The 288358-nt window shown below is 44.0% G+C and overlaps 2 protein-coding genes and 1 long non-coding RNA gene across 9 annotated transcripts; 2 read left to right on the forward strand and 1 right to left on the reverse strand.

The window, feature by feature from the left end:
• The first annotated feature begins 39720 nt into the window (after window positions 1-39720).
• Window positions 39721-145039, forward strand: cdin1 (CDAN1 interacting nuclease 1). Of its 3 annotated transcripts, none has more exons than XM_041847964.2 (12): window positions 39721-39938; window positions 59295-59413; window positions 75243-75288; window positions 76306-76370; window positions 77126-77186; window positions 80721-80793; window positions 88677-88756; window positions 89036-89085; window positions 91167-91234; window positions 93067-93132; window positions 93588-93693; window positions 143772-145039. In XM_041847964.2, the coding sequence occupies exons 2-12, from the start codon at window positions 59313-59315 to the stop codon at window positions 143914-143916; spliced, it is 861 nt and encodes a 286-aa protein (XP_041703898.1). In that variant the 5' UTR covers window positions 39721-39938; window positions 59295-59312; the 3' UTR covers window positions 143917-145039. The 3 variants fall into 3 exon arrangements, with proteins under 3 accessions (XP_041703898.1, XP_041703897.1, XP_041703899.1); XM_041847963.2 differs by lacking the exon at window positions 39721-39938 and adding an exon at window positions 59021-59051; XM_041847965.2 differs by lacking the exons at window positions 39721-39938; window positions 59295-59413; window positions 75243-75288; ... (1 more) ...; window positions 77126-77186; window positions 80721-80793 and adding an exon at window positions 87843-88053.
• Window positions 145040-170273: 25234 nt separating this feature from the next.
• On the reverse strand, window positions 170274-261270 carry LOC121539459 (homeobox protein Meis2). 5 transcript variants are annotated; one of them, XM_041847967.2, is made up of 13 exons: window positions 261126-261270; window positions 259886-260339; window positions 259103-259332; window positions 258175-258316; window positions 257743-257793; window positions 257027-257077; window positions 256272-256421; window positions 246778-246892; window positions 224098-224243; window positions 192531-192607; window positions 172994-173052; window positions 170904-171014; window positions 170274-170347 (listed from the first exon to the last, which is right to left on the reverse strand). In XM_041847967.2, exons 2-13 carry the CDS (start codon window positions 259895-259897, stop codon window positions 170289-170291), a joined length of 1203 nt encoding a protein of 400 aa, XP_041703901.1. In that variant the 5' UTR covers window positions 259898-260339; window positions 261126-261270; the 3' UTR covers window positions 170274-170288. The 5 variants fall into 5 exon arrangements, with proteins under 5 accessions (XP_041703901.1, XP_041703902.1, XP_041703900.1 ...); XM_041847968.2 differs by lacking the exon at window positions 261126-261270 and having other exon boundaries at window positions 224098-224240; window positions 259886-261084; XM_041847966.2 differs by lacking the exon at window positions 261126-261270 and having other exon boundaries at window positions 259886-261084.
• Window positions 261271-261487: 217 nt separating this feature from the next.
• On the forward strand, window positions 261488-267307 carry LOC121539460. Its single transcript, XR_005995368.2, has 2 exons — window positions 261488-262105; window positions 265259-267307. It is a non-coding gene; the product is annotated as an uncharacterized LOC121539460 (long non-coding RNA).
• Window positions 267308-288358: the final 21051 nt, after the last annotated feature.

Here is a 288358-nt window from a genome sequence, read left to right on the forward strand (position 1 = left end):
AATTTATTTATCTAGAAGTTATGGCAGTAATCAATTCATTTACACAGGAAAGTTAAAACCGATGGTTGATTTTAATATTTGGCGGAGAAATGTATGTCCTCATCGACTGTTAAAATGCAGACGGACAGTATTGACCATAAAAGCAAGGAATGGCCAGAGACCGAGCCAAACGATGCTCCTCGCTCCTCCTCTCTCCTCTGTGTCATCTTTCGTCCTTCCTTCTAAAACATTAACGGCAAATATCACATCGATAAATCAAAGCAACGCTTTCCAAATAATCACATCAACTTTTAACAGTATAATTCATGCTCCTCATCAGCATTCTTTGTTTAACATGTATGTTTATTGATAAATGAAGATGTGTTTAAATAATTCAAAGCAAACATTAGCTGTGAGCTGCATGGGAGATTAATAATTGATGGGGTGTTGCGAGGGGCCGAGCCACTCTGGGAATATATAATATTAGCTTAATGCAGGACTGGGGCTGCGGAGAGCAGAGCAGGGGAAGTGTAATGGAGCTGCCGCCACTAACTGATGATGGTTATTGTGGCCTGAAAGTTGCTACAAAATAAGAAAAAAGGCCATGAATTGAAGGAGGGGGGAGGTGGGGAGGTTGTGGGGCAGCCATAGATTTGGCTTATAGGAGCTGACAGTGCAAATTGTGGTTTTAATAGCAGGAGGTTTACACATTCTACACAGAGGCCCTAATGGCTGGGCCAGTGCTTAGTGCAAAGGGAGGAAAATCACCCTACGCTATTAAAATGAAACCCGAGAAGGCTCTTGGTTTTGTGTTTTCTGAAGAGTTTTTTTTCTCTTGACCTCCCCCTCCTCATCACTCATTTTGATCCCCTCCTGTCCATTTCCTGCCTGGAGTCTCCCTGAAGTTCTCCTACGCACCCCGAAAACCTGGACCACAAAGCCACCCTTTACCCTGACCCTGTGAAGTCACACACTCTCATCTACTCAGGGGCCCTGAGGGGCCCGACCAGCCCACCTAGAAGAATGAGGAGAAAAGGAACGGCTGGCAGGACCGTAGACTATTCACACCTACTGGTTTTCATAAGGAACACAAAGGAGTGGCACCAATGAGAAGTTTGTTTGGTAAATCTATATGGCCACAAGTAGGGTAAAATGTTACATAAATTATATAATAAGACTTTAATAGTTAAATGAGAATTACCCCTCAGTAGACATAAAATGGTGCATTCATATGAAGTGGCACCATATTTCTTTATTTTCTGCATACAGGCATATCTAAAGGGCATAATATGTATCAAAGGCTCTGGAGGACCGCTACATTCGCTGTTGCTATCACAGCAGCATATTAGCATATAAACAAAGGAGGCAGTATACCCTGCAGCCCAGGAGGAGCGTTTCAAGTGGTCACTCACCAGCCTTATTTATTTCTTCTTTATCTGTCACTTTTTATGTTGAGTAGCAGAATTCTGCACTACACTAGCCCGACCCCCCCCAACACAAAAGTATTCAAGTTGCTGCGTCTTCTTTTTTCTCCTTACGTCCTTTTTCACTTTCACTTCTTTATGGCAACGAGAGGTATGACAGCTGTCATCAGTCCTCAGCACCTTTCAGATCTGCATTTCAAGGTCTGCAGGTTCACCCGTTGGATCACCAGGTTCTGCTTGGACAGCAGAAGGAGTAGAGAAGAACCATCCCCACCTCTGATGATCATCCCATCTAGATAGATAATGGGCCATATACAAATACAAAATATTCTATAAAACACAGCATTATCATTGTCACGTTTATTTATTTATTTCACCATTGTTTGGGTTTTATTGTTGTTCTTTAAAGAGATTTGGTAGCATTTTATTGGCTACTTATATTTTGTATAACAGCATATTTATTAGGATAATAATTGCTTGTAAATCTTGACTAGATTTACCAAAATACAAATCAGTTTTTTTTGTAAAATAACAATGTTGTGATACTGGATCCTCTTTGATGAAACAGCTGGCTGGAACGTGATGGACAATATATAGAGAAAGGTTGTATGGGTAGGTTGGGGGGGGGGTCATTAGAACAGAGTATCTTTTTGGAGGGCTCTGATGTGTGGGTTTGAACTGAAATGGAGGGAAAGGGTGGAGGAATGGAATGGAATTGTATTTTATCCCAGCCTGCGTCTGATCCCCAGAGGATTTGATGGGCATTTGTTTGTCACCGGTCCTATCAGCATGATGGCACAATTGGCCCTGATGGCCTGCTGGTCTCGGTATGCCATGACGCAAAGCATATTGCAGCTACAAGAGGCCGTAAATACGGGTATCTGTCATCTTGGATAATTGCCATCCACTCTGCTTGAAATACCCCAACAATAACAAGGTAGTGTGTCTCAAACTGTGTGTAAAACATTCCATCCATCAATGCAGGATGCTTACATTCAAAACTGTACATCCAGTAGACACAAAATATTTTTTTTTACAGACAATTGTTCAAACCCTTGTGTTTCAGGGGTATAATATCAGAGCTAAGGTTATTGAAAGGCCAATCAGTTGTAGACAGGAGCAGGCAGGCTCACTCCCCAGATGGCTAGTAGTCCTGTTTTTTACCCTGACTGTGCCTTCCCCTTTTCAAATGCTGTCAGAGTTGAAACCCTGTATGGGATTAACGTGTGAGTGGTCAGCTAGTAAACTGCCTCCCACTATCCCTAAAATAGTGGTTGCACCACACGCCATGGCCTACCCAGAATGCTGTGGGGCAAACTACAACAGCATGTTAAAAGGGATCAATAATCACCTGTCGAGGGACACCAACAGCAATCCCTCTCACAGTGTAAAAAGTGAGGCCAGAACTGGTGAGTGAAGGTGATGCTAGACTTAAAGTGAATTGGGAAATGGTTTACCGGATGCTATTTTGACCCCATTGCTGATTGTGTTGAGGGTTTTCTCACAAAAGTGCAGAGGGTTGAAAAATAAAGAAGAAATCCTAGTCTTATGGATGTGAGGAGTCTGTTGTCCAGACGTAAACATTGTTGTCCAGACATAAACATGTTCACTCATAGAGAATGTCTGATTGATGTCACCATTGCTTTTGCTTTTGGTACAGACCCTGCTCCAGGCTGAAGGAGTTGGAGAGCCTGTGCATATGTAACTGGGGTAATTTACACAACCCTCCAAGCAAGCTTTGCTCAATAATTTACATGCTCCAATCGTTTGAACCCTCTCCCCCATCAGAGTGCCTCGGTCTGGGGCTGCACACAACTACAACACCCATGCTCGTCTGGATAGCTTGAGGCCTAGTCGGGGATGGATAATAGGCAAAAGGTACAAAGGGACATGGATCTCAATACATGCATGAGAGAAAAGGGCAGGGTCATTAAGGGTAGCCCGGGTAAGCCTGTCCCAAAATCTCCTCTGATGTGGGGGTAAAGGAGCAACGTGTCATTGTCCTCATGTTTGACCTAAAACAAGGAATGAGCTCCCTGTCATCATCTCTGAATACATAAACAGCACTCATTCATCTGTCTGGACCACACAACCAAGGATGAAGCCATTATAGTCAATAACCTCACAACAATTATCAAGCCATTTTTACAATCCTTTATCTTAAGACTTTCTGTATCAACCATGTACTATAGAAGCAACCCAGTTTATTATTATATATATTTTTGTCGCTTGATGAAGAATTGATAAATCACTGTCATCATGATTTCAATTATTGTAATGAAGTCTCTTTAAAATTCCTATGAGTATTTACATGTAATTGAACCCTCTTTATGCTCAAAGTTTAAAAGCATTGACATCCTCCCTCCCTATTGAAATGAATGCCTTTCTCTGGGTTTTTGTCTCCAGCCAGACTCATGGAATTCCTAGCCAATCATAAGACAGGACATAGGCTGGCCACCACCTAATGGATTCCTGCAGCAAAACAACCAACATGAAAAGTGTTTATTTTACCCCTTCAACTACAAATGGGAGCTTATGCCGAAGCTCTAGACATGATCTAGTCAAAACCGAGCTTCAGATTTCAGATAATCTACAGCAGAGTACTTTGGCGATTCTTCAAAACGAACTTCGCTCCTTCGAAATCTCAGAAACGTTAGCGCTTCCTATGTTCCTCTAAGAGTGTGACGACTCTGATGAGGCGGAGCGGTTGGTTCCCCAGTAGTTCTGAGCACTAATGGTGTCTCAGAGAAGGCAGAGCCAAGGCGTACCCGCTGGCAGGGACTCGCTCAGAGCAGCACACTTGTCACAGCCCATCACATGAGCACTCCTCTGAACTGGAGCCGTGAATAATTTCTTCAATATCCAAAAAGCTTTTCTTTTGTTTCTGTTGCTTTGCAAGAACCAACCAACCCAAAGTCCTTGCAACTATTTCAACACACGCAGTGGAAAAAGTAAAGAGAGAGACGAAAATGGTTGTCTCTTCTTTGTTTAACTGAATCGTGTCAGTTGAGAAAGTTTTGCAAAACTGCGTCTTGGAACTTGATATGAAACGGAGCAGAGCTACGCAGATAAAGAGAGGCGGGGACAGGGATCATGGGTAGAAGTTAACTCAGTTAATTGTAGACAAGAACACGAGTGCATGGACACTCATCATGCACATGCCAAAACACTGTTGCACCTGACTGTTTGATTGCCACTATTCCACTTTACACTTGAGGTTGTGTTTATATTCTAACGGGTTTTGTTATCCCAGTTTGAAATGGTTATTGTGACAATTACTCACAGATGGATGCTGTTGGTAAAATGGCAACAAAATAATGGATTTATTGCCAAGTCTCTCTGCCCTTTCTCTGCCCTTCTCTTAGCTAGGTCTAAAAGCATCTGCCTGTGTCCCAGTATCCCTGTTCTCTGCATTATCACTGATGGGTAAAAAGCATGGCTAGGTTGCCACCTGATTGCCATGACCTTTCAACTGCTTTAAAACCAGTGGTCATGAAGGTAAGGAGACAATGACAGTAGGATAAGGAAGAGAGTTAAAGGACCTGCTGTTGGCCTCTGTCGTGGAGAGGAGAGCAGGAATGTGTCCATTGAGGGGAGCAGGTGAGCAGGCAGATGGGCTACTGCAGAGGGGTCCCGTCCAGGGCTCATATTGCACTTGATTTCAGGGGCAGAAGACAGGGCCAGCCCCCCTCACACAGATGTTCACAAGCTGCTGCTGCTCTAGGAGAATGTCATGGGTTCATGGAATGCTCTTCAGAAAGGACAAACACAGGTAGTCTCACGTCGAGGGGTTGACCAGAGGTTTAGATTAGGATGAACCAGAACCTACAGTAAGACACAGGGCACTGCCTTTCAGTATGCAGCCATCCAAACACATAATGGAACTCTGGCCTTTTGTCTTAATAAATATGTGATAACAGCAAGGTAAGCGTTGCTATGTAAAATTCTAACATCTTACTGTATATACAATAATATTTACACTGACTACATGCCATTCATGGACTGAGGTCAAAGTTGAACTGAGGGAAGAAATGGCCATACCAGTATTCAGCAAAAGAAGAAATTGCAGAAATGCATCCTTGAGTCCTAACTTCACAACATGCTGGAACAAATGCTGTGTGGTCGTATGCTAATCCCATGGCTGTTGGCAATACATAATCTGCTGAACAGAGCAGAAGATTAAAAAGAAACTCCTTTAACTTAATAATAAATAAATAATAAAAATATTTGTTTGACAATGTTGTGCACAACTCTCTCAGTGCCATAAGGCATTAGGATCAAGTAATGAGTTGGACTAATCCTTCATTGGTGTCTGTGGCTTGGAGCATTAAAACTCGATGCTCTTCTCCATTCCCTGTAAATGACTGTGGACTCCTTAATGTGTTAACCAAATGCCCTGCTGGGCTGGATTGACCGTAATGGATTGGGTCCAACAACAGATACCCAACACTCATAAATTGATTTCATCTCTGAAAAGACAGAAAGAGACGATATTTACAATTGAGACATCAATGGGGCACGGACCACAACAGTGAGACATTGAGAAAGTCAATACCCTTTGAAACAACAGACAAATTGACATATGAAAGGAAATCTCAATAATAGTTTGTCTCATTTGTGGAAATGATTATTTATTAGTGTCCTCTGTAGGATTTATTAATGTCTTCGCTAGTAGAGATACTCTTCCTTATTCCATCCATATATAGTTTTACAAGATTGCAATTAATTAACACATGTGTATTTAGTCTTTAACGCCTAACCCTTATACTTCATCAAAAGGTAATACTTAATTAATGAATTATATTTTATTATTTCATAAATGTTGTATTATTAATAGCATTGATATGATATTATGATTATTCTTATTATGATTATTAGTAATAGTAATATAGGTTTATAGGTCTCAGAAGATAATCTAAACATCCTTAGGTCACATGCTCTATTTTTAAAACCAGTCATTCAGCCAGCTAGAGTCGGATTGCTCATGAATTCGGCATCGAACCAAGTGATCAGATTACATTAAATGCATTTTTTGTATCCGCAGCCTTCTACCATAAATTAAAACCATCTGAAAGCGTCTGGAGTGCATTTCATTTTGCCTTGATTCATGTGCTGTAATATAACCCCTCTCCGATTCCCCTGCCGTGGCACAGGCCGGCGAGGCGAGCAGGCTGCTGAGTGCGTCAGGAGATTAAAACCCAGTTGCGAGATTGAAAACGGGATGGAGGCATCAGATAATGTAGTAGAGATATAATGAAAGTGTAAACAAAAACCTGGCGCAAGAGAAACGGCAGCTCATAAAGTCTCTCCACTGTCTTCCTCACAAAAGAGATTTCAGAAGCCTGGCGCCCTGCAAGTTATTAACAGTTGACTGAATTACACAGTTCAAAACTTCAATTGATTAGATTTTTTTTCTTTCTTCCCTCCAAATGTCTTAGAGTGTGAGTAAATGTGGCATGTCAGAGTAGGGTGAACTATGGATTTTGTCTACTTTTCATGTATAAAATCCTTTCATTGCAAGTTTTCTCATAAATGTAAGGGTTGAAGGACAGTGTCCTCATCGGAAAGCCACTATTTTAGATTAAATCTTTAGATCACAGTTTAACAATGAAATGGGTCTATAAGACTTCATCAAAGTGTACATTCCTGACTCAGTCAAGGCATTGACAGAGAAATGCCAGAGCAATTAAAATAAAGGGTAATTTTACACATCTCATCCTCTCACTGACAGTGATGTGTAAAGCCCTCACACTTCTCCAGCACACCGCTGAGCCAGAGCCCGTCTTTCCATGGTTCGTTTACACCTTTGTGTCCTGGTGTGCCCGGCTGCCGTGGTGATAGATTGGCCGGCGCCGTGACGTGGGCGAGCTGGGAGCGTCATTCGCTGAGTGACTGGCCAGCCGGACAGCTGTGTTGGCAGGGCCTGCCATCCTGTCTGCCAAGTCTCAGAGCAGACGGTCTTTCCTTTCCTGCTCCCTGAATACTGCTCAGTACTTACCACCAGCGCTCCACTGCTGCCACACTACAGCGATGAAACACGTAGCAACACGTCACATCTTATTCTACACTTACTGAGCTGTCACTGGGGTGTATACTGCTGGGTCATCCAATGGAGAGGGTCAAGTTTGGTTTCTTGCAGTCCACCTATCACAGCCCAGGCAATGTCTGTTGGTAACAAACACCATAAAAGCAGTTATTTAGTTAGATTCACAAAATGATGGTACATTTTAAAAGACTGTTCCGAGATAAATGTTAAATACTGCATCCTCAGTTAACAAACTCTGGAATTGAGACATGCTCTCACCTCGTTAGAGTAATTGAAGAAGTTAACATGAAAAATATAGTGGGATGGATGTAATGTGTAATTAGCATTTTGCTCTGGCACCAGACTGCATTAATAAGAGATGATAAATCAATAGCAGTCATTATATGCAAGATGAAATATTAACTAGTCTGGAAACTGACCTGAAAAGGTTTCTTCTCTCCTACTCTGTCTGTGGCCTAATATGGTTATTGGTAATAAACACCGTCAGTGCTGCAACAAACAGGGGGAAAATCATATTTACAAAAGAACACCAGGGTGGATTAGCAGTTAACCTTGAAATATAATACGGCTGACCTGTAATGTCTCAAATGTTTTGTCAAACCAATGCTTGCAGGTGGAGCTTTTTCAAAGTACGCTCTTTTATATAATGGAAATCTATGGGAAGTACAAAGTATGTATTTGCATGGGAATTTATGTTTATATTGAATCCAGGCCTGTAGACCTCAAAAACATCTCTGCTGTATCCCAGACTTGTGCAAACATCTGTCAGTGTCATATCGTACAGTATCATATGTATGTAGTTGCTTTGATCACGCCGAGCTAATATCAAGTGTAAATGCACAATAGGATCCTATTGGTCTTCATGATTCATCCTTTGATGTATAAAAAGCATAACGTCTCTATAACAGGATGCAGATGACGTAGCTAACCTAATTCTCCATACATTGCTCCCCCCCAACCAAACTCTTACACTGTACTCATCCGCCCGCAACTCCCCCCATCCTGCCCACCCTCCATGCCGTCTCAGTTTTGTGAATGGATTCCCAGTGGCAGGATCGACAAGGATTTCACAAACAATTTTTGTAAATTGCAGTAAAATTGGCTGCAGATCTTAGAGAAGAGAGAAGGGGATTTTTTTTTTGAATGAGGTTACAATGATCCTGGGGTATTTATTCACCGTCCGTTCCGCAGCGTTCAGCAGGATTCTCCTCTTTCAAAATACCCCGCCCCCCTCCTTCCCCCCTCCCACCCTCCTTTCATTTGCCGTTTCAAATGTATTAATGGGCCGGAACCTTCCTGGATGATCTTGGCCCTCTCCCTAATGAAAACGCTCTGCGGCTGGGTCCCAGCGCGGTAATCAGGCCCTGGCCTCTGGAACTCAGAGGGCTGCCGCTGCAGAGCAGGAAGAGCCCCAGCATAACCCCACACTACATCCCTCTGTCACCCCAAAGCTGCCCCCTGTCCTCTTCATCTCCTCCCCAGGCTGCTCCCCTTTCCTCCACCAGAGACCCAGAACCCGCAGGGCCACGGCCCAGGCCTGTGAAGCCACATCGCCCCAGGATGAGGTGAATCCACTGGGCTTGATGGACTGGAAACATCACCTTTCACCACGTTCATTGTTTATGTAAACTCAATGATTTGTGAAACCCAGTAGTACAGTAGGACTTTCTTTTTCAACAGGCAGTGAGTGCTCTGGCTGGAAGTGAGCTGATCGAGTTTAAAGATTATTTTAAATGTGTTTAAGATGTTGCTACGCTGTCAAGTACAGTACAGCCTAGAGTTAAGATAAAGTAGGACTTGGGTCCCCTTGCACACGTACAGAAAGATGAGACATCGCTGACAAAGTTTGAGTCACTAACATAATCATTATTCTATGTAGTCAGTTTCTCTTAAATACTTAAGAATATGACATATTTAAAAATAGTACATTTCTTTCCCATGGTGTCTTGGATGCATTGCAACTGCACCATATACAGAAGCCGGTCACATTGACATCTATACATTATTACTATACAATATTGTTAGCTGTCATTTTGAAAGGCCCTGCTCTTGGCCATGATGATGGATTAAGTATCACCAGAAAGGTTTTCTCTCTCCATGTGTGTTTACCTGCCAGTGGCTAGGTAAGGCCTTTGTCTGATCAGGTCTGACAGGTCTCCTTTTGTCTCACCTGTCCCTCAGGCTCTGCCGTCATCCTCCAGGTGAGAATGGCCAGATGTGGCGACCCAGGATCCTTAGCTTGCAGCTGCACGCAATGCGAGGCCGGGTGCTGGGAGCTAGCGATGGGGTGACCGCCATGCTGCAGCTCGCGTCATCTGTTTTAACTTGTCCATCTTCCCTGACAGACCTGCAGAGTGCTGTTTTCATTCCCCTCGGATAATATATTTTACAGTTTCACAAAACTGTCAGCGGACCTTGGAGGAACTAGAGGAGGCGGAGCCCCACCTGCCTTCTCTGCAGCCAATCGCCCCTAATCACAACCAGACACCCCCCAAAACAGGGCACAGAGGTGCTAACTACCCCACAGAGCTGTGGCTGGCTCAGATTTTCTGACTGTAGCATGATTCACCAGGATGACTTTTCTCTGATAATGTAGCTAGTTATTCTTGCATTTGAAGAAAATATATTTTTTCTATATGCATGCATTGTAAAGTGTAGCCCTTAACTTAGATTTTCTTCATCCCAAAGCGCAAATGAACCATAATACTTTTTCCCAATCTCATCCTTTGGTAAACTCAAATACCTTTATATTGTCTCTGAGGTCGCGGTCCAAATTCCGTACATTACTGTGATTCTGAGAAGACGTGTAATAATTTAAAGAAGTGGGAACGTCACTCAAACCCAATACCATTAAAATAAAGAAAACTCTGGAGTCCGTTTTCCCAAATGATGAAAAATGTACCTCTTACTTCAGTTTATATGGTCCACATCTATATGTGAGTATTTCTTCAGAGCAATTTATTTCTGTATGAAAGAGGAGCCAGCCTTCAGATATGTTTGTAGAAAGCTCAGTTAAAAGCCTAGTGTGTGACAACTACGCTATGGTCTGCATTTGTTTTTCTTGGGCACCTCCATTTTCTCTCTGACCTTGAGGAACAAGGACCACTGGGCAATTGGCTAGTGTCTCGACTAGTTAAGTCATACATTTTACTGTTCCAAAAGAACCACCACAACCCCTTTAACTACTGAAGAAATTACAGGAAAAAAGAATGAACAAAAAATCTGTCAAATCTGAAGAAGTCTAGCCTCTTTAGTGTCAGTGCTCAACAGAGCATAAAATGCACCATTTAGACTCTTCTTCCAGAAACAAAGGCTTCCATCCCATCTTCCCAGGTAATGACTGTCTGAGGGAACGGGAAAGCTTTCCATTTTCATCTCCATCCCACACAACCCCCTCCCTCCCTTACCTCCCCCGCATGCCAACCATTTCCAAACGCCACCTATCCAACTCCTTCCCATCCTCAGACAGGACTAGCTATAGTGTTTAGCCTGGGTCCTGCCTGGAGTTAAGAATCAACTTTGGCAAAAAGCAGCACGGGATGAATCTCTTTATGTCCCCCTGAACCATATAAAACAGAGTGGGCTTCCATTATTCACAGGGATGGCTGCAGTGTGAGGGGATAGCTGCTTGTTTACAGTGGAGCAGAGTGGACCCAAGCTGCACCTGCACTCCACACACCCTGACAGCTTGATGGGGCCTTTAATGGTGATTCACTGGCCAGATCTATGGGGATAAAAACATGGAATTCTGGGAGAGCGATTTAATAAGAAAAATAAAGTGTTGAATGGTTGCCATGGTCGTTGGACGGGCTTGTAGAGGGTCATGTTTGGAGCACATTGTCTGGAATCAAATCCAAACTTTGATCTTGAGCTTTTATTACATGCTATCACGTGGAGCTGAGGGAGCTGGAATAGAGTGTTATAGGGTCAAGTGAGGGGTGATTCTGCTGTTACCTTTAAATCTTAAAACTCTTCTGTAATCACTGATTTCGAGGCATGTGGGACATCTGTAGTGTCATTGGCACAACCACCAATGTCAATGTTGCACTCTTTGATTGTATAGACATCCTATGTGTTAGAAATGGCAATAGACACCTTAACAGTAACCAACCAACTCTACCAAGTTATCCCAAGCCACTCTCCATTGAGGTGTAAAGTAACCAGAGGCAGAAAGAGCTCTGCAATGTTCAGCAGCATGTAGCCATTAAAGGCACACAGGGCCCTAACACCCAAGTCCTCATTGATCTCCCCTTTCATATATCATTAATGAGGAGGTTATATCCTTGTTTAGGAAGCACAAGACTGGGCTTAAGTGGGTTTTGCCAGAGTAACTCATAACTCCAAAGACCCCCGCTAAAACCTCCCCAAGGTTAGGGCACTCCTTCTGGCCCAGACAGGACGGTAATGGAGTGATGTCATGGAGGCTCATATGATATCACTCTGGGACAGAACCCCCAGGCTGATCTCAAATCAGTTCATATCATATCAGTTTGAAATTCATGAATCAGCGCTAAAAGAACAACTGTGCCGAAGGCTAACCTGTTCTGTAATGATGACAGTGTACAAAGATGCTACAAACTTATGGCGGCTCAGAAAGAACTTGAGAGTACCCCACCTTCAACACGGCATCACGTTATACAGAGCAAGTGGATTGAGTGAAGTAAAGATCCTGTTAGGATCCAACCCATAATGCACACCAGTGATATTGATCAGTCTAAAAATCATCTCCCCTATGTGTCTCACCCGTGGGTTATCATAGCATCATTACCATCCGGAGTTTGGGATGAAGCCATGATACTCTACGGCAAATGGACCTGTTATTGATTTTACATGGTGGAGGGAATGGAGGGAATGGCAGATGGAAGAGGAGGACAGACATGTGGATGGGACAAGGAGGAAGGGTAGACCACACACACACGCACACGCACACACGCACATGCACACGCACACACACACACACACAAACACACACACAAACACACAAACACACACACTGTGTGTGATGGGCCTCCAGTGTCAGATGATACAGGAGCAATGTCCTCAGGGCATAGGCCACATAATGTACGGATCACATGCCTCTCACAGGCTTCCACCATAGGAAATCGCCTGACATGGTAAAGAGGGGTTCTGTCTTAATGTGAAACCACAGGATTCTTAAGGGGAAATACTGGAACCTGGGATGCCCAAAAACCTGGAAATATTTATTTGTGGTAGAATATTTTAGGTTTCTGTACATTATCATTCTGCATGCACTGTTGGCGATACATGGTGTGAATATGATTCCATAATGGGATGTCCACAATTTTTTTTGGAGATTTTTATTCTACAGAAGAAAATTGCTCTGAACCATCCCACTAAATGAGTAAAGGCTTGCTGCTTAAGGTGTTAATGTGATGAGACGTATGAGAGATCGAAAACATTATGGACAATACTTCCTATCAGGAAAGGGATATCCTGAGGCAGAAAGATATAGACCTTAAGTGCTGACAAAGAAGATATTGTATTTTTCCAGTAATCCTTATAAACACTGCAGGGCAAAGGCTTGGAGTTTGTTTTGGTCATAACTGTAATGCAACTGTTATGTTGCATTAAAAACATTAATGTTTTGATGATATCACCGCTATACTGTACTTGCAGAGAGCGTGATGAAATGTTTTGAAAACAATGGTACAATGACACAATGGTCAACTAGGGTGTTCCAGCACTAAACCCTGGGAATGTAAAATAAGGACAACCTTTTTTTCCAGAATCAGGTCGACCACATGCCAAAAATGCAACGTATTTTTTTCCTTCATTTGTTTTGTTCCGCTTGATTAGCCGAGAATGCTGGAAAATGTATGTATTGTTTTACGCTCCATGGACAGTGTCTTAAATATTTGCTGTGCATTAAACACTTTAGCCAGACAATCTAAATCCTTTCAGCACTCCCTGTTCCTGTGAATAGGCTTCAAGGAAAATAAATGTGTCGGGCATGCCGGTTTCGGAAAACATGTCAACAATCCATCCCCTCCAGAGTTCCTAACTGTCAGGTAGGGCTTACTAGCGGCTACGATTAGGTCTGATTTGTGTGATGCTCCACAATCTTGACACTGAACTGTGAAACGGTTTCACGGAACATTCCAAAGGAGCTGTCAATCAGGTCACATCATTCTAGATAACTATCAGTGTTACTAAGGTGTGGTGTTGGAAAGAACCAATGCTGTGTTTTTTTATTGATTTTATTTTATTTTTTACTTATACCAAGTTATGCTTTGGGGAGCGTGTCATATGTTCCATTTTAGGTTCAGCATCATTACTGACATGGTGTACATAAAACAACCCAACATGGCTGTCAAGTTTGTCAGAATGAGGTAACGTAACAGTCTTTAGGGACTGGTTTAGGGTAAGGTACTGTAGTGAGTAATAACAGGTACAGTGTTGTGGAAAAGTATGAAGTGCTCTGTGTGTCTCCCAGTTCTGCTCCCTCACCTCCTCAGAGAAGACCTTGAGTGAGAGCCGTGTCCAAACTCCATCTCCAGCTGCAGAGGATGTTGTTTGGCAGGCCCTGTCCTCACCACGAGACCGTCTGTTTTTACTCTCTTCTCATTAAGACCAGCGCAGTGCAGGTGGATCCTCAGGCTCTTCAGGGGCTGTTTTCATGGTCTGTCTGCCTGTCTCTGTCTGTGCAAAGAGCAACAAATGGGCAAAAAATGGATCTCTGTGTTTTTCTACTCTTTCTCTTGCTAAGAGTGCCATTAACAAGTGGACCAGAGAGGTTATGTGAAATACGAGGAAGCCAGGAAACACATTTTTCAATACATACAATTTCGGGAAGCATCTTTCACAAATGTCTCCGTTATTAGTTAACCTCAGGGAAGGGGTCATTTGAATTTCACCAAACGTTCAAGGTAGGGTTAGGGTACTTAGGAAGGGCGTGGGTCAGGGTGCACTGCCTTTTCATAAAACTTTGACTTTCATTATTCTCTCGTGCCATGCCACTTATGCTGTGTGTTTGTGAGAAAGAGAATTTGAGCGAGAACTACTGCACTGCAGTAAAAGGGCTTTAAATATTTGATTTAGCAGTCTAATGTGGCAAGGCTTAAACAGATAGATGGAGAGATTGAGAGATGGAGAGATAGATTACAGGAAAAAAGGGGAAGAGACAAATATCTGGTAGCCATGTACACCGACGCAGTAGTTGCACAAAATTGCTCAATTTGATATGTGACTGTGAACAACATAAGCTTCAGTATTGAATAGCAAGACTATTCAAGGACATGCACCATGTAATCTAATGCTTCTCTTTAGTGTGTCTGATTTTTCTGCTGACCTTGGGGAAATCAGGCGAGACCATTCAGCTAGTATGTGCAGTGTAATTTTCCCAGGCTTTCTAGAGGACATAAGGTGTCAGTAGGTGTGAGTTCTCATGGCCTAGAGGGCAGGAAGCCTGAATACCATGCCAGGGGAAACCAGGGGCCTTATGAGGGCTGAACTGCAATATTGGAAACAAACTGTGTCTTCCGGGCAGGCCTGCCCTCAGAACACTAAGAGGGCACTAAGAGGAAAAGGTGGGTTAAGGTGTGGCGTAGCGGTTAGTACATCCCACCAGGGAGCAAAGAGGATATCACATAGGTTGTGAGGGTCAATAGAATATGAGTTTGATTCGTACTCAGATGCGCTTCAGCCCAGCTTGAGTAAAAAGGGAAAAGGTGCTCAACTGAGGGACTTAGGTTGTGTGGGTCATTTAGCATTAACCTAGCATTGAACACTAGTTTACCTCAGCGAAACTCCACATTAGGAGTGTAAGAGCAGAAGAACATCCCTACAACAACAAAGGGTCTGTTATTGTTGGGCTAACAGGATTATTCAAGCCTCTCTCCACACCATTCCTGTTGGATTAGGGTTTGGCAGGGCTTCCAGACTGTCAGTCAAAGGCATGCCCAGACACATCATCCAGTAATCATCAGAGTTTATAGAAGTCAACCCCCTGACAGTTTAGAATGACTGATACCTCACAGCTCACCATCACGGTGTGTCTGTCTGAACATGCAGTCAGATTCCCATCAAGAGATTATCTTATTCAAACAGGACAAAATTACTACCCTGGTATACTGACGAGATTAGGGAAATAATTCCCCCTCTTGAGGTGAATGAAGTTCTGCTGGTCCAGAAATAACAACTTATCCAAGGACACTTCACAAGATGACTATCCCAGAAAAGAAAGAAGAGCATTCAGATGTCTGCATTGATCTTTAGGTTTATTCAGGGAAAACAAATAGGCTTACGTTTCAGCCTATCAGACACATCCTCAGACGTTCTGCTGGCTCCCGTCATAAAGTGCAATCACTATGCCAGAAATGACAAGGCCTGGCATTCTGTGTGACACCCTTTCATTCTCTTCAGTGCCATGGGGGTCTCGGAGGGCATGAGATGAGTGGCGTTATTAGGAATACAGACGCCCAGCGGCCTGACGTACGGCCAATGCTTCTGTGATATCATAAATATGCATGCTGCTCTATACTATTCAGGGCATTTATTTACATCAGAGAAGTGACAGGGTTTTTCACTTTTTAGGGCTACTTACCTGGCATGCAGTGTGACAGTAGCGGACTGTAGGGGACACGGCCAGACGGTGAAAGGACAAGCAGACAGCATGTCTAGTGGATGGATGCCTTCAGGGCCTCGTAATAGCGTTAGGGCTGATATGTTTATGCAGTTTAATTTCATTGACATCAACCAATGTATTTAACAGAATGAATTACACATAATCCACATGTAGGCTATCCACTTATGGCTGAGGACATGTATTAACCTGTTGAATGTTTAATTAAACCCTATCTTACATTTTTACATGGAACAATAACATACTCTGAAGTGGTGCAAAAACTGCCTTACCTTGCCTTTCCCACTCAGTCATAATACACACACACGCACACACACACACACGCACACACACACACACACACACACACACACACACACACACACACACACACACACACACACACACACACACACACACACACACACACACACACACACACACACACACAGACACAGACACAGACACAGACACACACACACACACACACACACACACACAGACACAGACACACACACACACACACACACACAATACTCTGAATATGAAATGCATGTGTCATTAAAGCATGGGGCCATTAACAACCTCTAACTTCTCCCGCAAATAGAGCCTGCTCTCTCTCTGGGGACTCTCCTGGTACAGTGTGGTTCAGGAGCATGTTAGAGGCAGTGTTTCAGATGTGGTGACCACAGAGAGGTCACGAGGCAGACAGGAAACCAGAAAGAAGAACACGTCTGGAGGAGGGATAGAGGGAAGAAATGACTCCTTCAAGCATTTATAATTCTGGGCCCAGGAGTATCAGAGTACACATCGTAAAAAGCGACCAATCAGAAGTAAATCATCCGAGAGTGGCAAGAATTCAGAGTATGTGGAGGACTGTTTTCCCCATGCTACTCGGTCCTCTCCTCCCTCACTCTCTCTCTTTCTCTCCTTAACCCCCTCGCTCCGTCTCTCTTTTTCTTTTTCTCTTTAATTCACCTTTACTTTTACTCTCTTTCTCTCTTTTTCCTCCTCCTCATCTCTCTCTCTTCCTCCCTGTCTCTCTCTCTGTCTCTCTCTCCCCATGTCTCTCTATCTCCCCCCTTTCTCTCCAAGATGCCGTCCCTACACACATTTAAAAAATACTACAGTTTACTATAGAATACTACAGTACTTACTATATAATTCTGTAGTAAACTGTAGTATACTGTAGAATACTATACTATACACTGTAGTACCCCTCGATCTTGTATAGTACTTAATATAAAATGTTGTAGTATACTGTAAAATACTATAATAAATACTACAGTATTATCCATAAAAATAAAACACTGCAATAAATACTATAGAAATGTCAGCAAAAGCACTACAGTCCGCAAAAACACAACATTTTTGTAACTATAGTAAATACTACAGTATTTAATTTGCATATACCCTGCACATTCTCCTCCCCCATATCCAAATTTGTGCCACCCATAAGTGAGAAACCTACATGCCAAGTATAGACCATATATTGTGTTCCATATGGTTATAGAATAGAGCAGAAGCCCTGAACTCTCCGTTCAGATCCCAGGCCTGTCTGCCTGCCTACAGGTTGTGGAAAGTTTGCTCTTTTAGTATTTCTCCAGTAGATTTCCTCAAGGAGAAAGGCCTCCACTTCTATGTCAAAGATTATAAAACAAAAACACTTTAGAAAATACTACAGTAAATACTACAGTATACGACAGTCTGCAAAAACACTACAGTAAATACTACAGTACACTACAGTCCACAAGAACACTACAGTAATTACTATAGTATATACTATTATATTTTTACTACAGTATTTATACTATAGTAAAGTCAGCAAAAAACACTACAGAGAATACTATACACTATAGTATCTTTTCATGTGGGTAACCTGAGAATTCAGGGCATGTGGAGGAGTGTTATCCCCTGCTACTCGGTCTTCTCCTCCCTCATTCTCTCTCTTTCTCTCTTTAACCGCCTCTCTCAGTCTCCCTACCACTCTTTCTCTTCTCTTGTTCTTTTTCTCTTTACTTTACCTTTACTTTCACTCAGTGGTGGAAAAAGTACCCACTTGTCATACTTGAGTAAAAGTAAAGATACCTTCATAGAAAATGACTCAATTAAAAGTGAAAGTCACCCTATAAATTCTACTTGAGTAAAAGTCTAAAAGTATTTGATTTTAAATATACCTAAGTATTGAAAGTAAATGTAATTGCTAAAATATACTTAAGTATAAAAAGTACAAGTATAAATCATTTCAAATTCCTTACATTAAGCAAACCAGAAGGCACAATTTGTTGTGTGGTGGAAAAAGTACCCACTTGTCATACTTGAGTAAAAGTAAAGATACCTTCATAGAAAATGACTCAATTAAAAGTGAAAGTCACCCTATAAATTCTACTTGAGTAAAAGTCTAAAAGTATTTGATTTTAAATATACCTAAGTATTGAAAGTAAATGTAATTGCTAAAATATACTTAAGTATAAAAAGTACAAGTATAAATCATTTCAAATTCCTTACATTAAGCAAACCTGTAACGATCCCGGCAGTCTGAGTCGGGTCCTGTCTGGTGACTAGTTTTTCTGTTCGTGATCTCCAGTTTCCCGAGGGTTCGGGAACGCTCCGGGGAGCTCTCTTGATTTCCGCACCTGCATCCCATCAGCAATCTGCACACCTGGTCATGATCATCACCCTTCTTAGGCTCTGGCCTAACATCCAGTCCCTGCCGGATCGTTAGCCATGAACAGTAGGTTTACCAGAGTATCAGTCTTTGAGCCTAGCGTTAGTTTTGTTGTTTTTGCACCGTTTGGTTTGTTGCTTACTTACCCCCGTTTTGTTCCATCTGCAGTCACCCGTCCGGAACCTTCATCCAACCTCTGCCTGGTGGTCGGCGGCTGCCGACCCAGGATGGGATCAACCACTGCACCCCCAACAACTAATCAACGCCGCCCGCTCTGTTCCCCGGATTATTCAGCATCACTCTTGAATTTGTAATAAACACTCACCTTCGTTTCAACTTACCTTGTCCTGGTCTGCTTCTGGGTTCTGGCTTAGCAACTCGTGACAGAACGATCCGGCCAGGAATGAACCCAGCGGACCTGGACTCTGTTCGCCATGCCATTACCCATCAGGAGAAGATGTTGGGCCATCATAGCACGGTACTACAGGAGATCGCGTTGTCAGTTCGGAACCTTTCTACCGGTCTGACGGAGGTCCAGAACCAACGCAAGTTTCCGGTGGAGGATCCACTACCGGTTTCACCCATCTCGCCTGCCGCTTCTGGAGCTGTGTCCTTCCGTGAGCCCAAGGTTCCGACGCCGGATAGATATGAGGGGGAGCTGGGAAGATGCCGTTCCTTCCTTATGCAGTGTGGATTAGTGTTCGATCTACAGCCCCACTCTTATGCCACAGACAAGGCTAGGATAGCCTTTGTGATTGCGTTGCTGCGTGGTCGAGCGCTGAGTGGGCTTCAGCCGTTTGGGGAACGACAAGACCCCTGCATGGCTTCATACCAGGGGTTCACGGCCGAGATGAGGAAGCTCTTCGACCATTCCGTCCGAGGGAGGGACGCAGCTAGGCGCCTGTTTTCGCTTCACCAAGGAACTCGCAGCGTGGCCGACTTCGTGATCGAGTTCAAGACGTTGGCTGTGGAGAGTGGGTGGAACGAGGAGTCTCTGCAAGCGGCCTTTTACCAGGGTCTGTCGGAGCAGCTCAAGGATGAGTTGATCTCCTATCCGGAGCCTAGTGACCTGGACAGCTTGGTAGCCTTGTCTATTCGGGTGGATAATCGAGTCCGAGAGCGAAGGAGGGAGAAGCAATGGGGTCCGTCCAATCGATCAGCTTCTCAGTTCCCAGTCGGGTCGGGTGGTGGACCAGAACACGTCGATCATTCTCCACCACAAAGGATTAGTGGAGAGGTCCTCTCTCCCGATTCTGAACCCATGCAAGTGGGGCGGCACGGGTTAACCAAGGAGGAGCGTCAACATAGACGTAAGACCAACTGCTGCCTCTACTGTGGTAGCTCGGGACATTACATCTCCACTTGTTCCCGGCGGTCGTCAAACTGCCCGGCTCGCTAAAGTTGGGAGGACTTTTAGCGAGCCAGTTTCAACCTCTCAGTACCTCTGTCAGACCCCGTTTCCCGGCTACCCTTGTGAACAGGAATCAGAGCTTAGCGATTAACGCTTTTATCGATTCAGGTGCCGATGGAAGCTTTCTTGATGCCGAGTTGGTGGAACAGCTGGGGCTTTCCAAGGAGCAATTGCCGGAAGCCATTGAAGCGACCACTCTGAACGGCAGTAGTCTGGCACGTATCACGATGAGGACTGAACCGGTTAAGATGCGGTTGTCGGGGAATCATTCTGAGATGATTTCATTCTTCATTCTGCCGTCTTCCCATGTTCCTCTGGTCCTTGGATACCCCTGGCTGAAGGAACACAATCCCACGTTCGATTGGGTGACGGGCAAGGTAACGAGTTGGAGCCTTGATTGTCATGCTAACTGTCTCAAGACTGCCTGCCCCCATTCGGTTCCCAGTCAGGTGATTGAGGCTAAACCCCCAGATTTGTCCCTGGTTCCCGAGACATATCACGATTTGGGGAAGTTTTCAGTAAGCAGAAGGCTCTGTCACTCCCTCCCCACCGACCATATGATTGTGCCATCAACCTGTTCCCTGGAGCTGTCTACCCCAAGGGAAGGTTATACAGTATCTCCCGACCTGAACGTGAGGCTTTGGAGACCTACATCAAGGAGTCCCTAGCTGCTGGTCTCGTTCGTCCCTCGTCATCACCCCTGGGGGCAGGATTCTTCTTTGTGGGTAAGAAGGATGGCTCTCTTCGACCGTGTATTGATTATCGGGGGTTGAATGACATCACGGTCAAGAACAAGTATCCCCTGCCCTTGATGAGTTCTGCCTTCGACTCCTTACAGGGTGCTACGGTGTTCACCAAGCTAGACCTACGCAATGCGTATCACATGGTCCGGATCAGAGAGAGGGGGACGAGTGGTTGACGGGTTTCAATACACCGATGGGTCACTTCGAGTATCAGGTGATGCCGTTTGGACTGACCAATGCCCCAGCGGTATTCCAGAGTATGGTGAACGACGTCCTGAGAGATATGATCGGTCTCTTTGTGTTTGTTTACCTGGATGACATTCTGATCTTCTCGAAGGAACCTTCCGACCACGTCCAGCATGTCCGGCAGGTTCTGCAGCGATTGTTGGAGAATCGCCTGTTCGTGAAGGCCGAGAAGTGCGAGTTTCACGCCCACACGACATCCTTTCTCGGGTACATCATCTCCAGGGGAGAGATTAGGATGGACCAGGAGAAGGTTAGAGCGGTTCTGGAATGGGCCCAGCCCGGTACGAGATTGCAGCTCCAGAGATTTTTGGGGTTTGCGAATTTCTACCGCAGATTCATCCGGGATTACAGCCGTGTGGCCGCTCCGTTAACTGCCTTGACTTCCAGTATCAGGACCTTCAAGTGGAATCCGGAGGCGGATCGAGCGTTTCTGGATTTGAAGAGGCGATTCACCAACGCACCGATTCTCTCTCAACCGGACACGGCCCGTCAGTTCGTCGTTGAAGTGGGACGCGTCTGATGTGGGAGTTGGCGCCATCCTGTCGCAGCGATGCTCCACGGACAGTAAACTCCATCCCTGCGCCTACTACTCGTCGCCGTTTCGCCTGCGGAGAGGAATTACGATGTGGGTAACCGGGAGCTTCTCGCGGTGAAACTTGCCTTGGAGGAGTGGCGCCACTGGTTGGAGGGGGCGGAGCAACCGTTTATTGTCTGGACTGACCACAAGAATCTTGCTTACGTGCAATCGGCTAAACGTCTCAACTCCCGTCAGGCCAGGTGGGCGTTGTTTTTCGGACGATTCAAGTTTTCCCTGACGTTCCGACCTGGATCTAAGAACGGCAAGGCGGACGCCTTGTCCCGGATGTTCTCCAAGACGGAGGAGAGTGGGTCCAAGACCGAGACAATTCTCCCCCGGAACTGCGTCGTGGGAGCAGTTATGTGGAAGATTGAGGAGGAGGTGCTGGCGGCCCTTCGGACTCAGCCCGGGCCGGTAACGGCCCACCCGGTCGGTTGTTTGTGCCTGAGTCGGTTCGTCCTGCTGTCCTCAAATGGTCCCACGCCCGCAAGATGGCTTGTCACCCTGGCGTGGCTCGGACAATGGCGTTTCTTCGCAGACGCTTTTTGGTGGCCTGCCATGGCCGAGGATACTCGGGGTTTTGTTGCTGCCTGTCCAGTGTGTGCGCAGAATAAGAGTACCAATCGGCCCAGCTCTGGACTACTTCACCCCCTTCCTATTCCCCGCGACCATGGTCGCATCTGGCCCTGGACTTCGTCACTGGGTTGCCCGCTTCTGAGGGGAACACGGTCGTTCTGACTATCGTGGACAGATTCAGCAAGTTCGCCCACTTTGTGCCAATTGCCAAGCTTCCCTCTGCCTCGGAGACGTCCGAGATCCTGGTTAGGGAGGTTTTCAGGGTCCACGGTTTGCCCAGTGATATCGTTTCCGACCGTGGCCCTCAGTTTACCTCTGCTGTCTGGAAGTCCTTCTGTTTGGCCATTGGAGCTACAGTCAGTCTCACATCTGGTTTTCACCCCCAATCCAATGGTCAGGCGGAGAGAGCCAACCAGAAGATGGAATCCACGCTACGCTGTCTGGTCTCTTCCAACCCCACCTCCTGGGTCTCTCAGTTGCCTTGGGTTGAGTATGCCCACAATACTCTCCCTACATCTGCCACTGGGATGTCTCCCTTCCAGTGCCTGTATGGCTACCAACCTCCCCTGTTCCCTTCTCAGGAGAAGGAGCTCTCAGTGCCTTCTGTTCAGGCCCATATTCGCCGTTGCCACCGGACCTGGCATCGGGCCAGAAAGGCACTCCTTAGAGTTTCGACCGGTATCAGCTCCAGGCGAATCGTCGCCGGATCCCCGCTCCCACCTATACCATCGGAGATAGGGTTTGGTTGGCCACACGGGATCTTCCGTTACGGACTGAGTCTAGGAAGTTGTTACCGAAGTTCATTGGTCCGTTTGTGGTGGAGAAGGTGATCAATCCAGTGGCAGTTCGACTCAAACTACCGAGGACGCTCAGAGTCCATCCCACCTTTCATGTCTCCTGCCTCAAGCCTGTCTTCCTCAGTCCTCTGTTGCCTCCTCCGCCTCCTCCTCCTCCTCCTCGGATGATCGGAGGTGGTCCTGCCTACACGGTGCGTCGCATCATGGATTCCAGACGGCGGGGCCGGGGTTTCCAGTATCTCGTGGACTGGGAGGGGTATGGTCCTGAAGAGAGGAGTTGGATTCCGCGGCGACAGGTCCTAGATGCTGACCTCATCAGTGACTTCTACCGCCTCCATCCTGGCGCTCCGGGAGTCCGCCCGGTGGCGTTCGCCGGAGGGGGGGTACTGTAACGATCCCGGCAGTCTGAGTCGGGTCCTGTCTGGTGACTAGTTTTTCTGTTCGTGATCTCCAGTTTCCCGAGGGTTCGGGAACGCTCCGGGGAGCTCTCTTGATTTCCGCACCTGCATCCCATCAGCAATCTGCACACCTGGTCATGATCATCACCCTTCTTAGGCTCTGGCCTAACATCCAGTCCCTGCCGGATCGTTAGCCATGAACAGTAGGTTTACCAGAGTATCAGTCTTTGAGCCTAGCGTTAGTTTTGTTGTTTTTGCACCGTTTGGTTTGTTGCTTACTTACCCCCCGTTTTGTTCCATCTGCAGTCACCCGTCCGGAACCTTCATCCAACCTCTGCCTGGTGGTCGGCGGCTGCCGACTCCAGGATGGGATCAACCACTGCACCCCCCAACAACTAATCAACGCCGCCCGCTCTGTTCCCCCGGATTATTCAGCATCACTCTTGAATTTGTAATAAACACTCACCTTCGTTTCAACTTACCTTGTCCTGGTCTGCTTCTGGGTTCTGGCTTAGCAACTCGTGACAAAACCAGAAGGCACAATTTGTTTGTTTTAGTTTAATTTACGGATAGCCAAGGGCACACTCCAACACTCAGACATCATTTATAAAATGAAGCGTGTGTGTTTAGTGAGTCCGCCAGATCAGAGGCAGTAGGGATGACTTCTCTTGATAAGTGTGTGAATTAGACCGTTTTTCTATCCTGCAAAGCATTCATAATGTAACGAGTACTTTTGGGTGTCAGGGAAAATGTTTGGAGTAAAAAGTACATTATTTTCTTAAGGAATGTAGTGAAGTAAAAGTAGTCAAAAATATAAACAGTAAAGTAAAGTACAGATACCCCAAAAAATGACTTAATAGTACTTTAAAGTATTTTTACTTAAGTACTTTACACCACTGCTTTCACTCTCTTTCTCCTCTTCATCTCTCTCTCTCTTTCTCCCTCTCACTCTCTCCCTATCTCTCTCCCCCCCATGTCTCTCTCTCTCTCCCCCTCTTTCTCTCCAGGATGCCGTCCCTAAGCTGATTGGGGTTAATGCACCGGACAATGAGCGAAACGCTGCCCTTCTGTTCCACATTATGCTCCTCTTTGGGGCGGTATGGTCCTGCTTTGGAGGGTACATGAGCTCTCGCCTCAAAATAATATTTCCCAGACCCCAGCAAGTGGTATCGTTCTCAGATGGGCTGAGCAGCTTGGCTGATATCATCAACCCTCAGCGATCAGGCCATACTAGCTTGTATGACAGTATGAAATAATTACAGAGCATTCCGGGCCATGCTCTGTGACGTGTTCTGCTTGCCTTATGTGAACGTTTTGATCCGTGACCCTTTAAAAAAATCTCCCAACCTGTGATGTCACTGGAGAGCAGTGGGTTTTGGGCAGACAGAGATGGATGGTTCTCTTCCTGGGTCACCGTGGGGTCAAAGGGGAGGTGTTGATTGGTTGCCATTCGGAGGACTGTGCCGCACGGCCGCGCCCCTGGGCCCCGCGTCAGATCATGTGATGTGATGAGCAGAGCTATGTCAAAAAGAACACAGGTGCATTTGATTAGTCCTGCATGTTCCGGCACCAATTCAGGCATCCAGGGAATCACCCTCTATCCTCCACTCCCATCCCCGAAGATGGCAAGACCATCTGCTCCTGGGAGACAATGAGACTGTGGATCTTATGTCAACACGAACAGGCTGTTTCTGAGTGCTAGCGGAATCCAAGGTATTGAGTCAGTGGAAAGGGGTGGAGAAAGGGGCAGAGAAGGGTTGTTTCAATGGGAGGAGGGGTTGTGTTTTCTTTGATTTCTCCCAAAAAGAATTTCACCCATTTTTGTTGTCAACAAACGACTGCCAAACGCTACATTTCAGAAATGTCTGAGGTATGCTCTGAGATATGGGAAATTGTTTCCATTAACAAACATACCCCTGGGTATTCGCCTGATTTTTCCTCCAAAGATGGATGTATTTTAGTTGTTTGGGAGAAGGTCTGATAAAGTCGACACAGGGATATACTCAACTCATAAAACCTCTTATACAAACAGGAGGATGCAATGGAAAAACGACAGTATGATTTAGGATGAATAATCCTCTCATAACACAACCAAACCATATACATCTTTTAGCTGAGGAAATGATCAAGAACAACCCTATCCTACCCTGCTGTGCCGAGACTCACAACAGTCCACTGTTTCACTTCTTAAATACATATTTTAATGCGCTCCTCTCACTGTGTCAAGGCATTATGGTACAAGCCCAAACACGGCCCAGTGTAAAGGCAGAGAGAGGGGTGCCTAAGCCCTGGGCCCCTGCTTTGGAGGGAGTGAGAGTGTTTGGTTAGGCCCTCTGCTCATCGGAATTGGAGGAAATGTTGAATTGATGACCTCATGCACGGCGTGATAGATTTATCTCAATGCGCTGCGTGGCCCGTCTTCCCCTGCACTCTGCCGTGGCCCTGAGCCCCCCCGCCCGCCGCATTGCAGCACTGTGAGAAGCTAACTTTGAAGTTAATTTGGAAAAGCAAACGACTGCGTAGCCACTTGAACCTGACTCCATCACAGTTGGAAACATTTAAACAATGTTGTTTTTTGTGTTTCTTCTTGGTTTCTAAGCTTGGAGTGTGTGAGGGATGGCCACTAGCTCTGTGCTGGATTTAGTCCACCATCATCATGTTTCTCCCTAACAGGGTTAGATAAATGCGTAGAGATGCGTTGTTTTATTTCGGTGAAAGTTTCAGCGACTATTTCACAATAAAGAAACAACCAGTGGATAGACTCCAGGCTAACATTGAAGACGGACATAGTGATGTATGGAAGGAGTCCAGGCCTGACCTAATGAGCAGTTTCACACCCCATAGTGTGTTGTGTGTGTGTGTGTGTGTGTGTGTTTGCGTGCGTGCGTGCGTGTCTGTGTGTGTGTGTGCATGTGTGTGTGTGTGTGTGTGTGCATGTCTCTGTGTGTATTTAAACACATGCATGTGTGTATATGTGTAGGTTGTGTAGGTTTACCACCCTCCACTGACTGTCTGGGGCTGACTTGTCACTGGCATGTGCCTGGCCCCATGGACTTATGGTCTGTAATGTGTATATGCTACACTGTGGAGTAACACACCCAAAGCTTATCGGCCTAGATAATAAATACACATCTATCATCGTTCAGCTGAAAGAGTCATTAGGGCCAAAGGAAAGATGGAGGGGTAGTGCGGTGAGAGGGGCTGGTGAACGGAGGGAGGTGGATGGGGGGATCAAGGGGCAAAGGAAATGGTGCAAGGCTGGAAAAAGACAAATTGAAGGCGATGCTTATTTTCGCTGCCCTCTCCACTATAAATGGACTAGGGCCTGTGGCCCCTGAAATACTGCCTGTGCTTTAGAAGTGGCCCGGCACTAAAAATACTCCCCCATCCACACAAAACGTCATTGTTTGAGTTCTGTCTGATATATAAATGGTTCCTACGGGGTCAGGATCCCACGAGAGGGACATTTCCCTCATGCCTAAATTTAGGGAGTGGAAAAAAAAGCCCCACGACACATCAAGATTTCGAGCTGATTTTTGGAACGCTTTCCTTTCCAAACCCTGCTAGTCCCAGAGCAGCGTGCAGAAGGAAAGCGAACCACAGTCCTCATGAGTTCATCTTCAAACAACACACAGTGAGAGAGAGAGAACGAGAGATAGAAAGAGACAGAGAAAGAGAGAGAAAGAGAGAGAGAAAGAGAGAGAGAAAGAGAGAGGGAAAGAGAGAGAGTCCAGGCTAAAGAGAGAGAGAAAATAAAAACAGTTGTCTGCAGACATCAAGCGGGAGCGTAAGTCCATCGGCTGTGTCTCCATAAACTGCTGGATGCAGACAGGCCCAGCGTGAGGCCTGGACACCAGGTCTGTAGACCATACCATTATAGAGAGCCCAGGGGAGGCCAGGCCCAGGTCTGTAGATCATACCATTATAGAGAGCCCAGGGGAGGCCAGGCCCAGGTCTGTAGATCATACCATTATAGAGAGCCCAGGGGATGGCAGGCCCAGGTCTGTAGATCATACCATTATAGAGAGCCCAGGGGATGGCAGGCCCAGGTAGAGTACTATCCCAGCCAGAGCTGTGGAACGGCCACTTCTGGACTCACTGGAGCACTTCCACCATTGTCTCTGTATGTCATTAACAACCTTCACTCAGTATGATTTATGACTTTATGATAAATATGTGTGTCTAAATACAATAAAGACATGTCCTAGGATAGCAGGGTTTTCACTAAAACACTTCATCATTCCATCATTTTCATTTCAGGAGAAATAATGACAGTGATTTAATGTGCAATTGCATGAGCCATCTCCAGCATGGTGCTTGTATGCAGGGTACATTACCAACCTTACCACTAGTCCTACACAAACCCCATGATGAGCATTACAATCATAGAATCTTATCCAACTTAAGTCTCGATTGTGGATTTCAGAGAGTGCATTGAAAATGAATATATCATTTTTTACTCAACTCTTTTCCCACACACACAGAACCCCTGTCTCTCCTACCCTTGGCTGGAAAGCGGCAGGTAATCTGGAGGTGAGCCAGGTCTTTACTCTGCTTAAACAGCACTGTGCCTCGAGGTCCTGCTAAACACCATCCCCCCTGTATCAAGCCCAGGAGACCAGAATGAAGGAGAAACTACCTGGAGAAACTCTAGGCCCGCAGCGCAGGTTAATACCAGACCTGACCCTAGCCTGCCCACCGAGATCCACAGCTCCCTGTGTGTGTGCATGTGTGTGTGTTTGTGTGCGTGTGATCAATATGGCCTTTTCAGGAGCTGGATTTTTGTCTTCACGCGTTGTTCCTTCCATCAGATTTATCTACCCAGAAAATGACATAAATCCCCCTTTTTTCCTGTGGCATCCTGATCTCCTTCTCTCTGTCTCTCTCTCTCTCTCTCTCTCTCTCTCTCTCTTTCACCCTTTCCCATCTCTCTCTCTCCCTCTATCAGATGCTGGTGGGGGAATCTATGCTCTTGCTCTCTCTCTCTATCTTATAATTCCTTCCACTCCTGGTGTCTGTCTCTTCCCTCCAGTCTCAAACTGTGCCGGGGACACAACCTGGAGCCTCAGCCTTCCGGTCGGAATGCCATTAATCCCAGCATCATCAGATCACTGGCTGGCTGGCTTGTTGGCCTGCAGAGTATAAGGATACTTATTCTGATGAGATTCCCCCCTCCCTCTCTCCACCTCCTCATCCACTTCTACCCTCCATCTTTTCCCTCCATCTTCCACCTCCCTCTGTATGAATGCTAGAGGGGTTGGGGAGAGTGATGGAGGGGGAGGTGGTGGGGAGGTGGCTTTGCCAAACTCAACTTGTCTTTTTTCCATAATCCTGTGGAAGGTGAGAGTAAAGTAAAGAGTGTTGAAAAACTGAAATAACTAGCTACACTTTGAGGTTGAGCTTTTACTAATGTTATGTTTTTTGGCACGACTCTTAGCCTCATTGCATCATGCAGCAACATGATAGCGACTGGACAGTGATTTGTTCTTAAACAAAAGGGCTCTCCCTGAGAATTCTGGACAGAAATGCTGTAAATCTGAGTTGCGTTCGTAGTACAAACTCTCACTGGGGATATTAGTTGCAGTATTTGGCGCATCACAACTACAGTGAACATAATGTTTAGTCTGAATACCTCCCCGAAGCAAAGCTCAAGTCTACTGCTTGGGGAATTGCGTCAACATAGGGAAAAAGCAGTCTAGGCCTCAGATCAACTTACTGTGAGTGGGCTGCTAGTGTCAGAGTCAAAGACAATATTACAGTTTCCTCATCATCTGAGGCTTGAATACAAAAAGGCTGGGGAGTAGGGACTAGAGAGACTAGAGAGAGAAAGAGGGAATGGGAGGGGTGTACTGTCTGCCTGGGCCAAATAGTGGAACGACTGACAGCGAGATTACTTGGATTCACACTGCCAGAGAGAGGGCATAATGTAGCACATGTGAATGTCAGGTCAGACTCACTGGTTATTGATGAGATGGGGGGGGTTGTTGCAGTTCGATAGCTGGAGATTTACTCTTAAGCTCATTCTTGCCGTTAAAATAAAATTCCAAATTTGCTCCGCTGTCGTCATTCCTGGTCTGGGGGACAGATGAGAATAATTTTCTGGGGAAGGTTGATTGTACACAGATTCTTTGGAGGGAGATGTATAGCAGAGCAGGAGATATGGGCAGTCTAGGCTGTGGAGGTGTGCTTGGGGACTAAACATGTCCTCAGCCTGATGTCTTCATCAGTGTAGCTCTGCACTGCTCTCTCATACTGAGGAGCTCTGTATACCCAAGGGGATTATCAATGTATCAATCCTATCATTTCAGTTAGATATTGGGTTAACCTTGGTACACCAATACACACTTAGATACAGTATAGTTTAATTTCTAATTGAAATGCTACACACTTCAACCATTGAGACATAACAGAGGGCATCTAAGGATGAGTCTTTTGGATCACTCTCCTATGATTTACTGTATGACATGGGTAACAAGAGGCCTATCACTTGGTTAAACAATGGACAGGTTCACATCCGTCAGCACCATAACTGGCTGTGTACAGTATGGTGAATATACTGGTGAATATTATATTCATGTAACTTGACTCAGACAAAACTGACCAATAAGAGCCCTTTGGCTGTATCATAGTGGGACTCAATTAGACCCCTAAGCGGAGCGGCTGTGAATAAATCACTTTGCAGATCAATGTCTTCAATAATTAAATGCTGCCCGATAGCTTTTCTGTTTGGCTGCTGTCAATACGAATGAAATGTATTTCCCCCACCGCTACAGGAAGTCGATTTTTACAGCCCTTCGATTTTCGACTGGGAAAGCAAATAATTTGAATGTTGTCGTGGGGGGGAATTAGAAAGTCGTCAGTGTGACTGCACACGCTGGTGTCTTTACATTATCTCTCTTTTTGCTGCAGGGGTTAATCAATAAAGAAATAGAGATATGCCCTGCAGTTCTACACACCATACTGTACTCTGGAAGAGAGGGGGATGAAAATTGTACTTAGAAAAGCAGCAATAGGTTATAAACATATAGTGCTTTCTGTTACAGTCCACTATCTGTTACAGTCCACTATTTGTTACAGTCCACTATCTGTTACAGTCCACTATATGTTATAGTCCACTATCTGTTACAGTCCACTATCTGTTACAGTCCACTATCTGTTATAGTCCACTATCTGTTACAGTCCACTATCTGTTACAGTCCACTATCTGTTATAGTCCACTATCTGTTACAGTCCACTATCTGTTACAGTCCACTATCTGTTACAGTCCACTATCTGTTACAGTCCACTATCTGTTATTGTCAACTATCTGTTACAGTCCACAATCTGTTATAGTCAACTATCTGTTACAGTCCACTATCTGTTACAGTCCACTATCTGTTATAGTCAACTATATGTTACAGTCCACTATCCGTTATAGTCAACTATCTGTTACAGTCCACTATCTGTTATAGTCAACTATCTGTTACAGTCCACTATCTGTTACAGTCCACTATCTGTTACAGTCCACTATCTGTTACAGTCCACTATCTGTTATAGTCAACTATCTGTTACAGTCCACTATCTGTTATAGTCAACTATCTGTTACAGTCCACTATCTGTTATAGTCAACTTATGTGATGAAATACATCCAGTCTAAGTATTTATGACGGTTCTTTATGCAGTTGCTTCTTGTGTCTTCAACATGAGCATCTCTCTATACAGCCCTGCATATCATAATTATTCTCTAACCTTGGGCTATTTACAACACTTAATACTGACAAAATAACTTACTTCCAACTGGCAAACCCTGCCTGCCCCCTTTGTAAGATTATTTCCCATGCTGAGAACCCAGCTACAAACAGTTGAACCAAAGGGACTAATTATTCTCTGAGCCAAAGACAAGTAAGGACAGCAAATAGTTCCCTGCCTTACCCTCCACAGAGCAAGCATCGGATTAATAACAACCAGGTACAGCTAAGTCTCTGGCAGCAGCTAAGGTTTGCGCAAAGTCTAGCGTACCTAGCCACGCTAAAGCAAATAATCACCACAGAAATAAAGAGTGAAGCTCTTTAGTCAGGCTGTGGATGGGGAGAGGAGTGTATGACGGTAACACATAAATCAGAGCCAGTATCACAAAGCAGCGCCTCCTCCAACATGGCTCCCTAGAGAGGAGTCTGAAATCCTCAGTGAAATCCTCAGCCTTTCTCAGAGCTATGTAAATCATACCTGCGTGCCCCGACTGCCCCGCCACACCAGACCTCCTCAAGACCCCCAGCTCCCCTGCTCCTCAACCCTTAATTCAACCCAGCAGGCCCTCAGCCCCAGCCCCATTCAGTCCCAGTCCTCAGCCCCAGTCAGGAAATGGAGCAGAGAGGGGCGACAGAGACCATTTGAACATCCACTGTCGCCATGTGAAAGTAAAAAATAAACACACTCCAAATCAAACCTCGTCTCGTCTCAGAGAAAAAACTTTTGAGAAGCTGGCAGGTCGAAAAATAGTTAAAATACGCCCCATGAAGGTTTGCTTTGGAGGACCCATATTTGATCCTTCCAGATACCTCATTGGGAGCTCTTGCGGAGGGAAAAAAGAGATGTTGATGGAATGCAGCCATTTGTTTGACCCCCTGGCCCTCCATGGGAGGAAGGCCGGAGACAGGTAGATATATGGCCAGTTTGTTATTGTGAATTCCAGATCCTGTGATTATCTCCGACTCCAACTTCTGGAGTTTTTTAATCTGCAAGGGATTCCTGAGTACGGTTCAGCCAGGGCGGCTGCCGTTGCTGCTTTCTGCTCACCTTTCCCTGACCCCCCTGTATTCACCCCCCCCCCCCCCCCCACCCCCACACACACACACATACTACCCCAGGTCCAAGGTCAGGTTTCGTTTTAATGTCCGTTTACATGTGGGTGGGGGGTGCAGGGGGGAAGAGCGGGGGGTGTGGGGTTAGGGGGAGTTCCCCCATGGCAGCCGTCCATAACAGAAATGCAACTCACTGATGTCACACACCCAAACCTCTCCCTCTCGTCTGTCATTGGGTGATGGGAAGCAGCATTCTAAGCGACTGCCACAGAAGTCCCTCTCTCTCTCCACTGTTGACCAGCGCTTCAAAAACCTTGGTGCTTTTCAGAGCGGGTGACGGACAAGACAAAAAACAGCGAACCCTTGATAGCTGCTGCTGCAGAGACGCCAGAGACATCTAGACAAAAGGAATCAAGTTTCCCTCCTCGCTCCCTGCTCCAAATGAGAGGCGGTCTGATTGAAACCAGATAAGGCTAAAATGGAACTGTTAGGTCCAATAATGAGATTCCCCCAGTGTATGTTTGAATTAGATGATTACAGACCCCTCTACAACCCCCCACCACACACACACATACACCGCCAATCCCCCACACCCTCCACCCATCCCTGCCAGCCCCATAGCCAACCATCAGGTCATAGACGAAGGGGGAAGAGCGAGTTCACGAGATGATGGAATATAACTCTTTCTTCCTCTCTCTGTACTTTTATAGGGAGGTGTAGTGGAACAAAAGGAAAATGGGTTATGAAAATAGACACAGCTGGCAGAGCCCAAACAATGGCCCAGCTGGTTCTTAGTGGAAGCAATGATCCTCAGACCCTCAGAGCAGAGCTAGTGTTGTAATAAAAGTACAGACAAGATTAAAAGAGAGATGGGGAGAAGTCAGTCCCATAACGGTCAAACCAACACCTGCTTTCACAGAGGTTAAGTTGGGGTTTCAGGGCGCAAACTCTGCTGCTCAGGGTCATGTGTGAGGGTAGGCTATATTCAGAATATGGCTTTGGACAGCATAGCTATTTAGGGCAATGCATTGACAATAAATTATTTTTTTACCACTAACTTTGTATACCTGTTTTATAAGTTTGATTTAATCATGTACTGTAAATATTGAATGTGGATATTTTTTTAATAACATATGAAGCATCATCAAATTTACAATGAATTATATGTTTTGAACCTTTGCTGTTTATATTTGAAAGAACAACTTTCAGAGCTTCATCAATAAAAATGTTCAAAGTCATTTCCTTGTTTTATCAGTAGAAATCCAAGGATACATTTGTTATTGTAATATCAAATTAATATATGATACAAATTAACATCTAGGTGTAAAAAGGTAGCCTTGTAATTCTGTCAAAGCAAAACATTTCACTTCTTCCCTACTCGCTGTACATTCAAACAGTATTATATTGACATATGTTGAAAGTTTGTAGGGATAAGTATGGAAAGGATGTGTGGTATGCATAATTAAGTTCTGCTTCCATCTCTTAACTGCAGGGACAACGTTGTCGGCGGTGCAGTGAGGCTTGCAGCTCACTTCAATAACTGTATGTCTGTGCATTGTTCTTTTGAAAAGTTTGTCACTGTGACAGCGTCACTGGGGTTTGTGACACGGCCTGTCATGCTGGAGATCACTCCTGCCTCTGTTGCTGTCAAGTCTTATCACCACTCAATCCTTAAGTTTCTGCTTGCAAATATTCCAAATCTATATTAGCATACCGCTACAGTAGCTGCATGCCAGGGGGGGGGGGGAAATGAAAGAAGGCAATAATCTCTCTCTTTTTTTAACTTTATCTGCGAGCTATCCTTCAGCGAAGTGCTCGACATTAGGAATTCTTCAGCAGTCACTTGATATGAGAGAGAAGGATATTAATGTTTTTTGATTCGCAGCTTTTTGGAATATGAAACCGGCTTGTGTTCTCGATGACAAACACAAGTTATTCTTTTAAAATTCCTCAAAATTATTCTGTTTTACCCCAGGTTGAATGGCAATGTCACAAAAGAGCGTAAATAAAATTATTAAAAGCTGCACACAATAGTTTGGGGGCTCGCGGGGGTGGCTTACATGAACGTTTAATTGCATTACAAGACAAACATTTAGTAGCATAATGTAGAATCACAGCAGTACAATTTCATAGCGCTTCCACACCAAAACACAGCGCCTGGCATCCATTCTGATATATCCATCACAATGCCCCTATCTGCAAGGTGCAGGGTAACTCGATTTAAGGGCAACTTATTGGATTTGTGGGAGGGACAGAGAGGGGTGGAGGGGGAGAAAGGAAAAACAAAAGGGAGGGATTCATCTATGACAGAGCCTACAAAGGCAGCCATGAAACAGTTGCTTGACGAGAGAATGATTGCATGATCTGCAAGTAACTGCCTGCCACTGGCGTTGTTCTCCCTCCAACTCAACTTGTCAGGTGTAATCATTTTGTTCGGCTTAATGTTTTATGCAAATGCACTCCGGGAGAGCCTTGTCAGGGGGGTCGTTTTTTGTTTTTGTGTGTGTGTGTGTGTGTGTGTGAGAGGATTTGTGTGATTGTTGGGGGTATATGTGTGTGTGTTTGCATGTTCGTGCATGTGTGCGTGTACGCACTTGTGTGTGTGTGTGCTTGTGTGTGTGTGTTCGTGTGTGCAAGCGTGCATGTGTGTGTGCTTGTATGTGTGTGTGGTGTATTGTTTTTTAAGCACTCTGAAAATATTTGCATTCCTCTGAACGTTGCTGGTGTTGCCCTGATTAGTTCCTGTATGCATCAGGGTTTTCTCTGGTGGAGATCACACGGCTCATGTCACATCACACGCGCTGCCTGGAGTGCTGGGGCTGGCATGTACTGGGGCCTGCTCCTCCTGCTCCTCTGAGCCCATCAACATGACAGCATGGAGAGGAGAGGAGAGTTTTGTGTACTATTGAGATTCAACTCAATGTATTGGCAATTCCCTACTATGATGGATGAAGGTGGAATCAATTTGTATGTTTTGGAGTTTGATTGAATTGACCTCAAAGACAGATCATCAAGGTGACCAGAACTCAAGCAATCATCTCATTTGTCTCAGTGATCAATGTGGTCAATACTGATTGGTTTTCCTACCCTGTAACTTATAATGTGTCACTGCATATTTCCCCACTGTTATCTGCTGTGTCAGCCACACATGGTCCATGACAACTGTATTGGATTCTCAGAGTTACCAGCTTCCATAAATAGTACATGCAACAACAGATGGATCTAGCTTGGGATCTATCTCACTCAATGTGGCAAAGCACTACCACTGAACTAGGCCCAGGCAAAGCTTCAACCCACCCATTCAGACGTCCATCCACCACACTTATGCCCCCAAATCAAATAGTTTCCTCCATAAATAACAATGTTAATGTTAATCATCATTGCAAGAAAGGCATTTCACTGTACTTGCGCACGTGACATTAAAACTTGAAATTGAAAAATGTAACTTGAAATTGAAATCTCTAAAAGCCAACCACCATGGACCAAACTTAATATGCCCCTCCCAGGTCCTTTATGAACATATGCCTTTTTCTACTTTTACGGAACTATATATTTTTTTAACGGTTTATCGTCAACATCAGAGCTCATCTGAGACAAACTAATGTCAGCATTGAGGAAGAAGCTAGTCAGTCAGGCTGAATGTATTATTATATTATTATTAGGCCACGGTTTCATTCTCACCAAGGATTCTTCTTTTCATATGTGCCTTAATTCGATGCCAGATGCAATAAAAGGTATGTAGCCTGTGGAAAATTGGCCCACTGTATTATCTCCAGAATGATATTCTCTGCCTAGCCCTTTTTATCACCTTTAAAACCCTCTCTTACTTTAATGCAGCCGGCTGACTCTTATGGAGCTGGTTCTCTCTCTTCCTCAGTTTCCTATTTCAGTCAGTCAAAGCTGGAGATGGACTGTGTTTTGTGCATTGTGTGAGTTGTCAGTGTGAAATTCACCCAATTTCTGAAGACTTTGTGTATTTGATAGATTTTGACAAATTGAGGTGTTCTTTACCTCATTCTTCTAAATTCCCAATACTCTGAGTCGGTAGTCACAATTTCCCCATGTTGGGGGAAGATATGGGGGAGTTCTTATAGACCGCCTGCAAAAAAAGCCACCATTTATACTGTATGTTGCTTATGAGTGCATTTCACACTACTTTTGGATTCTAATTGGATTGTAAGGCTCGTATGAATCCTGCTTAATATTATGTTTGTGTCATCGTCGCAAATCAACTGCATTATACTTATAAAACACTTCAACTTCAACCAGTAAAATAGCTCTTTGGCTAGCTTTGCTACAGTCTATGTCAGTGGTCACCAACCTTTTCTGAATCAAGATCACTTTCACAGTCAAGCCGAGATCTACCGCTCTGATTTTTTTTTTTAAACATGACTTAAATATAACACTAACCTAACAAAAACAGGTCTGTAGGAATGAGGTTTGTGCAGTAGGCCTAATACATTATCACAGCATATTGACTCCTGTATATGCCTGGCCTAGCAATATTGTTCTTCAAAACTCGAGCTTTGATAACAAAATAGATCAGTTGGTGTAGCACTTGCGAGGCACAGCTGAGCATATATTGAAAACATTTGCAAATCATTCGCTTTTTTATTTTACTGGACTTATGGTACCTGCATCTGATGGTCATGGTGCATCTGATGGTAAACACCGTATTAGTCTCAGCGGAGGGAGAGAGCAGCAGAGGGTCCACCTTTCACGGTCCCTGCTCTCTCCTTACTTTTCTCCGGTGAGACTGACCAGAGAGAGGGGACACCACCTTCCACCTGATGGCGAAACGAGAGTCGCACCTCATCTGCCTCATGCACAAATTAAAGTTGTTCCTATGACCAGAGAAAGTTAAATATTCCTCGATATTAAAATAAACACGACGACCTGCTATAATAATAAAAACGCAGCTCTATTGATACACTTGGCTACTCATTCATTGGAGCTGCAGCGCAAGTGGAAGTAGAGAGAAGCGCATTTCATGTTTTGTAATATTGTTGAATAAAAACAGTGTTGACAATGCTGAATAAAAAATCTAACATGAACTCACTTATAAAAACAGCAGCTCTTTGCTGTATTCTTTGACAGTCTCTCTGTGGTCATGGCTTTAAAAGTGATTAAATCTTACGTAGGCTAGTATCAAACTTTGCTGTTGCCGGGGTCGTGGAAGCGCTGTAGGCACGGTGATTTGAGCTATCTGATTGGTCAGCGCAATAGGCTCACTCATTTAGCCACAGATCTCTCGGTCCATCGGGTAGGCGGAGTTTGTCTTTTCAAACAAATTAAATGGTTCAAAATGGGAACACTTTGCTTACCCGGTGCGCAGGGCTTCTGAATCAAGTGCACCTACCACCAACAGCCCAAAAAAAAAAAAAAAAAGAGTGCAAGCCTTTTATCACAACCTATCATTGGCTTTCCTACAGAAATGTTTGGTAATCGACTGGTTGGTGACTACTGGTCTATGTCAATGAGTGTTCACATTCTAGCTAACAACTTCTGCATTCAAAATAGGTATTTTGCCACAATTGCAACCAAATATAATCTTAGCGACCGTTCAAGCAATAATCAAAACATTACTTTAAGGGTATGAAAACCCCCAAAAGTGTTTAGGCTAAATTGGATGGGCGCAGATGGCGAACAGCATTTGTTTTCCCCACGGTGGCCGTTGTACTTGTTTATCACATGAATAGCGACTCGAACCATAGGATGCTACTTCACTCCCATAGTTCTTCTGTTTCACTTCTACTTGTCATTATCTTACATGTAGTTCTCATGCTTTTCTTTCATTTCTCACAATCACAAACTTTAATGTTGTTGTTGTTAAAGACCCGCAGGGAGCTGAATGTTGATGAATCGTGACTTTATTTTTAATTTTTTTTGTGATGCAACCTTTGACCTATGTTCTGCGGTGCAGCTCCCATGTGACGCAGAGTCATGGCGAAAATATTTAGGAGGATCTTGTGAAAGCTGACATGACCTCCAGTTGAGGAAATATGGCACTACTGCGCTGGCGAGAGAGCGTGAGGGAGCAAGGGAGCGAGGGAGAGAGAGAGAAAGAGAGAGAGTCAGGGAGGAGGGAGGCCTTTCCATTGATCTCTGAGCCTGCCCTGCACTGAGCTTAACTCCCCTCACATTCCTCATTTCCATAGAATCCATTCTGTCATTCCACAGCTAGATATATGACCATTTGATCCCAACACACTAAGACAGGCTTCACTGAGGAACATTCAGAGAAAAACAGGCGGAAAAGTAAAAACAGTTTGTTTTTCGCCAACGTTTTCGTTGCCCCATCAAAATGTCAGTCAGTTAGCTTGGCTGACCACATTGTTCTACACAGACCCAGATGAAGCAGTATGATTTGTAGGCTTTGGGGTTGTCTAACATAAATTACAGTCTCATTTACCCTCCTTCAGAATATCCCAAACAGCAACAAAATGTATAATAACTTCCACTATGTTGTATCTCACAACATTAACATGCTAAGATATGTCAGGTTTGATGCAAAAACATTACATTCATATGGTGATTCATATATCTACCTATCAGAAAACACTTAACTCTTCTATGAGCACTACTAAAGTGATTAGCCATTGGTCCTGTAACCAGTGGTGTGGTGGTGTATGGATACAGATGGGTGGTGATGGAAGTTAGTAGGCAGCTCTGTTTCTCATCACAGTCAAAACTAACGTGTAATGTGAGTGTTGCTGCTCGGTGCTCAGGCCACCTACCCACCACACACAGATGGCTGCCACGTGCCGTCCGTCCGTCAATCCATCTTGTCAACATGGCCCAATGGGAGGGTCACAGCGGGACTGGACTCCATGGTCAGACTGGAAAAGAAAAGGTTGGTCATATATGTTGTTTTTCTACACTGGACCATGGTACGTATTGTAATTGTGTTATTATTGTTAAGGGTTATTTTCATAGAAAATAGTCAACTCCAGGGCAAAGTTAGATACTGAACACTGTCCATCAATATGGACATAGCTCAGTCCAAATGGCAAACCATAGAGTGGTTATATATGGTCAGGGTTGTGTAAGGACCTACATGCTGGGGCTACAGCCCAAGGCAGATGGAGATTGTGGACACACACACTTACACTGTCCTTGCTATGCTGCTATGCTGGTGTGTGTGATACTTAACATTCATTCTTTGTGCTTGCTGGTTCTGATGTCCCTCCACCCATAAGTAAGCAATTAATAAACTGTAGCTTTCAATAAATACTCTCTAGCCTGAGAAGTAGAGCTGAAATATGGTAAATATGCATCTCCACCCCCTACATGCATGTGTGAGAGTGTTGGTCAGTCAGCATCAGGCTACTAGAGAGCGAGAGAGAGAGAGAGAGAGAGAGAGAGAGAGAGAGAGAGAGAGAGAGAGAGAGAGAGAGAGAGAGAGAGAGAGAGAGAGAGTGTTGGTCAGGCAGCATCAGGCTACTTTCTCATTAGAATGTTACCTCTGGCTCTGCTCTGCCACAGACTTGAATCCTATTAAGATGACCTTCACTCCAATGCTGCTCATTAAACTACACTGAAATGCTACTTTTTCATCTGCCAGCGTAATGAGGGGACCAGTGTACAAACCAATATGTCATCTTATCAGAGGAGGCTCAGCCATGCTGCAATTATGAAGACCTTTGTAAAGTTCACTTCCATTATGGCCCTGGACCGCTAGTAATGACATTGTGGCTACGATCGTTTCTACAGTAAGTTAATATCAAATATGAAACCATAGATGAATGTCTCCAGTGGCTGGTGTGTGTTTCTCCTGTGTGTGTGTGTGTGTGTGTGTGTGTGTGTGTGTGTGTGTGTGTGTGTGTGTGTGTGTGTGTGTGTGTGTGTGTGTGTATGTATGTGTGTGTGTGTGCGCGTGTGTCCTCTACTGTCTTCCACCACATCTATAATCCTCTGATATTACAAGCCATTCATCATCTCAGCCTGACATGTTCATAAACTAAAACATACAGTAATTAATTTTGTTAGACACAGAGAGAGACAACATGGGAGAGAAGAGAAGGGGATGAGGAGGAGAGAGAGAGAAAGGGAGACAGGTAGAAAGATGGTTGGATTGCATTGGAAGAAAAGAAGAGAAAACATTATTATTACTCGGTCAAAAAAGTTTTGGCATGTTATCTGCAGAACCGACATCTGATCCCAAAATTATTTCAAAATTACGTATGAGTCCAAGAAGAGAGGTATTGTAAAGCAATGGCAGTTCTACACAGACTTGATTCACAGATAGGGGGATGATATTTAATATGTAGCCTCCAACAGCTGTATTCCTCAATAGCACATTGATAGCACAAACACACACACTCGTGCACGCACACGCATACACACACCAAAAAGATAGGCCTTTCTGGAGATGTTACTGTTTCACGATGAGGAAAAAACCATAACAACCACAGAGTTTAATTTATGCTCCTGACTATGGTTCCACATGGATTAGGTTAGTTGCCATTCAGTGGCACTTAATATATCGCATATGTAGATTCCCCAGTACTCTGCATATCTATCTAAAGAAAATACTGTATATTATGTCATCTTATCAGAAAAATATAGCATTAGCGTGCGTTTGTGTGAATTGCTCAATTTAGTGTGTACTAGAGGACTTCACGGGAGGCCCAGTACCCGAGCGGATCCGGGTACAAAATTCGAACTTTTCCCTCGGGTCTGCATAGCCTATAGCATATTTATTTGATGCTAATAATGTGAATTTATTGACTTATAGAAGGCCTATCCAATTTATAAAGACCTATTTGTTAACCAGAAGAGCAACGTGGCTGATAAATATTATTTCTTTGTCACTTGGGTCCAATCGGGTCTGGTCTAGACCCGGCCCTGTTAGGGTACGGGTCGGGTCTAGGTCTGGTTGTTGTCGGGTCCATTCGGGTTTGGGTGTGATTGTTCTCGGGTCCGTTCGGGTCTGGGTCTGATTGTCCTTGGGTCTGTTTGGGTCCAGACTATAGAAGACCTCTAGCGTGCACTACGCTATGGAAATAAAGCACATTTCAATGACTGATTTTGATGTGGATTCAAACAGTTGGAATTGTACTAAATATAATGAAGAAATCAGATTAATGTCAAGCATTATTTTGTCTACACTACATTACTGAAAATAAACAGCATCTGGTTCAGTAGTGCATTCTCTTCTCATATTACAACAACCTGTCTGCTGGACAGTTGTGGGCCAACACCGTACTGTCTAACTGTGCTGGAGACAGTGGAGATGGATGCTTACACTGTAGAAAATGGTGGAATTAAAAGCCAGTGTCAGGGTAATTGACAGGAGGTACCTGAGGATATAGGAACAGCAGACAGGATAGTACTGACACATGAATGAAGAGGTGGGAGGCTGGGGCTGGGTGGAGGTGGAGATGGATGAATATGTGCTGGTAGTCATTCTGAGGTACTCTTCGTGACAAATAATTAGAGGACATGCGTGATATGTCAATGTAGTGACAGTATGTCATTAGTTCAATATAGAAGAAGGATTGTTAGGTTATTTATTTCTGTTTTCAAAACAACTGTATTGCAACTGTTTTCCAAGCAGACACATTAACAGAGGACATATCTATATGCTTAGTGTGCAGTAATACATGGATGATTTTCAGCAGATTTTAAGTGCAAGGGTAAAGCCTCAATCCATTCCATCTCACCATTTGAAATGAAAGATACGTTTTCCAAGAAAGATATATATATATATATTTTTTTTACTTTTTTCATTTCACTTTCATATCAAACGCTGCAGCTTTTGAAGCTGGGGGGCTCGCTATCAAGTCAAATGTTTCTAATCAAAATATCTTTGAGCCACACAGCCCTTCTTCCAAATCTCAGAATACAAATCAACCTGAGATAACAATGGCCCTTTTCTTCAGAGCAGTACTTAAAATAGTACTGAAATATAGCTACAGTGTCATAATATGAAAACCAGAGCATTGTAACTTGTCTACTTGGCTGAGCTGACTTGAATAAAGTGATCCCCACATGCAGATATAGACTCAATCTGGTCCATTATTGACATTTCAGAGCCAAGCTCTCACTCAGATCATCATGGCACAGTATAAAAATGTATGTATCTGGATTTCGCCAATCGGATAGGATTAAATACATAGAAATAGAATGAATAGAACAGACAAATCATTGTCTTGAATGTGGACTTCCATTCTATTCATTCTATTTCTATGCATTCAATCCCATCAGATAGGCAAAATCCAGATAGATTACTTTTCAAAATGATGATCATCATATTGGATGAGGTACAGTACTGAACAACTCAGCCTAACTGCCTTAAAAGTTTTACAACACGGGAAAGAGGGAGGTAGTCTAGTCTGGCAGTGAACTACATTTCTTTCCATGACGTTCCCATGCCTCACCCCCATCATATTCCTGACTGTGCACATCCTTTCAGGCCAGGGAAATGACTAAGACTTTGGCTCGTGGCTCCAACCCCAGTGTGTTTACAGGGCAACAAATGAGACAGAACTGTGACCAAATTCCTCAAACTTCTACCTTTCAACACCTAATGGCCCCTCCGGCTACTCCTACCTCCCTTCGCCCGCCAGCCAGCCCCTTTCTCTGGAACACTGGGAATTCTCCCCGGCCGTGCCGTTCCCGCCTCCTCACCCCAACACAGGTGTTTCCCATTGCCAGTCCCAGTGCCCTCTTGCCCAAGATCAACATTGTTTTAAGGCAAATGACTCTGGGCTCCTTCCAGAAGCTCCTGACAGCCTGGCCAACGAGCCGAGCAGAGCACCATGTTTATCTGGATGCATAAAACCGCGTAGCATCGCACCGTCTACTCCCCTAGTCCCTAGGGACAGCACATGGTTTTCACATCATTCCAATCTCCTCAGACCTCAGACCAGAAAGACAGAAACTCCACGGACCAGGCTCTGTTAAATCAGTAGAATTTTAGAGATCTGGGGCTTCATTATGATGTAATACTATTGTTTTTACCCATGGGCCCTTCATATTGTCATCTTTTGAGAGCTAGGCAGAGGAAACGTGTGCAGTGTGATTAGGCCAACCATTACCATACCTGAGCTAATGGAAGCAGCATGCATGCAGTCATCTTGATCATTTAATTTGAGTGTGCCCCGGGGTGGAGCAATCTTTATTTCATCAGCTCAGAGCAGTTTATTTCATTAAAACGTCTACTTGTCCGTCAGTAAGAACCTGTTCCTTTAGAGATAAGCACTATAGAGTTCATCATAATTGCAAATGTTTGCACGTACTGTAATCTAAAGGCCTTGTGGGGTCTTGCAATCTTTGAGATGAAAAAGGCTTGTCATGCATACAAATCAGAAGTGCTAATAATTCCCCCCTACATTTTCCATTAGCAGTTATTCACAAAGAAGTGTCAAAAGTCCTTTGATTCGCACTACATCCTAATTTGGCCTCACAACTTGTTTTGTAAGTCATCGTTCTGTTCTGTCTTCCTTTTTTGGGGCCTTAATACAGTATGGGTGTGTAGGTGTCCCGTGTAGCTCAGTTGGTAGAGCATGGCGCTTGCAACGCCAGGGTTGTGGGTTCGTTTCCCACAGGGGACCAGTATGAAAATGTATGCACTCACTAACTGTACGTCGCTCTGGATAAGAGCGTCTGCTAAATGACTAAAATGTAAAAATGTAGGTGGGCATACACACAGAACCTCTGGCATGGATGTGCAATAAGGAGCGACTGAGGAAGACTGCCCTGTAATTCCTGGCACATGATTGACTTTATGATCGTTTTAGGGCCGCAACTAGTCGTTATGCTTTCAAACCGTGCCAAAAGTTTCCTGTGAAAAGTATGTGTGTGTGTGTGTGTGTGTGGGGGGGGCAACAAGAGGTAGAAACGTCAACTGCCTCAGAGCCCACAGACACCTCCTGCTCCCAGTATTTTTAATGGCATGGAATTATGGATCTGAGAGAGAGGCAAAAACTGTCTGTGTTTAAAACATAACAAACTGACAGGAGTGAGACGGACATTTTCACCTTTCCTGTTAGAGTTGAGACATGGTCACCACCCCTTCTGCTCTATAAAGCACCAGGCTACCGATGTCACAGAGTCACTTCCTGTGTCATTATCCACCAATGGTTGTCTCTCTCATTTTTGACACATCGGAAAACACAGATATGAGTTCTAAAACTGCCACCCGGGCTCTTTACAAAGTCAATAAGTGTAAATCTCAAATAGGATAACAAATGAATAAATGAAGACTGTGTCCCGGGAGGTCCAGTATCTGTGCTATCACCACAACATAATACCCACACAGAGGGAAAACAGATGGTTATCTGCAATATTCTGAGATCATTCATCTTGTCTGTCAAATGAATGATGACTTCATAACCCAGATATTATTAGAGTTGGGTCATCTCTGTTCTCTTTGTGTGAAAACAATACTTTTCCTAACTCAGTACAGTCTACGCGAGCCATACACAGTTCATTCACACACGGTAAACATAGACCTACACGTAAATCACATAAATGGTATTGTCAGTGACGGAAAGATTATTCAAAAAATATCACACAGAACATTCAGATATACAATTTCTGCACAGAAGAGACAGAATAATCTTCTGTGCTTTGCATTTCTATCTGCAAAGCTCAAAATATTGCACCCCACTGAATAAACCCATGGCTGGTCCATCCACTACCCACATCATAGACACCCAACCAAGGCCTACACAGAGCCCAGGCCCAGACACCCGGCCCAGCAACCAGGCCCAGCCACAAGGCCCAGCCACCAGGCCCAGCCACCAGGCCCTGCCACCAGGCTCAGCCACCAGGCCCAGCCACCAGGCCCCAGGCCCAACCACCAGGCCCAGCCACCAGGCCCCAGGCCCAGCCACCAGGCCCAGCCACCAGGCCCCAGGCCCAGCCACCAGGCCCAACCACCAGCCACCAGGCCCAGCCACCAGGCCCAGCCACCAGCCCCCAGGCCCAGCCACCAGCCCCCAGGCCTAGCCACCAGGCCCAGCCACCAGCCACCAGGCCCAGACACCAGGCCCAGCCACCCGGCCCAGCCACCCGGCCCAGTCAGAGAGATATACAGTCACAGAGCAGCTCTCTCTTGTCTCCCTGTCACCAGGAAGGCTGGCCTATGCCTTAATCCCTCAAACATGTCAGCGGAAATCCCAATGACATCATTAATGCTGTGTTGAAAAATCCCCTCAGGCACCCCGGGATTCCCGGGCCCAATCCAAACTCTGGCTCATCCCTGGCGGGAATAGCGGGACGTCGGTCCGGAGCATGAAATCTGTCCCACAGCGCCGAGGCCCCGGCTTCTGAAACTGTAGATCTATCTGTCAGCTAAACACATCCACTGTTTCTCTTTCTACTCTCTCTCTCTCTCTCTATCTCTCTCTCTCTCTCTCTCTCTCTCTCTCTCTCTCTCTCTCTCTCTCTCTCTCTCTCTCTCTCTCTCTCTCTCTATCTATCTATCTATCTATCTATCTCTCTCTCTCTCTCTCTCTCTCTCTCTCTCTCTCTCTCTCTCTCTCTCTCTCTCTCTCTCTCTCTCTCTCTCTCTCTCTCTCTCTCTCTCTCTCTCTCTCTCTCTCTCTCTCTCTCTCTCTCTCTCTCTCTCTCTCTCTCTCTCTCTCTCTCTCTCTCTCTCTCTCTCTCTCTCTCTCTCTCTCTCTCTCTCTCTCTCTCTAGTAGCCTGATGCTGACTGACGAACACTCTCTCTTTCTGGTGATTCAGTAATTTAGCCCTGGTGGGGGGGGATAATCTATAATTCAAATAAACGGGAGGAGGATTAAGTTATTTTCAAGACCCAGAGCATTTCAGCTGGGATTGTTACTTGGTTCAGAGAGTAAATAAACACGTGCTTCAAGGGCTACGGAGAGGGATCCTAAATAGCAGGACCTCCCTGTTACTGTTACTGTTACTGTCAGTGGCTGGTGTTTAGTTCATGTAAGGATTGTTGTTGCCGTTGTTGTTGTCTGACACATGCTGAAGCAGTGGTGCTCTAGTGTAGTGGCTGTGCTGTCATTGTTTGGTTAATGTCCTGTGGTGGAGTCTGATTGGTCTAAATGACCTGTGACACCTCATTAGTTTGTCAACTTTCCCTGGTCTGTTCGTCACATTATTAATGAGGACATTGAAAACAGCACACAGATTAACCAACTCTCCACTTAATGGTGTTGGTTTTGATTAACGTCTCCAACACTAAAATGACAGTAATGCTATGCATGTTCCGTTAGGCTAATGGGGACATTGAACGGGACCCCTCACACACACACACACGCACGAGCACACACACACTAATGTCCCTCCCACTTTAGCTTACCACTGCTCTTGGTTAGCATAGTGAGCATGAAAAATAAGACAATGCCACCCAGGATGCCTCAGCTGACTTGTCAGTGCTAACTCTCATTAGGAACATTGATGGATGAGGTGGTGCCACGACTAGGCTCACCCAGAAAAACTCTGCTCTGGGTATTATTAGTGTTTGTCTGTTTAACAACTGACATTTAGTAACAGGTGCAGATTCATAGGAGATTCAAAATGATAGGACATACGACCCATTGACTAGAGAGCACATCAGCTCTGTTAGTAATATGAGAGATTGTGGAGTGGAAATAGTGCATGGGGCGAAGGATCAGTCAGCATTTGATTTAAATCTCAAACATCATAACAAATAATAAACAATGTCACAGGAGATTTATCTAACTTTTTTTGCAATGTTTTACAGCCGGAAATATAAATTACGAGTCCCCCCAAATTTAGATGTGCTTCCCGTTGTGCAGATAAATTAAATTCTAGCCTTTGAAAGTTGAAATACAGGAACTGGCTGAAGTTAGTAGTAGCTGCTCCTTTCTTGCCATATGCACCAGCTCTCAGTGGTGGACTTGTTCTTAACTTGTTGCCCAACTACCTTAAGAACAAAATGAAATATTTGTAGTTTGCCTTGTATCTATAGTCAGCATAAAAAAACAACACCTACACTAAACTACACAAACTATGCAGAAGATACATTTTTTTTAATGGTTTTGTTAAGTTCACATATTTTTTGTACGATGCTTAGGTTGTCCTCTCTAATATATTTTTCAGTCCAGGGCCAGGTGCAAGCACAGGTGCCTTCCTGTTCTCAAGGTCAGCCATGTTGGAAACTATCTCATTATGTCAGCATCTGAAAATAGGATCAGCTGCTGATATTAATATAGAGAGTATATCATAACACATATCAGATACACTCTATGTTGCACTACAAACATTTTTGATTTCATGTACAGTAATTTGCCTTAATTTTCAAAAGAAAATGTAGGATGCATGTGCATGTCCCAACTAATTACAAGAACTGTTGCATTATGGCCTACATTACATTTATATTTTCTAAAAGCAGTGCCAGACAGTAACGACTACAGTGTGAGAATCAGTGTTTCTGGATTTTACTGGTCCTACTGCTCGAATCCTGCCTGATGGTGTCTTCTATCTCCCAGAAGCACCCGAAGATGTGGCTGTGCATTGGATTTATAACCCATAGTTTACTTTTATATCAGTAGAGGTCATACGATATTATATTTTCTGTTTCCTAAAATGGCTTCAGCTCAGGGCCCAGACATAAAACATTCCAGTGACAGCGATACATTTCATGTGATGACACTACTCCGAAACAATCTCGATATTGCCTTTCCTGATCATAAACAAAACCTGACCACAGTTCTGTTCTCCAGTGCACCGTATGCTCGTCTATCCCGCCTGCAGAAAAACCATGGCGCTCAGTGGTAGATAGAATAAGTAGATAGATACACTCGGGGGAGAGGAGTTGGAATGGTTGTTAAATGCTGACCATCACAGTGACTGGAGATGTGACACTGGTGAGAGGGAGCAGAGAGAGGGAGGAGCGAGAGAGAGAGGGGAGAGAGAGAGAGAGAGAGAGAGAGAGAGAGAGAGAGAGAGAGAGAGAGAGAGAGAGAGAGAGAGAGAGAGAGAGAGAGATGGGGAGAGAGAGAGAGAGAGAAAGGGAGAATGAAGGGAGGAGAGCAGACAGACAGACAGAACAGAATGGAACAGACAGGGAGAAACATTGGGGCAGGTGCTTCATCATCTGCTCAGGCATTCTCAGGCCGACCATAAACAGTAATTTTGGCCTCCCAATGGACCCGACTTCTCCATAACTAGAACAGATATGAATCTCCTCCTTACTCTAATAAATTAGGCACATTCTTGGTAGAGTTTGCTCTACAAATGCAGCATACACCTGAGAAAAAAAGGGATTCACAAAAAAAATGTAATCTGTTAGAATTAACAAGGTGTATGCAGAATTGTGAAATGAAGAGTACAGACTGTTTCCATTAGTTACTATTGGAGGATTTGACTAGATGTGGGTTACTTTGATCCAAAACAAATATGTGAGGATTTTCCAATACAAACTTGTTACCGAATGAATAGACCCTTCACATGTCGAATTTATACATTTCCCCTCAGCATCTCTGAGAGCTGTCATTGCATCATGTGTGACTACCTGCATTGACTCAAAGGTGAAGTGCTTGACTAAGGCCTGGTTTCTGTCAACCCGTCATAATATTTATCCTTCAATATGACTTTGGAAAATAAAGTTATGGGCGTGTCAATATTTTCAATGAAACTCTATAACCTGTGAATGGGTGACGTTGTGTGACAACACTTGGCGACACTTGCATATTGCGCTTACACCTGCAGGTGTTGGTTTACGTAAAGAGGGACATGGTAAGGTTTGGGCCAATCAGATCTCTGTTTGAGACTTGCGACTGTGTGCCAGAGTGCTTTTTTCTGATCACTGTGTTATGTGCGTCCTTTAGTGATGTGTGATACTTCCTTGTCAAGGGCAGCGTTTTAAACACAGCAGAGCTACAGTATATACAACATCTCGCAGAAGCTTGTATGATGGAAATAAAAATAAATGTAAATAGAAGTATAAAAAAAGGGGTCCTGTGATAAACGCACGAGCACACACACACGCACACACACTTACACTGAATTTTATGCAATGCATTTAAAGTACTTCAAAAGTTATTGTTTGCTGGATGTATTTACGCAGCCTATCTTCATGGCTGAATGATATATGTGGCTTTGAACAGCACTTTGAGGTTGGAGGTGAGCTCTCTCTCTCTGTGTGTGTGTGTGTTGAAATAGAGTGCTAATCTCCTTAACAACAATCAATCTGTGTTTGCTAATGCATAGTCTTAGTCCTCTCAGACTGCCCTAGCCCTTCAGACAGTAACAGGTGACTGACACAGGGGTCAAATCTGATGCATTATGTAGTAATCATTATTTATATAATTGCTGGATATCCTCTTTCTGTGAAGAGCATATCAACAATCTGTCACAATGATAGTCTGTCTCTTTTTATATTAAATAGGTCAGCACCATCACCTCCAGCTATTCATGACAATAGGGCTTATATCTACACTACTGAGCTTCATACAAATTCAATTATATACTTTTTTGTTTCTTTACTAGGTAGCTGTCGTCAAATATTAGGATGTCTGCCAGATGACAAGTCCTGGACACTTCACACTTCATCTTTTTTATTTAATCAGAATAATGACAAGAGTTTAGCTAGGTAAACACCAAGCACATATGACCCTGAAGGCTCCACAAATTCAGAAAATAGGAAATACAATTACCATTACATCAAGTTTATCAATCAAAGGTCACAAAGGTGTAGCAGTTTTTAATTGCCTATAATTCTAAAAACAGTGTGTGTAGAGATCCACTAGGTGAGAAAAATAACAGGTTGATATGGGTTTGTGAAGCAACCACCAGGTTGATATGGGTTTGTGTAGCTTCCAACAGGTTGGTATGGGTATGTGTTCACTACCTCGGCCAAGGCTAGCCAGCCAGTCCCTCAGTTTAGCCGTGATACAAAAGGTTTCTCAAAAAATCCCCTGAGGGATTTTTAACATTCCAATAAAAGGATTTTACAGAGTGGTGTGTGTGGATTTTGTAGGTGTTGTTGGCCAGGCGAGAAAAAAGAGGTGAGTACAACATTGTTCCAAACACAGGGCTGTGTGTGAATGACTGGCAGAGAAAATACATTAAAGGTGATGAGCATATTTTACCCATAAATCACTGAGATACAGTATACCGCAACAGCCTCTGTGCTCTACTCTACCGTACTTCAGATGTGGTTTAAAAATAGAGGGTGAGCAAAGACAACACTTTTCCATAAGTATACTCTTGAAATTGTTTCTATTCAATTAAATCAAATCTAGCTAATATACTTTGAGTAATAACACTACTAATATCTTCCCTACTAACTGAATTAAATCCAAGTCAAGTACTGTAAATACAAATAAAATCCCCTAATATTTTCAGCTATAAATCGTTTTTGTTCACCTGCGCTACAATTTACACTTTATCAATAAAACACACCAAATCACAGAGAACATAATTACACTTTGATACATAAATCCAAAATACTAAGATAAATAATCCAGCGGACACCGTAATTAATAATTGAACGGCGTCTTAGCTGGCTAATGAATGAATGTGGTTGGGGTTTGAGTGATAGGCCTCTGGTTGGAGGGCCGTCCCTGGAGGCACGGGGCACTGGAGACAAGGATGCCATCCACTATAACCTGTATAATTGGTCATTTGACATGAGTCACTTCCCTCTGTGGGACCGTGGCCATGCCGTCCTGCCAGTGGAGATTGACCCTTTAACCCCATCATTTACTACACCAATCCCAGGTAATCACTCCAATTAAGGGTAAAATAGCAGTGATCAGAGAAACAAAAACAAAGAGTATAAAAATGCATACTATTAGTGTAGATAGTGGGGGTATGTTAGCCGACATTTCTGATAGGAAGAATAGAGTACAACCACACATACAGTATACTTGCTAATAAAGAAATGGCTGTCTTGGATTTTCCAAATAATCCCAATAATCAGAGAAGCGTTAGTAAAGCAAACAACTGCACAATTGATTCATAATTTTTTAAACTCTTGTATGTTTCCACCTATGGAGGTGAGTGAGGTGGTTTCTTGGGCCGTTCCCCATGTATACATTTGCACTGGGCTTGTACAAACAATCATACTTACATTTTAGCACAATTATCAGCACACCCTATTCTACAGGTCTGATAACATTCTCACCGCAGTTTCGGTGTGGCACTCAGGGGAAACAATGCCTTATTGACACGAGTTCCAGCCTCACAATGGCCACAAAACATCAGGTTCCTGTTTTTGTTGACACTGTTTAAGCCCGCCATTGAAAGCCAAGCCATTGTGGACACAGCCATGCATAATTGGAGCCCTCTGTCATACAATACAACAAATAAGCGCTTTAAATGTTTGAGTATGATAAGCCATGGAGAATACACACAGAGGGCGAGAGAGAAGCAGGTGAATAGAGAGTGGAGGGCTGATAGAACTGAAGGAGGGAGAGAGAGAGGGAGAGGGAGAAGGAGAGAGAGAGTCCACCACCACTAGGGGACACTAGTAAGTCACGAACGGGAGGAGTGGCGTGTGCAGCAGGAACCCTGTGAACAAAAGACTTTCTTTGTTGCACTCTCAGATAATAAAATAATTCTGAAACAGCTACTTGACTGCTTTACAAAAGATCTTGACAATGCGTTGGCCCGTAATGCACAGGAACAGCTCTACATTTACATAATCACATGAAATGTAAACCACAGCACTATGGCCAACAAACAAACAGACGAGAGAGAGGGAAAATTATCCACTTTCCCGCATGGAATTAATATACCCACTAAAAGTACATTTTTACATTATGTACCTGCTCACAACAATGGGGAAAACATTAGCAAATGTGGAGTTTTGCTCTGTCTGTTATTCCCCAGAAAACAGCTTTTAGCTTGCTGTAATGAATACTCTATACAAGCCTTATGTTACACTGTAGTGTAGATGAGAAACTTGCTACAGGAATGATTTATAACTTTACTTAATTCAATTTCCTCTAGAAACAGACCCATCTTGATGTAATATACATATCCCACAAAGATTTCCATGTTATTCTATAATATAAAAAATTATCCTTCTAAATTATGGTGCAAACTCGTCACTGGCATAGGTAGAGAAAGTTTAAGTGACACTGAAATACATACTCCTGAACTATATAAATGGACCAAGATAAATGCATCCCATACAATCCCCCACATTTATACTGTACACAATCTCACAGACAGACAAGCTACTGTCTCCATTTTGTGTGTGTCTTAAAAAGGGAAAGTTGTCCTGTTTGTAACTGGGTTAACTATGAGAGTTAACACCTCCGTTTACCTCCATCACCAGATAAAATGGTTGCTATAGCAACCAAGCACATACACTAAACAAGCCTCCTCCTCCAGTAATTAAACACAGAGCAATATTCACCAGTGACGTCCATAGTTATAGCCTTCGTTACTTTCACAATGCTCCTCATGAATTAGTAACGTCTGTTAATTGCACATTTATTGCACTCAAGACCACGGAGAGATACACTAAATGGCTGAGGAAAATAAAACTTCAACTCTAATAAGAGAGTTATGAATAAATTAAGAAATTTGAACTTAACCTTTGGTAAAGCAAAAATGAAACAAATAAATATGTTTATACAGTGTGTACTTTCCCTTCTTAGTACCAACAAATTATCATCTCACCCCACCTGACCATTTAATGCATTTGTTATTAGACTCATAAATAGTAAACTTAGGCTACAGTAAATATAGCATTCAACTACTGTGTAAGCATAAAAATACAGAGAAAACAGTCCATGAAAAAAGTGCATAGATTTAGTCCACAATTTATACCTCAATGAGAGTTTAAAAACCCAGGAACATTTACATTTCCTCTCAGAGGAACACATTAACAACCATATTTATTCAAGGATGGAAATACAAATATGAGATTCATCCAGCAGCATAATACTTCTGCTGTTTGCACTTCATTGTCACCTTTTCAAATATCCTCCTATGGTGTTTCATTTTCATGTGACAAGTTTGACTGACATTGTGGCTGGTGTTTGAACCATGTGCTAGGGTTCCCTCTCATTCCCTCTCATTTTCAGCAGGAATAATGACTATTCTGGTGCTAGACTGAGTATTTGTGTTATTGTTGTGGAGTGTCAGCAGCGGCCCCAGACGTTTGCCTAGCGTGCTATCAGCGGGAGTGTACAAATACAAACATATTTGTCAGAGTTATTGACCTTTATCTCTGCACTTTCTTGACAGCCTTCTTCAGTTATTGACAATACAAACACACGGGGCAAAGCATAACCTTTCATTTACAGAGCCCTCTCTTTCTCTCTCTCTCTGCTCTCTCCTCCTTCTCTCTGTCTCTCTCTCTCTTTTCTCTCTTCTCTCTCATTGCTCTTGCGATTTGTTTAAATAAGATGGCAGACAATGGTACTGTTCATATCTGCCATTTCTCTTTCATTCCAAATTTCAGAGGCTAATGTCATTAGACAGATACAATAGCCGCTATTCAGCCCCGGATACAGAGATATTTCAACTATTCAATATAGTTTTGACATGCTGACATTAGAGCAGAGTGTTGTTTCCCTATTTGTTTGCTTACAATGTCAATAATATCATAAATCATATATTCCTTTAAGCAAGCTATCTGTCCCCCTTGCATTTTCAAATTACCACTATATGTGTATGTATTCATACAAATTATACTGTGGACATGTTCAAGGTCTAATAGCATATTTTGACACAAAACAGGGGACATAACTCACCTTAATCAAACTACAAGGAATAATTGTATATTTTTATAGTCCATCTGTAGTATGAATAACATCTGCATGGCATTGTATGCAGTAGAAAACCTTTTATGAGAATAAATAATAAATAATTACTTCCTGCATCTATCTTTAATGGTAAACAACACAGTGATATACTAATTTACCACACCACCACCATGCAACTGTACATAGTAATGCCTTTAGTAAAATCATATCAGCACCACAGGAGAATTCACAGTGTTTTAAATGTGTCCTTTTGCATTTTAGCAATTAAAAGTAGCATCCATAAAATATGGGTGTCCCCACCAGTCAGCCACTCTGCAGGCACTTCAGAGCCGAAAATTACATTTTAAACAATCCAGACCAGTGTTTGGTGACCACGGTTAATCATCAAGAAACAAAGACATCAAACAATACTTGATAATGAGAAAAATGCCTCCAGGATATTAGGAATGGGAGAGAGAGAACACAGCATGAGCCTCGCTCAGCTGCAGAGGTAGAGAGGCACACCAGACACAAGCCGCATTCGCAAGCCCACCCCCCCCACCCCCCCACCCCCTCATCCCACACACACTTTCTCTAAGCGGGGGACAAAAAGCACACACTCATACACACACACCAACGATTCTCATGGAGTTAAAAAGCCATTAAAACATTGTCTCTTTTTTTTTAGTTCATGACGAGATAATTAGAATTCAGCGAATGGAGCCAGTGGTGAGATTAGAGCTTTGTGGAAATGTGCTTCATTTTGAACCTCACACTGCATCACAATTGAACCCAATTATCTGCAGTTAAAATGGCTTTGTGAGGGCCAGAACAGTAAAGCTCACACTGACAAAAATCCAAGGGAGATAAAATAATACGTTTTTATAGACAAAAGAGTAGAAAATAAGGTTGGATGGGATTTATTATCCCAGAGTTAAAAAGTTGGGTTCATATTTTACTGAGCTGACTATACATATGGTATTTATTGAACACAATATACCCACAAATCGCTGTAGATATTTGTACAAATAAACTCCCATTTCAATATACTTAAAATCTCACTGTGCTGTTAGTTGACATCTAGTACAGAGAGCATTATTCCTAATATAAAAAGACTCAGTAGGCATTATATATTTTGGTTTCTCAGTTGATAATAAATCCATACCTGCTTTCATTTCTAAACTTATCGGTGTCAGTTTAATTAGCTGAAATCAGTAGTTGAGGGGCCAGGGTGTGTTTGTTCGTGTGTTTGTGTGTTTGTGTGTGTTTGTCTCAGGGCCCACTCTCCCTTTCCTCAGACAGGGAATTACTGGGTTATCCATGATTGACGTGACTTTAACGGTTTGGCCAAATCGAGGCAGATCCAGCAACCGGGGCCCAACTGCAGCATGTGCTGCCACCTCCGTCATGCAAATTGAACCCGGGCAGCCCGTTGACTATGATTAATGAGCCTAGGCTACTAGAGCCTTTGTTTCCTTGTGCAGCCGTTTAGTGTGAAATACAATCCCCAAATATTATCTATCCCCTATTAATGCACTAAATGTGATCAAACCACACGTTGTTTAGAGCAATTTACAAGGAGACTGAGAGGGAGAGTGTTGTGAGCACAATTGCATTTAATTACTTGCCCCCTAATTAAATTCATTAAAGGATAATAAAATAAATGAAAGAAACAGCTTTGAAAGCACCAGCAAAACACATGTCTTGTCTTCCTTGATGTAAAATATGGATGTGGGATTTTCAGGGGCAGTCATGCTGTTAGGGGGGACGTTTTTTCCAAACGCACGAATATGATACCTTTCTAATACTACAGGCATTTCCTGGTTATGGCTTGCCTCACGTTTAAACTGTGATTTTTTAGAGCTAAGAAACCTAGACTCCCTGATGATTGGAGAGAAATTCTGTGGTGGAGAGAAGTGAAGTCACTGACTGTGCAAACAGTGGAAAAAAATGAAAGATTATAACAATATGGCTGCTAGTATTCTATTACAAAATTGTACCTCGTATGGCGAGTGATATGATATCATTGAAGATGGTAAGGTCCAATGTGTGAGGAGACAGGGGGAGAGTGCAATTTCCTTAAACAGAGCATGATGTGTAAGGGAAATTAAACAAGCTCACAAATCCTCCTCAGGATTAAACAGTTATGCATTGATAGAATCAATAAAGAAGCATGATTACTTTCTCTCTCTCTCTCTATCTCTCTCTGTCTTTCTCACGCACGCACGCACGCGCACACACACACACACACACACACACACACACACACACTGAGACAAGCTCTCTGTCCGCTACTAGCAGAATGTAAATGTTTCCCAGGCATTACGGTGTATAGCTAAGTGCCATTACTAGGACGGTGCTTAGCACTACAATGGTGTGCTGAGAGCAGTGGAGCAGAGATCAGTGCAGCGTCTCTTGAATATCAGAGGGAAACATCCTTTGTAAATTCATCTCCCACTGTGAGCAGGCTTCACAGCTGGTTAACGGCACTGTGTGTACCGCTGCCCTGTTTACACACTGCCTCCAAAGCCCTCCTCTCCTCTCTTCCCTGCATCCCCTCTCTCTTCTCTCTATCCCTCGCTCCTCTATCTCCCTCCCCTTCCAGCTCCCTTCGCAGGCTGCTGTGGCTCTCACTGTGTGAGACATACACACAAACATGAGCACACAGACTAACACACGCACACACACACTGTACATACATCCAAGCACACAGAACTGCTCTGTGCTCCCCCCTCCCCTTCCCCTGCCTCCCCTTCCCCTGCAACCTCTGATCCCAGCCTTTGGAGCCATTACAGTACACTGCCTTCCCAACCTCTTCCTGATTTTGATATTTTTATACCATCACATTACATTGATCCTTTATACTACCTATTACACATGCTGTTCCCCACCAAAAAACCCTGATCCTTTGATACCTAGATGGGTAAATTTCTCCAGCCGCCCCTGACCTCAGCCTTTTATGCCAATCAGACGAGACTGCCTCAGAGGCCCTGATTTTATCTCCTCATACTAATCCCAGTACACTGCTCCCTTTTGTAGCACATCACGGTGCACTGAGCCCTTTTAGTCTCCGAGACCAGGCTGGTGCACACATCCCCTGGACCGGGGCTCATCATAGCCATCATACTACACTGCCCCACAACAATGCAGCTTTATTTTTGATACACCGCAGGTCAGGTCACACCTTTGTGTTTGCCGTAAAGGGAAAATCATGTTCATTCATACAATGTGCTACTGCCATGTGCTGGAGGTGTAGTGATGTTATGATAAAATATGACACATTATGACAAAAGTATCGATATAATCATATGATTCTACAATACAATATGAAAGAAAAATAGGTGGATCAATTTGTTTTCTTTTATCATTTATTGTGATTTAGAGATTTAAATCAAGCTATTAAATGTTTTATTATCTTTTAAGCTCCAGACCATTCTAGGGTAACAAAAAATAAAACATTTGCCTATTGTACAAAAATTAATAAAAAGTCAAACTCACCATAGAAATGACTCGGTTATACTGCTGTAGCTGGCTTTCCTTCTACAAGGTACCTGTAAATGAAGGGTGTGTGTGTGTGAGAGAGATTATATTAGTCCAGACTGTGATTTAGCACCGCTCAGAGAGTAATTACACAATAAGACCATTGTAAAGAAAAAAAATATATATATATATATTGATCTGATAAAGTAGACCTTTATACAACATAGTCAAATACAATTAGGCCTAGCCACAACTTCACTAAAACCAGAGTACCGCTGGTTTTAAATACTTATATTATATTTTTGCCATAAATTATGTCTGTACTCATATGATATTACATTTTGAGAATGATGAGTATATTTGCAGTAAAATAATAGGCTGAATACTTTATTCTTTATGTAGGCTTGTGTCCCCAAATAAAGAGGGCAATTCACTTCAGGCACACACTTATGCACTAAGCTCAATACCCTGCTTTTACAAATCTAGTCTAGTATATCATTATTCACAATCCCAGCTAAGTGTTCCTGCCACGGACATTTGGAGTATAAACTATGAAGAGTTCAAATGAAAGGAGATATAACACATCAATAAATGATGCCTGCCTGCCCCACAGTACCTACTCTAACTTGTTACACTTTCCCTCCAGAATTCATGAGAGCCAAAGCGTGCCCCAACCAAAGACTACTTTTAAAGACTAAAGTTTTCTAAACTACTCCATATGGAACCTGATCTGGAGTCAGTGGGGAGGGACAGCTTGGGATGTCGCTGGGGTTTTGCAGTTAAAAGGAATCCACTTTGTATTAATGTCTAAAAATACATCCAGATCGTCTGTCTTTAATTCCAAATCCCTTTAAATCATCATTTGGCAGAAAAAATAGGATTACAGGTTTTTTTTTTTTGTCATTTAGCAGACGCTCTTATCCAGAGCGACTTACAGTTAGTGAGTGCATACATTTTTCATACTGGCCCCCCGTGGGAATCAAACCCACAACCCTGGCGTTGCAAGCACCATGCTCTACCAACTGAGCTACAGGAGGTTTTGGAAGGTGTTGATACCTGGCTATGCTTGGGGGGGTAACACAATGTGTACAACTCTACTACTTACAGACATCAGTTTATAATAGGCATAACAGTTGTAATCTATAGTTTAATTTCCAGGTAATCATAAAAATGATTCAGGTTGTCATTCTTGTGAAAAACATTCAAAGTGAATGTATTTTTCTATAGTTTAAAAAAAAGTATGCTCTCCCTTTCAATTCAGCTATTGTAGGCTATCAGGGAAAAAAAAGATACAAAATAGTTTTTTCTTTATCAGAAATTCATTTTTTATTTTGCTGTAGGGTTTCATTTATTTTTTAGGCTACTAGTCTATATAATGCATTATAATGAAAGAGTACCATGCACTGGTCTTGAATGCAGCATAATTTGTCCGACTGTATGCATTCCCTACCTATGATAATGTATTGCTATGATATTACAGGTGATCTTTTCCAAATGTGTCAAAGAAAGTTATCCAAATCTTTTAGGTTTGATTGTTGATATTGTAGCAAAGACTGTAGCGAGCCTATCCCTTGCCGATATACTCAGCTCCTGCGATATAGACCAATCGGAGTGCTTTTCATACTGACGTAGGTGTTTTAACTTTCTCGCGGTAAGAAACCAGGAAGTGTCTTGTGCTCCTTACGTTTATGGTAATTAACATTGTTTTTCTGTATTATTAACTTAGCATTGCATGCAGTAGCTATTATTAAACTAGCGGACTATTTACTATCGTTTATGTGACCGAATTGAAAGAGTTTGATACGCTGAACAACATGGGTAGCTAAACAGCTAACACTAACGTTAGTTAGCAATTTCACATCTGACTTAGCCATTGCTAGCTGATATCACAACGTGCATGTTTTTGATTGTTGTCTTGTCTTCTATTTGTTTAGCCACGCAGATGATAAAAAATGAGGCTGTCTCGAGCTGAGTACAAGGAGATAGTGAAATGCACCGAACATTTGAGACCCACGCGTCAGTGTATGAAGATACTGAGGGAAAGATTTCCAAAGTAAGTGATGCTAAATAATGCATGTTTCAATGTTCGAATAGTTTACCCTGTTTATATTGTCATCAACTTTTGCTATGTCCTTGATGCTAGTTGTCCTACTGTATGAGGCTATCCCTGCATAATTTTGTAGCTCGAAGCTGTTACGAGCTTTTGGGCACATTCCACAGCTAACGGGATTTCCACGTGACACGATCATTCGGATAGCCACGCAAGCTTCGCCCTCATGTAAGTACTAGCAAACAGGCTAGGTAGTGCTACAAACTGGTCTCATAGACTACATTTACGTCATTTAGCAGACGCTCTTATCCAGAGCGACTTAGAGATTGGTGCATTCACCTTATAGCCAGTGGGATAACCACTTTACAATGTTTTTTTTTGTGGGGGGGTAGAAGGATTACTTTATCCTATCCCAGGTATTTCTTAAAGAGGTGGGGTTTCAAATGTCTCCGGAAGGTGGTGAGTGACTCTGCTGTCCTGGCGTCGTGAGGGAGTTTGTTCTAGACTAGATGTAACATAGTAAACGAAAATCCGGGACCTCAAATTAATGATACGTTACCTTTGGTATGGTTACATAAGATTAGTTACTTAAGACAAAAGCGAAAGGAGGGTGGTTTGGTGGGCGTATAACGCGAACGTCTAGCAACTCCAAAGGTTGTGTGTTCAAGTCCCATCATGGATAACTTTACCATTTTAGCTAATTAGCAACCACTTATACTTTTTAGCTACTTTGCAACTACTTACTGTAACATGTTAACTAACCCTTCCCATAACCTTAACCTTTTTAGCAAACCCTTCCCCAAACCCTTTTAGCTAACCCTTCCCCTAACCCTAACCTTAACCCTAACCCCTAGTGGTAGCTAACGTTAGCCACCTAGCTAACATTAGCACAATAAAATGTGAATACGTTTTGGAAATTCGTAACATATTGTACGAATTGCAATCCATAACATATCAAACGAATTGTAATATTTTACATATCATATGAAATGGATGCTGGACATCCATAAATGAATACATACCATACCAAAACTAATATCTCATACTACACTGAACAAAAATATAAATGCAACAATTTCAAATATTTTACTGAGTGACAGTTAATATAAGGAAATAAATTCATTAGGCCCTAATCTATGGATTTCACAGGACTGGAAATACAGATATGCATCTGTTGGTCACAGATACCTTAAAAAAAAGGTAGGGGTGTGAATCAGAAACAAGTCAGTATCTGGTGTGACCACCATTTTCCTCATGTAGCGTCACACATCTCCTTCGCGTAGAATTGATCAGGTTGTTGATTGTGGCATTTGGAATGTTGTCCCACTCCTCTTCAATGGCTGTGCGAAGTTGCTGGATATTGGCGGGAACAGGAACACGCTGTCGTACACGTTTATCCAGAGCATCCCAAACATGCTCATTGGGTGACATGTCTGGTGAGTATGCAGGCCATGGAAGAACTGGGACATTTTCAGCTTCCAGGAATTGTGTACAGATCCTTGTGACATGGGGCCGTGCATTATCGTGCTGAAACATGAGGTGATGGCGGTGGATGAATGACACGACAATGGGCCTCAGGATCTCGTCACGGTATCTCTGTGCATCCAAATTGCCATCGATAAAATGCAATTCTGTTCGTAGCTTATGCCTGCCCATACCATAACCCCACCACGACGGGGCACTCTGTTAACAATGTTGACATCAGCAAACCGCTCACCCACACGACGCCATACATTTTTTACATTTACATTTTTGTCATTTAGCAGACGCTCTTATCCAGAGCGACTTACAGTTAGTGAGTGCATACATTTTTATTTTTCATACTGGCCCCCCGTGGGAATCGAACCCACAACCCTGGCGTTGCAAACGCCATGCTCTACCAACTGAGCTACATCCCATTCCCTCCCCTTGAGACATCTGTGGCATTGTGTTGTGAAAAAACTGCACATTTTAGAGTGGCCTTTTAATGTCCCCAGCACAAGGTGCACCTGTGTAATGATCATGCTGTTGAATTAGCTTCTTGTTATAACACACCTGTCAGGTGGATGGATTATCTTGGCAAAGGAGAAATGCTCAGTAACAGGGATGTAAACAAATTTGTGCACCACATTTTTGAGAAATAAGCTTTTTCTGGGTATGGAAAATTTCTGTGATCTTTTATTTCAGCTCAAGAAACATGGGACCAACACTTTACATGTTGCGTTTTATATTTTTGTTCAGTGTAGTAATATATTTATCGTTTTAGAAACATTTGAAAGCATGCTCATCCGGGTTTTGTTGTAATTATGGTGCAAAAATATTTTCTGGTAAAAAAATCAGAGTAGCTGGTTGAATATCTATCTATATATATATATATATATATCAGTGCATTCAAAAAGTATTCAGACCATTGACTTTTTCCACATTTTGTTACGTTACAGCGGTATTCTAAAATGGATGAAATATTTTTTTTTACCCTCATCAATCTACACGCAAAACCCATAATGACAAAGCGAAAACAGATTTTTTGACATTTTAGCAAATGTATAAAAAAATAAAAAACAGAAATACCTTATTTACATAAGTATTCAGACCCTATGCTATGAGACTCAAAATTGAGCTCAGGTGCATCCTGTTTCCATTGATCATCCTTGAGATGTTTCTACAACTTGATTGGAGTCTACCTGTGGTAAATTCAATTGATTGGACATGATTTGGAAAGGCACACACCTGTCTATATAAGGTCCCACAGTTGACATTGCATGTCAGAGCAAAAACCAAGCCGTGAGGTCGAAGGAATTGTCCGTAGAGCTCTGAGACAGGATTGTGTCGAGGCACAGATCTTGGGAAGGGTACCAAAACAATTCTGCAGCATTGACAGTCCCCAAGAACACAGTGGCCTCCATCATTCTTAAATGGAATACGTTTGGAACCACCAAGACTCATCCTAGCAATTGGGGGAGAAGTGCCTTGGTCAGGGAGGTGACGAAGAACCCGATGGTCACTCTGACAGAGCTCCTCTGTGGAGATGGGAGAACCTTCCAGAAGGACAACCATCTCTGCAGCACTCCACCAATCAGGCCTTTATGGTAGAGTGGCCAGACCTCCGTTAAAGGCACATAGCAGCCCGCTTGGAGTTTGCCAAAAGGCACCTAAAGGACTCTCAGACCATGAGAAACAAGATTCTCTGGTCTGATGAAACCAAGATTTAACTCTTTGGCCTGAATGCCAAGCGTCACGTCTGGATTAAACCTGGCACCATCCCTATGGTAAAGCATGGTGGTGGCAGCATCATGCTGTGAGGATGTTTTTCAGCGGCAGGGTCTGGGAGACTAGTCAGGATCGAGGCAAAGATGAACGGAGCAAAGTACAGAGAGATTCTTGATGAAAACCTGCTCCAGAGTGCTCAGGACCTCAGACTGGGGCAAAGGTTCACCTTTCAAGAGGACAACGACCCTAAGCACACAGCCAAGACAACACAGGAGTGGCTTCGGGACAAGTCTCTGAATGTCCTTGAGTGGCCCAGCCAGAGCCCGGACTTGAACCCGATCGAACATCTCTGGAGAGACCTGAAAATAGCAGTGCAGCAACGCTCCCCATCCAACCTGACAGAGCTTGAGAGGATCTGCAGAGAAGAATGGGAGAAACTCCCCAAATACAGGTGTGCCAAGCTTGTAGCATCATACCCAAGAAGATTCGATGCTGTAATCGCTGCCAAAGGTGCTTCAACAAAGTACTGAGTAAAGGGTCTGAATACTTATGTAAATGTGATATTTCAGTGTGTTTTTTATCATTTTTCCCCCCACAAATTTCTACAAACCAGTTTTTTGTTGTGTATAGATTGATGAGGTGAAAAAAACAATTGAATCAATTTTAGAATAAGGCTGTAATGTAACAAAATGTGGAAAAAGTTAAGGGGTCTGAATTCTTTCCAAAGGCACTGTATATAGTAGGCTGTTATATTAAGGGCAAAAATGTGTGCATTTATTTCAATATACTTTGTCCATAATGTCCTATTAAATTCACCCTCATTAAGAAAGAGACAGTACTTGTCAATGTTTCTGCATTGAATTTCATTACATCAGCCAGCCAGCCAGCCTCTCCTCTGGTCCACTATGTAGCTGGCTGCATGTTCAGGAATAGAAGCAGGGGTTAATGGTTGTGTTGCGTTTCTCCTTGACACTGAGGGGCCGCTCTTTATTGAATGTAACACATGTAATCCCCCAAGGCCACCAGGACACCGCTAGATCCTGCCGAGGTCACTTACAAAGTCGCATGGATTTGGAGCTTCCTACTAGCATTGTGCCCTAATCACCGCTAGAAGAAGGCACCGGGGTCCCCAAGGGGGACACAGCCTACTTTGAGCGTTCCTTTGTTCTCAGTGTCAGCATTTTAGAGAATATGTTATGTGCAAAGTGCGTTTCGGCTACATACAGTGCCTTCGGAAAGTATTCAGACCCCTTGACTTTATCCACATTTAGTTACGTTACAGCCTTATTCTAAAATAGATTAAATAAATAATCAGCAATCTACACACAATACACCATAATGACTAAGCGAAAACAGTATTTTTTTGTGTGTGCAAATTTATATAAAAAAAAAAAAACATACCTTATTTACATATGTATTCAGACCCTTTGCTATGAGACTCGAAATTGAGCTCAGGTGCATCCTGTTTCCATTGATCATCCTTGAGATGTTTCTACAACTTGTCAGTCCACATGTGGTAAATTCAATTGATTGGACATGATTTGGAAAGGCACACACCTGTCAATATAAGTTCCCACAGTTGACAGCGCATGTCAGAGTAAAAACCAAGCCATGAAGTCGAAATAATTGTCAGTGGAGCTCCGAGACAGTATTGTGTTGAGGCACAGATCTGGGGAGGGGTACCAAAATATTTCTGCTGCATTGAAGGTCCCCAAGAACTCAGTGGCCTCCATCAGCCCACTTGGAGTTTGCCGAAAGTGACCTAAATGACTCTCAGACCATGAGAAACAAACAAGATTCTCTGGTCTGATGAAACCAAAATTGAACTTTTTGGCCTGAATGCCAAGCGTCACGTCTGGAGGAAACTTGGCACCATCCCTACGGTGAAGCATGGTGGTGGCAGCATCGTGCTGTGGGGATGTTTTTCAGCGGCAGGGAATGGGAGACTAGTCAGTATCGAGGCAAAGATGAACGGAGCAAAGAACAGAGAGATCCTTGATGAGAACCTGCTCCAGAGCGCTCAGGACCTCAGACTGGGGCGAAGGTTCACCTTTCAACAGGACACCGACCCTAAGCACACAGCCAAGACAACACAGGAGTGGCTTCGGGACAAGTCTCTGAATGTTTTTGAGTGGCCCAGCTAGAGCCCGGACTTGAATCCGATCGAACATCTCTGTAGAGACCTGAAAATAGCAGTGCAGCAACGTTCCCCATCCAACCTGACAGAGCTAGAGAGGATCTGCAGAGGAGAATGGGAGAAACTCCCCAAATACAGGTGTGTGAAGTTTGTAGCGTCATACCCAATAAGATTTGAGGCTGTAATCGTTTCCAAAGGTGCTTCAACAAAGTACTGAGTAAAGGGTCTGAATACTTATGTACATTTGATATTTCAGTTTTTTATTTTAATAAATTAGCAAACATTTCTAAAAACCTGTTTTTGCTTTGTCATTATGGGGTATTGTGTGTAGATGAAGGACAATAACAATTTAATCAATTTTAGAATAAGGCTGTAACGTAACAAAATGTGGAAAAAGTCAAGGGGTCTGAATACTTTCCAAATGCACTGTATATACTAACTTTTTGTCCATATTAGTATACATCATTGTACTGTTTATTTGGGTTCTGAATGTGATCTTTTACCCCACAGTGTTTCTTTTTCTCAACCAAACCTCTAACTACCAGTATTCTTCCAGAACTATTTTTCGGGGGTGATATTTAAAAGAAAATAGAAAAGTTTTCATTCCAATAACTGTGTATAGCGGTCCTCCCAGCAGTGCTGGTTCTTTTGTTTAGTCTTAGCCGTTATTGTTATTATTTCCTTCTGCGTAACCGATCTCGGGGAGGCCCCTGCTCTTTAAAAACCCTGAGTCTTGTCACCGGGCCTGACAGACGGGCACGGCAGCAGTGTTTTCACAGCCTGCAAAATTATTCTGCTTGTCCAATCAGCTGAGCTGGGCTCTGGAGGGTTAGTGATTGGACTGGCAGGAAATCAGGCTCTTAAGACATAACATATCGACTAGGCCATCCATCATCTCTTAGCATGCGCTCAGGCACGGCAGGCAGGCAATCCCCTCCCCTCTGACTGTGTGGGAGCCCTGCCACTGTGTAAATACTGGCCAGCCTGGCTGTGGGCAGGGGGGTAAAGGGGGAGTGGACTGACCCACACCGGGGTGTGGGGGGGTGCCAGGGAGAGGGGGCAGGCAGGGAGAGGTATCACTGTCAAACCCGTATCACAATACTGCACAGTTCTGGTCACTATGGAGATAGAAGTAGTATAATGACCAGGCTACTTTCTAATCAGTGGGTTCATGACTGTCATGTTAATAACAGAACTGTCTCACTGCAGATGGATTGACTGAATTCTTATAGGCCTATTCTTAATACTCTTAATATGGAACTGGTGATGTAGGCCTATGTCACAAAAATAAATGCAGAAAATGCACATTGTTTAACCTGAATTTGAGTTGTGATAAATCACAACTAATTGGAAATTATATTTCACGGTTCTAAAGTGTTTGAGCACAATAGCATTTAGCATTCATTGCTTTTGAGACTCAATGGGAAGAGGATCAAAATCCCAAACGATAATGATTGTGATAGGCCATTTCAAGGTAATTTCCACGGGGCGTCTGTCAGTCTTTCTGCTGGGATATGAGTAGGGATAGAGGGAGAAAAGAGGGAGGGAGTGAAAAAATGGAGAAAGGGAGGGATGCGCCGGCCGTGGTCCCTCGGCTGTGTCGCCTGCATAACACAGATGTTGGGATTCATCTGTCAGCCTGGCCTCTCCTACCGAGCCCGGGCTGTTCTGAGGGGAAAAGAATTGGACACGGTGCTGTCACTTCTTACCCCCACTCACAATGGAGGGACATGCAAATGGATCTCCCCCGTCCTCCAGCCCGGCTGGGGCTGTCCTGTCCCTGTTCCTGGCTAGTGTCTGGCTGACTGGGCCCCAGCTACAATGAGAACCAGGGAGGCAGTGTAGCAGCAGCGTGGGGGCGGGAGAGTGCTCAACACAGCCAATGTGACAACGGTCCCATCAGGCCTTTCTTTCGACCACGTATTAGAATTGGAAATGATGGGCTGCTGCTCTGAGGCCTCGCCTGGCTTCCCCCGGTCCAGAGGGGACCACAGTCCCTCCGCTCTCTTTGTCGAGAGAGAGAGCAAGAGAGAGACTTCTCTGGCCCTTTGCGCTACTTTATGAATGAATTTGGATTTAATGATTACTCCCCTCTTTAAAACGCCTTTCAGCTCATTCTGCATATGGCTCTTCTGATTTAGAGAGAAGGGTGTGGAAGTGGGGGAAAAGAATGGGGCAGATGTTTTTGTTATGTTTAAAATGAAGAAGTGTGAAGTCCCCACACACACACACACACACACACACACACAGCAGTTCCCTAGTGTGGAGTCCCTGAACGTTTTGGAATCGGGCCCTAATGTGCCGTTTTCATCAGCAGTGAGGCGGGCTGCAATATGGTGCCGGTGGCTCGCTGGGGGAATATGAATGTTGATTAAGCATGCGTTCAGCCTTTTCAAATTCTGAAGACGTGTCAGAATAATGGATGTTAAGCAAATGTCAAGCATTTGTTAATTTCTCTGTTATTTGGGGTTTATCTAGTGTGATCTGGGGAGGAATCAGAGGCCAGTGCTGTTGTGGCATGTGTCATTGATATGGTGATTTCTTGGCTAGAGACACTTTGTTTTTGATGGTAATATTCAGGCTGGGGAGGACTTTGCTCATTGATTATTTATTGGGTCTATGGTTTATCACTCTATTACATGCCAGTTAATCCCAAGGATGTGGTATTGTTGTTAACTAACTTCTGCACTAGCACTGATTTAACATGTTCAGCTTTGTACAAAGAGGATAGAAATCATGTTGTTTTTGGTCAAATTGTTGACAAATGTTGTCCTCTTTATTAAAATTGTCCTTATTTTGCCCTATTTTCAGTTGGCACATCTTTTGCAAAATAAATACTCTGTCTTTATTCTGTTTATTGAAGACATTGTTGAGAGCTCTGTGGGAGATTTTGACTTCAAACTTTGAAACTCTTGAGACTAGGCTAGCTAATTAAACTACTGCATATCTTGGAAGAGGATTGTTCACACATGGCAACACAAAATGAAAACATTCCTTGCTAAATAGCTCTGAAAACTCAAACACTTGGGTGAACTTATACTGAACAAAAATATAAATGCAACATGCAACGATTTTACTGAGTTACAGTTCATATAAGGAAATCAGTCAATTGAAATAAATAAATTAGGCCCTGATCTATGGATTTCACATGACTGAGCAGGGGCGCAGCTATGGGTGGCCCTGGGAGGGCATAGGCCCACCCACTGGGGAGCCAGGCCCAGCCAATCAGAATTAGTTTTTCCCCAGAAAAGGGCTTTATTACAGACAGAAATACTCCTCATTTTCATCAGTTGTCCGGGAGGCTGGTCTCCGACGATCCCGCAGCTGAAGATGCCGGATGTGGAGGTCCTGGGCTGGCGTGGTTACATGTGGTTTGTGGTTGTGAGGCCGGTTGGACGTACTGCCAAATTCTAAAAAACGACGTTGGAGGCGGCTTAAATGGTAGAGAAATTAACGTAAAATTATCTGGCAACAGCTCTGGTAGAGATTCCAGCAGTCAGCATGCCAATTGCACACTTCCTGAAAACTTGAGACATCTGTGGTATTGTGTTGTGTGACAAAACTTGTATTGTCCCCAGCACAAGGTGCACCTGTGTAATGATCATGCCATTTAATCAGCTTGTTGATATGCCACACCTGTCAGGTGGATGGATTATCTTGGCAAAGGAGAAATGCTCACTAACAGGGAGGTAAACAAATTTGTGCACAACATTTGAGAGCTTTTTGTGTGTAAGGAACATTTCTGGGATCTTTTATTTCAGCTCATGAAACATGGGACCAACACTTTGTTGCGTTTATGTTTTTGTTCAGTATAGAATCACATATTTCCTTCCATTTTTTTACTGTAAAATATAGTATATTTAGGCTAGATTTCATTGTACTATTATTTGGTTTCCCCTTAGTCTTTTCATTCTACCCCAATAATGTCATTTTAACTGGGAGTGTCTCAGCCTGGATGTGGTGATGACATTAGCCAGGGCTTGGTCTCGGTCTGTCTCTGAGGCTGCCAGACAGGCCAGTAGTGAGGTGTAGCCTAGCAGCCCACCTAGCGCTTGGTCTGGATGACCACACCACATGCCTCTGGCTCTCGGCTCAGACCAAAACACAAGCTGGCAGCTGGGGCTTGTGGGTGAACCCCCCCAGCCAATAGGAGTGCTGTCTGGAGCAGGCTGGGATGCGGCCGCAGGCCGGGAAGACTAATCACAAAACTGTGTGTGTGTGTGTGTGAGAGAGAGAGAGACTTGCTGAGTTTACAGTTTGATGTCAGGTTGAGGAACTCATGAATAATGGATATGATCAATTAGTTGATTAGGAAGTGGAGGAATAATATGCTTCCTCACAGGGATGTCTTGCTCTGGCCTCAGGAAGCTCCCCAAATTGTAAAACATTGGCTCATTGGGCTACAAAGTACTCCAATAAGCTGCTGCCAATCGTCAGACAGTGTTGTCAATGATTGCAGGAGGCTACTTAATTTTCAGTAATTTAGTGCATGTGGAAGTTAACATCAGAAGAGGGAAACTAAATGAAAGTGGACAACATTCACAGTTTTCCATAGCAAACTGACAAACTTCTCCAATAAAAATGTGCCTTTCAAAAATGATAAACAACGCACACACACACACACGCAGCTATACTGGAGACTGTAGCCCCAGGATCTGTTTGCATACTGGGATCAATTGCAAAAAGAAGAATGGAACAAATTGCCCAGAATGGTACAAGTGGTGTAGTTGTGCTTGAGGGAGTAGGCAGGCAGTTGGTCAGCGTAATGTGTTTTCTTGCCAGACCAGAGGACCCTCGCTGCATGATGGATAACCAAGGCCTCATTTTCTATTTTCCACGAGAGTTTGCAGAGACAGCCATGTTGATAATAATTGCACTATAACAATAGTAACATGCCTTAATAGCTAGAACTTAGTTTGTCACGAATCGCATATGGAGAGGCCGCTACTTTTCATGATTAATCATAATTAGGACGGCGCACAATTGGCCCAGAGTCGTCAGGGTTTGGCCCGGGGTAGGCCGTCATTGTAAATAAGAATTAATAAAATAAATAAATGGTGTTATGGGCCACACTATTTTAACCACACTTACATGAAAGCCCTGAGATCTTGGACACCCCTGAAGACACTTGATTTAAAATATAATAATAATAAAGTGAGGGGTTAATATGTTCCTCTTTCAGGACAGCTCTAGCGAGATACCATGTTGTCTGCTTCTGTTAAAGCAGTCTCTGGCTCTGTCCACACAGTAACACTCCCCCACAGGGAGCTACAGTGGGCTATGGCTTCCTCTGAGTGAGAAAGAGAGTTCCCATCCTGTCTGTAGTTTGATGCTCCCTGGTGCTGATGGGAGTTGTGGTTCATTCCTGGGGGTTCCAATCACTCTGAAGCCAGAGTAGAATTGGACTGTTCTCCTGTCAATGAAATATTCGACATGTCTCTAGGTTGGTTTTCAATATGGATTTGGTCGGTGTTCATCATTGCTCTTCATTTCTTTTAAGGAGCATTTGTCATACTGTAACCACGATGGTGATTTATGTTTGTATGTGGTAACCTTGAAGATATCTTCACAAGAAAATGAAAACATTTCTGTTAACATCAAGATTACATTTTGGTCAATTTGGTGTCATGATTTTTTACATTCACATTTCCATTCTAGATAGGCAATTTGTAATGAAGAAAAACAACTTTAATGGTAAACATTTTTGTTCATGAACAAGTATTTGTTTGGAACGCCATGACTCTGAGACGCCTGTTTGTTTATGTGGTTTGTGGAAATGTATCACAGTTGTACATTAGGGATTTTTCCTCTTGATTCCGTCTTGCTGATGATGGTAGACTTTGGTGAGAAACAGATGTTGGCCCCCTCTTATCAGCATGTGCAATTAGAGGGATTTGCATATGCAGAGTATTTAACAAAAAGCACATCCAGCTATCTTTCTTTCAGTACACAATCTATCATTTAAGCGAAAGAATATGTGTTTGAAATATGTGATATCTTTTCACAGAGATCATAACTAAATATTTATAATATCCATATATCAGATAATGCATCTTTAATTGTTTCTAGCCATTCTGCTGTCGGCCATGTCACTGAGAAAAGGTCATCATATCAAGACCTAGGCCAACTACTGCAGATGAAGGTACAGAAGCTTAATCGGACCTGGATAAACTGTCAACCATTGAAACGCTGACAGCAACACTCATACTGACTTTCCTTTTCGTTATCACCCCCCAACATCCTCGGAGTCATTAGTAAAAAATGTGCTCTGCCTCGGTGAGCTTCATGCCCTGAAGAGTCACGACATGCACCGCTCTCTACATATAGGCTAGATGCTCCAAATGCTAAGTACTGTCACAGCATATGATACCCACGCCATTAGCCAGGTGGCTTTCATTAGGGAAATGACTGCTATCGTTTATAATTAATTATTTGTAAATAGGAAGATTCTGAAAATAATTGAGAGCTTGTAGTATATTCCCTCAATTAATTAGCTAGTGAGGCAATCTGGTGGTAATCTCATCACCGTTGGTCTTTTGTTAAACGTTTTTGATTGTTTTTGATTAAAAAGCAGTTTGCCTCTTCAATGGTAACATTATGATTGTGCATTTTTTGAAAACTATATGTGATGTCATACTAGAGAGATAATGGAGTAGAAAAGGAATCCCACTAAAATAATTTCATAACAGAAAAACAGAGCTAGACTAGTTTCATCCAGGGGGTTGGGGGACCCTGAAGCATTGACAACATATGCCAACCAGAATACACAGACCCAATTTGTTATTTACAATCCAATATACTCTACAATGTCTTACAACGTATAGGTCTTAAGTGTTCAACACATGGCGATGAGTAACATATCCCATGGTGAATTATAGAAGTGAACAGACAGTCCTAGCAGCGTAGTAACAAAGTGAACGTCCTAATTGTTTTAATCAAATCTGGAGCCCTACTATTTTGGGCTCTGTGCATATTAATGTGGCTGTCTAGGGTTGTGGGGTGGGGAAGGGTAATTACACAGAGCAACAATGATTCCCTAACCACTCTTCTGTTTCCTAACCTTCTGTCTTTCTATGTTCACAATTCAAGGCCGCTGGGATGGATTCTGTTTTCCTATTTTTCCAGAGGTCATTGTGTCAGTGTCAATTATGTTTTTTGACCCTTGCAACTTCTTAATTAAATGTTTTTTTTCTTAGACACTCAAGTTGCTGATGATGATTTAAGATGGTTATGAATAGGCCAACAATACCATATAAATCATGCAATTACAGCCATGCCTTAATAGATACACTATGCATCTATTTAATTAGTGTTATCATATTGGCTAAACAACACTATAGTCATAATATAGCTGCAGCTAGTCTGACCAAATGTTGACTTCCAGTAGGTCAGTGTCTGGGTCACTGCCTCCCTCACCTCACACGATGCAAGGGTTAACACTTCAGATTGACATATCATCAGCATCAGGGTGATATCCCAGTCCATAGTATCTGTTAGTCAGACTGTGTATTGGTGATGTAAAAACTGTCGCTGTATTCACTCCAGAGGTTCATCATGACATGATCAACTGAGAAGAGGCAATGGCGAGTCCGGTTGAATCTCTATTTACTTTGCAAGGGAAGAAACATGGCTTTATCAGCCTGAGTATGTACAGATGTAATCAGGGGTCAGGTGGCTAGGTCATCCTAGGCACTGGACATTGTTATTGACCCCACCTTTCCATGGGAAAGAAACTCCAAAAGAAAGATTGTGACATAATGAAGCTGCTCGCCCTCTCCTCATCTTATTTACCTTATCCTGTTTGTTTGCTTTTGTTGATTTGTTTACTAGATGCTCACTGATGCATGAAATGAGGTAATAATAAACAAATGTGCCTTGTTACTGTTATCTCCATACACCCCTTATCTCTACTATAGGATTCTTCATGTTAGCCTACATTAGGATACATTGAATGGGTGCACACACATTTTGGAGGCATAATAGCTAACAACAAGGTAATTGAATCTGGTTGAGTTGGGCTCCTCCTTTGTTGTGAAATGACTCTGTTTTTACATCAATGTGTGTGTTATCGCTGCCACCGAAGAGTCACAAATCCTCTTATGAAACAGAGAGAGCGGTGAGTGAATATGTGGGTATGGGAATGTAATGCTACTATTGAGCAGGCTGGAGATCAGACCACTCTTGTAAGGCTCTGCGCGTGGCTTCATTTCTTTAACATGAATTGAGCGTAGTGCACCAGGAGAGCACAGGTTGAATAGGCCTATACATGAATGTAAAGCCTGCGATTAACTTATTATTAATGTCTATTCAATGGAAAGGCGACATAAAATATTGCCTCAGTGTAAAACCTTGACAGACTCTATAAACCCAGGACAAGCCTTGGTTTGTGTCCAGTTATCGAGCGCCCTGCCCTTCCACCTCCCTTGTCTCGTAATTTGGCTCTCCATGTCTATCTTTTGTAAACTTGGAAGTTGGAACAAGATGTTTTCATTCTTTCGATTCAGTGTTTTCACTGGATTCCCAGGTGGGAGAAAAGCATCGCAGACAGAAGCGAAAAAGAAAAACAAAACCATGTTTCCAAAAAAATCGTAACCGTGCTGTTTGAAACCGATATGTTTTCACAGATATTAAAAGCAGTTTGTGTCCCTTTATACTTAACAGGGTAAAGATTTAGCAATTAGGGAGTAATCACGCTCATTATAGAGAGTAATCCATTTAAAACCTAACAGATGTCTGTTTCAGCAGAGAGAAGGTGGTGGTCCCACTCAGAGAATAGTGCTGTAATGTTGTTGAAATGCTCAGGTGCAAGGTTGAAGTGGGGAAGATTATTATTTATTTTTTCTCTCTCCCCTAAGTGTCCACATGTTGACCGTTTTAATGGCTCACTTAATTGCAGTGGTCCCTACGTATCATTGTAAATTAAGGCTGGGGCAGCCGCCATGTTTTCGCTCTCTGAGACCCTTTTTAAAATGTTTTATATGTAACTTTTTTTCTTGTCTTAACTTTTTGAAAAGTAGTAGTTGGTGGTTTTGATGGTTGTCCACATGACAGGGACAAGCACTAGAGACTTGCATTGTTAAGCATTACTCCTAGCCCTTCCACAGTCACAGTAGTAAAAATGTTTACAACTGACATCTGGAGAAGTTAACGTTGAGGCTTTTGCAGGGTTTAGGCCTATAGTCGTTGTAAACTACTAAACTATTCCAGTGCTGTAGTCCTTTTTATTAAGATAAAGACAGAAATCAATGCGTCAGATTCCTCAGGCTTTGTTTACATGTCACACGGTCATTTCATGGTTTGCAGGGATGGATGGCAGAGGCCTGTATGGACTCAATATGTCAATGCAGATAGGAAGCTAGTGCTTCTAGTCAGTATTTACATAACATTCTCAGGTGACTTGTAAAGAAAAGTGTATTAAATTTAACAATCAAATGTACTGAGAGTAGTATATGGAGACACAAAACCACAGGAGACCATCGTTCTCTGTAGTTGCTGAATGTGTGGTGTGTGTGTGTGTGTTTGTTTGTACTATACGTGCATGATGTGTTGATGTGTGGGGGAATGTTTGTACCATCCAATTAGAGAAAAGAAATCTGTCACTGCTTTAAATATTTTGGATTGAAAGGGTGGCGGTTTAGGTGGGCAGGGGGGAGAAGAGGGGTATCGGAGGGGCTGTGAATCCCCGTTGGAGCCGCCTGTTTTCCAGGTTTCCCTCCACTGCCAGGTGTTTGACATTGACTAGAGCTGGAGATGAATGTAGCTTATGGCAACCTATGGAATTGACCGACTCCTGGGAGTCCCAGCTTCCTGCAGTGAAAGTTTATATTTCCAAAGCCCATCAGTTGCACTGGGAATGTTCTAGAACGTCCCATAGGCCAGCACTGATAGTGAGGCAAACCCCCCCCACACACTCCCTTTCACACACACACACACACACACTCCTAGAAAGAAGGCTCACTCATCGCTAACAAAATGTGTTTCAATATGTTGCCACTGAGCACTGTGTTCCCTGTACTGCTAATGGAAATGAACCCCATCAATTATTTACATGGATTTGCTTTGTTTCTCCCTCATGTTTGTGCCTTTTTAGCCCGGTTACAAGGTAACGATACCATCTCTGTGGTTCTCTACACCAGGATGCACTCAAAATAACAACGACGAGTCGCCGATGTACTGCTCTACTGTGTTTGTGGGGGGGGCTATTTGTGGGAAGATGGTGTGAGCAAGAGAAGAAAGAAATCCTGAGCTAGACTATATTTTCTCTCATCTCATACCACACACACCAACCTCCCCCCTCCTCCCCTCCCTCCCTGCTGCCGGACCATCGCGGCAGGATTCCTTTGTCCGAGGTGTTCATCTGGAACAACTTTGCCACACTTGTTTTCATGTTCTTTTAGATTACAGGGCAGCCGAGCCGGCCCTGGCTTTGAAGCGGTTCTCTCTCTCCCTTTGTCTCTGTGCAATGCACTCTGGTAATTAACTTTGTCCTTCTTTTATTTGTTCCAGTCACTCGCAGTCCACTCTTCTGAGCATCTTCTCCCTGGAGTACCAGGTTAGAATTTTTCTTCCTTTGTGATCCCTGACAGGTGCCTAATTGAATGATGAATGTCCTTTTATTTCTTTGTAATTGAACTGCCAGCTCTCTGATTGGTTTGGAGGATGCCCACTCCCTCCCTCTCCTCTCTTTCACGTGGAGGGCCCTGCTTGCCTGAGTCTCGGTGGATGTCTGCCAAGCCTTCCCATCCATCTGTCTAATAACATCTAGCTGCTGCTTATTTGGTGGACCTGTAATAAATTATGCTAAACCATTATTATTCTGACAATAATCATTTCCCCGTGTAGTGCGGCTGCGTGTGCTAAATGTTTGCTGACTCACACTGTCACTGCCGCTTTCCACGACTGACAGCGGATGATGATAAATGACCATTGCTGCGAGTGGCAGAAGGCAGCACAGGCAGAAAATGGAGTCATTTATCATCCCCTTGACAGGTGTCAGTCATGCCGCCCGTCTCCACGGAATTACATTTTTTTTTGTGTAGTAGTTTTTAAATAAGTCGTTTTTTAAGCAATGTTCTTTCTCTCCTATCCCCCTGGTTAAGATGGGTTAAAATTGAATTGCATGATGGAAATGCGTTACGTTGGGGTGGCAGGCGGCGGAATAGGTCGCTGTTTGATCGAGGCGGAAAATGAATACAAGGTTTTGAGTAGGGGGTTGAACAAGGTTGCCGTGACTCGCTGTGAGACCCTGGGCAAACTTATTGAGATTCAATTACTATGACCCCTCTCACAGCCTGTTCATACACAATACATTAGTACCCCCAAGGCGGAGTGATTCTGTGCTTTTCATTCAGGGGAAAGAAAAGCTTTATGTTTTTTGTCTTTGTACTGCATTGCATGGATAGCAAGTTTACCATATGGATATCAGCTGTAGCATGTGTATAATGTCTTTCTTGCAAGCGTATTTATTTATATTTTACTATTAATAATTGCACCATTACAATATGTTGTATTTTGTGTGAAAATTAAATGCGTTTAATTTGAGTAACACTATATGTACTCTTTGTTCCAGAAAAGGACAAAAAGAACCATATCAAGGCATCATGCCCCGGATAGCATTGAAAGCTACTACCAAAGGTACGGTCCTGCCTCTCTTTCTCCCCCCCCCCCCCCACCCCACCGCACCCCTCAGGAAGGGAATCATTCACGTTGTGCGATAGGAAGTGGACAGGGCTGAGAGTAGGTGGGCCTCCATGACAGATATAATCTCCTCAAAACAAATCACCACCTTTAGGATTCATTCCAGACCTCCACATGCACCTGCTGAAAAGAGAAAACAGCAGTTGGACATTTGGCTTACACAGGCTTATGATGGGCTGATTATCCCTAATTCTGTTAAATGTTAAACTAATAAATACGTTTTTTTTGGGGGGGGGTGGGTTTACAGGCTAAAGGGGGATTCTGAGAAAGAGTCTTTGCGTATCACAATCAGCCTTTTTTCTAGCTTATTAAGCCATTGTTCTGTTGGAAACGAGGCCGGGATAATGCACTTCTAATCCACTTATATAACAACAAACCTCAGAGATGATCTGGTAAAGATCTGAGGGAGCTTTGGTGGTTTCAGTTGGCGATGGGAAAAAGCATTTTTGGGCGGGCAAAGAGAGGGGAGTTAACTAACTAACTATCATGCTTGTCTGGCTTAAAGGAAGTCTGAGTCTTCTAAGCACTGCCGTTTTAACCACAGCAAGCCTGCCATATGCCACTGAGGCCGGAGTCATCAGAGACTTTAACATGTCTTGGCTGGCCTGGTCTCCTCCCCTCTCCCCTTCTGTCTGCCTTTGTGGGCTGTTCTTTTTTTCACCACTGTCTGTTTTTTCTTTGTTATAATGAAGGTACCTGAGCGAAGCCAAGGCACGTCCCTCTGTCCCTGTACTGTTGGAGCTGGCCAATGAGGTAATGTCATATAACCTCTATTTCTCTACCCTTTATGCTCTACTCTTTTATTTTCCATTTGAAGTGCGCACAAGCAAATCTTGGTACAAACATAATTATCCCCTGAATACCCCTGAATGCGTTTCAAATAATCGTTTTTCCTGTCTGTTAGCGATTATGAAAATTGGACAAATGGTCCGGTCTATTAACCAATTATTTAATGTAATTAGTATTTATCCCCTTTAACGCAGATGTGAAAATAGTTTGTGCTTTATTATGTCATTTTTATAATTGACATTCAAAACTGCCACAGTTGCTTCAAACTGCAGACAGGTGAGGTGCAGGTAGGTCACTGACTGGTTCACTCTTCAATTCATCACAATATTGTTTTAATCAGGCAGCACACTTTCCAATCACACCAAAGAAAGAAAGATGCAACTCTACATAAGCCTACATGTTTGGGGTTTGGAATAATAAGAATTTTCATACAACTCAAAATATTTAATGCTAATTGAACATGTACATGTTAGGTCGAAAGTCCGAGTATGTATTGTGTTTAGGGCTATCATAGGTTACTATGAGGGATTTATTCACTTCAGAAGTGGTGTGTGAAAGCGCTGGGTGTTTGTATTAAAAACGGTCTTGGTGCTGTGAGTATTGTTACACACAGCCAAGCTCCAACATATCACATAAGAATGAATGTGCTCTGCGCTAGCTGGTGTCTCCTGTGCATTGCAGCCAGTCAGCAAATTAACAATTAACATTGGGTTAGTCTCAAGGTTTAATGGGTAGTGAAAAGGTGTTTGGGACAGTAGCCGTAAGATGCCATGCTATTAGGGTAGCTCCTCTCACACCCGCCACATCCTCAGCACCATGGGGGAAATGGAGCCACGGGCTCAATGAAACAAAAAGCCTGGAATGTTTACCCAGATAATAGCAGAGATGAGGTTTTAATATCCCCTTCCAATAATTATCATCTTTGTTCACATGGGTTGGTTCAGCCATAGGTATCTAGGTAGCTCAAAAAGCATCAACATTGTTCCTCAGTTCATGACTGTTGCAATTTCAAAGCATATTTGTCTCTCCTCTTAAACCTTCTTTTAAATGGCAATCACATTTTTTTTGTTGCAGATGCTTCAAACCAAGCAATGAGATTCCATGCTTCCTTTTCTAAATCTGAATAGTTCACATGCATCAGTGGCACCTCAAAGCTAACTGTCATTATTCATTCTCCATTTAATAGACATAATTTTTTTCAAAGGATTAAACTCAGCTCGGAGATAACTGTCTATGAACCATTTAACTGTCATTTTAATACGCTACTTAACATTTAAACCAAGCACTCATGCTCTCGCAGACAGCTAATTGATCTAGTCTCAGCCCTTTATGTGACAATATACAGTATCTCCAACAGGGGGAAATAGTTTTCATCAATGTTAATAATCTTTTTTCCCCTGAAATATTCTGCTATGCTTATAGGTTTTTATATAAAAGTTGTTGTTTTTCTAACCTTTTTTATGGTGCTTCGTGAAGGTCAATTAAGCACATATGCTTAATTGTAAAGCTACAGGCATTAGACTGCATTAGACTGTCTGTGAGCCTGACACCTTTTAGCATCAGGGGCTCAAACTGAAGCTGGAGAGTTTCTATTTTTTACGGTAATTATTTTCAGCAGGCATTCAAGGGCCTGTGAATCTTAGTCACATGTTAAACTCATGAAGTGCTGCGATGTGATTTGAGAAGCTAGGAGATGGACTGATGATTAATATGAAAATTAGGGAGATGCAAGTACCTGAACTAATCAGGTGGTCCTTATGCAGACTGGGCCAGCGTGAGTAATGTCGCCATTTCTCATGTGTCAGAGCTGATGTGGGTTACTCGGGATGGGATGCTCTCTCGTTATCTCAGGGTTTATGTGAATAGAAGAGGGGGATAAGTATTGGATGAGGGGGAGAGATGGAGGAGAGAGAGAGCCCTGTAGGCTACACAGACGAAGATGCTGTCTGAGCTCCCTCCCTAATGAAGATGAAGATTGTCTCCTAACCTCTGTAATAATTATAGACATGTTTGGTCTTTAGCTAGCTGCCTTTTGTATGCAGAATTATGGAGATAGTTAACAAATTCTACCGTTGTCTTAAAGTCTTTGTGCAGAGTGGAGAGCTCTGTCTCTGCTTCCAGCACCAGCAGGAAGGATCACAGAGGAGATGAAACACTACAATCTCTATACAAGCTAAGGGCAAATTCACTTTGGGGCCCAATTATGCTAACAAGAGAAAAATGTTCCCCGGCTGTTAGAACAGTCGGTTTCTTAAAGTCGCTGGAAATGGCACACATTTTACTAGCCACGCTTGTGTATTACTGAGGCAATGGCGTTATTAGGTAGTTTGTCATTTCGTCTTTTCCATTTTTATATTGTGCTATATTAACTGTCCAAATTGCATGTTTTTGTGTTATTTTCCAAACGGTTTGTTACATTTAGGGAGCTAGCAATTTTGTTTCCAACGGAAGAAATAAGAAAATACAACTTTTGTTGCTCAAATCGTTGCTCTTCAGGGTTCTTGTTTATAGATGTCTTGTTTTTAGCCTCCACCAGAGATAAGCAATTGGGGTACCTATCATTATTTCTAACCTGTCTTGGTACTCAGAGCCATACAGAATATGGTGCTACAGTGCAGAATGAGTAGAGAAATGAAATGGAGTGGGCTGGTGGCTGGGAGGTTGGATACCAGATACCTTGTTGTCAGGGCCAGATTCACACTGGTAATCAGGCCCCCAAATCAGTCATTAGAGTTCCTCTACCTGTCAGGCTTCCCCTTGATCTCCATCCTACTGCAGCCCTCTCACTTCTCAAGGTGTCTTCCCTTCCTTCCCTTCAAAGACTGGCTCTGCCATAGGTCCTCCACTCTTCCTCTTCCAGCGCCTGTGATATTAGGCATTGTACTGTAGTTACCAGCTCCAGTCCCTCTGGTGTGTCCTGTCCTGTGTTTCTGCCTTAGTAATCTTCATATGATTAAAGCTCTGACTGGGTCTCAAGGTTGGATGGGCTAATTGTTGCACTTTTCATTTCAGATGATGTGACTTGCACCTTCCTTCCACGTCTCTCTTGATAGAAGTGAAGGCATTTAAAGCTGGTAGCTTGGCTATATTAAGAGCCCATTTGTTCCAGAAGGAAACATTAGTGCGAAGGAAGGCTCCCAAAAACCAAATGATGTTAGGCCTGCTGTCGAAAGTTGGGTCAAGGTTGTAAAACAGCACAATGTAGGCTTACTGTAATTTGGCTCCATTAGAAATGTCATTATGTCTGTGACGTCAACCCAACACGGACAGCCAATGTTTTTCCAATGGAGTCATTCTTAGTTCTTAAAAAAACTCTCACACATCCAAATGATCCAAAATTGTGGGAATGTCCTTGAATGTCTCACAATTGTGCCATTCTCTATGGAGGGAGAAAAGCAAAGTCCCCTCCCCTGCTCTGTTTTTATTTGAACTATCTAGATCCCTTAACCACATAATACTCACCCACTCTCCCCCCTTGTTGTTTCAACCCCTTCACAGGTGGACCTCTCCCCAGCGCTCATGGCTCGCGTCATTGTGGACAGGTTCCTTCAGGATCAGGAGGGTGGTGTGTGTGAGTAGAGTCTTTCTCTCTCTCTGGTTCACTCTCTCTGGTTCACTCTCTCTGGTTCACTCTCTCTGGTTCTCTCTCTCTGGTTCTCTCTCTCTGGTTCACTCTCTCTGGTTCTTTCATTGGTTCTCTCCGTCTTAATTCCCTTCCTAAGGGAAGCTGTAGCAACAGTGCTGCTGCTGATGTTGTTCAGCCCACGCAGTCTTAATGAGAGACAGGCCACTACTACTACCTGGGGCAGATGACTGACAATTAAGCACTCGGAAGACCACCCACCACTTAACTGCTGTTTAGATCAATGCTAGTTCATTTCATCAGTGTTATTTATAACCCCCTCTGATCTCCCCCTCCTACTCCCCCCACCCACCCTCCCCTCTTTCTTCCTCCCTCCATCCCAATTGGGCTCCACTAAGGAAATGGAATTGAGGGGAAAGTGTGGCAGAAAAAGCAAACGGTTGCTGCATTGCGCTGATGGACACATGAGGGGAGAATGAAAATCCAGACACATTTTTTCTTGAAGGTGTCCCAAAAATAGACAGTTTGAAAAACAGTCCTAGTTCATCGTGGTTAGTCAGTTTTCTTTCATGGCTTGACATTACTAGAGTCATGGAATGTGTATAGATATTGTAGATTAAAAAATATATATATAATGGCATTCCTATTTAAAACCTTAATATTCAACCCCTTTAAACCTTTGATAATCTTGAATACTTCAAGAAAATATACTATTTCTGAAGTGTGTATATATATACCAAATAAACAAATATTCTATGAAAAGTTGCTCAAATCATCACCCCGATATACACTAACGGTCAAAAGTGTGCAAAGCTGTCATCAAGGCAAAGGGTGGCTATTTGAAGAATCTCAAATATAAAATATATTTTGATTTGTGTAACACTTTTTTGCTTACAACATGATTCCATATGTATTATTTCATAGTTTTGATGTCTTCACTATTATTCTACAATGTAGAAAATAGTTTAAAAAATAAAGAAAAACCCTTGAATGAGTAGGTGTTCTAAAACTTTTGACTGGCAGTGTACATAATAGCAAACTGTGTGATTTTATTTTTATTAGAACAGTCAATAATACTACTCCTTTGCCCATCCATACAGTCACAGTTGCCACATACCTTGTAAACCCACAATAACATGCTAATATTACAAAGAGCAACAGGATGGGGAACCAGGAGTTAATTTGCCACTGGGTGAAGAAAAAACATTTAGTTATTTTCCAAGTGTCAACTGGATGATTAAAACGGGCTGTTAAGTGAGCTCGGGGGACTTGCCTGTAAAAAGGTTTATGAGTAATATTCACTGCCATATTCAAAGTGAGCCGTGAACACCAGGGTAATTGCTCTCTGTCCATCTCTGCTCCACGAAGCGCAGCACATCAACCCAACCGGTCAGGCCTCTGTATATTTGTCTTGTTGCTTATTCTGAAGAGAGGATAGGGTAGAATATGGCTTTTGGTATTTCATAGTCCTTCACCACTTCACCCCCTGTGTAATGTTTACCTTTGCTGGCTGACAGTCTAGGTCTCTGGACTGCTCTCGGTTGCAGCATAAATTCTCCCCTTCATTGATGCAGTGGAAAACACGACCTGCTATGCAAAACATTCTGGAGGACATACTGTAGCCTGCTTGTTTGGCAGGTTTTTTCTTCTTCAGTATCTCTACTTTCTTGTATGGTTTGTTGGTATTTTTCAACCTTGAGACTTCACGTCGCCATTTGATTCTGTGATCCTTTACCTCACCTAATTCATTCAGATGAGTGTTCTGTGTTAATTTCCTTCTAATTCCTCTCATTAACTGTCTCTCTCTCTCTCTCTCTCTCTCTCTCTCTCTCTCTCTCTCTCTCTCTCTCTCTCTCTCTCTCTCTCTCTCTCTCTCTCTCTCTCTCTCTCTCTCTCTCTGTCACTCATACACACACACACAAAGATCCCACATCATTTCAATAGACACATCCTGGGAAGCGTGTGCCAGTGGGTGCTTTATGAGTGAATCACATGGTGTCAAAACACAGCGTCTTCGGTTTAATCAAGAAAGAGATTAAAGTGGATGTGTGTTATTTCAACTTCTCCACAGCACAGCCATTTGTCAAAGTCAAGTCTGTGATTGCTTTGGACCCACCGTTATCCACTGCCTGTCAAAATAGTAGTCGGAGTAGTGTGTAGAACAAGGCAGATGGAGGCATTCTCTCTCTGAGACGCTGCCTGGGAGACTCAACCTGCAGCCCACACAGAACCCAAACACTGGAACTAGGTGAGATTAGCTTCTTGAAGGCTGTACGGTAGGGATGGCCATTTGAAATGATTTCTCTATTCAAAAAGTATCATGACATTTTTTATAGATATCCGTATAGTCCAAATTCTATACTCACACAAGTAATGGGATATTGGAATATTCAAATAAGAGTGCCCATCCCTACTGTACAGAATTGATGTTGTAATCACACATGAAGTTGAAGGGCACCTTTGCTAGGATGGATATGCATTTATGATGTAGAAACAGACTTTCAATATACACGTATGTGCTTGCATACCTAGTAAGGTTTCTGTAATGCAATATGTAGTAGTAATGACAGCCAAATAATTACAAATATTTGAAAATGAAAAATGTGGATATTCTCAATCTCTTGACAATACAATGCTAAATTATGTACAGGCTGCACAAAATACATACATTCATGAATGCAACTATAGCCTGTCTTCAAGCACAACATAGCCAGGCTGTGTCATCCATACAGTTTTCCCATGCAGAGAGCTGGTTTCCCATGCAGCCAGCTAGCCAGCCTGTGTGAGGGTGACTTATAATTTGACACAGCCTCTCTCTCTCTCCATCGCCTCCTCTCAGTGGTGACCTGCCTGGCCTTTGGAATGAAGCGCTGCACACACAGTCTGGAACCTCCCTGTGTGTATATTAGACTTCTGTAATGTGTTTCCATTATGAAACAATGCTAGGATAATTGTATTTGCTGGCAATTAGCTTACAGGTTTGTTCAGGGCTATTGGCAGGCGTATCAATCATTTGCCCCCCGCCGGACACACTGTGGTATGTGTGTCGCAGGAGAGCGAGCAGTCTGCAAAGATCAATCGACTTCTATATAAGGGATATACCCCCAACTGGGTGAGCGACTCCTTTTCCTAGCACCATCCTTTTTTTATTCCCCTCTTTCCTTTGCATTTAAGAGACGCAGAAATGGGGCCTTTGGGACTGTGGAATATATGTACAATCACTATAGCCAGATCGATACAGACTTTTAAATTGTTTTCTGTTTTTCCTTGTTTTGTTTTGCTGGTGGTTTGTCTCCCCTCCCTCCCTCCCTCCCTCCTCCCTCCTCCTCCTCCTCCTCCTCCTCCTCCTCCTCCACCTCCTCTTCCTGCTAAAGGATTAAAGGGAGCATCACTCAGGCGAGACGATAGCAAAGCTATTTGGTGGCGCATGTAAATAAATCAATAGATTCAAAGCAGTTTCGTCACGTATTGAATATGATATCAACATCCATAATGCTCCTCGTCTCATGAAGACAGACTGGCTAGAGGGGAGGGGCAGGTAGTACTGAAGCAACCTCTCCTTTATTCCTAGAGAGCCAACAGCACTATACAGAGAGGACAGTATTGCCATTCTAGGTCCACATAATCTACAATTGTTCTCAATAATATTCTTCATAATATCGGGATGATTTGTGTATTTATGTGGAATATATAAACCTACATCCATGCACACTAATCCATAATGTGATGAAGACTAGACATAGTGTTTGAAGTAAAACGTTTTGATTGGTCACCTCTTAGTTGACCTCATGACTTGAATGTATTGAGGCTTGCCAATGGATAATGATGATGATACTCTAAGCAGTCACTAACTAGGAGATTAGAGAGGGATACTGAGGGATCTCATCCCCATCTCATCATCCCTTCTCCCCCTTCATCCCTCTCCCCACTGACGTGAGTTGAAGTGCCTCTAGATTTAGATACACTTTTTTGAGGAGGCAATTTTGCTAGCTATTTGACCTTTTCCATTTTCCCAAGGCCTTCCACCAGATTAAATTCCTGCTCTGTGTTTTCGAACTACGCAATTGGACCGCTGCACAATTTATTGTCATGTTCGCTCACCAGAGAACCATGTAGGCAAGGTTATATGTCGCCTACGTTAGATGTTAACATTTCTGAAAATGTTACCAATGTCCATGGTTTTCAACATATTTCATGTTTCTTAGATTTAATTTGTTGATCACAAAATGGATGCTGCTTTAGACCCACTGTTATGACTTTCATGGTTTCTCCCCCATTTGTCACTAAGGGCTTCTCTCTCCCTCCTGTTTGCACAAGATATGACCAAGATTGGTGCTGGAGCAAGAATCGCACAACATCCATACAGTCATTTTGTTTTGAATAATGAGAGCCAGGGCACTTCATTAGCAAGGAAGAAGTAAGAAAAAGAGTAGGAGGTATAGGAGGAGGGGGGTGGTGGTTGTGGGCAAGGTAAGCAGGCGCGTGGCACCTCACTTGACAAGTATACTAATGACTTATTTTCATCAGAGGAACTGAAGTCAACCCCTGCTGCAGTCTGCAGTCTTATGGCCTGACCCAGGAAGAGCTCTGTATGGTAGAGCCGCCCCAGCCCAACCAACCACACGCACGCACGCACGCTCTCATTTCACTGCTATCAGTGAAAATCAGGTGGAAGTAGATCAGTTCTGCACCAGCAACACCTTCTGGGACTCTGCTCCTCCCGCACTGACGATACCACCCAGCACCATAATACACATGGCAGGAGGAAAGGAAAAATAGAAGGGAAAAAAATGATCTCGCTCACTCTCTCTCTCTCGTCTTCTTTTTTTTTTTTTTGCGGGAGGATACATTTAAAAGAGTAAATTGGAAAATCAAATGAGGGCTTTAGGCAGCCGTGGAGATTTGCAGAGCTGTCCGCCAGTGTCTGAGGCTCATCCATCATGTCCCACAAGTAGTCAATTCCTCCAGTATCTGTAAATGTTTTCAGATATTAGCCAATTTATATGCTCCGAGATTCATCATGGAAAATCAGCTTTAACGGCGCGCATTATCAGGAGCCGTCTCTTTCCTGCTCCATGACGTTTGATGAACGAGCGTCCTTCCGCAGCTCAATGGCTTGTGCATGGGAACGATGGGTTTGGGTGGGGGGATATGCAGGGCTTGGTCCCCTATGAAAAAAGTGGGTTTTTTAATTAATAAACAAACTTGCCGAGGAGCTCATCAGTGTCGTGGGCAATAACGACCGCCATCCATTATTGTTTATAACGGTCCTCCCTCAACAAATGTTGCATTCTAATGAGCTTTCTCAACATTCTTTTCATTCGCATAATGACTTTTTCACCCTACTGGAAACAAGGGGGAGAGATGATACAAATTAAATGAGTAAGGAAAGAGAAATCAAGCAAGCTTACTAGTTACGTTCTTGTGGTTACAGTACCGAGCTACCTTCCTTGTAGCATTGAGCGTTTTGTTTTGTGCGTTGGAAGCTGTACTAAAAGGGATGTTGTGGTGTTTGTTTTTACGCTAGCTGTTTTCTTTAGCAAATCCCAATGGGAGGTGAAGCGTTTCCTTCTAATGTTCTCCTCCCCTCTCCTGCTCCTTAGATGTTGATGATATGATACCTCAGTCAGAATTTATGCCAACATGGGACAATTACAATAAAGTTGGTGTATATTTACAAGGTGTAAAGTCATGCTGCAGGCTTTGTTCTCTGCATGTGAGGCTGTAACGTGTGTGTGTGTGTTTGTAGTTTATTTGTTTGTGATGATGTAGTGTATATATTTATGTGTGTATGTCTGTGCATGTGTTTGTGTGTGTGGCCGTGCAGCTCATGGCGGCGTGGCTTGCAGTGCTGTGCGAGGCGGGGGTGTCTTTAATAAATGTATGCTGATATTCGAGGGAGGCTGCAGCAATGCGAGGGAGACAGGGATGCTGGGCCGGGCCATGTTGTTATTTACTGCCGTGTTTGCGCACGGCGCATGGCGGGCGAATCCCGGCCTGCAAATGGCATTAAGGCCGGCCTGTGATGAATGAGCATTAGGGTAAAGTCATTTTAAAGACAGCCTGATTTATTAACGGCCTGGTCTTCCATTTTCATCAGGTCAATGCTTGGCTTGAAACTCCACAATGTCAGCTCCAAGGTCACCCTCTTTATGGCTATTTTTAACCCCATATCTAAAGAAAAAAAAACGGATCACTTATCATGGCTACTCTAAAAAATATAGAATGAATAACAAGATGGAGGGAAAGGGAGCATGTTAGTGTATAGCTAAAGTGTATACGTGTTAGTGTCGTGTTATGTCAGAGACCAGAATGTGGTGATGGTCAACCTCCAATTATGAATGCTAGTAAGACAAGAGCTTTAATGGTGGCTGTTTGCCTTCGGGAAGGTTTATTACACACTACTGTTTTGCAGAAGCAGCGTCAAATCTATAAAACTACCATTAGGAGGGAGGAAAATCAATCAAAATGCCATTAAAGTGGAATAAGTTGCCAATATTGCTGATGTGGTTGCGGGTCCTTTGATTTTCCTTCAGATTATTAGGCACAGTCGAGTAGTGACTTTGTTAAGAGAAACGAGTGTTGTTGGGGAGTAATATGTCTCTCGGCTTCATAAAGTTTGCTGCCTCATATTTCCCGCTTTATTGATTATCCATTATCATTTGTCATGAGGTGTCCTAACTCAAGGGGAAAATATAACCCTCTTTCTTCATTGCCGGCGCTGCCTGCGCGGGAGCATGGTATGGATCTGCGTGTGAAGGTACCAATCTCTGAGAAAAATGAGCAGAGAAATAAAGCACAGCCCTGAGAGAGCGAGAGAGGGAGGGAAAGAGAGAGGGGAGTGCTGACTGGGCTTTGTCCTCCCTCCTCTTGTTTCTCTTTCTCTTTCAGCACTGGGAAGAGCAGACGAGGGATCATATTTGTTCTTCCTCTGCCGGCGGTTTGATAGTACACACGAAGACTAGCACCTATGAAGAAAGAAAAAGAAAGAAGGAAAGAGAGAGTGGGGGAGGGAGGGTGGAGGGAGGTTCTAAGCGATTTATGTGTTCTAGCAAAGATCTCGTCATAATGAGGGTTTAGGTTTAATAGAGGCTTATATAGCAAGTCAGGTCTTATAAAATCACAGTCCTTTTAAGTCGGTTTTATTTCATTGGACGCTGTTCACTCCTCTTCCTCCCCTTTCTATAAACCCTTCAAATTAGCCTTCTTGTCTTCAGCACTATCAATCTATCGATCTACACATCTCAGGTAGATTCCCTAGCTAGCTGTGTTTTTGGACAGGATCCATTAACGTCTGAAATATGAATAGAAACATTCCTGATGTTGTCAGTAATGCAGTGAGTCTGTCACGACCGTATGTATATATCATTAGAATGGCGCGCCTCAACCATTTCGTCACACAATGATACAATCCATTTAATCCAAATCTTTAAAAAAATGATTTAAGGAATTTTTGCTGTTGCAGTAATAGGGAATCAATCCAACGGCTTGCAGCTCACTGATTTATAATGTTAGTGGAGCTTGAATGGGGATGAGAGAGGCAAAATAGTAATCGTTCATAACGTAGATAAACTACATGGGGCTCCTGTGCTCTGGAGTGAAACTATGGAAAATCTCAATAGGCTCCAAGCAGCCAGGCAGGTCGATGGACTAGGCTAGAAATACTGCAGTAACACTGGTAGCAGCAGGGTAAATGATGGTAAACCTGACCTTGGTGTTTATCTACTCTGTTGATCATCCACCTTTTGTATCTCCTCAGTCACTGTTACATTTCTAAAAGGTTTGTGATACTTGGATTGGGGCATTGCTGGGACTGGGATGACTTACCATAGTTTGTGTGTTGTGTGCGGTCCTCTCTGTCCTACTCACAGCCTCCAAGCAAGTCCTCAACAGCATGCTACGGGAGCCATCTTTGATTCCAGACCAGGCTTTAGCCAATCACGTCTACCAGGTATTTGAAGTATACATTTATACTGTAGCAGATAACATAAAAGTCCACACTGTAATGTAATGTAATTGTTACTGAAATAGTGAATGTGTATTATTTGTTCTTGTAAATTAATCCATACTGTATCTTTCTCATGATTAATTTCCTGTAGCAAGTCTTGCATGTGTGAGTAAAAATTCAGAAATATTAAACATGATTCCCGACCCTTTTTAACGGGTGTGTTGGCTTCCTTCTTCCTTCCCCCTGCCTGTGCGCTGTAATATTTATTCCCCCTCTTTTCAGTGCACAATAAATGACTGCTGTTATGGACCACTGGTAGACTGCATCAAACAGTATCCTTTCCCATAAAATGTTAAGCCTGAAATTGACGAGGAGCTATTGAAGGGGATGAGATGTGTCCGGCTTCACCTGACATAAAAGTTCTGCTTCAGAGGGGAAGTGTTTCATCCTGCCTGCATCCCGTTGTCCCCATTGCAGGGGGTGCAGGAGCAGGAGGAGAGGAGGCTGCTGATGTAAATGCACCTCCCTTGTTCACAGAGTGAATCAGGCCCAATGTTCTATGCCACAGGAAGGGGGTAGGCATGTGTTATTCACAGCCATTTGTATTTACTTCCTGTGGGTTAAGTGGCTCTTGAAATGTGACAACTCCAATAGAACAAATAGGCCAGTAAGGGGGATACTGTATGTTTCTTTAAGTCAAGAAATTAAGCAAAGTTGGAGTTGTTTTGGGTCCCTGAAAATAATTGTAAGAGTTAGCAGCAACAGAGTACATTGAATGTGGTTTAGGAAAATATGACTTTGTGCCATTAGAAAGGTGTCTTCTACTGCCATTATGCTACATTGACCATTTCCCTGTTTGCCTGTTCACCTGCCTGCTCAGTAAAGAGAGCAGTCCGAGTTATCAGCACCATGGAGAGTTCTTGGCATGTCACTGCCACATGAAATATAGCCCTCCTAGCTACTTCTTTCTCTCTCTCTCGGTTTGTCTAATTCTATCACACTCTCTTGTTCGTTCTCTCTATTTTTCTCACTTACTCATTGTCTCTCCTTCTCCCTCTCTCCCTCCTTCTCTCCCTCCCTCCCTATCAGTGCAGCAGTGCAGGTCCAATGATCAGAGAGTGGGAGATAGGCAGTCATGGGCTGTCAATGCCAGGTCAACACCACCACTACCTCCTCTCTCTTTCCCTCTCTCCCAGATAGGAAGGTGTGGGTTGGGGCAGCAAGAGGGCGCAATGGGGGGTCTATTTGAATATTTAGGGGCAAGCAGCTGGGGACTGCTATGTTTGCGGGGGGCAAGAATCGTGGTGCGGTGTGGAGGGGGCTGGCTCTCTGTTCATGGGCAGTCAACCCTGTCCCATCCTGCCCTCCTTCCTCATCCCCCCCTCTTTACCTTCCTTTCACCCTCCTCCCTCCAGCGTCAACTCACATTCACTCACTCCGCCAAGGCCAGTTCATGATAACCGCCCCACTCCTATGTCCTTTTGGAACGGCTCAATGTGGACATCAGAAGATTGGCTCTGATGCGTGTGCCACTCAGGGTATGCATGTATTAATCGCCAGTGTCTGAGTGATGTTTGTCTGAGTGATGTGTGTGTGTGAGGGGCAGTGTAATGCCTGAAGGAGTTTTAGCATTTTGCCAAAAAGCGAATTATGCATGTATCAGCCCTTCATGAATGCAGAATGCTTTCCACAGTTTATTCTAAAGGCACGTTATTATTTGTTTTTGATCATTTCTTTTTTATGAGCAGTACGGTCCAGAGGCTGTATGCATTTTGCCAAATTGCCATTTGCAAAAAATTTTGTTTTCTCTGAAAAGTTCTGTCTCTTTTTTGTTTTTGTAATCTACAGATTTGTTGTCAAAGTTGAATTCTGATGAATGGCCTTAAAACCCCTGCTCAGATTATGCTCTGGCTAGTATTGTGATGGGCAGGAGCATATGATATGCATATCCAGCACATAGCTTAGCATGAGAGCTTAGTAGCTGTCTCATCTGATGTCATGTTGATGGGTAACTTCAGTCCCTGTACTAAAACATGCACACACGCACACATACACCCTTACATACTCTTAACTCACGCACACTCTCACGTTGTTGCCACAGCAACCCGTTAAGGGAGGCTTGCCGTTTCCATAGCAACCCATCTCCCAGGTAAAAAAAAACAACAACCTTTTGCAGTGGAATTTAATTTGATGGATTTGGAGGGAAACTGTTATTCACTCTCGAATGCAGTTGGACTTATCATTAATGAGTGGTAAATGCTGTGCCATTACAATGTATTTCAGGCTGTGAGGCACAACCAGTATGTGCTTGATTTGATCTAGACTCTAGAGAGACATCAGTGTTTATCCTTTGAAAAGTGAATAAAAGTGACTGAGTGCTGGTGGGTGTATGTCCTTAACCCTTCACCCCTAGTTCTATTGGCCAGGAGGCCGAGGTGCTCCTACGTGACAAACTGAAAGAGAGAAACCTGTCCTTCTTAGGTAAGACTACACCTCTCACACCACAACAGTTAGCTTGCATTCTGTTCTTCTGTTTTTTCACAGGAGGAGAGTTAAAAAAGGAAACGTGGACATGATTGATGTAGTGGGTGTTATCTCCCATTGATTTACTAACAACCTAGAGCTGTGTTATCTAATACCCTGTATGTTTAATTTATGCACTAGCCCAGTATGAATATTTGATTAAAAAAGAGCTTCAAAGATACAGACCTAATGTTTGATCCTCTCAGGTTTCCCCACTCAACATGTTTCATTTAGAACATTTTGCAAAATGGTCAGTTTCTGCCCAGATAGATTTTACACCTCCTCCTGAGTGGGGGGGGGGACATGAGGTAGTATCTGTTCCTTTAATATTAATGCTGTTTAAGTGTTCATCTTCAGTATTGTAGTCTCATTAATAGATTATTCTATTCTTGCTTATACAACACAACCCACATTGCTGAATTAATGTTGAGTAACATGTTTCTGAGTCCGGACGAAAGACTCATATTACATGTATCCAAACAAATGCCCTGGTTTTAATGTTGTATTAGCTTAGTCCGTTTTTAGCCATAATCACACGGTTGACCATAACAATTGGTAATTTCCCCTCAAGCAACGCTAGAGGCTTTTCCATTGTGTTTTCTAGTTTATTGCTGCCTTTCCCTCTCATCCACTATTGTCTTGTCCAGAGAGACTAGGTTAAGGTAGTGAGTGTCCAGGTGTGAAATTGTTAGTTGTTTCCCACATCCACTCCCCTCAATCAGATGAGTGATGAAGAAAAAAAAGTAATTCCCTCTGTCATTAAGACGATATCATTTATTTGGGCCTGTTGTGTTGACCTTCCTCCAGGCCTGCGTGGAGTTCTAAAACTGTCAGAGTTTGGGGGCCTCAGCATGGCGTTAGGGGCCACAGAGACAGCCCTGCCTCACGACACCCAGCCTGATAAATGGATTGGAAATAAGCTCCCCTACAGTGGGGACAGGCCATTCATTTTAACCAAAGGTGATGTTAAAAGGCGATCGGCGCCGCATGACAATATCAACAGCCCTGTAGGTGTTAGGAGAGAGACCACACCACACAGCCCCTCCACCACCACTATGGGCCTTTGGCTCGAGGCTGCCTGCCGCAGACCTTCGCCTCTCCTCTCTCAACCCTCCACGCCGACACCACCCCTCCACTCTCCGCTCGGTCCCCCTTTCAGGCCCATTAGTCGAGCTTGGCTGGAGACGAAGAGGCAGGCCCCCGGAATTGAATGACCTGGTCGGCCTGAGTTTTAAATCAGGTGTTGGGCGGATAATGGTCAAAGCGCGCCAGGAGTCAAGGACAATGGCTGCGGCCCGTGCAGGAAGGGGTCAGGCTCACAGCGGCTATAATGCCAAGTCTCTGTCCCCTTCTTTATGAAGCTCCACCATCCCATCTACTGCTGCTGCTAGTGGATCTGTGGAGAGTGGAGGAACTACCAGGCTTTATACATTTTGTGCAGTGGCAGTACAAGTGTCAGATGTAGCTAATGGTTTCACAGTTTTCTGCTGTCCTCGGCTGTGTCTTGGTGCTTTTGCAACACTGAGCTTTTGTTATCACTGTGCTGTGGTGGTAAAGAAAGGCATCTTGGGTAAAATGTGCTGCTTGGTGTGAAAGACCTACTGGATTTCTGAAGGGTCAATCTAGGGAAGATAGAAACTGAGCCAATGCTTTTGAGTGGATACAACATTATGAATGTTGCACTGTATCACTGCATGTTGTCACCAAATAAGTGTCAGCTTTTCTTTAGGTCTTTCAGGACTATAATATGGGGAAATGTCAAAATGCTAAAATTACTGTGATTTCTGTAGATGAAAACCAACTGCGAAGCAAAGGTTATGACAAGACGCCTGACATTATCCTGGAGGTGCCAATCGGTACGTATTTATTTACACGATAAATGTCAGCGGTTTTATTTCAGTTTCACTTGTAACTGCTATGGTCAGTTAGCTAAAATAGCTAGCCTTTTACAGTTATTTTGGATATGAGTGTCAAGCCTTTGTCTTAACAATACACATTTCCCTTCCATTCTAGTTGATATCACTGAAAAGCTTCAAAGTCTATTTAGAAAGAAAATGTCACATGTCCCCATCCAAATGCTAGTTCTATGGCTTGCTTGATTATATTGTCTGATTTGTAGCTGCCTATATATGATTATACACAAGTTTATACAATCCACTTGTGTTTTTTATTATAGTGGGCGGATAGATACTCTAAAGGACTGTTCTCATTTGGAAACATCTTAGGCCTGAATGTAAATGCTGAGTTAGACCAGGGTAAATGCACAGATCTGACCATCCTAAGTACCTATGAACTTTGTGTTTTCTTTCAGCTGTGGAAGGCCATATTGTCCACTGGATTGAGAGCAAGGCCTCGTTTGGGGACGACCACAGCCATCGCACCTACCTGAACGAGCAGTTCTGGAGCTACTGGAACCGGTATGTCTTCTCATTACATTTACATTTACGTCATTTAGCAGACGCTCTTATCCAGCGACTTACAAATTGGTGCATTCAACTGATGATAGCCAGTGGGACAACCACTTAATTTTTTGTGGGGGGGGTAGAAGGATTACTTTTATACTATTCCAGGTATTCCTTAAAGAGGTAGGGTTTCAAGTGTCTCCGGAAGGTGGTCAGTGACTCCGCTTCCATACTGCATCGCAAAACCACCCAAACCTACAGTATACTATGCTTTCAGTACACTTTCTAACATCTCCCAATCAAACCCCTTTTCACATCATTAGACGCTCCCAGTTTTTTTTGTCTTTTGAAGGTAGGTCACGCATAGGTCAAATAGTTGTGTGTAAACAACTTCCTTCAAATGCAGGTCATATCCACTCCAAACATCCCCACAGTGTAACATTACACACTTCCTCCCAAAGGGGGCCACTGTATCAACATACGTGTAGTAGGACTATATTGCAATACTAGTCACTTCCATCCTGGTCCTGGGGGACCTTGAGAACCTCTCTGGGGCTGGATTGTTTTCCAGAGTACACAACACATTGCTTTGGAAGGGAAACGCGGAAACGGAAGGGTGATTAATCCCTTAGATTCTGTTGTCATGAGAACCCCTGGACAGGAACGAGGAAGGGGGGGCTGGATGGTCCCACGCTGGGGAGGAACAGAGGCGTGCTGCCGGCCTCGTGTAGAGGCCCCTCAGTCAGGACTCAACCACAACACGACATGCATACAGCACAGGGCCTCTTGTCATTGTCTCTGAGTAGTATTCACACTCCAGGCATCTGCCAGGGAGTCTCAGAGAGGGAAGCCAGGCCCACGACGTCTCCCTTGAGGAGTTAACAAAGTTTGTCGTGTTTGAAAACAAACTGTAGCGGGAGGGGAAGTGAGGTATGCTGGCTCACAGCCGTTTGTGAATTCCACTTTCTCAGAAGATAGGTCTTTTTTTTTCTTCTGTACAGCAAATGTACAAATGGTGATCAAGTAGAAATCCTTAGTCCTAGGGTTGTACTGGTGAAATGATCTATGATGTGACCAGAGCATCATTCACACTGTCGTGGCTCATATAAACCCATATCATCCCTCTGAGCGCCCAGACCGCCCGCCTGCCTGGCCAGTAGGGGCTTCTCTTACTCACTCACCGTGGTGATGGTTTCCATAGTGCCAGGCGCCATGGAGACCTCACCTTACAGGATTAGTAACCAAGCTACCGACACAGCAACCCAAGTGTGTTTTGTGTCGGGCATGGCGGAAGCGAATTGAGGGGCGAAAGTGCTCGCGCATGGCCTATCTCTCCTGCCTCAACCATGGCTTCCAAATGCACTGAGCCTGAAAGGTCACCCCCAGCGCTCCTACCGCCCCCATCCTCACGTCTTGGCCACTACAGCCCCAACCCTTGCCCCCCTCAGCTGTGACGGCCCGCTGACACATAGTGATATGACGACCAGTGCCGGAAGGTTCCAGCCTCCACATGCTGTGTCCAGAGACCAGGCAGAGCCAGGCTGTGTGGAGAGGCTGCAGCAGAGAGAACAGCCTTAGTTTGTTTGGTTAACTGATAGTTGTCACTTTGTCAAAAGGTCATAATGGCAAAGTAATATGATGAATCCGTTTGCCAGCCGAGTGATAATGACAGTTATAATTGACAGCAATTTGTCAGTCTCATATGTCACAAATATAATTACTTTGATTATTTTTATGATATTACCGATATTTATATTAAAACGTAAATTTGGAAATTGAGGTGAATGGCATGGAATAGTTTTACAGCGGGAGAGCGTTAAGCATGTTTATAGACAATTACTTCCTGATTGACTTAACAGATGCCATCTAACCAAACATCTGCCTTCCAGGGAGGATGATTCAACGATATACTGAGCAGTGAAATGAAAGAGACTAGCAGGATGCCAAGGTCATAATCAACAATGTGTTTTATTTTCTCAGTCTAATATAGTTTTATTTGGAAATGGCATTCTTCCCAAAGGCAGGGGGGAAAGAAATGCTCTGAGCTCTGTGGCATTTGATAATGTTGGCGACCCCAGGAACCCAATGTCACTGGAGTGTGACACTCGAAGGACCATCTTTGATGGCTGCCATTTTTAGTGTGCCTCATTAAAGCCCCTTTAAGAAAGTTGTTGACCAGAAAAAAGTTTGGCCTGGGATCCAGAACATTCCTAGACCATGAGGGGATGAATGGCGTTTAATGAGAAAACACTTGAATGAAAACTGTCTCAGTCAATCAAATCTGACATGATATACGAGTCAAAGTTTGAGAGACGGGTCTTTTATTCCCATTAGGTCCTATGATTAGTACCACAGGCAGCACGAGATGGCAGCAATAACATCAGACGATTGAGACTTTGCCTCTGTGCCCAGCCCAAGTCCATGTACTCTAGTCTGTTGTTGTTGTATTGAGAGGACAATAGCACATATCCATCTACCTGCTTCAACAGAAGCTCTTGGTATTAAACTAGAGTTATGGAATACAAACGGATAAACTGATCGGAAGATGGCTTCTGTAAGCCTAAGAACCTAAGATATCTGTCCATTCATGTCTTCATTGGTATTCAGTGCAGTGGCCTTGTCGGGGTACGTTAAGGAACTGACAGTGTAGATCCCATCATGTCAGCCAACGGCCTGGTCAGATAAACGTTGCCGTGTCAAAAAAATGTCAGTTCCTTCAGACCCCACCTTTCCCAGCACCCTTGTAATTTTTAATTGACATTTACTGCTGACATTTTGAATGCGCTCCCTCGTATTGTTAGGCCTGCATCGTAGAGTCTGAGAGGCATGAGCTGCCCCTGCACTTAGTGTGTGTGTGTGTGTGTCGAGGGAGGAAGGCAATGAATTTGGGGTCACTGCATTGTTTGCAGTCACAACCATGTGAAGCCAGAGAGCGAGAGAGCGAACAAGAGAAGGGGAGCGAGGGAGGGAGAGAGAATGATGGGGTGACATCATCCTCCCTTCTCTTCTCATTAGCAGTATCATTTCATGTGACGGGTCCTGGAGGGCTGAGGGCCTTTGTGTTTGTCCATTCCTTCATTCACCCATTCCTCAAAGACAGGTTCCAGTGGAGCCAGTCCCAGCCCTTTGGTTTCCCTTCTACATGACCTTGGAATACCACCGCCACATTGTGGAATGACTTCACTACTCCTGACTGACGTTTCCAGTGATTTGCTTATTTTTTCATGTATTTCCATTCCTGCCTTTTAACCAAACTCCAGCACACAGGGCTTGCGTTAATTGTTCTTTGTTTGCCCTCCAGCCTTAAAAAGTGAGCAACGGCTGTGTATTTCCTCGAAACAAAAACACGACATAACTAATTTTCCCTCCAAAGCCCTCACCAACAGCATTCATCATCCAAACAATAGTCTTGCCAACACTCTAACCTCATAATAAACCCCTCTTCAGCGGAGTGAGGGGTAATGACGCTGAGCCTCGCTATGAGGCTCCGCGAGACGGACGAAGGAAGAAACTGCCTGGGAATAAAAAAGCACTGGCGTGTTCAGGCCCAGTGCCTGGATGAGATGGCACGGCATCGCCACGGCAGCCATTGGTCTCCTCTACCCATCAATCTTTTGCTGCTGGCGTTCCAGACTCCGAGCCAGGCAGAGAGAGAGACAGAGGCAGCCTACTGAATGGACAAATAATTGAGTTATCCATCTCCCCAAACTATCAGAGTTGCATAAAAATTATTCACCTGCCATTGAATATTTCACAAATAATGAGCCTCTTGTGTGTTTTAGGAGAAGTGGGTAAGGTTGCCCAAGGAACTGCCCCCGTCGTCCCTCGATGAAACTTTAAATCAATTGTTGGCAAAGGTACCCTAATAAATACTGGGTGGTGGTGATAACAGGAGTGGAGATGTCAATGTGTTTGTTCTAGACGTATAGTCATTTATTATGCAGACGTTGGTTGGCAATTAGCCTTTGTTTGTGTATCTGAATGTGCTCTGGCGGTTTGTCATGATTTACATTGCTGTATGATACGGGTTGTCATGATTTTGTTTGACTCATTGATTTAGGCCTGTGCCCTCTTGTTGGGTGTCTTCTGAATGAATGTTGTGTGTATCATGTCTTTGAGAGGGGACTGGGATGAGTGGTGAATGTCAGTCTGGGTTGCCAGAGTCCCTCTTCTCTGATCTGGCCATTGGTGTTACTTAAAAGCAGCATTTCTGACAGGGGGATACACTGTACTGATACACGTTCTCCCTCCATCTATCTGACGCTTGATGTCCAGCTATTCTTTAGGCCTATCTGTTTAATGACCACAATGAAATCATGGTCGCCAAGTTCACATTTTTTAAAATCATTTCCCAAATACTTGAGTAAATAATAATGTAGCCTAGGTTGTACCAACATATCTCACTTTATCTCTAAATGATAATGCATCAGCTAAACAAAACCAAAAATGCCATTTTCCAAAACATAAGCCTTTTTCAGTCATTTTGATATGATATTGGTACAGATTAAAAGGGCAAGTGTAGAGCTAAATAATTAGATTCCGGCTCTCCCCCCTCCCCCCCCACCACTCCATCCTTCGCGCCACACCATACAGGACGATGAACGGCCTTTGTGGAAATGTGCGTGATCGGCGGCCCACTCTCTCGCCTCTACCCAAAGTTAATCAGCTGTGCAATTCGTAAACTGCAAATGTGTCAAGAGTTGAAAATGTTAGAGCTCCTAATGGAGGCTTGAAAAGGTTAGATCTGATAAAAAGCTGTCAGACGTCCACAAAAATGATTTATGGCATTATAATGGGACAATATGGCTCATTTCTCCCTCATATGAAATGGGGGTTAAGACTTTTGGGTTTGCCATATACATCATCGCGTTGACCACTTGGATGTTGTTGACGTAGATGAACACACTCTCTCACAGTAATGTTTTCTTCCTCCCTCTTTGTTCTAATGATTTGCTACTGTATCATATTATGATATTGTTATTGCTGTAACATGTCTACACATTACGCATAGTTTCAACATTTTCAAAGTACATGTCAATGCTCATTATTAAAGATGCACTATGCAGAAATGTCTCCACCATTTCATGGTTGCTAAAATTCTAATAGTTCACCTAATTTCAGTTTGTGACAAAACTAGCAAGTATAGTGTAGAGAATCATTGGACCATCTAAACCACTGTGAAATATATTTTCAATAACCACAAATATTGTATTTTCAGCTGTTTGAAGCTGGTGTACAAAACCGAAAGTAAAAGATCAAAAACAAAACTTAAAAATGGGAAGCATAGAAATAGCGCATATTGAACAGATCTATCTCTTCTTAGATTTGCTTTCACTGTGAATGACAGATCTTTCCCCCATAAATGAACAGAATGTGGTAAATCTGCTTTGTGACACCTTGACTAACGAACAGATAGAGAGCTGTTTTATGTTATATTTTATATTAGTTGACACAGCTGCAATCGGACATCTTGATTAATTTCAGATCTTTTTCCAATTATTTCAGACACTACTGTGTGCTGTGGTTTTTACAGCAGAAATTGCATGATAATTCTGTTATAGTCTTAGCCTGGTCAATCTGATAGCCCTGACGTCAAATGTAAGATTTTGATGTAAGATACTGCTATAATGTATTCATTTTTAATGGATATGTCCATCATTTTGTGGTACATCCTAAAGCAGCAAGGCCAGGAATGTCTAATTAATAAATTGTAATGACTTGCTCTCTTGTGGACAAGCCTTGTTGCGTTCAGCTGATTATGTATGTCTCTATAGGAAGGTGTTATGGTTGGACACTGTATGAGATACAGGATAAGGTGTGTTTGGTTTGGCGAGTATCCTTTGTACATTTGTGTGTACAATACACAGTGTACCGTGTGAGTGTGTACGTGTGTGTAATGCTGTTGTGTATGGTGCACAATTGTGTGTGTGTGTGTGTAGGCAGGTTATGGGTAAATGGGAGTGTGCTTTTGGCCCAGTGGCAGAAGCAAAACTGGGCCATCATAGACCCAGAGCAGATAGAGGATGTCACCTGTGAGTGGGGGCCGCAGCCACAGCAGCCAGCGCTGATCCGATGAGGCCAGACATTACAGGGCTGTCCTCAGGGACAGGCCCCCCGCGCCTCTGGGGTGACAGTGTGACAGGGACAAGACCTGTGTCGTGCCACACCGCACCTCGCCACCTCACCTCGCCACGAGAGACGTACATAGAGGACAATAGGCACCGTTGGGCCATTCTAAGACTGTGGCGATAGTGCTGGTGATTCACAGAGGTCCAGGGGATGAAATGCATCGTTACCTCAGAACTGAGAGAGTGTACAATCGTGGTCAAAAGTTTTGAGAATGACACAAGTATTGGTCTTCACAAAGTTTGCTGCTTCAGTGTTATGAGATATTTTTGTCAGATGTTACTATGGTATACTGAAGTATAATTACAAGCATTCCATAAGTGTCAAAGGCTTTTATTGCCAATTACATTTAAGTTTATGCAAAAAGTCAATATTTGCAGTGTTGACCCTTCTTTTTCAAGACCTCTGCAATCCGCCCTGGCATGCTGTCAATTAACTTCTGGGCCACATTCTGACTGATGGCAGCCCATTCTTGCATAATCAATGCTTGGAGTTTGTCAGAATTTGTGGGGTTTTGTTTGTCCACCCGCCTCTTGAGGATCGACCACAAGTTCTCAATGGGATTAAGGTCTGGGGAGTTTCCTGGCCATGGACCCAAAATGTCAATGTTTTGTTCCCCGAGCCACTTAGTTATCACTTTTGCCTTATGGCAAGGTGCCCCATCATGCTGGAAAAGGCATTGGTCGTCACCAAACTGTTCTTGGATGGTTGGGAGAAGTTGCTCTCGGAGGATGTGTTGGTACCATTCTTTATTCATGACTGTGTTCTTAGGCAAAATTGTGAGTGAGCCCACTCCCTTGGCTGAGAAGCAACCCCACACATGAATGGTCTCAGGATGCTTTTCTGTTGGCATGACACAGATCTGATGGTAGCGCTCACCTTGTCTTCTCCGGACAAGGTGTTTTCCGGATGCCCCAAACAATCGGAAAGGGGATTCATCAGAGAAAATGACTTTACCCCAGTCCTCAGCAGTCCAATCCCTGTACCTTTTGCAGAATATCAGTCTGTCCATGATGTTTTTCCTGGAGAGAAGTGGCTTCTTTGCTGCCCTTCTTGACACCAGGCCATCCTCCAAAAGTCTTCGCCTCACTGTGCGTGCAGATGCACTCACACCTGCCTGCTGCCATTCCTGAGCAAGCTCTGCACTGGTGGTGCCCCGATCTCGCAGCTGAATCAACTTTAGGAGACATCCTGGCGCTTGCTGGACTTTCTTGGGCGCCCTGACGCCTTCTTCACAACAATTGAACCTCTCTCCTTGAAGTTCTTGATGATCCGATAAATGGTTGAATTAGGTGCAATCTTACTAGCAGCAAATATCCTTGCTTGTGAAGCCCTTTTTGTGCAAAGCAATGATGACGGCACGTGTTTCCTTGCAGGTAACCATGGTTAACAGAGGAAGAACAATGATTTCAAGCACCACCCTCCTTTTAAAGCTTCCAGTCTGTTATTCTAACTCAATCAGCATGACAGAGTGATCTCCAGCCTTGTCCTCGTCAACACTCTCACCTGGTCCTTTTGTGGCAGGGCTGAAATGCAGTGGAAAGTTTTTTTGGGATTAAGTTCATTTTCATGGCAAAGAGGGACTTTGCAATTAATTGCAACTCATCTGATCACTCTTCATGACATTCTCTGTATATGCAAATTGCCATCATCAAAACTGAGGCAGCAGACTTTGTGAAAATGATTATTTGTGTCATTCTCAAAACTTTTGACCACGACTGTAGAGTGGTTCGTTTCTGACAAGGCCTCCTGTAGTTTTCAGCGATGACAGGCCTACGTTAGGAGGACACACTGAAGTGATTGTGTTACTTCTTTAAGGACAATGTTTATACAAAGACCAGGTGTGGATGAGGTAATTTGACCCATTCACTGTGAAAGTGTTGACACAAGCTTTTCTGGGTAGAAGTGTCCGTACTCCTCCTGACATTGTCTTATCCTCCCATTCATAATGTTGTGGATACCCCATGTGGAGTTGGAACGTGCTCCATTTTATTGTTTCCTTTGTTATAACATCCTCCTGGAGAATATACCGCAGCTAGACAAATAGATCCACAATGGAGGTCCCCCAGGGCTCAGAGAGAGTGTCTTTCGGGCCACAGCTGTAACACATCACACCGAGGTGGAAAGCTACAGCTACTCCTGTATAACACAAGCAACTCCGAAATACTAATGGCAAATGACAAGTAGGCTTGATGCTTTAAGGATTTCATGCTTTTAAGGACGCACATTTGGGTGCGTTGTTTAAGGCGTCTGGGGTGTAATCCTCAACACTTCAGGTCCCCAGCAGCCTCGGGATTTAACCGCTCGCCGTTAAGCCTCCATGTCACCTATTTATTTGACTGGGTTTGTGTCTGCCTGTCTGCCTGCCTGCGCATTATCCAAATTTGTCGTTTAACGTTGAGGGCGGCTGCGAGCGGCTTTGACACGTCGGGCGGTGTATATAAACGAGGAGCGGGACACAAAGAGGCACCCCAGCGTTAGGAGGATATCCCCAGCCTCACCGTGTGACAGTTAGTTTAAGACAGAAAAGAAAGCCTTCAGTAAATGGAGGAGGCAACATGAGCAACGAGCTTCATGCCTCACCAACAGATTTCTGTTTTGTTGCGTAACTTTTCTCTCTCTCTCTGAAAATGAACGTACATTTTTTTGTCAGCCTTCAAGATTTGTGTCATCAAGACTTGTAGAGCCACGCGTGTTTTTCTGTGTTTTTTCCCCCCCCTTCTTTTATCCTTTGGTTGACCTTCCGGGTTTCATTCCAGGCAGAAGTCAGCAGCATTTGTCATCCCTGTGAGATCCTGTCTAGGGGGCGCAGCACAGAGAGGAGTGGGCCTGGATTAGAATGGCTTTTTGTAAAACCCAATTGTACAGGAGAATTCTGATGGCTAGAATGGTTTTGAGCAGACGCGGGCCCCTGACCCCCCAAAGACATTGGGGCCCGGCCGTGTTATAACCGACGTGACTGGAGACGTGCACTGTTATTTTCCTGACACAAAGATAGCCTTGTGAAAAATGGTGTGTGCACACCGAGCAGAACGACCACTCAATCCACTGTATATCACGCCACACACAGGTCTGTGCGCACACATTGCTGTCGGAAATGTCCACATGTATAGAAAGCTACAAAGAGATGGCTGAAGATAGTAGGATAATTATGGGTGTGTGGGTTGGGTGTTGTCATATGAAGGCTGTGCTATTCTAGCATGCTGACTCAAGCCATTGTAGAGAACGGCAAGGGTGGTTTGAATACATTTTATATACACACACACTGTAGGAGAGGGTTGTTATAATGTAATGTATTTCTAAGGGCCCTCAGATAAAACCCTGTAAGTGTCTCATTTTATGTAAGTGTCTCATTTTATGTAGCTCCACAGTGGGCTTTAATAGCAGCCCAAAGTCAGAAACTTTTAAACGGCTTAATTGTGGGGCTAAGGGTGCAGAGGAGGGCGGAAACGGCCCATAAGTCATCAGATGATCCCTCTATTGTACACAGAGGGCTAAGGAGAGCGCTGGACCATGAGCCTCATGCCTGTCAAGAGGAAATGAAGGAGGCTGAAAAAAGGGGATCCATACCCTGCCTCCGCCACGGCATGGCTTTACAGCTAAAATATGCCCAATTGAACAGAAACAATCTGGGCTTTTGTTTTTCTATCAAGCAACATGCCCGTGACATTTGAGGAATTGCATTAGGTGTAGAGGGAGAGGTCCCCCCCCCCTCTTCTCTTCTCTCTTCTCTCTCTCTCTCTCGCTCTCTCTCTCTCCGGTTGAAATGGAGAGAAAAGGAATGCATATTTTAGTTGTGGTTGTGCTAGCTTCAAGGCATGGCAAGTGTTTAACAGCATTTTGGGGAGGATTACTTTTCCCCCTGGTATTTTTCAGATGTATTGATCTTTTCATTGAGGCATTAAATACATGGGCCCGCTGTTTAACCTTTTCCTCAAAATAGTATATGACGACTATAGGCCAAGTCAGTGTGCCTGCCTTCCTGAAAGGTACATTAGCATCAGATTTCAATATTTGCATAAGATTTCAGCAATTTAGTAGAGTTTGATATTCATAGCCACTTGCATGTCAGTCTATGATTTTACAGTATAAAGTATGGTAATAAAGTGGTTGTGGTTAAGTTAATCTTTGGTCATATATTCGTCTTTGGTGTTATATTTATATATTCATCTGATAAGGACAGACTACTAAATGCAAGTATTTACGTTAGTTTGAATCCCCAAAAAATCCATGTATTGAATAAATTTGATAATCTGAAGAACATAATGTCTTCCCTTTTTTTGTATTAAAATAGCAACTCTGTCTAACACAGTTGGCACTCATGGTCTTCATAGACCCATCACTCATAGTGTGGTGTGGTGTGCTGTGGCTGGTGATTAGTTCTTTATAGATAACCCACTGCTTCCTCTTTCTAGACCCAATGTCCATTGCTCAACCCTGTCCTTTTTCTACTCTATATTTTCCTTCACCCCTCTCTGGGTTTTCTGGGCACCCGTACATTTTCCGAGTTCCACATCTTGACGTTGTAATCAAGGACCAGATAAATTAAGCTATAGACAGTTTTTTCCTAATCTGGAACAAATTTGGTACAATGTGGAACAATGTCGTATGTACCACTCTGCCGTGTCCGCCCACACACTACAGTGTGTAATAATTCAGTTTGTGATGTTTTCCTAGCTCTCTTTTCTGTTACAGTGTGACCTCTGTGTGTACTGACCTCGGAGAGTCACACATGAAGGTCCTTGGCTGATTTGTACCTGAAAAGAGCCTTTGAGACTCAAAGGGCGACTCAGGGTCAACCAAAATGTTTTTGTTTTTTTACGGAACCCATGGTCACCGAGAGGTCTTCTTGAATAAATCACAATTAGCGAGCAGCCTTCGCTACGAAGCCGTTCTGAGTAATAGGATGGTTATAAACAAAACTCAGAGAAAATAAATATGTCACCAAACACAAGTCGCTCCTCATTTCCAACCTAATCAACAATGTCAGGAGAATAAATGTATTTCAGATATTTGCAATCATTTTTTTAAAGGTAATGTTATATTGTCTCCATTGTTCAGTATCCTTTAATCAGAATAATGTTCAAATATAAAGATCTAATGTATGAGATTTATAACTGGTCTCACTTAACGGGAGCGCTGACATTGTTTGATGGATGTACCATAACACAATATATTCAGAAACTGATAAAAAGCGGTCTCAGTTGTGTTACATTACTGTATTATTTCTCAAAAATGATATTAACAGGGCTGTCAGATAAATAAAGAGATACGCCCATGTAATACACTTTAGTACTTGTCTTTATTTCCATGCTGGCTTGGCATTTGCTGAAGAGATTCAGCTAAACTACGTTTTCCCCCGTCCCTGCTCCCAGCTCTCTCCTCTCCCGTCTCTGGTTTGAGTTTCACGTCTCTCACCGGCCTGATTGCCTGATAGCTTTAACATCCCTGCCTTCATAGCCATCGGTGGGAGTGGTGTGTAATCAAAGACACATGAGGAGCTAGTGTCCAAGCTTTGACCTTCTGATTTCACTCATCAATTCTGGAGGGCTAATGTACAATATCTATCAGGTCAACAGATTAGTCTCTCCGAAGCCTCGCACATATATAAATGATTAGGTGAAAGGCATTCGGGCACTAATCTAAATCTCATATGATAAATGGTACCCTCCAACCAGAAGTCCTTGACTGCAAATATGTTCTGGTAATGTTCTTTATTTTTTGTGTACCATAAATGTGGCCCGCAGTGCAGACCTTTGTGGCCGGGGCTTGAAAGGGTTAATGGTGTGGTATGATCCACATTCCAGACTCTGTCCACCGTCGATGTAATGTTTCATCGGAGGTGGGAGGTTGAAACGGACGAGGCAGATATCCCATCCTCTCCTTTGGACTGCTGCGAGAACAGGGGCAGACATTTCTTAACAAGTGAAACACAAACTATCCGAGTTTGAGGCTTTGAGCCGCTCCCTTTGAATGGCGGCCGCGGAGACATCAAATAAATACATTTCTAATTTTGAGGGATATCTCTATCAGCTGGCGTGTAGGCTGTGAGTCTTCTTCCATGTTAAACCCAGGGTCTGTCTCTTCAATGACGGCTGTATGTTTTAAGTGACCGGTCTTATTTTTATTATGGGTGTCTGTGTGTCAGGAAGGTTAGAAATGAGGAGGCAGAATAGAGTTGTCTGGTGAAAGGGCTCTGATAGAAAGTGCCACTTCAATTTGAGCGCAGCTGCAGCTAAGCCAAGGCTGGCTCGCTGTCCAGCCCGACGGTTCACATTCTCTTCTCCTCAGACTGGAATGAATGTGAAAAGTATTAGCTTCAGACAGAGTTGGGCCCGTCAGTTTCTGATCCCAGCAGCAACTCCCACTCACTCAGTCAATGTGAGTTTTATCATACTGTTGTTTTGTCATGAACTCAATTTGCAGATACTGTTTCAGAAACAAAAAGTTTAGCTTTTAGTTCACTGGCTCAATACTTTCTTCCTTCTGGGTGGGTTGACAAAAATTCCATAATCTCGTTATGAGGAACAAACCACAGGTCAACCATGACAACATTGACTTCACAGAGAGTATTATAAAATTCTTACTGTCTTGTACTGTTAATTTGAATCACATTTGAAAAGTAGGTTTCTTGATTGCATTGGCATAGAAAAGGGCAGTCCACTACACCTCTCCTAATTTGGCGATGAGGGGGTTTAGCAGCTTGGGGAACTCTATCCTCTGAGCTGCTGACAGTCCACAGCCCCCTGAGTCTCCACTAAGCAGGGTGTCGCGGTCAGAGAAAAGACTACCGGCTCTGTTTTTGAGTAATCGTTGTGGTTTGAATTAGAAAGGGGATAAATTCTCTGAATAATGATCGCAAAACATTTTGCTTCAGCTGCCTGGGTGAAACTAAACACACTCGCGTAAAACTTTGATGCTGCTCTTTTTTCTCTGCCGTTTTTGTATTGTAGCTCTGAGTTCATGGGAAACTCGCTCCGAGGTTACCTGCGCCTTTGCAAAGGGCTGAGAAAAAAAAATCATGACCACAATAATGTTTTTGTAGTTAGCTGAAATATTACTAACCTTGTCAAATGTCATTTTGTATGAGAAAGCAAACATATTTTAATCAACGTTTTAGAAGCGGGGCTTTTTAAACTGTTGACTCCAGCAGAAAGGGGTCAGCTAATTGCAACGTTTTGATGTCATGTTTGGTCTCCCTCCCCATTTTGATGCCACTGCATGGAAAGTTATACTCTCACCCCTCCTCCTCGCTCGCGCACACACACACACACTATTTCTTATACACTCACACACACACAAGCGAATGGAAAACTACTGAAAGGTCTTAACATGCTTAATGCTGTAATCTTCTCAAAGTGTGTGCTGCTCTTTCCTGTCAGCCCTCCTCTCAACTTCAACCTCCAACCCTTCCCTGCATGTATCACCCTTCCCACACTGCTCTGACAGGACTGGAGCGGGAGGGGGACCAACGATGTCCCTCAGGGCTCGGTCCTTAGTCCATGTCAGTCTCCTGGCTGGCTCGCCACCACATCACCCCTGGTCTCTCTCCACATCATAGCTAAACTCGGAGGGAGCGCTCCCTGCTAAACCCTCCAACAGGATCGGCTCAGCCTTTAACTACACAGTGGCCCGTATCACTTTGGCCCTCATAATTACTGTTTTAACAGCACAAGAGGAGGGGGAATATACATTGTAAATTGTGTTTGACAACGTGGGTTTAGTGGTTTTGTCGTGGCTTGTCTTTAGTTATTAGTCAGACTTCCTCCCGCCACAGATAAGGCCTGTTGCCGAACATACCAAGGTGAGCATTGTAGGAGCAGGGCCCTTATCGCTCCCATTGATTTAGGGTAAGCACCCTGTGACAGAGGTCAGTGTGCACTAAAGCTATCCATCATCCAGGTTTGATTTCTGTTCAGGCCTGTCTCCAGGTTGTCTACACGTAGACAGTCTGCTTGACACGAGGGCGGAGGGTGGGGTTGGGAGGGTGGCGCAATGCAGAGTTTATGGAAACCCCTATGGCGTTACGCAAACAGCCTGTTTTAAGACATACAAGTAGTGATCACTTAAAGGAACATGTGGTTATCGGTTGACTTGTGTATTTTAAATTGGTGATTAAGAGTGATTTGAACATGAAGGCCCTGTTTGTTTAGTTGGATTTAAAACACTGGACTGATCCATAGGCTCTTTATCTCACCCTACAATGGCTTGTCAGATTTGGACCAATATTACCATAATCCTTGATACCTCACAACAAGTTACATGTAATGCATTTCTTTATCAGATATGTGACATAATTGTAAATGATTATTTTTCCACACTGTATTTCCCCAAGGCTCCAAAGCTGTAGGCTATCCCATATATATATATATATATATATATATATATATATATATATATATATATATATATATATATATATATATATATATATATATACACACAGTGGGGGAAAAAAGTATTTAGTCAGCCACCAATTGTGCAAGTTCTCCCACTTAAAAAGATGAGAGGCCTGTAATTTTCATCATAGGTACACGTCAACTATGACAGACAAATTGAGAGAGAAAAATCCAGAAAATCACATTGTAGGATTTTTTATGAATTTATTTGCAAATTATGGTGGAAAATAAGTATTTGGTCACCTACAAACAAGCAAGATTTCTGGCTCTCACAGACCTGTAACTTCTTCTTTAAGAGGCTCCTCTGTTCTCCACTCGTTACCTGTATTAATGGCACCTGTTTGAACTTGTTATCAGTATAAAAGACACCTGTCCACAAACCTCAAACAGTCACACTCCAAACTCCACTATGGCCAAGACCAAAGAGCTGTCAAAATTGTAGACCTGCAGACTGAATCTGCAATAGGTAAGCAGCTTGGTTTGAAGAAATCAATTATTAGGAAATGGAGGACATACAAGACCACTGATAATCTCCCTCGATCTGGAGCTCCATGCAAGATCTCACCCCGTGGGGTCAAAATGATCACAAGAACGGTGAGCAAAAATCCCAGAACCACATGGGGGGACCTAGTGAATGACCTACAGAGAGCTGGGACCAAAGTAACAAAGCCTACCATCAGTAACACACTACGCCGCCAGGGACTCAAATCCTGCAGTGCCAGACGTGTCTCCCTGCTTAAGCCAGTACATGTCCAGGCCCGTCTGAAGTTTGCTAGAGTGCATTTGGATGATCCAGAAGAGGATTGGGAGAATGTCATATGGTCAGATGAAACCAAAATATAACTTTTTGGTTAAAAACTCAACTCGTCATGTTTGGAGGACAAAGAATGCTGAGTTGCATCCAAAGAACACCATACCTACTGTGAAGCATGGGGGTGGAAACATCATGCTTTGGGGCTGTTTTTCTGCAAAGGGACCAGGACGACTGATCCGTGTAAAGGAAAAAATGAATGGGGCCATGTATCGTGAGATATTGAGTGAAAACCTCCTTCCATCAGCAAGGGCATTGAAGATGAAACGTGGCTGGGTCTTTCAGCATGACAATGATCCCAAACACACCGCCCGGGCAACGAAGGAGTGGCTTCGTAAGAAGCATTTCAAGGTCCTGGAGTGGCCTAACCAGTCTCCAGATCTCAACCCCATAGAAAATCTTTGGAGGGAGTTGAAAGTCCGTGTTGCCCAGCGACAGCCCCAAAACATCACTGCTCTAGAGGAGATCTGCATGGAGGAATGGGCCAAAATACCAGCAACAGTGTGTGAAAACCTTGTGAAGACTTACAGAAAACATTTGACCTGTGTCATTGCCAACAAAGGGTATATATATTTTCCACCATAATTTGCAAATAAATTCATTAAAAATCCTACAATGTGATTTTCTGGATTTTTTTTCTCATTTTGTCTGTCATAGTTGACGTGTACCTATGATGAAAATTACAGGCCTCTCTCATCTTTTTAAGTGGGAGAACTTGCACAATTGGTGGCTGACTAAATACTTTTTTTCCCCACTGTATATATATATATATATATATATATATATATGTATACTTTGAGATATTTGAGCTGTTCAGATTTTCCACTATTTAAATGCAAATGATAATTTTGTACCCAATGGTAAATAATCGTATTCATAAACACTGTAGAACGGTATTTTCTCTTAGCAGGGGTATTTTTCCCAACTAGTCTCAAGATGGGTATTTATTGCTGTTAGTGTCGTTCATGGCCAGACTTTTGGCTTAAATGTTTTATTTACTCTGGCGTCGATTTAGGAAATCGTACTTTCAAATATGCTATGATTCATAATATTGATTTGTCATGAAAGTTATTTATTGCACTTTTATTTTCCACAACTGCTGCAGAAGTTGTAAAGCTGTCAAAGTTTCTCCTGGGGTGTGATTGTATTTCTTTTGTACTTTTGGTGATTTTAAAAGGTTTGAAATAGCTGCATTGAGTGCTTTGGAGAATGGTACTCCAGGCAGAAGGTAATGGCTTTGTTGGTTTTGTGGAAAATGTCTTTGTAGCCAACATGTTATGGCTACTCTACTCACTCTCTCCCTTCAGAAGATGCCTTAAGTAATTACACTTCAGTCTATAATCAAAACCGTGTCCGGTAGTTTGAGAACCCCTGGATTTATACGGTGGATTTCTGTTCAATACAAGGGCAGCTTAAAAATGTTTTATGGTTCTCTCCTCACATTATATTTTTTCCTCAAGCCCCTCTAAAATGTGTCACATCCCATTACACAAATTTGGATATGCTAAATTAGCGAGGAGGGTACTTATGCTGAATATCTTATGGATATTTTTTTTCTTTTTTTTTTTCTCTTCAGTTTGCTGAGGTTTCGCTTGTTGGCTGGGGGAAAATGTAGGTCTTTAACTCTGGGAAGTTGTCTTGAATTTTCTCCCTTTCGGAAGATGATGTGTTTTTGCAATTCAAATATTTGCCCATTCTCCTCTCCAGCGCTGAGCCCCTTTGATGCAGGGAAGTTCTATCAGGCCCAATGACAGTGTGAGTGTGCAGCCTGACAGTGTGAGTGTGCAGCCTGACAGCACGAGAGTCAGAGCCGTACTATTTCTAACCGCATATTTAAATAGCAAGGAAATACAAAATCAAAAATGCATGCAAATGACTGCATGTTTTGCATGCTGATATTTTGGTGATTTGGAGGCTTGCATATTCAGGAGGTGTACAATACGTGCAAAGCTTCAACACCATTCATTTAGTTAATGTGGTTTGTGTGTGCAAGGATCTCTTTCTAAACATACATTTCTCGAGAGGGGGCCCGCAATTTGGAAGATTTACTTTTGATGAAAGGGTTGGTTCATGTTTTTATGGCCTGCTTTAAGTGGAAAGACGCACTTTAGGCTTTACATTAGGCCTATATTGAGGAGAAGATGAAACTGATGCTTTTGGGATATACGCTCATCACCTTGGTTAACTCAGAATGCCATTGATATATCTGGTCACACCTGATCTATTTATTCAGACAAAATTTAAGAAAGATGCCAAGCGCATGGTCTCCTTTTCCTGTTTTTCCATGTTTTTTATGGTTTTAAAGAGATCATTTCTATATAGGTGCTGGGAGTGTGCACCATCTTTGCTATAGTGTCTGGATGCCCATGTTTGTGTCTTTATTGCCTGTTCTTGCCTTTCACCACAGACCAAACCCAAGACACACAAACCACAAAATGAGCCTGCTGCGTCCTGCTCCTCCTTAACGTACAGAAAATATAAAATAATGAGTGGAATTGTCATCTCAACGACCAGCCATTGCACTCCGCACCCTATAATTCAAACCTTTTTCTTCCCCTCTCCTCTTTTTTTCTTCTAAACAGCAATTAATCTCATTTTTTGTCCAATTTCCACCCTGCTCCTGAAGTCAGAGCGAGTCCCCTGTTTTGTTCCTCTTTGGCTTGGTTCCTGTGCATGGTCATTAAAGGCCCAATTAATGTCACCCTTTAGCTGAAGAGTGCTCATTTTTATTGGGGAGCTGACAGTCGCATCCATGAGTGCTGCAGTGTAATATGCATTAATTGCCCCGTAACACTGGTAATTACCAGTTCTTCAAGCCTCTCAGTAAACTGTCATGCCCAGACACGACTGCTTTGAAATAGATTACTCATTAGGGGGACCTGCCCTGTTTTCCAATGGGGGCTCGCTGTGTTGCCATAAAAAAATAATTCTGGTGCTCTTGAACAAATAGTTGCCAAGAGCAATTTCCTATTACAACTTCCCAGTGACGGGTCCTCTATCTTTCTCTCTCTTTTTGTGCTGCCGTTTCAGCCGTCACTGGAGGTGAGGGGTCAGTAAGGTTGAGACAGATGTCCATCACAGATCTTAAAGAAAGGAAAGCAGTTTATTCATCATGGATTCACCTGCTTTGGTGCTTTCACTTTCATGTTTTAGGTTTAGCTTAGTTCTCATTCTCCAGTACTAATACTGTATTTTCTGCCCCATTTTAATTATACAGCGATTAAAGTAATAATTTAATGAGCATAAGGAATATATAGGAATATTCAATTTCTTGTTTGATTTGGTGTATTTCTTCACCACATGTCTGTCTTCGCAGATTTCTTGTTCAGATAGTGAGGTTGACCTTACCTAACGTTGTTGCTCACTTCACTAAATGTGCCCCACACATCACGTGATAGATAGGAAAGACTTGATACGGAGTGCAAATAAATGATTGAATAACAGTTAGAAGGGAAAAACGTGGTGGGATGGGGCGGGTGTTGACGTTGTGTCGTGATAAGATACTGTACTGGAGGAAGGACAGACCAAATCAAACAGGGCCAGCTATTGCACGTCATCCACGGCTAAAGGTGTTGGCCTGTTTAGTCATGCTAGAAACAATATTTAGATTTCGCCAGAGCCTCATAAATGCTCCAAGTGTGCACTGGGCGGGTTTCTCTCTCCTCCCCACTATTTTCACAAAGCACCTTTTTGTCATTTACTCATTTAGCTCAGCAAAGGAAATCCCAGAATGTGAAGACCATGAGAAAAGCCTCCCATGTGCATACACAAACACACGACACACACACACCGCTTCTGTTTTATCTCCCTCATAGCACCTGCTTCAGGCAATCTGCTCCCACTCTTCTTAAATGAATGTTGTCACGACCCTTCAGATTCTCACCCGGCTATGTGCTAATGAAAGGAGATGGTACAATTTGAAGTGACCAGGTAGGAGCCAGCAGAGCCAGCAGTGCACAGCTGAACCAGGAAAAGGGATAGGGCACACAGACACACTGGCAGTGAGACAAAAGACAAGCTAACTGTTAGTCCTCTCTCTCGCTGATATACGCATTAAGCTTCTCATTAATACCACCCAGATCTGTGTGTGTGTGGCGCGCACACACACACACTTGCACATGCTGCTCTGCCTTTATCTGTGTTGGTCGAGCACTTATCGAATTGTTTATGACAGCCTTAATTGGGCTAATTGAAGACATTAAGATGACCTGTCAGCTATGTGTATCCAAACTCCCCATCCGTCTGACAACTAGTGACAAGTGAGGGACCCCGTAGCATCCGTCATGATGGCGCCTTTCCAAGCGGTAATAGGGACAATAGGGGCCACTCTAATTTGATGTGGACATCCTCTACCACGCGTAGCGGCCGGTGGGTGGGTGGGTGGGTGGGTGGGTGGGTGGGTGGGTGGGTGGGGCTTTGGGCTAGTCCGGCCTAATGGAGTCCCCTTTGGCATCCTGACAGACCGATGAGGCAATTTGAAGGGAAAAGTGAAAGGGGCTCCAGCGTTTTCAAGTGTTTAGGGACATGAGAGAGAAGACGTTCGGGGGCAGTGGCCTTAACAGAGTGAGAGACAGACGAAAGAGGGAGATAGCATACAGTGACCACAGAGCAGTACGTAGGATGCAATATCTTTGTCTCAGGACTGACAATTATAATTTCCTGCAGCTAGTAAGTTATCGTCAACATATGTCAATGTCTAAACACTGCACCAACGCAAGGCCTGTATTTAGCTTGATATCTGTAGATAATTCCTCAAGATGACAACTTTGGCCCATAACACTGCTTGTTGGTCTGCATTGGTACGTTAATCTTTTGGACATAGAAATGGGGGACTTTCCACACATGCACCAATGTCAGCGGGCTTGGGTTGCAGGTCTTGGCCAGAGAGCTTTCTATCCTTCCTGTCAGGGAATGTGCTGCTGTATATCTCTACTAGCCCCCCTCCTCTCCTCTGTGAGCATTGTGTGTGTAGGGGATTTGCTTTGCGGTGTCATCGCTACGACAGATCAGCGCTCTCATCCCCGGAGATCCCCCTGTTTGTTTTTCCTTCTTTCCAAAAGGGGTTAAACTGTCAGGTTGACAACTCGCTAGACTCTCCACTGCCCTCCTCCGTCCCGCCCTCCACCTGTCCCCCTTCATCACCAAACCAGTGAAAATCAATACCAGATTGCCCGAGGACCACTGTTTTGGCGTCTGCCTGACCCCTGGATGTCCCCCCTCTTTCTCTCTCTCATTCTTTCATTACATATAGTGGAGTATTTAACTTCCAGCCTGATCCCTTGCCTAATTAGTTTCGCTGGGTCCAGGACGAGGAGCCTTCTCTCTCTCTCTCTCTGTGGCGCTTTGAAGGGACACAGGCCTGGGAATAATAAAAGGGCAAATCCCCCCCACACACACACACTAACACACTGACTGACGCACACAGACACACACACACACACACACACTGACTGATGCACAGACAGAAACCCCTGGAGTGGCTTGAGCAGGGATCTTTGTTTTGTTTTCTTAGAAAATTGTTTAAAACTACAATGAAATTTGATTTGCACCCCAGATCATCAGAGAAAACACTGGTGGTATCCCATGTAGCCCATCGCTAATGGAGAGCTGTGCTTGGACTACTCCCAGGCCTGCTCTCTCTTCTGGGATAGTGTTGCATTTTGGGAGGCCAACTGATGACAAATTATGGGGGGAAAAGTCGATCTTATCGGGATATTATTTTTGCGCTAGTTTGTTGTACCTGCACCAAAACTCCAGTATTTTTCCTTCTTGTTCTCCATCTTCTTTTTAAATAGGGAGCCAATTTGTTTTCAGCACTTATTTCCATGACCGATCAAACCTCATTTTCTCATGGCTCTCTCTTGTCTCTCTGCAGAAGACATACAGTGGGGAAAAAAAGTATTTAGTCAGCCACCAATTGTGCAAGTTCTCCCACTTAAAAAGATGAGAAAGGCCTGTAATTTTCATCATAGGTACACGTCAACTATGACAGACAAATTGAGAGAAAAAAAATCCAGAAAATCACATTGTAGGATTTTTTATGAATTTATTTGCAAATTATGGTGGGAAATAAGTATTTGGTCACCTACAAACAAGCAAGATTTCTGGCTCTCACAGACCTGTAACTTCTTCTTTAAGAGGCTCCTCTGTCCTCCACTCGTTACCTGTATTAATGGCACCTGTTTGAACTTGTTATCAGTATAAAAGACACCTGTCCACAACCTCAAACAGTCACACTCCAAACTCCACTATGGCCAAGACCAAAGAGCTGTCAAAGGACACCAGAAACAAAATTGTAGACCTGCACCAGGCTGGGAAGACTGAATCTGCAATAGGTAAGCAGCTTGGTTTGAAGAAATCAACTGTGGGAGCAATTATTAGGAAATGGAAGACATACAAGACCACTGATAATCTCCCTCGATCTGGGGCTCCACGCAAGATCTCACCCCGTGGGGTCAAAATGATCACAAGAACGGTGAGCAAAAATCCCAGAACCACACGGGGGACCTAGTGAATGACCTGCAGAGAGCTGGGACCAAAGTAACAAAGCCTACCATCAGTAACACACTACGCCGCCAGGGACTCAAATCCTGCAGTGCCAGACGTGTCCCCCTGCTTAAGCCAGTACATGTCCAGGCCCGTCTGAAGTTTGCTAGAGTGCATTTGGATGATCCAGAAGAGGATTGGGAGAATGTCATATGGTCAGATGAAACCAAAATAGAACTTTTTGGTAAAAACTCAACTCGTCGTGTTTGGAGGACAAAGAATGCTGAGTTGCATCCAAAGAACACCATACCTACTGTGAAGCATGGGGGTGGAAACATCATGCTTTGGGGATGTTTTTCTGCAAAGGGACCAGGACGACTGATCCGTGTAAAGGAAAGAATGAATGGGGCCATGTATCGTGAGATATTGAGTGAAAACCTCCTTCCATCAGCAAGGGCATTGACGATGAAACGTGGCTGGGTCTTTCAGCATGACAATGATCCCAAACACACCGCCCGGGCAACGAAGGAGTGGCTTCGTAAGAAGCATTTCAAGGTCCTGGAGTGGCCTAGCCAGTCTCCAGATCTCAACCCCATAGAAAATCTTTGGAGGGAGTTGAATGTCCGTGTTGCCCAGCGACAGCCCCAAAACATCACTGCTCTAGAGGAGATCTGCATGGAGGAATGGGCCAAAATACCAGCAACAGTGTGTGAAAACCTTGTGAAGACTTACAGAAAACGTTTGACCTGTGTCATTGCCAACAAAGGGTATATAACAAAGTATTGAGAAACTTTTGTTATTGACCAAATACTTATTTTCCACCATAATTTGCAAATAAATTCATAAAAAATCCTACAATGTGATTTTCTGGAGAAAAAAAATCTCATTTTGTCTGTCATAGTTGACATGTACCTATGATGAAAATTACAGGCCTCTCATCTTTTTAAGTGGGAGAACTTGCACAATTGGTGGCTGACTAAATACTTTTTTTCCCCACTGTATGGTGAGCAATATGTTTAGAACATCGAATCGTAGTAAAATCACAGTATCAAATGTTAATATATATAGAATCGTAAGAATTGCAATACATATCGTATTGGCACCTAAGTATCGTGATAATATCGTATCGTGAGGTCCCTGGCAATTCCCAGCTCCACTGATGACCTCAAATCCAACTGGCTCAAAGTTAACCCACATGGAGTGACCACCATCCTGTTACAAAGTGGACATGAACATATCTATTTATACTGAACAAAAATATAAACGCAACATTTTCAAAGATTTTACTGAGTTACAGTTCATACATATAAGGAAATCAGTCAATTGAAATACATTCATTAGTCCCTAATCTATGGATTTCACATGACTGGGAATATAGATATGCATCTGTCACAGATACCTTTTAAAAAATGGACCTCACAATGGGCCTCAGGACGTTGTCACGGAATCTCTGTGCAGTCAAATTGCCATCGATAAAATGCAATTGTGTTCGTTGTCCGTAGCTTATTTATACCTGCCCATACCATAACCCCACCACCACCATCACCATGGGGCAACGTTGATATCAGCAAACCGCTCGCCCACACGATGCCATACACTTGGTCTGCAGTTGTGAGGCCAGTTGGACATACTGCTAAATTCTCTAAAACGCGCCCTCAAAACTTGAGACATCTGTAGCATTGTGTTGTGTGACAAAACTGCACAGTTTAGAGTTTAGCCTTTTATTGGCCCCAGCACAAGGGGCACCTGTGTAATGATCATGATGTTTAATCAGTTTCTTGATATGCCACACCTGTCAGGTGGATTATCTTGGCAAAGTAGAAAATGCTCACTAACAGGAATGTAAACAAATTTGTGCACAACATTTTAGAGAAATAAGCTTTTTGTCTGTTTAGAAAATTTCTGCTATCTTTTATTTCAGCTCATGAAACTTCAGACCAACACTTTACATGTTGCGTTTACTGTCGATAATATGTATCATGTTATCATTCAAGGTAAATAATTGATTTAGCTAAGCCACTGATATCAGAGTACTTTCTGTGGTGTGTGTGTGTGTGCCACCCACATGTCCAGGTGCTGCCGCTGGAGAGACCCAGCGACGTGTAGCCTTCTTGGCCTCCTCTCCCTGGGGCTAGAATTACCTTACAGGAATGTAAACAAAGTGCTGAGTAAGCAGACCACTTTCTGTGGACATTTCGCCCTGCATCGTCCACTCTAAATACCCAGGCTCCCCAACACAAGCCTGTCCCAGATTCTGCACAGAGCCTACATGCTAACTGTGGCTTTGTTCTACCTAATTTTTACCAGCATGTTAAATGTGCAACCAGAGGAAAAAAAACTCTAGACCACCTTTACTCCACACACAGAGACGCATACAAAGCTCTCCCTCGCCCTCCATTTGGCAAATCTGACCATAACTCTATCCTCCTGATTCCTGCTTATAAGCAAAAACTAAAGCAGGAAGCACCAGTGACTCGGTTAATAAAAAAGTGGTCAGATGACGCAGATGCTAAGCTACAGGACTGTTTTGCTAGCACAGACTGGAACATGTTCCGGGATTCTTCAGATAGCATTGAGGAGTACACCACATCAGTCACTGGCTTCATCAATAAGTGCATCGATGACGTCGTCCCCACAGTGACTGTACGTACCTACCCCAACCAGAAGCCATGGATTACAGGCAACATCCGCACTGAGCTAAAGGGTAGAGCTGCCGCTTTCAAGGAGCGGGACTCTAACCCGGACGCTTATAAGAAATCCTGCTATGCCCTCCGACGAACCATCAAACAGGCAAAGAGTCAGTATAGGACTAAGATTGAATCGTACTACACCGGCTCTGACGCTCGTCGGATGTGGCAGGCCTTGAAAACTATTACAGACTACAAAGGGAAGCACAGCCGCGAGCTGCCCAGTGACACAAGACTTCCAGACGAGCTAAACCACTTCTATGCCCGCTTCGAGGCAAGCAACACTGAAGCATGCATGAGAGCACCAGCTGTTCCGGATGACTGTGATCACGCTCTCCGTAGCCAATGTGAGTAAGACCTTTAAGGCCGCAGGGCCAGACGGATTACCAGGACGTGTACTCCGAGCATGTGCTGACCAACTGGCAAGTGTCTTCACTGACATTTTCAACATGTCCCTGACTGAGTCTGTAATACCAACATGTTTCAAGCAGACCACCATAGTCCCCGTGCCCAAGGACACTAAGATAACCTGCCTAAATGACTACTGACCCGTGGCTGGTCATGGCTCACATCAACACCATTATCCCAGAAACCCTAGACCCACTCCAATTTGCATACCGCCCCAACAGATCCACAGATGATGCAATCTCTATTGCACTCCACACTGCCCTTTCCCACCTGGACAAGACGAACACCAACGTGAGAATGCTATTCATTGACTACAGCTCAGCATTCAACACCATAGTGCCCTCAAAGCTCATCACTAAGCTAAGGATCCTGGGACTAAACACCTCCCTCTGCAACTGGATCCTGGACTTCCTGAAGGGCCGCCCCCAGGTGGTAAGGGTAGGTAACAACACATCTGCCACTCTGATCCTCAACACGGGGGCCCCTCAGGGGTGCATGCTCAGTCCCCTCCTGTACTCCCTGTTCACCAATGACTGCATGGCCAGGCACGATTCCAACACCATCATTAAGTTTGCCGACGACACAACAGTGGTAGGCCTGATCACCGACAACGATGAGACAGCCTATAGGGAGGAGGTCAGAGACCTGGCCGTGTGGTGCCAGGATAACAACCTCTCCCTCAACGTGACCAAGACAAAGGAGATGATTGTGGACTACAGGGAAAAAAAGAGGACTGAGCACGCCCCCATTCTCATCGACGGGGCTGTAGTTGAACAGGTTGAAAGCTTCAAGTTCCTTGGTGTCCACATCACCAATGAACTATCATGGTCCAAACACACCAAGACAGTCATGAAGAGGGCACGACAAAGCCTATTCCTCCTCAGGAGACTGAAAAGATTTGGCATGGGTTCTCAGATCCTCAAAAAATTCTACAGCTGCACCATCGAGAGCATCCTGACTGGTTGCATCACCGCCTGGTATGGCAACTGCTTGCCCTCCGACCGCAAGGCACTACAGAGGGTGGTGCGTACGGCCCAGTACATCACTGGGGCCAAGCTTCCTGCCATCCAGGACCTCTATACCAGGCGGTGTCAGAGGAAGGCCCTCAAAATTGTCAAAGACTCCAGCCACCCTAGTCATAGACTGTTCTCTCTGCTACCGCACGGCAAGCGGTACCGGAGTGCCAAGTCTACGGTACCCCCCTGTATCTATAGCCTCCCTACTGTTATTTTATTTTACTTCTGCTCTTTTTTTCTCAACACTTTTTTGTTGTTGTTTTATTTTACTTTTTTTTATTAAAAAATAAATGCATTGTTGGTTAAGGGCTGTAAGTAAGCATTTCACTGTAATGTCTACACTTGTTGTATTCGGCGCATGTGGCCAATAAAATTGGATTTGATTTGATTTGAACTGCGAACTCCAGACTAGACCACGTTCCAAAGCTTACTGTCAAGCAGTGGATGGATGATACCACTCTAGCCTACATCTGTCGAAGAAACAGACGAAGAGAAAGTCACCTTTTTATTTTCCCTCTATCTTCTCTTTTTCATCTTAGAAAGGGGCTTGCTCGCAGCTCCAATTCATTAGGTGTGTGTGTAGCTGTAAGCAATAGGGGCTGGAAGGAGAAGTTCAGATGGCTGAGTGCTGACATGTTGATTTAGTAGTGGTAACGCGATTGTGCACTTCCAAAGGTGCTGACTTGGACAAAAGCCAGGCCTGGTTTCTCCCAGGGAGAATCTAGGAGGGCTGCACTCTAAATTTGGGTTGGCCTTCTCGGAGATGGAAAGGCCTCGGGACGTCCAGACAACAAACATTCACACCTCCCTGTATGCCCTGCTATTGATTCAGCCTTCATTAAAGCAACAGAGGGGGATTGAATATGTGTCACGCTTACCTTGATCCTGCTCTGACAGAGGGCTTAAGCTCTGTGTATTGTGCATATTGTTTCAGAGGCAGGAAATGCAAACGTCCAAAGCGAACTGAGTAAGCTGAGTGAGTGGCGTGGTGAGGCTGAGTCGGATAGATCCATTCTATGTGTGTGATTTGTCTTTGAGTTCCTAAAGTGTGCTACAAGCCTATCAGCAGCATAAGGTCAGGTCCTCTGAGACCAGACCAGGGCTAGACCATGGAGGCTACGTATGTGTGCTGGATGTTTATCTCTGCAGATTAGTAGGAGGTAGAGGATACACACACACACACACACACACACACACACTGCAAGTACGCACACAGTCATATGACCTCAGACACACACGACCTATACACCCTCTGAAACACACTTGTATACACTCATTGCACCCCACACACAGCATGGCCTGGCAGCCCCAGCAGGGCCAGATTGGGTTACAGTCCAAACTGTTGTTGATTAGGGCCGTGGCTGTAGAGGGGGCTCATCCCAAATTGAAAACACATTAGCAGGCAGGGTTAAGGGCAGGATTAGGGACTGGGCCTAGTGCCATGCCAGAGCAGAGCGGACACAAAATGGACGCCCTTTGCCTGGCTTTGACTGGGTTTCCCCAGAGACTGGTGGTAATTATCGGCCGGGGCTTCTGGGAGTTCACAATAACTGGTTAAAGGAACGTGTATCCCCCTGACACTGTCGTCCTCCTCTGTCTGCCCCCCCCAGCACCACGGGACACTTCCTGTCTCTGAGCAGGGTTTAGAGACATGGGGGGACTGTATACATCTCACAATTAGCACAAGGGCAAGTGTTTGGTTTTGGAGCTTAATAGGCCTTGTCTGAACACAATGAAAACATATCAGACTGCTTCTTTTTTTTCTCCCACTTCAGCATTTTTAAAGACTTTATTCGTGTTCTGTTTTCGTACTTCATGTTATTGAATATGTCAAATGTATTAGATAATCTAAGTAGCCCACTCTAATATACAGTATCTCCTGCTGTACATATAATTAGTATATATATATGTATATATATGTAAATTAATCCAGTGTATGTATGTATATATATATATATATATACACTGCTCAAAAAAATTAAGGGAACACTTAAACAACACAATGTAACTCCAAGTCAATCACACTTCTGTGAAATCAAACTGTCCACTTAGGAAGCAACACTGATTGACAATAAATTTCACATGCTGTTGTGCAAATGGAATAGACAACAGGTGGAAATTATAGGCAATTAGCAAGACACCCCCAATAAAGGACTGGTTTTGCAGGTGGTGACCACAGACCACTTCTCAGTTCCTATGCTTCCTGGCTGATGTTTTGGTCACTTTTGAATGCTGGCGGTGCTTTCACTCTAGTGGTAGCATGAGACGGAGTCTACAACCCACACAAGTGGCTCAGGTAGTGCAGCTCATCCAGGATGGCACATCAATGCGAGCTGTGGCAAGAAGGTTTGCTGTGTCTGTCCGCGTAGTGTCCAGAGCATGGAGGCGCTACCAGTAGACAGGCCAGTACATCAGGAGACGTGGAGGAGGCCGTAGGAGGGCAACAACCCAGCAGCAGGACCGCTACCTCCGCCTTTGTGCAAGGAGGAGCAGGAGGAGCACTGCCAGAGCCCTGCAAAATGACCTCCAGCAGGCCACAAATGTGCATGTGTCTGCTCAAACGGTCAGAAACAGACTCCATGAGGGTGGTATGAGGGCCCGACGTCCACAGGTGGGGGTTGTGCTTACAGCCCAACACCGTGCAGGACATTTGGCATTTTCCAGAGAACACCAAGATTGGCAAATTCACCACTGGCGCCCTGTGCTCTTCACAGATGAAAGCAGGTTCACACTGAGCACGTGACAGAGTCTGGAGTCGCCGTGGAGAACGTTCTGCTGCCTGCAACATCCTCCAGCATGACCGGTTTGGCGGTGGGTCAGTCATGGTGTGGGGTGGCATTTCTTTGGGGGGCAGCACAGCCCTCCATGTGCTCGCCAAAGGTAGCCTGACTGCCATTAGGTACCTAGATGAGATCCTCAGACCTCTTGTGAGACCATATGCTGGTGCGGTTGGCCCTGGGTTCCTCCTAATGCAAGACAATGCTAGACCTCATGTGGCTGGAGTGTGTCAGCAGTTCCTGCAAGAGGAAGGCATTGATGCTATGGACTGGACCGCCCGTTCCCCAGACCTGAATCCAATTGAGCACATATGGGACATCATGTCTCGCTCCATCCACCAATGCCACGTTGCACCACAGACTGTCCAGGAGTTGGCGGATGCTTTAGTCCAGGTCTGGGAGGAGATCCCTCAGGAGGTCATACAGGCACGTGGAGGCCACACACACTACTGAGCCTCATTTTGACTTGTTTTAAGGACATTACATCAAAGTTGGATCAGCTTGTAGTGTGGTTTTCCACTTTTAATATTGAGGGTGACTCCAAATCCAGACCTCCATGGGTTGATACATTTGATTTCCATTGATAATTTTTGTGTGATTTTGTTGTCAGCGCATTCAACTATGTAAAGAAAAAAGTATTTAATAAGATTATTTCATTTATTCAGATCTAGGATGTGTTATTTTAGTGTTCCCTTTATTTTTTTGAGCAGTGGGGAGAACAAGTATTTGATACACTGCCGATTTTGCAGGTTTTCCTACTTACAAAGCATGTAGAGGTCTGTAATTGTTATCATAGGTACACTTCAACTGTGAGAGACGGAATCTAAAACAAATATCCAGAAAATCACATTGTATGATTTTTAAGTAATTAATTTGCATTTTATTGCATGACATAAGTATTTGATCACCTACCAACCAGTAAGAATTCCGTCTCTCACAGACCTGTTAGTTTTTCTTTATGAAGCCCTCCTGTTCTCCACTCATTAACTGTATTAACTGCACCTGTTTGAACTCGTTACCTGTATAAAAGACACCTGTCCACACACTCAATCAAACAGACTCCAACCTCTCCTCAATGGCCAAGACCAGAGAGCTGTGTAAGGACATCAGGGATAAAATTGTAGACCTGCACAAGGCTGGGATGGGCTACAGGACAATAGGCAAGCAGCTTGGTGAGAAGGCAACAACTGTTGCCGCAATTATTAGAAAATGGAAGAAGTTCAAGATGACGGTCAATCACCCTCGGTCTGGGGCTCCATGCAAGATCTCACCTCGTGGGGCATCAATGATCATGAGGAAGGTGAGGGATCAGCCCAGAACTACACGGCAGGACCTGGTCAATGACCTGAAGAGAGCTGGGACCACAGTCTCAAAGAAAACCATTAGTAACACACTACGCCGTCATGGATTAAAATCCTGCAGCGCACGCAAGGTCACCCTGCTCAAGCCAGCGCATTTCCAGGCCCGTCTGAAGTTTGCCAATGACCATCTGGATGATCCAGAGGAGGAATGGGAGAAGGTCATGTGGTCTGATGAGACAAAAATATAGCTTTTTGGTCTAAACTCCACTCGCCGTGTTTGGAGGAAGAAGAAGGATGAGTACAACCCCAAGAACACCATCCCAACCGTGAAGCATGGAGGTGGAAACATCATTCTTTGGGGATGCTTTTCTGCAAAGGGGACAGGACGACTGCACCGTATTGAGGGGAGGATGGATGGGGCCATGTATCGCGAGATCTTGGCAAACAACCTCCTTCCCTCAGTAAGAGCATTGAAGATGGGTCGTGGCTGGGTCTTCCAGCATGACAACGACCCGAAACACACAGCCAGGGCAACTAAGGAGTGGCTCCGTAAGAAGCATCTCAAGGTCCTGGCCTAGCCAATCTCCAGACCTGAACCCAATAGAACATCTTTGGAGGGAGCTGAAAGTCCGTATTGCCCAGCGACAACCCCGAAACCTGAAGGATCTGGAGAAGGTCTGTATGGAGGAGTGGGCCAAAATCCCTGCTGCAGTATGTGCAAACCTGGTCAAGACCTACAGGAAACGTATGATCTCTGTAATTGCAAACAAATGTTTCTGTACCAAATATTAAGTTCTGCTTTTCTGATGTATCAAATACTTATGTCATGCAATAAAATGCTAATTAAGTACTTAAAAATCATGTATATATATATTTTATGTATATATATATATATAATGTGATTTTCTGGATTTTTTTTTTAGATTCCGTCTCTCACAGTTGAAGTGTACATATGATAAAAATTACAGACCTCTACATGCTTTGTAAGTAGGAAAACTTGCAAAATCGGCAGTGTATCAAATACTTGTTCTCCCCACTGTGTGTGTATGTATGTATGTATGTATATATATATATATATATATATATATATATATATATATATATATATATATATATATATATATACTACCGTTCAAAAGTTTGGGGTCACTTAGAAATGTCCTTGTTTTCGAAAGAAAAGCAATTTTTTTGTCCATTAAAAGAACATCAAATTGATCAGAAATACAGTATAGACATTGTTAATGTTGTAAATGGCTATTGTAGCTGGGAACTGCTGATTTTTTATGCAATATCTACATACAGTGGCTTGCGAAAGTATATACCCCTCTTGGAATTTTTCCTATTTTGTTGCTTTACAACCTGGAATTAAAATGGATTTTTATCATTTGATTTTATACAACATGCCTACCACTTTGAAGATGCAAAATATTTTTTATTGTGAAACAAACAAGAAATTAGACAAAAAAACAGAAATCTTGAGCGTGCATAACTATTCACCCCCCCCCCAAAGTCAATACTTTGTAGAGCCACCTTTTTCAGCAATTACAGCTGCAAGTCTCTTGGGGTATGTCTCTATACGCTTGGCACATCTAGCCACTGGGATTTTTGCCCATTCTTCAAGGCAAAACTGCTCCAGCTCCTTCAAGTTGGATGGGTGGTCTAAGGCACTGCATCTCAGTGCTTGAGGCGTCACTACAGAACCCCCTGGTTCGATTCCAGGCTGTATCACAACCGGCTGTGATTGGTAGTCCCATAGGGCGGCGCACAATTGGCCCAGCTTCGTCCGGGTTTGGCCGGTGTAGGCCGTCATTGTAAATAAGAATTTGTTCTTAACTGACTTGCCTAGTTAAATAAAGGTAAAATAAAATAAGATAAAATTGAAAAAAGTTGGATGGGTTCCGCTGGTGTACAGCAATCTTTAAGTCATACCACAGATTCTCAATTGGATTGAGGTCTGGGCTTTGGCTGGGCCATTCCAAGACTTTTAAATATTTCCCCTTAAACCACTCAAGTGTTGCTTTAGCAGTATGCTTAGGGTCATTGTCCTGCTGGAAGGTGAACCTCGGTCCCAGTCTCAAATCTCTGGAAGACTGAAACAGGTTTCCCTCAAGAATTTCCCTGTATTTAGCGCCATCCATAATTCCTTCAATTCTGACTAGTTTCCCAGTCCCTGCCGATGAAAAACATCCCCACAGCATGATGCTGCCACCACCATGCTTCACTGTGGGGATGGTGTTCTCGGGGTGATGAGAGGTGTTGGGTTTGCGCCAGACATAGTGTTTTCCTTGATGGCCAAAAAGCTCAATTTTTGTCTCATCTGACCTTGGGGAGTCTCCCAAATGCCTTTTGGCCAACACCAAACATGTTTGCTTATTTTTTTCTTTACGCAATGGCTTTTTTTCGGACCACTCTTCCGTAAAGCCCAGCTCTGTGGAGTGTACGGCTTAAAGTGGTCCTATGGACAGATACTCCAATCTCCGCTGTGGAGCTTTGCAGCTCCTTCAGGGTTATCTTTGGTCTCTTTGTTGCCTCTCTGATTAATGCCCTCCTTGCCTGGTCCGTGAGTTTTGGTGGGCGGCCCTCTCTTGGCAGGTTTGTTGTGGTGCCATATTCTTTCAATTTTTTAATAATGGATTTAATGGGATGTTCAAAGTTTCAGATATTTTTTTATAACCCAACCCTGATCTGTACTTCTCCACAACTTTGTTCCTGACCTGTTTGGAGAGCTCCTTGGTCTTCATGGTGACGCTTGCTTGGTGGTGCCCCTTGCTTAGTGGTGTTGCAGACTCTGGGACCTTTCAGAACAGGTGTGTATACATACAGAGATCATGTGACAGATCATGTGACACTTAGATTGCACACAGGTGGAGTTTATTTAACTAATTATGTGACTTCTGAAGGTAATTGGTGTCACGATCGTCAAAAGGATTGGACCAATGCGCAGCGTGGAATGCGAACATACTTTATTATATATTCACCACACGAACAAAAACAACAAAACGATACGTGAAGTCCTTGGTAACAAACACAAACCAACACGGAACAAGATCCCACAATACACTGTGCCAAATAGACTGCCTAAGTATGGTTCCCAATCAGAGACAACAAGCAACAGCTGATTCTCGTTGCCTCTGATTGAGAACCACCCCGGCCAACATAGATACACATTAACTAGATCCTAACATAGAAACACAAACACATAGAATCTACACACCCTGGCTCAACATATAAGAGTCCCAGAGCCAGGGCGTGACAGTACCCCCCCCCCCCACAAAGGCGCGGACTGCGACCGCGCCAAACATAAACCGAACAGGGGAGGGCCGGGTGGGCATTCCTCCTCGGAGGTGGATCCGGCTCCGGGCGTGACCACCACCCTCTAATAACCCCCCCATAGTGCCCCTGGTCTGGTCTGGCCCCGCTGGCTGGAGCTGGACTGGACATCGGTGGAGTGGATTGTGCCTGACCAGGCACCGGTGAACCGGGAACAGGCTGAGCCGGACTGACGACACGCACCCCAGGCTTGGTGCGGGAAGCAGGAATGGGCCGGACCGGGCTGACGACGCGCATCCCTGGCTTGGTGCGGGGAGCAGGAACGGGCCGGACCGGGCTGACGATGCGCACCACAGGCTTGGTGCGGGGAGCAGGAATGGGCCGGACCGGGCTGATGACGCGCACCCCTGGCTTGGTGCGGGGAGCAGGAACGGGCCGGACCGGGCTGACGATGCGCACCACAGGCTTGGTGCGGGGAGCAGGAATGGGCCGGACCGGCTGACGACGCACCCCTGGCTTGGTGCGGGGAGCAGGAACAGCCCGGGCCGGGCTGGCGACGCGCACCATAGGCTTGGTGCGGGGAGCAGGAACAGGCCGGGCCGGGCTGGCAACGTGCACCATAGGCTTGGTGCGGGGAGCAGGAACAGGCCGGGCCGGGCTGGCAACGTGCACCATAGGCTTGGTGCGGGGAGCAGGAACAGGCCGGGCCGGGCTGGCGACGCGCACCATAGGCTTGGTGCGGGGAGCAGGAATGGGCAGGACCGGGCTGACGACGCGCACCCCTGGCTTGGTGCGGGGAGCAGGAACGGGCCGGACCGGGCTGACGATGCGCACCACAGGCTTGGTGCGGGGAGAAGGAATGGGCCGGACCGGGCTGACGACGCGCACCATAGGCTTGGTGCGGGGAGCAGGAACAGGCCGGGCCGGGCTGGCGACGCGCACCATAGGCTTGGTGCGGGGAGCAGGAATGGGCAGGACCGGGCTGACGACGCGCACCCCTGGCTTGGTGCGGGGAGCAGGAACGGGCCGGACCGGGCTGACGATGCGTACCACAGGCTTGGTGCGGGGAGAAGGAATGGGCCGGACCAGGCTGACGACGCGCACCCCTGGGTTGGTGCGGGGAGCAGGAACGGGCCGGGCCGGGCTGACGATGCGCACCACAGGCTTGGTGCGGGGAGCAGGAATGGGCCGGACCGGGCTGACGACGCGCACCCCTGGCTTGGTGCGGGGAGCAGGAACGGGCCGGGCCGGGCTGACGATGCGCACCACAGGCTTGGTGCGGGGAGCAGGAATTGGCCGGACCGGGCTGACGACGCGCACCCCTGGCTTGGTGCGGGGAGCAGGAACGGGCCGGGCCGGGCTGACGATGCGCACCACAGGCTTGGTGCGGGGAGAAGGAATGGGCCGGACCGGGCTGACGACGCGCACCCCTGGCTTGGTGCGGGGAGCAGGAACGGTCCGGGCCGGGCTGACGATGCGCACCACAGGCTTGGTTCGGGGAGCAGGAATGGGCCGGACCGGGCTGACGACGCGCACCCCTGGCTTGGTGCGGGGAGCAGGAACGGGCCGGGCCGGGCTGGCGACGCGCACCATAGGCTTGGTGCGGGGAGCAGGAACAGGCCGGGCCGGGCTGGCGACGCGCACCATTGGCTTGGTGCGAGGAGCAGGAACAGGCCAGGCCGGGCTGGCGACGCGCACCATTGGCTTGGTGCGAGGGGCAGGAACAGGCCGGGTCGGGCTGGCGACGCGCACCATAGGCTTGGTGCGAGGGACAGGGACAGGCCGGACCGGGCTGGCGACGCGCATCACAGGCTTGGTGCGAGGGACAGGAACAGGCCGGGTCGGGCTGGCGACGCGCATCATAGGCTTGGTGCGAGGGGCAGGAACAGGCCGGACCGGGCTGGCGACGCGCATCACAGGCTTGGTGCGAGGGACAGGAACAGGCCGGACCGCACTGGGAACACACACCTCTGGCCTTATACGGGGATCAGGAACGGGCCGGACCGGACTGGCAACACACTTCAGTACCTCTCGCCGTGCCTCTACACTTTCCCCCCCTCTAATCACCAATGGCTCCCGTAACCCGGTGGCCTTCTCTCCTCGTCCACAAACTCGCCCCTTATCTGCCTCCAGCAGCCCCGTCGTCCATGCCATGTGCCCCCCCTAAACATTTATTGGGGTTGCCTCTCGCCTGTCCGACGCCGACACTGTTGGTGCCGTATCTCCTCTCTCGCCAAGGCTTTAACCTTTGCCCATGGTCCTCTGCCCTCGAACATGTCCTCCCAGGACCACCATTGGCCCACCGCCAACTTCTCCATCTCCTTACCCGCCGTTAGCTCCGAAACACGCTGCTTGGTCCAGTATTGGTGGGATCTTCTGTCACGATCGTCAAAAGGATTGGACCAATGCGCAGCGTGAAATGCGAACATACTTTATTATATATTCACCACACAAACAAAAACAACAAAACGATACGTGAAGTCCTTGGTAACAAACACAAACCAACACGGAACAAGATCCCACAATACACTGTGCCAAACAGGCTGCCTAAGTATGGTTCCCAATCAGAGACAACAAGCAACAGCTGATTCTCGTTGCCTCTGATTGAGAACCACCCCGGCCAACATAGATACACATGAACTAGATCCTAACATAGAAACACAAACACATAGAATCTACACACCCTGGCTCAACATATGAGTCCCAGAGCCAGGGTGTGACAATTGGTTGCACCAGATCTTTTTAGGGGCTTCATAGCAAAGGGGGTGCACCACTTTTCCGTTATTTATATTTTAGAATTTTTTGAAAAAAGTTATTTTTTTCATTTCACTTCACCAATTTGGACAATTTTGTGTATGTTCATTACATGAAATGCAAAAAAAATCCATTTAAATTACAGATTGCAATGCAACAAAATAGGAAAAACGCCAAGGGGGATGAATACTTTTGCAAGCCACTGTAGGCGTACATAGGCCCATTATCAGCAACCATCAGTCCTGTGTTCCAATGACACGTTGTGTTTGCTAATCCAAGTTTATCATTTTTAAAGGCTAATTGATCATTAGAAAACCCTTTTGTAATTTTTTTTGCATAGCTGAAAACTGGCCTTCTTGAGACTAGTTAAGTATCTGGAGCATCAGCAATTGTGGGTTCGATTACAGGCTCAAAATGGCTATAAACTAATAACTTTCTTCTGAAACTCGTCAGTCTATTCTTGTTTTGAGAAATGAAGGCTATTCCATGCGAGAAATTGCCAAGAAACTGAAGATCTCGTACCACGCTGTGTACTACTCCCTTCACAGAACAGCGCAAACTGGCTCTAACCAGAATACATTTCTAAGTGACCCCAAACTTTTGAACGGTAGTGTGTGTGTATACATACAGTGGGGAGAACAAGTATTTGATACACTGCCGATTTTGCAGGTTTTCCTACTTACAAAGCATGTAGAGGTCTGTCATTTTTATCATAGGTACACTTCAACTGTGAGAGACGGAATCTAAAACAAAAATCCAGAAAATCACATTGTATGATTTTTAAGTAATTAATTTGCATTTTATTGCATGACATAAGTATTCGATACATCAGAAAAGCAGAACTTAATATTTGGTACAGAAACCTTTGTTTGCAATTACAGAGATCATACGTTTCCTGTAGGTCTTGACCAGGTTTGCACACACTGCAGCAGGGATTTTGGCCCACTCCTCCATACAGACCTTCTCCAGATCCTTCAGGTTTCGGGGCTTTGACTGGGCAATAAGGACTTTCAGCTCCCTCCAAAGATTTTCTATTGGGTTCAGGTCTGGAGACTGGCTAGGTCACTCCAGGACTTGAGATGCTTCTTACGGAGCCACTCCTTAGTTGCCCTGGCTGTGTGTTTCGGGTCGTTGTCATGCTGGAAGACCCAGCCACGACCCATCTTCAATGCTCTTACTCAGGGAAGGAGGTTGTTGGCCAAGATCTCACGATACATGGCCCCATCCATCCTCCCCTCAATACGGTGCAGTCGTCCTGTCATCTTTGCAGAAAAGAATCCCCAAAGAATGATGTTTCTACCTCCATGCTTCACGGTTGGGATGGTGTTCTTGGGGTTGTACTCATCCTTCTTCTTCCTCCAAACACGGCGAGTGGAGTTTAGACCAAAAAGCTCTATTTTTGTCTCATCAGACCACATTACCTTCTCCCATTCCTCCTCTGGATCATCCAGATGGTCATTGGCAAACTTCAGACAGGCCTGGACATGCGCTGGCTTGAGCAGGGGGACCTTGCGTGTGCTGCAGGATTTTAATCCATGACGGCGTAGTGTGTTACTAATGGTTTTCTTTGAGACTGTGGTCCCAGCTCTCTTCAGGTCATTGACCAGGTCCTGCCGTGTAGTTCTGGGCTGATCCCTCACCTTCCTCATGATCATTGATGCCCCACGAGGTGAGATCTTGCATGGAGCCCCAGACCGAGGGTGATTGACCGTCATCTTGAACTTCTTCCATTTTCTAATAATTGCGCCAACAGTTGTTGCCTTCTCACCAAGCTGCTTGCCTATTGTCCTGTAGCCCATCCCAGCCTTGTGCAGGTCTACAATTGTATCCCTGATGTCCTTACACAGCTCTCTGGTCTTGGCCATTGTGGAGAGGTTGGAGTCTGTTTGATTGAGTGTGTGGACAGGTGTCTTTTATACAGGTAACGAGTTCAAACAGGTGCAGTTAATACAGGTAATGAGTGGAGAACAGGAGGGCTTCTTAAAGAAAAACTAACAGGTCTGTTAGAGCCGGAATTCTTACTGGTTGGTAGGTGATCAAATACTTATGTCATGCAATAAAATGCAAATTAATTACTTAAAAATCATACAATGTGATTTTCTGGATGTTTGTTTTAGATTCTGTCTTTCACAGTTGAAGTGTACCTATGATAAAAATTACAGACCTCTACATGCTTTGTAAGTAGGAAAACCTGCAAAATCGGCAGTGTATCAAATACTTGTTAATACTTGTTTAAGTGGGAGAACTTGCACAATTGGTGGCTGACTAAATACTTTTTTCCCCCACTGTAGGTATGTGTTTGGGTAAAAATAACATTTTTATTTCATTCTATAAACTACTGACAACATTTCTCCCAAATTCCAAATAAAAATATTGTAATTTAGAGCATTTATTTGCAGAAAATGACAACTAGTCAAAATAACAAAAAATATGCAGTGTTGTCAGACCTCGAATAATGCAAAGAAAATAAGTTAATGTTCATTTTTAAACAACACAATACTAAAGTTTAAACTGAGGAATATTTGGTGGAATAACCCTGATTTTCAATCACAGCTTTCATGCGTCTTGGCATGCTCTCCACCAGTCTTTCACATTGATGTTGGGTGACTTTATGCCACTCCTGGCGCAAAGATTCAAGCAGCTCGGCTTTGTTTGATGGCTTGTGACCATCCATCTTCCTCTTGATCACATTCCAGAAGATTTCAATGGTGTTCAGGTCTGGAGATTGGGATAGCCATGACAGGGTCTTGATCTGGTGGTCCTCCATCCACACCTTGATTGACCTGGCTGTGTGGCATGGCATATTGTCCTGCTGGAAAAACCAATCCTCAGAGTTGGGGAACAATGTCAGAGCAAAAGGAAGCAAGTTTTCTTCCAGGACAACCTTGTACGTGGCTTGATTCATGCGTCCTTCACAAAGACACATCTGCCCGATTCCAGCCTTGCTGAAGCACCCCCAGATCATCACGATCCTCCACCACATTTCACAGTGGGTGCGAGACACTGTGGCTTGTAGGCCTCTCCAGATCTCCGTCTAACCATTAGACGAACAGGTGTTGGGCAAAGCTGAAAATTGGACTCATCAGAGAAGATGACCTTACTCCAGTCCTCTACGGTCCAATCCTTATGGTCTTTTGCAAACCTCAGCCTGGCTCTTCTTTGCTTCTCATTGATGAAGGGCTTTTTTCTAGCTTTGCACGACTTCAGCCCCTAGGAGCCTGTTTCGAACCGTCCTCGCCGTGCACTTCACCCCAGCTGCCGTTTGCCATTCTTTTTGTAGGTCACTTGATGTCATCCTACGGTTGTTGAGTGACATTCGAATGAGTTGGCGGTCATCCCGGTCAGTAGAGAGTCGTTTTCGCCCTCTGCCGGTCTGTAGCTTTGTTGTCCCCAATGTCTGCTGCTTGACCTTGTTCTTATGAACCGCCGTCTTTTAAATTTTAAGGATGGAAGCAACCTGACGCTCACTGTATCCCTCTGCCAGTAAAGCCAGAATTGAACCCTTCTTTTCCTCTCTCAAAACGTTATTTTTCAACTCTTTTGGCATGGTCAATAGTTATTTTTTGATTAATATTACTTTTGAGGTACTATTAGCACTGTTTTTGCCATCCAGCTGGTCCTATTGCAAGAGGGTAGTGATGACCACAGCAGTGGTTTTTATACTTTTCCTCGTTAAATAAGATTTGGTTCAGGTGATCACCTAATCAGTACCTAATTCAGTAGAATGAGGTGTGCCTGCGTTGGAATTCAACAGACACTGGAATGGAATGGCTGTCATACACGTATAGATGCTGATTTAAGAAAAATTAGCAGTGGTCTCTTGCAATAAAATGCAAATTAATTACTTAAAAATCATACAATGTGATTTTCTGGATTTTTGTTTTAGATTCCGTCTCTCACAGTTGAAGTGTACCTATGATAAAAAATTACAGACCTCTACATGCTTTGTAAGTAGGAAAACCTGCAAATTCAGCAGTGTATTAAATACTTATTCTCCCCACTGTGTATATATACAGTTGAAGTTGGAAGTTTACATACACCTTAGCCAAATACATTTAAACTCAAATTCCGGACATTTAATCCTAGTAAAAATGCCCTGTCTTAGGTCAGTTAGGATCACCACTTTATTTTAAGAATGTGAAATGTCAGAATAATATAATTATTTATTTCAGCTTTTATTTCTTTCATCACATTCCCAGTGGGTCAGAAGTTTACATACACTCAATTAGTATTTGGTAGCATTGCCTTTAAATTGTTTAACTTGGGTCAAACGTTTCGGGTAGCCTTCCACAAGCTTCCCACAATAAGTTGGGTGAATTTTGGCTCATTCCTCCTGACAGAGCTGGTGTAACTGAGTCAGCTTTGTAGGCCTCCTTGCTCGCACACGCTTTTTCAGTTCTGCCCACACATTTTCTATAGGATTGAAGTCAGGGCTTTGTGATGGCCACTCCAATACCTTGACTTTGTTGTCCTTAAGCCATTTTGCCAAAACTTTGGAAGTATGCTTGGAGTCATTGTCCATTTGGAAGACCCATTTGCGACCAAGCTTTAACTTCCTGACGTATGTCTTGATATGTTGCTTCAATATATCCACATACATTTCCTTCTTCATGATGCCATTTATTTTGTGAAGTACACCAGTCCCTCCTGCAGCAAAGCACCCCCACAGCATGATGCTGCCACCCCCGTGCTTAACGGTTGGGATGGTGTTCTTCTGCTTGCAAGCCGCCCCCCTTTTTCCTCCAAACATAACGATGGTCATTATGGCCAAACAGTTATATTTTTGTTTCATCAGACCAGAGGACATTTCTCCAAAAAGTACGATCTTTGTCCCCATGTGCAGTTGCAAACCGTAGTCTGGCTTTTTATGGCGGTTTTGGAGCAGTGGCTTCTTCCTTGCTGAGTGGCCTTTCAGGTTATGTCGAAATAGGACTTGTTTTACTGTGGATATAGATACTTTTGTACCTGTTTCCTTCAGCATCTTCACAAGGTCCTTTGCTGTTGTGCTGGGATTGATTTCCACTTTTTGCACCAAAGTACGTTCATCTCTAGGAGACAACGCATCTCCTTCCTGAGTGGTATGATAGCTGCGTGGTCCCATGGTGTTTATACTTGCGTACTATTGTTTGTACAGATGAACGTGGTACCTTCAGGCGTTTGGAAATTGCTCCCAAGGATGAACCAGACTTGTGGAGGTCTACAATTTCTTTTCTGAGGTCTTGGCTGATTTCTTTAGATTTTCCCATGATGTCAAGCAAAGATGCACTGAGTTTGAAGGTAAGCCTTTTTTTTTTTTTTTTTATTATTATTATTTTTTTTATACATTTACAGGTACACCTCCAATTCACTCAAATGATGTCAATTAGCCTATCAGAAGCTTCTAAAACCTTGACATAATTTTCTGGAATTTTCCAAGCTGTTTAAAGGCACAGTCAACTTAGTGTATGTAAACTTCTGACCCACTGGAAAAATCACTTGTGTCATGCACAAAGTAGATGTCCTAACCGACTTGCCAAAACTATAGTTTGTTAACAAGAAATTTGTGGAGTGGTTGAAAAACAAGTTTTAATGACTCCAACCTAAGTGTATGTAAACCTCCAACTTCAACTGTATATACTATGTATTTAAAAAAGGTATTATTATTATTGTGTACTTTTTGACATTTTACTGCGTTGTTAGGAGCTAGTAACGTAAGCATTTCGCTGCACCCCCTGCATCTGCTAAACTGTGTACGCGACCAATAAACTTTGATTTGATCATCTTCAAGCATTAATTAATAAAATACTGACCTTTCACTCAACACAAGATTTAAGTGTGTGTTCAGTAAAGTGACTCTGACACACTTATCTCAGAGTTACAACAGTCAACTGTTCCTAGTTGTTGGACGTGCTACTCCTTATTCCTTTGTTACATGAGACAAAATGGGCTCCTGTAATAAAATGCAATCTAATGGCATCATCTCCTAATTAATTCCTACTCAGCATATCATAATGGAAGGGGTTGGTCCGTTCTGGTGATGTAGAGTGCCATTCAGGGGTGATGTGGAACACATCTCTGGGAAAGATCAGGTGAACTCTCCATCACCTGACACTTGATCCAGTGAGGAAGAGGGGGAGAGAGCGAGATGAAACGTGAGAGAGTTGGAAAGAGCGAGAGAGGGACAGAGAGAAAGAGGAGGGCGAGAGAGATAAATAGAGAGAGATGGAAAGAGAAAGAAGAGAGTCCTATGCAACCGCAGTGGATGGATGAAGATCTATAACCCACCAGCTTGTGTACTGTGCGCTCTCTGGTATGTTCTGATGAGGACATCATGGTAGGTTAGGTTGTTGTATGACAGTGTTTTTAGGGCTGGCCCTGCTGCCCCGAACACAAAGCAGACAGGACCAAGGCCAGACCGCCGGTTGTTTGGTTTTGCTCCGCAGCCAAAACAGGGGAGTGTGTCAGAGCGCGTCGGACCGTAACGCAGCAGATCTGAAAGGAACCCGACACACGCACACACACACACAGGTCACCCTGATATGCGACTCTACTTGAGGTTGGGTAAAAGATGAGTTCGTGGTCTCACTAAGCATTAAACATGCATTGAGACTTCTTCTTCACAGGGTTGACTATGTTTGGTGCCTAACAAAGACCAAATGGCAGGAAAGTGCAGCTACAGTGTAGCATGGTTTTCCACTGCACTAGCCAGGTTAAATCCATTCCTTACTGCGGAATACTTGTCTGTAGGTATATGCGTTCGTTTTGCACATATTTCATACAGTGGTCATTTGGGCTCTTATCCATAGGCAGACATACATCCTGTTGTATCCATTAATGAACCTGATAGAATCATCATTATGATCATCCACTGAAGGAGCTCCTCCTCCATCCACTTCTCCCCAGCTAGCACCGTGTCAGCCTTATTAGATGAGGAGTCTAAATCTGGCCCTCCATCTCAGTTATCACAGACAGGCCAGGCCTGCTGGTTATTACATGTCTCAGTCCCACTCTCACCCATAGAGGCCAAGTGATTAGTAGACCAGAGCAGGGTAATGAGCTTTAGCAGTTTGATACAATTATAACATCCAGAGTCGACTGGAGACGAGCCTCGTTACCCTCTCTATTAACCAGGTTATCAGAACAGCTTCTTGATAGGCTTTATAGGGTTGTGGAGGGTGATAAGATTAGAAGATGCTAGTTGGTGTCAGAAGTGGGATCCTTTTAGGAAGGCGTTAGGGTTGTGAGGAGTAATATGGGGGTTGTAAGTGGTATAGGGTGGTGGAAAGATGATCGTTTTAGGAAGGTGTTAGGCTTGTCAAGGGTGATATTGGGGTTGTAAGTGGTATAGGGTGGTGGGAAGATGATCATTTTAGGAAGGCGTTAGTGTTGTGAAGGGTGATAGTGTGGTAGAAGTGTGAGAGGATAAGGAAGGGTTCTAAAGTTGAAGCAGATAGTGGGTCTAGATTTGTGGAAGGGCAGTAGAAGGTCATGACTGTTTTTGGTGTCAGAAGTGGGATCCTTGCTGTCGGAGCATGGGGTTATGGGAAGGGATTTGGGGTTCTAAGGTGATATGATTTTTCGCTAACAGTACGTGGTTGTTTATGGGGTTTCTTGGCAAGTTTCGTGTGTTTCATGCTATACGGCATGAGCAGAGCCTTGACCAATAACAGGCGAGGTCAGAGGGCCCAGGGCAAGTCCCGTTCTCAGGGTCATAGAGGTTCCCTTGGTTTCCTGATAAAACTCAAAAATCGCCTCTAATTTCCCTCGCTCCTATTGGCATCCTACGCAGTGGGCATAAATTCCCCTTCCCTCCATCCCCCTCTCCAACACCAACAGTCATAGAGGAAGAAGAACCAAAAAGAGGCTTAGGGGGTGAGCATGGCAGTGGGTGTGACAATGGGCCCGGTCAGCACGGCTGAATTTTAGAGAACATTTTAGACGCCCCAGTCTTGGTGTGTATTTAAAAAATAATTGTAGCTTTTTATTTATTTTTGTATTTGACCCCCTTTTTCGATCTTGTCTCATCGCTGCAACTCCCCAACTGTCTCGGAAGGCGAAAGTCGAGTCATGCGTCCTCCGAAACATGACTGCCAAACTGCACTTCTTAACATCCGCCCGCTTAACCCGGAAGCCAGCCGCGCCAATGTCGTCACCTGACGACTGAGGTCAGCCTGCAGGCGCCTGGCCCGCCACATGTAGTCGCTAGAGCGCGATGAGCCACGTAAAGCCCACCTGCGAAAACCCTCCCCTAACCCGGACGATGCTGGGCCAATTGTGCACCGCCCTATGGGGATCCCGATCACGGCCGGTTGTGATACAGCCCGGGTTCAAACCCGGGTCTGTAATGACGCCTCTACCACTGTGATGCAGTGCCTTATACCGCTGCGCCACTCGTGTGGCCCAATTTTAGAATTTTTAAGCCAATTTTCTGCAATTCTCAGAATTGCTCCATGGAGCCGAGATAATACATTTTTGCAGTTTTAAAGTAAATGTCCTGCAATTCTATGCATTTTGCCATGGCTAATGCTGTGTTCTTTTGCTCAAACTTAATAACAAAATAAATACTGTTAAATTGATTGTTTTTGGAGTTTTCAATTCCCCTGACTGTCTAGCTTTTATTTTGGTGATTGTTAGTTTTCAAAGATTATCTGCCCTGAATTCCAGATGAAAGCAAAGTTTGAAGGACACAATTATTATTTCAATAAAAAATCATTAATTCTAACCTTGTCAATGACTACATTTCCTATGCATTTTGCTTATATTTCCTATTCAAACTCATTTCATGTATGTTTTCATGGAAAACAAGGACATTTCTAATTGACCCCAAACTTTGGAACGGTAGTGTGGGTCCATTATCTTTTTACATATATCAGTTCTTTTTTAATATATTTTTTACAGTTTGTACTTAAGCATCGTCACGTCCCATTTCCAAACCCCATCGACAGGAGGGGAGAGCGAAAGGCATAAAAACTTCGGGGCGAGTTGTTTTATTCTGTATTGCCCTCTATTTCACCTTAATGACGGACCTCATTTGGAGGCTGATCGTTGGCTCTGGCAGCCTGATATTTGTATTTTACATACCTGAGCAGAATTGAATGTTTCCAGCACCATAAAGGAGGGAGGAGGAGGAGAGAAGAGGTGGTGATGTGTGTTCTATTTTTTGTTGCAGTGATCTTAATAACCAGCCTGGTTGTTGGCTGACTGTTCTGTTCACCTTTGTGTTATTTATGAAAAGTCGGGGGGGGTTGCTTATTTACTGCCTGTTTCGTTGGAGGCCACCTCTTTGGGCCGAATCAGCCATTTAAATATCCTGTTTGTGGATAGGCCAGCGAAAGAGCCTTTATTATCAGTGCTGTGCTGTTATCATTGGGCTGACTGAAACAGGCAAGCCTCCAGACTGGGCTATTGAAATGTGCAGGCAGTATGTACAGACAGATGCAGGGTTCTCAATAAGGCCATATCGGCTGGCTTACAGGGCTAGTGTCCCCCCTCCACCACCACCCAATTCAAGCCCTATAAATATACTGCTATTAATCAGCCACCCACAGCAACAACTGACCATGGCTGTGAAAGCAAGGACCTGGCTGGTCATCTCTCACACACACACCCTTTCTGTCTCTCTCTCGCTCTCTCTCTCTCTGTCTGTTTCTCTGGGTCTGTCTCACATTCTTTCTCTCATCCATTCTCTCTTCTCCCCTCTTTCTCTCATCCATTCTCTCTTCCCCCTCTTTCTCTCATCCATTCTCTCTTCCCCCCTCTTTCTCTCATCCATTCTCTCTTCCCCCCTCTTTCTCTCATCCATTCTCTCTTCCCCCTCTTTCTCTCATCCATTCTCTCTTCCCCCTCTTTCTCTCATCCATTCTCTCTTCCCCCCCTCTTTCTCTCATCCATTCTCTCTTCCCCCCTCTTTCTCTCATCCATTCTCTCTTCCCCCTCTTTCTCTCATCCATTCTCTCTTCCCCCCTCTTTCTCTCATCCATTCTCTCTTCCCCCCTCTTTCTCTCATCCATTCTCTCTTCCCCCCTCTTTCTCTCATCCATTCTCTCTTCCCCCCTCTTTCTCTCATCCATTCTCTCTTCCCCCTCTTTCTCTCATCCATTCTCTCTTCCCCCCTCTTTCTCTCATCCATTCTCTCTTCCCCCTCTTTCTCTCATCCATTCTCTCTTCCCCCTCTTTCTCTCATCCATTCTCTCTTCCCCCCTCTTTCTCTCATCCATTCTCTCTTCCCCCTCTTTCTCTCATCCATTCTCTCTTCCCCCTCTTTCTCTACCTCTATTCCTTCTCTTCTCTCTGTCTTTTACTTAGTCACTCTCCCACTTCTTCCCTAAAGGGGTTGAGCAGGTTCCAGACCTGTATTTCAAGGGAGAGAGAAAAATAAAAGAATCCCCCTGACTTAGCTCATGTTTGGCAGTGCCTTTACCAGTTTACTTTGCGACCTGATGTATGGACCGGCGAACAAAGATGTCTTTGTGTAGAGACCTCAAACCTGTAAAGTTCACCGTCATGTAGGGACTTATGCTATCTGAATCATTTCAGGGCCATTTGTTGGAACTGTTTGGATGGTAATGTAGAATGAGGGGAAAGTGTGGTAAAGTCGGGGGTAATTTTGTCTTCATTTCAGTTACATTGCGGCGGTAATTTATAAACCAAATAGTGTCGAATAAATGTGTTTTCTTGCGCAGATTTATCAGAGAACCGCCTCACTATTCTTGACACGTCAAATGAACCTTGATCTTTGTTTTCTTTTTAAATGTTACAGGCTGAAATATAGGCCTTGCTCTCTGACGTCAAGGGACATTCACAGTGTGCTGTGGTGCTACTAAGAAATAAAATACAGGTTTTTAAAAATATCTTTCCATTAGAACTACTGTGGAGAGGCTGAAACTGACATGTGGGGGGCTGCAATTAGTCAATTAATTATGCTACAATTGTATATGCGCAAGTGCTAGCATAAGCCTGTGTGTGTGTGTGTGTGTGCAGGTTTGTGTGTGTGTGTGTGGCGGCAGCACTAATAGTACTCTCTGTACACCTCCATTTGCATCTTTTTTGTTCCTAAGTGCTGTGCTCTCATTAAGCTGCCGTTCTAAGCAGCATGGCACCTGCTTTCAGAGAGAACCAACACCACCCGCTTGTTAGCGCTAACGACAGACAGCGCGCCTGGCAGCCCCAATCTCCGCCTATCCTGACTTGTCAAGCCAAGAGTCCCCACTCGCTGAAATTAGCTACATTTCACAAACAATTTCACAAACTCGTTACGCAGTTAGGTGTTTATTGGAAGATCGCCGACTTTCCCCTGAGCGGTGTATAATACCCACCCGCTAGGGTAAGGAGAGAGGCAGCCCCCATAATAAACCACAATTACAGAAACTGGAGCCTCGAATCGGTTTATAATTCATTACCATACTCCTCTAGAGGAGGTTTATACATTGAGGTTTATACGTTTATAAGAGTTTCTGTTTCTTTTTACTTTGTCCATTGAACATACTTGGGCCCCTTCATTTGTGGTCTCCAAGCTTACTTGCTTAACCTCGACCCCATGTTACGACCTTTGACCCTTTTGCTTACCTCACCACCTATCCTCCGTCAGCACCAGTGTTATTGTTCTTGGGCTAGGCCTTGCTCTGTGATTTTACTTTAACGTCATCCACTAGTATTGACTCTTATTAATTCCGAGTAGGAGTCAAAGCCCATTTTGTTCCCCTGTGCTTATAATTTAGCTTGTTTCAATTTGTGCCTGGCCTCCCCTGACAAGCCAGGGCCGTGATGTATCGTACACCACTGTACGCCTTATCTGTTGATGTACAGTTTTAACCTTTTCAGAAGGTTGCCTCTCCCCTCTCTATGAACCGTTCCCCCCTCTCCTCTCCTCCCTCCCCAAGCGATGAATACATACAGTACAGGCAAGAGGAGCATAACCCCTTTTCCAAAGTCATCTAATATAAATGTTTAGGTTTTGTTTCCATAACATTTCCATAAAAAGAGTTGGTGCGGCCTGTGCCGTGGCTGGTTGGGATATGAGGGGGAAAGGAGGCCTGAGCCTGCCCTGTGCAGACAGTGTAGAGTGAATAGGCTGAGCTATGTGTGTGACTTTGCGGTGAACTTGCAGTTTGCATCTGTGGGCTTTCTCTGGGGCTTTTAGCTTTGGCCCGTTGGTTCGCTCACAGATACAGGGCCGTAAATCACACACTGTAAAACAGGGAATGCAGGACGGGGGTGCAGGAGCGTGTACTGCTTTTAGGGGCTGGTACAGGAAGAGGGAGTGTGTAGGCCTACATGTCTGTACGTGTATATGTCTATGTACATGTGTGTACGTGTATATGTCTATGTACATGTGTGTACGTGTATATGTCTATGTACATGTGTGTACGTGTCAGATGGTGGACCAGGAATACATCTTACATGCATTCCTTGAAAGTGTAAATTTAACTATAGAGTGATGACACCTGACTACCGCTGCAGGTTGTGCAGGGCTCTACGCTGACCTTTTTTTACAAGGAGCACGTGTGCGCCTAAGTTGAAAAATGTAGGCGCACATAAAGAAATGTAGGACCACAATGAAAATGTGAATTCCAGGTCGCACAGCAAAATATTTAGGCGCGTGTGCGAGTAAAATGGTAACACTGTAGAGCCGTTGTGGTTATTTACGTCGCTAAGATGTCTTGTTGTCACACAGGTCAGAGGTCAACGAGACGATTATTTATAATCACACCTATACAGTATCACCAAGCACATAACTTATAGTCGCTACTATTCTTAGCATTAGTGTTCCTATCCTTCTATGGTGTTGGTTGGGGTCGTTACTTTTAATAGGCTGTGATTGATGATTGATCCCGGAACCTTCCAAGGTAATGAAGGTTTTATGAACTCTTGCCTTTGGGCTGAACTTCCTGGTTCTCTCTCTGCAGCCCCTTTGGGCAGCTTCCTGTCTGGCTCTTCAGAGACGTCTTCAGAGACCCCAAAACACCCTTTACTGTGAGGATAGAGTGTCAGGAACCAGACAGCCTTACTTCACTGTTCGCTCCCAATCTGTTTTTGTGCGCAAAGGGGGCTGCTCTCCCGAACCCGAAAGTTAAACTGTGACATGACTTTATGCATGGCAGCTAGAGTTCAAAGAATAGGTATGATCTGCACTACACAGAGGGGGCCACTGGCGGATCTTTGGGGTGTAATAAATAGCTTGGAAGAGGATTTATCACATGTCAGGGAGAAACAGTGAAATAACGCAATGCTTCTCCAGCAAAACTCCCATTTTAATTGCTTCTGAGCCTTTTCAATGGGGCTCAGGGTATATGATGTGGCCAATAAAACACAAAAGCTGTGAAGAGAGCTAGAGAGAAAGAGGTGAAAAGAGAAAAAAAATATATACTACATTTGAATATTGTCTGAACTTGACTATTCCTCGGCTGCTTGGCAAGTCGTCATTATTCATAGTGCTTTGGAACAGCGCTGTGTGCCTAGGCAAAGTATCTGCCTGTCTGTCGGCTTGGAGAGTGAAGCATGTGAAAAACAGCTGGGCGCTGCTGGACTAGCTTCGCTAGTTAGCCTAGCTATCACAGACGGATGCACTGTTTTAGTGGGGCAGTTCAATTAGCCTCTTAGATGAACTCTCTCTGGGCACTGTGCACTGTACAGAAGCCTTCTGATGACAGAGAGGTTTCTGGGGCTGGCTGGGCCTTTGTTGCTACTATGATTATTGCTATTTTTGTGCCATTGTAAGGTGATCCGGTTGTATATCACTGTGTCAGTGGGATCTTATCGCACCCGCAGCTTTTTGTTTGATTCAGCACAAGTTTCCTGGACAGGGATCAAAGGAGTGCACCTCAAAGAGATTATCTCCTCCGTATATCTCAATCAATCTCTCTCTCTCTCCTTCCCTCTCGTTCACTCTCTAATTCACTGTCACTGTCATCCTCCTCAAATCCAAAGTAAACAGCCATAAGCATATGGGATTTGGATGGGAAACTATCTGAAAGCTACTTCAGTATCTCACTATGATGTCTCTGTTCTGTTGATGAATGCCTTGCTTGGCAGTTTGATGACATTAACGTTAATGTCTTTCTGTCTTCTCCCACTCCATAGGTTTGGTCCAGGACTGGTCATCTACTGGCATGGTTTCATTGGCGAGCTGGACAGCCAGAGAGACAGAGGCATACTGCTCAAAGACTGCTTTCCGTCTGACATTGTGACCCTCTGCCACGGGACCAGCCCAGCCACGACTGACTGACTGACTGGCTGACACTGGCCTGAGCAAGGGGAGGGAGGGAGGGGAGAGGGCAGGGGGAGAGGTGGGGTTAAGGAAGGGTATCGCAGAGGTGGATACGTGGATCCGGAAGCAATTTAGCTTTCCTGCGGCGCAAGACTACTGGCAAATATCTGCCCTGAACTCCAGATGAACCTCCCTCCATCCCCTCCTCCCCCTTTCTCTCTCTTCGTCAGCCAGCCAGCCCAGGGTCAGGCTCATACCTCGGTGCGAAAACAAGGCTGGGAGTCTGTCCTGGTGCTGGTCAGCCTGTGGCCCCCACTGTGGCCCCGGAGGCTCCTGGAAGAGGACAGGAACAGAGTAAGAACAGGACATGCCCTTATCACACAGTGGCCCCTGGCCCTCGTCACTCGCTCCTCTGCTCTCCATAGGCAGATAAGGGAGGTGGGGTTTGGTGGAAATGGGGGTGGAGAAGGTGCCTATCTACCTTCTACGTCACTCACTGCCCTCTGTCACTCTGCAGGGGGCAAACAGATCCCTTCTGATTGGCTTGGGACTTTTCTCTGACCTCTTGTCCTCTGGTTTTGAGGATGTTGTCTTTGTTATGATGTGTCACGTTGATAGGAGGAACATTGTCCTGGTCAAACAGGTTTATAAATCTGAACATTTGTATTTGTATCTCTTTTCTTATGTCTGTCTTAAATATTTAGCTATTGACTTATGGACTTTAGGTTCAGTCCTGTTTGTAATTGAAAACCATATGGAATGCACTCATCACTGTGTAATTATTAAAAATGAATTATGGCACTCACACAAAGCACAGTACGATATGTCCTGTACGAGATAGAAGTACAAGTTCACAGATGGTCTTAGAGCCACAGAAGCATAGTGTAGACTTCTTCTATGTACATGTAGACACCTGATGTCCATGGAGTCTCCCCAGGAGTCGTTGTCTGTTGCTCATCTTTCCATCCTGCGATAGATCCTTTTATGAGCAGCTCTTAATGGAAGAAACACAGCTGAGCCTGGAGCAGTGGAGTGAGCAGCGTAAAGTTGAATGATGTTTTTAAAGGGATATACAGTGCATTCAGAGAGCATTCACACCCCTTGACTTATTCCACATTTTGTTGTGTTACAGCCTGTATGAAAAATGGATTAAATATGTTTTTACACAAAATACCCCTTAATGGCAAAGTGAAAACGTTTTTAATTTTTTTTTGCAAATGTATTGAAAATTAAATAAAGAAATCTAATTTACATAAGTATTCACACCCCTGAGTCAATACTTTTTAGAAGCACCTTGGGCGGTAATTCTTTCTGGGTCTTTCTGGGTAAGTCTTAAGAGCTTTGCACTCCTGGATTGTACAATATTTGCCCATTATTCTTATTTAAATTCTTCAAGCTCTGTCAAGTTGATTGTTGATCATTGCTAGACAGCCATTTTCAAGTCTTGCCATAGATGTTCAACCTGATTTAAGTCAAAATTGTAACTAGGCCACTCAGGAACATTCAATGTCGTCTTGGTAAGCAACTCCAGTGTAGATTTGTGCTTGTGTTTTAGGTTATTGTCCTGCTGAAAGGTGAATTCGTCTCCCAGTGTCTGTTGGAAAGCAGACTGAACCAGGTTTTCCTCTAGGATTTTACCTGTGCTTATAGCTGTATTTTCATCCTAAAAAACTCCTTAGCCCTTGCCGATGACAAGCATACCCATAACATGATGCAGCCACCACCATGCTTGAAAATATGAAGAGTGGTACTCAGAGATGTGTTGTGTTGGATTTGCCACAAACATACAGTGAGGGAAAAAAGTATTTGATCCCCTGCTGATTTTGTACGTTTGCCCACTGACAAAGACATGATCAGTTTATAATTTTAATGGTAGGTTTATTTGAACAGTGAGAGACAGAATAGCAACAAAAAAATGCAGAAAAACGCATGTCAAAAATGTTATAAATTGATTTGCATTTTAATGAGGGAAATAAGTATTTGACCCCTCTGCAAAACATGACTTAGTACTTGGTGGCAAAACCCTTGTTGGCAATCACAGAGGTCAGACGTTTCTTGTAGTTGGCCACCAGGTTTGCACACATCTCAGGAGGGATTTTGTCCCACTCCTCTTTGCAGATCTTCTCCAAGTCATTAAGGTTTCGAGGCTGACGTTTGGCAACTCGAACCTTCAGCTCCCTCCACAGATTTTCTATGGGATTAAGGTCTGGAGACTGGCTAGGCCACTCCAGGACCTTAATGTGCTACTTCTTGAGCCACTCCTTTGTTGCCTTGGCCGTGTGTTTTGGGTCATTGTCATGCTGGAATACCCATCCACGACCCATTTTCAATGCCCTAGTTCAGGGAAGGAGGTTCTCACCCAAGATTTGACGGTACATGGCCCCGTCCATCGTCCGTTTGATGCGGTGAAGTTGTCCTGTCCCCTTAGCAGAAAAACACCCCCAAAGCATACTGTTTCCACCTCCATGTTTGATGGTGGGGATGGTGTTCTTGGGGCCATAGGCAGCATTCCTCCTCCTCCAAACACGGCGAGTTGAGTTGATGCCAAAGAGCTCGATTTTGGTCTCATCTGACCACAACACTTTCACCCAGTTCTCCTCTGAATCATTCAGATGTTCATTGGCAAACTTCAGATGGGCCTGTATATGTGCTTTCTTGAGCAGGGGGAACTTGCGGGCGCTGCAGGATTTCAGTCCTTCACGGCGTAGTGTGTTACGAATTGTTTTCTTGGTGACTATGGTCCCAGCTGCCTTGAGATCATTGACAATATCCTCCCGTGTAGTTCTGGGCTGATTCCTCACCGTTCTCAGGATCAGTGCAACTCCACGAGGTGAGATCTTGCATGGAGCCCCAGGCCGAGGGATATTGACAGTTATTTTGTGTTTCTTCCATTTGCGAATAATCGCGCCAACTGTTGTCACCTTCTCACCAAGCTGCTTGGCGATGGTCTTGTAGCCCATTCCAGCCTTGTGTATGTCTACAGTCTTGTCCCTGACATCCTTGGAGAGCTCTTTGGTCTTGGCCATGGTGGAGAGTTTGGAATCTGATTGATTGATTGCTTCTGTGGACAGGTGTCTTTTATACAGGTAACAAGCTGAGATTAGGAGCACTCCCTTTAAGAGTGTGCTCCTATTCTCAGCTCGTTACCTGTATAAAAGACACCTGGGAGCAAGAAATCTTTCTGATTGAGAGGGGGTCAAATACTTATTTCCCTCATTAAAATGCAAATTAATTTATAACATTTTTTACATGCATTTTTCTGGATTTTTTTGTTGTTATTCTGTCTCTCACTGTTCAAATAAACCTACCATTAAAATTATAGACTGATCATTTCTTTGTCAGTGGGCAAACGTACAAAATCAGCAGGGGATCAAATACTTTTTTCCCTCACTGTATAGCTTTGTATTCAGGACAAAAAGTTTGTTTCTTAACCACAATTTTTTGCAGTATTACTTAAGTGCCTTGTTGCAAACAGGATGAATGTTTTGGAATATTTTTTATTCTGTACAGACTTCATTTTCACTGTCATTTAGGTTAGTATTGTGGAGTAACTACAATGTTGTTGATCCATCCTCAATTTTCTCCTATCACAACCATTAAACTCTAACTGTTTTCAAATCACCATTGGCCTCCTGGTGAAATCCCTGTGTGGTTTCCTTTCTCTACGGCAACTGAGTTAGGAAGGACGCCTGTATCTTTGTAGTGACTGGGTGTATTGATACACCATCCAAAGACTAATAACTTCACCATGCTCAAAGGGATATTCAGCATCTGCTTATTTTTTTACACATCTACCAATCAGTTCCCTTCTTTGCAAGCCATTGAAAAACCTCCCTGGTCTTTCTGGTTGAATCTGTGCTTGAATGTCACTGCTTGATTGAGGGACCTTACAGATAATTGTATGTGTGGGTTACAGAGATTGTGTAATCATTCAAAAAATCATGTTAACCACTATTTCCATAACTTATTATGCGATTTGTTAAGCAAATTTTTACTCCTGAACTTATTTAGGCTTGCCATAACAAAGTGGTTGAATACTTATTGACTCAAGACATTTCAGCTTTACATTTTTTATTAATTTCTAAAATGTTTTACAAACAAAATTCTACTGACATTATGGGGTATTGTGTGTAGATCAGTGACACGAAATCTCAATTTAATCTATTTTAAATTCAACCTGTAACACAAAATGTGGAAAAAGTCAAGAGATGGGAATACTTTCTGAAGGCACTGTATATAATGCCAATACGGGGGCCCTTCTCTTCTCTGTAAAAATAATAATAATATGAAGACAGAAAAGAAAGTGGAGAGTGGGGGTGCATTTACCCCAAGTAGGAATGCATACAGTATGTGAAGAGTATCTTGGAGTATATCGTGGAAAGTTTTTTAAAAAGTATTTCACCCAAAATACATGAATAGAACAACCTTTAAATGTATTCTTTATTTAAGGTCCATAGTATTTCCCCATTAAAATATCATTTCATAGAGCAAAGAATGCTGATCAAACCAAGGCATGTGATGCGTATAGCCACCAATTCAGCAGCCATTACAGGGTTTGAGTATTCAGCACCACCTGACCCTCTGCTTAGTCCAGTCCTGCTGAAAGACCAGGGGCCTCATGTATAAATGTGGCGTAAGCACAAAATATGCCCCAAAACTTGTGTTCACGCAAAACTTGGCATTTATAAAAACTGAACTTGACGTGAGAAGGTGCTTATCCTCCCGCAAACTTTAGACCATGTGTAGGTACTGTTTCTAGTGGTTGAAGTATTGCATTGCAAGAAGGCAAAAAGCCTGGTAGTAGCCTTGTGCAAATGAGGAATATATGATAACACTCTTATTCATAACAAAAAAACAGGTTGCTAAATATAATAACAAGATGCAATCATTTGTATTCTAAAATAATTAGAAATAGGCATCTATTTTCTATTTAATTTCCATGATCATTGCAGAATAAATTCCTCACCTTTTCTGACTGTGACGGTTTCATACTCGTAATATAGCCTATAGGCCTACAACAAGTTAGGATAGGCTACCATTTGTCCCATCGCTCATTTAACTGGACCCACTTCACAGAAGCCTAATAAATAGATAAGCTATTTCAAGTATTTTGATCTATCCGATCCGAAGCGTAGTTTAAAGGTAGAACAGACGGTTCACGTTTGTAGGCTACATCTGTATATTGTAATGTCAAATTCCTCAAGAAGACAATATTTCATTTATAAACATAATACATTTAACCATTGCAGAATAAATTCCTCACCTTTTATGGCCATGATGAGTAGCCAGACAAAAAATTACCATGTGCATCTCTCATTTAATTGGGCCTATTAGATAGGCTATTATAATTTCAAGCTTTTGCTCTCCGAAAGGAAGCGTGGTTTATAACATACAGTAGAATTTAACAGGTGAACAAACAGTTGATATTTTGCATTGGAGTGTGTTAGCTACCACTGTAAGTAGCCCTACTGTAGTAAAATATGTTTTTATCAGAGTAGACAATGTTTCAGAATTTGCAGGCAGTACAGCACATTTAGGTTTTGAAAAAAGTCAATGCAAAACATTGAATTCAAACAATCTGTTTACAGGTCCACAACAATTTGCTATTGTTTTTGTTTTCCAGAAACGGTCAGATGGGCTACAGCAAATGTCACTGCAAAAGAAAACATTCTGCCAACACCTCCAAAGACATTTGATCAAGTTCGCCAATGCTATTTCCTTTAGATACTGTTTTGGCCTAATTCCAATACTTCCAAAGTATACAGCAAATAAGGGCGTTATTGTCACCATAAAAGGTGAATGTTGGGCATTTTTCAGGCGGATGCTCGTTCACGCGCTCACAGTTTTACGACAGGTCTGATTTATAACTGGAAACATGCGTATGTATGGTGTGCGCCAAGTTTATCAATCTCTATTTTTGTGTGTGCACAGTCTTTTCAGAAATGGCACAAGCAGATATTTTGTGTAAAATGTACACAACAGTTATAAGTGAGGCCCCAGAGGAGCAGACCTCTGAGTGAAGGGTAAGCTTGAGATCCAGAACTTCCTCTCTCTTTCTCTCCTCCCTCTCTCCTCTCCTCCTAATCATCCCCAGACCAGTACTGACCTGATACCCACTATATACTGTCCACCCTCAACAACACCCTCTGAAAAACTGGTCACAGCTCTCACAGACAATGACCATACCATCATCATGGGAGATTTTAATGCCAAACACACTGATTTTAACTGTAACACCACAAACCAATCGGGAAGAGTACTAAGGGACATCCTCGACACAGATGAGCCCACACACACACACAGACATACACTATACTACCCTGCTGTAGCCCCTGCAAGGCTGTGCATGAGCATGCACACATACACACCCAGTACAGGAGTGGGGCAGTCATTCACTCCTGTTCTCTTCTAATACTGGTGTGTGTATGTGCTCATACACACGGGTGTGAGTGTCAGCCTTGCAGTAGGGAAGTATAGTGTATGTCTGTGTATCCATCTGTGTGTGTGGAGGCAAAAGGGGGGGGGGTTAAATACCAGTAAAGTGTTGCATGATTTGTTACCTTTAAACCTCTAACCTTTAGCTGGCTCCCATTTAGGCCTAGGTCCCGCCATGAGAAGGCCGGGAGGTCATGGCTGGGTCGCAGGGCGGCCATGGCTTCCTCAGTCAGGCCCCCAGCCCCTTGCAGCAAGCCCCCTGCTTCAGCCCTGGTACAAAACAACTGTCCCCAAGTGTCCAGTTAAACACAGCCTTATTGCCGGGGCCGTGGAATGCTTAGACATCACTTTACGGCTCCTCTCGGACACAAAAACAAGGTTTTTCTGAACAGAGGAGGGAACATTTCAGCAAGCAAAAAAAAAGTAAATACACATATATATATATATTTAAATAATGGTAAACGGCAGATTCAGTTCCTCTCAGGTTTCAAGCCTTCCTGCCATTGTTTTCCAAGATGGCTGTCACACAAAGAGGAGCCGGGGTTAACCCCTATAAATTAGTTTTTGCAAACAATGCTAAACCAAATAGCGCTTTTTTTAGACCCACTTCTAAGGCTCTGGGTCGACCCATGCGTCAGCTGGAGAGATATCCATGATGTGAGTGCACATTTAGAAAAAGGTTCCATCGGGTGATTTTGTGAAAGTTCACGTCTTTATTTTGTGTTTTCCTTGCCCTTGTCTATGTCTGCTGTCTCTTTTTAGATTCATTGTTCTTGTCACAACAATGGGGCAGTGAAACCTCCCCAAATATGGATGGTCTGGAGTGGAGGGCTTGCTTCCTGGGGCCAAGGGGGACCAGGACTCCCTGTGTTCTGCTCTGTTGGTAATGTGATCCTGGTCTGAGATAGCCTGGAGAAACAGAGAATCACACCACATGGCTCCATTCTATAAGCCTGAATGGAGGAGCAAGAACTGTCAAATCAAATGTCATTTGTCATATGCTTCGTAAACAACAGGTGTAGACTAACAGTGAAATGCTTACTTACGGGCCCTTCCCAACAATGCAGAGAGAAAGAAAATTGAGAAATAATAGAAAAGTAATAACACGTAATAATGAATACACGAGTAACGATAACTTGGCTATATACACGGGGTACCAGTACCGAGTCGATGTGCAGGGGTACGAGGTAATTGAGGACAGTGCCTTCAGAAAGTATTCACACCCCTTGACTTTTTCCACATTTTGTTGTTACAAGGTGGGATTAAAATGGATTGAATTGTCATTTTTTGTCAATGATCTACAAAAAGTACTCTGTAATGGCAAAGTGGAAGAAGAATTCTAACATTTGTAAATCATCATGAAAAATAAAGCACTAATACATCTTCATTTCATAAGTATTCAACCCCCTGAGTCAATACATGTTAAAATCCCCTGGGTAAGTCTCTAAGACCTTTGCACACCTGTATTGTACAATATTTGCACATTATTATTTTTTTAATTCTTCAAGCTCTGTCAAGTTGTTTGTTGGTCATCGCATTGATGTTCAAGCCGATTTAAGTCAAAACTGTAACTAGGCCGCTCAGGAATGTTCATTGTTGTCTTGGTAAGCAACTCCAGTGTATATTTGGCCTTGTGTTTTAGGTTATTGTCCTGCTGAAAGGTGAATTTGTCTCCCGGTATTTGTTGGAAAGCAGACTGAACCAGGTTTTCCTCTACAATTTTGCCTGGAGGATAGAGTTATGGTCAGATTTGTCAAATTGAGGGCGAGCTTTGTATTTATTTCCGTATGTGGAGTAAAGGTGATCAATAGTTTTTTTAGCCTCTAGTTGCACAGGTGACATGCTGGTAGAAATGAGGTAATACGGATTTCAGTTTCCCTGCATTAACATCCCCGGCCACTAGGAGCGCCCCTCTGGATGAGCATTTTATTTTTTGTTTATGGCTTTACACAGCTCGTTGAGTGTGGTCTTAGTGCCAGCATTGGTTTGTGGTGGTAACTAGACAGCTACGAAAAAATATAGATAAAGTCTCTTGGTAAATAGTATTGTTGGTGGATGAGATGAGTTCCCCACCTCTTACAATGTAAAGAACTTTGAAAGAAGTAATTACAAGCCTCTATGTCAATACAATCCAGTTTATAAATAATCCATTGATACTGGTGATCTATAAGTCGAGGTTCAGGGACTTTTTTGTAAAAGGTTTCAACTTGGTGGCTGCAGTGATCCTTAAATTATATACAATTCTGCATTAGCTCTGCATTACAGTGCATTCGGAAAGTATCCAGACCCCTTGACTTTTTCCACATTTTGTTACGTTACAGCCTTATTCTAAAATTGATTAAATTGTTTTTTCCCTCATCAACCTACACAGGTTTTTTTGCAAATGTATTAAAAATACAAAACTGAAATATCACATTTACATAAGTATTCAGACCCTTTAGTCAGTACTTTGTTGAAGCACCTTTGGCAGTGATTACAGCCTTGAGTCTTCTTGGGTATGAAGCTTGGCACACCTGTATTTGGGGAGTTTCTCCAATTCTTCTCTGCAGATCCTCTAAAGCTATGTCAGGTTGGATGGGGAGTGTCGCTGCACAGCTATTTTCAGGTCTCTCTAGAGATGTCCGATCGGGTTCAAGTCCGGGCTCTGGCTGGGCCACTCAAGGAAATTCAGAGACTTGTCCTGAAGCCACTCCTGCGTTGTCTTGGCTGCGTGCTTAAGGTCGTTGTCCTGTTGGAAGTTGAACCTTTGCCCCAGTCTGAGGTCCTGAGCGCTCTGGAGCAGGTTTTCATCAAGGATCTCTCTGTACTTGCTCCATTCATCTTTCCCTTGATCCTGACTAGCCTCCCAGTCTGGCCACTCTACCATACAGGCCTGATTGGTGAAGTGCTGCAGAGATGGTTGTCCTTCTGGAAGGTTCTCCCATCTCCACAGAGGTACTCTAGAGCTCTGTCAGAGTGACCATCGGTTTCTTGGTCACCTCCCTGACCAAGGCCCTTCTCCCCCGATTGCTCAGTTTGGCCAGGCGGCCAGCTCTAGGAAGAGCCTTGGTGGTTCCAAACTTATTCCATTTAAGAATGATGGAGGCCACTGTGTTCTTGGGGACCTTCAATGCTGCAGAAGTGTTTTGGTACCCTTCCCCAGATCTGTGCCTCGACAAACTCCTGTCTCGGAGCTCTATGGACAATTCCTTCAACCTCATGGCTTGGTTTTTGCTCTGACATGCACAGGTGTGCGCCTTTCCAAATCATGTCCAATCAATTGAATTTACCACAGGTGGACTCCAATCAAGCTGTAGAAACATCTCAAGGATGATCAATGGAAACAGGATGCACCTGAGCTCAATTTCGAGTCTCATAGCAAAGGGTCTGAACACTTATGTAAATATGGTATTTCTGTTATTTATTTATTTTTGCTAAAATTTCTACAAACCTGTTTTTGCTTTGTCATTATGGGGTATTGTGTGTAGATTGATGTATTTTATCTAATCCATTTTAGAATAAGGCTGTAACGTAACAAAATGTGGAAAAGGGAAGGGGTCTGAATACTTTCCGAATGCACTGTATATAGTGAAAAGCTTACTTTTTATTGGATATTAAAACACAAATTCCAAGCCTTATTAACCTGTACAGTGAATCCCATGTGTCAGATCAGTGTGGTTTCCCTAACTGCTGCCCAGTCTGTTTAGTTTGGGCCTGCAGCCCAATGGAAGTCTACAATCCGCTCTGAGCTGCATCTCGTCTTGGCCCAATCTCTCCGCCGTTCCCGCTGTTTTATCTCTCTCCAGCCAAGCAGCCAGATAGACTGCTGAGACAGAAAGAGGGAGCAGGCGAAAGAGAGATAAAGGCCTATGTTCCATCCTTCCAGCAGAGCAGACTTTCGGACCACCAAACAGACTTCCTCAGCGGTCCTTGGTTATTTATGGTGAAGGAGCCCTGGCCTGTATCTGCCTCAGGCTTCGAGCTGCTCTTCCAGGGGAGTTTCCCTGCCTGCTCAGCCTCTCCCCACCAGGAAGAGATCCACTGTTTGGTGGAAATAAATAAAGTTTCAAATTGGCCAAGCCAGGCCCAGATTTAAAGCATGTTTTGGGGATGGGTCGAGTAACATCAAGGGGAATCCGTACTCTCTATATACAGGCCTCCAGTGGAAGCCGATATGTTAAACAGATTTTTTTCGTTTCCTATTTTTGTTCATTAACAGTGCCACTAATCAATGCTTATTATTCAGAGAACAACAATGACTAATGGGAAAAGCGAGATTTCAAGATCGACAGTTTGATTGCCAGTTTGGTGGAGGCCTAATTGACAGGGTAGGGGGTTTGATTTGTGTTCGAAGGGAAGCTGGACAACTGTTACACATCCAGGCCAAGTGGATGAAAGGGGGTAGAATGACTCACTGACAGTGTGGGACAAGTAGGGACACAGTCCTCAGCTTTGGGTGAGACCAGAGACGTGACAGGAGACGTGATAGGAGATCACATGCACCTCAACACTAGCCTACCCAACGCTTGGCCACTCAAATATCCCCATTTCTGTGATGGCCTTAAATGAGCAGCATGGAGTATCAGTTTAAGCCCTTCTGGTAACACAAGTCACTTCCCTTTAAAAGTGACTGCCAGTTAGTGGAAACCCAGATATCTGGGATGGGGATACTATGTTAGAACGTTGAAAGGTGTTGACTGGGGCTTCTTGCTAAGTTAAGTATTGAGTTTTAACTCGAGTGACCATTTGTAAAAACAGTGAGCTTGAGGTGTAGCCATGACATCAAATAAATCCAAGGCACATATTTGGAGTTCCTCCGTGTGCGATGTGATACACTGTGTGTCTGTAAGCATCGTTAACTGCCATGACGTTTCTTTCAGGCTGAAGCTGATAAGCTGGCCTGAGATCCATATTTACAGTGGCTGTATTTGCTTGTCGGCTTTGATTTGTCCCTTTTGCTATAAATTGTATTGACGTGGATGAAAAAAGAGGAGGAGAAGGAGAGAAAGAGACCTTTGAGTGGAGTGGTGGAAGGAGTGAGGGTTAGTTTACGGTGGTGGTGGAGAAAAGAGGGTAAGGGAGGTAGAGAGAGAAAGCCTGCATGGAGGCTGCAGCAGTAGCACTGCCCATCTGAAAGGTCAGACCCCCTGAGTGGCATTTGGACTCTGACAGAGGTGACCCAGATACTGTGTCATCTCCCCTTCCCAGTGTGGGTCCAGCCCAGACCCAGTGACATCCACCGGCCCACACCAATGCACAGGGGAAGGGAAGACGAGTAGGGGGTGGTGGGGTATAGGTCTTTCTGACATTTTAAAAGTAAAACAAAATTGAGGTAGGAAAATGTGATTCTGGGAGGTGGAGGGAGAGGGGTTTGAGGGAGGGGAGTTGTGAAGAGGTGGCGGTGGAATCTGATACAGGAAAAACAAACGATGGCACACCCTCCCACTAGCCCTCCGATTGTCAGCGCCACCGCCTGATGAGAGCTGTCACTGGCTTGTTATTATGAAGTAAATATACTTAGGAGCTGGCGGGGGGGTGGGGGAGTGATGCTGACGCCGATGGTGGCCATGAAGACGGGAGGGGGGGGGGGGTGGTATTATGGGCTGTCTCAACCATATGCTGTGATTAGTGACGATAGCAGAGCGCAGAGCCTCGGACCCGAGACAGAGCCCAATCAGAACCCGCTAATGCTGTTGATAGCAATGGGCCTGCCTCTCTGCATACTGCACCACCACATTCACACTCATTCATAAATACATAGCCTAGCTTTTGTCAAAACAAGCCCAGTGATCATTTATCTGTGTGTAATAAATCCTGGCCTGAGATCCTAACACTGAGATTAGACATTATGTACGGTCCCTGCTTCGTTTTGGAACTGTTTGAAAAGGCAGATGTGATTGGTTATTTTATTAAATTGTTGCCAGTGGCAACATAATATTTTTGTGCTGGAAAATTGTGGAAGGGCAAGGGTGGAGGGATGGAGGAGCAATGGAGCTAGGCAGGAGGCTAGTCAGAGGAGTGGAGAAATGGAGGGAGAGATGGGGGGTTGGATTTGTATTTTTCGTGATGTTTTATGAGCATTTTGTTGGGCCTGGCTGTAGGGAGCAATTAACTGTTTGGCTGCAAGTGTCGTGTCGGCTCCTGTGCTCTCCGTCTGAGAAATGGGGGCAGTTTGTCACTTTTACAACTCATTTTCACCCAAAACACTCTACCACCACTCTAGGGTTGGATCCAACCTCGCCACCTTGTCCTTGAGTTCCCTGTGACAGATAAATAAACTCCACACCAACACATCCTGCATCTACTATAGTTGACTTATGGGAGGTCACCTTGCACAGGGATCAATGGTGCCATTTATTTTTAGAGATGCAATGATGTCACATTGGGTTGGAGGGTTATGGGCATAAAAAGACTTGTTGCTGCGATAAAAATAATCACCATTACTGTTGTCTACATCTTGTTTTGTTTACATATTCCGATAATGTAAACAATGGACGAATAATGAGATGTGATGTATCTTATTCAGATGTCACAGCTCACTTAAACCCCATAGCCCTGTTGTAAAGGAGTTATAATGGTCTGTTCCCAGTGGGTTAGAGAGAAACCCTAGCCAGGGCCATTCAGGTGTGCTGCAATAAAGTGCTTTTCACTTTCTGAAGACTTCCTGTCTCCAGTGGCATCCTCCATTTCCTCCCCCACAGTCAGACAACAGGCTTTCTATTGGCCCAGCCACTCTTTATCACAATGGCCCAGTCCCCCAGGTATTGCTATACCTAGACACAGATAAGATAGCTCTTATTATTGGCAAAGAGAGGCTATCTGGATATTGACAGCAGTTGATACACTCTCTTTGAGGAACAAGCCTGACTTGTTTGCCATTCATCTAGCTTTTTATCATTGTGGAAGACTGTCTGTGTGTTCAAACCACTGCTGCTGTGGAGTGGCTGGAGACCCAACTAGCCTTAAGTCATCGTTTGAACATCCCCCTGTTGCTATTTTTTGCCACCAGCTGTGGTGATAGGCTAAAAAAGTTATTGACACCAGCCATTGCTTTTCAGCGCTGGAGCTTCCGACTGCTAACAGGCTCCTGCTATCTGTACCCTCGGCCTCCCTGCCTCCCTCGGACCCCACTCTACACTGGTCCACGCACGCAAAACAGACACACAAGTTTCTGTCTATGACATTAATTATCCATGCAGGATAACACCCCTCTACAACAGTGTTTCAGTGACTAGATGCATACAGGATGTAATTAAACCTAACAGTACTAGTCATAACGTGAAAAATACACTGTCTGATTTTTTGTTATTCAGGTGCTCTCTAGGCTACTGAGTTGAGAGAACCTGCTGCTGAATGGATTAGGACTAAATAAATTACTCATCATTAATGACTGAAGTATAATGGCACATTTATAGAAGTCGATTCAATTAATGAAAATGGGCAGGCCAGGGAAGTTTAAAAAAATACGCTGAGGTTTTACTGGTTACTGCTGGAATCTTCTTCTGCCTCCCAAAATAACTGTATTTCCGTTGAGATTATGAAAGCCTGGCAGGCTAGGGTGATGTTTGCCCTGGCATAATGCATTTTCGATTCAATCACGGATTGTTTCGAATGGATTTGTCACACACGCACAAACGTGGATGTCCTAAATTAGCGACCAGGTCACCCAAGTCGACTGACAGCGTTGACATTTTGATTTAGGGTGGGAAATGTCTAGAAATAAATTGATTGACATAGCATTTATTTTATCGAAATGATCAAACATATTAAATCAAATCCCATTAAGATTGCTTAGTTGCAAGAAGTTCTAAGACATTGAGGCTCATTTATATCCTGTGAAATATGCATCAATTTTTATGTTATCTTAATTTCTTTCGAATTTTGAAATCAGACGCATCTTAAATGTCATTCTGTAGGCCTATCTTACATTTTATGCTCAGTATTTTTCGGGACATTTTATTATTTAAGCATTATCTTCTTAACTCTCTTCCGGGGTTGTGTGGGGTCGTTAACTAAGTGGCCATTCCTAATCTAACCAGATTTGTCTCGAAATGTGTGCTTAATCACGTTATGGAGTTTGCCGCTGATTTTACATTTTCTGGCTCTTTAACCATTTTTTTCCTCCGAGTGAACAGGCAGAAACCTTGGACATCAAAGTACCCAAAAATAATCTTGTAAAATGCGTTTACACTGTTTATGTTTAAATTATTATTTTTTCAAACAAATATCAGTGGCCTTAATAAATTCATGCCTAGTGCACAATATCCGTATTCATTAATCTTTACCCTAAAGTTTTGCAATATTTAAAAATAATAATAACGAATAATAATATGGCTAATAATAATAATTATAATAATTATAATAAACGTGTTATTATTTCCCTTGGAATATTGTGTATTTAACAAAGTAATTAAATGAATATATTCCCTCTCTCTCTCCTTGAACATTCCCTTCTTCAACATGTTCCTCAAGGGGTGAGGAAATGTATAAATCAGATTGGGCATATCCACTTTCAAGTGACACCGACTCTCCCTCTTCCTATCTGGTTTCTCTCTCCCTCCTCTCTCTATCTATCGCCTTGTTCGGATACACCATTACTATGTTTTGAAAAATAAGGAGCGGTTTGTACTGCCATCCGAGAAGATAATGGTTACTGATTCCATTCTTTCAGTCATAATCTGGAAGTGGGCTAAGATTAATGTTCGTCGCGTTAGCTACTCGGCGCAGTGTGCTTCTGGTTCACTGCTGTGTGACTTTATCCATGCTGTTTACTCTTGAGCCTGACAGTCCTGAGTAGAGATGGCTCCTTGCCTGGTTTGGTTATGGTGTTTGAAACCTCACTAAAATACACGAAGGAATGAGAAGCCTCGCTTGCAACATGTCCCCAGAGCTCACATATTGATCCTAAAATCTAGTTTTATAGATTATACCATCAATGGCCCACCTAATACATGCATAAGGAGGTCTATACCTTTGAGTAAATAGATGTTAAGAGTCTTTAGGGGTCACCTATATACAGGGTCATCGTGGCTGTGGACGCTGAGACTTCAGATAAACCTGTAGGCCTATTGACCATTGTTTTGGACATTTTTGTTTACGTTTTCATAAAACGTAATGGCCTTCAAGGAGCAATATGTGGGAAGGACTGTGTAACAAAAATAAATCGAAATGCTATGCAAATTAATGATAAATCATCAATCACGGGGAGGTATGTGATTGATATGTAGGCTACGGTATTTGATTTTCCTGGTAATTGCAAAATATGAAAGCAAGCACCTGATTTCAAAATCTACTAGGCTATAGCAAAGTATTCATTCTCAATAGGCCTATAGGCTATATACAAACATTACAATAAATAACTTTCTAGGAATTTCCTAAATGTTTTAATATTTTCGATACACCATCTTTAAATGAATCAAGAGAACCTAATTCGAAATATTTTAATAAAATGCGTGTATGCGGAGGAACGAGAAGGAGAAACGCAGCTCAGTGCTGTATGAACACATTATTCTCTCTTCCAGAAGGGGTCGCCATGATGTTGCACAGTGCCCAGGGGTCCGCTTGTACTCGGTAAAGATGGGGGAGAGAATCTCTCTCTTTCTCTCTCTTGCTGCTTGTCTCTGCTCTACTTCCCTCTCTCCCCGTATCTCCTTCTCTCCTTTCTCTAGAAGCGCCCTTCCATTGCCAGAGCCCTTCTGTTGTTTACAGTTGTCGTGAAATGTCTCACTTTGCTGCCCTAAACTCCCCGCAAGATATTTCAAACATTTTTTTTGTTCAAATAGGTGTAATAATTATACATAAATGCATGTTAGGTACACAACCACGAATTATCAACATGTTTTGCGCCTGTTAGTTCCGCCGAATGAGGCAAGATTTATTTGCAGAATATTGAAGTCCTCGAGCTATGAACCATGATTATTTCAGTGGAAAACTGGGCAAATGTTGAAAACCTTTAAGCCCATGTAACACTCAGCATTGGGGAAGGCAACCTAATGAGGAAATATCAGATCCTCCTGCCAGAGGGTAGCTTAATTAAATCTTAACTGATTCAAAATAAAGGCTCAAGCTGCACCAAGCGACTTGAAACTCCCAGCTATTTCATTTTATTGCGCTTTATTTATTCTCCACTCACGCGTTCACGTCCATTCTATTTTCCCAACGCACCGACTGACCATTGCACTGCAGTTTTCGATTGCCAATTCTTCCCCCTTTAGCTATGTGATTTAACTAATTATACATTTTACATCACTGAGTTTTAGGGGAGAGGAGGAGGAGGGGGGAGAGCAAAATCTGTCATTCATTTTTAAATAGACAAGCACCTCTGGAGTGTAAAAAAAATCGTCTCTAATTCAAAAAAGCGACCAAGCGCAAAAAGTCCTCAACATTAGCTTGCTAGTTATTAATGTGATTTCCCCCTGAAACAGAATCCCCATCGTTAGTTTTCTCTCCTTTTCCACAACATAATTTTTATGCATGTTTCCACTCGCCCATAGAGTATTAATGACCTTATATATAAGTCTTTACTATTTAGGCTGCGTGCAGTGTGATGCAGGTTGCGGTATTGTGGCCGTGGTGAAGACTTGACTGTCTGATGCATCTCACTAGTCCATCTTGTCAATTATAATCATGCTTCTGAATTTCAATGCACGATTGGTGATTTTTATTTATTTATTGTAGAGTAATTTTATGATTTTAAGCACATTTCTAAAGAAATGGCTATTATTAACAAAGCTATTAGGCCTATTATTAGGCATATCATTATCATGAAGTATTATGATGAACATTTTAATTTCATTATTATTTAAATTGTATTATAGCTTAGTAGTTTTATTGTGTGGCCTACTTTGCTGTATTTGAGCTTTAGGCTATAGGTCTATTTCTTTCAAATAAAAATGGTCTGTACATGTGTGGGGTGTTTTCTTTTGGTTGCTGCAGGCACTGTTTGAATAAAAAAAAACGCTTCTATTCGGAAACAGTAGTTGTGTGAAAATATAATTTATGATAAATAGGTTGTAGCCTATGGAGCTGTCTTCAACAGACGCGTTCATCAAGGGTAAATGGGAGTTGGCGGAGCACTACGGAGAATTAGGAGAAAGAGTTAGCAGCATTTCTGCAGGGATAAGTTGTTGACAATTAAAACACACACACATACACACACACACACACACACACACACACACACACACAGAGAGGGAGAGAGATACACTGTATGTATGCTGATAAACACACGAGTATTTAAACACATCCCTTTCTTCCTTCATATCCAAACACTGTGTGCAATATGGGTTGGCCTATATTGAAGTCAAAGTAAACATACACTAACCTACACTACGCTGTAAAACAGCATTTCTAAGGCTACTGAAGGCTTCTGTTTTTCAACCAAATAAAAATGATAGGCCTATGCTATGTTATATTCAGTTGGAAAATGTTTAGTATTAGAAATAGACCCACTGAAAAAAATGTATGAATCTAATTTTTAGAGACCGTATTGATAAATCGAAATGTGTCCATCCTCATGGAACAAATCAACAGCAGAGCCGATTAAAATATCTCCACCTAGTCTAGTCAAGGAACAGCAAAGCAATCAAACAATATCGTCTCTACGTCTCTGTCAAAGTGAAATTTGTTTCCAATCCTCCTCCAACTCGATATCCTTCCCTATTCCCCTCTAAACCAGTTTTATCAAACAAAACAACAAACCTCCCCTGGCCTCCACAATCCTTTTTGGTGTGCTATAATAAACCATTTTCCCCGTGCTTTATTGATCAGTCAGTCCGAGCTAATGTAATTATCCTCATCAATAGGGGACTGCAGGGAGAATCATTATGCGGTTGACATTGATAAATGATCACCGAAATGCAGCCTTTTCTCCCGGGGACACCCGCCTCTAGCCCGCTCACATACACAACGTAGTCATAGAAACACCTTATGGCAAAAATAGAGAAAACTGCTCAAATGTTAAAAAAAGGGCTACAAAAAAACGAAAACACAGTGATAGAAACCCGCCCTAAATAAAAACTGTTCCCAAAGCAAGGCATTTTTGGGAGGTCAGCTGCAAAGTGAAGGACGCGCGAAGCCCCACTTCCAATGCAGCATTTCGAAAGAAGAAAACGACACACTTCGAGCAATGTGGGTTTAACTTGACACACAACTGTGAATCTAAAATAACTTATTATTTGCAGAAAAACATCTTAGTAGCAATGGCATTTTTGTAGCCTTTTTCTTGACTCACTCCAAAGCGCCTCAAACTCTGCATCCCCACAAAGCCTGAGTCAGTGTTGCAGATCGAATAACCTACTTTACTTTGCCAGGTGAAGAAGAGCCCATATTATCATAAGGTTGGGGCTTTATTAACATGTTGCCTGTGTACACATTGGCTACACCCAGCCACGGCCTCGTGTTCTGCAGGGTATTGTGGACATTTAATATCGTTGTCTGAGAATGGGAAGAGGAGATGGAAGGTGCCATGGACGCCCAGTGGTGGTGTGTTGTGCAGAGAAAACAGTGCAGGGGGAATATTCCTTATTTTATTCCTGCAGCAGTACCGAACTAGTTTTGACAGGGAGGAGATGAAGGGGCGGAGTTGTTTAGCTCGGCTGGATCATCCATCATTCCTGTCACACCGAATCGGCAAAGGGAAGCAGCGGAGGCAATCTACCTTCTGTCTCCTCGAAAAGGGAGAAAGGGAAAAAAGGAGAAAAACGATTAATATTAAAATCCCCCCTCACCCCCACACCACAGCCAATACCACCATCCACAATAATCCAGGCGTTTGCTGTTTTTTAGATCAGATCATCTCCACACAAAACGGATGGCTTCTTCCGTTTTATCCACATATAGGATGATAAAACATCTTATAAGCTTTTAAACAATTCAAATGATACATCATCAAATGCGTTGTGAACGCGGATGAAAAATAAACAGTTTGTCCAACCTGTTGAAGGAAGGCCCAGAAAAGTGTTTTTGTATCTTATTTTATGCAGTTTTAAAACATTGATGTGTAGAATATTTAGCATATTTAATTGATTATTTTATTTGGTTTATGTTTCAATATATAGGCCTGCATATTTTTATTCCTGTAATATTGAAATAGTCATGAAACTATTTGTAATCCATTACCAATGCAATCTTCCATTTTTAAATAGTTTTTTATTTTCACGTTACCAATGCAATCTTCCATTTGTAAATACTTTTTTATTTTCACGTTTTCAACTGAAAGTCTTGGAGGCTGCACACTTAATGAATAAAATAGATAGACCAAACCATTTGAAAACAATTTAATACTATCCCTTATCAAAATAATTTTGGATTTGTAAACTTTTTTTCTCCGAGGATGTTGAATTATTAGAAATTAAATAAATTATTATTAAGCACGATTATTCAGCGGATTGGAAAACTGATAAAAAATATCGAAAATCACATGATGTAATTTCTGTTTTTGCTTCATGATCACCACTATAAGGCATTTCGAAGTTTGTAAGTTGCAATGGAAGTGAACATAATTAACAGCAAAATGTCCCTTTTCCACCATCCCTGTGCTTGTTCTGGCACAACAACCCAATGTCCTATATGGTCTAGAAGGCTCCAATAAGGGGTGAGCGGTAATAAAACGGGAAAGCCCTGTAGCCCTAACAGTTCTCTCTTACAGTAGACTATTTGAAGGACAAAATACCACGTGTATAATAATACAGAAAGTAGGATATATATTTCTTATAATAATAAAAAATATGTATTATTATTATTTGCCTATTATCAACTGCTTTCGCTGTGTGAAAAAAAACAAAACATAATCCACTATGTTTTACAATAGCATTATGGACAGGACTGTAAAAATAAGCCCAGTCATTACAACACTGTTGGAGTTAAAGACCCCATTCTGAAGGGCAGAAAGATTTCTTCCTGCGAGACGGTGAGATTGTAATTTCTAGTTTAAGGCTTTGACTTCTATGGCCGCGGGCAAACACTGGCAAAGAGATATCAAAAGAATGTCAGTGAACCCGTGGGCAAGTCGGATTATGCCGGCAGGGGTCGCTGTAAAGCGGCGGAAATATCCACTTGCAGCACATGTAGGTTACTGAGGCTCTGTTCTCAGTTGGTAACGGCTGCAGCACAAGGGAAGGGACAAATTAATGTTCTATTGTTTGGAGCAAATGCAATTAATGGTCTGTGATAAAACTCAGGTGATTGTAAATAGGCCTACGTTAAACTTTATCGAAATCGATTATCTGTTTAAAACTCTTCCATAATGTGAAGGCATGCAAATCATCTCCACAAGTCTTTGCACCTCCTAATTTCTACTGAAAAGATGAAAAAGAAAAAGCAAACAAACCATTGCAAATATCATTAAAACATACATTTAAAATTAATATTAAATCATTAATTTGTTCGGTTACAACAGGTCGCCAGGTTGCATTGTAAAAAAACCTGAAATCTAATTTAGCTTAATTCGACTAAAGTGGCGCCACTCCCTTGTGGTTTTTGCAACTATAAGCCTTGACAGGTTAGGTAACCAAAGGGTGCGGAAATGCTCTGTCTTTGAATGAACAATCGAGCTTAGTAGGATTACCCTAATATTGATATTGCCTAGCTATTTAGCCAAACATTGTTAACCATTTTATGTCAGGACCATGATAACTTTGTAATAATAGTAATGATAATAATAATAATAATACTATACAACCTATAATAAAAAAGTAAACCATTACTATATAATTACTATTAGCCTACTCTTAAAGTTATGTTCCTAACACACAGCACACAAAAATCTAGCAAAAATCAAAAATGAAATATTTATTACAGCATTTGTGACTGAACACCTTTTAAACATTACGTCACAGTCCTCATACAAGTATTTAATGTATTTTTGACAAAGCTTAAGGGAGACTGCATTTTATCATCTAGTGAGGAACACGTGCTGAAAAAAGGAAGGAATTCATGGACATACAATATCAATGCCACAGCAGATCTGAAACTAGCAAAAACATTCTTTTCAATTGAGGTAAACACATAGAATATCTAACATGAAACAATTAATAGACTGAACTCTGTACGAAGTTTGTTACAATATTCTCTTAGCTTTTTCCTAAAGCTTTGAGTTCATAATTTAAGTTCTTTTTTTTTCTTTTTTTAAAAGTTTTAGGTTTTTGGGTGCATCTACCATCAATTGCTTCTCCCAGTGCCAAAGAATCCACCATTGTGTCAGTATTGTCCATATGGCAAGTATGTTGATCCAGAGGCAAAGAAGCAGAGTAGGATTCTGCTTTTCCACTATTAAGCTTCCTTCAATAGGCTCTGTCAATGAGAGTCCAGGATACAAAAAAATAAAATAATAATAAAATAAAAATGTATAAAACCAACACAATCCAGTGCTTGGGCAATTCAAACTAAGAACTTTTTTGTATATACCTACAGGGTAACATTCATTCATGAACCAAAAAAAGAGGGGCATTAAACATGTTCAAACTGAATCTTCTGGAGAGATCAGGTGTCATTTAGCAGCCTTTTCCCATCATGCCCTGTTCTTTATGGGGGACAGGGCCTATTCTGCCTGTCGCTGTGGTTGGGAGCAAGTGGGCGTCCGTTTTTGAGATGTTCCATCTTTTCTTTTTTATAGTGCTGCTGCGCTGCCGAGACAGTTTCTCCTCCAGAAAGGAGCACACACAGTGTGAGAGAAAGGGTTAACCTTTTATTCTAGAACTAGCTCAGGAAATCGAGTGATCAACAAAAAATGCACACGTTTTAACTTAGTTGCTATACTTTTTATACTACAGTAGTTATAACTCTTGGAGTCTTTTTGTGTTTTTCTTTTTTCTCTCAATCTTCCAGAGTGATTTTGTTTGAAAACTTTGTTGAACGTGTCACTGGACAGAGTGTGTACTGTGTGTGTGAATGCGTGTTTCTTAAGTGTGTGTCCGTGTTTGCGCACGTACGTGTCTGTCCTCAAAACATCTTCTGTTGATCTTTAACAAAAGCCCAAGACTTTACAAAGTGTTCTTGTCAGCTTGGTCCTCCGTTTGGATGAAAGTAACAAAATTGACAAGTAAAAAAAAAAGAAGAAGAAGAAGAAATCATCACAGCTCATCTGGAATTCTGTTTTTAGTGTCTAATTCTGGTCAAAAGGGTTCTGCTTTTATTCAGAAAAATAGTCTGAAAATAGCTTTGTTTTAGGGTTGTTGATGTTTTTTTTGCTCTTAGAAGCTGCTGCTGTTATTGTTGATGTGGTGGTAGTAAAGTTCCCTTATACTATTGGGCGTGGATGTCCAAGCCTTGTCCTCCAGCGCTGGGGTCAATGGGGGTCAGCAGGGGGGGCTCTCTGCAGACATGGTGATTCCTGGGTGAGAGGGGGGTCCTCCGTGCATCAGCATGGCTGGGTGGTGGTGGTGATGAGGGTGGTGGGGGCTGGGCAGGTAGGGGTGGAGGGGGGGTCCGTGTCGAAGCTGGGAGGGGTGAGGGGTCATTTGATGAGTACGGTTGTAACTTGGTGGGGCCATGCTCATGCCCATAGGACCATTCTGAGGTACATACTCCCCTGGCATGCCTTGCAGACCTGAGAGAGAGAGAGAGAGAGAGAGAGAGAGAGGTTTAGAAACAAGCACTCACTTGAATGGAAAAAGTAAAACCATTTCTTACTACTGAATTCCATTAATGTGACTTTGACATAAAACAATACTTTAATTTATACTTTGTGTAAAGTGAGCTCATCTTGAGGTGTAAAAATAAAGTCAAAAACATACTAGCTACATTTAGGATTACACATGCCCCAAAAGCTACTTCAGAGATTTTGATTCAAGGATCTAAAAAAGCTATTGTATTGCACTATTGTAGGTGATGGAGAGTCCGTTACAATGTCAATAGAATCATGGTCACTTCGCAGGTTGGAAAGTGATCTCCAACCATCCAGACACTGTCGTTTTGGATTACGTATTGAGAAGCTAGCAGCTGTATTGATGTTAGCAGCACTAATACTTTTACAGGCAGAACAGTCAATTCCCCCGCTGAATGTAGTGACAAATCGAATAAGAGGCATTTTCTCAGGGGGACGCGCTACTGGGAACATATTTGATTTAAAACCCCTTAAAGAAGTTATTAAATAATTTAGAGCTCAGTTAACTATCACAACATGCCAGTCTAAGAATAGCGTTCAAGGCTTTGCATTTCCCCCTCCAATAAGAGGCACTTTTAAACAAAACAAAGTGCTGCTCTTGGAATAGAGGGAGCGTGGGTTTAGGAGTATAATGACAACAACAGCTAAAGCACAGAGACAGCAAGAGATGGAGGCACAGAGAGATAAAAGGAGGGAGAGAGAGAGATGTAGAGCAAAAGACAGAGGGAGGGAGGAGGAGGAGGAGGAGGAAGGAGGGAGGGAGGAAGGAATATGCTGATGCGATACCCCTTGGTATGGAGAGTAGGACCCTGTGTTGATGTGTGTGGAGACCCCAGCCTGTTAGCATTCCCTCACACTGTGCCTGGGTGGTGGAGACAGAGCCTGCTCAGTGGTGCCTCTGTTTGGGTATTCAGGGGGGTGTTTGTTGTCAACAAACCAGAGGGGAAGTAGTGGTGGTGGAGGAGGCGGTGGAGGAGGAGGGGGGGCCCTGGGGCCTGGGACTGGAGTATGGAAATAGGCCTGGTCCAGAGGTCTGGACGCTGGGGAGAGAACAGGCAGGGGAGAGCAGGCCTGGGGTTGGGTACTTCTGGAGCTAGAGCCAGTGGGTCCTGGACTGACCCGGCCTGCTTTGTAACGTGAACCCCTGGGGAATTAACCTTGCTGAGGAGGGAGGGTGGGGGAGGGGTAGCAGCAAGGTCACCAGGCATGCTCACTCTCCACATTCCTCCACCTTAGTTCACCGCAATTAAGAAATGACACAATAGGGCCGGTGACGGGAGGAGGAGAAGGAGGAGAAGGAGGGGAGGGAAGGGAGAGAAAAAAGGACAGCAGAGGCAGAGATTAATGACCAATCTCATTGGCTGAAAGCCGGGTGCCATTTTCGAATACTCGCTACCCCCTACTATCCACGTCAGTTCATTGGAAATGCACATGTTTGTTAGAACGCTCTCTTAAAACCTCACTATCGGGGTCATAAAATACGTAAATCAATCTGGGCGTGCTGGGTTGGGCTGGGCCGGGCTGGGGTATGAGGCGAGGGGTGTGTGAGGGGTGCCCTCACCTCTATATAACCTGGAGCGGCTCCTGTTAAAAGGCCCAGCAGATGTTTTTGACACTGTAAGCTGGTAATCTCCAGTCTTGTAAGCTGCAGTCATTCTGTTAAGTAGATCTGTGGGCCCCCCTTTATTAACAGGAGTGGTAAAACCATCTGAAGACAATAATGGTGACCAGTCTCTCTCTCTCTCTCTCTCTCTCTCTCTGTCTCGCTCTCTCTCTCTCTCTCTCTCTCTCTCTCTCTCTCTCTCTCTCTCTCTCTCTCTCTCTCTCTCTCTCTCTTTGCCTGTTCTGTTCTGTTCTAGCAGAGCAGGCCTGCTCAATGGCTTGCGATAATTAAGTACCAAATATACCATATTGTGTGGCAGCGTAATCATATCAAGAGAGGATAATATTCCTCTGTATTAAGCTATTAATGTTATTGGTCATGAAGCATAAAATATGTTATGTAATTAAATAGTCAAAAAATTATATAGCCTATATTAAGAATTAGCCAAGCTGAGCAAATGTTGTCTCTATGTGCCTGTTTTAGGGAACATTGCTTCCTGAAGGTTTTTTATCCCTGATGCCATTAACAAAGACAGGAGGGGATGAGATGAGAGAGATGAGAGAGGGAGGAAAAAAAGAGGGGTGAAATGGGCTCTGTCGATAGAACGGCTGTGGTGACCCTATGGAAAATCCAGGCCCAATTTACATATAAAGGGTTCTTTTAATCAAGGTAAGTGTTATTATATTGTGCCTCATTGGGCAAAGGAGTTTGGGTGTTAAATAAAATCTCTTCTGCACCGCTGCCTTTGGGATGCGATATGTCTTGATTTCTCAAATGTCAGCGATGTGGTGCTAGCGGGAGGCGGAATTGCCAGGCTTAATCAGACGGCAGCCATTTAGAGAGTGTGTGTGTGTGCGTGAGAGAGAGCGAGAGATTTCTTCCTTTATAACACAGCCATTCTTTAAAGTCTCTGGTCCTTTAAATTAATCTAAGTGTTTCTCATGTCGGGGCTAGTCAATGCCCCCTCCAGTAAAAAAAATCCAAACACACGGTCTTCCGTCATAACCCCCCTACTCGTCACCCCCACCCCCCAGTGAAGGATAGGCCATGTCATCCACGGCCCGTATATCTCACCCGGGGACCGTAATGTACTGCTGCGCTCCCGTCTTTGCATATAAGATAATTTGGGCATCAATCGTTCCCCAGACAGATTTATGTCACTCGGAGGACAGTTTCACTTCTCCTTCTTTATTGCTTCACTGGAGCCTGCTTAATTTCTCCCCGTCAGACCCTGCCTCTGGAGATGTTATTTTTTCCCTAAATGTCCAACATTTGCATTGGATGTCGGAGATGGGGAGAGCGATGGCCCTGTTGTGATAAATAAATGTGTGGCATCGGTCCATGCCATGCTAGCTAGGCCAGGGCTGTTGGTTGGGGTGATTGTTTTTCTGTTGTCTGGGCTGGCGCCACAAGTCCCCCCTCTCTTTCCCAGGGACCGACAGGAGAAAGCCTCACGACATGGCAGAGGCTCCCACTATTCCCAGTCCTTCCATTCATCCTTCGGTAGCTAGCTAACCCCCCTTGCTTACCCCTCTTTCTCCCCTTAGAGCACCATGCTACACCAATCACACAAACTGGTTGTCGTGGGGGTTGCTGTGGGGGAGGTTGTTGTAAAATTAGGGTGGGGATGGGAGGGGGATTGTGGTGGAGTAAGGGGGATTGTGGGTAAAAACCACAAGCCCAGAGGTTTGAAAAATAAATCCAAGGAAAAAAGAGCCCAGTTGTACTTACTTCCCCTTTTTCTTTGCGTTTTACTTTACAAGATGGAGGTTACATGTAGTGCCATTGCCCATCCATGCCCATATTCATCCCCATTCCACTCATAGGCCCTAGAAGAGGAGAAACACGCCAGAGAAAAGGTCAGCAGAAGGTCAAAGGTCGAATCATAGACGGTTCAGAGCAGACAGACACCCTGGTAGAAGGAATGATTGGTTAAGTCTGAAGAGAAAACAACAGAGAGGATGGAGGAAGAGAAGGTGCCGTAGTGAAGAGTCTAAAACTGTTAGATAGTTTAAGTCCCCACAAACCATTTGTTACAAAGTGAGATGGGTGAAAAGAGAGACAAGCAAGGCAGGCAGCAGGCAAAGGGTGATACCCAGGGGAGTTGGAGGGTGGAGTTGAGTGAGCGGAATTTACTAGGGTGCAGTGATACCATCAGTAGTGTTGTGACATTGGTTAGTATTTGGTTGATGATGCTGTCATATACAGTACAATAGTCAGTGCTGGGGTAACATTTCCAGGGCTAGAGTCATTGGTGGGTGTTCCTGTCAGTCTACAGTAGTCATACAGTAAAATGGGGTGCATTGGTGACTGTACACATAAACAGTCCAGTGACTGGTATACAGTATGTAGGATAGGAGGAGGAGGAGGAGGAGGAGGGCTTACCAGCTGGCCGGATCCCCATGTGTTGCTGGCCATCCAGCACGAAGCTGCCCATGGGCTGGCCCTCCGGACTGTACGCTGCTCCTTGACTCACTGAAGGATCAAGAAGAAAACCTGATTGTAGTCAAAACGTGGACACAAAGGAGGGGAAAGAAAGAGAAGACACACCACACAATCAGCTTATTGTCCCAGCTCCGGCCCAGACATACTGCAACACATTGTGTCCCCGATGACTGATGCATGGCATGCAAGCACAGACAGTATGAGTACACACACACCAGACACACACACACACACTTTAACATTAGAGAACAGAAGAGATAATGCGTTGTTCTCTAACAGAGAAAAGAAAGCATGCAGTTTGACGAGATCAGGGCGTTCTCTGTCAAGACCATCACCAGCCATTCCCCAAGCAACATGGGATGTTATGGACAGAGACACAATATGGGACATCATTAGCACAAATATCACTATTTATCCCCCTGCAACTGTCATTATTTATCCCTGCAAATTTAAATGACTTAAAATCTCCAGATTACAGAAGGTGAAATGACTGATTATGATGATTATTTACAAATTAGATTCATATCATAATATTATTATAACATCGTAATACTGTCTACAGTAGTAATCAAATTACGCCATTGTGTCCTATTATTAGCCGTATTGAGTAAGAGCATTGTGGAGTCTTTAGTGAACAGCATATTCCCAGACTAAACAGCCTAATCCGGAGTAATCTGTAAACCCTGAAGATTAGGGGAAGCTGTAAATCATGCTGTCTTTAGAGAGATTGCTGATTGCCACACCCTAAACACATGCTCTCCTTTCTCTCTCTATCTCTCTCTCTTCTCTCTTTCAAATATTCTCAACAAACCACAGTAATTGTACTGGGAGTCAGTGCGATTTGGAAAGGCGCGTCTCATTTCAATAATTGCTTAACTTCATTTGCACAAATTTCCTCCCCAATTTGTGGGGCTCTCTCTAGACTTGGAGCGAGCTAATCAACAAAAAGCTTTTCTCCCTCAGAGACAAATTACTTGACGTTTTTTTCATAGTAATGTCACAGTCGATGCAGCATAGGGTGGCTACATAAATTCCTGTACAGATTCTTTGCTCAATTTAAGTGGCATGTTTATGACTCAATCTTTCAGTGCTTTTTGTCGTCTGACCATGCTAGATATGGAAAATCAATGCCTGATCAATTTACAATATGAACCCTTCCTTAATCCTTTTCAGAGGCATGGAAATCTCTCCCTACGTAGGGCGTCCAGCCAGAAATCAGAGATCAATGGATCATATAAAACTCATTCTCATCCGTTAGGTTGTTTTTCATGACCGGAATGAATTAATCGCCCATAATTACTAAATTGAAATGATGAAGTTCAATACAATCGCATATATAGGCCCCTTGATATTTCAAATCTTGGCTAAGTGAATACATAGCAGCAACAGCCAGAGGATTGACGCTGGAGGAAATTGAGTGAACTAAAAAACACAAAGTAGATACAAATTGAAACCCTCCTCTCTTCTTTTCCCTACCTATCCCCCAAAAGCTGTGAAGGAATGACGAAAAAAAAAATACTGAAAAAAATACAAAACAGCCTTAAAAATATATTAATGAAAATGCTCCAAGCATTCCTGGAGATTCTCTTGTGCCCAATTAGTAATTCAGAGAAAGGGAACGTGTTGCTAAAGCACCTCTCAGGGTTAGATTGGGATATCGCCAATTACAGTTAATCACCTAACGACTCTTGTGTGTGTGTGTGTGTGTGTGTGTGTGTGGTTGTAAGACCCATGGGGCGGCACACAATTGGCCCAGTGTCGTCCAGGGTAGGGGAGGGAATGGCCGGCAGGGATGTAGCTCAGTTGGTAGAGCATGGCGTTTGCAACGCCAGGGTTGTGGGTTCGATTCCCATGGTGGGCCAGTATGAAAAAATAAAAATAAAAAAATGTATGCACTAACTGTAAGTCGCTCTGGATAAGAGCGTCTGCTAAATGACTAAAATGTAAAATGTTGTAGGTAAGTGGATTTGTAAGGGGGGTGTTTCTGGGAAGAGGGGAAGAGATATGTAGATATATAGTCGTTTCTTTACCTGCTCGATTTGACTGGTCAATCATGGGCTGTACTATTCTTCTCCTGGCGTTAATGAACCTGGGAGAGAGGAGAGAAGAGAAGAGAAAAACACACTTTAAATCACATAGCATTCACAGGATACAAGTAGAAGTATTCATCAGAAACCGCAACAAAAACAACACCGTTTTGTATGACTTAGTAGCAACATTAGCCACTGGCTAATCACAACAGAGACACAGCAGTAACAAAAGGGCGATTGTGAGCAGACTTGGGAACCCGACAAGGTTTTCTTTTAATGTCCTTATGATCTATTCCCCTTGTTTAATAAAGCTTTTGATTATATTTGGTTGCTATGGAGACCGAGGAGGCATTCCACAGGCATTAAGTGTGTGTGCTGTGGTGAGGCGGACGTGCAACTGAGGAGCTAGACCGCACAGTATGTCACATCTCTCTCCCAAACACACACACATGCACTCACATAGACCCTATAAACATGTTATTCCTAGCGTGTTATCGCTCATTAGAAATTCAAAATAATGTACAAGTTCGCAAAGGGCAACATACAAATGGTTCCTTTCATTTGTCCCCCCCTCCCCCTGAGACCTCCACTCTGGCCCTTCATTGTAGGGGGTTCTGCTCCCTGTCCAGCTGTCTATAAATGAGGACCAGGCATGGCCACTCGGTGCTTTCACAAGGTATTGTTATGTCAGCAAGCCCATCAATTAGGCTGTGTGAAGTTTTATCACCGCCACAGCGGCAAATAAGTGCAGTTCCACAAAGCCTGCCCTCCCCGACTCTCCTCTCTGCTCCCACCGCTTTCCACTGTAAAGACTGAGGGGTCATCTGGAGGTGACTGCCAGCCAGGGGCAACCTCTTAAAGTCCCAAATGGGATGCAGGGACCCAGGGCCGTGTCAAAGACAAGCTGGCTACACCGCCCCGGACTGGGACGGATTTACCTTTACTGACCGAGCATGTCTTTCCATCTCCATCTAGTACCTCTCTCTCTCCCTAAGAAGTCAGAGAGGAGTGAGCTCGCTAGCGCTACAGGTACCCACATGTGGTTGATATTAGAGAGAGGTTTCAAATCATCGTGGGGTATTCCAGCATGGAGCCCCCTTGAAAAAAAAGATGAAAAAATAGAGAAAGGTAACGTTCTGGGAATGTGGAAAGGGCAATGCTACAGGACTGGTCATTAGATGGAAAAAGGGAAGGTTCTGGAACCAATTTGAGTTCCTAATCCCCCGTGAACCCCTGATACCTGCCCTTACCGTCTCCTGTTAACTTAAATGCCTGTAATCTGCCCGCTCAAAGTGACATGGTTAAATGGACAAAACGCACGGTTGGGAAAAGAGATGGAGCCGTGCTCATTTGCAAGGGTGCACCCAGAGTGTAGGTAGGGTATAGGGTGCACCGCTGGCCCCAGAGAGAGGACAGACAGACACACTAACACGTACATGGGAAAGGAGAGGGTAAAGGGTAGGTACACCGTATCAATGTTGATATGGGGCTGTGATTTGTGATCTAGTGAAAGGAGAGGTTTTGTTTGGCCTATATCGTAAATACCGGTTTAAATTGTTTTAAACTGTTTGTAGCTCACACGTTATGAGTAAGAGGAATATAAAAGAACATCTTTGGCTGTCTATCGTTTATTGCCTACCTTCACTATGTCACCACGCCTACAGTGCTTAGGAGAGAGACAGGCTTCCAGCATCAAAACCAGCTGAGCAAGTAAACACAGCAGAATGTCCCGCTATCGCACACCCTCTCTGGGCCTGCCGAAAATATATGGCCTGCTTGTTCTTACCTATTCTGGGACATAACCATAAACACGTAATATCAGGAATGTTCCTTGCAGTTGATTAATATTCCAATACCCGATCAGTGATGGGAAGAGAGAGCCCCAGGAATAACAAAGTGCACATGAAACAGTGTGTTTGCGCTATTGATCTATTTAGTTAGAATCTGTTTTGATATTATCCAACTAAACTGCTGCTCATACAGTATCTACTACTTAGGACATGAAAATATACATGAAAATATTTTCATATCAGGGTTGGGTTGCTGTCCACACTCAAATGTTATGCTGTTCCGACAGGGTCATTTGAGTAGGAAAAACAGCTCTTTACAGCAGCATACACAAACATATATGGATATTCAAATATTTTCCCTCAGGGTCGCTACCGAGATTGACTCCCTTCTTGTCAACATTGTCCCCATCGGCGGCCCACACACACACACACACACACACACACACACACACACACACACACACACACACACACACACACACACACACACACCCTACCGAACCACCCTAGACATGACAACAGGCTCTGTTTTTATTCTCTGAACAAGTTGCCACAGTAACGCGGTTGGCGGGGTTGCGGCGGGAGGGGAGTTGCTGACCAACCGAGGCCCCCTCTATGCCCCCAGAGCGCCTTTTATCAGTCTTGGTAAAGCCAATTGAGATTATCAGAGCCAGGCCTGATAACACTGTTTTTTCTCCTCCCATGAGCTGCTAATGTTGTGTGCTTAGAACAACACCAGCAGGAATCCTCCAGAGATGAAGGGAAGAATGGAGGGATGGAAGGATGGATGGCAGGCAGGCAGGCAGGCAGGGATGGAGGGATGTCAGGCAGGCAGGGATGGATGGATGTCAGGCAGGGATGGCGGGATGTCAGGAAGGCAGGGATGGATGGATGGCAGGCAGGCAGGGATGGATGGATGGCAGGAGGGCAGGGATGGAGGGATGTCAGGCAGACAGGGATGGAGGGATGTCAGGCAGGCAGGGATGGAGGGATGTGTGCATGTGTGGAGGTGGGGGGTGGGGACTACACTCCCAAACCTCATGCTAACACACATACATCCACACATCCACACCATAGACACATCCACCGCCTCTACATGTCCGAGGGCTAACCCGACCAGTAGAAAGAGAGGCAGGCACACTATGTACAGCCAGGGGTTTCTCCAAAACCTCCAACCATGTTTTAGTATTCACCTCTGGTTGTATCCCTTATTATGGCCTTACTCTGCTCAGTGGTACGTTACCACACACACCCCTTACAGAAAAACCACATGAATTTCACGTGATCACAAGTGTTCACACGTGATATTATGTGAAGTTAATGTGATAACATGTAATGCAACATTTGATAACATGAAACTACACATGTGAAAACGTGATCACATGTGAAGTATTCCAAAAACATGTTTCACATGATTTCACATGTGAAATTGTGTGTTTTTTCTGTAAGGGACACACACACAAACACACACACACACACACACACACACACACACACACACACACACACACACACCGGCTCTCAGCTTGGGAACTCCATGTCTTCAAATAAATAATTAAAGCAAGGTTATGGGGTCATGGGAAGGTCATTTCTGTGGATACCCCTCAGAATGTGTACATTACCCTGAGAGAGAGAGAGCGAGAGAAAGAGAGAGACTGTTTAATGTGCACCCTGCTTTACTAATCCACTCAGAGTAGAAAAAAAGGTTCCAATCACTTCTGATTCGCAAGGAAAAAGCTTCTGTGTGTGTATGTGTACTTGTTCATGCCAATATCCAGCATGTGTGTATGTATGTGTGAATGTAGCCTACTGTACATGTGTGTACGTGCACATCTGTGAATGTAGCCTACTGTGTGTGTTTGCACATTCTGTACAGTGTATGGATAATGGGCCTCCACTCACAGATACACTCTTTCACCCAGCATGTTTCTATCCTCCAGGAACATGGTGTGTCTATGTACAAATACTCTGTCTGCAACAGGGCCAAGAGTGTATCACTTTCAGTAGGAGTCCTATAGAGACATGGATTTACTGCAGCTCTGGGTGTTGTTCTGTATGGGGCCTTTGCAGCATAACACAATAACAGCAACAATCTGAGTGATGGAGTTAGGACAGCAGGAGGTCACTTGACCCTGGCTCTCCACTGAGCTGGATCAACACACAATCCCCAGCCACTAATTTCAGCTCAGTCAAACAGAGGGGAGCCACTGCAAAGCAACCGCTTAGGTGTTAAACACCCCGGCTAGTGCGTTAGCACGCTATGCTACGCTAACGCCAGACCAGAGACAAAGCGTGTGTGTGAGAGGAGGGGGATTCCAGTTCCATAACAATGACTGCTGTCCTGTGTGTGTGAGAGAGAGAGAGAGAGAGAGAGAGAGAGAGAGAGAGAGAGAGAGAGAGAGAGAGAGAGAGAGAGATTCACCTTCAGAAGACCTTAGCCTTGGTATTCCCTTTCATCCTGTGTTAATGTCACATGCTGTTTCTTCACAGAGAAATAAAGGGCTCTCAGAGAGAGAGAGGAACGGAGTAATGGTAACTTTGCATTTAAATCACAGCAAACCAGCCCTGCTGCTGAATTTCAGGGTCTTGCCTCTCCTTTTCTCTCCTGTTTTTTTTCTTCCCCTCCCTTCCTCCTCCTTTCAATCTGTCAGAAAGGCCTTGTTTCTGGTTAACTGACTCGCAGCCACACCTGGTAACTCGCTCCTGTTGTCAGCATTCCTTCCCTGAGAAAACCTCATGCCACACCACACAGCCATGGAGCGCAGCCAAGAGAGAGAGAGAGAGACTTAGAGTCAACGGGCCAATCACAGGGAGATCTGAGGGAGCCCAGCCAATGAGGAGCGGAGTCACTTGTTTGACGAGTTGAAAGAGAGACACGGAGAGAGAGAGAGAGAGAGAGAGAGAGAGAGAAAGAGAGAGAGAGACATACCAAACATGTCCCTCCAAGAAACCAGGGCCATGGCTCCAAATCGAGCCCCTCCGGAGCATGCTAAGAGAGGAGGGGTCCTTGAAATGATCGCAATACAGAAATAGTTCACAGTTTACTGCCTCCATAGCTGACCTGAACATGTCCGTTTGGAGTACCCATGCCAGAGTTAGGGGAGGCAGGGCTGGAGCGAGTTTCCGTTTGCCAGTCAAATTCTGGGCCTCTGCTTTTGCAGAAAGATTAGACGCGACGCAATCTGAACTGGAACGAGATTAGACTCAATCCCTGGATCATTGTTTGCCAACATCACTGTCCTCTGATTTCTATTATACCTCATTGCTTCCATACTTCCGCTTTCACAGGCAGATAAAGATTCCAAACCCTGAGTGAGTGGTTGAGTCACTCTTTGCTGGAATGAAAAAAAGGAAGAAGAGTCTTAGAAAATCCAAAGTCTGGAAAAACAGCTGATGTACTTTGACCTGAAAGTGTATGCAGATTAACTTGGGAGGGTGTGTTTAATACAAAGCAAACAAGTCCCAATTATCAGGCAGTCTGCGGGGCAGCCCGGGGTCCACTGAGCTGATACAAGGCTGATAATCTGCTGTGATGTAAATACAGATGGAATCTGTCCACCTGGGCATCCTAACCTGTAACTGTTTAAGACAGCCATCGGATTGTAGCACCTATCTACGGATTTATCATAAACTATCAAAAATAATATTTTCAAAAGCTACTCCATGAGTCGAGAAGGTAGGGAGGAGGAGCGATGAAACTTCCTCCAGCTATTCCTATTGGAGAGTCCCTTTCCTCTCTTCTTCTCTTCTTTAAGTTAAAACAGGAGTCAAGAGACATAAGCCGTGCAGCATTACCTCACCCCCGTGTTTGATTTAGTGCAGATGTGAAACGGAGCGAAGCTGGGAATTTCTTTTTTTGGGACGTCGGAGAGGTTGCAAGTGCCCACGTTTAGGGCCCCCACTGTGTTTACATAGTTTCTGCTCTCTCTCTCTCTCTCTCTCTCTCTCTCTCTCTCTCTCTCTCTCTCTCTCTCTCTCTCTGCTCTCTCTCTCTCTCTCTCTCTCTCTCCCGCCTGTCTCTCAAAATGCAATAGCTTTTCTCTCATTTACTTTTGTAACATTCCTCTCTCTACAAAATATGAGCAGCATTAGCATTTCTATGTCATTCTGTCTCTCTCAGCCATTTGTCTCTCTCTCCATCCCGTGGTGTGCAGCTAGGAGGCATTAAGAGTGGAGTGGTAAATCAGACAAATAATTATATATTTGTTTTGCAAACTGACACGATTTAACGAGCAGCTAATTAAAATAAATCAATAGCACTGCGGCAGGCTCGCTCTCTCTCTCTCCTTCGTTCTCTCTCTCTCTCTCTCTCTCTGGGGTGCAGAAGTGGGGTAACTGACTGCAGTATGAGGGAAGTGGTGCTTCACTGTTGGCTTTACCTTTGATATAACTTCCTATCAGCTATTTCCATCTGTATTATCATATACCAATCATAACCGATCAGATTATCTATATCAGGATTATGGGTGAGGGACCTCTCTATCAAATATATCTGTAATGGGGTGAAGTCATAAAAAATTGGGCAGTGAGACAAATATTTCCTGTGCTATCCACCAAGATCTCCTCACAACTCAACATTCCCCCCAAACAAGCAAGTTTAGGGATGTCACCCCTGGGCCATCCCCCCTGTGGGGTAAGGCTGGTGTTCCTAGGGGGTAACGGGGCTGACCCCTGTGTGGCGGGGCTGGCCAGACCCCAGCTGCTGACTGTCTGTCAAAAGCACCTCCAGTGGCCAGTGGGCGGGGCCACAGGGCCAGGAAGCCCACGGTTGTCGCTATTTGGATCCGGCTAGCAGCTGCTGCTCCTCACACAGCCACGACTTTGTTCCTCCATTACTCCTCTCTTCTCCCTACTCTGTCTGTTTCGGCGCGCGGAACAAAACCCATCCTAAACCACTGGAAAACCAGAGAAATATGAAAAAAAATGAGGGGGGAAAAAGGGAAAAAAATGAAAAAACCTCTCCCGTTTTTCCTCCCCGCAACATCAACAAGCTCTGACAACTGCACCGGGGGTTTTTCTTGGCCCCAGCAGGGCTCTCAGGCATCTCCTTTTGACGCTTCGCCCTCCTTTCTTTTTTAAGAGATATGATAGTTATTGTTCAAATGCGGCCAAGCCTGCCCCGGGCGTCAACACACCTGTATGAAAGAGGCCTTATTGTAGCAACCTGGCAACGCTGCTAACCTGCACCTTGCTCTACCAGTTTTTAGGCTGTTAAGGAGGGGGAAGAGTGCATGCCACTGTCTCTCTTTCTCTCTCTTTTGCTCTTCTCTCAGAAGGCACACTAATCTTTTCCCTCATTAATTCCCCTTTCTTCTCCAGGCAGTCTCCTTTGCTCTGGAATGTTTTTACTAGTGCTATTATTTTTGATTATCACCGGCAGAGGAGGGATTAGGGAGAGGAGTTGATCTACATCCTCTTGTTAGCCCTCAGTCTCTTTCTCTCTCTGTATTTCTCTCTCTTTCCCCCCAAAGACAACATCTTATTAAGGTGTATAGGTGCACTAAAGGTATTCCTAACCCTGTCTGGGCAAACCGAGGCTCAGTGGGAACAACAGCTGTGTTTTCCCTTGTTTGAAGTGGAGTTGAAAACATCCAGCGCATGTCAATATTAGCCTCAGTCAAGGCTTTCAGGCGTGGGCCGCATGACAGAGGTCTTCAGTGCTGGAAGGTAATACTTCATTCCTCAAAAGCCAGCCTCTTACCTTTAGGGTTGGCCAGGGCTCTCCACTTTCATGCAGGGCCAGCATGAAACAGCACAGGCGCACGCTGGCAATATAAATACACACACACAGACACACACTGCCTCAAACACACAGAGATAAGTATACATATACTGCAGAAGGAGATGGTTAGGCTTCTTTTCCTAAAGAGCCCCAGTGCAGGTCAGAGCCCTCAAAGCACCTGGGGCCAGTCAACTGGTCTCTGTCATTCAATTCCAGCCCAGCAACCAGGGGAAGACTCCACAAAACGTCTCAATTATCTGCCTTTTATTGACTCCACAGAGAGATAGAGAGAGAGGGGAGAGAGAGAGTCCTGCACTATCATTACTATGGCACACACAAACACACACACACACACACACACACATTAGACCCAGCCACCAAAAATGATTATTTGTGCTCTAAAGAGAGCCGCCCCTGCCACCCCTGCTTTCCCTTTCCCCCACAATTCCCGGTGTGCTGGGGCCCTTTGTGTGTCTACGTGGGGAGTTCAGGTATAATCGCTGTTTTCCACGCTAACTGCCCTCACCTCTAATCACAGGGCGCTATCGCACAAATATGGGCCTTTTCCCCTCTCTCTCTCTCTCATTCTGCCACTCCTCTCCTCCCTTTCATTCTGTCCCTTTCTCTTTTTTTCTCTCTCAACTCAGTAATCGAGAGAAAGACATTCCGCGACTCCCCCCATTGTCAGATATCAAATGGGGTGACTTTGTGAATTACCAGGGGAAACTGATAATGACATGACGGAGGTGTGAGATTTCAAACAAAATTGAGTGTCAATTGACCGCATCGTCTAGGCAACACAAGTGTCTGCGGCGCGCCAGCCAGACAGGAAATAAGGCCAATCTATTTCCTTTGCTTCATTCAGATGTAGGATCTTAATTTGAGCCAGTTTGCTACAGCAGGAATATTATATTTTTTGTAGGGGTTGATACATTTTACGTTAAGGAAAATCAAGTCTGACATTTTAAAGTGGAAATTACTAACTTTAGAAGCCTTTTTAAACCACGGATACACTACAAGTTGCAAATTCTCAGCAACAAAATAGTGATCAAATTAAGATCCTACATCTGTATCAATCATCTATTCTCCCTCCCTTGGTTATGACACTATAATGGGCTCTCAGGTCAGGCTGCTTCTAGAAGGGGGGCCCTGCAGAGAGGGGCTTCAAACCTGTGTGTTGCTCCTTACGCAACACACACACACATGCAAACACACATGCACAAACACGAAAGCGCGCACACATACACTGATTCTCAAATGCATGTGGAAGAGACAGAAAACACAGCCAGTGGTAGGGTAGAAGGGTGCCCCCATTTCATTTGGTTCTTCCTCCCTCTTTTCTTCTTGCTAGTAACCATGAATTTAGGGCAGTGAAAATGCACAGCAGTTTGAGCAATTAAGGAGTGACACCTGAACCTGTCTGGGAGACTGCCTGGGTTCCCTAATGCCAGGACTTTGAGCTTCTGCTCCTCCTGCTCTCACGCTCTTAAAGAAGTATTGGCAAGGATGAGAAACGTGTGTGTGTGTGTCTGTGTGTCTGTGTGTGTGTGTGTGTTGGGAAGCACTCTCCCACGGGCGGCCCACTGGGATGTCATCATCTCCTCATCATTGTGTCTGTGGTGTGTGATAGAGACTGTGAGTGAGACCAATATAGAGAGAATGAGTCTGTGTGTAGTATTTTGTGTTAGTGGCCTTGAGAGCCATCAGTCGAAAACTGCTCGCTCTCCTCTGACTTCTCTCTTAAATAATTAATTGGACCCTCAATCACTAGAAACACACAGATGGACACACTGAGAAACCACAGTTTAGGGGTAAAAAGCCAGACATCAGTCCAGTAATATAAATAGATTTGTTTGCAGGGGAAGGCTGCAGCAGCATTGACACTGTAGAGCGGTCAGATGTGTCCAGCGACTGCCAAATATCTCCTCTTTATTGCCTAAGGCTCAGCGATAAGCTACTGTCTGTGCATACATCTTATTGTGTCTCCATATGTGACTAGGCCTGAGTTTACAACCTTACAGCCACTAAAGCCCCATTTCCACTGGCACTTAAAATTAGGGCCAAATCCGAGCTGGCTCGAAAGGAATTCTCAAATTCGAGCTGGGTCGAGGGAAACCCGGGCCAGCGCAGCCCAGTTTCACAACTGGTGCCAGCTCGATTAGAATTGGGGCTGGTGACGCCGTTACTATGCAACCAGCAGCTGATCACTGCTGGATGCTGACACCACGTTTAGCTCGTCTGGGCTTGTTGCTGTTAGCTAGCACATGGACAAGCAGTACTGCAGTAGTCAGACATGACACCAATTACCAACACTACACAATCAACTTTTATGAGAACAGTCAGCCCTTGAATGCAAGCTACCCAACATTAGCTAGCAAATCAGAGTTGAAACAAGCTAGCTAGCTAACGTGAGCTAGTAGGAATCTTAGCTGGCCAGGTCGTATTGAAAGATAGCTAGCTAGCTACATCATATCAAACCTGTTGTCTGGTTTGCTTGGTTAGCTAGCTAGCTAATAGCCAATGCCATGGCAAGCAAGGTAGGAATTAAGCTAGTTACCTTATTTTTTTATTTTTATTTTTTTTGGTCATTTAGCAGACGCTCTTATCCAGAGCGACTTACAGGAGGAATTAGGGTTAAGTGCCTTGCTCAAGGGCACATCGACAGATTTTTCACCTAGTCGGCTCGGGGATTAGAACCAGCGACCTTTCGGTTACTGGCACAACGCTCTTACCCACTAAGCTACCTGCCGTGTAATGCTAGCGACAACACTAACTGTATAGCTAGCTAGCTAATGTTAGCACGCTAAATACATGACTCTGAGTCTGGTTGGCACTGGCAGGAGTATTGGGTAACGTTAGTTACAGCATGGTGAGGGTGAATTAATCACATATTGGCTACCTAGCAACATGACATAATTTCTCATTTCTGGAGTCAGTGGAAACGCAATTCGAGCTAGCCCACCAAGGCCAGCCCAACCCGAGTTGACTTCAAAGTGCCAATGGAAATGGGGCTTTAGAGCTCTGTAGCATAATCACATATAAACATATTTCGGTTTCTGTCAGTGACCGATCAATGGCCTCTCTATTCCTGATATTATTTATAGCACCTCACTGACTGAGTATGGGGTAAATACAGCCCAAATGAATGAAATAATGAATACAGAGAGATTAAGAGATAGAGGGAGCAGGCTTTCTGCTGACACTGCAGATGAGCATGTAGAACAGAGAAGAAATGATAGACAGAGAAAGAGAGAGGGAAGAGAGAGAGAGAGATTCAGGCGGAGAGAATGAGCGCTGGCCCCAGAGGACCAGACAACCTGACAGAAAATATTTGATATAATTAGTTTATCTGCTGGTTGGGGGAGATGGCTGCAGTTGTGGCTGCAGTATGTGTAAGGGAGTGTTATCCACAGGCTAACAGTGGTGTGTTGGAGGGAGTCAGGGGACTGGGCGGGGCAGTGTGTGTGTGTGTGTGTGTGTGTGTGTGTGTGTGTGTGTGTGTGTGTGTGTGTGTGTGTGTGTGTGTGTGTGTGTGTGTGTGTGTGTGTGTGTGTGTGTGTGTGTGTGTGTGTGTGTGTGTGGAGGGTAAAGGTGACCAGGTGTGACAGAGTGGCCCTGGGGCCGTTGTGTTAGGGAGCCAGAGCGGACAGGAGACATTCAGGAGCTCCTTCTTTACCTGATCCATCTAAACCCAGTTAACCTAAGACAGGTATTCTCTATCTGTCCAGGCCTGCTCTCTCTCTCTCTCTCTCTCTCTCTCTCTCTCTCTCTCTCTCTCTCTCTCTCTCTCTCTCTCTCTCTCTCTACCCCTCTCTATCTATCTGTCTCTACCCCTCTCTATCTATCTATCTCTACCCCTCTCTATCTATCTATCTCTACCCCCCTCTCTCCGCTCTCTCTCTCTCTCTCTCTCTCTCTCTCTCTCTCTCTCTCTCTCTCTCTCTCTCTCTCTACCCCGCTCTCTCTCGCTCTCTCTCTCTCTCTACCTCTCTCTCTCTCTCTCTCTCTTTTTCTCTCTCTCGCTCTCTTAAGCTGTCTCTCTCTCTGTTAGTCTTTCTCTTTCTCCTGGAATGGTGTCTCTTCCATAATGCTGTATGTACCTACCCCACCTATCATTATTTCATTCTTCTTACCTCCCTCCCCCTTCCCCTATCTCTTTCCTAACACCATTGTAATCACATCCACAACAACCTTAATATATTATTTTTACCTGTTTTGTGTGTGTTCTTTTTGAAGTAGTTATATATGGCTGGGTGCCCTATGGCTGCGAGGCGAGGCCCATGCCAATAACCCCATCATGGAGGACCCTATAAATCAATACAGGTCTTTGTTTGTTTCAGCAAGCTTTGCCAGGGTTCAGCTTGTTATGGATGAGTTATCAATAGAATAAGTGCGAACCGCCGCACAGCGTGGGAGGAGAGTCCCCTAGGCTCCCAGTGCAAGGCAAGGCTAGAACAATCCACTCTTAATTGGAACGTGGCCCAAAAAGCTGGTAATTTGCAATTTGGGAGAGAGGTGAGAAATAAACGATGCAGCCCCCCCTTTCACCTCATTTACCCCCCCCCCCACCCGTACCCCCATAACCCCACTCTCCTCGATTAAGTTATCAGAGGAAGCTTGAGGTATTAAGTCAGAACTATTATGCACAGCCAAGCTTAGTGAGAGAGAGAAAGGCTCACAATGAAGCCCCTATCAGTATAATCTTGGATTTCCCCCCAGCCTTATGAATATTTATCTCCCCCATTATCACCAATGATGTTTCAATTGCACCTTGCACTGAGCATGTGCCGGATGGGATGCCAGCTCTCCCGTTTACAGTGAGAGAGAGAGAGACAGAGAGAGAGAGAGAGAGAGAGAGAGAGAGAGAGAGAGAGAGAGAGAGAGAGAGAGAGAGAGAGAGAGAGAGAGAGCAGGCATTGTTGTCCCTAGCCCCCAGACGTCAGTAGCCACTAGATTTTAGCCATTATTTGGAAGGGGGGACATCCACATAAGTGTAATCTGTGTTCATTAGTAAGGTCTGGTGAGTCTGATGAGGAGGAACAAAGCTACTTCTAATACCTTCAGTCCCTCTGCAATACTGCATGCATGACATCAATGATTCTGGTCCCAGTGTATCAATTCTGATGCCTGTTCTATTGGTGCTTGACATTGGCAGCAAATGGTGGACTTTAGTGCTACATAACAGGCCAATATCCTTGGCCCTTCCAGCTGCAGTCTCTGAAAGCCCATGTAGAAACCATTCGTCCCAACGAGCTCTAAAGGCAAATGGAAGCTCATAAATAGAGACTTGACTGTATAGACTTTGCATTTTATCTTTAAGCAGTTTCCCCTTTTATGGGCCAGGGACCTCTCCAACCCAGGGAGGGAGAGAGGGGGATGGAGAGAGAGTGAGAAAGAGAGGGAGAGAGGTGAAGAGGATGAAAAGATATAAAGAAAGGGGAGAGGGAAGAAGAAATAGGAGAATAAGAATGAGGAAGAGCGAGAGAAAGAAAGAGAGAAAGAGAGAGAGAGAGAGCAGGGTCACAAATCTTGCTGCTATTCTAGTATGTGACATCTTCGCTCGTTTGCGGCTGCTCATTAACAAACAATACTGCTGTGAAATTGGTTTAATGACAAAGTAATAAAATTGCTATTCTGCTCACAGATGGCCCCAGGCACTGAGAGATTCTGCCAGGCTTACACTGGTTGCCCGGGCGCATTCAGCTGCTTATTCATGAAAATGGCATCCTTCACTTTTTCTCTTTCTTTCTCTCTCCCCTCTCTTTAAAAAAAAAACTCTACCTGCAAGTGAAATAAATTAACCTACTTTCCCCCTTGTATTTTCCTTGAATTATCTCTCTTCCACTCTCTCTCACCCCTTTACTCTCTATGTGTGTGAGCCTCTCTCTCTTGCATATTCCCTCCAGCTCTGGCGCTTGCTCTTTCCAGTTCTACCCCTGAACAGAAATTACCATCTTAAAATAAAAAGGCGCTTGCCCACGCAAATGCAGCTCGACTTCATTTCAAACGCAGAGCCCTTAAACGATCCACCAATAAAACCAAGCCATTGAAGAATAAAAGAGCCAAAAGGAGAAGTACAAAGACATCCCTCTCTCTCTCTCTCTCTCTCTCTCTCTCTCTCTCTCTCTCTCTCTCTCTGTCTCTCTCTGTCTCTCTCTCTGTCTCTCTCTCTCTGTCTCTCTCTCTCTGTCTCGCTCTCTGTCTCGCTCTCTCTCTCTCTCTCTCTCTCTCTCTGTCTCGCTCTCTCTCTCTCTCTCTCTCTCTCTCCGTCTCTCTCTCTCTCTCCGTCTCTCTGTCTCGCTCTCTCTCTCGCTCTCTCTCTCTCTCTCTCTCTCTCTCTCTGTCTCTCTCTCTCTCTCTGTCTCTCTCTCTCTCTCTCTGTCTCTCTCTGTCTCTCTCTGTCTCTCTCTCTCTCTGTCTGTCTGTCTGTCTCTCTCTCTCTCTCTCTCTCTCTCTCTCTCTCTCTCTCTCTCTCTCTCTCTCTCTCTCTCTCTCTCTCTCTCTCTCTCGCTCTCTCTCCCTCCTGCCTTGTCTGGCTTCTTGTAGCATGTTGACCCCAACTCTGGAAAGGCTTGACTTGGTTACGGGAAAACAACAAAAAAGGGCTTTATTTTCTATGATCAGCTGAGTGTGCCAGCTTTTGTTAAGGAGCCACCTGTTTTTCATAACCCCTCTCACACGGAGGTGGGCACCTCTCTCGCCCCATGACCATGGCGTGGTGGACGCACCGTGCCAGCCTATGACCCAATGTGGCCCTTCATGCCCAGACAGGTGGACAGGGTCTTGTTAATCTCACCCAACCATCACGGTTGGCACTGCCACCCATTACACACACGGGAAGACACACTGCCACACACATTCATCAGCTGTGACAGCGCTTACTGTATGCATGTTACACTAATATCTGAGTGTGAGAACTGTGTATGTGTTTGGCACTGTAAATGGATGTATGGGTGTGTGTGTGTGACTGTGTGTGACTGAGCTAGATTTCGCACTTAGCGAAACGATTAACCAAATAAAACTGCAACCCAACACAAGAGGAATTCTGTTCTGGCAATAATCAAAAATATGTTTTTCTCCTCCAAACACGGAAAATGGTTTAACTAAAGTGGGATTAATATTACAGCATCATGAGAACAGCCAGATCAAATTATCCTGGAGGGAGGGGGCTGTTGGTGGGGGTTGTTGGTAGGAGTGAGGCACTTGGGATCCGACAACAGAGTAAATTCAGCTAATTAACTGCCAATTAGTGGTCCCTAAATGAGAGGGATCATGGTGCCCGTGTTGGCAGCGCCCGGCAAGCACACACATGCACAAACACACACACATACACACACACGCGCGCACAAACGCACACGCACGCAAGGAAACACACATACACACACACACACACAGATAGATAGATAGAGATATACATCCACCCGGCTGCTACACACTCCTGCTGTATATTTAGAAGTCCAAGGAGGAAACAGAGAGAAAGAGAGAGAGGGTGAGAGGGTGTAAAGGAACTCAAATGCCTCTGTGTAAAACCCGAAAATGCTTAGATGAGTGAGAAGATATTAAAAAAAGGGGAGGTTGGGCCAATTTCATATTTTTACATTACATTTGGAAAATATTAGTTATTATTTTGCATTTCATGACAGCTCCTCACGCCAAGTCGGAGGGTCATAAAACATCATAAAAATCATAACAAGCCCTGTTTCTAAGTGTTTCACTGGGCTTTCTCAAGGGGGAGGAAAAAGCTGCAGTAAGTGAAGTAACAAAAGCTAGCCTTTGTCTTTTTTTCACCCACCCAGACACCACTATAGACACATGTTGTGTATCCAGTTATCCACACCACTAATAAGATGTTGCATGTGAATCTACAACGGCATATGCCTCTCTACTGTGAGTCCAAGTCTGAGGGTGGGAGGGAGAGGAGGGAGGGGGGTATGCATGCTGAGAAGGGAGATCCACTGCAGTCAGGCTATATGCTAGCTAACACACTAACTACGGCAGGCTGATCTACAGCGAGCAGTATGGGAGAAGAAATAGAGAAACTATACTTATTCTGGCTGGATGGACAAAATAAGCGGTGGGGTGCAGTCCAAGACTGTGACATCACTAGGAGTAGATGAGGTGATTATACGTAAAAATGGAATTTGGACTTTCGAGGGGTGCAGACAGACCCCTGAGTCCCCCTCTATCACCTCGGCTTTGCCTCTCCCTCTACTGTCTATAGATCCCGTCTAGCCTGACTATCCCCGCGTTGGCATCAATGGGTACTTGGCGCCGTGGTCTGGCGGATATCCATCCCCTTATCATGTGACCTGTGTTCTGACAGAGGCCAAAGGTCGCCCCCGTGTCTTAATAACTCACTCATTGTATTCCTTTCTGCCGCTAATTAGAGCCTCTCCCTCTGTGTGTGTGTTTTCCCTAGCGCCGAGCCCCAGTGAGGAGGTGTATAGGTAACAATAGAGTGTGGCTCAGTGCCCTCTTTATTGTTATTAGTGCTCCAGTGCTATGACACTCAGTCATTATGGCCTCAGAGCCCTTCTCTCTCTCTCTCTCTCTCTCTCTCTCTCTCTCTCTCTCTCTCTCTCTCTCTGTCTCTGTCTCTCTCTCTCTCTCTCTCTCTCTCTCTCTCTCTCTCTCTCTCTCTCTCTCTCTCTCTCTCTCTGTGCCATGGAAATGGCCAACTGCCTGCCTGCCTGCCTATGAGATGAGGGAATAATGAGGGGACGATTTCCTTCCTTTTTTTAGGCGCTGTTGCTCTCCTCGGTCATCTGTCATCGGACTCATCTCTCAGGGCTGCGTAATAACCCTGTGTGTGTGTGATGGTAGTGAGCGGGGGCATGTCGTGCTGGGCCTGATGCTGAGACATGAAAGGATCCGGTCAGGCCCCATTTAGCCCAGACTGATAGAATAACACAGAGCTGCTGCATTCTGCTCACAATGACAACTGCAGCTGGATTCTACATTCTGGATCCTTGCCTCCAGTCCCCACGCTGTTCCAAGGCATCTCTACCTGAGCCAAGGAAGGCCTGCTGATTCACCTCCTCTACTAGGTGGAATCTCTAGTCACAACCCTCACCCTCCTTTTCAATTTCAAACAAATCTTTCAATGTTTTCCGACCACTCCCCAATACTGTTAGCATGACGCTAATCTCCACACTGTAAGCAGAGCAAACAAGACGCTAACTAATGGTGAACTTATGTCCCCCACCACACTGTACACACAGTGTCTACTCTACACACACAGAGGGTGCAGTGTCACTCTAGCTATTAACACACACAAGGCCAGTGTTTGAGGAGCAATTTACCCTGCCTCCTCCTCCTCTGTTGCAAATCAGTGCAGTGATAAAGTGTACTTTAACCTGCACCGTTTGTTCCATATTAGCAACACTTGGCTAATGGGGTGTGGGTGGTATAAGCTAACAGGTGAGGTTGCAAGCTAACAGCTTACAGTGACACTTATTAGCTACCCGCTAGCACTCAGCATATAGCTTTTAGCCTGTTAGCTTTCAGGGCTAATACGTTGTAAGGCGTTGTCTTTGTAGGTAAGGGACTTGGAAAATAACCAAAGGAATACTCCACAGCTGGAATAGTCCTTCGGGGGGTAATACAGGTGAGGTGAGGGGCTGGTAAGTGTGCTGGGGGGAGGTTGGTGGAGGGCTTGGCACGGTGAAAGGGAGAGAGAGAGGGAGATGCGCCGTCCATTGACACTACACAGAGCACCCTTGTGCCCTCCTCGGGCCGCGATTGTGCCAGCGGACAAAGCCGTGATTCAGCACATCCTCCCCCAAGGGGGAGAGCTGGAAACTGAAGACGGTGGCCGTCCCTCTCTCTCTCTCTCTCTCTTGCCCTCTCTCTCTTTTCCCTCCCTCCCTCCGTCTATCTCTCTGTCGCGGGCCAATAACCCGCCAGCGCCCCGAATCAAAGGGAAGCAGCACACAATGCACTCACTCGGCCAGCCAGGAATCTCAGAGGCCTTTTTTTTCTGGCCCCATCAACAGGAATTTCATAAGGCCGAAATATCCTCTGTCATATCCTGGGTGGAGGGATGGCCCATCTCTCAGGGCCCTGGACCCGGGAGGAGACAACAGCAGACCAAAGAGAGAGGGGCCGGGGTCCAAACAAAGGGCCAATTAACTCTAACTCACCACACCGCCATGCCTGGTTATAAAATCAATCTAATTTCATCCTGTCTGTGGCTCATCTTTCGTGCACCGTTAAACACTAAATAACACGGTGCTGGCTCCCAACGGCTCTCCCTGCCCCCTTCTACCCCACAACGCCACCAGAGACACCAGAGGCATGCCACCAGAAGCCACGATAAGCCTATCTAATGACTTTATTTGTGAAAACAGATTCCTGGTGTGTTTTTGTTAGCTAGCGCTAATGTATAAGTGAAACTAAGGCTCGGGCCATGGGTTCTGGCTCACAGTATGTCTGGGCTGGCTCTGGCTGGGAGACTGGGCTCGTGACGATGCATCCCACCGAGACGCACGTTCAGCCTGTTTTTAAACAGATTGGCTGCATTTCTGGTGGCTGGGGTTTGCATTTCATGGCCTCAGAGAACGGAGACACTCTCTATCTATCTCTCTCTGACTCTGTCGCTATTCCTCTCTCGCTCTCTCTCATTCCTCTCAGGTTAGCAGACTATTTCTGCATTAATCACCATGACACAGGCAAGGCAACTCAATTTTCTGCTCCTGTAGGTAAGGTGCGTGGCGTCCCGAAACGGCGGCATGGCGAGGCATGAAACAGGCAAGCGGGGGCTAATCTTTGGTTACTGGTGTAATTGAAATGCTATCAACACTGTAGGGTGCATTAAAGTCTGATAACAGCGGTTCCTGTGGCCAATTTAAGTAGCTTGACTTCCCTCTGCTAAAAAAAAGGAGAGAGAGGGAAGGAAGGAAAAAAATGGTCTGACAGATAAGGCAGACAAACCGAGCTAATTCTCCAGGCATGTTTCTCATTGTGATCCAGGATAAATTAGAAAAAAAAATGAATCACAGAACCAAAAAATCAATTGACCCTCGGGTGTCTTGTCAGGCTGCGAGTGTGATAAACCTAAAAGCTTGCTTAATGTCGGCCTGCCTGTACCCAACAGATAGAGCACTTTGTAAATGAACCCGCTTTGATAAATATATTAAGGAAAGCTGCGAATAAAAGGCAGAGACTTCTCATTTGTAAATAGAACCCTCGCTACATGGAATTAGAATGATAAAATGAGGTTCCATGTAATTAAGTTTGTGTAAGACCTGAAATCCGTGCAAATACCTTCCCGGAATTCTGAAAGGAAGCTGTCAGTTCAATTAATCTGAACATCACCCCGAGAATGTGCTGAACAAAATTAAGCCGTAGATAAAACCTGGGCTAGTATTTTGATACGTAATTCCTGTATCATTTCTTTGCTTCTGTGATCATTTTATTTAATCCACCACCCCCAGTTATGTGCTAAGCCATCTACAAAGAGACTGCTGGCCAGGCCACCAAAAACCTTAATCCACCATATAGCATGTGTAAAAAGGGGAGGGGGCGGCTGGCGGGTTTTGCTTGTGTGGCGGTGGTGATGGTGGTGGTATTGGTAATGGATGAAGGGAAGGTAAGGTGGGGGGTGCCATATGATCTCAACTTTTTTCTTTAACCATATCCAAGTGAATACATGTATATCAAACAGCAGAGACCGGTGACTTAGTACTAAACACTTTGCTGATAAAGCCGTAACATCCTGATAGCTTGCATCCAGGGATGCCACAAAGATAGAGTGTGTGTTCGGTGTGTGTGTGTGTGTGTGTGTGTGTGTGTGTGTGTGTGTGTGTGTGTGTGTGTGTGTGTGTGTGTGTGTTTGTGTGTGTGTGTGTGTGTATGTGTGTGATGAGGTGTGGTAGGAGGGGGGACTGTACATAAACGGTTTTCACCCTTTAGGAGTCTTAACCGTCTTGGCTGCCGGGTGGGAAGAGGGAGACGAAGGCTTTTGAAAATGAAAGACAGAGCGATGCTGGTGGTGGAGATAGGAGGACGTGAAGACTTGACTCACCAGTTGTTTACTTGTAAGATGGTCAGGCCTGTGTCTTGGGCTAGCTGCTTTTTCTGTTCTTCAGAAGGGTACGGGTGCTACAAGAGAAAGACAGAGAGATAGACAAGATAAGTTTCTTTGTTCAAAGAGATGAACATAAATATTCCCATATTGTATCACACTCAGAGAGAGTGAGAGTCGTGGTTGAGGCATGGACGTTGTAGCTCCCAGTCATGACTATGTACAGGTGTATTACACTGTGTGTATTCTGCTATAACATGTATTGTGTAGGTGAAGATATATCTTCCCATGGCCTACACCTAACCCCGCCCCTTCCTAATGTATAGACATGACATACAAAGCATACACATGACTGCCAACACGTGAACACACACACACACACACACACACTGCGCAAATCAGTGCAAACCTGTCAAGAGGTGGTCAAACAAGTTTGTCAAAACTTGATAACCCTCCTTTCTCATTCCATCCAACACACCCACCAACAAGCCTTTCAAACACACCATCCCCCACACACAGCCTCTCTCCCCCTCAATCTCCAGTGTCTTAGACTCCCGATTGTAATACAATATATAAAATGAGTGGGTGAAGATTTGCATTGAATCCATTTATTTTCCTTAGATGTCTGAAGGGAAAACATGGTACTCTGGTTTCTGTTTCATTGAGAGGCCAGTGCAGCATTGAGAGGAGCAGAACAGAATGATAGGAACTGTCTCCTCTCTCTCTCTCTCTCTCTCTCTCTCTCCCCCTCTCTCTTCTCTCTCTCTCTCTCTCTCTCTCTCTCTCTCTCTCTCTCTCTCTCTCTCTCTCTCTCTCTCTCTCTCTCTCTCTCTCTCTCTCTCTCTCTCTCTCTCTCTCTCTCTCTCTCCTAACACCTCTACCTGCAAATGTAATTCTCAGAGTGGAGATGCAATGATACCATTTGTGTCAGCTTCAATATAACCCCCCCAACGCTGTTGCTGCTATGAAGCATGACAAAACAACAGTGATCGCTGGTGACAGATGTCTTTAAGGGCCAAATTAGGAGACAGCCGCTCCGCACACACGACACACACACACATACTGGGGTTTAAAAGGTGACATCTTAATCCTACTCATCCATCCACACACACTTTACCCTTTCCCCCTCCTCCTCTCTCCTTTACCCTCTCCCACCCCTCCTCTCTCCTTTACCCTCTGCCACCCCTCCTCCCTCCTTTACCCTCTCCCAACCCTCCTCTCTCCTTTACCCTCTGCCACCCCTCCTCTCTCCTTTACCCTCTCCCACCCCCCCTCTCTCCTCTACCCTCTGCCACCCCTCCTCCCTCCTTTACCCTCTCCCACCCCTCCTTCCTCCTTTACCCTCTCCCACCCCTCCTCCCTCCTCTCTCCTTTACCCTCTGCCACCCCTCCTCCCTCCTTTACCCTCTCCCACCCCTCCTCTCTCCTTTACCCTCTCCCACCCCTCCTCCCTCCTCTACCCTCTCCCACCCCTCCTCTCTCCTTTACCCTCTCCCACCCCTCCTCTACCCTCTGCCACCCCTCCTCTCTCCTTTACCCTCTCCCACCCCCCCTCTCTCCTTTACCCTCTCCCACCCCTCCTCTCTCCTTTACCCTCTGCCACCCCTCCTCCCTCCTTTACCCTCTCCCACTCCTCCTCCCTCCTCTACCCTCTGCCACCCCTCCTTCCTCCTTTACCCTCTCCCACCCCTCCTCCCTCCTCTCTCCCTTTACCCTCTCCCACCCCTCCTCTCTCCTTTACCCTCTGCCACCCCTCCTCCCTCCTTTACCCTCTCCCACCCCTCCTCTCTCCTCTACCCTCTGCCACCCCTCCTCTCTCCTTTACCCTCTGCCACCCCTCCTCTACCCTCTGCCACCCCTCCTCCTTCCTTTACCCTCTCCCACCCCTCCTCCCTCCTTTACCCTTTCCCCCCTCCTCCCTCCTTTATCCTCTCCCACCCCTCCTCTCTCCTTTACCCTCTCCCACCCCTCCTCCCTCCTCTCTCCTTTACCCTCTCCCCCTCCTCCTCTCTCCTTTACCCTCTCCCACCCCTCCTCTCTCCTTTACCCTTTTCCTATCTTATCAGTAGAACAAACAGTAGAACATTTCTTCAGGTAACAATGTCTGTCTCAATGTGCCCTTTTTAATTAAATTAATGAAGAAAAAAACATTTTAGGAATGTGCTCAATTAATAACAAACATGGCTGGAATTGGACAAATAATGAATCAAGGCTGCAAGGGGGATTAATCTGATTTCTACTTCTGTATGCAGTCCCTTTTAATATGCTAAAATCATTAACAAAGAAAGATGATAATGCTTACATAGAAATACATTTTCTGATTGCCAGGTGCTGACATTTTCTTGGCTGAGGCAGACAGGTTTTCTCTGTGTGTGTGTGTCTCCACTCGTATGAGCGTGGCTTTTCTCCTTTCATCCCTGCACAACAACATGTAATAAGAGTAAGGACCTTTCCTCCCTCTCCCCCCACTCTCAGCTTCCCTGGCTTTTTCACATGAACATAACCCACACAAACACTGACATGAACACACACACACACACACACACTAATGGGGAGCGGAGGTGAGGGGAGAGGAGCAGGCAGGGCCAGATTGGAAATGGGAGTGGGTCATTTACATTGCATTAAGGCTTCCTCGGCCTCTCGGGCTCAGACCCGGTCATCAATCGCCCCACTGTCAGCCGGGCCGGGTGATAAATACAGCGGGCCGTGGCACGCCGTGGCCAGCAGCACCACATAATGAATGGTTTGAACAAACAAGAAAGATGTCTCATCAAGGAGAGTGGGGATGTTAAAGCCCCTCGCCGCAAAAAGCCCTGAGTAAGGAGATTTACTCCCAACCACATAGACACGACACTAAAAAAATCCTATTTCACTCAGCCTCCCTCCCTCCCTCCACCAAACCCCCCACCTCACACACACATACAGTATATATACACACACGCACACACACAGTAAACGTGTGCCTGTGTCTTACAGCTTACAGCCACCCCCCTCTCCACTCCTCCACCTCCCCTCCTCATCTCTCTCTCTCTTTCTCTCTTTCTCTCGTTCCCCTTGTTACTATGACTGAGAGAGTGCAGGCCACCCACACCTTTACGTTGTGGCAGCATTCTAAAGCATGGGGGCTCTGAAAATCACAGCCACACAAAATGGAGAGTGCTGCGGTCTCTAAGCTAATACAGGCTGGGGTGTAGAGCAGTGCTGTGTACACACAACCCAGAGAACTAGGCCATCATGGTAGGCTAGCGGGTACAGGTCTACAGCAGCTGGGAAATTGGAGAAAGGGTTTAGACCTTTGAGCAACCTCTTCACGTTAATTTCCTCCGTAAAAAATAGAAGACAGTAAATCACCAATGTCAAATAAATAATATGAAAACCCGAGATAGATATACTCTGAGTAAGAGACAAATGTGTTAAGTCAAAATAATAAATAATTCAGTGTTTTTGATTGGTGATTGTTTTTTTCTTTCCTTAAGATGTCTGTCCACCCTCAGAAGCATGTGTGTGACATGATTTCTTAATGGATGCAACACAAACCAAACCCACAGAGATCAAAGAGGTTATTGAAAATCTCCCTCAGCTAGCTTTGAATGGAATCAATAGAGCGAGTTACAAACACCACGACCAATATCCTGAAAAGGGGTATTGGCCACAAAATGTAAAGCGCTCCATCCAGTCTATAAATAATTAGGCCTAGAAATGAGCGGCGTGTTTTATTGCCCAGTCCACTGCGGGACCGGCCTCTTCCGATCGAAACAGCTCTGTTAATTACATGGAAGTCAGTTAATGGCACAAGCATGCACTACCCCACCACCACGCTCCTCCAATTTCTACTATCTGACCCACAGATACAACCCCCAATACACACATACACTCACACACTCACGCTCACACACATTCACACACACACACTCGTGATGGAGACGTGCTGAGGTGGATGGTGTTCTGCCAGACTGCAAGGTTTGTGTGTGTGTGTGTGTTTGTGTGTTTGTGTGATGGCTCTGTTGGCCAAATTACAGGGTGTGATGCTCTCTGTGCTCTCTGATAGCGCTGAATGTAATGGCCCCTGCGGTTGCTGCACATTACCAGCTGAGCTAGGCTTCCATCATTCCTCCTTTAGCCCCAGAGACTACCCTGCCAGACCAGTTATTCTACCTTACCCTACATCCACTAGACCACTCTTCTACTTATCCCATATCCATCAACTCCTACTGCATGCCCATCCATTCAAATCTACTGGATGTATTTGCTATGGATCAAATTCATATATTGTACAGTGGCAATTCCTACAACACCCCTCCTTAATGCAACTGTGCAGCCATTACCCCCCCTCGCCCCCCCCATCCCATCCCAACTCCATCTCACCCCCACCCCTTTATCCCCCTCCACCCCCACCCCTTCACCCTAAGCCTACTGCAGACCCTAGCTGATGGATGACATCATCAGCAGCAGGGCCAGTGTGGCATGAATGATAGTCCCAGGCCACAGGGTTGCAGTGTCCTGCAAACCCATTCCATGCTAATGACTCCCTCTCTCCCTCCCTCCCTCCCTCCCAGGAAATCACAGGCCATTGGCTGTTTACCCCCAATGCCATGGCAACACCACCAACCAACCTCCCATTTGTTTTGTTTTCCTGCCTTGTGTTGATTGGTGTGATTTGGTCCCATCGATGTCGCTATAGGCTTATTAAAACCATATATCCTTTCAATCTTTATTTCAACAATATTTAATAAAGACGCCACTTAGCAAACTGACATGATAATTGTTTAAGTGTCAAATATTTTTGACAGTATTGCTTATTGTGTTGATAGGGTTTGGTTGGACCGTATTGTAATAATGTGTACGTGGATCTTCTATTCTGCTTTATGCAGCAATGTATTATTCAAATGTAGGATTTCATATATTTTCCAAATTGATTGCAATCTTATTTGTTTTTTAATCAAAGTGACTAGCAGGGATAATAATAATATTCACAGTCTAAATAAAAATAATCAAATAAAAGCATGACATTTTAATATGTACTCTGCATAGAGTTGGAGTAAGATTGGCACTTTTTAAATATAAATATGCCATTGTTAATATTATTACAGTTATGATTTATATGACAAATGACAATGAGATTGAGGCATTGCTTATAGATCAAAAAGATATGCCATAAATATATCCAATTTGACTATTTGAAGTTATCACTCATGATTTGATTACTATGCACGGCACGGTAGCACGTTTTTAAAATTTCATCATGAAAGCCCTTTTCCTTGAATTGTTGGATGTAGTTTATCAGCCCGGAGTCTGACAACGTCAAATGGTCTGACAATTGACAATCTTACAGTCTAGCTATTTCATTATAGTCCATTTTTAAGAAAATGAACATTTGACTGCTGAAACATAGGCCTATATTTTTTGAAACCTTGCTTGTTGTTGAAGCTCAAAGACAAGGTTTTTGGTGGCTGTGTACTCCTCTCCTCCTCTCCCCCCCTGTGTGTGTGTGTGTGTGTGTGTGTGTGTGTGTGTGTGTGTGTGTGTGTGTGTGTGTGTGTGTGTTTGTGTGTGTGTTTTTGGGTGGGTGGAGGGGGTTGAAGGGGGTTAGGTTAGTGTTTGTTTTATTTTCCTGGGGACTAAGCTGCTTCCTGACAACAGGGAGAAAACAGGCAAGAATGCCACATGACTCAATGACTCAACCTCTGTTGCTTTTCAACTGCCTGAGACTGTGCCAGACACACACACACACACACACACACACACACACACATAAAACACACTCCCACACAACCATCCACCAGCAATCCAGACCCCATCCATACCTATACACAAACACACACACACACACACACACACACACACACACACACACACACACACACACACACACACACACACACACACACACACACACACACACACACACACACACACACACACACACACACACACACACACACACACACACCACACTGACACACACCATAGCCTCTGCTCTATACTAGTACCATACACACCACCATATTCCCCTCTATAAGACTACAATCTGCCAAATAGTCTGGTGGCTCCTAGACTGCTCTCTGAAGTAAAACAGTTATCATGTCATAGACATCAAAGGGGTGGCCAGGCAGCCCTATTGTGGAGTGTTAGCTTGGCTCCCAGTGCTCAGTATTGTAGTACTGCCTTCTGCAGCGGTACCATGGCTGTGGCCCCAGCCCTCCCTCAACTCAACTCAGCTCAACAATCGCTGGCTGGCCTCCTGCATGGGGCTCCTGGCCCCCGGCCAGTCAGACTGTTTGCTCTACACCATTCATTTATGTTCACTGGAGATGGTGCAAGAGCCTGCCAAGCAAATTGTTGCCCTGTGAAGGAGGGAGGGGAATGAGGAGGTGTGGGAGTGGGAGGGAGGGGAGGAGGCATCTCTAGAGGATACGCGAGATCTGGGCTTAAACGTCCATGAGGCTAAAAACCAATCACTCCCACACTCTCCCAGAGCAAGCACAGGGGCTGAGGCTCATGGGTAACGGCCTACACCCAGCAGCCAACCAGAGGAGAGAGATGTTTACAGTGAACTGTACTGTATGTCTCCTGGTGGACTATTTTTGAGAACATCCTTATTATCAACTATCTAAGAAACTATCCACAGTGGGGAAGGTAGAGCTTGGTGTTACCACAGCCTTTTACTGTATATGGCGAGCAGGTGGATGGAGTGGTTTGGGAGATCCTCATGTGAGTGTGTGTGCGTGTGTTGTTTTCCAGACTCTGGTCTCAGATGTGGCCCGCAGCCATAGAGATGGGACTGTTTAATCATCAGATCAAGTTCATGGCTTCTCTTTCCACCACACAGCCACCCCACAAATTCAAGGGGAGGAATATGATCCCCTTATCCTTACAGAGGGGGCCTGGTCTCACTCTCTCTCTCTCCCCTTCTCTCCCGCTCTCTCTCTCTCTCTCTGTCTCTCTCTGTCTATCTGTCTCTCTGTGTCTCTCTGTCTCTCTCTCTCTCTCTCTCTCTCTCTCTCTCTCTCTCTCTCTCTCTCTCTCTCTCTCTCTCTCTTTGTCTCTCTCTGTCTCTCTCTCTGTCTCTCTCTCTCTCTCTGTCTCTGTCTCTCTGTCTCTGTCTCTGTCTCTGTCTCTGTCTCTGTCTCTCTCTCTCTCTCTCTCTCTCTCTCTCTCTCTCTCTCTCTCTCTCTGTCTTCCTCCGTATTCTACGGCCCTGGCAGCTATACTCCCCACACTCAACACCAGCCAGTCTGACCTCCTCTTCTCCTCTCTTCTCTACTGTTCTCTTTCTTCTCCTCTCCTCCTCTCCAGGTTTCCGCTCACACTTTAAGCCAGGTCCTACAGGCCAGGAATTTGGCCTGTTTTTTCAGACCAGGCTCTTTCTACTGCTTTGTTGTGGTAACTGGCTGCTGTGGGGCACTGGAGCTCAGAGCTAGCCTGATGTCAACACTCAGGCACACTTTGTACTGCCCTGTGAAAACTTCATCAATGGCTTAACATGGCAAAATTAACTTTACAGTCCTTTTTTATAAAGACTGTACCAGTATACCAGTACAGCAAGGGTGGTCATCTTTGGTTTTGCACAGCTTGCAGCAGTGGGTGTGAAGTAATTCATGTATACTCTTTGTAAGTGACTTTTAGGGTCTATAAGGTAGTCATTAGGGGGCTGGTACAGTCACCTAGGGCCAGTGAAAAGGGAAAGGGCCCATCCCCCTGGCCCATCATTCAGGACCCCCCATATCCACTATTGCCTGTCATAAAGTCATTGGGAGCCTCTGCTTACACGCTAAATGGCCCAGTCCACTGCTAGCTGGATAAACATCGACACCACTTTAATGACCTGAGCACACATTGTTAAGCAGGGAATCGGTGAGCAGGCTAACAGGCTAGCAGGCTAACAGGCTAACAACCTGGGTCAGGCGGCAGCTTCCAAGGTCTAAAGACACAGGAGGAAGAATTTGGCCCTAAAAGTTCTCATGTTAACTTAATGGTGTCCAGATCCACCTGGCTATTGTACCCAAACGGTGAGGTGAGAGAGAATCTGTTCTAGCCTCAAGCAAGGATAAAGGAAAGGAAAAAATGGCCCTATAGAAAGACTTAATCCTTCACGTTGTAAGAGACAGGCTTAACTCTTCATGTGCTGCTACAATGGCACACAATTTATCTAACTTGGATTTTTCTCTGGGAGACTGAAAAGTATCACAGTATCAGTAAAGCCAGGACTTGTAAGTCACAAACCCTAGACCGCACATGTCCCATGTATTACACCATTAGGCATCTGACTACCTCTGAACAACCCTGCTACATTATCTAACTCCCCCACCGTCCCTTTCCCCAGGGCCTGAACTTCCCTGCTCCATACTTTAATATATTTAGTCTGCGTGAAACAGGACAAGGTTATTACACGCTGAGTGTCCCAGGAATCTCTGTGCCCCTCCAAGGGGATTCTGGGTAAGCCAAGAGCAACAGGGTCAGACGACAGGGATACAGCGCCGGCCGTACTTCACCTCCTAGACTCTCATGGTCTGTTGTGAATGAGTCTTAGTATTAACATGAAGAGTTCCTCTAAGTTTCCCCCTTCTCTATTGTGTCCTCTAAACATTGTTTCACTTTCACAAGAATAAATAGAGTGGGATTTTATCTTGGAGCAGTGGCACAGGTTAATTTGTGGGGGGTAAGAGAAAGCGGTTTGTTCCCCTATGCTAGATGAGGTCCTGAAAGTGGCACTTGACGGAATCTCCTTCCACTTGAGTATTAAGTTAATGAGCGTAAGTATTTAAGTAGTCATACCCAACCAGGACGTCTCCATTCTTTCTCTCAGAAAGACACTCCATGTTGGCCTCAGAAATGGCAACGACAACAGCAGAGTAACCACTTAGTATAGGCTAACAAAACCCCACAGGGCAGGTATGTAATGTCAAGCCTATTTGGAGATGTTATAGCACATTTGTAATGTCAATTTATTTGTTTTTTTGGGGTCAGATATCAAAGCAGGATAACATTTGTCCATTACAGGGGGTGAAGGGGGTGAGGAGCTGTGTTCAGAAACAGCTGCAGGGGACATTTCCTGTTTGTTAATGACTCTAAATGTGTTCAAGGCAACCATGTCAAGTCCTTGTTTCTCTGAATGGACTGAACACTGCTGGGGTAAGGAGTAGCAGTTCTCTTAACACTGTGACAGACAGACAGACAGACAGACAGACAGACAGACAGACAGACAGACAGACAGACAGACAGACAGACGGACGGACAGCCAGACATTCAGACACTCAGGCTCAGGCCCCAGTCGAGGAAGAAAGCTGGGGTGAAGTGCTGAGAGTAAACCACAAGTTTATTCATCTCAAATCACAGGCACTTTGAGCAACTCAGGTGAAACAAAGACAGCCAAGCCCTGATCAGTCACCATACCTGTTGTGTCTGTTTCGGTTGCAGGATGCCATTTCTGCCTTTCACAAACACACATCTTTGAGAAGAGCCCTTTCATCTGGGACGGTTGCATGACTCAAGGAAGATATCTCCTTGTCAATCATCAGTGTGTGTGTGTGTGTGTGTGTGTGTGTGTGTGTGTGTGTGTGTGTGTGTGTGTGTGTGTGTGTGTGTGTGTGTGTGTGTGTGTGTGTGTGTGTGTGTGTTGTGTGTGTGTGTGTGTGTGTGTGTGTGTGTGTACATGTGTATAACTACGTTTCTGTTCACTGACACATGCCGTGAGGATCTTTCACTTTCTTAATGTTCCACGAGAGAGGAGTGGAGAAGAGAGGAGTGGAGAAGAGAGGAGTGGAGAAGAGAGGAGTGGTAGCTTTTAGAGGTCTAGGCTGGCTAATCGTGGCTATACTCTTAAGTGCATTCTACCTCCCTCCGTCCCTCCCTCCCCCTCCCTCCCTCCCTCCGGCTGTCCGTCCATCCATCCCTCCCTACCTCCCTCCCTCCATCCCTCCGTCTGTCCGTCCGTCCGTCCGTCCGTCCATCCAGCCATCCATCCATCCATCCATCCCTCTCTCTCTCTCTCTCTCTCTCTCTCTCTCTCTCTCTCTCTCGCTCTCTCTCTCGCTCTCTCTCTCTCGCTCTCTCTCTCTTTCCCTGTAGTGCTTTCTGGCCTGATCCTGCCCTGGGGCCGTACTGACCTTTGACCTGGCTGGCCCAGCCTGGCTACAGGCCCCTCGTTTGTTACAGGCTTTATCCACTGACAAAGCAGGCAGGAAGCTGGCAGCCACCCAGCAGCCCCATGGGAGGATGACCATCAGCTAGCTCAGCTTACCGCTTATTAGACCAGGGTGGGGAGTGTGTGTGTGTGTGTGTGTGTGTCTGTGTGTGTGTGTGTGTGTGTGTGTGTGTGTGTGTGTGAGGGTAGGAAGTGTGTGTGAGGGTATAGAGTGTGTGTGTATGGAGTGTGTGTGTGTGTGCGTGTGTGCATATGCCCGTGTATGGAGTGTGCATGTGTGTGTGAGGGGCAGCGGGAGCCTAATCAGAAACGATCGTAGCTGACCTTTTTTTTCATGCATGCCGCCGGTTTTCCTAACTAATGAAACGCAAAGAAGAAAAAGCCTGGAAGCCACAAACGTCCCCGTCTCTGGGCTAACCCGATCAGCTACGCATGTTAGTGACAATCAGGCAGGCGTCCAGGCGAAGGACTCAGGGGACCTTGCAGTGTATTTCTGTTCTGACCGCTGCTCTCCTCTCCTTCCCTCTCCTTCCCCCTCTTCCTCTTCTCCTCTCCTGAGTGGCCAGCAGAGCTCACTAAAACATTAGATCATAAGACACTCCAGTTTCCTCTCAGCACTCCATAAAAGCTGGGTAATTCATACTTCATTTAAATACATTGCCATTAACAAAGCTGATGAACTTTTACTCCTTAAATCTAATGGGCCATTTTGCCTGGCTGCTGGCACTCTCTCCTCTCCTCTCCTCTCCTCTCCTCTCCTCTCCTCTCCTCTCCTCTCCTCTCCTCTCCTCTCCTCTCCTCTCCTCTCCTCTCCTCTCTCTCTCTCTCTCTCTCTCTCTCTCTCTCTCTCTCTCTCTCTCTCTCTCTCTCTCTCTCTCTCTCTCTCTCTCTCTCTCTCTCTCTCTCTCTCTCTCTCTAACTTTCTGCCACTGAGAGGCCTATGCTAATCCACACACAGTCAGTCAGTGACAGTGACTCAGTGTATGACTATCCACTACAGTGATTGAGGGAGGGGGGAAATAAGGGGATTTGGAGGCTTTTGTCTGACCTCTGCCACAGACAAGCAATGACACGCACCCTATTCTGTGGGACTGGGGGATTTGGCACTCTCTCTCTCTCTCTCTCTCTCTCTCTCTCTCTCTCTTTCTCTCACTATCTCCTCTCTCTCTCTCTCTCTCTCTCTCTCTCTCTCTCTCTCTCTCTCTCTCTCTCTCTCTCTCTCTCTCTCTCTCTCTCTCAATTCAATTTCAACTTAAGGGCTTTATTGGCATGGGAAACGTATGTTAACATTGCTAAAGCAAGTGAAGTAGATAGTAAACAAAAGTGAAATAAACAATAAATATTAACAGTAAACATTACACTCAGAAGTTCCAAAAGAATAAAGACATTTCAAATGTCATATTATGTCTATATACAGTGTTGTAACAATGTGCAAATAGTTAAAGTACAAATGGGAAAATAAATGAACATAAATATGGGTTGTATTTACAATGGTGTTTGTTCTTCACTGGTTGCCCTTTTCTTGTGGCAACAGGTCACACATCTTGCTGCTGTGATGGCACACTGTGGTTTTTCACCCAGTAGATAAGGGAGTTTATCAAAATTGGGTTTGTTTTTGAATTCTTTGTGGATCTCTGAAATCTGAGGGAAATATGTGTCTCTAATATGGTCATACATTTGGCAGGAAGTTAGGAAGTGCAGCTCAGTTTCCACCTCATTTTGTGGGCAGTGTGCACATAGCCTGTCTTCTCTTGAGAGCCAGGTCTGCCTACGGCGGCCTTTCTCAATAGCAAGGCTATGCTCACTGAGTCTGTACATAGTCAAAGCTTTCCTTAAGTTTGGGTCAGTCACAGTGGTCAGGTATTCTGCCACTGTGTACTCTCTGTTTAGGGCCAAATAGCATTCTAGTTTGCTCAGTTTTTTTGTTAATTCTTTCCAATGTGTCAAGTAATTCTCTTTTTGTTTTCTCCAGATTTGGTTGGGTCTAATTGTGTTGTTGTTGTTGTCCTGGGGCTCTGTGGGGTCTGTTTGTGTTTGTGAAGAGAGCCCCAGGACCAGCTTACTTAGGGGACTCTTCTCCAAGTTCATCTCTCTGTAGGTGATGGCTTTGTTATGGAAGGTTTGGGAATCGCTGCCTTTTATGTGGTTATAGAATTTAACGGCTCTTTTCTGGATTTTGATAATTAGCGGGTATCGGCCTAATTCTGCTCTGCATGCATTATTTGGTGTTTTTCGTTGTACAAGGAGGATATTTTTGCAGAATTCTGCATGCAGTCTCAATCTCTCTCTCTCTCTCTCTCTCTCTCTCTCTCTCTCTCTCTCTCTCTCTCTCTCTCTCTCTCTCTCTCTCACGCACCATATTCTGTGGAACTGCTGGGGGATTTGGTGGTCTCTCTCTCTCACTCACACACACACACACACTAAAGTGCAGCGGAGGGTCATTAACCTCTGGGGCTAGAGCAAGGCACGATGGCTCCCCGGCACGGAGGCTGTTGACAAGCGACTGTGTTCTTTTCAACAACTCGTTGAGCCACACCCCTCCCTCTCCCCTCACCCCCCACTTCCCCCTCTCCTCTTCCCCCTCCCTCACCCCTTCCCTTCTCAGGAATGTAACACAACCGCTCGCTGAGGTAACCCAAGCCCCTCCCTCTCTCTCTATTTCGTTGAAAGAGAGAGAGAGAGATAGAGAGGCCGACTGGAGGTGTAAGACAGCTGTTCTTGTTTTTTCTCTTGCCCTCCCCCTCTCTCTCTCTCTCTCTCTTTCTCTCTCTCTCTCTCTTTCACTCTTGCCCTCTTTATATTTGCCACCACCCCTCTGCCTGTACTGTGGAATAATTAATGAGTCAATTGAGCTGTGGAGAGAGTGGAGACTGACCAGCAGGGGTAGGGTATTTTATGGAGCTATAGTAATGACTCCAGTACAGTACTGACTGTAGCTCCACTACCTATTCTTCCAATGGAGAGGGGGGATCCAAAGCACGACCACCACCCCAAACTTGGACTTCCAATATGGGAACTCCGCTCTTCTACGCTCTCGACCTAACTGGTGTTTTCTACCGTTCCAGTCCTACTCCACCCATCCCCCTCTCCTCTCCTCTCCTCTACTCTGTTCTTCTCCTCCCAGCCCCTCCTGATGGCAGGATCAGGGGCCTAACTAGCTGACCTGTCTGGTGATTGATGATAATGTCTCAGGAAGTCATTTTCCCCCACAGCGCCCTGCCTGCCGCCCTACTGCCTTTCACCAGGCAGGCTGAACCACTACAGAGGTGACCCAGCCAGCCCAGCCCAGCTCATCACAAACACAGACACACAGGCCCACTTTCAACTTTCTGCCTGGGCCCCCACAAAAAAGGCCCCCCTAAGCCCCCCCCCCCCAAGGCCCCCAGTTCAAACACTGGTGGAGGACAATGGGTGTAGTCAATACCAGGACCAACAGTGGAATGACTGGGGTCGGATATTAGCGTCCATAGGAAAGCTCATCCATAAGGGATGACAGAGGTGGATGAAGGATAGTAGATTGTGGAAGGTGGATGGGCTTTGGGATGAGGGTCGGTGGGAGAAGGCCTCATCTTGTTGTTAAAATCAACAATGGACATCTTGAAGCGGACCAGGCCGGTGATGGTGATGGCCCCGGCCCCTAATTCCAGGTGCTAAGGATGGTTCCCCCACAACTCCATTACTGTCAGTGGTTACCAGGTCCATTATGGCAATTAGGAGCCCTTCTAACACTAGGAATCCCTCGGCCTGTGCTGCAATTGCTAACATCTGCTAACATCAGCCTCCTTCCATGTTCGGTACGGTTTTCTTTGCTTAAACACACATCTTTTTACAGTCGCCGCTGTTTTTTCTTCTTTCTCCACAGCGCACTCCACTTTTATTTACTTAATTCCACTCAAATTGTGCCTTAAAGAGATCCCTCTCGGTTTGAATCCAAATAACTTAAAATGATCTGTGAAGAGAGAGCTCACCTTCCACTGCTTTTCCATAGGCTTCATTACTTTTTCATATTGGAGCAGGAAGAGAGAGAAAGGAGGGAGGGAAAATGGCGTGGAGGACCGCTAGCCTATTCATCTCCCCCAAAGGATTGTGGGTTAATACACGCTCTTGCATAGGCCAACAGGGCTGTGTGGCGAGCACATCTGTCTGCCTGGATGGGCTCCTTAATGAAACAAGGCAGCCTCTGGGTGCAAAGATGAATGGCTTCCCTCAACGAAAAAGGACTCTTCTAACAGTGGCTGAATCACAGGCTGAGGCACAGGCCCAGATGACAGGGCTCTATACATTCAATACAGTGGAGACTCAAGCCTGTGTCCCTGAGAGAGAGGCTTTAACAAAGAGGGTGCCAGGTAGGAGAGAGGACATGGTCACCAGAGCAGCTCCCCACGGTGATCATATCAGAGATCCCCTAATGCGAACAAGAGTTTGACTGATCTGGGAGAGAAAGAAGAGAGTGAGAGAGAGAAAAAGGAGACGTACAGTAGAGAGATAAAGAGAGAGAGAGGGATGGAGGGGCTGAGCCACCTGGGGCTGATGAGTGGGGCTTGATGTGTGTGTGCGTTTCTGTGTGTGTGTTGTGGCTACCACTGTGTGTGTGTGTGTCTGTGGTGACCCCTGGTCAGGGAGTCTTGTAACAGGAGCTCACCTCCGGTTCTCCTCTCTCCTCTCAGTGTGCTGAACAGGCACCTGAAGACAGGATTAGCCATTGTGACCCAGCCCCAAAGGTAACAGAGATGCACCTCCGGGGACGGGTCTGAAACACACACTCCCACGTGCTGCAGGCAGGATCCAGCCGGCCGACAAGAGGTTGGGAGAGATAGAGAGGAAGGATAGACAGGAAGACAGGATGACGGAGGGGAAGGAGGAGAGGGGAGGATAGAGATAGAAATACAAACAGAACAGGACACTAACAAGGGGAAGATAGAAGGTATAGTATAGTGTAGTATCAGTCTGGGTTTGGTTAAGATGTTGTCATTAAGGTTTTTGTCACAGGGGAAAACACAAAAGCAGTACATAAGAAGATTGTGGATCCTGTGCTGAGGTAGCGCCCTGGGGTGGCCGAGATGCTGCCTGTGTGGAAATTGACGCCTGTCACTGTGTCTATGATTCACCCCTGCCAGTGTGTGTGTGTGTGTGTGTGTGTGTGTGTGCTCTGCTGTGACGAATGAGCAACGCTTAATTTTCTCCTGATTATGCGGGTTGCTGGTCCTCTAAACCTCTTTGAACTTGTAATTGCCGCTGGTTTCAATAATGAACATTAAGGAGGGATTCAGAAAAGTGTGGATAATTACAGGTTTCCCCCCTTTTAACTTCTTCACGCTGGATGAAGAAGATGAGGTTAAGGATGAGGAGGCGGAAGAGGTATAGGAGGAGAAACAAGGAGAGAGGAGGTGCGGGTTGTGAGGCATGTGGTGTCGCGCCAGGCTCTCTTTATCTAAATAATTGTACAAGCTCGGTTTATGAGCTTTAGCAAGAGGCTCCAGCCCTGGGGATACGGGGGTACTAGCTCGCTCTCCCCCTCGATCAATATTCACACAGATTCACATCTGGAGCCAAGGCCTGCTCTACTTAGATTGGGATTATTTATATTTTTTTTATTAGATTTTTTTCCTTCTTTCCTCTGTCTCTTTATTCTTGGCTGAGCTATTTTTTGATACGGCAGGCGGCTGGGCTCTGTATCGTATGCGCTCATCTGTGTAGCCTTACATGATCTTAGGAGATGTGGCTGCCAACAAGCCAGCCTCTGAACTAGGCCTGCTCAATGGATCACAGATACATGGCTACATCTACACATGCTCAGATTCACATGGCCTTATGGTGCTATAGATGGACCAATCCATTGTGGGTAAAGGGGTGACACATGCGGATAGGCTATAAAAATCTGTCAAAAAAGTGTCAGGGGGAGGAAACCACAACAAATTGACCCACTCACTCAGTTTCCCTCCTCCACATAGACTGTACATTGGCGGATATGAAACTGCATGCCCATGGTGTCAAAGCGAGCCATATTATTGAATGGAAAAGATGAAGAGGGGAGGAGCGCGAGGGGAGTTGAGATGAGAACAAGAGGCATGGCTCCCAGTTATACGGACCCCACTGTGAAGGAATCCCCTGCCTGGAATAAGCACAGAGCAAAACAAAAGCAATGGAGGAGGAGGGGAGGGAGGAAAGGGGAGGTGGAGGAGAGGAAAATCACACAACAAAATGTCAGGAGTGGGATTTGGTGGAGTCAGGGTCCCATGACAAACCAAACAGTGGAACAGCACCAGGTCTGTTTTTGATTTCTGCCCGATGCCTCCATCCCTTAACCTCCCCCCTCCTCACCTATTTGTGCTGCTTCTTTTCCCTGCATTTCCTGGTGTGAGATGAATATCAAAGGGGGGTAAGGGGGTTCTGGGATGCTCTGAGGCCTGCAGCTTAGAGGGAGCAAAACTACAGTATCTCATTTAGCTGGTCACCACCAACCCAACACATCACAGGCCCCTGATTCAACTGACCGAGGGGGCTATTTATAGCCTGCAGGGAGCTTTTCCCATTTTTCAATTTTCCCACAACCCCCTCTGGCTTGGTAAGGTGCGTGGAGCAGAGGAGAAGGTGATAGGGGAGATGGAAGACAATGTGAGGTTGGGAGAAGGAGAGGTCTGAGAAAATTACTCACTGAGAAGATTCAAAAGCCTTAAACCCATTCCTCTAACACAGTCTGCAATGGAGAAGAAAACCACACAAAACAAGGACAAGGAAAACCTCAGATATTCTGGGCCTCTCCATCTGTAACAGAGCCAGTCCTGGTTTGGAGTTTTCCCACCATTGGGGCACCGCATACTGTAGCACAGACTGCCCTCCTTCCAAGTCCATTACATCATAAACCTCCATTTCCCAAAAAGTAAGCTAGGCCTGGCCTTAGCCAATGGATCAATGTTATGACTGCAGCAGTGGGTTAGGCCAGTAGGAGGGAGGGAGGCGCGAGGGTTGAGGGGATAGCTGAGGCCTGTTTTTGCTGAAGTGTGAGGCCTTAGAGGAGACGAGAGGAGTCTCCAGCTATGGAGCAGTAGTTTATAAATCCTTCACTCCACAGGCTCTCCTCTGTTTGTCTTCTGCTTAGGTCAGGGCATGTGCAGTAACCTCGACAGGGGGCCAACAGGGGCTGAGTATGGGCACCTGGTCTTGCACAAAGTGGCCCCTAGCACTGTAAACACCCATCTGAATGTGCTTCAGATAGCCCCTGGCTTCTCTTTAAGAGATTAATCTCAACTAAAGATGCACTCAACTGAGACAATTCAAGCTTTCTCAAATAGGATTATTTTATTTTTTGTTCGTGACTGGAAACATCAGTGGTAACATACATGCATTGGCCTCTTGCAATTTGTTTTCCTTTTGTTGTTGTTTTGGGGTGTTGTTTCTCTTTATGGGAGAACATGTTGAGGGTTGTTCTTTTTTTTGTTGGCAGGCGCTGCAGAGTTTCACATGGCTTAATCACCTCCTAACAGCGTCAACAACGTGTTGTAAACATCCCCTTAGCGAAAGCACTCATTTCTGCTACTTCATTAAACAAGGAGCGTTAAGGCACGAACAGCAGGCCTGAGCATTAACAACAGGGAGGGAGGGAGGGAGGGAGAGAGAGAAGGGGAGGAGAGAAGGTATGAGAGGCTGTCCTCACAACTGCCTGTTAATAACAGGTAGGGTAAACTCTAATAAATATCACACAACACTGTTTATCTAGGGAGCCAATGAGGATCTATGTGAGACATTGACAGAAACATACAGTAGGTGTGTAACAACTGCAACAACGCTGTGCTGTATTCTGTATTCTCTATCAGTGCCACTCTAGATTGTGATCTGTGAAGTGGAACTATGACAGATCTGGATTAAGGGGGCCAAGTGAAAATGTCTAATGTCGGCGCGTGAAACAATTCACGGCTATTACCCCCTAATGCTCCACTAAACCTGTGGAGCAGCCAGCCAGCCACAGACTACAGGGCTGTGCGTATTGTAAACAAAGCTTTGTCAATCACGACACACCAACACCACTGGGAATTACTGTAAAAAGTATCCGACATGAAACAACCAAAGGTTGATGTGGCTTGTCATATAATTATACAGCCCAGGAAAAAGGGGAGTCACTGGATACCACCTTCTAAACTTTCAGGGAGTTTTTTCTCTCTTTCTCTTGTATGAAAAAAGGTATTTCTCGTTCTTGTAAATCCCTGGTAGACAAAAACTGTTTGAAATGAAAACATTTATTGGGGTCTAGTTTTTGGTTGTCATGGTTTTATCTTCTGGTGGAAGGTTTAGTTCTGTGTCTTTATCAATGAGGACTGACTGGCGGTGAGGCAGCTTCCCAGCTTCACAGGGCCATGTGAGAACAAGGCTAGCGAGGAACAGATGGTAGACTGAGCTGAGGTGACTTGTGTCCTCGTTCCAGGGTCGCTGAGCTGAGCAGCATTAGTTAGAGGAACCAAAGGCCCCTCCTCACCACACCTGAAGCTCCCCTTCAATCATTATCCCTGACTTCAGTGACTTCCAAAATACAGCCACTCTCCTCTCTCCTGATGTATTGTTGCTTCACTTTTGTTTAGTAAACTTCAGATAGAGACTCCATATATGTACACGTAATATGGCAACTCTCTCTTTCTTTTAGGCATATAAGCCTGGGGGCATGAGGTATGTGTAAGCATACACACACACAAGGGTATGCAGCGGCGGTGAACCAAACTGTCGCCTGGGTTGCCACGGCTGACTGGAGAGCTGACTTCTTGGCTCCGAGGCAAATGAGCACATGACAGATTAGTGTGTGGGCCTCCTTCAGCCCTGAACCTCCGTGACCCCTTAGGAACCCCCATCAACCCCCCTTTCTCCCTTACACCCCCTCCTGTACCTCACAAAACACAAAACAAACTCAGTGAGAAGAGAAAATGAAACCACTACCCTCCCAATGAATACCCAGAGTAGTACAAAAACATACTCTTTATCTCATATAAACATACAAAATCATATCCAATTCTAGTGGAATAAAAATACATTGTGTAGGCAGCAAAAATATGGTATAAACAGTTTTAAAAACAGTGCTGTAAAATGAGAACGGTTGTGTATTTCAAATTGTTTGCAGATGTGATATGGCTATAGCGGTGGCCCTAACAATACACATGGATTAGAAGGACTCAAACAGACTAACAGAGAGACAGACAGGGGACACTACAGAGAGAGATGTTTAGTCTACTCAAACACAACCGGCCGTCCTCTCTTTTTCGAAGGCAGACTAGTGCACTTGTTTATCGTTTCGGACAAACACTGGTTACCAAGCTTGGCCAACACTGCAAAGCCCATGACTCCAGAATGACCTAGCTAGCCAGGCTCTTTTATGTCTCTCTCGCTCTCTAAAGGGTCGGTTCACAGAGCCACTCCCATCGGGGCTCGATCTGGAGATGACACCTGGTCACCATGGAGACTAATGCTAGGTTGAGGGGGAGAGTGTTCTGTGTTCATTTGCTAGTGATGTTTGTGGTGCTGACATGTCATCACTACCCATCTACTCATCACGTCATCACTACTCAACTACTCATCAAGTCACCACTACTCATCTACTCATCACGTCATCACTACTCATCTACACATCACGTCATCACGTCATCACTACTCATCAAGTTATCACTACTCATCTACTCATCACGTCATCACTACTCATCTACACATCACGTCATCACGTCATCACTACTCATCAAGTTATCACTACCCATCTACTCATCACGTCATCACTACTCAACTACTCATCAAGTCACCACTACTCATCTACTCATCACGTCATTACTACTCATCTACTCATCACGTCATCACTACTCATCTACTCATCACATCATCACTACTCATCTACTCATCACATCATCACGTCATCACTACTCATCAAGTTATCACTACGCATCTACTCATCACGTCATTACTACTCATCTACTCACCACGTCATCACTACTCATCACGTCATCACTACTCATCTACTCATCACATCATCACGTCATCACTACTAATCACGTCATCACTACTCATCTACTCATCACGTCATCACGTCATCACGTCATCACTACTCATCTACTCATTACGTCATCACTACTCATCTACTCATCACGTCAACATATCATCACTTCTCATCACGTCATCACTACTCATCTACTCATCACTACTCATCTACTCACCACGTCATCACTACTCATCACGTCATCACTACTCATCTACTCATCACGTCATCACTACTCATCTACTCATCACATCCTCACGTCATCACTACTCATCAAGTTATCACTACGCATCTACTCATCACGTCATTACTACTCATCTACTCACCACGTCATCACTACTCATCTACTCATCACGTCATCACTACTCATCTACTCATCACATCATCACGTCATCACTACTAATCACGTCATCACTACTCATCTACTCATCACGTCATCACGTCATCACTACTCATCTACTCATTACGTCATCACTACTCATCTACTCATCACGTCAACATATCATCACTTCTCATCACGTCATCACTACTCATCTACTCATCACTACTCATCTACTCACCACGTCATCACTACTCATCACGTCATAACTACTCATCTACTCATCACGTCATAACGTCATCACTACTCATCACGTCATCACTACTCATCTACTCATCACGTCATCACTACTCATCTACTCATTACATCATCACTACTCATCTACTCATCACATCATCATGTCATCGCTACTCATCATGTCATCACTACTCATCTACTCATCACGTCATATCTACTCATCACATACTCATCTACTCATCACATCATCACTACTCATCTACTCATCACATCATCACTACTCATCTACTCATCACGTCATCATGTCATCACTACTCATCACGTCATCACTACTTATCTACTCATCACGTCATATCTACTCATCACATACTCATCTACTCATCACATCATCACTACTCATCTACTCATCACGTCATCACTACTCATCTACTCATCACATCATCATGTCATCGCTACTCATCATGTCATCACTACTCATCTACTCACCACGTCATCACTACTCATCACGTCATCACTACTCATCACGTCATCACTACTCATCTACTCATCACGTCATCACATCATCACTACTCATCACGTCCTCATCTACTCATCACGTCATCACTACTCATCTACTCATCACGTCATCACGTCATCACTACTCATCTACTCATTACGTCATCACTACTCATCTACTCATCACGTCAACATATCATCACTTCTCATCACGTCATCACTACTCATCTACTCATCACTACTCATCTACTCACCACGTCATCACTACTCATCACGTCATAACTACTCATCTACTCATCACGTCATAACGTCATCACTACTCATCACGTCATCACTACTCATCTACTCATCACGTCATCACTACTCATCTACTCATTACATCATCACTACTCATCTACTCATCACATCATCATGTCATCGCTACTCATCATGTCATCACTACTCATCTACTCATCACGTCATATCTACTCATCACATACTCATCTACTCATCACATCATCACTACTCATCTACTCATCACATCATCACTACTCATCTACTCATCACGTCATCATGTCATCACTACTCATCACGTCATCACTACTTATCTACTCATCACGTCATATCTACTCATCACATACTCATCTACTCATCACATCATCACTACTCATCCACTCATCACGTCATCACTACTCATCTACTCATCACATCATCATGTCATCGCTTACTCATCATGTCATCACTACTCATCTACTCACCACGTCATCACTACTCATCACGTCATCACTACTCATCACGTCATCACTACTCATCTACTCATCACGTCATCACATCATCACTACTCATCACGTCCTCATCTACTCATCACGTCATCACTACTCATCTACTCATCACGTCATCACGTCATCACTACTCATCTACTCATTACGTCATCACTACTCATCTACTCATCACGTCAACATATCATCACTTCTCATCACGTCATCACTACTCATCTACTCATCACTACTCATCTACTCACCACGTCATCACTACTCATCACGTCATAACTACTCATCTACTCATCACGTCATAACGTCATCACTACTCATCACGTCATCACTACTCATCTACTCATCACGTCATCACTACTCATCTACTCATTACATCATCACTACTCATCTACTCATCACATCATCATGTCATCGCTACTCATCATGTCATCACTACTCATCTACTCATCACGTCATATCTACTCATCACATACTCATCTACTCATCACATCATCACTACTCATCTACTCATCACATCATCACTACTCATCTACTCATCACGTCATCATGTCATCACTACTCATCACGTCATCACTACTTATCTACTCATCACGTCATATCTACTCATCACATACTCATCTACTCATCACATCATCACTACTCATCCACTCATCACGTCATCACTACTCATCTACTCATCACATCATCATGTCATCGCTACTCATCATGTCATCACTACTCATCTACTCACCACGTCATCACTACTCATCACGTCATCACTACTCATCACGTCATCACTACTCATCTACTCATCACGTCATCACATCATCACTACTCATCACGTCCTCATCTACTCATCACGTCATCACTACTCATCTACTCATCACGTCATCACTAACCATCTACTCATCATGTCATCACTACTCTTCTACTCATCACATCATCACTACTCTTCTACTCATCACGTCATCACTACTCATCTACTCATCACATCATCACTACTCATCTACTCATCACGTCATGTTAAACCCTATATTGAGAGGGTTAATACTATAGGTGCCATCTCCCTACTGCCGCTGTGGTTGCCTATGTTACCATTGATAGTTATGTTTGCGTAACCAATTTTGCCCTGGATCATGGCAGTCACCATGTCACAATGACATGACACTCATGGCATTCCTACCTTGCAGCATCTGACTTACAGATGTCTTCATACACCCATGATTGTAGGAGATAAAAATCCCCATGATATAAATAACTCATTATTCTCAATAACACAAAGATTCACAACATTCAGTCACACCCTTTGGCAGTGAAAGATACCAGTCATATCTAAGATTCCAGTGGATACGCAGCAGGGCTCTATACGAAACACAATTCAAATTAACCCACGTGAAAGTGTTGTTTGGCTCAATGGAGGACCCCCAAACTGACCATGGGATATATCACTTCCCTTTCAGAGAGCCCAGGGGAGCAATATACCTGGCTTAGCAGCTTAACAGCATTTCCCCAAACACCCCAGCCAAAACGGTGCATGGCCCAGCACAAAACCTGAGATGCTTGATGCCTGCCTGAGAGTGCAACCCCTTCCTTCATAGACTGCATTACACATATGGGTGAACGCACGCACATGCACACACACACACACACGTACATGCACACACACGTACACGCACATGCATGCACACACACACACACACACACACGCACATGCACACACACACACAAACACACACATACACACACAGACACCCACACACACACACACTCTCACACTAGCCCCACTAGGTCTGCTCCTGAGGTCCCCTATTTATTTTTATAGGTGTTTGAGGATTTAGGTTAGTCAAAAGACAAGGCCAGGCCAGGAGTGGTATCTTTGTATCTGAGTGCTTCCTGTTTTCATTGCCTGGTCGACCCTTGCCTTAGCAGGGTCTATTGGGGGCTAACAGAGGGCTAGCAGGTTGCTACAAAAGAGGAAGGCTGAGGGCGCCAAAAGGCTAATTAGGAGAACTTGCCAAATGAAGGGGCAGCCCCTTTTACTGCTATGGAAACGCCCCAGCTAGCAGTTAGCCTAGCAACACAACCTCACTCTCTGTCTATCTCACCCTGCCTATGTCTTCCCTTTTCTCCCTAGAGCCCACCTCCCTCTTTCCCTCTCCTCTGCTCCTTACATCTATCCTATCTTCCTGTTTCTCCATCCCTCCCTCCCTCCCTCCCTCCGTCCCTCCTTCCCTTTCTGCTTCCCTGCTTTTGAAGCGCAGTCGAACATTTTACCCCTAACTGTGAAGTTTACCTTTCTGATAACATAATCTCCCTGTAGTATTGAAAAGCTTATACCAACAGTCTGGTATTTCCCTTCCCTTAATGTGACTGGAAGACATCCAGAAACTCAGACAGAGGGAGGGAGAGAAGGGGAGGGAGGGGAGAGGGAGAGAGTGTCTCTGGCCCTCTACTACCAGCTTGCGCCAGCTGATCTCAGCAGTTTGCCAATTCCAAACGGGGCATTAAAAGATGCCAGCTCGCATGCTTTCTGCTGCTATATGAATACATACATGAAAGAGGCTGGGCTTATCACAATAACTCTAATGAATAATTGCCGTCGTATTCATTACGTATAAAAGATATCAAATCTCGGCTGCCACACACAAAAAGCTGTGTTTCATTCTCCCTGGGCTGACTGAAGGCTGACTGAAGGCCGGTGAAGGACTGAGGGGCAAGTGCCAATTGAAGCAGGCCTATTTTCCATATCTGATTGTGATGAAGAAAGCCGCCCTGCGATTTCTCCCATGAGAGTGTGAGGTCAGGATGAACCCAGGAGGGGGGAGAGGAGGGAGGGTAGCGGAGGGGGGAGGCGATTTTATTATTCTGAATCCGAAAGCCAACAATTGTTACTGTTGGCCTGTGTTGTTTTTCGTGGTGTGAAGGGGGTCCCGTCCTTTTGAGCTCTTTCAGAATAGGTGACAATGGCTGGATGTTGAGAACATATGTAGGGAGACCCCTGTGGTCGCTCTCATGGTGGAGAAGCTAGCATGCTGGAGAAAATACAAGCCCCGCTACCTTTCACTCTCTGCCTCAGTTAATGAATGTGTCAATGGAAGAATGCCGCAATAGGCCATTCAGGGGCCAAAGTCCCCAAGAATTCGCTCCTGCACAAACGCATCCTGAAATGGAAAGTACATTTGCCTAACAAATTAAAAGAAAAGGTGAATGGGTGTGTATGTGTGTGAGTGTGTGTGTGGATGGATTGGGGGGCTAGAGTAAAGTAGAGGGGGATAATTAAATTAGTCTTCTTTTTCGACGAACAAAACATTAAGGTAGGTTAAAAGGGAGGGATTATTGCTTGTACAAGACTGGCCTGGGCGTCTCACAAAAGAGACAAATAAAGATTTGAGAAAACATCTAAAAGCAGGAGAGGTAATAAAGGAGAGTGTGAAAAAAGGGGTTTTGAAAGCTTTACTTCTCTGAATTAGAACAACTGCCCCTGGATCCAATCTATTGGGTCTCCCCTTTCCACTCTTTCAATGCAATTTTAAAACAATTCTAAAGGAAATTGGTGGAGAGGCTGCAAAGCTTTCTTTGCTTCTTTCTCTGCTTTTTTGGAGCGGGGGAGCATTGGAACTGTGAGAGGCCTTCAAACAGGCATTCCTCGAGTCGCCAGGAAAGAAGCCTAATGATCCCTCAATAAAGCGAGACATATCTACTTACACTACATCACCAAAAGTATGTGGACACCACTTCAAATTAGTGCATTAGGCTATTTCAGTCACACCCGTTGCTGACAGGTGTATAAAATTGAGCACACAGACATGCAATCTCCATAGACAAACACTGGCAGTAGAATGGCCTTACTGAAGAGCTCAGTGACTCTCAACGTGGCACTGTCACAGGATGCCACCTTTCCAACATATCAGTTCGTCATATTTCTGCCCTGCTAGAGCTGCCCCAGTCAACTGTAAGTGATGTTTTTGTGAAGTGGAAATGTCTAGGAGCAACAACGGCTCAGCCGCGAAGTGGTAGGCCATACAAGCTCACAGAACGGGACCGCCGAGTGCTGAATCGCGTGGCGCGTCATCTGTCCTCGGTTGCAACACTCACTACCGAGTTCCAAACTGCCTCTGGAAGCAACGTCAGCACAATAACTGTTCGTCGGGAACTTCATGAAATGGGTTTCCATGGCCGAGCAGCCGCACACAAGCCTAACATCACCATGCACAATGCCAAGCGTCGACTGGAGCGGTGTAAAGCTTGCCACTATTGAACTCTGGACCAGTGGAAACGCATTCTCTGGAGTGATGAATCACACTTCACCATCTGGCAGTCCGACGGACGAATCTGGGTTCAGCGGATGCCAGGAGAACGCTACCTGCCCAAATGCATAGTGCAAACTGTAAAGTTTGGTGGAGGAGGAATAATGGTCTGGGGCTGTTTTTCACGGTTCAGACTAGGCCCCTTAGTTCCAGTGAAGGGAAATCTTAACTCTAGAGCATACAATGACGTTCTAGATGATTCTGTGCTTCCAACTTTGTGGCAACAGTTTCCTGTTTCAGCATGACAATGCCCCCGTGATCGCTGTGGAAGAACTTGACTGGCCTGCACAGAGCCCTGACCTCAACCCTATCGAACACCTTTGGGATGAATTGGAACTCCGACTGCAAGCCAGGCCTAATCGCCCAACATCAGTGCCTGATCTCACTAATGCTCTTGTGGCTGAATGGAAGCAAGTCCCCGCAGCAATGTTCCAACATCTAGTGGAAAGCCTTCCCAGAAGAGTGGAGGCTGTTACAGCAGCAAAGGGGGGACCAACTCCATATTAATGCCCATGATTTTGGAATGAGGTGTTCGACGAGCAGGTGTCCACATACTTTTGGCCATGTCGTGTTGTATGAGCACACCAAATTATCGAGGGAGACGTGTGTGTCTAACCACCCTGGTTGGTGGCGCTCCAAAATGTTCAACCCTCTCTTTCTTCCCCTTTTTCCCTCCTTCACACATGGAACAACCATCCAACTTCAAGCTCATGGCAGGCAAAAGAAGAGGGGAAAAATCTGTTATTTTTTTCATATTCTCTCCCTCACACTGTCAGTTTCCAAATGAAGCCCATTCTATTCTGCGGGTTGGGGAGAAATCTCCAGCCAAGGAGATGTAGCCTTGCCGTGAACAGCTGTGAAGTCATTTTGATAATGCTGAGAATAATAAGCTCTGTGCTGTGTGTGGTGCTGCGAGGCTAGGGGCTGTGCTGCTACAGCTCCACTGCTTCTGAATAGATACAAGTGATTAAAGCACTCCTGATTCTCCCTGACCAACATGTAATGGATTTACAGCCCTTTCAATTAGGCCTTATTTGCTAGCCACTCATTATTTGGGTTTTGGTTAGGTAATCAGGGGGGCAGGGGCTTTGCGCAACGCAGACACAGGGGGGCATAGGGGACACCTGACCCTCTTAAATGAGAGGATCAGGATCATCTTGGGGTTCTGGCCTGCCCTGGCTCACTACCTTCCTTCCTCCCTCATTCTTCTTCTCCATTCATTCATCCCTCTTTCCTCCTATCACTCCGTCCATCCTAACGCCTCTGCCCCCCTCAGCAGGCACCAGCTTGTGTGTCCCGTCCACCTCCCTGCCTGAAATCAGACCTCCCTGTCCAAATCAATACAGACCGCTGCTCTGATAATGTCCTGACATCAGAGAGGGCGGTGGGACATGACAACCCCAACCTTCCCAACCCCCATTATGTGACCCCCCATACACACACAAACACACACACACACACACACACTCCCTTCTCTTGGACCATGCTGCCTGGCTAGCTGCATCACCTCAGTGCACACAAACACTCTGTTCAGTGACTCCTGACTCTACAGCGGCTTGACAGGGACCCTCCCTACTAATAAGCACACACACACACACACAAACACACAAACACACAAGTACACACACATAGCCCCCACTCTCTCCACCCACACACAGATATTCATTTCCAAACTATCCACAGAATGAATGTGTCCTCTGAATAGTTCATCCAAGGCGTAGCGTCACTCTTTGCCTACTGAAGTGAATGAGCCGTTGTCAGATGTTGTCTGATTTAAGTGTTCGGCAAGGAGAGAGAGAGTGAGGCAAACAAACAAGCTCCTCTGATCTATGGAGAGAAGCCATCTTAACATGCAACCTCTCAACCTCAAACAACGGACAGAATATTTTCCCCATATGAAATTGAGAAAATTATCATCAAAAGTGAGGATTGGAGAGAGATTTAGGTTTTGAATTACAGTAGAACTGTTACGTGCTGTTGTTGTAACACAGCAGCATTAGAGGGATGTGAGTTTGATCCATTTTGGGGTGTTTAGAGGAAATACAACAAAGAACAAGTACTGTTTATGCTTAAGACATACAGTAAGTGATAGAAAAACGTCTCTCATTTTTCATTTGAATGTAAAAGGCAATACTAAAAATGGCACTGACATAACACGCATATTAACTTTTTCACGTGTGAGTTCCAAATATCTCTAACGGTCGCCCCAGCATCAGCTGTTTTATGTACGTGATGTCAGAATGCACTCACTGTTCCAAAATGTGATTGTTACGCAACTGGACAGTTAACCCGCGCTGCCTGCTAATTATCTATGTTTCAACTTGTCTATTTCAAATTATTTTCTAACAAGTTTTATTTTCTAACAACAGTTTGGAGTGAGGTGTGTTCCTCCTCCTCATTAATTCACATAGAAGTAGCCCATTTCACTGTTGCGGACAATTTATGTTTGAGGCTTTACTGAGCCGGACAGACTTCTCTCTTCATTGAGAGCCCAAGCACTTCCCCAGTGTTTCCCCAGATCAAGTATGCAGACATTTGCGCAGTCTTGTACAAACATTTTCTGGCTGGCACTCTATTGCCTTCATTGTTGTTTTCCTTACAAATAATAACTTTGGACGTGTGCATTCCTATCAAAGTAAGTGCCTTATTTTCTGTTTATCGTGTTGTCATTTCTACTGTAGCATACAGTATGTATGTATATATGATATATGCATGTATGTATGGAGCATAATGTATTTACAGTTTTATTCACGTTTTCAAATGCTGGTGACAAATAATTCATATTGTGGTTTCTGTCAGCCGAGAGTTAGCTAAATATGACCACTTGTGTTAGTCAATCTTTCTTCAGTTAGCGCTAGGACTAATGTAGGCTACATTTTCAGGTTTGGATGATTGTGTTATGTTGTCGCTACTTCTGTGAATGTCTGAACATTGCATCCAAAAATAAACTGGTCACATTCAGGACAGAATTCTTTAGGACTGTGTTTGTGCAAAATGTTTCTGTGAAAAAACAGTGTGGCCAGCTCAAACGCTGACTGTTGCATCAATCGAAACTGGACGTTCGAAATAAGCGTTCTAATCACACCGGTTTGAGCGTACGCTGCAGGGACCACTGTAGAATGATCACACCCGTCTATTGGTACGTGTCAAAGGGTTAAACATACCATACACACCAAAAACACATATACATTCCCCAATAACAAGAAATAACCTGATGTTCATCGAAAACCCTTCCCCATAGCTGTCAGTGTAGAATAAACACAGAGCCAGTATTGTATTCACAGGCAATGTGATGTGCAGTATGTGCCAAACCAGTGGACAGGGCTGCTGATGCTACACTAGCCTAGGTGTCAGCACTACCTCCACATCTCAGAGGCTCTCCAGCAGAGCAAACTGGCTTTGTCTGATTGAATTGACCCGGTCACTCTGACCAATGACAGGTCAGTGACAGGTGTGTATATGTGTGTCACAGGAGGCTGCTGACGGGAGGACAGCTCATAATAATGGCCGGAACGGACTTGATGGAATGGCATCAAACACATAGAAATCACGTGTGTGATGTATTTGATACCATTCCACTTATTCTGCTCCAGTCATTACCACGAGCCTGTCCTTCCCAATTAAGGTTCATCCAATGTGTATGCACTAGGGCTGTGACGATATCACAATATTTTTTCCATGCCAAAAATAAAAACAAGAAGCAGACCAAACTCTTTGGTCCTTTAAAAACCTGCTGTATGTAAAATATTGTGTGCTACAGCTTGGAAAATAAATAAATGTGACTCTGGATGACAAATGTTTATTTCCAACATTAGGGCTGTTTTCCTAAAGAAGTTAAATATTTCCTTGCCAAAATAGTAACGAGTATCGCGATACTGGTATTGTCCCAGCTAGGGCTGTTACGGTGACCGTATTACGGTCATACCGGCAGTCATGAGTCATGACCGCAGTCAAATTCCACGTGACTGTTTAGTCACGGTAATTAGGCTTCTCCAAGCTCTGATGCTGCTGATGGTCATTAGTAGCCTACCAAATTTGCTAACTGCCTGGTACTCAGCACTCTATTGTCCCTCTAATCATTCTGACAAGTTGGCCAAATAACTTCTTAGAATTAAGCACATTAATCCGTATACAACCAGTGTAGAGCCTAACTGATATAGATAGACGCCGCGTGAGTTTCAAGTTTGGAGAAGATCATTTTCACCATAAAAATGCACCTTTATAATAAAGCATTACATGCATAATCGCATTTGTGATACATTTTGAGAATGGTGTTTTCCCGCTAATTGATTGCATTTTGGAACATTCGTGCTTATAGCCTACTGCCGTGTGCGCATTGCTGTGCTTATAATGTGAACAAATAGCCTAATAGTTTATCAACATTTTAGGCTCAATGTTCTGATCTGTTGCATCAGCCTCAATGCTTTACAAAACAAAAAATTTTGTATTAATTTGGGATGTATCGCATCCCACAACTGTCCCAGACTATGTTTGGAATATTTATTTATCGCACAGAAGGACAAGTTGACCAATAGAATAGGGGGGATAGTAGATTGACATAGGCTAGTGCTTTTGCTGTTCGTTAGGCCTACTCATCTTGTTGGCTGACGAAAAGTAAATGTGGACAGTTCTTCTAACATCTTCAATATGCGCCTCGGAATTCGATAAGGATGCGCGTAGTTGCATCCCCGATGTGTCTGTCTTCACTTGTAGCCTACTTCGGAGCTGAGATAGACACCTGTGAGAAGAACCCATCACGTGATGGACATTGGCTAATAAGAATTGAGATATCTGAGAGAGCCATGTGAGTGAGAGGTGCTTCAGAACACGCAGCCAGGAGAAGGGAATTATAATTATTATATTCAATACAAGGGCACAACGGCCACTGGCCGCATAAGGCATGTTTTTTTTTAGGGGGCATTACTGCCACCGGGAAATTCGAGGCATTATCAAGTGCTTGTCAAATTGTGAATGAGAGACTGATGAAGTGTATGCTATTCTGTTCTTCTGAAATATACTACATTTTCTTTGTATCATGTTTCTTTAGACCTGTCTAAATAAATAATGGATTTATTGTGATGGTGTAGGCTATATTAAATGGATTTATTAGAATTTTAAAATGTAGATGTTCCAAAGGTCTGCATCAGTGGCTTGTAGGCTATGCGTGGAAGCCAGGCGATGCTAAATGTGTTTATGTTAATTAACGGTAAATTACCGTGAGACCGGCAGTTATTTGCTTGACAATCACCGGCTGAAAATAAATGTCATGACTGCCACAGCCCTAGTTCCGGCCCCAGTGTGCACAGGCAGCTCCACTATGTGGGTACTCACCGTAAGATGCTGGAACAGCCACGCCCTCATGATGTTGGTGGCCACCTTGGGGAAGATGCCGCGCTTCTTCTGCCTCTTCTTCTCCTTGTCCGGGTCGTCATCATCACCTGTGCCAGGAGACGCCACGCTGTTCTCTAAACCATCTCCTAGGCAGAAACAAGACACAGGGTTAAATAGCAGCCTAGGACAGAAGATGGACCAATAGTAAGCCTGGGCATTAACACCACAAAGGGTTAGATAGAACCCTAGAAGCTAAACCTAATATATAAGACGCTTAAGCTAACCCAGTGGGTTATCTAAGTTAGATGGAGGACTATGCCATAGCCTACACAGTAGTAGCCTACACTAATGCCTGCATAGAAGTAGTGGGATTTAGGCACAGAGGGAGAGGGGTTTGCTGTAGACAGAGAACTAGAGGTGAGTTCTCACACCCAGAACAGTGGAGAGGAATAGATGGGGGTTAATGACTGTGTTTTGGTTGGAAGCAGACACACTTGGCTCCTCATTCCACTCCAGATTGTTCAGTAGGAGGAGAAAAAGGGAGAGAGTGAGGGAAAGAAGGGGAAAAACGACAAGGAGGCTTCAAGTTTGGGGCTACAGTACATTAATTCAATTAAATCCACAGGCTTGACATAATGTCTTGCTTTTTTTCTGATCCAAAGGGTCTGGATGGACTGAGAAGGGAGTCTTATGAACACACATACACACACACACACACACACACACACATGCAGTATACACACATGCAAACAAACCCACAGAAGTTGAACATTCGGGGGCACCCAATTGAGTAGCTTGTGAATTGAAGTGGGGTGTGCATTGGGTTTGGTTCATTGTTGCACTTTGATGCACATAATGGACAAGAGTTGAACCCCCCCCTCGCTTCTTCACCACCCCCCTCTCTCCCTCCCTGTGACACCTCCCCCTTCCTCCAGCAGATTAGCATGGCAGGCCAGTAGAAGAGCGGCTCTCTCTCCCTGCATTAATGTTCAAGAGTGTTTGATTTCGGGAGGAAATCGTGCATATCAAGGCAGCATTTCTCCTTTAAACCAACATTTCCATCTTTGTGCCCTCGCCTTTTCTGTCTCCTCTTCTCTGGCCATTAATTGTGCATTAGCAAAAATGATTTACTTTTAACAGTCATAGTTATTTTTTCTTGCCCTCGGGCACAAATGCCTTGAAAGCCTTCCTTGAGGGCATCTAAATTATGTATCTGAAAAACTCCTCCACTAAGGCTGAGAAGGACCCCGGCATTCTCAAAATTCAGACTTGCATGTCTTCCTGTTTTTGGGGAGGCATCAATCATGGGCACCTATACAAGCCCTAATCTTGCATAAATATTTGAACTAATAACATTAAAAGGAGAGGAAAGAAAACGGATCCGACTGGCGGCGTAGTCAAATGCAAAATAGATGAAGAATACAAGGACATGCAGCATAAAGGTCTGTCTCCCCCTCCTCCTCTCTTCTCTCTTCTCTTTCCCCACTTATTTTTTCCTCCCTATGTTTTTCTCTCTCTTTTTCCCTGTCTGTCTGTCCGTCTGTATGTCTGTGTGCTGTGTTTTCCTTCCACATTATTAGTGTGGGAGCCACACGAAAGAGGAAAACAGAGCAGTGCCGACTTTGCGCTCCTTCCCTGCGTGGAGATAAAGATGTGACTGAGCCCTCTGAAGGACATATGGGTATAGGGGACGTGGCCGGCCTGGGAGTGTTGTCATTGTAGAATGGGTATTCATTAGCAGCAAATGCCATAAAGTACGAATCCTTGTTCAGGAAAGCCTAAAACAATAAACTGGGGCCTAGCCGTAACCCCAGCGTGACTGTGTGTGGCTTCCTGAGAAAAGCGACCCAGACGCAGGGACTAGTCTAACTCCTCCAGTGTTGCTTTCCACTTCAATAACAAAACCAGCAACCAGAGTGGACCTCGCATTCTTCTACACTTCACAATGCTGCCTTTTGGGTTAAATAATGTTACACTTTAGGTTTTTGTGTTTTTGTATTGGAGTTTTTGTTGTTTTTTCAGAGCTAGTTTCCAAGTCAATCTCCTGCTGGAAGTCATCCGGCTCATCCAATAGAGCCACAGTGGGAAAAAGGCTGGCAGATTCATTTTATTGACGTTTCCATTTTCACTGCAATGCGATAGCCTCCCCCTGGCTGGGGCGACCCGTGAGTATTTACAGACTGACCTGTCACTTCATTACCCTGCCTGCTCACTCCCTCCTGCCCCGGTCCGCTAGGGTGAAACTAGACTCCCAGGCTTTCAAATCCTCTCTCTCTCTTTCACATATGCACATGCGCATACACTCCTACAGTCATACATACGGTACGTATGCCTAATGCACGCAATCATGGGATCTTATTTATGAGCTGCTCTTTATGACATGCATACAAAAACATGTAAATATACATCTGCACAATGTGTACACAGACAACGCACAAAGTAACCGGAGAGAATGTGAAGGCTGGCCCAAAGAGGTGGAAATAATCAAATAAATTATGATTCTGGATGAGAGGAGTGAGGAAGAAGAAAGAAAGAAAGAACGAAATAAAAAGAGAAGGGCCCAACTTACACAACCTCATTACATCTAAAGGAGAGCTGGTGATTTACATCCACCCCCACTCCTTTCTTATGAGCCAGAAAAGGAGTGCTGCAGGGCAAATTGTCCCAAACGCTAATGGCTTCTGACTGTTCCCTGGCAACTCTGGCATTTTAACCTGTGTGGATGTGCACTCTGCAAAAAAAGCGGGGAGAAAAAAAAAGCGGGGCAGGAAAGCGCCCCATCATCTGCCCGTGTGACACAGATGGGGGATGGCTATTAGGAGGCGGGCAGAGGGCCTGGGGAGGCAAGGTGCTGGAGTGTAGCCCCAGGCACTTTTGGAAAAGCAGCACCCTTGGAGACGGGAAAAGACACCCCTCTCTCTCTCCCCTCTCCCCTCTCCCTTTCTTCCCTCCTTCTCTCTCTCTCTCTCTCTCTACCCCCTTTTTTTCATGACATAAAGTGCTCACAATGGAAGTATGTGCATGTTTTCGTATGCACGGATAGAAAGAAGGTAGCATTACAGGCTGCTAGGAATGTCCGGACGCGATGAAGAGCGAGTAATCAAACAAACACAGAAACAACCATGGAGGCACAGAAAACATTATGGTCAGATCAAGTCTCTCATCACCAATGGGCGGTTGTTAAAAATGCATTCAGACATCTCCCAGTGAGTAAATTGGTCTCAGAGCTGAGATAGGACTGTAAATATAAATATATTACCATTATGTATTGATTTGTATCTTTCATTTTTTCACTCTTTATGCGATGCACACTGCAGAGAACACCGGAAGAAGAATTATCACTGAATTATCACAGTGAATTATTGTAATATTTGTTTATGTGTCAATTAATCCGTTAAGGGTTGCCAACTGGCAATTTGACACTTTCTTTTTTCTCCATTCATTCATTCATTCATTTAATTCATTGTTAGTATGAATAAGAAAATCTTATTCAGGGTCTGGGTCTCTGATAGCAGGTGTACACTACTCTATGTCCTGCAATCTGCTGAAGGCTACAATGACACCAGAGGACACTCTTCATGGCTAGGGGGCATTAAGCACTTCAGGGAGGCACTAGGGGCCAGGGCTGAGAACACTATGAAACCACTAGTTACACAGGTTGTGGCCCTATCAATACTACAAGAATGTCCTACCCTACCATTCCAGTCCACCCACACTACACATGACTGAGTAATAACTCAGAAACCACATTCAAAACCACACATTGCGGGCTTCTAAAATAGAGCACACTTATTTGTCCTCAGCGCAATGCTATTATTTATACTCATGCAGATTGCTCCTGATAATGGCTAGATAGGCAGCGTGTATGCTTTGAGAGCCTGACCAGAGGATTTACGCTGCTGGGCTCCGGTGTTTGTTTCAGGGTAATGGAGCATGAGTGTGGAGGCAGTGGCTTACAGAGGCTGTGGTTAAAGTGACTAATTACAACGGACCCCTCCGCCCCCCTGCAGAGCAACGCTACTCAGGCATGCTCACCCCGACTCGGCCACACTGGGGAGGGAGAGAAGGAGAGGGTGAGTTGGGTGTGGGGGACTTATGGTAGAGACCGTGGCTTCCTCGGTTAACAGGATGGACCAAGATGGGCAGCTTTTTTTGGGGTGCCCCAGGGCACAGTGCTTGGGCCATTGGAAATAGAGGGACACAGAGGGAACAACAGGGGCCCTCTATGTCTCCTTTACCTTGGGTCTCTACAATGCCTGGACCCACACCCCCTCCACCCTCACAGGCTGGGCCAGAGAGAAAAGAAGGAGGGATTTAATGCCTTCCTTTCCCCTTCTTTTTCTCCTCAACTTTTCAGCCGGCATAAGCGACGTTTAGCACATTAAGTCCCCCAAATGGCTGTGAATGAGGGAAGCAGTGGGGGTTCTTCTTTTGTTCAGCCTTTCCCCCTTTTATTTACTCAGGATTTACGCAGGGCCTCTACAGCACTGGGACCACATGTTCCTGACGCACACACACACACAGACACACACACAAGCAGTGCCTCCATTCACACTCCAGCAGGCAGGGGTATAGCTGGTCCTCTGTGGCTCTGTGCCTGCCCATACAGGTTCTCTAGTCCCAACCACATGCTAGCAATATGCTAACGCCTCAGATAAAAAAACATACTCCAAAATGCTAGCAATATGTAAAATCCCTGAAACAAAACCTTTTTTGTTTAGATGCTTCTATCCTCCTGCTCCTATGTAAAACGTTGTATATATATATACTTAAAAAAGCCCTATACACCCCTCTCACTCAGAACCATACTATAGATGAGATGTCTTAATTGGAATTGTTTTAGTTTGTTGGCCACTAAGGCCAGCGATGTTTTAGGGTGATTATTTCCTGATCTCTGCTTAAACAAGCACTGGACCATAAAACAACAGCTTAGTAAACACCAAGCACGCTGACAAATTGGGAGCGCAATGCCAGGAGTCATTAACAGCTCCAAAACCTGTCGCAGCAATTACACTCTCCCTCCTCTCCCTACCGCCCTCCTTCCTTTCGAACGCCAAAGTCAGGTGTCGCCTCCCTGTCTTTTACTATTTTACCACCGGTGAACACCAGGCCAGAGGAACCATGCAGCCAGAGGGAACTGGAATCTGCTTTTCCCCAGCTTGTAGCCTGTATACACACCCAGAGGAATAAAGCTCCATCTTAACACAGTTGCATCTGGTCTGTGATCTGAGAGTTATGACTGACTGAGTGGGTCCTTGTGCATGAGGAGTAATGTGCAGTTGTCTCTGCAGAAAAACACATAATTAAGTGTTCCCTTAAATGAAGTGGAATAAGAGCTTTAATTAGATGTATTTTTCCTGAATGTGGGAAGACAGGCTGGCAGGCTGGAAAACAGGCAGGAAAGCAGGCAAGGCAAGGTTGTTGGGTTGCTCAACTCCTGCACCTCTGCCTCTCTCTCTCCTATCCCCCTAACCGTGCCATCAGGCAGATACCTCTCTGTCATCCCAGGAATGCTGCAAATAACTATCGCCTCACCACAGATACTAGGCCTCTCTCTCTCTCTCTTTAATTATCCTCTCACAGGCCCAGCTCTTACACTGGCCCACAGTGCACATCTCTATGTAGTTCAGAAGGCAGGGAAAGGGATTGGGTGGAGGAGGTAAGGTTGGGGCAGTGGAAAGAGAAGTGGAGGGAGGGGCAGGGAGGGTGAGGGGGTAAAGAGGGAGTTGGGGGGGGACAGAGGCCAAACTTTTACCTTTTACCCAAAATAGGGGCTAAAAGCAAAGCTAGGCACCCTCCCTTCTTTTCCCCCACTACCACTGCCCTACAGCTTCTCCCCTGATGCCACAAAGGAGAGTGCACTGAGAGGGGAGGGTACCTACTCTTTTTCCTAGTGCCGCTGGGGCCTCTGGTTCCAGGCAATAATCATCTGCCAATATGCCTGATGTTTGGGAGAGCTGGGCTATGCATATTATCAAAGGCTTTGGGCTGGGGTTAATTACCAGTATAATTAACCTGCTACCTGTAACAACACTTATCTCATTACATCATATATAGGGCCTTTGAGAGGCTAACAATGGCTCTTGCTCCTGGCCCTCTCTCTGATTGCAACTCTGATTTTTTCAGCAGCCCCGACCGAGATCTCTACCTCTACTATTCATTAGTTGGTTAATCACTTGGTGCTGATGATTTTAGGAGTCAACAAGCCTTTCATTTGTGCTGAGCAAGTCTTTAGGGCCACTTCATCAACAAGTACAGCTGTGTGTAAACGTTTTCTGCATGATGATCAAGGACTCCTATTTGTTTACGTACCTTAATTGGGAATGTTTTACAGAAACCTAGCTGGATTCCTTCGATGTGATAAAAAGTGATTATCTGCACAAAGATATCACTGAATCTATATAAAGATTACTCATATAACATCCTGTAGTCTCAGCCTGTGACTACAACTTGGGCCTGGGAGGAGTAACGCTACTCTCTCATGGAGGTTTCTATAGTTCCTGCCATCCAGTTGGGGTGGGAAAGGAACATCATTTGGAGAGAAAACAAAAACGATCAAAAGAAAGGAGATGGAATAAAGATGTGTAGAAGAGGGAGGCAGGCTGTTGCAGATGTCAGGATCCAATTTGCATGAATGGCAAAGGGCTAAATTGCAGGGGACGGGGAGCAGCCCTCCAAACCACCCTCCCCATCACTCCTCTACTCTTTTTTGGGGGGGGGAACTAAAAGGGTGTCTTGATGCCCATGACTGCCCCCAGATCGCTCCAGAGACAGGGATCAGTGCCTAATGAAGGGCCTTGTATCTAGACCAAAGATTTCACACTCGCAGCCTCCCTGACAACTCCACCCTGTTCTGTTCCCCCTCAACTCCTCTCTGTCTGCACTGTACACTGCGCCGCTCGCACAACAACGTTGTAAATACTCTCCTCTCTTCCCTCCTCTCTTCCCTCCTCAGCTTTTCCCAAATCAGATTGCTGTAATTGCTCCCAGAGGTTATCTAGGTGCATGATCCCCCGTCTCTTAAAGATCAGATCGCCTTTAGAAGCCTTGCTGCCTTACCAGTCGTTCCCCTCCCCTCTCCTCCTCTGCTCTGTCCTTCTCTTCTTCCCAAAGCTGATCTTGGCACAATGGAGCTATTCTCTCCCTGGCTGGTTAAAATTACATATGTCCCCTCTGCCCCTGTTCAGCTTTGATATCTTTATTACTGTAGCAGAAAACTAAATAACAGGCTGTGGTGCCTCAGCCTCTGAGCTAAGGACTTCATCTCTTCTTAGGGTATGTCTTTCCCCACCAAGGATGGGTGGCTGGGTGCCCCCCGGAAGCAAAACTGGGTCATGTTCAATTAATTGGAATGAGCATGAAAATTTGCAGAGCAAACTGCATCTATTTTCACCCCCAAAATAGGGGGTGTTGCTCCTCCTTTCAGCCCTGAATAAGACTGTGAACAGAGAGAATATAGCAGAGAAATAAAAAGAAAAACAAAGAAAGGGAGAGAGAGAGAGAGTGGAGAGAGAGAGTGTGGAGAGAGATAGTGTGGAGAGAGAGAGTGTGGAGAGAGAGAGTGTGGAGAGAGAGATAGTAGAGAGAGAGAGTGGAGAGAGAGAGTGGAGAGAGAGAGAGTGGAGAGAGAGTGTGGAGAGAGAAAGAGTAGAGAGAGAGGAGAGAGAGTGGAGAGAGAGAGTGGAGAGAGAGAGTGGAGAGAGAGGGAGTGGAGAGAGAGAGTGTGGAGAGAGAGAGAGTGGAGAGAGAGAGAGTGGAGAGAGAGAGAGTGGAGAGAGAGAGAGTGGAGAGAGAGAGTGTGGAGAGAGAGTAGAGAGAGAGAGTGGAGAGAGAGAGAGAGTGGAGAGAGAGAGTGGAGAGAGAGAAAGTGGGGAGGGAGAGTGGAGAGAGAGTGTGGAGAGAGAGAGTAGAGAGATGAGAGTGGGGAGAGAGAGAGGGTGAAGAGAGAGAGTGGAGATAGAGAGTGGAGAGAGAGAGGGGAGAGAGAGAGAGAGAGTGGAGAGAGAGAGAGTGGAGAGAGTGGAGAGAGGGAGAGAGAGAGAGAGAGAGAGAGAGAGAGAGAGAGAGAGAGAGAGAGAGAGAGAGAGAGAGAGAGAGAGAGAGAGAGAGAGAGAGAGAGAGAGAGGAGAGAGAGAGTGGAGAGAGAGAGTGGAGAGAGAGAAGCAGCTCATCACGTGGATGGATTGTTTGCTAGCTAAGGGCTATATGGTTATATTAATCCCTAGTAGAACCATATCAAAGTATTCTCCAAAGAACCAGCAGGAAAGAGATTCAGTGGAATGAGGTGTTCCCTATTTTGGCAGAGTGCCGTTTGTGATACAGCACCGTGGATCACTCACCATGTTAGAGGCAGCAGGAGGATGATGATAGCAACATTGCTAGGGATTCTCTACCCCCAATTACACTTCAGACTCAAACAAACAAATCCATCTAGTTTGTGTTGGGAGTGCAGGACACCTTGGAATTATTGCTGGCTTGCATGGCCTGCCACACCCCATGGACATTGGCATCAAAGTGGGGGCTTACAGAGATTGGTGGTGGTGTAAAGGGTGGAGTATGGGTGTGAAAATGAGTTAAAAGATTTATAAATCAACAAGTCAACCATCAGATTGTAGCCTCTACTTGGCAGCCCTCTCATCAGCCGACTGCCATGAAGTTTATTTTTCTTCACAAATGTCCTGGAGGCAGGGAACAAAGTGAGCAGAACTGATTAATGCGCCGCTGCCCCGCTCCGCCAGTCTAAACTCTGTTTGGCTTCCTAATGAGCTCCCTAAAAACCCAATTCATCACCCATAACCCCTTCTCAACCCGCCAAGAAATCCCCCCATTATGGGAGAGGCAGGGGCAGCCGTTTAAAGGGCCGGGGTACTGAGTGGAGGGGTGGTGGGATAGGGGGGAGTTTACGACCCTGGCGGGGGTACCCTGATGCCAAGGGTGTTCCCTCTTCGCCCCCCAAAGCCCACTGCCCCGAAACACGCCCTTCTCTACCCAACACCAGGGGTGTCCCAGGCAGCCTGGGCACAGGAATGTCCGGCCCGGTGAAACCAACAGCAGCAGGAATGGTCCTTTCCCGCCTGCTTTCAAGCTGGAGATTTCCACTTTAATACCTCCATCTCCCATCCCTGGGAAGACAGGAAGTTGGTGGGAATGTGGCTTGGAGGGGAGAGGGGTGGAGGGGACAGATAGAGCTTGGCATAGGGGATGGAGGATGGGCGAAGGGGATATAGTGGGAGAGAGGAAGGGTAGCTAGCTAGCTAGGTGGATGACAAACAGCTGAAGAGGAAGGTGATTGTGAATTCCTCACCAGTTGGACAGGGGTGGAGGGGTAGGAAGAGTGGAGTGGGGAGATTGGAGGAGGCGGGATTGAGGGGAAACTCCAACTCCCACAGTTCCTCATTACATGGAGTCGGAATGATCCTCCTGGCACCTGAGCTGTAACCAAGAGATTACTGAATTGATGAATCCTCGGTTTAAAATGCAGCTGTTTTATTCTGCTTTAGTAATTAATTCTTTTTCCAATAGCGTATTGATTAAGCGTAGCCCCTGATAAAGTTCAAACTGAGAGGAATCCCCCCCTGGGCCTTGGCTTGGCCTGCTCAGGAGAGTCAATGAAAACTTCCTCCCTCCTCCACCTGACTCTCCCTCCCTCAATCTCTCTCTCTCTCTCTCTCTCTCTCTCTCTCTCTCTCTCTCTCTCTCTCTCTCTCTCTCTCTGCTCTCCCTCTGTCTCTCTCTCCTCTCTTTCTGTTTCTCTCTCTCCCTCCTCTCTCCCTATCCTCTCTCTCTCTCTCTCCCCTCTCTCTCTCTCTCCCTCTCTCTCTCTCGCTCTCTCTCTCGGCAGTACAGTTTGCCCTCATATATTAGTCAGGCCTGTGAGGAGCTCTGTTAGATGATTGCTGCTTTTGTCTCTCCTCTTGCCGACTAGCTTCTGTACAGGGCCTTTTGTATGCTGCCAACACACACACACAGACGAGCGTACAGCAAGCACCGGTATATGATATCTCCACCACTACACACAAGCATATGCATACACACTGATGCACACACACTCACCAGATAGTTGTGTGGTACATTCCCTCATGTTTTCCCCACTGTATCACTATTGTCCTTCTCTTACATGGCATAACAGCACACAGAAGAGGAGCATGTCTTTCAGACAGCTACTCTTTCATTCTTTTCATCCCCCGATTTTCCATACAGCTGTGAATGAGTGAGTAGTGAGTGGCTGATCAACAGACATACAGTACAGGATTTTTTTCTCAGGGGAGCCAACTAGCAGAGAAATCAGATACTGCTGTACAAGAGAGGGAGCCACTTCTGTCTTGTCAGGACCCCTCACCTAGCGGCTCCTTTACAAGGCAACAACCAGCGCCTGGTGTCCTCCACTGGGCCACACAACACATGTATTCTAATTTAAGGAGAAGAGGGGTGGGATACGGGGACATAGGAGTCTTCATGTTCTGGTTCTATAGAGGTGAAGATTTCTACAGGCCTTGGGGTTTCCCAAGAGGACGACCGATGTCCTCACAATGTTCACACGCTAGCAGTAGTGTAGCCAAAATAACCTGATCCTATATACTGTACCTGCCTTGTGGGAACCTTAAAGAGTCCTCATTAAGACCCACATCAGTGCACCCACAATGCTCAGAGTCCCCACAATCCTCTCAGTGTCCCCATTCAGACAGCATAGTGCTTAGACAAGGTACTTTTCAATATAAAAAAATATATAAATATACAAAAATTCAGCAGGTCATTTCATTATAACCCAGTCCTGCCACCAGTTTTGATTTTAGGGGCTTGACAGTTGTTGGCAGTAGATATTGCCATGGCAAGTTGAGGTTAGGTGAACGTTTTAAGGCCCAGGGTTGAAATTACTGCCACTCTGTTTCGTTGACCTGCCCAAATGAGTATTCCATCGCATTCCTGGCACATTTTTTTATTTCTAATTAGGTGGCTGAAACAAGCCTGTCTAAAATACAGACACACCCTAGTTTGCTGAGTCTGTTGTGAACTGGGGGTAGCAGGTGAGAAACAATGTCCAACCAACCATAATCCAATTCTGTTGTTGCTGGTACTCTGACAAAAAAATTCTGAACATTATAATACAAAATGTCCCATTGCCAACAAAACATCATAACCTCCCAAAAAAGCCAGCTATCAACGGGATGCGGCTGACTCCTCTTTGAGCTTGTAATCGCGACGCCCTACAAGTTAATATGCAGCCTTAAAGTTCCAGCTCTGTGGAGAACAACAAAAAAACACTTATCCTGTGATGCTATTAATTAGCTGTGCTCCTTGCCTTTCAGCGTTTGAAGGCTGGATGCCGTCTCTTCTCCCTTTGTTTCTGCTCTTCTGTTTTGTATGGCTTCATTATTGACTCTTCAATTTTCCACTCGCATCCACCCCCTCCACCAGCGGTAGCACCACAGAGTGTTTCTGTAGCAGGAGCAGCCGCGGTGCGGTACCTGCCCAACAGTACCCCCAAGCCCACTCACTGAGACACCGGCTGGGGAGCCCTTGGAGCACGGGCAGCCCACAGCTCATCACCATCACAGCACTCACACCCCAGGAGGCCAAAATCAAAGAGAAAGGCCCTTAAAATCTAACCATGGGTAATGAGGGTGCTCCCCTCCTGAAACAATAAGCATATACAGCACTTGAGAGAGATAAAGGAAGGGAGAGAGAAAGAGAGAGAGTAGGGGTGTGGGAGGGAGGGAGGGAGGGAGGGAGGGAGGGAGTCAGAAAGAAAACTGGAGATAGAGGAGGTGCTCAGGCCAAGCTGGATAAGGGTGAATTAGGATTGAACTTCCAAATGCTGAGAGATGTGAGAAAGAGAAGTGAAGAAGAGAGTGAATGTGGGAAAGAGAAAAAGAGAGAAGGAGAAAGGGCAAAAGCCCACAGCCAGTGGTGATGGTAGCCGGGGCAGCGCATCCATCCAAGCACGTATCTGTGGTGGTGAAAACAACAAGGAGGTCTGAGGGCCGCAAGCCTCAGGAGCCAAAGGAAGCCAAGGAGAGCACGACTAATTTCTGCCCAACAATGGACCCTGGATGGGCGCCCACACAATGGCAGGTGCTTTGAATAGCAGCAGGACCCTTGCAGCAGAGAGCTTCTCTCCCCTCTCTCTCTCTCTCTCTCTCTCTCTCTGTCTTTGTACCAAGGGCCTCGATGCTGGTTGGCTTGCGTAACCTTTCATTTTCAACTGGGCTTCCTTTTGACTTATAAAGGATGAAAACGATCTCATGGGGGGCCAGGGGAGGAACAGGCAGCGAGGCCTGTGGGGCAGAATCCAGACCAAGACCTACGCTCTGCTCTCTCTCTTTCTCTCTCTCATTCTCTCCTCCTTGGCCCATGCCTGGGCCCCTTCAGTCTTATTTTCATCTCTCTATCTCTGTTCTTTTTTTTTGTAACACTTCTTGTTTGTTTTTGTGTGTTGGTATGTTTTTAATAGTTGTGGAGTTTGTTCTCCAGTGGTGCTGGCTGGGCTGTCCTTCGGGCCATGAAGGGGTAAAGGCAGGGGTAGTTCCCCCGCTTTAAGAGCATTCTTTCCAGGGTCATAAGGTCAGGCTTCACAGATGTCTCCTGCAGACAGTTGTCTAAGGACTGCATCCCAGGGAGTAAGCATTCATTCCAAACAATGCAGCTTTTTTTCCTCACTTAGGAAATATTTCAAATGTGTTTTCTCTCACTTTGTTTTCTTAATTTTTTTGTAATAACGTTTTTTATTTCCAAGGTGGGGGTTTTTGTTTTTAGAAAATTGAAAGAAAGGACTGGCTATCGCAAGATAGAAATGTTTTCTTCTTTCTTTCATTCGTTTAAACCCTCCCCTCTTCCTTAGCTTCCTCCAATTGTTCTAATGGGGCATTAGTCATCGTTGCCTGATGGCGGACGGAAAGATGCTTTAAAAAAACGTTTCTTTCTTAAAAACATTGTTGCCAGGGGAGAAAGACAAAAACATGCAAATACTACACAGCAACTGTCATAGTGCATGCACACACACACACACACACACACACACACACACACACACACACACACACACACAAACCCTTGACTAGACAGGGCAGAAGACAAACAAAAAGCAACCATAAAAGACAATATTTGAAGTAGAGCATCGCTGGGTAGACTTAATCACAACAAAATGGCAGAGAGAAGTAAATTCCCAAACCAAACAGCTTTCATTAAAGCAAAATCAAGCTTCTGCATTTCAGGGGGGTGGGGCAAGACACTGGAAAGAAGGAAAGATATGGCAGCATTTAACATGCATGTTCCGCCTCAGAACATGGAAAACTGTGTAATTGGAACAGCCACTTAAAAATACAGGAGCAGACCTCCCTCTACTTGTATAGCTTGTTTCTTTTTTTATCTCTCTCTTTTGATATTATGTTTTTCCTCACCCCCTTCCCAACATCTCCCCTGTATTCTGAAATTGATCACCTTCTAAATGAATTATGGTAAATGCATAATGAACGTTTTCTCACCCTGAGCCCTGAAGCCAGCCAAGAAGGTTGCATCTTGTTTGGCATGTTGATTTGTTGTGTTGCGCATTTAGACCCTCACTTCCTTAAGAGTGCTGCTTGCACACTGCTTGGGGCATGTAAATAAGAAATTATCCTTGCTGACTAACACTCTTAATACCTCCTTGGGGTAATAAAACATTATTCGATGCTGGCTTCCAATAAACAGAGCTAATGGCACTAAAGCACTGTCAGATCTCTCCCTCAGTCTGCCCCCTGTCCCTTAAAATAGAGGAACAAAAGTGATCAAGTGTGGTAAAGACACACTGACTATGTGTAGTAAGTAGACTACCATGGGGACTTCCATTCTACCCTAAAACAAGCACCTCTTTGCTTGAAGACTCATTAAAGCATATAGCAGAGTGGGAATCAGACTAGAAAATTAGCTTATCTCCTATAATGCCCTCCAAAGATTTGCATAAATGTGAAAGATGTGTGCGTGTAAAATTGGAAGAAGAACTCAGATCATAACCGAATCATCTCTTTATCGTCCTCCCACTCTCTTGGAAGCAGGCTGCGTAGTTACAGCTACTACCTGTAGGGTATAGCTGCTCTACTCAGCCCCAAATACTCAGGGTAAACCCACCCTTACACTAGACTACACCACACAGCTAGCTTGCTATAGCTAACATGCTAGTTAGCTAGCTAGCAATACACTTACCCTCAACTATGCTTTTTGAGTGGGACTCTAGCTCTGAGGTGGGGTTAGGAGACGGGGGTGGGGGGGTGGGGGGGTATAGGAGGGATTAGAGAGCCAAGGGAGGCAGAAGAAAGGAGAAAGTAAAAGAGAGCAAGGCCCATTGGTCAAACACAAAGAAGGGAGCGAGGGAGGAGACCCTGGAAGTCAGGGTTAAATCCCAAATAAGCACACCTTAAACAGGGCTGGATGAGCAGCTACGCAGGGCACCGGAGTCTCCCCGCAGGTTTGCCTTTGACAGACGTGGCCTCCCTAACCTCTCTCTCAGCTAGAATGGGGACCGGGGTCAGGCCAGACATAGCCTGGTGTTGCCTATGGCACCTGACTGTCTCTGGGACTCTCTCTCTCTTTCTTGTTCTCTTTTTCCGCCTCACTCACATGTAAACACACACACACACACAGAGAGGGAGAGAGAGAGAGGGAGAGAGAGAGAGGGAGAGAGAGAGAGAGAGAGAGAGAGAGAGAGACAGAGCACCAGGCTGTGGGTGGAAAACCAATCAGGTGGAGACTAGAGCAATTGGATTATTATCACCTCTTAAGGGTGACTTCTTGGCTGACCCCCTCACGGGCGAACTGCCTGCTAAAACAAGACCCACAAATTCCTGGGAAAACAGTATCCCTTTAAAGAGGCCGAGCAGCATTGTCATCCTTGTAAAAATACAGCAGCACCGAGTAAGCAGAGGCATTAATGGACACGGCAGTGCCCTTGGGGGGCGTGATCTCAAATCCCTTTTAGCCATATTACATCAGGCCCCACCACGGTGTTCCACATCGCCACGGTGACGGGAGTAATCAGCTAGGAGACCAGGAGTGTAAGCTCTCTGTGTTATGTCTCCTGTTATGTCTCTCTTTACTTCTCTCTCTCTGTTACTCTCTCTCTATTTGTCCTTCTGTCTCTCTCTTACTCTATTTCTCTCTCTCTCTCTCTCCTTGCTCTACATCCTACTTACTCTATATCTCTATTTACATCTTACTCTATTTCTCTCTCTCTCCTGCCCATGAGGTACAACAGTGAAAAAGTCATCATGTTCCATATAGTTCAATCATGATTGCTTTCCTGTTTCCCCCGTCGTTTCCTCTCTGTTTTTTAATTACTCCCAACTCACGTCCAGAGAAGCTGGTCTTCATCTACTCAAAGAGAAGACAGAAAGAAAGAAAGAAAGAAAGAAAGAAAGAAAGAAAGAAAGAAAGAAAGAAAGAAAGAAAGAAAGAAAGAAAGAAAGAAAGAAAGAAAGAAAGAAAGAAAGAAAGAAAGAAAGAAAGAAATAGAAAGAAAGGAAAAAGCGTATCCCCAAAGCTTTCCCCTAATGGCGCATAACATACATTCTCTTCAGTTGCTGTCAGAATAATTTTGGTAATTTTTTCCCTATGTCCAGCAAACATTAGTTTGCACATTAGGCTGACCCAGTTACTGTGGCTTTCCTGCTGCAGAGAGAGAAAGAGAGGGAGAGAGGACCCAGGCTTGGGTTGATCAGAGCCGGGCGGGCCAGGCTGAACTGGGCTGGCGGCCTGTTCATGATTATGGACCAGAGAGACCTAGCCTCAGCCAGAGAGGGAGAGAAAGAGAGAAAGAGAGAGAGAGAGAGAGAGAGAGACTGAGGAACATCTGAGAACCAAAGGGAAAGGATGAGAGGAAGAGAGGAGAGGATTGGAGGGGAGAAAGAGGAGAGTGCTTGGGGTGCAAACTGGAGGGGGAAGCAGGGAAGAGGAGGAGGGAGGGAGGGGGTGAAAAATGACGTTATTGGAAGTCCTCTGGTTGACTTACTGGAGGGCATTAACGCTACTTTTTTTCTTCTTCTTTTGATGTGTGTTTTTTTCTTAATCCACAGATTTGAGCATGTTACACAGTGAGAGAGGGGGAAGGGGAGGGAGGACTGGAGAAAGAAAGAGAGGGAGCTGATCATTCTGTTTAATCACCTTTTGGAAGAGGGCCAGATAGTCTGTGGTGCTGGAGTGAGTGAGAGAGGGAAAGAGAGAGAGAAAGAGAGAGACTAAAAGACAGAGGGGGATGAGCCTGAGAGCTGAGCCCCTTGAAACAGCTTGGAGCAAAGCAGCGCGCATGTGAGTGAGTGAGTGAGTGAGTGAGTGAGTGAGTGTGTATGTGTGTACACCAACGTTCGTCTGTGTGTGTGAGAGAGAGTGAGGCCCTGTTCCCGTAAATGCCTGTGAATGCTGAATCCAGCACGAATCTGGCCTCAGTGCGGAGTGGAGGGAGCTGAGGGAGCGGGAGGGATCCATTTTAAAACTATGTGCATTAACTATACTTTTCCCCATAGATTAAGCACTCGGCATGAATAATTGAGTCACTCCTATGCTAATGGGATCATGAAAGTATCCCCTCTGTTCTGTGTTTTCTTCCCCTCCAGAGCAACTATTATCAGCTTTCAATAATAGCCCTGCCCCTTCCGAACAAACCCAGTGACACTGATAATGCTTTCACAACAACCCCACAGACACCTGACTAGCATGGCCTGGACATGTAGTGACAGAGCTTTACAACACATACACTACTGGTCAAATATTTTAGAACACCTACTCATGCAAGGGTTTTTCTTTATTTTTACTATTTTCTACATTGTAGAATAATAGTGAAGACATCAAAACTATGAAATAACACATATGGAATCATGTAGTAACCAAAAAAGTGTTAAAACAAATATTTTATATTTGGATTCTTCAAATAGGGGGGGGTCTATTGAAGATAACCCTATTGGAGATTTTTGGTTCCAACCGCCGTGTCTTTGTGAGATGCGGTGTGGGTGAACGGATGATCTCTGCATGTGTATTTCCCACCGTAAAGCATGGAGGAGGAGGTGTTATGGTGTGGGGGTGCTTTGCTGGTGACACTGTCTGTGATTTATTTAGAATTCAAGGCACAATTAACCAGCATGGCTACCACAGCATTCTGCATCGATACGCCATCCCATCTGGTTTGGGCTTAGTGGGACTATAATTTGTTTTTCAACAGGACAATGACCCAACACACTTCCAGGCTGTGTAAGGGCTATTTGACCAAGAATGAGAGTGATGGACCGCAGAGTGAAGGATCAGCAGCCAACAAGTGCTCAGCATATGTGGGAACTCCTTCAAGACTGTTGGAAAAGCATTCCAGGTGAAGCTGGTTGAGAGAATGCCAAGAGTGTGCAAAGGTGTCATCAAGGCAAAGGGTGGCTATTTGAAGAATCTCAAATCTCAAATATATTTTGATTTGTTCAACACTTTTTTGGTTACTACATGATTCCATATGTGTTATTTAATTGTAGAAAATAGTAAAAATAAAGAAAAACCCTTGAATGAGTAGGTGTTCTAAAACTTTTGACCAGTAGTGTATGTACAACAACACCTTGGAGACCTCTTCATGTAGTAATTTATACATTTAGGAAAGTGATACCATGTAGTAAAGTATTGTAGTAAAGTCTATTTTACGGCCAGGCCTGTGTAGGAAAGCTCTGGGTTTATCTAACGTTAGTCTCCTGCCTTGGCTAGGGTGTCACTAAGGTGTGTGGGCACAGTGATTGATGGCCCAAATGCCAGTAAAAGCCACAGGCGGAAAGCACACCAGGCACATCATGATAGCTCTTAATTTATTGTTAATGCGATCATTGTTGCCATTTAAGTGGTTTTGTAAGCAATCTACTGAGGGCAGGCTCCTCTTCCTAAACCTTTCATCCTGGCTGCTTCTGCCCTCACCCTGGCTGCCCTCACTTCATCCACTTTCTAGCTCTCTCTCTCTTCTGCTCTATCCTTCTTTATTCTTTCTCTCTCTGCTCTCTGTTTTGTTTTGAAAGAAGAGGGAAGAGGGACACACACATGCACACCCACACACACCCTTGTTGCTGTGGTGGTGTGTTGTGGTGAGGTAGGGGCACTGTGTAAAAATGATCAGTCCTCCAACAGCTGGGAGTGACGGCAATGAAACAGCAGGTCCAGGATCTGCTTTATTGTTTATCTGTTGTTTATGGGCCAGTATTCAGCTTTAATTACTACTCTAAATTAAATTCGAACAGGCACCCAGAGACAGCCAGCTATTTCACTCTGGGGCAGGAACAGCAGCCACAAATATGCAACAAGGCTTCCATCTTGCGTTTTAGCTGAGTCCCTGGCTTCCTTTCTGTTGTGGTTTCATGATTTTTTTCTCTCCTCCTCTCTTTTTCTTCCCTTACTTTTTTGGGGAGCTCATTCAAGCACACAGAAAAGCTGTACCCGGGCCTTGAAAAAATAGAAAAATAAGCCAAAGGTCCGGAAACTGCCAGATTCAGCAGGCCTTGTTCGCGCTGTGCTAGCTGGGGCTTTTTGGGTTTGGCCAGGGAGTCCTGTCCCCACCAGGAAAGACCCCCCTCTAGTGAGCTCAACCACAATGACCCTGCCTAGAGGGGCCCCTGGCCAGGGGTGGGAGAGCTGCACACACTGCAACACACACTGAAAACACACACCACACCACCACCAAGGCACTCTCTCTTTCTCTCCCTCAACCTCACTATTTCTCTCTCTGCACCTCTCTGGGGAGTCTGTGTTTCTGCAGAACATGGGGGATTGTTCAATTGCTGAAAAAATGTACAAAACGTTTTATCTTTTTTTTTTTTTTGCTGGGCCTTTTGGTAGTAAAAGGGGTGGAATAGAGTGGAGAGGCCTTTTGCTCACCACTCAAGATGTCAAAATGGATTTGGTTTTCATGCATAGCTAATAATTACAGGAGCGGACTAGAGGGGGGTGGGGGGTTGGGGGGTGGAAGAGGGGAGAGAGAGAGTTCCCTACCTTGAAGTTGTATCAGTAGTGAGGATTTACTGTAGATGAGTGAGTCTGTGAGTGTATCTGACTGCACAATGTTTGGCATGGACATGAAGTGGAGTATGCTTCATCCCTTTCCAGCTCAAACACACTTTGGGTGTTGTAAACTGATAATGGCCACCTTCTTCGAAATAACTCCTGTTTTTCAACAACCACTGACATCAGATTTGACTTACTACTACTTCATTGATGTTTCTGATATCTCAAGATAAGCTCAGAAGAAATCAAAAGAGCTGCTAATCAAAAGAACTGTAAGCCGAGCCAACGCTGATAGTCTGATGGTGGAGAGCACTGAGCTGCAATCTCTAAGGAAGCCTATTGAAACTTCTCCCATGCACCAGTGCTGTTTATCAAGCTAGAACACTGGGAGTTCTGCTCACAGTCAGTAAGGGAAAGTGCAGAATTTGCCCTGAAGGTGATAATACATATTTGCGTTTTTTGGAAAGAAATTCAGTTTTTAAAGAAGTGTGTGAGGGAATGAGGTGGAGGATGAGGCAGAGTGGGTGGGGGGTACCCAAACCCTCTTTCCAATGTGTCAAAATCTTAACTGGCAATCTCTACTGACAGCTATGAGCATGCTTCACCTTGTTTTACTGCTTCACAATAAATTATTCCGTAAGAGGGGCTACACATATTTTCTCACTGGTTAAATAGTTTTCTGGCAGGGGTTCAGAGTACTGCTCAGTGCCTAGATACAAGCGAAAGATTACGAATATAAATTTTGCTCAGAGCAACCATCTCGAGGCCTGTATCTACACACACACACACACACACACACACACACACACACACACACACACACACACACATATACACACACACACACACACACACACACACACACACACACACACACACTACACACACACACACACACAGTCTTTCTCTCTCTGTAAGGAAGGAGAGGTGTGTGAGGTGTATACTGTAATGTACATCTCCTACCAGGAACTCTAAACTGTCAAAGTGATGTCTTCATTAACATGAGGAGGAAAACAAGAGGAGAATTCACACTCGCCAACACATCCACTCAGCCATGGTCAGAGACCCCTTGTGTAGGGCTTATATAATCAGGAACATTTCAACACGCGCCGGGAAACACAAGACCCAAAAGGGTGTCCTTAAGACTTCTCCTTTAAAAGGAATTGAGAGATTTTTAAGCCCCACACACCTTTTAAAAGTGTTCGCAGAAAAAGGTTGATTCTGTTGTGTTTTTGTTTTTTTGTCCCTCACAGAACCCAAAGGCTTGAACTGGAGCTCTTGTCTTTCCTTCTGCCTCCCTGACTCTCTCTCTCTTTCTTTCCCTCTACCCCTCTCCGCTCCCCATTTCTTTTTACCTCAACTAACCTCCACCCCTTTTAACAGAGGCTAACCTGTTAAATACCTCATTAACGAAGTAAGGCACACGTTTGGCTCTTTCACTGTGGGTTTAAGTGTTCCGACTAAGGAGTGTATTTTTCTAACGTGGAAATATGGTCGAGATGGGAAGCCTATTCATGCGTGGAGTGGAGAGGAGAGAAGAGGAGAGGGGGCTCTGTCAGAGTGGAAGGGTCAGAGTCGGGAGTCAGGGAGAGCTTCAAGCATTAACGTAATTGCAAGAATGTGAAAAATGAGGCGGCTGAGCTCCTGAGCGGAGCGAAAGGTCAGAGCGAACCTCACACAAAACAACTGGCTGGAGAACGGCCTCATTAGACCATTAAATCAGCGGCCCCCTCTCTCTTTCCTTTCTCTCTTCTTTTTTCTCATTCACACTCTTTTTTTCTCTCTGTCTTGATTTTCTCTCTCCCTCCTCATTTTCCTGACTCTCTTTTTTCTACACATTTCTCTTTCTCTTTACATCTCCTCGTCTTGTCGACTCTCTTTTTCTCTCTCTCCTCCATCTTTTCCGTGTGTCTGAGGGGCTTTTTCACCCAGGGGTGTGAGCTGGAGCTGTGTACAGTATTTAGGCTATTTTGGTCTGGGTCAGGGAGGCCCAGGTCTGGTCTGGGTCCTACTTGGCATAGTGCTCAGCGTCGTACGGTAACTGTCTTGGGCTATATTGATCAGCTGTTACTGGATCCGGTGGAGAGAGCAGTCGATAAGTGCTCTGTGGATTACAGGTCACTTGTACTTATGTGTGTAAAATAATCAATAGGCAGTGCATTTTTCTACTCTCCTGTTCTCTCTACTCTCTCTGCTCTCTCTGCTCTCTCTACTCTCTCTGCTCTCTCTGCTCTCTCTAATCTCTCTACTCTCTCTACTCTCTCTACTCTCTCTGCTCTCTCTGCTCTCTCTACTCTCTCTGCTCTCTTTGCTCCCTCCCTCTCCCCTTTGTGCAAACCTCTATTCTGCATCGCTTAGTCTCTCCTACTACTAGCTTTGCAGGAATGACAAACAATGAATATAAAATAAACCTGAATATAACCGAAAATCCCTTTGACAGATGCACCTACACTTGCTTCTAGAAATGGGCTAAATGTGGGTTAAATCTTTGAGCTAAATCTTAGAGCTACTTTCCACCTTGCTAATTCGCAGTGCACCTCGTGAGCCGGAGTTACTGTCACCGCCAAGCCCCTTCCGCTCAGCCAGACAGCTGCCTGTAATGCAACTAGTCCTGACACGGGACCACCACAGATCACCTCTAGGAGTGTCTCTGTGGTCAGTAATGGTTCAGCAGCACAGTCACTCCAACAGGCCCACAGACTCAGAGAGACTCTATGATTAAACCAGCACAACCACAGAACACACACACACACATATACACACCATCGATACATTTGATTGCCTATCGGCAAAACGATAGCCGTGATTGGACATGACAAGTGTCTGGCCTCTTGTGGAGACATACTGTGAGCGAGAGAAGAGTGTGTGTGTGGTGTGATGAAATTCTATGGAAACCCCGGACAGAAACGGACACAAACAATAACACACACTCGTGCACACATACACACACACACTGCCGCCAGTGAAAGGAGATCTGACTGCAACAGAGAACACTGAAAACAAGGGCAGTACAAGAAAGGAAAGGCTAGTGGCTAATCAACACTGTTGTCTTAGCAAAGACACTAGTAAGATAACAGAGTTGGATCACTTAAGTTTGTTCTGTTTTGGTGTTGATGCCTTGTGTTGATGTCTTCGTTTCAATACTTCAACAAATGTGAATACAAGAAAAACTAAACAGTTTAACTATCCAAAATGCAGACTCACAGACATGACTTGCATTATAACTGTAATAGAGTGTAGTTAAAAGAATGCATTATGATAGGCTGGCTGGCAGTCCAGACTATAAAAAGCACAAGCTGTTCTGAGCTGTAAATGGGCTTGTAGAGCTAGCAAAGTTAATATGTTTTAAATGCTAGTGAGAACTGGCAGAAATATCCTATTAATCACCAGCTTTTCTTAGCACTCTGTTCAACTCTACCTCTAAATAGCTACAGCAGTTAGTAAGCTGCTCTGTGTATAACGTGTGTGTGTGTGTGTGTGTGTGTGTGTGTGTGTGTGTGTGTGCAAGTGAGAGAATACTGACACTTTGACACTATTTCTAATGAGCAGTAAGTGTAAATTCGATCGTCTCCAAAAGTAGTGTGTTGGCAAGTGTTTAAAATATTATGTTGCATGTGTGCTTGTATGAGTGTGTGTGCATGTGCATGCCTCTATGTGTGTGTGTGTGTGTGTGTGTGTGGGGGGTGTGTGCTGGCTCACCTAGTTCGCTGCTGTTGTCGCCGCTCTGTGAAGCGTGGCCCCCGCTGGAGGGCCCTGGCGTGCCGGCCGAGTGTGTGGAGGTGGCGTCATCGTGGTCTCTCCAGGAAGCTGGGTTCTGCATGGGTTTTACAAAAAGAGAGAGAGAAAGAGAGAAGGATCCATCCGTCCGCATTCCCCATCCAAACCGCAAACCAGGAGCGGAGAGCGTGGAGAGAAAGGGAAAAAGAGAGAGAGAGAAAGAGAGAGAGGGAGATCACATGAGTATGTTGGAAACGTGAGAGTGACATCTGTAAGAGTCTACAGTGCAGTGAGGATCTCTTGGACTGCTTACATTTCCTGGGCAAGCAAAGAGTTCCACTCATTTTGCCCCTAGCACACAATCAACAATGCCACTACAATCAAAGGCCAAAAGAAAAAAGCCTAGCGCATTAAACCGTCAAGCACTAAAGTCTAAACTCTGCAATCAAACAGTTTCATTAATACATAAGAGCGCACAACACAGCGACGACGGTTAATGTGCCGTCTGATTTTGAACGTTGCAGGCAGGGCGCTCGCTGAAGAATTGTCTAAACACATATGGCCAGGCCCTGTTGAGTTCGTTTATACCGTAACCAATTGAGACTTCCGTGTCTAGTGAGAAATATCGAGGTAAGAAGTCTAAATACACCACAAGAGCTATTCATCATTAGCACTGTCAGAAATGAAAATAAGATATGACAGTGATTCTCCCTCTAATCTGCCAAAAATGCACACACACGCCCCTACACACAGAGAGAGACATACACACCCGCACATTAACACACACACATTTAGAGAAAGTACAGAGCACTCCTACAGAGCAAACTGGCTCAAATAGTGGTGCAGTAATAGTTTTTACAAAAAAATGTAGAGCTCATAAGTAGAGTTTCTCCTTCCTCTCTCTCCTTCCTCTCTCTCCTTCTTTTCTCTCCTTTCTCTCTTTCCTCTCTCTCCTTCCTCTCTCTCCTTCTTTTCTCTCCTTCCTCTCTCTCCTTCCTCTCTCTCCTTCCTCTCGCTCCTTCTTTTCTCTCTTTCCTCTCTCTCTTTCCTCTCTCTCCTTCCTCTCTCTCCTTCCTCTCTCTCCTTCCTCTCGCTCCTTCTTTTCTCTCCTTCCGCTCTCTCTTTCCTCTCTCTCCTTCCTCTCTCTCCTTCCTCTCTCTCCTTCCTCTCTCTCCTTCCTCTCGCTCCTTCTTTTCTCTCCTTCCTCTCTCTCTTTCCTCTCTCTCCTTCCTCTCTCTCCTTCCTCTCTCTCCTTCCTCTCGCTCCTTCTTTTCTCTCCTCCTCTCTTTCCTGGTCATTCCCAGGTCCCTGCAGGTCTGAACCGGGAAACAGGAATTCTACAGTACTGTACAGGAAAGGCTTTAACAGTGCCACACGAAGGCAGGCTAAAGGGGGAATTTCCTCTGCCATTCACACCACAGAGAGACAGACTGTGAGACACCCCTGTACACACACAGCACAAACAGACGCATGAGTCACACACACACACACACAAATACACAGGCTAGCCTATTCCAATTTAATTTGTCACCTGAACACGATGACAAAATGTTGGCGAATATTGGCCCAATGTTGTCTGGGGGCCTGGAAAAGCGGCCCCTTGAAAGGAGCCCAAGCCAAACAAACACAGGCCTGCACCAAGGCTTCCCACAAACCTCAGCCCACTTCTCCCCGCTTGCTTTTTTTCAGTCTCAAACACACAAACACACATACATATATGAAAAGGGGGGGGGGGTACACGGCACAGAAATATTTCAAAAGAGCCCGTTTTTTACCATTCTGCCTCAGCTCAGTAGCGTTCCTGCTGAACTTTCGCCTGCTCGTGAGGCTGTCCCAGTTTGAGTGAGCTGTTCTGGGGGAGGACAGACAGGAGAGGGCCTGGAGAGGAGTTCACGGGGAGAGGCTATGAGACAGCAGCACAGAGCGGTTAGCTGACTGGCTCGCTGGTTCCCTTGGGTGCCTGATCCTTATGTGCTGCTGCTCCAGCTGTGCCTATGAGCAGCTCATCTCAGCAGCCCTCCTTTTATCTGGTACGTTTTCAGGGAGGAAGGCTGTGTTCTCAAACAGCTTAGAGCGAAGCGGAAAACAGCAGACAGACACAGGCCCTTCAGCCACAGCGCTCCACTCCAACCCCTCTCTGTGTCAGCTGTTCACCGGATGGCAATCAGATAAAGAGCTGGGAGAATTACCCAGAAGAGGAGAGGAGGTGGGAGTAATAAGGCAGGCCGAACGATAGCCCCCGCGTGGGTTTTAGCCCTTCTGAACAAGGGTGTGGAAAAGAAAAACGTCCCTACTTAATTAAGAGGGGATGGATGATTGGGATGTGCTGCTTACCTGGGCTATTGATCAGATACACATGGGCTGAGATGGGCTTTGATGCGTCCAAGAGCCTTCGTTTACAATTATCTGTATATTTTTTACATAGAGAGTAACATCACTAATGTTAGCCATCTCATAACTCTTCGTTTAAGTCTCACAAGCGAATGTCATAAAAAATGAAGGGTAGAGCGATTGCGAGAGTGAGAGAGAAAGAGAAAGAGAAAGAGAAAGAGAAAGAGAGAGAGAGAGAGAGAGAGAGAGAGAGAGAGAGAGAGAGAGAGAGAGAGAGAGAGAGAGAGAGAGAGAGCGAGAGCGAGAGCGAGAGCGAGAGCGAGAGAGAGAGAGAGAGAGAGAGAGAGAGAGAGAGAGAGAGAGAGAGAAATTGAATGAGAGAGAGAGGGAAAAAGGTGTCAAGAATCCCAGGCAGTGTATGATATATTTAGCCAGAGCCAGGCTCCATTGACTCCGAATGGGCTCTTGCTGTTCTAAGGAAAGAAAATGACTGGGTTCCATTTCCTGACACTGAAACACCCATTGCCGGCCAGACTGGCCTAGAAAGCTACAATACAGTACAGTACACTAACTAACTAACTAACTAACTAACTAACTAACTCTCTCTCTCTGTCTCTCTCGCTCGCTCTCTCTCTTTCTTTCTCTTTCTCTCATCACATCCACAACACTGCAGCCAGCCAGGACAGCTTCTGATCTGATGGCCAGCTAGGCCAGGGCACCACATGGATTTAATGCAACGGCTGAATCGATAGGACTTCATTTAGTTATCATTGCACAGTAATGTGTCATTTTTAATGGCTCTGGTACTAAATTAAATTCAGAGACACCTTAGCTAATGGTGTTAAAGGGAGTGATATTTGGTAGTGAATTACTAGCCAGAATTACAGTAAATGGAAGCTTGGCCAGGGATCTAGGCCTGGACTAAACTAAGCCCAGTTGGTCACTGTAACATAAGCAAAGACCAAACAACAGTAGGATTATTATGTAGGGCCAAACATATGCTGATGTTTTCATTTTGTCAAACAGACGCCTCAGTGTGCATATCTGTCGCTCACCTCTCTTCAATAACCACTCTCGCACAACATAACAATAAATATCACAACACCGGCATTAACTTTCCACACTCAACAAGGTTAACCTTTCTGAGCTATGAAGGGTGTTTGAGTACAATAAACTTCAAACAAGCTAGGAAAAAAACCTACGTCACCGAAAAGGGTCTTCCTTCATCAATCTAAAAACCAAGAGCGCTATAAAAAAACAGAAGATGAAAAAAAAGAAAAGCCCGTAGCACCACGTCATGTGACTACTCCCTGTAGCTTGGCATAATTACGAGTTAAAACAAGGTTCACTCCATGCTCTTCTCTAATTGTGTTGAAGAGCACTGTTACCAGGAGGAGAGACGAGAGCAGCAACGAGCAAACACAACACAACACACAGCGCAGGCAGACAGGCAGACAGACAGGCAGACAGGCAGACAGGCAGACAGGCAGACAGGCAGACAGACAGGCAGGCAGACAGGCAGACAAGCAGACAGGCAGACAGACAGACAGACAGACAGACAGACAGACAGACAGACAGACAGACAGACAGACAGACAGACAGACAGGCAGACAGGCAGACAGGCAGACAGGCAGACAGACAGGCAGACAGGCAGCACAATAGATAGAGTAGATGGAAAATAAGATACAAGGCAAGCCTGGTCTCCCGGAGCTGACTTTTCTATTTGCTGGGGTTAGCGTCTCACAGCTGATAATGCAAGTTGTAATTAATATAAAAGCAGGAGACAATATGGAGGAGAGCCTTGTAGTGCATCAAGGCCACAGGAGAACAACTCACTCCTCCACTCCTGTTGTCTTCCATTTCTCATTTACACACACACACCTGCCATGCCCATCGCAGCAATTTCACCAGCTTTTTTTTTTGTACATCCCTTGGAATGTCAAATAAAATTGATTTAGCACTGTCATTGAATTTTGTTGGGAGGGGGGCTGAAAAAGAGTAGAATGCAGAGTGATTCAGGGGACTACACTGGTGTACAGTGTAGACTCTAACACCACAGCCTGCAACGGCTTGGCCTGGGAGGCTCCTCTACTGAACATGTCCCATATTGCTGACACACTAGAAACATACAGCATCATTAATCATAGCCGGCTGACATTTCAAGACGCATCTTACCACCCCTCATAAGCAGTTAAAGTCCTCGCACATTTTGGTCGAATTTAACACGTAATTATAGAGACAAGCCAAAAAAAGATGTTAAACGTGAAGGTGCTCTTCTACTAAACAACTGAGCATTTCACAACACCTACAATTATCCTCAGAGAATAAAAAGGAAACATTAATTAAGTATCTAATAATTCACTGTTGCGTGTTTTAAGAGACAGGCCTGGGTGACTGCCTGAGTGTATGGTGGGGAATTTACTTCTGGGCGAAATAAGTCTCATTCATTGCACTGAATGGCACATTACATGTGCAATCATTCTATCAGAATGCACAGATAAAAACGTGATTCCACACCATTGAACGCTATGTGATTTACGACATTGACTCATACAAACATGAGAACATTACTCATCAGTTTCACAACTGATTTATTCAAAAATACATCTACACTACACATGACAACATCTTAGAGTACAACTCAAATATTTCAAATGATGAAACAACAAGAAAAGGTATTGCGAATACACACCACTGAGCAGTAGTTATTTGGAATATGCATGGTGCAATAGGTGTAAAATGCAAATAATCTTACACCTTTCCTATTAATACGATCATAGAACTACAGCTTCAGAAACATGTTTTAGCTCAGTTGTAGGTTGCATCGGCGTCCATTGCATGGAGCTAGGAGGGAGGGACGGGTGGGTAGGGAGTGTGTGGGGGACTGCAACAAGTTAGTCTCTCTCTCTCCCTACTACCCATAGTGATTAGACATGCCTGCCAACAGGCCCCTGCATCTGAATACAAATCAAATAGGAAATGTAGGCCCAGACATCCTACCATCACAAAACAATTGTCTGGAACAGTGCAGTCAGGCCACTAAATGACACATTATTTTGATGGGGGATCCAAACAAAGACAGTTCGGTCAGCGAGAGCTAGTGCTACTTAAATTAGAACACCTTCCAAAATGGAGAAATTCCATGGTTCAACAGCACTGGAAGCCCCGGAGGCTAGACGTAGGCTAACACAGTGAGGCAGAATGTATGATTATGGAGCAAGGAGCATGTAGTGCTAAGCATAGGAACATAAAGAAACAGGACATATATTACATGTCCAATGATAACAATAAAAGTAATTGTACATTGTACAAGATATCATATTATAGGTTTGAATCCTTGTCATCGTCATTCCATCTGATAAATGAGTTTTTACGGCCCAAGCCTTTACCAGAGAATGAAATGTAAACACTAGTGTTTTCTCTCTGGCCGTGCAGAGCTAGGATAACCTACATAACCTTTGTGGGAACTACAACCAACAGCCCTCAAGCGTTGAGAGAAAAACTGAGAGTGGCAGAAACTCAAATCTCACAATATTTCTTCATAACAAACTATGCACACGTCGTAAAAATGATGTCAATAACATGTGTTGGAGGAGAATTAAAACCTTGGCTAATATGTACAGTTTGGTGGGAAAAGGCTGTACAATAGACACGAGGAGGCACAAAGAACAAATTCATTAGAACAGATCATATTCAGCAACCATTAATTGTAGACTATTCGGCGCCTTAATTGGATGTAGCACAGAGAAGACTGAAATGTAATTTCATTAATTAAAAGACATGCGAGCACAGCGACTGACGAACGACACCACAGCACCGATCGTTTGTTAAGATCCAGACAGTCCCTTGTTTTCACTGTCCATGTGTAACAAAACATGATAATTTTTTATTTTATTTTACAAGTGATGGGTGCTTGGGGGGGGTTGGGATTGTCATAGAAATCCAACAGAAGAAATCAACAGTGCCATAAAGGCCCCATCTGACAATGGTATAATCCAATCAGCTCTGACAATACAGTGTTGAAGTGTAAATAACACAGCACTTATTAGGGTCTACTGTCAGGTAGAGAAATGAGGGGGATAGAGAGGGAGAGCAGCCAGGTCACATCAAATCGACTTCAGTATTCAACGTTTGTCCAGGTCCCCAGGATATCGGGAGATGCCTTCAATACCGTCCACTAGGGGCAACTACCATCTAGTGGGCTTGCGTGCTCTGGCTCCGAGGATCGCGGGTTCAATCCCAAACCTTAACTCTTACCTTAACCTTAACCCTATCCCAAACCTTAACCCTTACCTTAACCAGTCGGAATTAATGCCTAAACTTAATTGTCAAAAATGTAAGTTTATCCCCTGGACAAACGTTGAATACTGAAGTCAGACCATGATACCTTGTTAGAGAGAGAGGGGAAAGGGGTAGAGGGGGAAAAACAAGCTCAACGGGCTGTCTCCTTCACCGTGAAGAGCCTTATCATCTCCAGCAAGCCCAACTTTCACCAAATGAGATGTAGCCCTGGGCTATATATTAAAAATGCATATCAAAGCAAAGAAAAATGGACGTGAGAGATTCTAAATAAATAAATTAGCATATCTAACTATCAAATTGCCTTCCCCTCTCCAACTAGAAGAGAGGATAGAAATGAATAATAAAACAGAAGCAAAATAAATAATAATAAAATAAATAAAACAAAACAAGTGTAGCTGCAACTCAGCAACCCAACAGTAGGCCTACACACACGTGTTGCTATACGCAGATTTCAATATTGTGTTCATTCATATTATTGCTCATCATATTTGAGGCATATACAACTCAAACTACTGAAATATGATATGGAAATGAGTGTGCATACTGTGGGGGACATAGCCATTAACTACAGTGTTTTAGGGCCTGGTTAAGCACAGGGCACTAGAATATACACTCTTCTGTTGTATGCATCATGTATTCTTCATAGTTTGAGCCATACTGTTTTTACTTTTATATCAGCAATTATATTTTGCACTGCATTTGACACTACTGTCAAGAAGTATAAAAAAAAATCGATACATATAAATGCAACAATAAATATATTATCAGCCTATCACTGTACACATTACGTTTATAACAATGTAACACTGTCAGTGTACGCTACAGTGCACATCTTTTTTTAAACATTTGAATAAAGATCATCTGAGAGCATGTACATTATTAGCCTATTTTCACACTACAGTTCAGCACTATAGTCGCAATGTAAACAAGGTATAGAAACGCATAAGCAACCTCCTTCTGCTTTAGTAAGGCTGAGCACAACAATTAGCTGTAGTAAAATTATCATTGCTGCCACAAGAAAGAAAGAAATCGCTCCAACCTAAATAAAACAACTAATGAAGTGGTCAGTGTAAACGACCCCAAGATAAATGACTTGTCATGCACCTTCAAGTTTGTTTATTGCTGGTTCTGATTTTTCTTTATTGACATATTTAATTAGCTAATTATCAAACTAATATTTATCACAAGTGGACCCGATGACAATTGCTTAGGTCTAAACATTGCGAGGGAACATTGGAAATTGGCTTGAGTATCAACCATCTGCCACGAAACAAACTAGGCTAGTTTATCTAATCTCTTCAGTATAAACAACAGAATGCCTCATTTCTACACTTCGCCTATTCTAGAGAGGAGCTCCACAATATTGAGCTTTTAACTGCTGCTCGGCCCCACTTTGCTAAGGGTGTTAATTGTGTTTTAATTCACCTTATGCATTGCACTCTGACTAGCAACTCTGAACAACGCGCCGGCTATTCAAAGGGAATCAACCGCTATTATAGCTAAACCCAACAGATGCAGCGCAGTGACTTTGAATAACACTTAAATCTGCTTTCCTTCCTAATAGGCTTGGGCTCGTGCTGCTCAGATATAAACCAGTCACTCTGTCACGAAATACACACCCCGAATTCACCAAAACGTCATCCCTACAGCCTATTTAATAGGGATATTAGATCTGATCCCAGATATTAAATCAATAATGAATTATCAACTGTTAGGCCTTTACACAATGCACCGATTATATGCAGCGCCCGTTTTTACACCGGAAAAGGCGTGTTTAAGGCACGGGATAAATCTTCAAATGTAAAGGCACTGTACTTCAGGTGTATGTAATTGAATTAATTATTATGGAGCCTCAAGGCCATAAAATTGGGGTGCAGATGAGAGAGAGAGACACTGCAGAGCAAAACCACCGGGCGATCAATAAGAAACAATTAAACACATTAAAATCAACAGCAAGTAACGCCATTGCAGCACTGCCAAGCCGTGAGGTAGGCCTAATACCACATTATGAACTTGACATTGATGGTAGCCCATACTGATTATCACTTTCTCCCTTTCTGCAGCAAAATCCGAAAGCTTTTTTACGCACGCTCCAAATCATTATCGTCTCTTACACTGTCTCCCGAAATTATGCCCTTGTCTTTTTTATCATTAGTCCACTCCAAAAACGTGCTATTCTATTGTAATTCTGAGCAACAGATAATCGCTTTCACATTCAATGTCCAACAATCCATATCCCCACTAAAAAACAATCCATATTCCCCCCAAAAAACATAACACACATGCACACACTCTCGCCTTCGGTCACACACACGCTCTCTATCACACAAACACACACACACACACACACACACACACACACACACACACACACACACACACACACACACACACACACACACACACACACACACACACACACACACACACACACACAAACAGTTATTATACACACATGAATGCCCCTAATCAAAAGACTAAAACAATAACTCACTGCTTTGTATCACAACTGACTTTTGACCTAAAAATATCGATTTCCCAAATGCATCTGCAGCATGCAACAGCACCAACAGGCCTCCTGCTGAGGACATATAGCACAACACAGGCTAAACGGTGGCGATAATGACAGTTCACACCATGTAAAATAGTCAACAAATTACACCGTTAGTAAAACACATTTGAAACAATTCTAACAACAATAAAATGTCACAAATGACCATTAGAAAACGTCTACTTCAATATTACCAACAACAAACAACACGCACTCACAACAACGACGCCGTAACAGGCCTCTATAACTTTCTGATAAAACTATTATAACGATAGAAAAGCGTATTACTTACGTGATCGGCTAGGTTGGTCGAAGATCCTGAGAGCTCTTCGTGGTCTGACTTCGAGCTTCCATCCCGCTCGTCAATAACTAGATCTATTGGCATTTTTCCTTTCAAACAACTGATGTACCGGTGGCAAAAATTGTCGCAGAGCTCGTGCACCTAGAACAATGAGAAAAAAAAAAAATTAAAGATGGGGAAACGGTGCAGACAGTCCAAGAATAACTAGCCTACAATTTAGGGGCATTATCGGCGCAAGGAAACAATAGTGAAATTGTTGCAGCGCTTATTATTCTCTTGAGACCAGAGCAACAAGTCGAACGGAAAAAAATAAACACCATGGGTAAGCTCGACATATAATAACCAGTTGGTGCCAAATCTCCAGATTTCAAATCTGTGATATTAGCATACAAATAATGTCAAAGCATTATCAATATGGTCAGTGTATTGTAAAGGCCCAAGAGTGTGAATTCAATCCAATCACTCTGAATTATTTTATGAGTCTCTTTATCACAATTAAACATTATAGTATTTTAATAGTTGAATATTAATATTTTTCTCTGAATAATGTATTACATCACACGCAATATCAACTAATTTTCTGCAAAATACTGTCTAACTTTCACATTTGTGTAACAAACTAGGCTACTTACCATACGAGTTATGTCAATACAGGGCCACATGCTGAATCTAAAGCTGATCACGTCTCAAACACTATAATCACACAATAAAAATATGAATTGTAAAAAAAAAAAAAAAAAAAATACCTTTTCTAATTCCAAAAGGTGAAATCGTAATACTTGTATGGCTTGTATCATCTGAAAACAGGAATAAACAACAATAAAAATCAACATTTTTGGTGTCTTTAAATTATGAAAGTATAATGGAATGGTAAGCATAAGGCTACACATTGTTATTTTCACTTCATATAACAAAAACACACTCTTGCATTTTCCTGAAGTTTAGGCTATGGGGTTATCGAGCAAAGTTATGCTTCCCACACTTATCGTGGTGTGTAATACTGTATTCGCTATTCATTTAACATTTGGAAAATAAAAATGTTAAGATTATCTAACAACTGAATTAGGCAAGACACATTTGGTCAACCGAGCCAATTGATGTGGGCTACATAGGCAGCGATTTAAGCGGCAAATGAAGCCCCATTGCTCCCAATGAGTGACCATGGCGCAGGATTCGCCCAGTGAGAGTCCCAGCGCTTTTTAGCCTAATCAGAGGCTTCCCTCTCGGCCTCCTGTAGGCAGCGTAATGCTGTGCCACTCGAGACCCCTCAGAGCTTCCCCTTGTTCACTTCAAAGAAACCTATCTAACATCTGTGTTGTGCTTTTGCATCAAATCCTTACATATTTACTTTGCGATGCTGAGAACACAAGAGCATGGTTTAAGTAAAAAAAACAAGCTAAGTAGGAGTAACAGTTACACCAACAAGGGAATTGAAAGGCAAACGGTCGTGCATAGTGCTTACCAAATTGTCCAACTCTGGATTTGATGAAAATAAAGGTTTTTCTGCTCGGACCTAGAATAACACCAAAGATGGAGGGTTAATTCGACTACTTCTTACAGGCGTTGAGTGCATTTAGTCATGAAACCATTCCAAAAAATATATATTTGACTTGCAATAATGCAATAATGTTGTATAATAAATAAAACACAGTTCAAAGTTATATTATGTTTGTATTTCATGTTGTGTAGACATTAATGAGTCAATATCACCAGTGAATTTGCTTTTTAACTTCGACATTATATAACCTAACAAACACAATTTTTATTTTAAAATGTTCAACTATAACTTTAAAAATCCCAAAAGTGAAATGTGTAAAAAGTTAACAAGAAGATACGTGTGCCATGAGCACTTGGAAAATCCTATTAGGTTTTTAGAAAAAATATAAAAAGTGACCTGTTTGGCAAAGACTGCGATGTCCTCGTTGAAGGAGTCGGAGGAGCAGACATCGCCGCCTGCTACCCCAGGCTCCCTCGGAGTGCACGTCGCCAGCTCGCACTTCTCAAAAACCAACGCGAGCAGTGGGAATAATGGGTGACTGCAAGAGGGGAAACAGAGCCTGAGCACAAACCGGCAGCCAGCTCCTCCACACAGGCTTAATACAAGCTAATCACACCGCGACATAGCAAGTTAAAGTTTTAAGTAAAACTAAGGATGCCAAGGAGTGTAAATAGTGAAGAATTTGTCAGGAATAATTTCAACTACTATACTTTCCAAGGTTTTGACTGAGATAACATTTTAAATGTCTCTTCAAATTCATCCATGGCATTAGCCTACTTTGTAAACATTTTATGAATAAGCTATGTGCACATTAATGGCAAAATGCATTGTTTACAAATTACACTATTTGTCCTAAATTTTTCCAATGCATTTTACGCACGGACACTAACGCATTAGTGCTGACTATTATAATGTTTTGGGGATTATACCAAATATAAACTCGGACCTACCAACTTGTTTAGAAGTAGCCATAACCATACGTTGCAGTCTGTGTTTATGCCCTTGTTACAATGGGCCAATAAGATGCATCCTTCTATCTGTTTAGTTTTAATTGTATACTATAATGGTTATCCATATTATTTTTTAAATGTAAGTTGTGATAATATCAGATGACTGATAAACATAAACCTCTAGGTTTTGACAATACTTTTTCCAAAATAATAAATAAAATAATACTTGAGCTAAACTACACTTCTTGTAAACTTGCTAATGCATTTAGGCCTTGCTGGGTTAACTTTTGCAACAAGTAAAACGTTCATAAGTCAAAACACACTGAAAGCGTAAAATAGATTAATAATAAGGTATGTAATTATAGTCCACCTACCCATAGATTTGATCTTTATCCCTCTTTAAAACATCGTTGACAGCGGAGCCCATGCTGTTGGGCATAACGCTGGGATGGGGTGCATGAGCACCGTAGTGCTGGCCATGGAGCGGTGGTCCATGGTTCAAGTGATGGACTTGGGGTAGCGGCCGTGGAGCATGCGGGTCTCCGTACATAGACGCCGGGACCCCGACTCCGTCCATCCCACCATAATGGGCCAGCTCATCGTACTGGAATAAAACAACAACAAAGTCAGAGGATAGAAACTCACGCGTAACGTGGCCAAAATGTACGTATAGGCTAGTTATAAGGTAACATGTTATTGAAGTCATAGTAGGCTATAGTCAAAGCGATATAGTGAAACTAGGCTACTACACCAGCATTTGAAAAAAGTAGGCTAATCCTTGTGCCATTCCTGTTGCTTTGGCAGAAAAGGCAATCGCCATGGCTAAACTACCAAGTTAATACATTGATAAGGTTTGTATTTGTAATTACCAAAAACATTTTAAAGTTCTGAATCTCCGAAGGTGGGTTACTTTGGCAAAACACCGAATTACTTAGGAGTCCCTTTAAAAACTGCTCCACGAATGCCGCGGAGACCGTCGGTTAAGCAGAGGCTTTCACTCCGCTTGAAGAGTAAAGGTAGCCTACTGCAAAAATGTCAAATAAAACGGCTTAGATATGAACACTTTATAAATAAGCCGCCACTGACAAGTGGATAGCGATATGGAGGCCCTCCTATAGTGGATTTGTATAGGTAAGTGTTGAAGATTCAAAACCTACCCTTTGCGCCATCAGGCTGCGCTCCAATAAACTCCTGGATGTGTCGTATATTTAATATCCCAGTCCGGTTAGAAAGTGATTTAGTGGTAAGCTTCCTTTTTCAACCAACTTTGCGAATTCTCCTATTCTCCAATGTGGTAGAGTACAAGCAGAAGCATCAGGAGGAGTTTTGCAATTTTTCTTGTTTTCCTCTTTCCCCCCAAAATAAAAAAAAATGTCAAGCACCAAACTGAAGGTTACAACCGGCCCATCAACAACCTGCATGTAACTAAACTGTCGTGTCTCGTGGCTTTTTGCCACTCCAGCTGTCAATCAAAGCCAGGGGTTGTCAAGGTAATGAATGAATGATGGTTGGTGATGATGTTCAAGAGAGGATGAATCTTTTCAGCCCGTTTTCATCCAGCAAGTCCGCGTCCTCTTTATGCCTCCAGATTGCTATCTTGTTTTATTATTACTGTAAAAAGAAAAAGCAATAGAAATTAAGAGATTGCAATTCAGATCTTTCCTTTCCCCGTAGCTATTTCGTCTATCTCGCAGTCTGAGATGAGTGAGTGTCAGCGAGTGTTGGCAGGTTGGCTGCTAGCTTGCTTATAGAACAGAGTCAGTTTGCTGCGCTGATCCGCGGGAGAATGAAATGACGGAACCCGGAAGTAGCGGTGGCCATAGCCAGTCCTACAGCAGCTACAGAAAGAGAGGAGAGACCAAATCCTGTGATATGCAGAGTATGCACGAGGACGGCTTCAACTCCTAACGGGGGGAGCCAAACAACACAGATTCTACACTCCCAGACAATTCCCTTCGCCGATAAGTGAGAGACAAAAAGAAAAGCAAAAAAGTGAAGTAGCCTATTGTGTTCATCTGCAATGCGTTTAGATCTGAAGAAGCGTTTTCCTATACATGCCAATGCGGACCTATAGCTCTGTATAATAAGAGTAGGAAAAGCCCGAGCTAAGGTGTACGACTAACTTGTTCTAGTTTCACTATAGCAAATCGTCTGAAAGAAATACGCGTCGCACCTCGTACGGTTCACGAGTCAAAAAAGTTACCATAAATATGACAAATAATGAACAGTAGCCTATTGTTCACATATCACCACTCATACTTATTGTTTTCACTCCAAAATATTCTAAACTAAGAATCCGTCAAGCCATCAAAACATGATCTCTAGTCAAATCATCTATAATGACACTGTAAAGATATCTGATTCGTTTTGAGTTTAATTTATGAGCATGACGCTTACTTGTTATCTTGTGTTGTGGTTATAGCCGGTGTGCCTAGTATGAAATATCTCGGTAATACCTTTTAATCGTACTGCTAATTATAAACGGGGCTGTTTAGAAAATTAAACGATATGGCGCACCCCTTCTCAGTCCAGAATGAACTTTTCCAAAAAGAAAAAGCTTTTGTAGAGAAAGTAATTTTGTATGTTTCTTTCGTCCAATCCCCTCTCTCGATAGAAATCTGTGCCTTACCTCAGAGTAGTCAATTATCAAAGCTCCCCAAGATCATCAATCATGTCTTGAGTTTGAAGTTTAGAGGAGGAGCAACGCTCCGGCCATCGATTGCGCTGAGGCTATAGCCCTTTTTCCCTGAGCCCAAGCTTTTTTACGCACAAAACCGAAACAGGCCATCTATCCCTTTTAATATTTAGCTCCATCAATGATAATATACACTTTTGCGCAGATGGCATCATCGTTATATTGATATGTTTTCACATAAATTGATACATTAATGGCTCCGTGACATTTTTGGTGGTTGTCGAAATTAACCATTCATAGGTTGGATGAGCTAGTGGGTTGGATTCAGCTGTAAGGTCAATATACTCCCAACAAACAAACGCGCCATACGGTTGCTTGGGATGACAATAGAAATAGCAATTGAAAAATATTTAATAAATGAAGCACCGTGACAACAATTATGTTTGTTGGCATAAGGGGGTGGGAAGCCCTACAAGAAAAAGTAGGACTGCAGGGTTGACGAACGGCCGTGTGGACAGTTCAACGTGCAATAGCCCGAGAAGGAACTACAGTGTTATGCGCAGAGCGGTATGCATCGTCTCCAAATACCTCTGACCGCTGTTACATTCTGTGAACAGAACCAGGGGCTGGCTGCGTGAGCTTTTGAAGACATGGGTTTTTGATATTAGCCCGACTGCTTATAATGATATCGTGCACTATGACCTGTACACTAACGTTAGCCTTTTTCTTCCGGACAAACATGGTAAGTGAATCATATTATGTCCTTTGTTGTGTCTCGTAAAACGGAAGGTTCTCCAACAGTGCAGTTGTGGAAAGTCAGGCTAAGTAGCTGATATGATTAGGGCTATACAGTAAATGTATAAAATTATTCAGTCGCATATATTTTGGCCTAAAGGCGGGTGGTGTAAACATTCGAAGAGCTTGTGAAAATTGCGGTGGTGATTATATGTAATAGCCTTGCTCTTCCAAAATGTACCTCAACCTTTTGAACATTCAAAAGTTGTATATTTTAAAAATGTATATAACACAATATTTTAAATGTTGAAGAAGTTTATTTTAGGTATTTTACTTATAGTTCTTGGTACAAGCTAAAAACATGCTATTCATTACAATGCAATGCAATGGTGAATCCAAAATATAGCCTCTATCAGCATTCAAATCAAACATAAATCTGAAAAACATCAAATAAATCAGAATCCTGTTAGTGAGACATTATATTTTAGTTATGGCAATAAATGCACTTTTATACACTCTTAATCCTCGTTCTGGATATTGTATTTCAATCCTAATACTTAATAGTCTTAATATAATGCTAATTCATATTTAATAATACGATTAAATTAGCCTTATAAAACATAGAACATAGCCTAGATTAAATGGAGGATACCTCAAACATGTTCTCATGGTTTTGGAAACATGCAAGTGTTTGCAAACCAAGACCTTTCAAGTGTCCCACATCATGCCCAAGTCCCCATTATGTTTAGCATTACATTTTCAATAAGTGGATTTCCCATTGTGTGACTTTTCAGGTTAAGGACTCATACATATGAACAAAATCTGTGTTCAAGTAGACGCGCAACTCCGTCAACATGCGGCTCCGTTGCCTCTGCAGAAGATGGCATTAACAGGCGGTAAAATTTCATCTGGTGGTGTCAAATTGAGGTCAGTTTAGGGTTAAAGCTCTCGGTGTCCGTGTGGGACATGGCCAGCTGCGTTTGGATTCATTAGGGGGCAGCGGATCCATTTCAAGGAAAACACTACTGAGACAATCACGAGGCTAAAGATCCACTCCGTGTCACATCCTAAAAGAGCACCTACTGTAAAAAAAAAAGTAACCCCCAAACTCCCATTTCAAAACAGACTCTAATATCTCCACTATGCAATGGCTTCCTCTAAATTAGCCTGGTAGCCTAGCTTGTTGCTAAATATGGATAAATGTTTTGTTGATTTAATTCCTTCAAAAAGGTCACTGATACGAATCGGGGTTTAAATCCTCTTAGTGACCTTAAATACTTCTTTAGAAACAATCACTGCTTAACCACAGGAACAAATAACATCGGCCTAATCTTGTTTGTTACTTTGTTCTGAGTTGGCCAGCCTTAGTATTTGAGATTATGCAAATAGGAAAAGCTAATGTTGGCTATAGAAAGCCCACAGATAAGACTAGATCATAGACTTTTCTGAAGGGGACAGAAAACCAACACTGTTCCCTCATCTCTTTCAGTAACCTAAAGGTCAATACAAAGATAATTCTGAATTGCGTTCAGGTATATTTGACTTATGGTAATTTTCTGAAGTTTTACAGTAGGCTTTTGTTCAATTGATGTTCAGACAATATCAATAGTCGAATGTATATGTTAAAATCTAGTTATTAACTAACTATTCATTTATATAGGTTTGTTTATCTCAGTGTTTACATAATCAACAGTGAAGTTTTTTTTGTTTATAAGTGGCCCTGTCAATGTTTTCCTCATGCAACACATACGGCATTACCTCACCAGGCTGAACTCTTTCTGACCCCACGTGACATGTGACTAGGGTCCCAGAAAGTGGAATGAGCAACTCAAATACTTGTCAAAGTTTCGCGACTAACTGTAACTTCTTCAGTTCCAAAGCCGTATTTTCCCCTCTATCGATTCTCAGATTCTGGTGTCTGAGTAGGGTGAGAGAGAGGGGGTGGGGTCGGGAGCTACACAAAACGTAACTGTGGCGTTCTCCCTTGAAAATCCGTGGGATCTGTCTCAAAGACACTTAACATGCCTAATGCGTAAAATATGCATTCCTCTAGCGACATCTGGCGGATTGAACAAACGCCAAACGTTGAATTGCGACACTATTTAGAATTAATAAAAAAAATAGGTAATCTTTATGAAAAATCTAATTTGCGTGACAACGAAAAATATGCATTATAAATTGTGATCATAACGAATTCATTTTTATATTAACCATATATGTTTTTAAAGTGCAATTGAAGATAGGCCTATTTGAAAAATATTTTGTGAGGAAAGAGAATGGATTCGAATGCCTATGTTATCAATATATCGAGCATAATTTGTATCCCACCAAACTATTTTATGAGTGAAATGTGAACCACGCAGGGTGATGTGTAATATCAAAACTGTAACCAAAATTGTACTATTCTTCTAAAGATTAGGAGTAAATAGAGAAACCCAGTGAGGCAGTTGGGACCATCATTAGTTATGGTTTCTGGCTCAATTCATGTAAAGGAATTTACTGGTACACAGGCCATTCATCCCTCAATGCAATTACACAAAGGTGTTTTTCTGTACATGAAAGCTCCCCCCAAATAGATAACTGGTGTAATTAAAAATGACACATGAAGCTCTGATTATTATATTATTGTTATTATTGTTATTATTGTTATTATTGTTATTATTGTTATTATTATTATTATTATTATTATTATTATTATTATTATTTGCCTGTTATTATTACTGTTACAATCCGTTAATGTAGGCCTAATATTTGACAGTGTTGTCAAGTAAAATTAATAGCAAAATCACAAGCAATCAGTTTCAATCTTATCATAAATCTGAAAAATATGTCAAATTTATTTTCACATAAACACGTTTGAATTACTGTCATATTTCGTGAAATAAATATATTTTAGAATGTCTCAGCAATCTATTATTTATTCCCCGTCCACATCGTCCGAATAGATTCATGTTGCGTCACTCTATTATTTCCATTATAATATAATAGAATCCCCCAAGGTCAATACACATTTGGTTATGTTTAAGGTGAATACAAATTTGGTTATATTTTGCCATACTGTTTTGATATCTCCGAAACGAATTTCAAAACCAACCACAATTTATCATAAGGACACTAAGGTTTTCTTGCAAGAACATGCTATCATACTTTTTCCATGCAGGTAGTAGTTGTCTGGATCATTACCGAGAGCTGAATGAACATCCCTCCCGACGTAGCACGGTTTCAGCCAGGCATGGCGAGATTAGTGACCGTGGCGAGGACTACAGTCATATGCATCAAATGATGCTGAGGAGCTTGTATTGTGTGTTTATCCTGAAACACTGGGTGTGCAAGAGTGGCCTAACTATAGCCTAATAATTTGTCATTGTCCCCTTCGTATCTAACTGTCTGAGCAGATATAAAGAAATGTGTAGCTAGACTATCAGTTTACAGAGCACATTGGGGGGCAAGTATTAATTTTTATTTTAGGATTGAGGAGGTGGACACGTAAAAGGCCCATCTCCCCACATTACGACATGTAATAGAGAGAAGTTTAAGTGGAGTCCGAGAAACCGAGAAGTTAATAGCGCTGACCCTCTCGCCGTGCCTCTGTCGCTCATCATTTCTCAGACTTAAGGGGCTTAAAGAGGCAGTAGGCTATGGGCACACCTTTAATACATATCAAACGCTCTCTTTCTTATCTACATTATAGGAAATACATGCATCGTTGCGTGTTATGCGGATTTGGAAATAGAAACATGTCCAATAAAGTCGCCCTCCCTAGCTGATCAAAGGGGAATATGGCTTTAGGCACCAAAGACACTACCCCGTCTATTTAAGCCATTATTAAATTGTATTAATTCCCCTCTCCACTTTAAACTTAACATAAATTCCACCCATGAGTTGTTTGTCCAGTACAGAGGGGAAAAATTTAACTGTTACATTTTGATGGTTTCATCATGCCCCGAAATTGAATTCAATTGGACAGAATAATCAAGAACGCAAATAGAATGTGTTCGGTTGCCCTCTGGACAATTGGAGATGTTTTTATGCCAGCCTTGATGGCAGACGTGTCAAGATTCATAATTAGGCATGCAGCTTTAAACCTCGGAATGTATGTCAGACACACATCCAACTAAACAGATAACCATATCTTATCTTAACGCAAGCTTCTGACACCGCACGAAAACCCCACTATGGATTTAGCTACTTGCAGACCTACAGTTGTGTTCAAGTGTGAGAATAGGCCATCCACGTAATGCAGCCTATGCGTAAAAAGTCGATGTTTGCAAAGTTTTCTTCTTGAAATTGTTCAATGCTATTTTATATATACGCTATTTACGAGTTACGAGTTATAGCCTGTAGAAATGTTTTATAAATGTTTTATAAAAGTCACTACTTGCTATATAATGCAACACTATTAATTATAGTTTTCCTACAGGAACATTTTGTGAAAGTGACATACTGTAGGCTACTTTCAGATGGATCTGCCTTCATGGGCTTGGACATATTTTTCAACTCGCCAAATTGTCTTATCAAAAGGCAGGTGAATATAGCCCCCATATGTGTCTATACATCTTAACAATTATGGACCAGTTATGGAACTTTTGTGTAGTGGTCAATAAGAAACGTTAAACAAGAGGGAGTTTTAATTTTGATAAATGTGTATGTTCATCTGTCATATACTAGCCTATTGCCCTGCTACTTTATGAAATATTTTTCAACTTACATTTGTGAGATTCTTTATGTTGTACAATAGGAGTGTAGTTGAACTGACAGAGGGGCAGGAGTGGTTGTTTCCACCAGGGTGGGGAGTTCGAGTCATATAGGTTACAGCTGCATTACATTTAGGCTATGTAGGCTATAGTGAAAGACTGACTAGAGATGAAAGTGAAATGATGAGAAACACTACTCTGTTGTTCTATAAACACTATTGAATAGGCTTTCATAATAAATATGAACATTTAATACATTTAGTTAACTCAAAAATCTTTAATAATGTTCTTGGGTAATGTTAAATGTTATGTCTCCAGTTGAGCCACCTGGACCATCATTGTTTACTCTCCCATGTGTGTAAACTTCAAGTGCCCTACATGCTGATAAATACGTGTAGTATAGCAAGCTCAACAGTCAAGTGTTGCTTGAAAAGATTCGGAGGTATCTTTGTGTGTATTTGTATCTGCCCTTAAAGTTTTGATACAATTAATAAATATGCGTGTTTTATAATTGATGATATGGTGTTGTGGTGTCATGACATTTTATGTATTCTTTATTGCGTTCTAGATTGTTCTGTGGTTTATTTGAATTTCACATAAGCCGGGTGTAGACTTACAGATCCTACAGTGGAGCACCGCATTGTTCGAATTTTGATTAAAGGTATAGGTTTGGAATAAAACCAATTGAAACAAACTATTGACATTGCTGCTCACCTAAAGACAACCCGAAGTGATTAAAATAGCTATTAAGAAATTCAAGAGGCTTCATGATGTAACTAGTGAAAGGTCACATATTAATCCAAGAGTTTGGTCTCTCAGTCTCTGACTGCTCTGAATGCAGTGAGGGTCCTGTGTATTTCATATGATTTACTGTTCCCAGGTCACATTTCTGTTAGAAACCCTCACTGACTGACCTCATGGATACTCACCACACAACACAGGCCGCTTAGATTACAAACACCGGCTGGCGTACATCTGAAAACACACACCAACCGACCGGTATCAGTTAACCTAACTCACACACATCTCAGCCGTGACATCTCAGACGATTGTTAGAGAGAAAAAATAAAAATAAAAGATGCAGGTAAACAAATGCAGATGGCACGTTTGTTCCTGTTTTGTTTTCTTCCTGCCCCCCCCCCCCTCTACAAACCCCCCATGGATCTGAAGGAGTTCACATGATCAAGCAATGTACCCAGGTAATTACCGCACATTGTCAAATAAAGCGACCACTGATTCAAATGAGGAGTGAAATATCAAAGAGCAGCGTTGCCTTTGCAGCCAGCCACTTATCCACATAGGAGACAGAGAGGAGATCTGAGGCGCAGGGGGACCTTCAGAGAGGAAAGGCACTGACAACAGTCAGACGCCAATTCTTTAGATAAATATCAACGTAACCAAACATGCTGGAGTTCACCTATTATATAATAATATAGCATGTACGACACACATTCTACACGTCCATTATCAACACCTCATATCCTCAGGGTGACCGTGAGAGCAACCTTACTAAGAGATATTCAATCCATTTCTGATTATACTTCTGGTTCACTATCCCATGAGTCAACTCAAAGGTCAAAGGTTGTCAATCTTACCAGTCAGTCTGGTTGTTGTGGTGAAGCAGTGCCTTCTGGGCAATCAATTACTGCTGTATCTAAACATGACAGGGTAGTCACACAACATGGCATCTTGTCACATATAAAGTTATACCCATGTAAATATATGATTTACTGGTACCTAGTTTTTAATAACTAAATTACCAACAAAAAAGAGAAAGTAGATAAATAATTGTACTAAAGTCCTGTATTACAAAGGTACATTTATGGCCTAGATTCTTAACGTTTCAATTTAATGGTGTGACGGATGCAGGGAAAGCAAACAACCAAATAGTTGTTTACCAAGTTCTGTTGTCATGCCTTCTTCCCCAGAAGTGTTGTGTTTAGGAAGTGAATTGACTGCAACAACAAGGAAAAGGAGCAATGAGACATTCCTGCATTGTATGTCTCCATTCCATTCCATGTATCTCATGATATTACCTCCATTTCTAACACCTTGATTTGCCCACATCTTTCAAGAAACCCCAAGAACCACAAAATGAGTGGTAGGTAAATTCAATGATGAATGTAAATGCTGAGGAAATCAAATCAGACAAACATATTTTCTTCTCCCTTCGAGTTACAACTAGACAAGCAGTGTCGTGGGATTTCAGAACTGCGTTCAACCAGAGTACTTGTAATTTGACTTGCCACGTCTAAATGGAAGTTGAGTGGGTTACATTGTGAAACAACAAATAAAATACTTGCAATGGTTTAGTGGGTGTGTTCCATGGTTGCAGGCAAAATAGGGTCTGCAAGAACGTTTGAGTATTTAATACTATAAACACACTTCCTCCCTCTGGCTTACTGAGGGCTCATAGGGATACTTTACATGTAAATATTCATAAAGCGATAGGCTGGGTCCATTAATTATTAAGTACAGTAAAGAAGTGTAATACTTCAATGTTTAACATATGAATCTTGTATTTTATTAGATGAGCTTGAGGATGAACAAGGGCGGAAAAAGCCATTTCTCACGAAATGCCTTGGAATAAGCCTGAGGAACACAAAATGGAGGAGCTCCTGGCCATTTGTAATGTAATTTAAATGTAATAATATCTTCTTGGAGGCCCGGAACATGCAGACGTTCTGTAGGATGGGTGAATATAGCGTGTGGGTATACACACAACTACACTACATTACCAAAAGTATGTGGACCCTGCTCGTCGAACATCTCATTCCAAAATCATGGGCATTAATATGGAGTTGGTCCCCCCTTTGCTGCTATAACAGTCTCCACTCTTCTTGGAAGGCTTTCCACTAGATGTTGGAACATTGCTGTGGGGACTTGCTTCCATTCAGCTACAGTGGGGAAAAAAAGTATTTAGTCAGCCACCAATTGTGCAAGTTCTCCCACTTAAAAAGATGAGAGAGGCCTGTAATTTTCATCATAGGTACACGTCAACTATGACAGACAAAATTAGATTTTTTTCTCTCCAGAAAATCACATTGTAGGATTTTTAATGAATTTATTTGCAAATTATGGTGGAAAATAAGTATTTGGTCAATAACAAAAGTTTCTCAATACTTTGTTATATACCCTTTGTTGGCAATGACACAGGTCAAACGTTTTCTGTAAGTCTTCACAAGGTTTTCACACACTGTTGCTGGTATTTTGGCCCATTCCTCCATGCAGATCTCCTCTAGAGCAGTGATGTTTTGGGGCTGTCGCTGGGCAACACGGACTTTCAACTCCCTCCAAAGATTTTCTATGGGGTTGAGATCTGGAGACTGGCTAGGCCACTCCAGGACCTTGAAATGCTTCTTACGAAGCCACTCCTTCGTTGCCCGGGCGGTGTGTTTGGGATCATTGTCATGCTGAAAGACCCAGCCACGTTTCATCTTCAATGCCCTTGCTGATGGAAGGCGGTTTTCACTCAAAATCTCACGATACATGGCCCCATTCATTCTTTCCTTTACACGGATCAGTCGTCCTGGTCCCTTTGCAAAAAAACAGCCCCAAAGCATGATGTTTCCACCCCCATGCTTCACAGTAGGTATGGTGTTCTTTGGATGCAACTCAGCATTCTTTGTCCTCCAAACACGACGAGTTGAGTTTTTACCAAAAAGTTATATTTAGGTTTCATCTGACCATATGACATTCTCCCAATCCTCTTCTGGATCATCCAAATGCACTCTAGCAAACTTCAGACGGGCCTGGACATGTACTGGCTTAAGCAGGGGGACACGTCTGTCACTGCAGGCGGCGTAGTGTGTTACTGATGGTAGGCTTTGTTACTTTGGTCCCAGCTCTCTGCAGGTCATTCACTAGGTCCCCCCGTGTGGTTCTGGGATTTTTGCTCACCGTTCTTGTGATCATTTTGACCCCACGGGGTGAGATCTTGCATGGAGCCCCAGATCGAGGGAGATTATCAGTGGTCTTGTATGTCTTCCATTTCCTAATAATTGCTCCCACAGTTGATTTCTTCAAACCAAGCTGCTTACCTATTGCAGATTCAGTCTTCCCAGCCTGGTGCAGGTCTACAATTTTGTTTCTGGTGTCCTTTGACAGCTCTTTGGTCTTGGCCATAGTGGAGTTTGGAGTGTGACTGTTTGAGGTTGTGGACAGGTGTCTTTTATACTGATAACAAGTTCAAACAGGTGCCATTAATACAGGTAACGAGTGGAGGACAGAGGAGCCTCTTAAAGAAGAAGTTACAGGTCTGTGAGAGCCAGAAATCTTGCTTGTTTGTAGGTCACCAAATACTTATTTTCCACCATAATTTGCAAATAAATTCATTAAAAATCCTACAATGTGATTTTCTGGAGAAAAAAAAACTCAATTTGTCTGTCATAGTTGACGTGTACCTATGATGAAAATTACAGGCCTCTCTCATCTTTTTAAGTGGGAGAACATGCACAATTGGTGGCTGACTAAATACTTTTTTTTCCCCACTGTACAAGAGCATTAGTGAGGTCGGGCACTGATGTTGGGCGATTAGGCTTGGCTCACAGTTGGCGTTCCAATTCATCCCAAAGGTGTTCGATGGGGTTGAGGTCAGGGCTCTGTGCAGGCCAGTCAAGTTCTTCCACACTGATCTCGACAAGCCATTTCTGTATGGACCTCTCTTTGTGCACAGGGGCATTGTCATGCTAAAACAGGAAAGTGCCTTCCCCAAACTGTTGCCACGAAGTTGGAAGCACAGAATTGTCTAGAATGTCAGTGTATGCTGTAGCGTTAAGATTTCCCTTCACTGGAACTAAGGGGCCTAGCCCGAAATATGAAAAACAGCCCCAGACCATTATTCCTCCTCCACCAAATTTTACAGTTGGCACTATGCATTTGGGCAGGTAGCGTTCTACTGGCATCCGCAAAACCCAGATTTGTCCGTCGGACTGCCAGATGGTGAAGCCTGATTCATCACTCTAGAGAACGCGTTTCCACTGCTCCATAGTCCAATGGCGGCGAGCTTTACACCACTCCAGCTGACGCTTGGCGTTGCGCATGGTGATCTTAGGCTTGTGTGCGGCTGCTCGGCCATGGAAACCCATTTCATGACGCTCTCGAAGAACAGTTCTTGTGCTGACGTTGTTTCCAGAGGCAGTTTGGAACTCGGTAGTGAGTGTTGCAACCGAGGACATACGATTTTTACACGCTACGCGCTTCAGCACTCGCGGGTCCGGTTCTGTGAGCTTGTGTGGCCTACCACTTCGCGGCTGTGCCGTTGTTGCTCCTATACGTTTCCACTTCACAATAACAGCACTTACAGTTGACCGGGGCAGCTCTAGCAGGGCAGAAATTTGACGAACTGACTTGTTGGAAACGTGGCATCATATGATGGCGCCACGTTAAAAGTCACTGAGCGCTTCATTAAGGCCATTCTACTGCCAATGTCTTTCTCTAGAGATTGCATGGCTGTGTGCTCAATTTTATACGCCTGTCAGCAACGGGTGTGGCTGAAATAGCCGAATCCACTAATTTGAAGGGGTGTCCACATACTTCAGAAATATAGTGTATATGAGGGCAGTTACTCACACACACTCGTACACACACTTTTGAAACAGGCTGTCATCGGGAACAGCAAAGTAATAAATATGTTTTTCATAAATTCATATTGTATAATGTAAGCCCCAACAAATATTCACTACAGTGTAACAATGCAATTGTGCACTAAATGCACAGATAAGAAGGAAAACACATTTTCTCTGAAAACAAACTTGCGGATTGTTTCATTTGTATAAGGTTTATATGTCACAGTACATCCTAGTAGTACTTGATGTACATTTACACTTGTCTTAATGCTCTCTGTAAGTTTCCAGGTGAACTGTGTCTGACCGCATTCCTCCTGCCCTGCTCCTCTGGGCAGCTCTGGGATCTGTGGCTAGACTCATGGAATATTGTCACAAGGTGATGAAACTGGAGTGTGGCCACTAGTGAGCACTAGTTAGACCAGAGTTTTGACATGTAAGAAGAATATTGTGACTGTCTGTAACGTTAGGTTCTACTAAAATAGTGTTCATGTCCTGAAACGTAAACCTCAATGAAATGGTGATTTTGAGAAACAGAGAAGCAATGGCAAAGAGTACTTCTCTTGTCAATACATTATTGTAAATGGTAGAGTATAGAAGCCCAATATTCTGTTTTATTCCCTTTGAGTTGCTTCGTTAAATATATATTAAATATTAAGTTACATGAAGTAAAATAATAAATAAATGAGTAATTCAAATTCCCAATTCTGTTATGATTTCATACAATTCTCTCATCATACACTTCTCTCCTTTCCCAGTGCTATAATCCTCCCATAAGCTTGTGTGAGAGCACAGTTGATAATATAATACAACAGGAAATATTACATTTTTCAAATGGAGATCAAATGTAATTCAATGCAAATTTAACTATTGACTTTCTCGATTGAGATTGTTTCAGGCGTGGTTGTGAGAGCAGGGAGATGATGAAGTTGAGGGGAAGGCTTCTCCTGTATGCCGATGGATGTTCAAGGGTTTTAATTTAAACATTACATACTGTAAGTTATATACTTACAGTATGGGAGAATCATGGAGTGTGAGTAGAATTATGACTAACGTACTGATATCAGCTCAGTTTTCCCTTATGGTTGCACGTTCCATTGTATCATTGTCAGAAATGAAGTAGTGATTTGTGTCACTTCTATTGACATGAGTCAAAAGCAAAGACGACACTCTTGCCATTATGTACAAGATAAAGATCCCACTGGGCACAGACGCCAATTCAAAGTCTATTCCACGTTGGTTCAACGTAATTTTATTGAAGTGATGTGGAAACAATGTTGATTGAACCAGTGTGTGCCCAGTGGGATGTCTCAAAAGTCAGTATTATGGGAGTGAAATTGAATTAAGAATTCCCGTAGCTAGCTGGTTTAGTCTCTTACCATCCTCATTATATGCCTGAGTATTGTATCTATTACCAAATCCCTTAGTGGAATGAGGATTCTATGTTCATCCTATCATTACCAAGTGGTAATATTGTAGTCAATTAGTATGAATGAGCTCATTTCCCCACTTACTAATTAACCCAGGAAAAAAAACAAATAGGACAAAATCACATACAATTTTGAAGTGTGTGGTGCACAAATTGAGACCACGCTATATTATGGTTAACCAACTAGATTTCCACAGTGGATCGTCAATATGTATGAGCTACATCAAATAACAGAATCAGAGATGAGGCCCTTCACCAAGGCACAACCCGCTCTTAATAAGAGTATGTAAATGAATTGATTTTTGTTGGACTTTAGTGTTTGCATAGCACGATTTTATGCTGCTTGTGTACAAAACACATGCTCGCTTTGGGATCTTTCCCTCAAAGGCAGTTCAGTCACAATATACATGAAGTTTGCTAAAGTATATTGTAGTTACATTGAATTACCATTTATTTGGTAAATGCATGCATATTAATAACGATGTAACTACATAGTACTTACACACTGAGCGTATTCCTAAACAGTCAGCTGTTACATGTTACTGATTAGTAGTTATACACAGGGTAACTACATGCTGTAAGGTAAGTCATTCCATTTGCCATGGCCATCAGGAATTGATATTTGGACATCAGCACTCTATCTGCCCAACAGCGTGACTATCCTCATATGGAGTTGAATGAATGCTGCACGACATAGCTTCAAAATAATTAGAGAAAATATTCAAATTGCAACAACAACCACATTAGCTTCCTTTTCCAATGAGACAGTTGAGGAGTGGCTTGAAAATATGTAAACAAGACGTTTCCAGGAATTTCCTGTCATGGCAATTCATGGATCATTGCCCTGGAAATATGTCCTAATGTCTTCAGTCAAAATACTAAACTAATATATCACAATACTCTGCTTATTGGATTAAATCTTAGTGACAGAAATGTAAGATACACCAAAATTGTCTTGGCTATTCACAAACTCTCAATTCAGACCTTGGGATGTAGAACTGTCAGACATTCGTATGAAAATTAAACTGCAGAATCAACATTTTTGGTTGTTAACCACCCAGTTTCAGGGTATACTAAATGCCCTAAAATAGCAAGCAACTTTGTTACCACAGCTATATTCTTTGTTCCTTGCTGCAGTCAAATTTGAAACGTAGTGTATTTTTTTCTCTGACTATATCCATACATGATATCCTACATTCTCCTTTACTTTCACTGGTGGTTAATTATTAAAGGTATGTATTTGAATTATAAATATACTAGTTATACAGAAGAAGGCAAAGCAGCCATATAGCCCCAGGCTAAACCCTTCCATTACACATTATTTTCCAGCCTCCTGCCTCCATCTCCCTGCCTCCTATCTCTATGTCATCTCCAAAAACAGCCAGGCATTCCTTTGTACTTGACTACCGCCTCCCCACTTTGGCCACCACACCAAAATAAAAATAAAATCCCCCCCCTCGATATGTATGGGTGCAGCCTCCTTGAAGTAGGATGTCACACTTGTCTTAAATATAATGAATCGCTACATCTTCTAGGCGTCCCGTCTCCCAAACACTCCCCAAGAAACCTGCCTAGTCCTCCCCCGTTCCCAGCCCCTTCCCAACCATCCTACATGTCACAAATCATCCTGCAAGGAGGGCTTAACAGTAAATCATTAACATTGTCAGAAATGACTTGGCCAAGACAGGGAAGAGCCCAGAGATGCAGCCCAGACATATGTGTGATAGAAATAAGGAATGGTAAACAAATAAGCCATGCTGCCTAGTGTGCCCCCTATCTCTCTCTCCCTCGCTCCATCTCTCATTATGCCTCTGTTTGCTACTCCATCTCTCTGGAATGTCTGAGTAGGAAGAAAGGTATGGAGGGAAGAAAGTAAAGAAACGGTCGAACAACAAGTTTAAAAGCAATTTTTTATGGTTTGGTTGAATTTGTGGTGTGTTTGAGGGTTTTATTTTTCTCTTGCAACCAAGTAGAAGTTGTTGAGATATGGTGATGTTTATTTTAATACAAATACTCATTCAAAAAATCTATATGATCCATTTACCCCACTAACACTTGATCTAATCACTTCAGATGCTTGTGCTTCATACAGTACAATGCTACTTATCCACTTTATTTCCTTTTAATAACAAGAAGCACACATATCTTAAGGAAATACTCTTACCTATGCTGTCATCCATCAAGCGGATAACTCATTTTCTCACAATTTCTGCTGCTCTCTTAAGAATCCCAAGAATGATTGATAACAGAGGAAGGAAAAGCACAGTGGTACTGTTTTTAACCTTGCTACAGTCATTAATCCGCTTTATGCCCACGAAGGTAATAAAGGAGACAATGAATTAGTCATTAAAGCACAGGTCAGTTTATTAGAATCCCTGATTGAACTGTAAAATGACTTCTTCTCCCAGGCTGCTGCCAGGACCAGGATGGAGGGAAATCTTCAGCGAGAAGGAGAAAAAAAGGACCTGAGACAGAAGAGGGACACAGTAGAAATCCTGCATTAGAGCTTTTTTTCCCCTTCAAGTAGGTGATAGACAGAGAGATACCAGCAAACTGGGAACATTCCCAGAACATTAGCTAAGATTCCCATTAAGTTCTAGTTAGGTTTTTATCTAACATCGAAGATGTAAGAGAGCTTTTTAATTGAAATATCCTTGGAATGTTCTCCTATCATTCACTAAAATGTGCAGAACATCTGTAAACACCACCACAGAACATACCCCAAAAGGTTTCCAGCTAAGAACACAATGTACCAGTAATGTTTTCCCAGCAGGTTGCGGCAAATGTTAACACAAAAACTGTCCAGTCATGTTGATATTTATACAATGTTTGTATAAAACATACTCCTCATGTTGTAAGAACATTCCTAGAACACATTTTCTGTTCTTTAAAGGTTCCCAGAATGTTTCATTAGGTTGTGGGAACAGTCTGGTGGGAACATTGTGGGGACATCACAAAAAATATGTTCCCAAAACACAAAAATTGTTCAGTTGTGTAGATTTTTCTACAATGTTTATTTTAGGTGCAAAAAACATTCACCTGATGTTGCAAGAACGTGCCTAAAACACATTTAATCTGTTCTTTAAAGTTTCACAGAATGTTTCTTTAGGTTGTGGGAACATTGTGGGGATATGACAAGAGATAGGTTCCCATACGACTACAACTGTCCAGTTGTGCTGACGTTCAGATAAGTGGAAAAAAGTATTCCTTTGATGTTGCAAGAATATTGACAGAACAGCCTTTCTGAGTTCTTTAAAGGTTCCCAAAACATTTCATTAGGTTGTGGGAACAGTGTGGATACGTTACAAGAGATAGGTTCTCAAAACACAAAATATACCCAGTTGTGATGACATTCATACAACGTTTAGATCTGGAGAGAAATATAATGGGGATGTATTCCAATCTGCTTAAGGAGCTACAAATTAGCATCCTGAGAATGTAGTGGTAATATTAGGTCAAACTTAAATATAACATTTTCTAAATGATCTCGAAATGTTCTGAGGACCTCCAAGACAAGGTAAAATGTATATTGCGTGAACATCAATGGAATATTATGTTAAACCTCAAACAAATCATAAAAACAGACTTATTTGGAAATTGTGGAACATTATTCAACATTGTGGGAATATAACAAGAATATTCTTGCAACATTAAGTTAGGTTGCGCAGGACAGTCCTTTAATAACCTTTTACTGCAGTGGGATAAATCAGGTTCACAGAGTTTCTTGGTAATCTTAAACAAATCTACTTTGAAACAAAAGTATACACCTCACACACATGGTTATGGGCTTTGAAAAATAAGACACCTGTACCATGTCAGATATAGAGTTGAGGAGTTTGCATACCAATATTACACTTTATATACATCACAGAAGGCTGAAATATACCAAAACCGTTTGACATGGAAACACCGGATTTCCGGCGTTGAATTTTTTTTAATGTTTATTCATTATGAAATTATTGAACAAGACAGGTCTTTTATCCTCTGTGCCCCCAAGGAAGCTCTCTTACGTCTGGTAACTGGGTTATTCACCATCACTTCACCCATCCTCTTTATAGGCTGCATACTTCTGGGCCCATATTTAGAAGGTATCCGAGACTATGAGTGCTGATCTAGGATCACTTTTGCTTTTCAGATCATGAAAAATAAGACAGGGGGGGCCATGCCAAGCATCTCAAAATAGGAATTATATTGGGTGCGTTTTGTTTTTACAGTTAGTCTAAATTATACAATTCTGACTGGATTTATAAATCTGGACGAAATAAAAAAGACATCCTCTCTTTTAGTAGAGTTTATCTGAGCCTCAATTTCACAGTACATTTTTTTTCTAAAGAAATATGGTTGAAGAATATGTGGGATTAAACCTGCAATATTCAGATCTGCAACCAGCTCATTAATCCTCTGCACCACCAGGGGATAGCTGTGGGTTTTATTTTATTTGATGGTCAATCAGGACATGAAACACTTAGTTATTAAAATGTTCCAGTCTTCTTCATATGCTGTGTACTTGTCACACTCTATTTTATGATTTAGCACTTTGCTATTGTGCTTTTTTTGGCGGAACAATTTTAACTGAAAACAATCACAATAAGGTACTTAATTGTTACCCATAAATTATTTGATATTGAGATAAAAATGGCTGCATTGGACCTTTAAATCAATAAAAGATTATTGTATTGAACCTGAATTTGTTTTTGTATATTTATGTATCATCGTTTCAGAATGGGTATTGCATGCATTTATATGTGTTTTGATTGAAATGTAGAAAATGTCAAATTGTTTTCTTATTTAGTTTGAAGGTTCTGAGCCTGTATTTAAGAAGCATATGAAAACACAAGAATACAAGTTATTTAAAGAAAGCTCTATCCAACTAAAGTTACATTTCATAAGACTTTCAACATATGTGATGAAGAAAGAAAATAATAAAATACAGTAGTACAAGTACACAGCATATGAAGGGGACGGGAACATTTTAATAACTCAGAAATTGTTACATGTCCATCTAAAAAAAAGAAAAAAAAGAAATGCCACCGCTATCCCCTGGTGGCACAGAGGATTAATGAGGTGGTTGCAGATCTGAGTATTGCAGGTTCAATCCCACATGTTCTTCAACCATATTTATTTAGAAAAAAATAAAACAGTGACATTGAGGCTCAGATACACTCTACTAAAATAGAGCCTTTATTTCATCCAGATTCATAAATCCAGTCAGAATTGTAGAATTTAGACTAACTGTAAAAAAAAATATGTAAACATGGACTGTTCAACTTTAAAAAACGGACCAATCTAATTCCTACTTTTAGACACTTGATATGCCTCGAAGACAAGGTAAAATGTACATTGCGTGAACATCAATGGAATATTATGTTAAACCTAAAACAAATTTGCTATGAATGTCATAAAAACCGCATTTTTGGAAATGTTTGAACATTGTGCAACATTGTGGGAATGTCTGTGCAACCATGAATATCAAAATAATATTCTTGCAAAATCCCAGACAATTCTCATAACTTAATTAAATGTTCTGGGAACCTTTAAAAAACATAGACCAGGTGTTCTGTCAACATTCTTACAACATAATAGGAATGTCCTGTGCAACCTAACTTAAACATTGTATGAATGTCATCACAACTGAGCTTTTATGGGGGGGGAACCTATCTCTTGTAATGTACCCACACTGTTCTCACAACCTAATTAAATGTCTGGGAACCTTTAAAGAACTCAGAAAGACTGTCCTGTAAACATTCTCGCTACATTAAACAAATATTTTGTGCACCGTGATACAAACATTATCTTAATGTCAGCACAACTGGACATTTTCTATGTTTTGGGACCTATCTGTTGTCATATCCCCACAATGTTCCCACAACCTAATGAAACATTCTGGGAACCTTTAAAGAACAGACTAAATGTGTTCTGGGAATGTTCTTGTAACATCAGGTGAATGTTTTTTGCACACTTAAAGAATCATTGTAGAATCATCCGCACAACTGGACAGTTTTTATGTTTTGGGAAGATATCTTTTGTGATGTTCCCACAATGCTCCAATCAGACTGTTCCCACAACCTAATGAAATATTCTGGGAACATTTAAAGAACATATTAAATGTGTTCTAGGAATGTTCTTGCAACATCAGGCGAATGTTTTAGACAAACATTCAATAATCATCAGCACGACTGGACAGCTTTTGTGTTATGAGAACATTTGCCATGACCTAACGAATGTTCTGGGACCATTCACAGAACCAATATTGGTTTGGTGGGATGGACTATTAGCTCAACTGACAAATACAGACCTATCTGGTCACAAAATCTCTCCTCGGTACCTCCAAATAATCAGATGTACAGTAGCCTTCATATGACTGAGATAATGTCACCATTACTGATCAAAGCTTCAGACTTTAGTTTGATGTTGGACTGTAGCCTGAGTTGAGTTATCTGACTGTCACAGTGCTAACCTAGAGGGAGGATGAAGATTTGGTGATCCTGTCTTTAACAATGTTTAAAAAAAATGAAAACATGGATAGCTAAATGGTCAAACAGGCAAACAGCAAACCCTTACATAGCAGCCTAAGGAAAGAATAGAAAGATCTGAGGTTGAAAGGCAGCGTAACCATAGACAAACAGTGTATAACACTTGATTTGGGTATGGAAGGGTTAGGGTAAAGGGACTAAGTGTAGGGTTGTACCATAAAAATAGAATGGGTTATATGAGGTAGTCTGTATTGCCCACTCTCCCTCCCTCCTCCCTCCTCCCCTTTCCATCCTCCCCTCCTCCCTCCTCCCTCCTCCCCTACTGTCCACTTACATGGCTAATCTTTGTGGCCTTCCCCCTGTTCCCGTTGTCATGGGATGCTGCTGATGAGAGTGCTGACTTATGTTTGTCACCATTTATTAAGTAATGTGGTTGTTGGCTCCACTTCAAGAGAAGTAACAGAGTGAGACCTTGGATGTCTGCTGGAGCCCTGAACAGAGTAATGACTGAGACTGGATAGGGGATTATGAAGGGGTTCAACCATCTCAGATTCAATGTTGGAAGAGGATCTATAGGAATTGGAAAAAATTGTGGCACTATATGATACCACTATGCGAGTGAGTGAGGCAATTCAAATCTGCAAGCAGAATCCTCTTAAATCACCCAAATGCAGATTCAGATTTGCCTCTAAAATGAAAATATGCATGCAGTTATACTATGATTTATACAAAAGATCTAGCTTGTAGCAATACATCTTAGTTAGCCTTGGGTCAGCTTTGTTTTGAAACTGATCCTGACCCAGAGTCCATGATTAACTGATGGCATGTCAGGCTCTATGGGAGGCCACTTATCACTACGCCAGACATCAGAGGGTCGGGAGAGATGGAGAGTGGGGAACCAAACAATGCCTGTGAATGTTATGTCTACCTCTCAGGAATCCTGAGGAGTCAAATTAGAGATGGCTGTAAAAGTTGAGCCCAGGTGTTACGTGGGGACGTCAGGGTTTGTGGGGACATGGGGGTTTGTGGGGACATTGTGTTTTGTGGGGACATTATGTTTTGTGGGGACATCAGGGTTTATGGGGACCTTGAGCCTTGATTGATTCTTGTTTACAGACTTGTGTACAAGCTGTCATCTCACTCTCACCGATCCCTCAACTAAGTGGAACTTTAATTTCCTGCCTTGTCTCCCTCCCTTTCTCCCTCTCTCTCTCTCCATTGCCCTCACTCCCTCTCTCTGTCTCACTGTGGGTAGCACCAATGAGCACCATGGCTCTAATGAGTGAAATTGCTTATGAAGGGAATCTGTTTCCGATGGTGGGCCATGATTAATGTGCTCTGACAACATGTCTTTCCTCGAGGTGCTTTGCTCAGTTACGGCAGCCTCCTCAAAAACGCCCGTCTCTCGTAGGGAGAACGGCCTCCCATGGGGAAGGTGATGTATTCTCAAGCAAGCTCAGTTTATTTCTGCTCAAGAAAATTAGGAAGTAAACACTGGCTCTAAATTCATTGTGCTAGCACAGCACTGGAACTGCATGGTGAAAGGTATCTAAGCTGTGATGAAGTTATTGTGAGTGTGAATGCTAGCCTGGGGACCCATCCAGTTCAGTTGAGTCCCTGCCTCAGCTGTTGGCTTGCGTCTGTTTCAGCACCGGTGTGTGTTTCAGGAGAGTCCTGTTAATGATGAGAGATTGGCCACAACTAAAGGCCATTTATGAATGTCTTATTAATGTTACATGAAAATAGGCCTTGTTTTAAACATACTTTAAAGCCAACGGCACTGACAATCTGCTTTAGACCCTGGCATAAACTGCTTATAGCTCAGTGCATTAAAAGTTACTTTTAGCCATACATCATTGTACCATTAAAGTGTCTACATGGAAACTGAAGTTCATGTACCCATTCATCCAGAGACTGTAGATTGATTATGTTACGTGGATGTAGTTTAAGGTACTATTTGTCACTATTTGTGAGAGGTTTAATTCCCATAACATAAAGGTATAATGAACACATTATAATAGAGAAGTATAACATACTTATCCTTTATTCTCATCTCAATATATTATGCACCAATGTCATCTCAATATTATGCACAATCAAGAGTATTTATGCACAATGATCCAACTAACCCTAACAATCTTCTAATTTATGGCCTAGTATCTCGTTGTCGAGGAGATGAGACCTCACTAAGCCAATGAGCTTCAACAAAACGGATGTCATTGCCTGGGCTTTGCTAGCGTAAATGATCCTAGAATAACATGGAGCATATTGGGCCTTGAGCGGAGGCCTGGACAGCCATACCTGTTCCAGGCAAGTGAGCTCAAAGACCCTGGCTTAATGAAGGAACTAATGAACAAGTTCATGAGCGGGGGACAGGTGACCAGATGACCATATGGACACAGGGAGAATGAGGAGGGGTAGTGGAGAGGTAGTGGACGATAAAGCAGAAGAACTGGATATATTGTTGCATGGACTACTAGATAGCATGAAAGGGATATTATGAAAAAAAGGTGGACAGAAGAGCAATGTGGAGGATACTTATTGGAGGATAACTTAAGGTAGAATGTAAGAATGTAAGATGTATGGTCAAAAGGACCAACGGATCGGTCAGAAGGGCCATTATTATTGTCATAAAACCATTGATGTATTGCGAAAGACCTCTATCCATATTTTGGGTGGAGCCAGACACTTGGTGCACCCACACCCCTTCTGCTATGGTTTGACACAAACTATTATTTTGGTGACTTTTATCAAGCATCCAGAATCAATTCCTGGTAATTTCCGCTGTCAAGATGATTAGTCAGCCTGTTCCTGCCAGATGCTGAGCTATGAGGAGGGGAAGCAAGAGAGAGGGAAAAAAAAAAGTTTTGGTTCTATTCAATCTGTATCGCTGAAGCATTGCAGATTGTGGGATAGAAATGTAAAGGTCATTTTCCATTGAGCCGACATATGCAGCGTTTACCGTGAATGCAGTCTCCGCTAACGCGGGAACATTTGCCTTTAGATTTCAATCACGCTTTAACGCTCAACTTCCGCGATACGAGTTGAATAGAGCCCTTTGTTTAAAAATGCTCCATTTCAACATGAAGATATAATTGTATCTTCCCTTCATGGCAAAACAAAGAGCAATCAAACTATGTGTTTATTTTTAATTTTCCACGCATGTTTTATCTCGACATATGCCGCTCATCATGGGGTATGTGAGCGGATGGGGAGGGGCAGATGGAGAGATGGAGTAAGAAGGGGGGGCGGATCTACGATGTTGTCAAGAACATTATCACAGTCTTACATTTTTACATTCCAGTGTTAAACGTCTCGGGAGCACAGATAATGTTCATTTTCTGGCAGAAGACAGAAGACAGGTTTACAGCTGACAGGGAGAGAGACAGAATAAATTATGGGGTTCCATCAGGGTGCCTCTGAGGCGTATTAGGGGGGGGTGGCGGGGCGGGGGACTCTGGATCCCCGGACCCAAACACGGGATGAGTAATCATTTTGTCACCGCAGTGCCGGGTCACCCATCACTGTCTAATCCAAGCGGCTGATTAATTGTAAGAATGGATCAACATTATGTCCTTCTCCAGCGATGCTTAATTGTGTCCCCCCCTTCACCCCCCTCTACCCCGCTCATTGCTCTTAACGTAATGACTGGGCGGCTGCTTGGAGCAGGACACATGATTGGGTATTTGGTTAATCCCAGGTCGGTGGGACACTAAACACCACCCACTTACCCGCTTCTCCCCTCTCTGAACATTGAGAAACCAGCCCCAGCTTACCCCAATCTCCCTCCCTCCTGACTTCCAACTCTGAACATCATACCCCCTTCTCCCTCCTTTCTTTCCCTCCGAACATTGAAAAACCAGCACTATATTACCTCCTTCTTCCCTCCTGACTCCCCCTATAAATATTGATAAACCAGCTACCAGCAGCCCCATCTTCCTAGGCTCCATCTCCATGTTTTTGTCCTCGCCACGGCAGACTGACTGTTAGTGTTAATGTATGTAGATTTCATTTCTGATGAGTGATTATTTGACTGCTCATTTTGCCTGAGATTTACGGTATGTGCCGCTCTCTATCTCCTGACTACAGCGCCACTCTTATCTTTAATAAAAGAGATGAGGACATTCATCAGGTTTTGTCAGTGGCCCTGACTAAGACATTAAATGTATTGTATAGGGTAAGTAAACACGCTTCACGTCCCTCTCTACTTCACTAGATCACAGTGAAGAGAGAGAGAGAGAACCCTCATTATATTTATCATAATTTCACATCTGCTGTTTTTGAAGCAATGTACCATGAGGCTATAAAGTGTATTACAACTGTGCATAAATTCAACTGATTTGTTGCTGGAGTAACTAATTCCTTGAGTACATTTTAGAAAAACAAGCAGTGAGCCTTGAAATTGCAATTCCATAAAGGCTTTAAATTACTGAGTACAGAATCAAGAACTTGCCTGATGTGCCTTGCATGGTGGCCGTGTTATAGAGAGCGACAGTGCTCCCTGAGATTGAGTCAATAAAAACTGAGATGAGTGAGCCATATACTCAAACAAAATTAAAGGGAGAGCGAGAGGAGGTGGGGATGGGCTGGCTACGTGACGAGGAAGAACGATGAGCCCAGCATCTCCCCTGCATCTCATTTCACCATTTTAACTGTGAGAATGCCTTTGAGAGAATGCCAACTCTATCTCTCTCTCCATCTCTCTTTCTCATTCTCTCTCTCCATCTCTCTTTCTCCTCTCTCCACTTCGTTCTCCCTCCCTCCATGTTTCTCTCCATCTCTCTCTCTGTCTCTCTCTGAGCCGCTCATCCCTCCTTCCCAGTGGAGGAGTTAGTGGATGGATGCCAACGCTGTATGCTCCATGCCAAGCTTCCTCATTCAGACAAAGTTAAAGTGATATGAATCTCATCATTAGGGAGAAAAGGGGTGGATTTGTACTGGATTTGTACTGTCATTTTCTGGATGAGAGGCCAATCCAGCCCACCCCCAACCTCCCCTCTTATCCCTCCACCCCCACATTGGGCTAAGATGGCGCAGACAGAGGGCGCCTCACCTCGAGCTCCGATAAAACATTGTAGGTTTCGACTTTTTCAAGTTTTTTCTAATGTTTTACTATAATTTTCTTAATCAGTTTGTTTCGTGCATTACTACATACACAAGGTAGAACAATTGGAATACGAATCACTGAGCTGCTTGGGAGTCTTACCGGAGAGTAGGAAGCGAAGACGCCGTCAGAGAGGTAGACGTGGCAGGGTCTTAGTGAGATTAAGACGCCGGGGGCCATTACCGAGCGTACTACTGTCCTCCATTACCAAGCGTACTACTGTCCTCTATTACCGAGCGTACTACTGTCCTCTATTACCGAGCGTACTACTGTCCTCTATTACCAAGCGTACTACTGTCCTCCATTACCAAGCGTACTACTGTCCTCCATTACCGAGCGTACTACTGTCCTCTATTACAGAGCGTACTACTGTCCTCTATTACCGAGCGTACCACTGTCCTCTATTACCAAGCATACTACTGTCCTCTATTACAAAGTGTACTACTGTCCTCTATTACCGAGCGTACTACTGTCCTCTATTACCAAGCGTACTACTGTCCTCTATTACCGAGCGTACTTCTGTCCTCTATTACAGAGCGTACTACTGTCCTCTATTACCGAGCGTACCACTGTCCTCTATTACCAAGCATACTACTGTCCTCTATTACAAAGTGTACTACTGTCCTCTATTACCGAGCGTACTACTGTCCTCTATTACCAAGCGTACTACTGTCCTCTATTACCAAGCGTACTACTGTCCTCTATTACAAAGCGTACTACTGTCCTCTATTACTGAGCGTACTACTGTCCTCTATTACAGAGCGTACTACTGTCCTCTATTACCGAGCGTACTACTGTCCTCTATTACAGAGCGTACTACTGTCCTCTATTACCGAGCGTACTACTGTCCTCTATTACTGAGCGTATTACTGTCCTCTATTACTGAGCGTATTACTGTCCTCTATTACAAAGTGTACTACTGTCCTCTATTACCGAGCGTACTACTGTCCTCTATTACCAAGCGTACTACTGTCCTCTATTACCAAGTGTACCACTGTCCTCTATTACAGAGCGAACTACTGTCCTCCATTACCGATTGTACTACTGTCCTCTATCACCAAGCGTACTACTGTCCTCTATTACCAAGCGTACTACTGTCCTCTATTACCAAGCGTACTACTGTCCTCTATTACAGAGCGTACTACTGTCCTCCATTACCAAGCGTACTACTGTCCTCTATTACCAAGCGTACTACTGTCCTCTATTACCGAGCGTACTACTGTCCTCTATTACCGAGCGTACTACTGTCCTCCATTACCGAGCGTACTACTGTCCTCCATTACCGAGCGTACTACTGTCCTCTATTAACAAGCATACTACTGTTCTCTATCACCAAGTGTACCACTGTCCTCTATTACAGAGCGAACTACTGTCCTCCATTACCGATTGTACTACTGTCCTCTATCACCAAGCGTACTACTGTCCTCTATTACCAAGCGTACTACTGTCCTCTATTACCAAGCGTACTACTGTCCTCTATTACAGAGCGTACTACTGTCCTCCATTACCAAGCATACTACTGTCCTCTATTAACAAGCGTACTACTGTCCCCTATTACCGAGCGTACTACTGTCCTCTATTATCGAGCGTACTACTGTCCTCCATTACCGAGCGTACTACTGTCCTCCATTACCGAGCGTACTACTGTCCTCTATTACCAAGCGTACTACTGTTCTCTATTACCAAGCGTACTACTGTCCTCTATTACCGAGCGTACTACTGTCCTCTACTGCAGAGCGTACTACTGTCCTCTATTACCAAGCGTACTACTGTCCTCTATTACCGAGCGTTCTACTGTCCTCCATTACCGATTGTACTACTGTCCTCTATCACCAAGCGTATTACTGTCCTCTATTATCAAGCGTAATACTGTCCTCTATTACCAAGCATACTACTGTCCTCTATTACAGAGCGTAGTACTGTCCTCCCTTACCAAGCGTACTACTGTCCTCTATTACCAAGCGTACTACTGTCCTCTATTACCGAGCGTACTACTGTCCTCTATTACTGAGTGTACTACTGTCCTCCATTACCAAGCGTACTACTGTCCTCTATTACCAAGCGTACTACTGTCCTCTATTACCAAGCGTACTACTGTCCTCCATTACCAAGCGTACTACTGTCCTCTATTACCAAGCGTACTACTGTTCTCTATTACCAAGTGTACTACTGTCCTCTATTACCAAGCATACTACTGTCCTCTATTACCAAGCGTACTACTGTCCTATATTGCAGAGCGTACTACTGTCCTCTATTACCAAGCGTACTACTGTCCTCTATTACCGAGCGTAGTACTGTCCACTATTACCGAGCGTACTACTGTCCTCTATTACCAAGCGTACTACTGTCCTCTATTACGGAGCGTACTACTGTCCTCTATTACCGATTGTACTACTGTCCTCTATTACCAAGCGTACTACTGTCCTCTATTACGGAGCGTACTACTGTCCTCCATTACCAAGCGTACTACTGTCCTCTATTACCAAGCGTACTACTGTCCTCTATTACCGAGCGTACTACTGTCCTCTATTACCAAGCGTACTACTGTCCTCTATTACTGAACGTAGTACTGTCCACTATTACCGAGCGTACTACTGTCCTCTATTACCGAGCGTACTACTATCCTCTTTTACCAAGCATACTACTGTCCTCTATTACTGAGCGTACTACTGTCCTCCATTACCGAGCGTACTACTGTCCTCCATTACCGAGCGTATTACTGTCCTCTATTACCAAGCGTACTACTGTCCTCTATTACTGAACGTAGTACTGTCCACTATTACCGAGCGTACTACTGTCCTCTATTACCGAGCGTACTACTATCCTCTTTTACCAAGCATACTACTGTCCTCTATTACTGAGCGTACTACTGTCCTCTATTACCGAGCGTACTACTGTCCTCCATTACCGATTGTACTACTGTCCTCTATCACCAAGCGTACTACTGTCCTCTATTACAAAGCGTACTACTGTCCTCTATTACCAAGCGTACTACT

This window comes from Coregonus clupeaformis, chromosome 25, assembly GCF_020615455.1.
Source record: "Coregonus clupeaformis isolate EN_2021a chromosome 25, ASM2061545v1, whole genome shotgun sequence".
Lineage (NCBI taxonomy): Eukaryota > Metazoa > Chordata > Actinopteri > Salmoniformes > Salmonidae > Coregonus > Coregonus clupeaformis.

Coding starts and splice junctions, on each gene's coding strand:
- cdin1 (XM_041847964.2), top strand. CDS start 59,313: ATGAGGCTGTCTCGAGCTGAGTACAAGGAGATAGTGAAATGCACCGAA. Junction 59,414..75,242: donor CTGAGGGAAAGATTTCCAAA/GTAAGTGATGCT, acceptor TATTTGTTCCAG/TCACTCGCAGTCCACTCTTC. Junction 80,794..88,676: donor GGATCAGGAGGGTGGTGTGT/GTGAGTAGAGTC, acceptor TCCTACTCACAG/CCTCCAAGCAAGTCCTCAAC.
- LOC121539459 (XM_041847967.2), bottom strand. Junction 258,317..259,102: donor GATAAAGATCAAATCTATGG/GTAGGTGGACTA, acceptor CCCCTCTTGCAG/TCACCCATTATTCCCACTGC. Junction 192,608..224,097: donor GGCTGTTCCAGCATCTTACG/GTGAGTACCCAC, acceptor TTTCTCTTGTAG/CACCCGTACCCTTCTGAAGA.